General features: G+C 44.0%; 2 protein-coding genes and 1 pseudogene across 2 annotated transcripts; 2 read left to right on the top strand and 1 right to left on the bottom strand.

The window, feature by feature from the left end:
* Positions 1-27,963: 27,963 nt before the first annotated feature.
* LOC126106132 (serine/threonine-protein phosphatase 6 regulatory ankyrin repeat subunit A-like) lies at positions 27,964-84,793 on the top strand. The gene is made up of 4 exons (XM_049912376.1): positions 27,964-28,677; positions 49,060-49,146; positions 57,612-57,698; positions 82,229-84,793. The coding sequence occupies exons 1-4, from the start codon at positions 27,964-27,966 to the stop codon at positions 83,648-83,650; spliced, it is 2,310 nt and encodes a 769-aa protein (XP_049768333.1). The 3' UTR covers positions 83,651-84,793.
* A 39,851-nt stretch (positions 84,794-124,644) lies between these two features.
* LOC126106637 (UDP-glucosyltransferase 2-like) lies at positions 124,645-242,725 on the top strand. Its single transcript, XM_049912992.1, has 5 exons — positions 124,645-124,698; positions 139,186-140,020; positions 177,044-177,266; positions 188,436-188,655; positions 240,631-242,725. Exons 2-5 carry the CDS (start codon positions 139,187-139,189, stop codon positions 240,908-240,910), a joined length of 1,557 nt encoding a protein of 518 aa, XP_049768949.1. The 5' UTR covers positions 124,645-124,698; position 139,186; the 3' UTR covers positions 240,911-242,725.
* A 4,317-nt stretch (positions 242,726-247,042) lies between these two features.
* Positions 247,043-247,160, bottom strand: LOC126107198 (5S ribosomal RNA; annotated as a pseudogene).
* Between the last annotated feature and the right edge of the window lie 15,735 nt (positions 247,161-262,895).

Genomic DNA, 262,895 nt, shown 5'->3' with positions numbered 1-262,895 from the left:
GGCGAAATTAATAACTGTGCATCAGCCAGGTGTGGCCAATGCGTAGCTGGCAGAGAACAACGGAGTCCTTGCGAGGGGCCAGTAAGGAGAATCACACTGGTAGTCTCCTTTGACGACCCGAAGTTTGCTGGCTGAAGGCAGGGAGCGCCATTCATCACTCCAGGTACTAAGGACCTTCTGCCACAAAACTGACCGGAGATCATACTCTGGAAGGCCAATCTCCAGGGCCGGCGTGCTGATAGCCTGTTTGGCCAGCATGTCGACACGTTCATTACCCGGGATGGCGAAATAACCTGGGGTCCACACGAATACCACAGGTAAGAGTGTGAGGGATTCCTGGTTAGCCATAACCAGACGAGAGCGAGGAAAACACTGGTCGATAGCTTGGAAACCCCTCAGGCAGTCACTACAGATAACGGAGGACTCACCTGAGCAGGAGCTGATAGACTCTAGGGCAAGAAAGATGGCGTCAAAACCTGCAGTGAAAACACTGAAGCCATCCAGCAATGAGCACTGTTCAGATTGTACCCCAAGAGTAAAATCATACCCAACCCGACCAGCAACCATCGAACCATCGGTATAGACTACGTCAGAGCCGGGAAACGTGGTAAGAATGGAAAGAAAGCGTTGGCAGAGGGCCTCAGGGGGGACTGAGTCTTTCGGGCCATGTGCCAAATCCTGCTGAAGCCATGGATGGAGCACACACCATGGGGGTATACGTAAATCGGCCTGGAAAAGAGGTGGGAAAGGGAAAACCTCGAGCACACAGAGAACAACACGGACGCGATCCGCGATCATACACCCTGACAAGACCACCGTTCTGGAAAATGGACGACTGAGTTGGGGAACAGGACATGGTAATGCCCAGCCAAGCTACAAACATGCAGCATAAGCGGCCAGTAGTCGTTGGCGTCGGATCCGCAATGAACGGACCCCAGCCTCCAAAAGTATGCTGTTTACAGGGCTTGTGCAGAAATCTCCCATTGTGATCCGAACCCGCAGTACAGTATGGGGTCAAGCAACTGCAACGCGGAAGGCGCTGCCGAACCGTAAGCCAGCCTCCCATAAACGAGACGAGACTGAATCAACGCCTGATACTGTCATAGAAGGGTAGACCGATCGGCACCCCAGCTGGTGTGACTCAAGCTACAAAGAGCGTTAAGGAGGCGCCAGCACGTTTGTTTAAGCTGCCGAATATGAGGGAACCAAGTCAAACAGGTATCAAAAAGCAAGCTGTAAAACCAGTGCATCTCCACCACGGCAAGAGGTTCACCATAAAGCCATGGCTCAGGGTGAACAGTGCGATGCCAGCAGAAATGCGTGATGCATATCTTGGTGGCCAAGAACTGGAAGCTGTGCATGACGGCCCACGACTGCGCCCAGTGGATAGTGCCCTGTAGCTGCCGTTCAGCAACCATAATGCCAGTGGAGCTATAGTACAGGAAAAAGTCATTAGCATACAAAGAATCTGATACAGGCGTTCGCACAGCTGCAGCTAGCCCATTGATAGCAAATAGAAAGAGGCAGACACTCAAGACAGAGCCTTGTGGCACCATACACACCTGGACTTGGGAGGGAGGAAGCAACTTGCACACGGAAGGAACGAAGCGACAGAAAATTTAGAGTAAAATTGTGAGCAGGCCCCCAAGATCACACCCATGAATCGTGGTGAGGATGTGATGCCGCCATGTTGTATCGTATGCCTGCCGCATGTCAAAAAAGATGGCAACCAGGTTCTGACTTCGGGCAAAGGCCATACGGATGGCAGACTTCAGGCAGACCAGATTATCGGTGGCAGGTGGCCCTCATGGAACCCAACCTGAGACGGAGCCAGAAGGCCCTGAGACTCAAGTAGCCTACTAAACCTCCGGCTCACCATGCATTATGCATTCAAACAACTTGCATGAAACATTGGTGAGGCTAATGGGGCGGTAGCTGTCCACCTCAAGAGGGTTCTTGCAGGTTTCAACAGGGGGATGACGATGCTTTCCCGCCTTTGTGATGGGAACTCTCCCTCAACCCAGATACAGTAGAAGAGGTCTAGTAAGTGTCTCTGGCAGTTCAACGAGAGGTGTTTGAGCGTCTGATAGTGGATCTATCTTTCCCAAGAGCTGTATTGGGGCAAGTAGGTCGCTTTGGAATTCCCACTCACTGAATGGAGAATTGAACTATTTGGGGTGAAGCGTATGGAATGAAAGGCTCTGACGTTCCTACCACTCTTTCATGGAGTGGAAGGGCAGGGGGTAACTCGTAGGAGCAGAACTCTGAACATAATGCTCTGCTAAGAGTTCTGTAATCGTGTCTGATTCAGTACAGACTGCTTCATTTAGGGAAAGCACAGGGATGCTGATTGGGGTCTGATATCCGTAGAGCCACCTAATCTTGGCCCAAACCTGCCATGGAGAGGTAGAGAGGCCAATGGTGGAAGCACTCCTGCTTCTGATGGTAAATAAGGCAGCGGGCTTGAGCGCAGAGCTGTTTAAAAGCGATGAGGTGTTCCAATGAAAGTGGTTGTCGATTATGACGCTGGAGGGCCCACCTGCGATCTCCAATCGCCTCAGCGACCTTGGGTGATCACCAAGGCACAGGGACCCGGAAGAACAGGGAATTGCAGATTCCGTGGCATAAATGATGCCGGTGGTGATCATGTGAATCACCACATCAGTGGCGTCGTGAGAAAGAGGCTCAAAAGTGGCAATGGAGGCAAATGATTCCCAATTAGACTTATTCAAAGCCCATCCTGGGAGGCGCCCAGAAGAGTGATGCTGTTCCAGTGACAAAAAGATCGGTAAGTGGTCACTACTGCACAAGTCGTCATGCACACTCCATTGGACAGATGGTAGAAGGCTAGGGCTACAGACTGAAAGGTCGCTGGCTGAGTACGTGCCATGTGTCATGCTGAAAAGTGTGGAGGCACTATTATTTAAGAGGGAAAGGTCGAGCTGTGCCAACACTTGCTCAATGACAGTGCCTCGGCCTGTTGCCACCAAAGCACCCCACAAAGCGTTATGGGCGTTAAAGTCGCCCAGTAACAGGAAAGGTGGTGGCAGTTGGGCTATCAGCAATACATACTGTGGAACATCACCCTCTGGTGGAAGATAGATACTGCAGACAGTAACAGCATGTTGCGTCCACACCCGAACAGTGATAGCCTGTCTGAAGAGGCACACACTCACTGTAAGAGTTAAGGATGTAGATGCAGATATTACCAGGGTTCACATCGCCGGAAACCAAGTTTCCTGGAGAGTAATGCAGAAGAAAGGGTGAAGGCTGATAAGTTGACGGAGCTCAGCAAGGTGGTGGAAAAAACCGCTGCAATTCTACTAGAGAATGATATTGTCCAAGACCAAAAAAGTCGTCAAGGGACCGCGGAGGTAGATTACAACGCTATGTCACCTGCTGCCATCGATTGAGTACCTGTGCTATCGACACCCATTGTGTCTGAGGGTCCGGCGAGATCCAGGTCCTCAGTGGACGCCAGAATCTCCACCTCATCCTTACATGCAGAGCTCGTAGGTAGCGGTGGGGTGGGTGCCACCTCAAGGTCCTTGGTCTTAGAGGTCTTCATCTTGGACTTTTCTCGCTGCTCCTTGGGTTTCACTGGCAGGGAGGGCTTCACTGATTCTGTCTCCGGGACTGAGGAGGATCATGAAGCCCTATGACCAGCTGCTTGTGAGCACTTCAGCCACTGGCTGGCGCCATCTTTCCCACTGGTGGAAACCTGGGATGGGAGGGATCCAAAGGACCCCTTCCGAGTGAGTGAGAGGAGCCAAGGAAGTTGGATGGTTCTCCGTCTTAGAAGTGGGTACGGACGTCCCTGATATGTGGTGGGGGCGGGGGTGTTGTTCCTGAAGTAAGTGGTGCAGGAGCAACAGGTAGGGTACTGCCCCCACGGACAAGGGGCAGGTGTAATCTTACGGCTCAGAAAAGTGACTGGAATTCGCAGAACTGATGGGACTATCACTGTTGTCATAGCAGCGGCATAAGAGGAAGTCATTAACACAGGATGGAGTCGTTCATATTTCCTCTAAGCCTCAGTCGGTACAGTGTCTTATATTCTATGATTTTCCTCTCTTTCTGCAAAATTCTGCAGTCTGCTGAGCAAGGTGAATGATGCTCTTGGCAATTGACATAGATGGGACGTGAGGCACATGGAGTATCAGGATGTGATGGGCGTCCACAATTTCGACATGTGAGGCTAGAAGTACAGTGGGAAGACATATGGACGATTTTCCAGCAGTTAAAGCACCGCATCGGGGGAGGGATATAGGGCTTGATGTCACAGTGGTAGACCATCACCACGACCTTCTCAGGCAATGTATCACCTTCAAATGCCAAGATGAAGGCACTAGTGGCAGACTGATTATCCCTCAGACCCCGATGAACATGCCAGACGGAATGAACACCCCGCCGCTCCAAACTGGTGCACAACTCGACATCAGACTGCAACAAAAAGTCGCTGCAGAATATAATGCTCCGGTCATATTTAAGCTCTTATGGGCCATGATGGCAACAGAAATATCTCCCAACCTGCCACAAGTGATTAACGCCTGTGACTGGCACAGGGTGCTGCTGTTATCAAAACTGTCCCAGCGCGCATTCTGGACAAGCCCTCCACCTCCCCAAACTTGTCCTCTAAATACTCTCCAAAGAACTGAGGTTTCATCATCATTAAAGACTCCCCATCAGCCCTTGTACAAACTAGGTACTGGGGTGAATGAGTCTCGCTAGCATCCCTAGCCTTTCACTCCTCCATGGTGTGGCCAGGGAGGGGAACGATTTGGGATCGTACTTCTGAGTATTGAATTGAGCTCTGGAACGCTTAGAGACTGCTGGTGGCTGGCCACCAACAAGAGAGTATGTACCACGCTTTATTGTGGGTCATCTGCCCTGATACCACACATTCCAACCAAGGGCTCTCCCCACAGGTGCCACCCAGCCTCAGCAAAGGCCACCTGGCAGGATGGCCATGCCAGGAATCCCGATCCCCCAGGGAGATAGGCATCTACTCCTTGGCATAAGTGGGGAGTTAATGGCGCAGGTATCAGCAGAGTGATCCCTGTTTTGTCAGGGGCTACAACCAACAGGGTACATGCCGGCCCCACCGCAATGGACTGCTACCATGTAAGGCGCCCTTCCTCAAATGGCTCGCTCTTCGGAAAAATTTGGAAGTATGGAGGTCAAACCCTACAGTGGACCATCTGATAAAGACCGAAACGTGTGAGATTCCTTTTAGTCGCCTCTTACGACTGGCTGGAATACCGCAGGCCTATTATAATCCCCGAACCTGCAAGGGGGAACTTCCTGCATTGGTTAATCATTTAATGAGTACTAAATTTTTAAATTTTGATTCCAACTGGACCTGATGGCAGCATTGAAAGCAGTGTGAGAAACGGCACACGCAGGCAGGACTGAACTCCAGTATTCGTTGTCACATGGAGGTACACACTTTCTGAATGTCAGTTGGAGGATTTTCTTTATTACGTCTGAAAATCTTGTGCACTACTGTCTGGTATGAAAGTATACGTCTTCCAACAGCATCCCAGACTTGGATTACGTATCATATAAGATAAAGAATGAGGAGGTTCTGCCCAGGATCGGAGAGGAAAGTAATATGCGGAAAACACTAACAAGAGGAAGGGACAAGATGATAGGATATCTGTTAAGTCATCAGAGAATAAATTTCGTGGTACTAGAGGGATCAGTAGAGGAAGAATCTGTAGAGAAAGACAGGTACTGGAACACATACAGTAAATAACTGAGGATACAGGTGACAAGTGCTAATCTGAGATGAAGAGATTAGCAAGGAGAGGAATTCGTAGTGGGCTACATTAAAATAGTCAGCAGAATCATGCTTCAAACAAAAATAGAATCATAAGTATAGGCAGGCCAGTTAGAGATCCTAATCCACTATGAAGCATTTGTATGTACATTCCTGAGGGATTCTGAATGATCCCTTTTGAATGTTCTGTCTGGTACCCCACTCATGAGAAGTATGCCACATACTGCCATGAATTCAGCCTCCACTCAACAATTACGAAAACTGTCCTGTTGTCATATCCAGTAGCTCCCCTCACCATGGTTCTATGATTGGGAGAGTTCCAAGAATCGCTGTGTCCAGTTAACTCTCTCCATGTCGTCTACAGACATATTGGCATCCATCTGGCGGTCATAAACCATATACAAAACAGCTGATGCTGGATCTACACCATGTAAGTCTTCGTTGGCTGTAGCATTTTCTCAGTGGTAATCGACCAATGGCAACTCAGTGTTAGGAATAATATATTCAGGATTATCCCCGGAGACTCGTTGTGCCCTTGGCATTGACCTCATCCGTGCGCCCGTCAGAACCACGTGAACTGTCATACAATCCTGTCGAAGTGTAATCCACCTGGAAAAGTGATGTCTACTTTTCTTGCCATGTTGTTATCCTGAGTACATCTCGTCACCACTGGCTCTGAACTTGTTGCCTTACAGTGAACCATCTGCGACATCTGTAGATGTGATGGTCCCATGTGACTCATACCAGTTAATCGACCCTTCTAAGCATGTAGAAAGTGATAGTAAAACATATTTGCACATTCTCTGACGTTTTTCTGTCGCGATCTCCACCAGAAAAGTTCTAGTATTATCAGTCGCAAATGACCGCTATCATGCACGCACATTACTCTATATGTGTTTGCTATTGGATCAGGATAGCTTTGGTGTTTATCGACCTCATTGCATGGTGTGATGACAGTGCAGGAAGCTTGGCTGGGTTGCAAGTATGGAGAAACAGTGTGTAGACTTTAGCCAGTTTATTCATTACAGTCAGTACAACAGTCGAAAAGTCGCCTTGCTGCTATCAGCACCCATTGGAAGAGACTGGCCTTGGACAGTAGTGTGGCCAGCTTATGGAGTCCCCAAGCTGAGGAGGGGACAGTGGTGATGAAGCATACTCAGCACCTTGATAGCTGTAGGGCTGCACCAGTCTGGCAGGTAAGACATGTACAGCAATAACGCACTCTGTAGTAAATCGGTCATGTGCAGAGAGCACCCGGGGGCAGCTGCATGCCTAGAACCTCCAGCGTAGGATACAGCATCAGCAGTTCAGACGCAAACCTGCAGTAACACAGTGTGCGCACAAAGGATAGGTTATAAGTCGGCGGCAAGTTAGGAGGAGGTGAGAACCACAGACCCCTCGAGTAGGTTGAAGTCAGGCAGCAGATGGCCCCAGCTGGAACGCCCCAGGTTAGCGCCAGCACAAGATGGCAGCCTATAGTACCACAGCAAGTGGAGGCAGCGTCTAACAGTAGCACACTGGATGACTCGTATGAGCTCGATGACTGTCACAGCAGGCCATGGTTGAGGACAGATACTGCACAGCTAGGGTGGGCAGTGTCTGTGGCCTTATGATCAAGTCTTGTTGTGATAGGATATAATTTCTGGTCACAGAGGCCCTGGAAGTGGGGCAGAGCCAAGGTAATCGGTAATTTAATCTGGTTCAGTACTTTGACAAGGCTGTACTACGCTTTTTTAACTGTATAGAAGCCCTGTTAGAAGTAACTGGGGCTGTACTTTCGGTAAGCAGACTCGCTCTAGGGTCGGGATGAAGATTTCCATTGTGTCAGTGCAGGCTCTCTACAGCTTCTTGCATCATAACATGGCGACAGCTTTTTGTTTGCTTGGCCACAGGCTGCACTTTACAAGTTGAAACACAGTGGCGCTACAGTAGAAATATCCTTTTGCTGTACTGAAAACACTAGAAAGAAACCTGCATAAGGATGAAACTTTAGTCAGCCCATCCTACAAGCATATTAGTTTGGTAGTCTCTGGCTAAGGTATTTTTGACATAACACTTTCCATTTCTGTCAGTTTATAAGTGTACACACTTCGGTTCTGGTAACAGTGTTGATACACGTAGGATACGGTCAAAATGATCAAAACGTCAGTTCTTCTGCTACTAATGATTGGATTGGATTAATGGGATTAAATATCTATTGTACAAATTCTCGCTAGCCACACAGAGATTTTAAAAATTGTGACTATTCATAAATTTGTATGTAGTTAATGCATTTCGAAAATTTTATTTACATTTTGAAATAAAATTTACTATGAAATGTCATACTTTCCACGAAGTTTAATGAAACGTGTTGAAATGACGAACTGACATTGTAGGAACTGCACGACTTCTTTTCTCTCACTGTCATTGCAGGAAAGAGATAAAGCCAATAGAATAGCTACAAGCACTTTGTCCCACATTGCACACAAATGTCCTAGAGACGAACAAATGCTAATCCTGGTTGCCTAGTATGCCAGGGGAAATAATTTCATCAATTCCCTTGTAGTTATCATTTCATGAACACGGTGGTAGCAGGAAATTTAAGAATGCAGGATGGCAGAACTAATACAGCTAGTGGGAAATCCAAAACCAAGTTCAAAAATCTTTATAATGTTGTACTAGTAGTCGCTGTGACACCATAAGCAAATGGTCCGAAATTTTGCGGTATGATAAAAAATTATATAAGGTTATTGACAATACAGCAGTATGTTAACGTGAGAGATAAATAAGCTTGACCTGAATTTTGCCTCAGTTGGCACTACGTTCTAAAATATTCGATTATCTATCAAATTTACATAACAATATTGACAGTACTGACATAACGTGGATGGTAGTGATCTAATTTATAGGTTAAACTCCATTTATCAACGACCATAGTTCGATATTTGTACCACATCTGGTCTAAGGCACAGTGCATCGTCAATTATTCCAAATATAAATTTTTCTAAAAAAACACATGAGGATTGTTAGGTGGCTTAATGTTAATTTAATGTCTAAAAAGATTCAAAAAATACGTAAACATCCACAGCAATACAATGTCTATGTGACTGTTATTTCCACAACCAAAATAGCTGTTAAAACTTATGTCTAATACATGCCTGTGCCCAATTTTCCACGTCTAAATTCTTGAAAAACACATGCGGCTAGAAAGTTACCACTCTAAGCAGGTATTTCACATTAAATTTGTAGGCCTAAATGAAGTGATTTACCAAAACGAACCTGATCAAATCTATAACTGCATAGAACACGTGTAGACTAGTGCATTGTGATAACCACACTAGCAAATAGATAGTCTGAAATACTGAAAGCTACTAGAACAATGCAGTTATTGTAAATGAAACTATGAGGAAAAGCAACCCTGAAGAAGCACCGTTTTGGGGACAGAAATGGGGGGAATAAGTTTATAACACACACAGTGTATATGTTTAAGCGTCACAGCATTATTTTCACGTTAAAACGTCCATCACTATATGAAAATGGTGCAACTAACAGTATTTCTGTATCAAAAATCCTAAATCGTATGTCAGAAAGTTGTAGAAATTTTTCAGTAGTTGTCACCTCACCAAGCATCGTGCTAGGAGGAAGCAGGCTATTCCATGTCCAGCACTAGAGATTATTGATTTTTATGTTCTTTTCTTTAGGCCTGCTTGTTATGTAGAAAACTTTTGAGGATGGCTGTGACGTTTTTTAATCGAAAATACGATTCCAAGGCCCTCTAACAGTTTACAGACTATATTTCCAGAATTAGCTGTTAAATAATACCAAATTATAATTTTAATGGTACAAAATACGAGTTGTAAAAGCGCAGAATATAGCCAAAGGCAAATGAACGGATTAAACACCATTTTAGGGGGATAAGGCGTTTCTGTGAAAGCTTTATTGTGCTGTAACACTTGAACTGCATATTTCTGCAATAAGGAAATTTAACTTCAACTGCGTATTTTCATAATGGTGAAATATAACTTCATAATGCAAGAACATGAACGTAAACGAGCCCAAACGCAATGGTAAAACTAGGTCCTACACACAAAATTGAAACGTCGATATTTCTTTGAACCACAGACTTCTGATCACAATCAGAAATTCCAGCCGGCCTGTGTGACCGTGCGGTTCTAGGCGCATCAGTCTGGAACCGCGTGACCGCTACGGTCGCAGGTTCGAATCCTGCCTCGGGCATGGATGTGTGTGATGTCCTTAGGTTAGTTAGGTTTAATTAGTTCTAAGTTCTAGGCGACTGATGACCTCAGAAGTTAAGTCGTGTAGTGCTCAGAGCCATTTGCCAGAAATTCCATCTTTGTAGCAAAATAAATAAAGCTTTTCAATACAAAAAACACCCCAAAGTTGCTCACGATAATTCGCAAGTATGATCGCCAACATATATTCTAACCCAAAAACAACATGCATCATGAAGGTATTATCTGAATGGTACAAAAGTCCGTAGACGTGATGTACCGGGTGATCAAAAAGTCAGTATAAATTTGAAAACTTAATAAACCACGGAATAATGTAGATAGAGAGGTAATAATTGACGCACATGCTTGGAATGACATGGGGTTTTATTAGAACCAAAAAAACAAAGTTCACAGAATGTCCGACAGATGGCGCTGGACAGCAAAACGTCAGTGACTGCGCGTGACAATCGTGTAAAAAAGGAGCTGTAATGAGAATCAGATGCGCCAGCAGTCGCAGCATGTTGACGGTACCTGAAAAGACCCTTATAGTGAAGCTTTATTATCATAGTGGGGAATGTGCTAGTTCAGCGTTACGATCCTATCGCCATAGGAAGGGGATTCGAACGGGTAAAGGTCCGTTGACAAATGCAGCTGTGGCGAGAATGATTTCGAAGATCGAAGCCACGGGCTGTTTAGGCGATAGACCCCGTAGTGGCCTACCGAGCACAAGGCGCAATGCTGCTGAGACAGTTCAGGAAGAAATGGAGACTGTAGCGGGTTCGTCTATGCACGGGGAAGTCAGCGCTCGTGCAGTCGCACGTCGCACCGGCATTCCATACACTACTGTTTGGATGGCACTTAGGCGTACCCTCCGATGCTATTCGTACAAAATCCATCGCCATCATGAACCGTAACGTGAGGGCATTTGCGGTGTGGGTGTTTCAAAAGGTGGGGGAAGATGACGATTGGTTGAGTAACGTGTTGTGGACCGATGAAACCCATTTCACGCTCCGAGGGTCTATCAACGCCCACAGCTGCAGAATTTGGGCTACCGAAAATCCTAGAACTGTTGTGGAATCTCTACTGCACGACGAGAAAGTCACGGTATGGGTGGGATTTACCACATCTACCGTTATCGGGCCTCTTTTCTTCGAGTAAATGCGTGATTCTGGTTTTGTAATTGCTACCGTGACGGTGAGAGGTACGCCGATATGTTACACAATTGCATCATCCCCAGCCTTGCTGATAAACACCTGCTGGAGCGTACGATGTTTACGCAGGATGGCACCCCACCCCATATTGCGCGCGATTTGGTGATGATCGTGTGCTCAGCCGCCACTTTCGGCATGCTTGGCCTCCCAGGTCCTCAGACCTCAGTCCGTGCGATTATTGGCTTTGGGATTACCTGAAGTCGCAAGTGTATCGTGATCGACCGACATCTCTAGGGATGCTGACAGACAACATCCGACGCCAATGCCTCACCATAACTCCGGACATCCTTTACGGTGCTGTTCACAACATTATTCCTCGACTGCAGCTATTGTTGAGGAATGATGGTGGACATATTGAGCATTTCCTGTGAAGAACATCATCTTTGCTTTGTCTTTCTTTTTTATGCTAATTATGGCCGTTCTGGTCAGATGAAGCGCCATCTATCGGCCTTTTTTTTTGAACTTTTGTATTTTTTTGGTTCTAATATAACCCCATGTCATTCCAAGCATTTGTGTCAATTTGTAGCTCTCTATCTACATTATTCCGTGATTTATTCAGTTTTCAAATTTATACTGACTTTTTGATCACCCGGTACATATACCGACTGTGGGGTCGTATTGGGTGCCTAAAGGATGCAGCGTTCTCGGAATGCTACACGACAATTCAAGCAAATCACATTAACAGTCTTTATTACAACGGTGTCGCAAGCGATGGGCGACATGCAAACAGTCAATGTCTTTCGCTATAGACAAGGTCTATACAAGCAATGGATATGGATCACAGTTGACTGCTACCGTAGCGCTCTCTACTAGGCCGGGTCTGGTACTGCGCGGAAGAGGCTGCCAGGAGGGGCGCCAGTATTCTGTTCTTGTAGAGGCTGCTCCTGTCGTGGGGCCGTTGTAGTCAGCAGGCTATTGGCTGTCGTCGTCTCGCAGCCTTTACTACACTCCTGGAAATTGAAATAAGAACACCGTGAATTCATTGTCCCAGGAAGGGGAAACTTTGTTGACACATTCCTGGGGTCAGATACATCACATGATCACACTGACAGAACCACAGGCACATAGACACAGGCAACAGAGCATGCACAATGTCGGCACTAGTACAGTGTATATCCACCTTTCGCAGCAATGCAGGCTGCTATTCTCCCATGGAGACGATCGTAGAGATGCTGGATGTAGTCCTGTGGAACGGCTTGCCATGCCATTTCCACCTGGCGCCTCAGTTGGACCAGCGTTCGTGCTGGACGTGCAGACCGCGTGAGACGACGCTTCATCCAGTCCCAAACATGCTCAATGGGGGACAGATCCGGAGATCTTGCTGGCCAGGGTAGTTGACTTACACCTTCTAGAGCACGTTGGGTGGCACGGGATACATGCGGACGTGCATTGTCCTGTTGGAACAGCAAGTTCCCTTGCCGGTCTAGGAATGGTAGAACGATGGGTTCGATGACGGTTTGGATGTACCGTGCACTATTCAGTGTCCCCTCGACGATCACCAGTGGTGTACGGCCAGTGTAGGAGATCGCTCCCCACACCATGATGCCGGGTGTTGGCCCTGTGTGCCTCGGTCGTATGCAGTCCTGATTGTGGCGCTCACCTGCACGGCGCCAAACACGCATACGACCATCATTGGCACCAAGGCAGAAGCGACTCTCATCGCTGAAGACGACACGTCTCCATTCGTCCCTCCATTCACGCCTGTCGCGACACCACTGGAGGCGGGCTGCACGATGTTGGGGCGTGAGCGGAAGACGGCCTAACGGTGTGCGGGACCGTAGCCCAGCTTCATGGAGACGGTTGCGAATGGTCCTCGCCGATACCCCAGGAGCAACAGTGTCCCTAATTTGCTGGGAAGTGGCGGTGCGGTCCCCTACGGCACTGCGTAGGATCCTACGGTCTTGGCGTGTATCCGTGCGTCGCTGCGGTCCGGTCCCAGGTCGACGGGCACGTGCACCTTCCGCCGACCACTGGCGACAACATCGATGTACTGTGGAGACCTCACGCCCCACGTGTTGAGCAATTCGGCGGTACGTCCACCCGGCCTCCCGCATGCCCACTATATGCCCTCGCTCAAAGTCCGTCAACTGCACATACGGTTCACGTCCACGCTGTCGCGGCATGCTACCAGTGTTAAAGACTGCGATGGAGCTCCGTATGCGACGGCAAACTGGCTGACACTGACGGGGGCGGTGCACAAATGCTGCGCAGCTAGCGCCATTCGACGCCCAACACCGCGGTTCCTGGTGTGTCCGCTGTGCCGTGCGTGTGATCATTGCTTGTACAGCCCTCTCGCAGTGTCCGGAGCAAGTATGGTGGGTCTGACACACCGGTGTCAATGTGTTCTTTTTTTCCATTTCCAGGAGTGTATATTCTTGGCGCTTGTGCTTACGCCGAACACAGACAAACAAATTATTACAAATGTGAATGTATGCTTTCCCGGCGTATACAGCTGGCGAAGAGTTCTCGGGCTTCCAGCCGGGTGGCGGTGTCTTCAAACTGCGACGTTTCGACGAGTGACATACTCATCATCTTCTGGCGAAGTGCCGAGACTTTGCGGATGCCGGTCCCTTTATACCTGCGGTGTGCCCCCCACCACCTGGCCGCGGGAGGCTGGGTCCAGAGGAGTCGGCGGGCGAGGTGGAGGGGGAAGCGGGTGCGCCGTTCGTGTCTCCGTCAGAGCATTGTGATCGCGTCTCGTGAGCTGGACGGTTCTTGTTGCGTTCCTGGCGTATTGCGGCTAATGCTGGATTCCAGGCCGCGCTCAGTTGATAGCCTTCGTCCCTGTTCACAAGATTCTCGTGGACCCGTACGGGTCGAAACGTTGCAGTTTGAAGACACCGCCACCCGGCTGGAAGCCCGAGAACTCTTCGCCAAATTATTACAATTTCAGCAAAATTTACTTATTTATTCAAGACAAACAACTTCAAAAATTGAGCAAATCAGCAACGCATTGATCCACCTGTGGACCTAATGTAAGCAGTTATTCTGCCTGGCATTGATTCTCATATTTTTTAGATATATTCCTGGAGGATATCGTGTCGAAGTATGTCCAATTGGCGCGTTAGATCGTCAAAATTTTCGAGATGGTTGGGCGGCTCTGACCATAATGCTCGAAACGTTGTCAACTGGGAGCAGATCCGGCAACCCAGCTGGCCAAGGTAAGCGTTTGGCAAGCACGGAGCACTAGTAATAGAAACTCTCACCTTATCTTGCTCGAGATGGCTTCCTATGAAGGGCAACAAAACGGGGCGCGGAATATCTTTGAAAAACTGCTGTGCGGATGTCATCCCACACCATCACTCCTGGTTGTCAGGGCGTATGGCGAGCGAGAGTCAGATTGGTATCCCAGTGTTGTCTGGGCCGACTTTAGACAAGTATTCTGCCTGGAATCTCATTGACTACAGTCAAACTGCCTTCAGCGATCAGTCTCGCTTGGAAATGAGCCATGATGAACAGTAAAAGACGTCCTGGACAGTAGAAGGATACTAACCACACTTTGTTGCGCCGTATGACCTAACAACCAAGAGCGATGGTGTGTGATGCCATTTCGTTTCATGACAACATCCCTGTGCTTACCATCCGCGGAACCCTTACAGCTCGACGGTACGTCGACGATATTCTACGTCCAATTTTGTTTTCCTTCACATCAAACCATCCTGGTCTTACATTTGAACCATATAATGCCTACCTACACAGGGCAAGAGTTTTTACTCCTTGTGAGCTACACCTTGTATTTAGATTGCATCGGTTTTCCTTTTCTTCCCCTGACTTGTTTGTTTGATATGTTGTCTGTCATTAAGTGGCTGCTTGGTTGTCTTTTCCCTCTGCTATCGATATCTGCGTTTGCTTCCGGGGAACTGCTATGGCGGAAGTGAGGTCTTTGACCGGTTATAACCTTGTGTGGTGGCGCGGAAGTAGGGGCGTTGAGCGCTCGGAGAGTGTCTGGTGGACACGGGAGGGAGTGTGGCTCTCCAGCGCGAAGCAGGCGTGGTCGGTTGTACCGAGTCGCCACGTGATGTGTGTCGGTTGTGTGTCACGAGCGGGTCGAGTTGACGGAACAGCTCCCCGCGGGTTGGTTGTATACAGAATCGCCCCACGAGTAGTTGCTGTTCATTTCACCTTGGTGGGACGTTAACAAGCTTCTTTAAGTCCTCCGTTTCAACACTGGAGTTTAAAACCTAACATGAAGGAGCGGTCACTACCCGTTAACGTTGCAGAGAAGACGTGAACTCCGGTGACAGAGCGTGTTGTCGCGTGACCGTGGCGTGTTGGGTACACTGGCGACGCGTGCGCGGTCGGATGTGTGGATCCTTGCCATCGGAGGTCGTGTACTGCCTGTTCGAGCATTATTGCAAGTTAAGTTAGTGGAAGGTTTAATCATTAAGCAATAAGTTTGCGTAACCAGTGTCTCTTCTGCCTTGTGGCCTCCGGCGATCAGGTTTCCTGTCCCCGGCACCGGTGTAATTGAAGACAGTGATCTTTCCTCCTCCTCTCGTTACTGCCGGATGGGAGGTAGTTTTGGCAGTTTAAGTGTTTCGCTATTCTGTCGTGTGTTATGAGTAAATTCTTGCTTCTTGTTGGTTGATCATGTGGTCGCTCATTCAGGACTGCGTGGTGTAATGTTTCCTTGCACGAGGTTAGCCCTAATTCTGTCAGCAAGTTAAGCCATCTTATTACAAATTTTTGCTGGCTAAAAGTCGGTGCAGTGACCAGCCTGAGAGTGGCAATTGTGTTTACGGGCGTATTTAAATTGGTCAGTATTCTGCCTAGCCTGAGCATCCCTGAGTGGGTGATTTGTGGCCGCCTTACACGGGTCCACCATATCTGTTATGCTCTAATGATATTCCTTTATTGCCAGTAATCGTGTGTTTGCTGAGACCTTTGATTTCTTTTTTTAATGGCGGTTACAGCTTCACTACCTCACAGTACTTTATTAACAAAGTTGTGTATTTAGTTTAGTAGCCTGTTTACTAATGTTCTTTAAATTTTTTTTAAACTGTTGTATTGCTATAAATAACTTGATTGCCGTTAGCTGCGTGTTTTGAAAGGCTGTTATTGCCGTAGTGTTAGCTTGTGCGTGTGTTTTTTTTTTAAGAAATTTTTGAGCTGTTGTATAGCTATAAATTACTTGACTGCCGTTTTTAAAAGAAATTTTTAAACTGTTGCATTGCTGTAAATTACTTGGTTGCCGTTAGCGGCGTGTTTAAAAGGCTGTTTATTGCCGTACAGCTAATTTCTATAAGATATGAGTAAAACATTTGTGTATGAAAATGTCAACTCGACAGTAAACTACTAGAAATTTGGCCCCGTTTCCCAACTTGTGGTGTGGCTTGTAGTAACCGCAACCACTGTGTGTGTGTCAGCTTGTGTTTATGCTTGCCAAACCTTGGTCAGCAAGGTCGCTAGATGTCTCCCCAACTAAGAACGATTGGGGTGAGGGTTCTAAAACCCTCTCGGGATTTTGACTGTCTAACACGCCAACTGGACCGAATTTGCTACGATATCCCTCAGAATGGAATCCAACAACTCCACCTATAAATGGCAAGCCGAATAATTGCTTGCCTAGGGGCCAGCACGTTACTCACTTTCTCGATTTGCGAAAATCTTGGTCTTGATTAAATAATTCACTTTTTTTCTAAAATAGTAATCATTTGCTTGCCTGTACTTGTACAGCAAATGGCTCTAAGCACTATGCGACTTAAGTTCTGAGGTCATCAGTCGCCTATAACTTAGAACTAATTAAACCTAACTAACCTAAGGACATCACACACATCCATGACCGAGGCAGGTTCAGATGGTGCAAATGGCTCTGAGCACTATGGGACTTAACATCTATGGTCATCAGTCCCCTAGAACTTAGAAATACTTAAACCTAGCTAACCTAAGGACATCACACAACACCCAGTCATCACGAGGCAGAGAAAATGACCACGCTGGGAATCGAACCCGGGAACCCGGCCGTGGGAAGCGAGAACGCTACCGCACGACTACGAGCTGCGGACCCTGAGGCAGGATTCGAACTTGCGGCCGTAGCGCCATGTATAGCACATCTACTGATCTCCACCTTCAGATAATTCCTCCGTGGTGCATAGATTTTGTTTCCTTTCTTTCCCTTACAATGCATATTCTATCATTGCACCAATTTATAATAACTTCTCAACACATTAAAGAACATTATAGAACAAGGGAATGCTGTTGTAACCTAATTGTTCTATAAGACTAAAGAAAGACGTGTGCCTCACATACTGCTGCTACTGATAAAAAGGTACAAGGTAAACACCACTTCTTAATGACTATAGTTTAATATCTGAACCACACTTAGCAAACACAATGGTCTCTTATATTATATACAGCACATACAAACTGTCTGCATTATGTGTCAAAATACACTTGATCGGTTTATTAGCACCACTAACATATCTTACATGCTAGTCAACGGGCTTAATTCAGTCTTTGTGTCATCCATTAAAGAAAGCAAAATACATATGTTACAAAATACACGTGGCTACGACTGCCTATCTGACTTACAGCCTGAAGTTCACGTGTCGGCGAGGATTACCAAAGTAACCCATGTCATTCCCATGACATCACCCCATGCTCACAAAAAAACCTTTTCAGCTAGTTCAGAATTCAGCTGGATATTTTTCCATGCTTGTAATGCGTTTAGCACAGCAGTATGATCAGCAGCAAATGCTCTCCTTTGATATCTCAAACAGCTGGTAGCTGGTGAATCACCGAAAACAATAAAAACCTCTCCTTGCATCATCGTCTTACAATGTCTCAGTTCAACTGGCAACTAGGCCATTAGAGTACATTCATCGTTTTTTATATAACCACTGCATTTCTCAAAGTAAGACTTCAAGTTTACTTACAGCATCCATAGGTAGCAGTGCAAGTGCTCTTTTATAAAACTGTGCTATAGCTCCATAAAGCAGTATTTCTAGTGATAAAAACTTCTCTTACTTCGACTTATACCAAAAACATAATTACAGGGACCCCAACGTCAGGGTATCTTGCAGTACAAAAGTTTATCTTCTTCTATCACAAGGTGGGGAGTACAAGCCAATTCTCTGTGTACACTGCCATTTTACAGCAACACTGTATCAAATTTCCCCATGTCAAAATAAAATTGTAACAAATGTACAAATACACAGATATGTTATACAAAAAATTTAACACTATGCTCCATGTTGCAAAAAAATTGCAACATACTACCCCATGTTACAGCAAATATACACTGAAACGCCAAAGAAACTGTTATAGGCATGTGTATTCAAATAAAGAGATATGTAAACGGGCAGAATACGGCACCGCGATCGGCAACGCCTATATAAGACGGTAGCCTCAGGTAGCCTGAGGCTCTGACGCAGTTGTTAGGTCGGTTACTGCTACTACAATGTCAGATTATCACGATTTAAGTGAATTTGATCGTGGTGTTACAATCGGCGTACAATCGATAGGACACAGCATCTCTAAGGTAGCGACGAAGAGGGGACTATCCCGTACGACCATTTCACGAGTGTGCCGTGAATATCAGGACTCCGGTAAAACATCATATCTACGACATCGCTGTGGCCGAAGAAAGATCCTGCAAGAACGGTACCAACGACGGCCGAAGAGAATCCTTCAGTGTGATAGAAGTGCAACCCTTCCGCAAATTGCTACACATTTCAGTGCTGGGCCATCAACAAGTGTCAGCGTGCGAACCATTCAACAAAACCTTAACGAGAGGGACTTTCGGAGCTGAAGGCTCACTTGACGACTTCAGGACACAAAGCTTTACGTCTTGCCAGGGACAGTTGATTACTGGAAACATATTGCCCAGTCGGACGAGTCTCGTTTCAAATTGTATGAAGCGGATGGACGTGTACGGGTATGGAGACAACCTCATGAATCCATGGTCCCTGCATGTCAGCAGGGGACTGTTCAAGATTGTGGAGGCTCTGTAATGGCGTGGGGCGTTTGCAGTTGGAGTGATATGGGTCCCTTGATACGTCTAGATACGACTCTTGACAGGTGCCACATACGTAAGGATGCTATCTGATCACCTACATCCATTCATGTCCATTGTGCATTCCGACGGACTTGGGCAATTCCAGCACGACAATGCGACTCCCCAAATGTCCAGAATTGCTGTAGAATGGCTCCAGGAACACTCTTCAGAGTTTGAAGACTTCCGCTGACCAGCAAACTCCTCAGACATGAGCATTATTAAGCATATCTGGGACGTCTTGTGCTGTCCAGAAGCCATCTCCACCTCCTCGCACTCTTCTGGACAGCATTGCGGGATTCATGGTATAAATTCCCTCCAGCACTATTGCAGACATTAGCCGAGTCAATGCCATATAGTGTGGCGGCTCTTCTGTGTGCTCTCAGTGGTCATACACAATATTTGGCAGGTGTACAAGTTTATTTGGCTCTTCAGTGTATAACAAATTGCCTTCGTAAGAGCGAAAATGCAACAAAGCCCCATACATCAGAGCGGCACAAGAAATGTGAATACTGTTAGGACAACAATAGACAGTTAACACAATAGGGCAATGATAGTCAGTTTACAGGGTGACTACCATTATTCTGAGTGGAATGGGGGGGGGGGAGGAGGAGGGGGAAGTCGGAGGGACAGCGATGGCCACTGAACAAATGTTGACTACCATTACTCTGAACACAGCTGGAAGCAATAATGAGTAGTCAACATATTGTAATCACCACTAGACTGAAGGCAATTGGGGGCAATAAAGGTCAATTCATAGTGCGACTATCAACACCAAATGCAATTGGGGACCTTTACCGGGGGACTACCATAAGCAAAATGCAGTTGTGGGTGATGATGATGTGTACCACCCATCAACCATGGACCTTGCCGTTGGTGGGGAGGCTTGTGTGCCTCAGCGATACAGATAGCAGTACTGTAGGTGCAACCACAATGGAGGGGTATCTGTTGAAAGGCCAGACAAACGTGTGGTTCCTGAGAGGGGCAGCAGCCTTTTCAGTAGTTGCAGGGGCAACAGTCTGGATGATTGACTGATCTGGCCCTGTAACACTAACAAAACGGCCTTGCTGTGCTGGTACTGCGAGCAGCTGAAAGCGAGGGGAAACTACAGCTGTATTTTTTCCCGAGAGCATTCAGCTTTACTGTATGGTTAAATGATGATGGCGTCCGCTTGGGTAAAATATTCCAGAGGTAAAATAGTCCCCCATTCGGATCTCCGGGCGGGGACTACTCAGGAGGACGTTGTTATCAGGAGAAAGAAAACTGGCCTTCTACGGATCGGAGCTTGGAATATCAGATCCCTTAATCGGGAAGGTAGGTTAGAAAATTTAAAAAGGGAAATAGCTAGTTTTAAGTTACATACAGGCTGTTACAAAAAGGTACGGCCAAACTTTCAGGAAAGATTCCTCACACACAAATAAAGAAAAGATGTTATGTGGCCATGTGTCCGGAAACGCTTAATTTCCATGTTAGAGCTCATTTTAGTTTCGTCAGTATGTACTGTACTTCCCCGATTCACCGACAGTTGGCCCAATTGAAGCAAGGTAATGTTGACTTCGGTGCTTGTGTTGACATGCGACTCATTGCTCCACAGTACTAGCATGAAGCACATCAGTACGTAGCATCAACAGGTTAGTGTTCATCACGAACGTGGTTTTGTAGTCAGTGCAATGTTTACAAATGCGGAGTTGGTAGATGCCCATTTGATGTATGGATTAGCACGGGGCAATAGCCGTGGCGAAGGTGTCCCGACAGGAAGACGTTCGAAGCAATTGATCGGCGTCTTAGGTAGCACAGAACATTCCAGCCTATGACTCGCGACTGGGAAAGACCTAGAATGACGAGGACACCTGCAATGGACGAGGCAATTCTTCGTGCAGTTGACGATAACCCTAATGTCAGCGTCAGAGAAGTTGCTGCTGTACAAGATAACGTTGACCACGTCACTGTATGGAGAGTGCTACGGGAGAACCAGTTGTTTCCGTACCATGTACAGCGTGTGCAGGCACTGTCAGCAGCTGATTGGCCTCCATGGGTACACTTCTGCGAATGGTTCATCCAACAATCTGTCAATCCTCATTTCAGTGCAAATGTTCTCTTTACGGATGAGGCTTCATTCCAACGTGATACAACATACTGATGAAACAAAAATAAGCTCTAACATGGAAATTAAGCGTTTCCGGACACATGTCCACATAACATCTTTTCTTTATTTGTGTGTGAGGAATATTTCCTGAAAGTTTGGCCGTACCATTTTGTAACACCCTGTATAGTGGGAATTAGTGAAATTCGGTGGCAGGAGGAACAAGAGTTCTGGTCAGGTGAATACGGGGTTATAAATGCAAAATCAAATAGGGGTAATGCAGGAGTAGGTTTAATAATGAATAAAAAATAGGAATTCGGGTAAGCTACTACAAAAGCATAGTGAACGCATTATTGTGGCCAAGATAGATACAAAGTCCACGCCTACCAGAGTAGTACAAGTTTATATGCCAGCTAGCTCCGCAGATGACGAAGAGACTGATGAAATGTATGATGAGATAAAACAAATTATTCAGATAGTGAAGGGAGACGAAAATTTAATACTGACTGGAATTCGATAGTAGGGAAAGATAGAGAAGGAAATGTAGTAGGTGAATATAGAATGGGGGTAAGGAATAAAAGAGGAAGCCGCCTGGTAGAATTTTGCACAGAGCATAATTTAATCACAGCTAACACTTGGTTCAAGAATCATGAAAGAAGGTTGTATACATGGAAGAGGCCTGGATATACTAGAAGGTTTCAGATAGATGATATAATGGTAAGGCAGAGATTAATGAATCAGGTTTTAAATTGTAAGACACTTCCTGGGGCAGATGTGAACTCTGACCACAATCTACTGGTTATGAACTGTAGATTAAAACTGAAGAAATTGCAAAAAGGTGGGAATTTAAGGAGATGGGACCTGGATAAACTGAAAGAACCAGAGGTTGTACAGAGTTTCAGGGAGAGCATAAGGGAACAATTGACAGGAATGGGGGAAAGAAATACAGTAGAAGAAGAATGGGTAGCTTTGATGGATGAAGTAGTGAAGGCAGCAGAGGATCAAGTAGGTAAAAAGACGAGGCAAATAGAAATCCTTGGGTAACAGAAGAGATATTGAATTTAATTGATGAAAGGAGAAAATACAAAAATGCAGTAAATGAATCAGGCAAAAAGGAATACAAACGTCTCAAAAATGAGATCGACAGGAAGTGCAAAATGGCCAAGCAGGGATGGCTAGAGGAAAAATGTAAGGATGTAGAGGCGTATATATCACTAGGGGTAAGATAGATACTGCCTACAGGAAAATTAAAGAGCCTCTGGAGAAAAGAGAACCACTTGCATGAATATCAAGAGCTCAGATGTAAACCAGTTCTAAGCAAAGAAGGGAAAGCAGAAAGGTGGAAGGAGTAAATAGAGGGTGTATACAAGGGCGATGTTCTTGAGGTCAATATTATGGAAATGGAAGAGGAGTAGATAAAGACGAAATGGGAGGTATGATACTGCGTGAAGAGATTGACCGAGCGCTGAGAGACTCAAGTCGAAACAAAGCCCCGGGAGTAGTCAACATTCCATTAGAACTACTGACAGCCTTGGGAGAGCCAGCCCTGACAAAACTCTCCTATCTGGTGAGCAAAATGTGTGAGACAGGCGAAATACACTCACACTTCAATAATTCCAATCCCAAAGAAAGCAGGCGTTGACAGATGTGAAAATTACCGAACTATCAGTTCAATAAAGTCATTGCTGCAAACTACCAATACGAATTCTTTACAGAGGAATGGAAAAACTGGTAGAATCCGACCTTGAGTAAGATCAGTTTGGATTCCGTAGCAATGTTTGAACACGTGAGGCAATACTGACCCTACGACTTACCTTACAAAATAGATTAAGGAAAGGAAAACCTACGTTACTACCATCTGTAGACATAGAGAAAGCTTTTGACAATGTCGACTGGAATACTCTCTTTCAAATTCTGAAGGTGGCAGGGGTAAAATAAAGGGAGCGAAAGGCTATTTACAATTTGTACAGAAGCCAGATGGCAGTTATAAGAGTAGATGGGCATGAAAGGGAAGCAGTGGTTGGGAAGGGAGTGAGGTAAGGTTGTAGCCTATGTCTGATATTATTCAATCTGTATATTGAGCAATCAGTAAAGGAAATAAAAGAAAATTCGGCGTAGGAATTAAACTCCATGGAGAAGAAACAAAAACTTTGAGGTTCGCCGATGATACTGTAATCCTGTCAGAGACAGCAAAGGACCTGGAAGAGCAGCTGAACGGAATGGCCAGTGTCTCGAAAGGAGGATATAAGATGAACGTCAACAAAAGCAAAGCGAGGATAAAGGAATGTAGTCGAATTGAATCGGGTGATGCTGAGGGAATTAGATTAGGGAATGAGACGCTTAAAGTAGTAAATGACGTTTGCTATTTGGGGAGCAAAATAAGTGATGATGGTCGAAGTAGAGAGGATATAAAATGTAGGCTGGCAATGAAAGTGTTTTTGAAGAAGAGACATTTGTTAACATCGAGTATAGATTTAAGTGTCAGGAAATCGTTTCTGAAAGTATTTGTATGGAGTGTAGTCATGTATGGAAGTGAAACGTGGACGATAAACAGTTTAGACAACAAGAGAATGTGGTGCTACAGACGAATGCTGAAGATTAGATGGGCAGATCACTTAACTAATGAAGAGGTATTTAATAGAATTGGGAGAAGAGAAATTTGTGGCACTACTTGACTAGAAGAAGGGATCGGTTGGTAGGACATGTTCTGAGGCATCAAGGGATCACTAATTCAGTATTGGAGGACGTGTGGAGGGTAAAAATCGAAGATCACGAGAGGAATACATAAACAGATTCAGAAGGATGTAGGTTGCAGTAGGTACTGGGAGATGAAGAAGCTTGCACAGGGTAGAGTAGCATGGAAAGCTGTATCAAACCAGTCTCTGGACTGAAGACCACAACAAGAACGATGACGTTTTGATGTATGGGGGCAATTTGGGGCAATGGTGGATAATCTACAGGGTGAGAGCTATTACCCTCTGGGGGCAATGATTGTCAGTGCTCTTGATGCAGCAATGATGGTCAGTATGCAGGGAGAGTGCCATAACATGGTTAATTTTCAGTGTGCCTCCCATTGCTCCTGGGGGAAATGATGGGTAATTCACAGGGTGGTGAAAATGATGGTCAACTTACCAGGTGACTAACATTGTCCCATATATTACTGGGTAAAGCAATGATGGGCAGTTTGGAGGCTGATTATCGTTACACCCATATAGTATTGGGTCAATGATGCTGAACTACATCGCAAATGGAGTTATCTCGTCAAATTTGTAGCAAATTGCTCCATACATGCCCATTCTTATACGAAACTGTAATACACCGTCACGGATATATCACAAATTGTAACATATTGCTTCCAGGTATGGCTATGTTACATCAAAATTGACCAATACATCAGTATTAGTATACAAAATTTTAACATATTCCCCTATATATCACTAAACTAGTTGAGACATGATATGACAAGCTACAACTCACTCCATCAAGCTAAAACAATTAGTCAGAAAACTGAGACTGGTGAAAACTCCATAAGTCTAGTCTGGTTCCAACAAACGAAACAATTACTCAGTTCAAGATGTCATATACCTATTACAAACATCACATTCTCCTTTACTACGACTTCAGCATTATGTCATGTGTGCATCATTGGCCTTGACCACATGATGTCAATCCAAATTGAAGGAATGAATGGCATCTTGGTGCTGTTTCTTTTAATGGCCAGTAAAATGCCATGCTGTCTATTTCATTTTCATGACTGATGTAACATTAATGTTGCATGTGAAGAATTACTGTCAGTAAGACTCTGTATGAGGTGTAATATCTTTCATTTCCTCGTTCTGGTTATTTCATTATTCGTATGTAGGAAGAAGTAATACGGTGTCTAATTTTCTTTTTTGGATGTACGGTCTTGAAATCTCAAGGGAAACGTTTTTGTCATAACATATGCATCTGAGGTATGTTGAGCATTTCATAGCGCTCTTGCACTAACTACGCTAACTAAACGATTCCCTGACAAAACATGCCCACCGTCATTAGATCTTCTGTACCTGGCAGAATAGCTCAGTGTCTTAGGCTGACGAGCAATCCTGAAAAATAAGTGGAACAAATATTTTCTAAGTCACTTCATTTCACGCTAGCTTACATTTCCCTAAAATTCTCTCAATGATTCTCAGTTTGGCATACATCATCCTACATTGAGTTTTAGAACACTCAAAATAGGTACGCCATGAATTTTTACAGTCGTTGCTTTTTCCAATCGCTGACTGTCGATAGTGTATTCGAACAGTAGTGAATCTTTTCACATGTTTATGCACAACAGTTTAAATTTGTTTACGTTTATGATCTACAGCCTGTCATTACACAATCGTTAATCCTTCGCATGTCTTCCTGCATTTCTCTATGGCTCATTTCTACATGTTGCAAATATTAATGGCCCTTTAAAACAACATTCGGGCAGTTCCATTATCGCATTTACACCTGTTGATTTTGTCCCGTTAAGGCCGAGGACTGAATTCCATCGTCAAGGAAGTCCTGAATCGATTCACAAATCTGATACTCAGCAAGCTCGTGTCTTTAGAATGAGATTTTCACTCTGCAACGGAGGTAAAGGTCCCGAGTTCGAGTCTCAGTCCGCCACACAATTTTCATCTCCCAGGAAGTTTCAGGTCGTGTTTTGTTCTGTAAGCGTTTATCTGCGAGGAAGTATTAAATCAAGTCAGAAATCTGGCCCATACTTGATAAGCTTGTATTTTGTTTCAGTCAGTTTTATGACATCGGTTAATTTGTTTTGTAGCCATGCAGATAAACCAACCATCACACACTCAGTGACAAAAGACGTTTTGCACTTCGAAGAAGAGGAGGAATACAAAAGTAACTGCACATGTTGAGAGATGATATTGTATTATTACAACCAATCAAGTTCTCCAATAAACGGAACTGACGGCGAGAGCAGAGAAAATGTTATACTTTTTCATTACTTACAGGTTCTTGTCGACGATGCGGAACGTAGCTACGAAACTCTACTTCTCCTGGCGCAGCACGCTGGACCCAAGCGCCGCCTGGTGGTTGTCTCGTACAAGGGGGATGACTCATTTCCAGATACGTGCAAATCGGACGACATTCATGAGGACAGCTGGAAGAAGTTTGCAGATGTCACTATCAAACTGAACAGTGAACAATATTTGTGTTGTCTGGGAGATCTCTGTGACACGGAAGGTCTGAAGGCGATGTTAGATGCGAACCCTGACGCTCTGGGCGCGCTATCGCAGCTGTCAGGCCCTGTGAGGATGGGTCTAGACTTGGACCCACCACCAGTGAACCTCATTCCCAGAGAGCTTACATATCGGACGCGTATCAGACAAGAATTTTTCTCGTCACTGCGACACAAGGACGTGTGCATCATGGATGAGATTTCTTATAAACACGTTACCAACAAGGTTGTTCTGAAAAACAGGATCATGTTGGAAGAGCTTGAGAACTATCTCACTGCTTCGAACGCTGCCTGGCCCCTCTTTGTGGTTGCTAACAATATTGATCATACTGTATTTGAAATGATACGTATTAAATATGATGACATTCATGTGTACGTTCTAGGATATGCAGATAACGGATGGGAGATTCTGTTCCTCCGTGGAGGAAGTGCGAAAATTCGACCATACGTCGAAGAGGAATCAAGAAGTCTCCTGAAAATTGTGGGTGGTCAGAGTAATCGAACTGTTGTCGAGGGGAAACCAGGGGTAGGGAAATCTACTATGTTGGTGGATTTGGCGAGGCAGCTGAAAGGCCAGCATCCTTCATGGTGGATTCTGAGAATCGATTTGCAGAAATACTCAGAAGTCTTCGACGACTGTGGCTGCGGTGTCGAAGCTAGTAAGGATATTTTAGTTAGAGCGGTGTACAACGAGAAAAACCTGGGCATACTGGAACACTCACTTCTTCGGCACTGCTTGCTGGAGTATCCCCGTATCGTTTGCTTGGCTGATGGCTTCGATGAGGTCAGTCCTGACTACGCAGACATATGCCTAGAGGCTTTGCAGGAATTAGCTCCACGACGAGGGAAGCTGCTGGTGACAACTCGGCCGTCCATGACAACCCACCTCGAGGCTGGGCTGGGCGTTCTTGCGCACTTACTGCCTGTGTTCAGCGAAGCTGAAGTTCAGCAGTTCCACGGGTGGTCCCGCCCACAGACAGGTGTTAACTATGTGGTTAGAGACCTGCTGAGGATTCCTCTGTTTTCAAAAATGTATGCAGAATCGTTGGAGCGTGGAACTGTGGTAGATGACGTTGTAAGCCTCTACGATAGTTTTTTTGAAAGGAAATTCAGAAGATTGTATGAAGAGAAGTGGGGTGATAATTTGTCCAAAGCTGGGAAGAAGAAAAAGGTGGAGCGGGAACGCAGGGAGCACGAGAAGCAATTAGGGTTTTTGGCAGTATCACACCTTCTCCCTAGATTCGAAGTACCTCGCCCTGAGCAGTCGTCGTCCATAGAGAGAGATGATCTCGTAAAAGCTGGTGTCATTTACCAATTCATTGACGATAAGCCAGTTTTTATACACAGGACCTTTGCCGAACATTTCTTAGCCAAGTGGTGCTTTTCTTGCGAAGCAGACGGTCTGCGTGCGAATGTGTACCGTAAAGCTCTTTCTGACAGCGGCCTGGAGTTCTTCGTCGAGTCTTTCGACCGAATGGCGAGTAGGGGCCGACCACTGCTGACGGCTGTGCTGAACGGCAGCAAGAGTGAGGTGAAATCGCTGCTGGAACAGGGCGCGGACCCTGCAGAGGGTGACGTGATGGGCCGCAACTCTTTCCACCTGGGGGCAGCGTACAGTCGTGACTCTGCAGCACTGCAGCTCCTGCGAGAAATCGTGGAGGTGGCGCGGGCGGCGTGGGCGGGGGGACCAGAACCAGGGGCAGCAGGAGCGCCGCAGCAGGCAGCGGAGGCAGAGGCGGTGTCCGAGTTGGGGGACGAGGTGAGGGCGGCCGAGGAAGGGGGGTTGGTGGAATGGGGATGGATGTCGTGTGAGGCGGGTTCGGTGGAGACCTCTTCTGGCGCAGCAGGGCCAACGGAGACTGAGGAGATGGTGGCAACTGTTGATCCACTGCAGCACGTGGAGGCGGTGGCTGTAGCGTGGGGCGCGGAGGACGAGCTGATGCAGTGGACGCCACTGCGGTACGCTGCGGAACGTCGGCGCTGGAGAGCAGTGGTTGCTCTCCTGGACATGGGTGCCGAGCTGCACCACCTCGGAGACTTCCAGCGTGACCAGCACGATCCTGAAGAGCTGTGGGATATTTTCAACAGATACGGCTACAGTGCGCTGTTTCGTCACGTACTTGACAAGAAGTACAAGTCGATGTGGAGTTCCCAGACGGTGAAAAAGCGAGTCGAAAAGCATTTAGAGGTAAGGTATACATATCTACGTTTTTATATTAATATGAAGCCAGTTCCACAGGGAAGATTCAGGGACGTGTGAAAAAACATACTTCAGTGCAATTTACATCTAAAAATAAACATCATTTTAAATGAAACAACTAGTTCACTGTTACCACTCACCATTTTATTTATTTCCACGACGCGTTTCGAAGGTTTAAACATCCATGATCGGGTAGATTTACATAAGTTAATATTACATATGTGTGTGTGTTGTGTTACGATTTTTGGAGGAACTTGTGGCACTGCCTAGTGGAGAAACAAGACACTATTTCAGAATATGGTTTAGGATTACTTTTGACAAAAAATTAAACTGCTATCTAATGGTAAACATTAAATAAGTAAACTAGGGTACCTCCAGTGGTCACAGGTTCCTTTTGCTGTCGTAACACATCACATGTATACTGCCACATTTGTAAAGAAATATGGCGTCTGGAATCAGCTGGGTGCAAGGTTCGTATAGCAGAAGAGAAGACATAATCGCAAAGCGCAAAGAATATACATCGTAACAACATTATTACAGCATAAATGTTTAAAGCATTTGGAGGTGTTTGTTTTGAGGTGTCGAATATATGTGTGTGTACTTCAGGTGGTATATAAATCCAATTTTGACAAGTTGAAACAGCTAAACATTCGTACTCGTTTATACACTGCTGGCCACCGTAAATGCAACACCCTGAAGGAAGCATCCGAATCAAGTGAAATTTACACCATGGGTTTGCAGCGATGAGATATGCAACTGATTAGAATTTCAGCGCAGACGCACATCACGCGCGCCTGTGGCGCCACCTCATAGCGCCATTTAAGGCTTGGCGATTTCGACGAGTGTACGTTCGGCACGTGTGTTTACCTCGTGGTTGTTTCACAAGACGATCAGTTATGCCTCGTAGACAACAGCGAACATCGTTTGATCAAGTATCCGAGTTCGACAGAGGAAGGATAGTGGCTTACCGAGATTGTGGATTATCATACAGAGAAATCGCTAGTCATGTTGGACGAAACCAAACAACTGTAATGCTGATATGTGACCGCTGGATGCAGGAAGGTACGACGGACCGACGTGGTCGATCGCATTCACCTCGGTGCACCACTACACGTGCTGATAGGCAAATTGTGCGCATGGCAGTGACGGATCGCTCAGTGACATCCCGAACCATAGCACAGCACATTGCGTCTGTAACGCATCATCCAGTGTCTGTGCGTACCATTCGACGCCGTTTACAGCAGAGTGGTCTGTCCGCAAGACGTCCATTGCTTCGTCTACCATTGACGCAGAACCACAGACGTCTCCGTCGCCAATGGTGTGATGACAGACGGATGTGGACGGCAGAATGGAATGACGTTGTCTTTACTGGCGAGGCACGCTTCTGTCTGCAGCACCACGATGGTCGGATTCGAGTGTGGAGACACCGTGGAGAGAGGATGCTGGACAGCTGCATTATGCACCGCCACACTGGTCTTGCACCGGGTATTATGGTATGGGGCGGTATTGGATATTACTCTCGCACGCCTCTAGTACGCATTGCCGGTACTTTAAATAGCCGGCGCTACATATCCGAGGTGCTGGAGCCAGTTGTCCTTCCTTACCTTCAGGGCTCGGCCACAGCCATATTTCAACAGGATAATGCGCGACCACACGTGGCATGTATTGTCCAAATGTTCTTCGTCAATAACCAGATTGACTTGCTTCCCTGGCCGGCTCGCTCTCCGGATCTTTCGCCGATAGAAAACATGTGGTCCATGGTTGCTCAACGAGTGACCAAGATTACATCCCCAGCTGCCACACCAGATGATCTTTGGCAACGTGTGGAAGCTGCTTGGGCTGCTGTACCCCAGGAACACATGCAACGTCTCTTTGACTCAATGCCGAGACGTGTGGCAGCGGTGATCTCCAACAATGGCGGCTACTCTGGCTACTGATTCTGGCAGGAACCACATGTCACAGACGTCTGTAAACGTAATCATTTGATACTTGGTCAACATATTATCTACAAAATGAATTTTGTTGTGCTACCTCTTGTCTTTCTTGGTGTTGCATTTACGGTGGCCAGCAGTGTACAATCAGGTGAAATTTTAAAATGGCTTAAACTTCATACTTGTTAATAACAATTAGGTGAAATGTTACAGACTTGAATTACAATGATCATATTGGCTGCAGCAGTAAAATTATACATAGATGACACTCTTTGATTGGGATTAATAAACGGATGTGAGGGGCGAGAGAAAGTGTTGTGTGTGTGAGAGAGAAGGGAGAGAGAGAGAGAGAGAGAGAGAGGAAAGAGTGATTATATGAGAGCAAACATTTACATGGCAAGGAGTCTTAAGATTACATGTTGCATATATTATCTGCCTAAAGGTTGGGGTAATACATTGGTTTGCTATAAAATATGCAGATAGATATACATTTGTGCCAGTAGTTGATGTACATACAGTTTTAAGCTGACAAGGGGTACAAGCAGTTGGTGTGATGAATTATCTCTGTATGAGGTCAATCTCTTGTACTCTTGGCGGCTGTCAATATTTATGGTAAATATTAGGATGTGTGCACATGTATGTCTGTGTGTGTGTGTGTGTGTGTGTGTGTGTGTGTGTGTGTGTGTGTGTGCATTTTTAAGAGTGTAGGCAGTTGCTGAAAACAGAGATGATACTATTGTAAATATTGTCATTTTTGTAATTTAAGATGGATTCTGGTTGTTTCATTTGGTGTTTGTATATTTGTAGTGTTTCAAGGATGTCTAGTTTTCTGCCTTTTGTTTGCGTGTGTAGGATGCTAATACTTTTGTTGTTAACATGGTGGTTTGTTTCATGCAGGTGGGTAGCTACTGCTGATGTGTGGTATTTTTTGTTTTTTAGTGCTGCCATGTGTTCCTTGAACCTAATCTCAAATGATCTGCCCGTCTGGCCTATGTAGAAGCAGTCACAGTCCAAACATTCAATTTTGTACACACCTATGTGATGAAGTGGGTTTCGTGTGCCGATGTTGTGGGGTAACGGTGACTGGTAACAGTGAACTAGTTGTTTCATTTAATGTCAGTAACGGTTACGGTAAAGCCTAACCTAAAAATGTTCGCATTTAAAGGTAAACATGATTTACTTGTACATTTACATAAACTATCTGGAAATCAGTGTGAATAGCAGAAGATACTTAGAATTGTGCAAGCATTACTTAAATATGCAACACCCGCCTTGGCTAATGCTGACAGTACAGCGTCTTGTTCCACTCTGCCACAACGAAGTTTTGAAATATTTCAAATTAGGTTCATAACGCACCTTGCCGCAGTGGTAATACCGGTTCCCGTCAGATCACCGAAGTTAAGTGCTGTCGGGCTGTGTTAGCACTTGGATGGTTGTCCATCCGGTCTGCCGAGAGCTGTTGGCAAGCGAAGTGCACTCAGCCGTTGTGAGGCAAACTGAAGAGCTACTTGAACAGAAATGCAGCCGGGAGAAGAGTGTGCTGACCACATGCCCCTCCACCTCCGCCTGCGAGGTCAGGATGACACGGTGGCCGGTCGGTACCGTTGGGCTTTTCAAGCCCTGTTGGGACGGGGAGGTTCATAATGTTGTTTACGACCTTTTGTTTCATATCAGTACATATTGCTCAGGGTAAGAGTGAGACTGAGTATTCCATACAACTGGAAGTTGTAGTGAACCAACAACATAATTGTGAAAAACTAGAACACTTATTCAGAAGTTAATTACGACTAGAGACTGGATCGGGTCAGCGATGTTACTCAGGTGCTTGGCAGAAGAATGTTGGCAGTGCTAGCCACGAGGTGAGATGGGACTGTAAAACGCATGTAGTCGATCACAAACCTTTTCAGATTCAGCACGTCAAACTTTTTGGCAGTGTGCTTCTTTATTTGACGTGTTTGGCAAATAAACACTGAAAGAAATTTTCTTTGATTGTGAAACTGATTAAAAAAATCCGATTTACACTTTTATTTGTCAAAACAAACGCCACATGTTTGCCAGAAAAGAATGATGGACAGTACGAATGTTAATGTTTTATGGCGTATTTTGAGCGAAAAAAAATTTCTATCGCAGTTTCTCTCAGTATCGTGAGTGTGAAAAATTAAGAGCGAAGGATGTTATGGAGGAACCAACATATCACACATCATCACAAAAATGACACAGGTGTTGCGTCTTTCCCACGTAAATGTGACGCAGACAGACGTAAAGGAAGAGGCTCAACATTCTGTTCCCGACGTACAAATGGGAGCGCAGCAAAATGATATTGTCTCTAAATACTCGATCTTTTGCTTCACCTGTTTCCGTAATAATCTCAGTGTACGAGGTGCAATTCAGGTTACAAATTTTAAATCTTCGAAACCTACTCCAATTGCCATTTACCTGAAAGTTATAGGGAATCGTCGAGAAACTCGAAGAGATTATCACATAACACTATCTCCTTTTTCAAGGTGAAGGAGTAACAGTTCTAATAAGTTATTGAAGTCTGACCGTCAATTTGGAGGGCGTCGTTGATGGCAATCAAAGAGGTCATGCTATGAGAAGCTATGCCACCCCAGATCATCAGTCCTGGTTGTCGGGTCATGGCAGGCGACAGTCAGAGAGGTGTCCCACCATCGTCTGGGGCGTAGAAGTAATGAGTTCCGCTTCCAACTGATCCCCGACGATCGGCGAAGACGTGTCTGAAGATGCCCCAGACAGCAGTGGAATACCAGATTGAATGTTACGCGCTGTACGTCCCGACAACAGCGAGTCATGGTCCTGGGTGCCAATTCTTCTCATAGCATGATCTGTTTGGTTGTGATCCGCGGCAGCCTTTCAGCACAGCCGTACGTCAACGATATTCTACACTCCGTCTTGTTTCCCTTCATGGCAAGCCTTCCTTGGCTTACATTTCAGCAATATAGTGCCCTCCACCACACGGCAAAAGTTTCTACTGCTTACCTTTGTGCTTCCAAACCCAACTTTGGCCAGCAATGATCTCTCCCCAATCGAGAATGTTTCGAGCACTATGGGCAGGGCATCCTAACCATCTTTGACGATTATCACGGTGTAAGTGTACATTTTTTTATTTTTATGATTATATATTTTATGATTTTGGTTGTGGTGGCTTTAAATATTGTGGGCTAGCATGAGACTTTTAATTGACTTATACCGCGATAACACTCGTACGGACATCGGCTGCCCCGAAGTACGTACGATATAATATTTTTAAAACACAGCGCGCGACTCACGGCCTTCTAATAAATAGTTTGCGTGAGCGCTGCTATTTAGAAAAGAAAATATGCGTATTCTTACGCAAACTGTAATTATTAATATGAGTCGCAGGGTCTACTGGTTATTACATAAAGGTTAACTGAGATATTGCGTAATGTAATGATTTCAAATATTTCTTTTTCGTTATTTACAAGGCAAAACTGGAGAGAATCTCGTCTGCTGTTAGGCGGCTAAAATGAAACATACTGAACTCACTCAGTATTCTAAATATTAATAAACGAAATCTATTTTGACTCTTTTTAACTTTGAAATTAATGAAAGATCAAAACTGAGAAGTCTCTCGCATTTACATTTAATATTATGACATGATATTTTAATTAAATATTACAATCAGCGTAATGGCCGACTAAATCCTGCTATGGGAGATGAGCTCCCTGTACTGCGAAGTTCTGTAAAAACTTTGTTAATTATAATTAATGGCTGCAATCATGAGAGGTGACAACTAATTCAATAATACACACTTTCTAATGACAATTTCTATTATACTTTTCAAAATACAGATAAAACTTACGTTAATTTTCAGACAGCACTACAATGGCGACCTACCGCTAGACGAAACAAAACAGGAGAGCTAGTTCAATCAAGGCATTGTCTCTGATCTTCATGGCCTATGCTACACAGAGATTATACAAAAAAACGGTATTTTGTCATAGAGTAAATATCTCTGGAGTGAGCATTCACATGCGCAGAACAGATTTTGTGTTGTCAACATGCATTGCCGGCCTGGTCACGTGATCTCGGGACGTCGTGTGTTTCTCCGTATAGCGCCCTGTATATTTAGAATGTCACTACATCCCTAGCAGAGACGGATTCTTTTCGTACGTGTCGTGGATTATATATATATGTTGCGCAGACATTTTAACTAAAGATTTGATACCGGGAAGAAACTAAAAGGCAAGTGATATTACATTCTGCTTCTTTGCGATAGGTGTCATAGGTCAGATGCACTCGATTTTTGGTAGTTTTCGGTATGATACGGCACTTTATAGTATTACAGAGCCTGACGTTACATTTTTGCTGCGATAGGCCTGCAAAACGACTTGACAGTACGCTAGTACTTTTGCAAGTGTCCGGAAAACACCGAATTTGCCACACATTAGCGATTATATCCCTGCTAATTCGTCCTTTTTTCTTGTATTTCTGCGTATTTATTTTCTCGTTTTTGCGACCTAAAGCACAATTTTTCTTACTGGTGGCACTTTGAGGTATTTATTTCACGCATTTTAAGTGCTTGCTCCCAGTTTATTACATGAATAGTAAACTGAGTAATCTATATACATAATCGACACGTCACTGATAAATGCATGGAGGATAGATAGTATTTACTGAAACAACTAATCTTTCGCTTTACTGTTCCACTAGCGAATTTACGAGAGGACGCGATTGTTTGTAAGCTTTTGTACGAGCCGTAATATCTGTTTTATAGTCATAAAATCGTAGAAAAATAGGTCTACAGAATCAAGCCTTAATTATAGGGCGTCTCGAAATTTTTAAACATACACAGTGTCTCTTACTAATATGATAACTATAATTAGAGCTACATGGTATGTACCCATGAAAAGTTACTTTCCCTCCTTTCACATATTTTTCTTTGCATCCGTAGCAACAACAGTAATTCACCCTCGCTATTACACTATCAACAAACGGTGAAACACAACAAAAACTCTTGATATTATAAACTTCAAACGCTGCAGAAAGCACACACGCACACCGACGTTCCGAAAACACGTGAAAATCGTGGTTTAACCCTAGCATTACCAAAGGGGGGGCCTCGTAGGCCCACTGACTCAGTTTTTCTATGTTGTATCCACACCCTTTGATATATGAACTTGAAAGCAAAGGTAATTGTTCGTTATTGAATGTACTATCGAGTTATTACAGAATTTCGGAATAAAAATGTAATTAAAATTCATTTACTTGATTTAATTCTCTGTGGGCCTTAGAAGCCCACCCGTTTGTAATAGCAAGGAAAGATTTACGAGGTTGAGTCTCTCGTTTCAAATTCTTACCATGAAACGAATTTTGGCATTGTTGCCTTCAGACATATTATTATGAAGCGGACCATTGTTATTTTCAGTGTTTCTGCTGCTGTTGAACCAGCAACATGAGCAGACATCGTTTACGTGATAGTTCCATTGAAAGAGTGCTAGAAGAAGTTTTGAACGAACCAGATTTAGAGGAAAGTGAAGTGGATGATGATGTGGAAGAAATTAGAACTGATTCATCGTCTGAGAATGAAGATGAGGTTGAAGCCAATCCACCAGATGATAATGATACGGAATGTGATAAATTCATTGCAAAAAGTGGACGAGAGTATATTACGAAGCCATCTCGACAATATCGGCGTTCTGTACAAAATACAGTGCGAGAAAGAATGGGGCTAGGACAACAAGGAAGAATTGCGTCTCCGAAAGAGGCTATAGAGCTCTTTTTTACACCTCAAATTATGAATCTAATAAAACTACACTCAAATGAAGAGGCTTCTCGACTAGGTATTCAGCACACAGATGAAGATGAGTTATTTTGTTATATAGGACTCTTGCTAATCACGGGTTCAAATCATGACAATAAGATACCTGTCCAAGATTTATGGTCTTTGCTTCAGGGCCGACAAGTGTACTATGGATCAATGAGTCGGACCCGATTTTTCGAATTGACTAAAATATTGAGGTTTGATGATAAGAACACAAGAGAAATTCGTCGCCAGACTGACAAGTTTGCTCCAATGAGGGAAATTTTTGAAAGCTTCAATTCTTCACTTCCATTGTATTTCATTCCTGGTCTACATACAACAGTGGATGAGATGTTGTCTTTGTTCCGTGGTCGCTGTCCATTCAAGGTGTTTCTAAAAGAAAAACCTGGAAAATACGGCATTCTAATTCGAATGCTGTCTGATTCTGAGACTAGATATGTGATCAGCATGGACATCTATACAGGCAAGTCAGGAAATACACAGCATTCAAATGGACCGATGGAAATTGTAAAGAGACTAATAAAACCTATTGAAAAATCAGGCCGTAATGTTACCACAGATCGGTACTATACTTCAGTGGAGCTTGCTGAGACTCTATGGAATGATTTTCACCTCACACTTGTTGGCACCCTACAGTCTAACAGACGACACATACCTGAAGAGCTGAAGACTACAACTGGCCGCAGTTTACACTCTTCCATCTTTGCTTATACTGACCCTCAGACACAGAGGCCACCAGTTACTCTTGCATCAACGCTAGTCCGCGAGAAGCCAAAACGACTGCTGTTGATGCTTTCAACTTATCACTCAGAAGGGGTGTTGAATGAAGACTCAAAAAAGACTAACATAAATCTTTTTTATAATTCTACAAAGGGAGGCGTGGACACCATAGACCAGATGGCAAGACACTACAGCACAAAGAGAGGAACAAGAAGATGGCCTTTGTCCCTCTTCTACACACTCATTGACATAGCAGCAATAAATGCATATTCACTCTTCCTCCTCAACTTTCCGAATTGGAAAAAGAATTTGCTAAACCGCAGAAGAGTTTTTATCACTAACTTAGGTCTCGAACTAATAAGATCTCAAGTAGATAAACGGGCACAAAATTTGTATGGACTTCAGAAGCCAGTAATAATGGCAATGGAAAGCATCACACAACGGAAGCTCAGCTGCTCTGTAGAACCATCATCCTCAACAGCAGAACCAGGAACACGTGGACGGTGCCACCTATGCTGCCAAGAAGCTGCATCTAAAAAGATCAAGTACAACAAGCTGGGAAAGTCAACTGTTACCTGCTCTCAGTGCCACAAACACGTCTGTGGGAAACACTGCAGGAAGACAGTGTTGTGTGAAAAATGCGTTGCAGAATGAGACAGTAAATTTTGTTTGCTTCATGTAGTGTATCGAATTAAAAAAGTCGTTTTTATAAGAAAACACTATTTTGAAACATTATTCCAAAAAATATATAAACTGAATCTCGTGATTTGTTCATTTTATTCCTATTATAATAACATCTTTTATTATCCAGTATACAAAAACAATGTCTAAGCATTTTGAATTGTTATTAGAGGTATCAGAAGTAAATAAACTTGATTTATGATAAAATAAATTGTGGTATTCTTTATGGGCCTTTGAGGCCCCCCCGTTGGTATTACATGTAACAAAAAATACGTTGGTAATGCTAGGGTTAATGTTGACAACATGCGCAGAGCGCAATGCTCACTCCAGAGATATTTACTCTATGTGTTTTGTTAATTACATCGATATTTGTGTTTTGGTAAAAATAACTCACGTTCTTTACTATTTGTTATACATCGCGCACACTTACACAGTCTTGAAATAATTTATAATTCACACGTCTCATAACAAAAACTTCTTTTCCCTTTCTCCAAATGTCCATTTATGTGACGTACCGTCATACGATCTAACGCGCCAGTTGGCAGAATTGGGCACGATACCCATCAAAAGGACATCCAACAACTCTATCAAGGAATTCCTAGCGTAAGGGACGGTGGTTGATCAATGCTTTATTGCCTTGCCCAGTTTCTGAAGCTCTTTTTCATTTTAAATAATCAAATTTCTTGCAAAATGAGACCAAATGAAGATGCAAAATCGATTGATTACCAATCCTGGCCGGCTGCAAGATTATTTCAGGCAGCGGAAGGACACACTGTGTTACATGACACAGAATAACGGCGCAACGAAAGCTTGTGCGTGTATCCCCTACAATGGCTCTAGCCAGTCAACTGCCCTGTGGGCACACCTTACTGGCATGACAGTAGGAAGAGTTCAAAGCTGCTTAACTTGCTGGCTTCAAGCACCTTCCCCACAACAGTCCAGAAGCTTCATCAACTGTCACGAGTTGGATATACTCTCATTCTACTTTCGTTCATTAGACAGCATGGGTTTTCAGTCGTTTGTCTGTGTACGTGCACACCTAACGTCATGGCACAAAAATGGGCTTTCTCTTCAACAAAACGAATTAATATTTTGTAAAGTGGCAAAATGTTTTAATTATTTATTTTATTTATTTATTTGTTTAACCTGTTCTGATCTCCTACATCAGAGCAGGGTTTACACTTACAGTGCATGTTACATCATAGTTACGTGAGAGAAATACAGTTTTAATATGGCAACTACTATTAAAACGTTTGCAGCGTCTCCAGTGTCGGTGTGAGTAAATTATACTGACTCTGAACTAAAAAAGTTAATACTGACATTACTTGCCTTACTCAAGCAGCTAATAGTAATAATAATAACGAAAATAATTGTGACATTAATAACAATAACAATACTGGTAGATAAATAAGAATTTAAAAGTCTAGAAAATTATGTATTGTGATATGGTGAGTTCTGGGAAAAGGAAATTTAAGGAGAGAATGTGGGAAATGAGGAAATCAGGTTGGAAAGAGTCATGTACAAGGGTAACAAGTGCATAGAGGGACAAAGGTAATCTTATTCCTGAAATGAAATGAATTGATTGTATTTCATTGGTGGTCGGGAGTTACTACCTGGGGAAGTACGGTCGCCGAGTTGCAAGTCTTTTCAGTTGACGCCACATTTGTCGACCTGCGTGTCCATGCCGATGAAATGATGGTGAGAACAACAACACCCAGTCCCCGAGCGGAGAAAATCTCCGACTCTTGCCGAGAACCGAACCCAGGGCTCGCTGCATGCAGTCCGAAGCACTGGCCACTCAGCTAAGGGAGTGATCATATTTTTGCTTTAGTGGATATGTCATTACCTGTCTTCCGAAGCTGGAGAGGTTATTTAGTTCTCTAATATAATGCGGGAGGTTGTTCCAGAGTCGTCTTCCTGCTACCAAGAAGGACTTCGAGAAGGTATCTGAACGATTGAGTGGGTCAGAGCGGATTTTGTTCTGCTGGGAACAGGTGCTTCCGCCATGTTGTTCACAATGCAGCGTTTATCAGTAACAGTGTCAAAGCCTATTATTCACGTAAGAGAAACTGAAATATACAATGTGCGGACAAGATCTTAATGTGAAAGTATTAGTGATACAAAAAGCAGCAGAAATAATTAGTACTAAATCTTTGGCTTCTATGTACTCAAAACATCTCAGAGGTAACAAGAAAGAACTAAATAATAACTTTGCTCAGTAGTACCGCAACCATACATGGCGAACCAGGCGAGACCAGCAACACTCAAGGAGTTAATGACAGTACTGATTCATGGTTAACTGATACAGAGTAACTGCCCATGTCAGCTTCATAGCATTAGTGCCTGTTCTATTTCCCGTTAGCACACATTTGTTTGTATAGCGGGCAAACTTAAGAAGAAAACTTCCTTTGGTACTTGGGGAGTCGTGTACGCTAGACTCCACACAGAGCACATGCCGCTCTCACTCTTCATACTCTCTCCATACAGCATGGATAAGAATTCCAGCATGTCAACACTAGAAACACCGACGTCCTTACCTGGGGCCTGTCCTGACTAGTTAGCAGGCAATTCCCACATCACTCTTAGGATGCATGCTTAAACTTTGGGCATTTCTTTTGTTCCCCAAGAGACTTCTGAATAAAACTTTCGAAAAACAAACGACACTGAAATACGCAACTTCTGTGCACGTGGAGTCAGTCAGCAGCTGCTCACACCGTCATCTCCAAGATCAGGATGTTGCACTGGTTGTGACAAGCCCCCAGGAACAGACGACATGGGAACCATGACAACACTGGGAGGACACGGCGTCACAATTTGTGTATTGACAGCCAGCAACTGACATCTGCCCCAGCTCCAGACTCTGGCTATTTCTCTGGCTCCAGCAAGCCACCAGGGACAGACCGTCTGGAAACAAACACAAAACTGAATGGCGTGTTTCCTACTCACGGAATACCATTGTCAACACGTTATCAGTCAGCAGCAGCCCACTCCCCTGGCTCCCAGCTTGGCTGCTCCACTGGCCACAGCAGATTTACAGCAAAAGACCACCCAAGAATCTAGACAAAATCACACCGAGTGTCTTCCGCTTATTCACTGCCACTAAAGCGCGCGTCATTTATGACGGCGGCTGAGTTTAGGTCCGTTCTGCGCATCTGTCGTCACAAAACACAGTCAGCCAATGAACAGAGAAGGACGTTGCCAGAGCTCGACTGCAGTGCAGAGCACGGACGAGTGTCTTCTGTTTTAGAACGTTCAGTTATAAATAAAGTAATTGAACAAAAGCAATGTCTTGATAGCAGACTTTCTTTTATAGAAAGTTTGGAAAAACCCTTCTTTATACCAATTGCTTCATATTCTATTAATTAATTAAACCAAACAAGCAATAAGCCTCCTAATTCAGGCGATAGCAAGGAAAGGTGTTTGTATCATTCTCACTAACTGCTTTTTCGCAATAAAGAACAGCGGTAATTGTTTATTTCCTATTGTACTTCGACGAAACGTGAATAATTCATAATCATACTAACAGTGTGTGTCGGTATTTTGCGTCATATTTTAAAGTCCTCCGGGAGATATATTGAATGACGAGCTGCGTTAGTTTGCCGGCACGGTAACTCAGCGTGTTTGGTCAGAGGGTTAGCTGCCCTAAATAAAAAAACTGATTTAATGGATCAACAATGAACTGAAACGGGTGTCTTGCGACGTCCACGCCGAGCAGATACAATGAACGAAAATGAACAAAATGAGATTAAAATAAATAAATAAATAAATAAATAAATAAAAAAGCGTAATGGTTATAGTATATGGCTACTAAGCGAAAGGTTCTGAGTTCAACCCTTTATCGGTGCTTAATATTTTCTTTATTTAAAAACTATATCGAAGTGTCCTACTTCATGAATTTTATTCGTTTTAATTTAATTTTTTGAAATTTCTAGTGGCAACTAAAATCGACCATACGGAAAGTATGGTATTACCTCTGCAAACTCTTCAAAATTTCGTGCAATGGTTTACTACATCTAATGCTGCACAATAACTGCATTGAACATCGAAACAAAATTAAGTCATTTATGGGGGGAAGGTATCAGTCAAAAATATGTGTAAAAATCAAATTTTTGGGCCAAATAGTTTTTGTGAAATCGAATGATAAAGTGTGTCAAAGCAGTCGAAACACCATGTGTCTGCATAGGCGAGCAGTGCAATGATGACAAAATCGCGCACAGCGCGGAACGCAGGGAGCACATCTCTGTAGCAGCGAAAGGGTTAATGCGGCTGTGGTGGCTTTACTTCATAAACTGCATGCTCCCCCCTAAACGTAAGTTTGCGAAGTATACTATACTATGGCGCTACTTCTCTTGGCGCGTACAACTGGCAACGCAGCAATCTCCTGCGTCTGGGCAGGCATGCACAAACCGCCAAGACAAAAGAATTGAACAATAACTGTATGTTGTCAGCCTACAGCCAACCATGGCCCCCAGCTCCGGCTGTTCCAGTGGTCACAGCAATTCATTATGGACACATCACTTTTAAACCGAAAAACAACACTCGACAGAGAGTCTTCCATGCTCTCAGCCCTACTATTAAATTGTTCTCAGCCTACCACATGTAGCCCTGGCTCCAGCTTTGCCACTGGTCTAGGCAAACGCCCAGGAACAGACCACCAGGGAACCAACACAAGATGGACAGTGTTCTCCGTGCACCCAGCGCCACTGTTAGCATTTTGGTCACCACCTGCTGCCCCTTGTTCCAGTTCCAAGCTCTAACTCTCCTGCTGGTCACTGGAACAGCCCACCAGCGAAATTAGGCAGCACTGGATGGAGCTCTACTGTGCACTATTGCTATCATCTGTATTTTGTACTCCAGTGGCTTACCAGTGTCCAGGGTCCAAGCTTTAGTTGTTCAACTGGTTCCAGCAGGCGACCAAGTACAGACCACTTGGGTAAAAGGCAATACCCAATGGTATTGCCACAGTCCATATGTTGTCAGCCAGCAGTTGCTGACTGGTTGCAGTACGTTATCAGTAGCACATCATTTGGGATCCAAGACAACATTGGACAGTGAATTCTCCTTGCACTTGGTGCCACTATTTGTGTGTTGTGAGCCAGCAGCGACCTTCCACTGGTCATAGCAAGTTTCCAGTGACATACTATCGGAGAACTAGGCTAACACTGGCCTGTGTGACTTCTAAGCACTCTGTGCCATTATCCATGTACTGTCAGTCGGCTGTAGGCGCATCGGTGGTCCCGGTCGCCTACGGTGGACTCGATGGCCGAGCGGTGACCTCTCCAGTTGTCAGGATGCTTGGAAAAGGCTGTAGAAGTGTCAGAGATGCCAAAGAAACATTACTAATTAATAACAACTTTATTCCTGCCGAGTACAATGTGGCTTGGTGATATCAACGACCTTCCCCGAGTCCTCGCTGACTCGTAGCGATGACACCAGATCCGGGCCGCGCAGTCTTGCTAGCGCAGCGCCGGGTGCTGTGACGTAGCGGAGGAATGTCCTCACTTCGGCCGCGCGTGGCTGGCGGCATCCGGCTGAGCGGCCGGTTCGGCTGCAGACAGCAAGTGGCTCCGGGTTGGAGTCCCGACGCTGTCGGAACGAGAGGCGTTCTCGTAGGGCGGAGTGTACTCTATCCCACCCCGTCTTCTTCCCTGCTCCTCCTGGTGGCACGTCTGCGGTGGACGGGCGCAACGGGCTGCAGTCCCCCCAGGGTCGTCGGCTCACCCGGTTGTGACGGCGAATGCACAGGGCGTAGGCCCCGCACCATCTCGACGACGGCTCACTGATGTGGTCAGCATTGGCGGCGAGTGAGTCTGCCGCGATGTCTGCTAATCCTGGGCTGATGATTGACAGCGGCAGCAGAGAGGACCAGAGCTGGTACTGTCCCCTCACGTCTGGTGCTGGATGGGCCGCCCTTACTGCAACATTTCCTTAATAAAGATTAACATGTCGATCACCGAGCCGAGCGCTGCGCAGCGACCCAGTACACATCTAACTGCAAGTCTGACTGCGAGTGCCTTGTTGCTATCAAAGCTGGCATATTTAAAGGAAGCACGAGCGACGTCCTGACGTCACGCTCGTTTGTAATGACCGCATTCATTCCACTTATACTGCTGATTCATCTGTCGTACTCGCCCCTTAGGTGTTCTTGCGACAGAGTTACGTGTTATTATGACAGACTTACGCGAAGTTGTGAAATGCAGTACAGCTGACGCTATACCTCTGTCTTGCACTCTACAAAAGTCTCCGTCTAACACAAACCCCCGTGCTAAGCAATTCTCTCTCGCCTGTTGTGTGTAACCAGGCCATTGCCCCTGCGAGACGATACATTCCAATATATGTGCAATACTCTTACCTCTTGCCTAACGTGCTGCCTCTGGTTCTTGGCATAGGCAACGAAACTTTAACAATATTCCACGTTTCCAACTCTTAACTATTCTGCGACACTACACGTCAAATGCCTACTGCCCTGCTTCCCGGCTCCGGATGCTCTCCTGGTCGCAGCAAGCCTTAAGGAACGGATCACCAGGGAATTGGTACACCAGCCAGCACAACCTGTGTTCATTCGACACAGCCACTCGTTGTCCTAGGCAACCAGGCAACCAGTCCGCTGCCTGGTACAGAATTTCCTCATCGCTGCCGCCATAGCCTCTCGGCGATACCAGTGGGACCCTACACGGCTGCTATGCTGCTAAGAACGGCACCTGCAGCAGCGAACAGATCCCTCCAGCCTCGTCGACATCTACCGATTGGGACAGGATCTAGCTCTGCCACAAACTCACGGCACAAGGAAATTCTAAATAGGAACCAGAATTTTACCAAAAAAAACTTAGAAACAATGACTGTAGTAACACAGTGAGCACATCACAGTGGTAGTAAACAGGTCTCCACTTGTCACATATCTCAGTGGCACTTGCGAGGTGGCACAGTGGTTAGCACACTGGGCACGCATTCTCAAGGATGATCGTTCAAGTCCTTATCCGGCCAATCTGATTTAGGTTTTCCCTGATTTCCCTAAACCGCTTCAGGCAAAGGCCAGGATAGTTCCTTTGACAGGGCACACCCGATTTCTTTCCCAGTCCTTCCCTAATCCTCTGGGATCGATAACCTCGCTGTTTGGTCCCCTCCCCCAAACAAAGCAACCAGCAAACTTAACACAAGTTGCCATGTCATCTTGCATATGTGTATCAAGCTTCTATGCAGAACGAGGAATACCGTTCAAAATTAATTCAGAACTACTTTCACTCATTGATTAAGCCTCTGAACAGCGCTTCGTCCTATTTAAACAAGGCTTTTGTTATCGTCGTTGGAACCCAGTATTTGAGGGACCACTTTTCATTAGCATTTTTATTAGATCTTGAGCTAAAAATCTTGACAATTATAACTTCACTTGCACGATTTCTTTCAATTCACACCATCTTGAAACAGTGACACTAGAAAATCCGATCACGTCATTGGCAACATTTGCAGAACACAGAAGGAAATTGTGGGAGGAATCATGTGCTAGTTTTTGTTGGTTGCGGGAACGCAGCTCAATAACTGAGGCAAAGAAGTGAACCATTTTCCTTTTAGTGTTCGTGTTTGAGAGTGTGTCACGCCTGTGAGGTTCTCAAAAGACGTACATGCATGATGGAGTGTGTGCAGCATTCTTAAAAAAAAATTATGAACTTCGACGCGGAAAACAATGCCACACAAATACGTTTTAAGAGGTTTATCACTGTATTCCATACTCAACAATCATATACATGCGCTCACTCGAAGACAGATCCATACCAAAAGACTGGAAAATTTTAGAGGTCACATCAATATTCAAGAAAAGTAATAAGGGTAAGTCACTAAGTTACAGGCCCATATCATTAACATGGGTATCTAGCAGATTTTTGGAACATATATTGTGTTCAAAAATCATGATTTATATCAAAGAGTATCGTCTATTGACACGCAGTCACATGGATTTAGAAAACATCACTATTGTCAAACACGAATAGCTCTTTACACTCACAATAAGGGGTTTAAAATGTATTGTCCATTTCTAGAATTACAGACCGGTTTTGATTCTGTGCCTGACAATCGGCTTGTAATCAAAATTGGATGCTTATGGAATATCGTCTCAGTTATGCGATCTCCTGTCAGAGAGGAAACAGTTCGTAGTAATTGAGATAAAGTCTTGAGTAAAACAGAAGTCCTTTTTGGCGTTCCACAGAGCATCGTTATAGACGCTCTTCTGTTTCCTATCAATATAAACGATTTAGGAGATAATCTGAGCAGACGTCTTAGGCTGTTTGCATTTTATGCTTTCGTTTACTGCGTAGTAAAGCTATCAGAATATCAAAGCCAACTTCAAAGCAATAAAGATAAGATATCTGTGTGATGCGAAATTTGGTAGCTGAGTCTAAATAATAAGAAGTGTGAGGTCATGTACATGAGTGCTAAAGGGCATCCGTTATACTTTGGTTACACGATAATTCAATTAAAACTGAAGGCCGTAATTACAACTAAATACCTAGGAATTACTATACCAACATCTCAAATTGGAAAGAATACAGAAAATCTTGTAGACAAGGTGAACCAAAGACTGCATTTTATATGCAAAACACTTAGAAGAGGCAACAGAACTACTAAAGAGACTGCCTACACTACGCCTTTCCATCCTATTTTGGAATACGGCTGCGTGGTGTGGGACCCTTACCAGACAGGATTAACGAAGTACAGCGAGAAAGTTCCAAGATTAGCAGCACATTTTGTATTATCAAGAAATAGAAAAGAGTGTGTTACTGGCATGATTCAGGAATTGGGGTCATTATTAAAACAATAACGTTTCACGTTGCAGTGGGGTCGTCTCACGAAATTACAATCACCAACTTTGTCTTCCGAAGGCGAAAATACACTCCTGGAAATGGAAAAAAGAACACATTGACACCGGTGTGTCGGACCCACCATACTTGCTCCGGACACTGCGAGAGGGCTGTACAAGCAATGATCACACGCACGGCACAGCGGACACACCAGGAACCGCGGTGTTGGCCGTCGAATGGCGCTAGCTGCGCAGCATTTGTGCACCGCCGCCGTCAGAGTCAGCCAGTTTGCCGTGGCATACGGAGCTCCATCGCAGTCTTTAACACTGGTAGCATGCAGTTGACGGACTTTGAGCGAGGGCGTATAGTGGGCATGCGGGATGCCGGGTGGACGTACCGCCGAACTGCTCAACACGTGGGGCGTGAGGTCTCCACAGTACATCGATGTTGTCGCCAGTGGTCGGCGGAAGGTGCACGTGCCCGTCGACCTGGGACCGGACCGCAGCGACGCACGAATGCACGCCAAGACCGTAGGATCCTACGCAGTGCCGTAGGGGACCGCACCGCCACTTCCCAGCAAATTAGGGACACTGTTGCTCCTGGGGTATCGGCGAGGACCATTCGCAACCGTCTCCATGACCGTTAGGCCGTCTTCCGCTCACGCCCCAACATCGTGCAGCCCGCCTCCAGTGGTGTCGCGACAGGCGTGAATGGAGGGACGAATGGAGACGTGTCGTCTTCAGCGATGAGAGTCGCTTCTGCCTTGGTGCCAATGATGGTCGTATGCGTGTTTGGCGCCGTGCAGGTGAGCGCCACAATCAGGACTGCATACGACCGAGGCACACAGGGCCAACACCCGGCATCATGGTGTGGGGAGCGATCTCCTACACTGGCCGTACACCACTGGTGATCGTCGAGGGGACACTGAATAGTGCACGGTACATCCAAACCGTCATCGAACCCATCGTTCTACCATTCCTAGACCGGCAAGGGAACTTGCTGTTCCAACAGGACAATGCACGTCCGCATGTATCCCGTGCCACCCAACGTGCTCTAGAAGGTGTAAGTCAACTACCCTGGCCAGCAAGATCTCCGGATCTGTCCCCCATTGAGCATGTTTGGGACTGGATGAAGCGTCGTCTCACGCGGTCTGCACGTCCAGCACGAACGCTGGTCCAACTGAGGCGCCAGGTGGAAATGGCATGGCAAGCCGTTCCACAGGACTACATCCAGCATCTCTACGATCGTCTCCATGGGAGAATAGCAGCCAGCATTGCTGCGAAAGGTGGATATATACTGTACTAGTGCCGACATTGTGCATGCTCTGTTGCCTGTGTCTATGTGCCTGTGGTTCTGTCAGTGTGATCATGTGATGTATCTGATCCCAGGAATGTGTCAATAAAGTTTCCCCTTCCTGGGACAATGAATTCACGGTGTTCTTATTTCAATTTCCAGGAGTGTATTTTGTTGACGCCAACCTACGTAGGGAGAAACCCGTCCGGCTAGCCGTGCGGTCTAACGCACTGCTTTCCGACCAGAAAGGCGTTCCGGTCCCAAGCACGAATCCGCCCAGCGGATTAGTGTCGAGGTCCGTTGGGCTGGCCAGACTTTGGATGGTTTTTAGAGCGGTTTGCCATCCACCTCACCAAATGCGGGCTGGTTCCCCTTGTTCCGTCTCAGTTGCACTGTGTCAGCGATTGCTGCGCAAACACTGTCCCCATGTATGCATACACCATCTTTGTTCTACCACGCAAACATCTGGGGTTAGACGTGTCTGGTATGAGACGTTCCCGGGGGGTCCACTGGGGACCGAACTGCACAATAGCCCTGGGTTCGGTGTGGGGCGACGGTGGGGTGGGTGGACTGCTGTGGCCTGTTGTTGCGTTGTGAACCACTGAGGGCTACAGCGGAACGAAGCCTGTCCGTCGTTTCTAGGTTTCCAGTTTAATACATACATGCATTGGGAGAAACGGTCATCATAATAAAGTAAGGGAAATCAGAGTTCACACAGAAAGATATTCGTTTTCTCTACACCCTGATGGAGAGTGGAATAATAGAAAATTATTGTGAAGGTGGTTCGATGAACTTTCTTCCAGGTACTAAAATATGATTTGCAGAGTAGCCATATATATGTAGATGTAGATCTAAATATATATTTGTATCTGTAGCCATATTTTCATCTCGGATAAGAGGTCAGTGTCCTATCATTTTCAAAGCTCTTGTACTTGTCTCTCACATCTATAAAAATATTTCCCGCACTTCACAGGTTGGTCATAGATAACTTCACGTAAAATATTTTTAGCGTCTCATAAAATTCTTCATTAAAGATGCGAATGAAGTCTGCTGCTGGCACATTCAATTATTATTCCATATTTAGCATATTTCATTGAATTCAGGACTGTGTTGGAACTGCTTAACGATGAATTTTGTGTTTTCTCTCTAGGCTGGAGTGTCTGTCGTCTGTGCAGGGATGTCTTTAGACCAGTACAATAAAATTCTGTCTGAAGGCACAATCCAATTTAATTCTGTGGTAAGTGCAGTCAAATGGCAATAGTTTCCATTCCTGTGAAAATGAAATCTTTTATGTAGAAAGACCTTGTCGCTAACTGCAAGATTAACACACTTCTAACATCTCTCTGTGTTCCCATTATTGAAACACTGGTGCAAGTTCCCTATGATGGTTGTAGAACATAAGACTCATTCTATCTAAACATTAGCTTGAGACCACGTGCCGAATATCTGTTGGTGTTCGCTCCTACCATTGATAGTGACCAAAAACATAGACCCACTTTTAAAGTTATGTACGTGGTGATGGATTCATTATACAGGGTGTTAGTGGTGTAACTGCAATATTACTACAAATGAGGGCAGAGTACTAAATTTGCAAACTATTACCTACAGCTATTTTTAGGTCGATTAGTACCTCCAGATGTGCGTGGTACAGACAAGCCATTAATGGTTGGTTGATTGGTTTGTGGGGGTTGAAGGGACCAGACTACAAAGGTCATCGGTCCCTTTTTCCACGATCATGAAACACCCACAAAGAACAAAAACAAGCAACAGAGATGACAAGGGACGATACAGAACATCAAAGACAAGCACAAAGACCAGACAAAGGTTATTAAAATCACACAGAGTGTTAAAGTGGTTGGCTGACCATGGAAATAAAAAAAGGAAAAGCTAAACACCAAGAGACACACTAAAAATCCCAATCTAAAACAGTAGGCTAAAGGCCAGACGCAACGCAAAAAAGAGAAAACCCTCAGATTGAGCCATGAAAGCCCCCTGTTCGAATAAAACTGAAAACGAAGCCTACCATTGCAGCGTCATCTGTTAAAAGTGCAGGGAATGTATCAGGCAGCACAAACGTCTGCTTGAGTGCAGTTAAAAGCGGACAGTCCAACAACTTGGGGGCCACTGCCAACACTGAACCACAGCGACAGAGAGGTGGGTCTTCACCGCCCAATAAATAACTGTGCGTCAGCCAGGTGTGGCCAATGTGTAGCTGGCAGACAACAACTGAGTGCTTGCGAGAGGCTCGCAAGGAGGAGCACCATACACCGGTAGCCTCCTTGATGACCTGAAGTTTGTTGGGTGAAGGCAAAAAAAATGGTTCAACTGGCTCTGAGCACCATGGGACAACTTCTGAGGTCATCAGTCCCCTAGAACTTAGAACTACTGAAACCTAACTAACCTAAGGACATCACACACATCCATGCCCGAGGCAGGATTCGAACCTGCGACCGTAGCGGTCGTGCGGTTCCAGACTGTAGCGCCTAGAACCGCTCGGCCACACCGGCCGGCAAGTGAAGGCAGGGAGCGCCATTCATCACTTAAGATACCAAGGACCTTCTGCCACAAAACTGACTGGAGATCACACTCCGAGAGGCCAGAGCCAGTGCATCGACAGCCTGTTTGACTAGCCTGTCAACCCGTTCATTACTCGGGATGCGAACATGACCCGGGGTCCACACAAAGAACATGGAGTGGTCGCAATGGGCAAAAGTATGAAGGGACCCCTGGATAATCATCACTAGACGAGAGCGACGAAAACACTGGTCGATAGCTCGTAAACGATAAGGGAGTCACTACAGCAATGAGCGTTGTTCAGATTGTTCCACAAGACGAAAAGCATACCCATCTCGACCAGCAACCATTGACCTGTCAATATAGACTACGGCAGAGCAGGGAAACGCGGCAAGGATGGAAAGAAAACGTCAGAGGAGGGCCTCAGGAGGGACGAAAACACTGGCCTTGTGCCAGATCCAGCTGAAGGCATGGCGGGGTGCACACCATGGGGACACGCTCGCTGTAAGTTAAGGATGTAGGCACAGAAACCACCAGATACGCATATGGGCCTGGAGAGCAGAGGACAGATGTGAACCGCGATCGTACACCCTGACTGGTGCCGACTTTCTGGAAGATGAACTGAGTTCAGGAACAGGAGACTGTAATTTGGATGCCTGGCCAAGTTACAAACATGTGCAGCATAAGCGACCAGCAGTCGTTGGCCCAGGATACGCTATGGAGCGACACACCAGCCTCCACAAGTATGCTGTTTACAGGGCTTGTGTGGAAAGCTCCAGTTGTGAGTCTGATCCAACAGTGAAGTATGGTGTCAAGCAACTGAAACGTGGAAGGCAATGCCGAACCATAAGCCAGGCTCCCATAATCGAGATGGGACTGTATCAACACCTGACAGAGTCATAGAAAGGTAGACCGATCGGCACACCAGCTGGTGTGACTCAAACAAAGAAGAGCGTTAAGATGGCGCCAGCATGTTTGTTTAAGCTGCCGAATATGAGGGAGCCAAGTCAACTGGGCATCAAAAAGCAAGCCCAAAAACTGATGCGTCTCCACCACAGCAAGAGGTTCGCCATCAAGATAAAGCTGTGGCTCAGGGTGAACAGTGCGACGCCGGCAGAAGTGCATGACGCAGGCATTGACCGCTGAGAACTGGAAGCCGTCCATGACGGTCCAAGACTGCGCCCTATGACTAATCCAAGCTGTAGCATCTATTTTTATTAGTTAACTTCGTCGCCTAGCTAATTTCAACTGTCTAAGCCACTACCAAGTCCCTGAAATATACTGTAACCAGTAAAATTTCGACTTTTTCGTACAATATAGAGTGACCACTATCAACACAGCGTTCTGCCACAGCCAGGTTTTTTTTTTTTTTTGCTATAGGAGGTTGGTCCCCCTGCCCCCGCATGGACCATAGACGCGGCCGTTGGTGGAGAGGCTTGCGTGCCTTGGCGATACAGATAGCTGTACCGTAGGTGCAACCACGACAGAAGGGTATTTGTTGAAAGGCCAGACAAACGTGTAGTTCCTGAAGAGGGGCAGCAGCCTTTTCAGTAGTAGCAGCGGCAACAGTCTGGATTACTGACTGATCTGGCCTTGTAACATCAACCAAAACAGCCTTCCTGTGCTGGTACTATGAATGGCTGAAAGCAAGGGAAAACTACAGCCATAATTGTTCCCGAGGGCATGCAGCTCTTCTGTATGATTAAATGATGATGGTCTCCTCTTGGGTAAAATATTCCAAAGGTGAATAGTCCCCCATTTGGACCTTCGGTTCGGGACTACTCGGGAGGATGTCATCAGCAGAAACAAAACTGGCGTTCAACGAATCTGAGTGTGGAATGTCAGATCCTTAATCAGGCAGGTGGGTTAGAAAAAGGGAAATGGATAGATTATAGTTAGTTATAATGGGAATTAGTGAAGTTCTGTGGCAGGGGGAACAAGACTTCTGGCAAGATGAATAAATGTTTACAAATACAAAATCAAATAGGAGTAGGTTTAATAATGAATAAAAAATAGGAACGCACATAAGCTTCTATGCACAGCATAGTGAACGCATTATTGTAGCATTATTGACGCCCACACCCGCAGCAGTAGAACAAGTTTATACGCCAACTAGCTCCGGAGATGAGGAGGAGACTGAGAAAATGTAAGATGAGAAAAACAAATTATTCAGATAATTAAGAGAGACGAAAATTTGATAGTCATGGGGGACTGAAATTCGATAGTAGGGAAAGATAGAGAAGGAAATGTAGTAGGTGTATAGGGACTGGGGGAAAGGAACGAAAGAGGAAGCCGCCTGGTAGAATTTTGCACAGAGCATAATTTAATCATAGCTAACACCTGGTTTAAGAATCATGAGAGAAGGTTGTATACATGGAAGAAGCCTGGAGATACTAGAAGGTTTCAGATTGATTATATAATGGTAAGAAAGAGATTTCGAGACCAGGTTTTTAACTGTAAGACATTTCCAGGAGCAAATGTGGACACTGACCACAATTTATTGGTCATGAACTCCAGATGAAAACTGAAGAAACTTCATAAAGGATAAATTTTAAGCAAATGGGACCTGGATAAACAAATAGAATCAAAGGATGTAGAGAGTTTCAGAGGGAGCATTAGGGAACGATTGACAAGAACAGGGAAAGAAATAGAGTAAAGAAGAATTGGTAGCTTTGAGAGATGAAATAGTAAAGACAGCAGAGGATCAAGTAGGTAAAATGAGGAGGGCTAGTGGAAATACTTAGCTAACACAACAGATATCGAATATAATTGATGAAAAGTGAAATTATAAAAATGCAACAAATGAACCACGCGGAAGGCATAAAAAAATTCTAAAAAATGAGATCGTCAGGAAGTACAAAATTGCTAAGCAGGAATGGCTAGAGGACAAATGTAAGGACGTAAAAGCTTATATCACTTGATGTAAGATAGATAATGCCTACAGGAAAATTAAAGAGACTTTGTATGAATATTAATAGCTCAGATGGAAAACCAGTCCTCAGCAAAGGCAAAAGGTAGAAGGAATATATGTTGTTGTTGGTGTGGTCTTCAGTCCAAAGACTGGTTTGATGCAGCTCTCCATGCTACCATATCCTGTGCAAGATTCTTCATCTCCCATTACCTACTGCAACCTACATCCTTCTGAAACTGCTTAGTGTATTCATCTCTTGGTCTCCCTCTACGATATTTACCCTCCACGCTGCCCTCCAATACTAAATTGGTGATCGCTTGATGCCTCACAACATGTCCTACTAACCGATCCCTTCTTCTAGTCAAGTTGTGCCACAAACTCCTCTTCTCCCCAGTTCTATTCAATATCTCCTCATTAGTTATGTGATCTACCCATCTAATCTTCAGCATTCTTCTGTAGCACCACATATCGAAAGCTTCTATTCTCTTCTTGTCCAAACTATTTATCGTCCATGTTTCACTTCCATACATGCCTACACTCCACACAAATACTTTCAGAAACGACTACTGACATTTAAATCTAAACTTGATGTTAACAAATTTATCTTCTTCAGAAACGCTTTCCTTTCCATTGCCAGTCTACATTTTATATCCTCTCTACTTCGACCATCATCAGTTATTTTGCTCCCCAAATAGCAAAACTCCTTTACTACTCTAAGTGTCTCATTTCTCACCCGACTTAATTCGACTATATTCCATTATCCTCGTTTTGCTTTTGTTGATGTTCATCTTATATCCTCCTTTCATGACATTGTCCATTCCGTTCAGCTGCTCTTCCAAGTACTCTGCTGTCTCTGACAAAATTACAATGTCATCCGCGAACCTCAAGGTGTTTATTTCTTCTCCATGGATTTTAATACTTACTCCGAATTTTTATTTTGTTTCCTTTACTGCTTGCTCAATATACAGATTGAATAACATCGGGGAGAGGCTACAACCCTGTCTCACTTCATTCCCAACCACTGCTTCGCTTTCATGCCCCTCGACTCATAACTGCCTGCTTGTTTCTGTACAAATTGTAAATAGCTTTTCGCTCCCTGTCTTTTTCCCCTGCCACCTTCAGATTTTGAAAGAGAGTATTCCCGTCAAAATTGTTAAAAGCTTTCTTTAAGTCTCCAAATGCTAAAAACGTGGGTTTGCCTTTCCTTAATCTAGCTTCTAAGATAAGTCGTAGGGTCCGTATTGCCTCACGTGTTCCAATATTTCTACGGAAGCCAAACTCATCTTCCCCGAGGCCGGCATCTACCAGTTTTTCCATTCGTCTGTAAAGAATTCACGTTAGTATTTTGCATCCGTGACTTATTAAACTGATTGTTCGGAAATTTTCACATCTGTCAGCACTTGCTTTCTTTGGGATTGGAATTATGATATTCTTCTTGAAGTCTGGGGGTATTTCGCCTGTATCATACATCTTGCTCACCAGATGGTAGAGTTTTGTCAGGACTGGCTCTCCCAAGGCCGTCAGTAGTTCCAATGGAATGTTGTCTACTCCCGGGTCCTTGTTTCGACTCAGGTCTTTCAGTGCTTTGTCAAACTATTAAAGTAGTATCGTATCTCCCATTTCACCTTCATCTACATTCTCTTCCATTTCCATAATATTGTCCTCAAGTACATTTCCCTTGTATAGACCCTCTACATACTCCTTCCACCTTTCTGCTTTCCCTTCTATGCTTAGGACTGGGTTTTTATCTGAGCTCTTGATATGCATACAAGTGGTTCTCTTTTCTCCAAAGGCTCGTTAATTTTCCTGTAGGCAGTATCTATCTTACCCCTAGTGATATATACGCCTCTACATCCTTACATTTTCCCTCTCGCCATGGCTGCTTAGCCATTTTGCACTTCCTGTCGATCTCATTTTTGAGACGTTTGTATTCCTTTTTGCCTGCTTCATTTACTGCATTTTTATATGTTCTCCTTTCATCAATTAAATTCAATATTTCTTATGTTACCCAAGGGTTTCTACTAGACCTCGTATTTTTAATTACTAGATCCTTTGCTGCCTTCACTACTTCATCTCTCAAAGCTACCCATTCTTCTTCTACTGTATCTCTTTTTCCCATTCCTGTCAATTGTTACCTTATGCTCTTCCTGAAACTCTGTACAACCAGTGGTTTAGTCGGTTTATCCGAGTCACATCTCCTTAAATTTCCACCTTTTCGCAGTTTCTTCAGTTTTAATCTACAGTTCATAACCAATAGATTGTGGTCAGAGTCCAGATTTGTCCCTGGAAATGTCTTACAATTTAAAACCTGGTTCCTAAATCTCTGTCTTACCATTATATAATCTATCTGAAACCTGTCAGTATCTCTAGGCTTCTTTCATGTATACAACGTTCTTTTATGATTTTTGAACCAAGTGTTAGCTGTGATTAAGTTGGGCTTTGTGCAAAATTCTATCAGGCGGCTTCCTCTTTCATTTCCTAGCCCCAATCCATATTCACCTACTACGTTTCCTTCTCTCCCTTTTCCTACTACGGAATTCCAGTCGCCCATGACTATTAAATTTTCGTCTTCCTTCACTATCTGAATAATTTCTTTTATCTCATCATACATTTCTTCACTTCTTCATCATCTGCAGAGCTAGTTGGCATATAAACTTGTACTACTGTAGTAGGCGTGGGCTTCGTGTCTATCTTGGCCACAATAATGCGTTCACTATGCTGTTTGTAGCAGCTTACCCTCACTCCTATTTTTTTATTCATTATTAAACCTACTCCTGCATTACCCCTATTTGATTTTGTATTTAGAACGCTGTATTCGCCTGACCAAAAGTCTTATTCCTGCTGCCAGCGAACTTCACTAATTCCTACTATATCTAACTTTAACCTATCCATTTCAATTTTTAAATTTTCTAACCTACCTCCTCGATTAAGGGATCTGATATTCCACACTCCGACCCGTGGAACGCCAGTTTTCTTTCTCCTGATAACAATGTCCTCCTGAGTAGTCCCCGCCCGGAGATCCGAATGGGGGACTATTTTACCTGTGGAATATTTTACCCAAGAAGACGCCATCATCATTTAACCATACGGTAAAGCTGCATGCCCTCGGGAAAAATTATGGCTGTAGTTTCCCCTTACTTTAAGCCGTTCGCAGTACCAGCACAGCAAGGCCGTTTTGGTTGGTGTTACAAGGCCAGATCAGTCAATCATCCTGACTGTTGCCCCTGCAACTACTGAAAAGGCTCCTGCCCCTCTTCAGGAACCACACGTTTGTCTGGCCTCTCAACACATACCCCTCCGTTGTTGTTGCACCTATGGTGTGGCTATCTTTATCGCTGAGGCATGCAAGCCTCCCCACCAATGGCAAGGTCCATGGTTCTTAGGGGGTGGGGGTGAGGGGGAGTATATAGGGAGTCTATAAAAGTACTTGAGAGCAATATTACGGAGATGGAAGAGGGTGTAGATAAAGATGAGAATAGAGATGTAATTTTGCGTGAAGGATCTGACAAAGTACAGATACACTTAAGTGGAAACAAGGACTCAGGAGTACACAACATCCCATTAGAGCAATTGATAGCGTTGGGAGAGCCAGCCATGACAAAACTCTTCCATATGGTGAGCAAGATGTATGAGAGAGGTGAAATACCCTCAGACTTCAAGACGAATATAGTAATTCCGCTTCCAAAGAAAGCAGGTGCTGACAGGTGTGAAATTTACCGAAATATCACTTTAATAAGTCACAGCTGCAAAATACTTACACGAATCCTTTACAGATGAATAGAAAAACTGGGAGAAGCCGACCTCTGGGAAGATCAGTTTGGATTCCAGAGAAATGTACGAACACGCGAAGTAATACTCACCCAAAGACTTCTCATAGGAGTTGGCTACGGAAAGGGAAACCTACGTTTATAGTATTTGTAGACTTAGCGAAATCATTTGACAATGTTGACTGGAATACTCTTTCAAAATCTAAAAGTGGCAGTGGTAAAATACAGGGAGCGAAAGCTTTTCTACAATCTGTATCTGTGGCCATATTTTTTTACCTCGAATAAGAGGTCAGTGTACTGTCACTTTACATTGGTGTTTCACATCTATAAAAATATTGATGATAACAGCTAAAATATTTATCGGGTTTGTAACTCATAAAATTCTTCATTAAAGAGGTAGTTGTAATCTGCTGCTGACACATTCAAATGTTATTCCGTATTTCGCAAATTTCATTGAATTCAGCACTATGTTGGAACTACTTACCGATGATTTTTGTCTTTTCTGTCTAGCCTACAGTGTCTTTCGTCGGTGAAGGGATGTCTTTAGAAGAGTGTAATAAAATGCTGTATGAAGGCGCAATCCATTTTAATACTGAGGTAAGTACAGTCGAAGGGCAAATTTTTTTCATTCCTGTGAAAATGAAATACTTTATACTCAAGGGCCACGTCGCTCACTGCAGGATTAACGCACTTGTAATTTATCTCTGTGCTCCCATTATTGCAACGCTGATGCAAATACACTATACTGTTTATTGAACATAACTCTCTCTATCTAAATAAAAGCATGAGACCACGTTGCGTATAACGGTTGGTAGTGAGCAATAACATAGACCGACTTTTAAAGTTAATTAAGTTGTGATGGATTTATTATACAGACAATTAGCGGTATACGTGCAGATTTTTCCGCCAGTGACTGAGGGCAATGTACACTACTGGCCATTAAAATTGCTACACCAAGAATAAATGCAGATGATAAACAGGTATTCATTAGACAAATATATTATACTAGAACTGACATGTGATTGCATTTTCACGCAATTTGGGTGCATAGATCCTGAGAAATCAGTACCCAGAACAACCACCTCTATCCGTAATAACGGCCTTGATACGCCTCGGCATTGGGTCAAACAGAACTTGGATGGCGTGTACAGGTAAAGCGTCCGATGGAGCTTCAACACGACACCACAGTTCATCAAGAGTAGTGACTGCCGTATTGTGACGAGCCAGTTGCTCGGCCACCAGTGACCAGACGTTTTCAGTTGGTGAGAAATCTGGAGAATGTGCTCGCCAGGGGATCAGTCGAACATTTTCTGTATCCAGAAAGGCCCGTAAAGGACCTGCAACATGCGGTCGTGCATTATCCTGCTGAAATGTAGGGTTTCGCAGGGATCGAATGAAGGGTAGAGCCACGGGTCGCAACACATATTAAATGTAACGTCCACTGTTCAAAGTGCCGTCAGTGTGAACAAGAGGTGATCGACACGTGTAACCAGTGGCACCCCATACCATCATGCCGGGTAATACGAGAGTATGGCGATGGCGAATACACGCGTCCAATGTGCGTTCTTCGCGATGTCGCCAAACACGGATGCGACCATCATGATGCTTTGAACAGAACCTGGATTCATCCGAAAAAATGATGTTTTGCCATTCGTGCACCCAGGTTCGTCGCTGGGCACACCAAGTAGGCGCTCTTGTCTGCGATGCAGCGTCAGGGGTAACCGCAGCCATGGTCTCCATGCTGATAGTCCATGCTGCTGCAAACGTCGTCGAACTGTTCGTGCAGATGGTTGTTGTCTTGCAAATTTCCCCATCTGGTGACTCATGGATCGAGACTTGGCTGCACGATCCGTTACAGCAATGCCGATAAGATGCTTGTCATCTCGACTGCTAGTGATACGAGGCCGTTGAGATCCAGCACGGCGTTCTGTATCACCCTCGTGAACCCACTGATTCCATATTCTGCTAACAGTCATTGGATCTCGACCATCGTGAGCAGCAATGTCGCGATACGATAAACCACAATCGCGATAGGCTACAATCCGACCCTAATCAAAGTCGGAAACGTGATGGTACGCATTTCACCTCCTTACACAAGGAATCGCAACAATGTTTCACCAGGCAACACCTGTCAACTGCTGTTTGTGTATGAGAAATCGGTTGGAAACTTTCCTCATGTCAGCACGTTGTAGGTGTCACCACCAGCGCCAATCTTGTGTGAATGCTCTTAAAAGCTAATCATTTGCAAATCACAGCATTTTCTTCCTGTCGGTTAAATTTCACGTCTGTAGCACGTCATGTTTGTGGTGTAGCAATTTTAATGGCCAGTAGTGTACTTAATTTGGACAATAATACCTATAGCTATTATGGGTAGTATTTTTTTAGGTTGATTAGTACTGCCAGGTGTACGTGGCACAAATAAGCCATTAATGCTCTATCAAATTTCGTGTGTGCAGCCGCCTAAATTCACTTTCGTCTTCTAATATTTCGGCAGTGTATCGTTCAGCCGAAAGACTAATAATCTAGCCCTCCCCCTGTCTGTTTAAACTTGCGCACCGCTCCATTGCGCATTCCCCCCTACACAGGCATCAGAGACATTGATTGGCGCCAAAAAAAGTACAGTGTACATAAATTATATCTCTGGTTGTGCAGTCGATTCACGCTAGGATGTCGATGTGCCACTCTGAGTTGCATTATCGCAACATCTTTGTACGTTTAAAAGGAAGCGCCAGGTTCCTTGACTTATCCAAACTGAATCTTTCATCTTTACTAATTAAATTCGTCGCCAAGCGTGTATCAATTGCCTCTTCCACCACCAAGTTCGAGAAATATGCTGTAGACAGTAAACTGTCGACGTTTTTGTACAACACAGAGTGACCACTATCAGTTCAGTTGTCTGCCACAGCCGATTTACTCGGCTGCAGGAGGTGGGTGTCTCCACTGTGTTCCATACATCTTTCAAGGACCGTACGAATCTTTTGTCTGCATGAGAGGCCACATTCGACGGGTATCTTGTAAACTCCAGTCTTCAAAAGTATTAAATAATCTAAAACCCATTAACGCCTGAATTAATTTTTTCGTGATTTTTAAAAAAAATTACGTTATTATGTCTGTAAAAGGCATAAATTACACAACAAGTTGTTTCGACGAAAGTCATTACCGCCATTAGCATGATATTTGATGTTGCCATATGGCTACGCTAGGTTCTTTCACTACCTAAATTTATATGGATTACAACTTCAACTAAAATAAGTAGGTTATTGAAATTTCTTATTATATATACAAGTTTTGTGCAAATTTATTATTCATTCTTCATCATACAATTGAATCTTTATAACACAGTACAATTAATAATCAAAAATCAAACCTTGAACTCAGCATTATTTTACATGAAATGGAATAAAACAGTCAATACACAATCCCACATTACACTTTGAACACATTGTTCTCACAATAGATTTACAGTCCTTGTGAGCACACCTTTTCTTCTTCGTTCCTTCTGTGTGCTGGACAAGGTGGTCAGTCTTATCAAACCAAATTGATATGCGGCTGTCGGAACATTCCCTTGATGCAGATGGTCTCCCGGCTCCTTTTGGTAAAGCTCGGTGTCTTTTCAAGTACACTGTTGGTATTTCTCTCTTGAAATCAAGCTGAGAAATAGTTTGGTTTCTTGCTTCATTATATAAAATCCAACTGTTTTGTATGGGGACATCTAACATCCACGTAAAGAGACACCAGTACCATTTGTTGCTTCTTATTACAATGCGATAGCATGCTAGATTCTGATCCATCTGATCAGTACCTCCCATATATGTATTATATTTGGCTACCAGTTTTGGTCTGGGATCATTATATTTCGCTTTCTAAGTTGAGAGAATCTCTTGACTTGACCAACTTCTTGTGCACCACATGAAGAAGAGATCATTGTGAGAACTGAGTTGTCCAGCCACCCCACATACAATAATCCATAATTCTTCTCTATTGCTGTCTCTAAACATGGGGGCTCAACAAACACATCACCTTCAAAATCGTCATTATAAAGAATTTCCAGCGCCTCAGCAAGCGAGAAACCTCTTCTAAAACAAAAAAGAGAAAATTCGTCCTTTTACTGATTACAAGCGCCTAGCCTTGCCATATGGCAACAACGACGTTCAAACGGCCTAAATGAACGTAATTTATTTCACAGCAAGTAGTAACCTTAAAAGAATATATATTTGAGTATTTAAAGCACAAACTTACTAAAAAACCAAATTATATATCGTACGTTACTGTGTAAAACATACTTACTCGAACTTATACTCCATTTTTCTTCATCGTTCAGCAAACAACGACTTCCAACACTGATTACGCCGCAGAATTTAAATGCATTATTAAAACTGTTGCATTGTAGTAATCTTTACAGTCATGCGGAACGGAATCCAGTGATGCCAACACTCTCGCTTCGTTGATGTCGTGGAATCAACGATTTTAAAAAAGTGGTACAAATGTTGTCATATGGCAACGCACAGCGCTAATGGGTTAACAGAACTAAGCGTGGTGCTGTCTTCGGTGGAGGACGAAAAATCATACGTACTTTGTGCTTACTGGAGATCCGTCCAAGTTTTGACGACAGGCTTCCCGCATACGACAGGAAAGTCTCGGATTTAAATATTTCCGTGTCTTTCTCTGCATTGCTTAAGGCCTCCTTTGGTTTCGTTCGTAGTGCCTTTCGTATCTCCTAGGAGAAGACATGTTGGCCACAAATACTCTCTCCAAGTGTAGGAGCTCCTCCAGCGGAAGCTCAGGTCAGCAATGACGTGTGTTCTGCCAACCAAACCTTCTGAGAACAGTCATCGTCTACGGTGGATGGTGGCAGCTATTTGCAGGCAAACATAAATCTGCGAGAGTTAGTTTCTGATGTGCTGTACGTCTCAAGGCGCCATTATCTTTGCGCCACACAGCAAAACATCCAAAAACGGGAGGCATCCCTCCTGATCATTTTCCATTGTAAACTGCATTTGCGCCTGGAATTAATTTACATGCCTTAAAAATCTTGTAATTTATCTTCTTCTTGAAGACAACGGGTGTTCTCCACGTCAGATACGCAAAGCGCTAGGAATGAAACCGAAGGAGGCCTTAAGAGGGGTAGGACGTCAAACGGGCCGACTTGGAGCAGGAGAGGCACCACAGGACAACTGTCTGTACTTTTACAAGTAAATTCATAAAACTTTGCCAGCATGACCAGGAAGGATTCAGGATTCACACTCGTAGCAGCGGAAGTGCAGAAACATAACAAAATAACTTTTTTAACGCTAAATTTCATCATTTTTTCACTTACTATTGGCTGCATTTGTTGCTATAGGTACACTTTTCTTCATAAGTAAGGGAGACTATTCGATGAATTTTGCACAGCATACAAACCATACTTACAGGTGTCTGAGACTCTAGTATCTATTTAATTTATGAAAAAATAAATGAGCTGTTACGTTTTAAACTTTATGTTTAGAAAAGAATCAAATGTTGTAGTTAATTATCTCAATTTTTACCACAGTTTTTAATAGATTTGGAAAATTCTAGAGTTTCATACGCCTGTAAGTATGATTTGTATGGTGTGCAAAATTCATCAAAGAATCTCTCTTACTTGTGAAAAAAAATGTACCTATAGCAACAAATGCAGCCAACAGTAATTGAAAAAATGGTGAAATTTCATATCTAAAAAAATTTATTTTGCTATGTTTTTGCACTTCCACTGCTGTGAGTGTGAATCCTGAATCCTTCCTGGTCATGATGACAAATTTTTATGAATTTATTTGTAAAAGTATAGACAGTAGAAAATAAAATGTCCTGTTGTGCCTCTGCTGCTCCAAGTCGGCCCGTTTGACGTCCTACCCCCCTTACGCACTGTCGAAGAAGACCCAGAGAGATTGAATCAATGGCTTTCCTGTTATATGAGGGAGCCTATCGTCGAAAACAGGACGGATCCTCAGCAACAAAGTAAAAATGATTATTCGTCCTCCACTGAAGACAGCAACACTCTTGAGTTCCGTCAAAAATGATTTGATGCGCCGGAAGGCTGGAGTGTACAATACACCCTGCGACCTTGACCCCTGATCCATCGGACAGACGATTCATACAGTCCATACAAAATTTGCGGAATGCCGCAGGTACACACGTCTTTCACAGCCAAATAAATCGGCTGCGGCTCTATGTAGCACTGAAACGTCGAAATTTTACCATCTTCTTCGTCTTCATTGGTTTTGGTGGTGAAAAAGAGGCAACTGAAATTCGCTTGGCGGCAGATTTAATTAGTAGAGATAGCGGCTTCAGCTTCGATCAGTCATCGAATCCGGCGTTTTCTGTAATAAACTTACAGAGACGTCGTGACAGGGCAGCTCATAGCCATACATAGGGATCCCAGCTCGGATCGACTGCACAACCACACATGTAATTCATGGACGATGTACTTCTTTGCCGCCGAGGTACATCTCTGCCTACTGTGTCAGCATGCGCACGGGCGCGTTCCGCGAGTTTAAAAGGACGGAGCAACTGCTGGAGCGTCGGTCTTTCTGCTCACTCTGAAGTTGGCTGAACGACACACAGCCGAAATACGCATTAGAAGAAAAAGAAACTGAATGTATGCAGCTGTACACCAGAAAATTAATCGAGTAGTCGTTGCGCCGGGAAAATATGAAGGTGCAAGCTATTAATGTTTACTTTTCTCTGTGCAGCAGGTCTGGTATTGAAGTGTGGACACATGGACGCAACACGGAAAGCCTATGCTGATAGCCGTAGTCCACTTAATGCCATAGTTACGACTGTGCAGAAAACATCAAGTAACAAGCAGTGTGACTATGAGACTGTTAGACACGGAGGAGGAACAACTAGCTCTCTGGAGTGGGCACATATTAAACCACCAACTATCACAATAGCTGTACCTATACACCTAACACCCTCTGTACATGGTAAACAGCTTATATCTTAGCTTCATAGGTTGTGTAAAAGCGATGTTTTGTGCCTGTTACTGTCTTCCCAACCACCATATGAATATGACCACACCTGACTGTGTCCTGTAGCTTGGACTGTGATGGCACCAGACTCCTTCACATCTGACAGGGAATTCAACTGCTCATCAAAGTTAACTATTGAAGGGAACAGGGGGAAGTAAAACTCGATATCTTCTGAAAACGCATAGAAATGAGAATCAGTCTTGGTACAGTAAATGGTGGGAATATGCCAGTCCACAAATTTGGATTATATAGGCACGAAACCACAGAGAACACAACAGAAATAATTATAACCCCAACACCTGGAGGGAATATCGACGCAGTAAGTTAGAGGTGACTGAGTGACTAACAAAGGTAATGAGCCATGAGCATACACGTAGTGCGAGGACACAGACAGATGCAGCGCGAACGAGATTACCGCTCTGAAATTGTAGATATCGCGAAACTAAACCACCACGGTGAAAATCGCGTATTTGAAGGTTAATCACGTACAGTTGTTCTGTAGGCATTCTACCACGGACGTATTGGCTAAAACTGAACGTAGCTGTGCAAAGTTGCTTCCAGATTGATGAAAAAAAAAGTATCGCGAATATGTCGGAAAATACTGTCCAACTGCTAGTCACGAAGAAAAGCGTAACAAGAACAGCAATGAACTGACACCGAGAGAGGATGTCTCAGCATTTTTGTTACCTCTCGACTCAACACATAGCATGATTCCTCTGAGGGCGATAGATTCCTGCAGCCACATTAATTGAGCTAGCCTGTCCATGCACACGTCCGGTGATCCCTAGGGGTGGTGCAAATTCTTTGATAGCAGGAAAGGTTGGTGTCCCTACACACGACCAGTGCCTCAAAACTGAACTAATGGCCACGGAAACTTCTGGTTGGTTGGTTGGTTGGTTTGTGGGGAGGAGGGGGGGGGGTGAAGGTACCAGACTACAAAGGTCATCGGTCCCTTTTTCCACGATCATGAAATACCCACAAGGAAGAAAAACAAGCAACAGAGATGATAAGGGACGACACAGAACAACAAAGACACAGACAAAGACCAGACAAAAAGGAATTAAAAGCACACAGAGAGCTACAGTCGTTGGCTGACCATGCAAACAAAGAAAAGGAAAACCCAACCACCAAGAGACACACTAAAAATACCAATCTAAAACAGTAGCCTAAAGGTCAGACGCAACGCACAAAAGAGAGAAACCCTCAGATTGAGCGATAAAAGCCCCCTGCTAGAATAAAACGTGAAACTAAGCCTGCCATTGCAGTGTCATCCTTTAAACGTCTGCCTGAGCGCAGTTAAAAGCGAGCAGTCCAAAAAAATGTGGGCCACTGAAACACTGAACCACAGCGGCAGAGAGGTGGGTCCTCGCGGCGCAATAAATAACCATGCGTCAGCCAGGTGTGGCCAACGCATAGCTGGAAGAGTACAACGGAGTCCTTGCGAGAGGCCTGAAAGGAGGAGCGCCACACACCGGTAGTCTCATCGACGACACGAAGTTTGCTGGGTGTAGGTAGGGTGCACCATTCATCACTCCAGGTACCAAGAACCTTCTGCCTCAAAACTGACTGGAGATCACACTCCGAAAGGCCAATCTCCGGGTCCAGTGCATCGACTGCCTGTTTGCTATGCCTGTCAACCAGTTCATTACCTGGGATGCCGACATGACCCAGGATCCACACAAAGAGCACGGAGCGGCCAGAATCTGCAAGAGTGTGGAGGGACTCCTGGATATCCATCACCGGACGAGAGTGAGGAAGACACTGCTCGATAGCTTGGAAACCGCTCAGGGAGTCACTACAGATAACGAAGGACTCATCTGAGCAGGAGCGGAGATACTCTATGGCGCGAGAGATGGCGATGAGCTATGCAGTGAAAACACCGCAGCCATCCAGCAATGAGCGTTGTTCAGATTGTTCCCCAAGACTAAAAGCGTACCCAACTCGCCCAGCAAATATCGAAACGTCACTATAGTCTAGGGCAGAGCCGGGAAACGCGGCAGGAATGGAAAGAAAGCATCGGCAGAGGACCTCAAGAGGGAGTGAGTCATTCAGTAATTGTGCCAAATCCAGCTAAAGGCATGGGCAGGGTAGACGTATATGGGCCTGGAAAACAGGTGGAAGAGGCAAAATCTCAAGCCCGGAGAGAAGAGCCTGGACGCTAACCGTGATCCTACACATTGACTGAGGCCTCTGTTCTGGAAGATGGACGACCGTGTTTGGGAACAGGAGACGGTAATTTGGATGCCCGGGCAAGCTACAAACATGTGCTGCGTAAGTGGGCAGCTGACGTTGGCGCCAGATCCGCAATGGAGCGACCCCAGACTCCACAAGGATGCTGATTACAGGGCTTGTGCAGAAAGCTCCAGTTGCGAGTCGGATCGCATAGTGAAGTATGGGGTCAAGCAACTGCAACGTGGAAGGCAATGCTGAACTGTAAGCCAGGCTCCCATAATCGAGAAGGGAATGAATCAACACCTGATACACTCGTAGAAGGGCAGACCCATCGGCACCCCAGCTGGTGTGACTTAAGCAACAAAGAGCGTTTAGATGCCGTCAGCACGTTTAAGCTGGCGAATATGAGTGAGTCAAGTCAACTGGGCATCAAAAAGCAATCCCAAAAACCAATGCGTCTCTACCACGGCAAGAGGTTCGCCATCAAGATAAAGCCATGGCTCAGTGTGAACTGTGCAATGCTGGCAGAAATGCATGACGCAATTCTTGGGGCAGAAATCTGGAAGCTGCGTGACACGGCCTGAGACTGTGCCTTATGGATAGCCCCCAGCAGCCGCAATTCCAGTGGAGCTATAGTACAGACAAAATTCATCAGCACACAAAGAAACCGATATAGACGTTCCCACAGCTGCCGCTAGCAAATTGATAGCATCTAAAAAGAGGCAGACAAGACAGAGCCTTGTGGGACCACATTCTCCTGGACTCAGGAGAACTATGAGAGGGACCAACTTTCACACAGAAGGTAAGAAACGACAGGAAATTTTGAATAAAAATAGGGAGCGGGCCCCTAATATCCCACCCTTGAAGTGTAGTGAGGATGTGATGTCGCCATGTTGTATTGTATGCCTCCCCCACATGTCAAAAATGACGGCAACCAGATGCTGACGATGGGCAAATGCTGTGCGGATGGCAGACTCCAGGCAGACCAGATTATCGGTGGCAGACTGGCCCTTACGGTGCCCACCTTGGGACGGAGCCAGAAGGTCCTAAGGCTCAAGTAGCCAACTCCACCTCCATCTCACCTTGCATTTGAGCAACTTGCATGCACCATTGGTGAGGCTAATGGGGCAGTATCTGTCTACCTCCAGTGGGTTCTTGCCAGGTTTCAACAATGAGGATGGTGATGCTTTCCTGCCATTGTGATAGGAACTCACCCTGAACGGTTGGAAGGGTCTAGGAGGCGTCGCAGGCAATTCACCATGAGGTGTTTGAGCATCTGATAGTGGGTGCGATGCGGCCCAGGAGCCATATCACAGCAAGCGGCTAGGGCACTTTGGAATTCCCACTCACTGAATGGAGCTTTGTACAATTCAGGGTGGCGCGTATGGAATGAAAGGCTCCAACATTCCAAACACCCTTTCAGGGAGCCAAAAGACAGCTGGTAATTCTTGTAAGCAGAACACTGAGCGTAATGCTCTGGTAAGAGTTCTGCAATTGTGTCCGAGTCAGTACAGACTGTTCCATTCAGTGAAAGCCCTGTACGCTGACAGGGGTCCAATAGAGTTGCCTAATCTTGGCCCAAATCTGCAATGGAGAGGTAGGGATACCCATGGTGGAGACATACCTTTCCCAGCATTCCTGCTTCCATCGGTGAATAAAGCGCTGGGCTAGGGCATGGAGCCACTTAAAGGCAATGAGGTAGTCCAGTGACAGGTGCTGCTTATGACGTTGGAGGGCTCACCTGCGATTGCGATTGGCCTCAGCGATGTCTGGCGACCACCAAGGCACAGTCCTCCACTGAGGGGACCCAGAAGGGCAGGGAACTGCCGATTCCGCGGCAGAAATGAATCCGGTGGTGACAATGTGAACCACCACGTCAATGGCGCCATGAGAAAGAGGCTTACTTGTGGCATTAGAGGTGAACGAGTCCCAATCAGACTTATTCAAAGCCAATCTGGGGAGGCGCCTAGAAGAGTGACAGTGCAGGAGTGACAGAAAGAATGGAAAGTCGTCACTACCGCCCAAGTCATCATGCATATGCCAGTGGACAGATGGTAGAAGGCCAGGGCTGCAGACTGAAAGGTCGATGGCTGAGTACATGCCATACACCACACTGAAATGTGTAGAGGCTCCATTATTTAAGAGAGAAAGGTCGAGCTGTTCCAACACATGCTCAGTGACATTGCCTCAGCATGTTGCCACCAACCAACCCCACAAAGGGTTATGAGTGTTAGTCACTCAGTAACAGGAAAGGTGGCAGCAGTTGAGCTATCAGTGCAGCCAATTTATGCTGTGGGACATCACCATCAAGTGGAAGATAGAGACTGCAGGCAGTAACAGCCTGAGGCGCCCACACCCTAACAGTGACAGCCTCTACTGGTGTCTGTAGAAGGACACACTCGCTGTAAAGAAAGTGGGGGTTGGCATTTCCAGAAACAAAGTTTTCTGGAGAGCAATGCAGAAGACAGGGTGATGGCTGATAAGTTGTCGGAGCTCAGCAAGGTGGTGGAAAAATCGGCAGCAATTCCACTGACAAACGACATCGTCCATGGCCGAAAAGGCGTGAAGGGGCCGAGCAGGCAGATTATGCCAACGGGTCAACTACCACCACCGAAGGAGAGCCCGAATCTAGAACCATTGCATCTGAGGGAGAGGCGAGATTGAGATCGTCAGGGGACGCCTGAATCCCCACCTCATCCTCAGACACATAGCTGGTAGGTAGCGGTGGTGGTTGGGGTGCCACCGCAATTCCCTTGGTCTTAGGGGTCTTCTTTCTTGACTTATATCACTTCTCCTTTGGTTTCTCTGGCTTGGAGGGCTTCACGTATTCAGTCTCAGGCACTGAGGAGGATCGTGAAGCCCTACTACCAGCTGCTTCTGAACACTTCAGCGACTGGTGGGCGTCAGCCTTCCGACTAGGAGAAACCTGGGAAGGAAGGGACCTGAGGGACCCCCTTTTGAGTGAGAGGAACCAAAGAAGTGGTATGCTTCTCTGGCTTAGAAGTGGGGACAGACGTCCCCGATGGTTGGGGGGTTGTTGCTCCTGAAGTGGGTGTTGCAGGAGCAACAGGGACAAAAGAGCCCCCCCCCCCCACAATCAAGGGGGAAAGTGTAGTCTATGGGTCTGAGAGCTGACTAGAATTGGTGCAATGGATGGGGCTGGAACTGCAATTATTGCGGCAGCGTAAGACGTTGTCATGTGCATTGGATGGAGCCTTTCACATTCCCTTTTTGCCTCAGTGTAGGTCAGTCGGTCCAGATTCTTGTATTCCATTATTTTCTTCTCCCTCTGTAGAATCCTACAGTCCGGCGGGCAAGGGGAATGGTGCTCTCCGCAGTTGACACAGATGGGAGGCCGTGCACATGGACTATTGAGATGGGATGGACGACCACAATATCGACATATGAAGCTGTAAGTACAGCGGGAAGACATATGGACGAACTTCTAGCACCTAAAGCACCAAATTGGTGGAGGGATATATGGCCTGACATCACAGCAGCAGATCATCACCTTAAGCTTCTCGGGTAATGTATCACCCTTGAAAGCCAAAGCACCACATTGGTGGAGGGATATATGGCCTGACATCACAGCGGTAACTTCTCGAGTAATGTATCACCCTCGAAAGCCAAGATGAAGGCAAGGCACCGGTGGCAACCTTATTATCCCTCGAACACCGGTGGATGTGCCAGATGAAATGGACACCTTGTCGCTCTAAGTTGGCGCGCAGCTCATCATCATCAGACTATAAAAGAAGATCCTTGTTGAAGATAATACCCTGGACCATATTTAAGCTCTTATGGGGTGTGATAGTAACAGAAACATCCCCCAGCTTGTCACAAGCGAATAATGCCCGTGACAGAGCAGAGAATGCTGTCTTAATCAAGACTGACCCAGATCGCATTTTGGACAAGCCCTCCACATCACCAAACTTGTCCTCTAAATGCTCTACAAATAACTGAGGCTTCCTGGACACAAAGGATTCCCAGTCAGCTCGTGTACAGACTAGGTACCAGGGAAAATAAGATTCACTGCCAACCTTAGCCTTGCGTTCCTCCCATGGTGTGGCCAGGGAGGGGAATGATTTGAGGTCATACTTCTGTGTGTTGAATTGAGCCCTGGAACGCTTTGAGACTGCTGGTGGCTGGCCACCAGCAATAGATGTACCACACTTCATTTCGGGTCATCTGCCCTGATGCCACCCACTCCGACCGAGGGTCGTCCCCATGGGTGCAACCCAGCCGCAGCAAGGGCCACTTGGCAGGATGGCCATTGCCAGGAGTCCAGATGCCCCAGGGAGATAGGCATCCATTGGCATATGTGAGGAGTTAATGGCGCAGGCATCAGCAGAGCGATCTCAGTGGTGTCAGGGGGCTACAACCAATAGGGTACATGGTGGCCCCACCACAATGGACTGGCTACCATGCTAGATATCAGGGTGCAAAGAAGTCCATGGTCGTCGGAGGAGGAGAAAGCGGCACTGCATAGCTCGTAGGGGAAACCACACCCAGGAAGGTATCGTCAGTCAAGAGATGGAGAATGAGCGGGACTACAATGCGACGACGAGAAAGGGGGCTAAGATCTCAACGTACTATGGACACAATGCACAATGCAAGGCGCACTTCCCCAATTAGCTCGCTCTTCAGGAAAATTTGGAAATGTGGAGGTCAAACCCTACAGGGGACCATCACGTAAAGCCCAAAACGTGTGAGACTCCTTTTAGTCGCCTCTTACGACAGACAGGAATACCGTGGGCCTATTCAAACCCCCAGGACCACGGGCGGCAATGGAACTGCTACACATCAATGCTATCATGTGCGTTTTCTGAATTAAATGATTTGTGGTCATGAAAATGACTCCACTACTGCCATACGATAGTTCTCTATGTAGACAAGCTGTCTGTGGCTTCAGTTGGCTTGGAAAAACTATTTGTAATTTATAAGTTGTGAGCGTGTGGGTGCTATTCTGACATTCTGCGCAACTGGTTAATCTGAGATGTACCCTTTACCCTGTGGCTCCTGCAAGATGCAATTTCCACCCCCACACTACTACAGAAGTCAGACAGACGCTACTAACGTTCTAAAGAGAAATGCCTGAAAAACTTTCAGCAATAAATATCTTCTGGAGTCGTCCACTGTAAGGAAATGACACAAAAATTGACAAAATTTGTTGCATAACTAGTGGGATACTTGGGTACTGGAGTAGTGCTAGTTAGTGTAAGAAAAACATGAAACTAACGAAAATTAGTATTTATTTTGCAAAAATTCTGAGTAATCACAATAGCACTTTTAGTTATGAACTGAACAAGTTGTTTCCAGGTTCTGTTCGGAATGTGAAGTTACCTCTCAAGGATAGGATTCGCTAATGAAATTTCTATACAAAGTTTAAAATTGTTATTGACTTGGCAGAATGGCTGAGAGCCGCATCTACTCAACTTGAATAATTATCAATTAGAATGTTGCTAGGTATTGTTGTGGAGGAAATATGGGGCTCGAAAGAGCTGTAGGGCACAATACCGTAAGCTGCGATGACTGCTGTCTGCGCTGCTCGCTGCTGTCAAATAAGATAACTCTCGTTCTATCTGGACTGACCTTCGCCAATCAAACTCTCCCTACACCTTGATGAAGTCAAGGCCGCCTATTCACCCCTAGTCTAACTATTGGCATGGTACACCAGTCAGATAACCAGTCCAACGTGATGCCACTCAAAAATTCACTCGCAGGCGTTTAAATATAACTCTGTCCGTTCACACTGCACAATAAGTGTGGCGGCCAACACAGTGAACAACACTTAATCGCAAGCACTCAGTATAGAGTCGCACTCCGACTCACTCTCGACAGAGGTGCTCTCCCAGTGAAGTACTGAGGAGAGACTTGTTCCTCGCTCTTTGAGTACATGTATGAGCACACCCGCTCTCGTTACGTGTTCTCACTCCAAGAGCGACAACGGAACGGCCGCTCTCCATGCCAAATGTGAAGGGGTATATCTTTTGGTCTCTTCCATTATTCCTTCAGCTCAAGGCGTCAGGAATATCGTCTGCCAATCAGCATTGTTCTTCTAAAATGGGAGAATGACGTTTCGTTTAAGGCGACCAATCCAGAAATCTGTAGCATCAGCGTTTGGCGTTTGCTGTCTCCCTGTGAAAATCTCTGAAACTGCGTGCTCTGTTTGTAAAGAATGCGTAGGCTGGGCACTCCCACACAATGTAGCGGAATTTGCTTTTAAGCCGAACACGGGATCGTTCTTCCTTTCACTCGGCAAATGCTGTCTGCTCTATGGGCGGTCACCAGCCGACATAGTTAGTCGTCCTCTGAAGGGACCGGTACCGGCCCCCTGGCATGCGGTTTGCATCTCCCAAATTAAAAGTCCCTGTGACCGTCATGTCTGGAATGTATGTGTGTACGCCAGCCTCGAGTATTTCAATCTCGGTGCGCATTGGCGATTTACTAGTTATTTGCATATCGTTTACATGAATTCATACAACATTGACTTTATCTTATCAAGTTTGGGTTCGAATCAAGCGTCTTGGTGTGCGGAATATGATTGTGAGGGCGGAATATGTAAGCAATGAAGGTCAGGAGACCACGGCATCTTACAAAGTAAGAAGATTAAATTCGTCGAGTTTCTAATTAATGTGTGTACTGCCCTGCGCCTCCTACCACAAAACTCGTAACTCCATGAGCAGTTCGAATCTATGGTTGCAAATGCGGCCGTAATTATATCTCAATTTGTAATAGGACAGGCCTATAGAGACTTTGTTACATTCTCTACACATACCCTAAAGGCTCTGTTTTACAACTGCAGCATTTGCAGTTAGTAAGAGCTAAAATGTTTAGGTCCTTCAGTTGAAAGTAAAAAGGAAGATTGTATTGAGCGCCACAAGTGCGTTACTGGGCATGGTCCTGTTATTGGCGGTATGCCTTTTTCAACGTCCGACCTTAGAGCTCTACAACAATCAATTGTGGAGTACCTACAGTCTAACGTAAATAACTAACCACGAATCCACTCGTTATTTTTCACATAAAAGAACATTGCTAGCTGTGTAAGGAGTGATAAATGACCGATGAAAAGCCTAGGACCTGATCAAGGATCGAACACGAGACGTTTGGATGTGTAGTGTAGCAGTTAACCACCGACCCAGTGAGCTACATGTTGATCAGTTACGTGACTATAAATTACATTACAATTGTTCTTATTTATCACATTATTATATGTGTTTTTAAGAATACATCCAGTTTTACTTCACCTGTTTCCCTTCGTTAACTAATTGAAATCCCAGTTAGAGGTAAATGACATCAAATAAATTCGCAATTGCGAATAAGAACTACCATCAGCTGTAGAATGGACTGACGACAATGAAAATTTGTGCCGAGCCCTGATTTTTCTCGCTTATCGCGAGCTGTCGCCTTACCATTTGGCTGTCCGTGCAAGTCTCACGGTCAGACCCAAAGTTTATTGCCAACCTTTACTCGTACATCCATTATGTATATTCCCGTACAGGTCAGACACTGTGCTTGAAAGTCGCTTGCCCAGTATCGGCATATAAATATGATACTGCAATACCTGTGTTATCCTGATTACCATTCAAAGTTCCAAAGGAACTTTGCATCGTAATCAGAATAACACCAACAATGCAATATCGCTCAGGTGAAGCAGTCTGGTGTAACCAAGGTCCAGGGAGCAGGACACTATCAGGTGATGTCATATTAATCTGACGGTCGGGAAGACAGTAAAAAGCGCAAGACCTCCATTTTACAATCCCAATGAAGCCAACGATCTACAGAGTGAATAATGTTTATAATTAGTAAATTTATATTGGTAGTTTGTGGAATAGGTATTAGACCGCAGTCTCTGTAACAAAGTATGTTTGTATAAATGGTCTCTAATATGGAAACCACGCATTTCCGGACATAATTTCATTAGACCTTTTTCTTTCCGTATCCGCTCATTAATCAGTCCCCACAGTTTGTACAAGGCGAAAAAAATCACCCTCTATGTACTCACTTCAGCATGTTAACTGTTTTTACTCTGTGTCTAACAGTTTTCCCACAAACATATAATTAATTAACTGATTTTTCTTCTTGTACAGTCGTAACTGTGCCGCAAAGTAGACTACTTCTCTCAGTATAGACGTTCCGTTTCCGTTTCCGTTTCGACGTGTACACAGCTCAGTAAATGACTTGCTTCCCAGGGGAAATAAACATGGTTTGTTTTTGCTCACCACGCATGGAAGTAATAATGAACCTAAAGAGGATAGTACTAGTAGAAGCTACAATTACTAGTTTGAAATTAAGTAAATACTGGTGTAACATTGTTCAATACACTGTCCTCAGCCATTATAGAAATATCTGCACTTACACCCCTAACACCCTACATAATAAATACATCAAGTAACTTTAAAACTAGTGCTCCTTAACTACTCACTACCAAAGGCAGGAATGGACTCCAACTGATATTAATAACGTGCCCTCTCGCTTTTGTTTAGATAGAGTGAATGTTACGTCATACAACCTGCTAAATTTATTGCACTTACTATTGTCATCATTTATGAATATATTATATAAATATTATATTTGCATCATACACTACAATTGAAAATTAATAAAATGGCAGTCTCAGACTCGCTTGTGGGTGTTTTCTCTAGTAATTTCAGATAAATGGAACATTGGGAGGTAGGCTTTCTGCAGAAGTGTTGCTTGCATTTCAGTAGCACGTGCCGACGAATCGGTGTGTTGCCTGGTTGGTTGCCAACATATATCTGAAGACAACGACCACTGTATCTCCGCGACTGTGGCCTCGCTAGATTTCCAGTAACTCCAGATGATGGTCATCATCTGCGACAGCAATCAATATCATGAGAGATCTCGCAGCAGAGAATGCTTCAAACACAGCCTCCCACAAAAATGTTCCACTGTGGGAAGACCTCTATCCCATTATCAGCTGTGATACTATTCATGTATCTGATCGCCAGAGATGTCACTAAGCAGGCCCAAAGATGTAAACAACCATGAATGAGCAGCGCCTAGGGGGTCCAACGGCCGCTCAGTTCCAGGCATTCCACCAGAAAGGAGGTTCACGGCTTGTCTTGTCTCTAGTTCAACCATGCCTAAACGGTCAATACGGCGGTTCGATTGCGTCCGCATTGTTACTTTATGCCAGGAAGGGCTCCCAACAAAGAAAGTGTCCAGTCGATGTTGTTCGGACATGGAGGAGATACAGACAGGAACTGTCGATGACATGCTTCGCTCAGGCCACCCAAGGGCTACAACTGTAGTGGATGACCGCTACCTATGGATTATGGATCGGAGGAAACCCTGACAGCAACACCACCATATTGAATAACGTTTTTCGTTCAGCCACAGGACGTCGTGTTTCGACTCAAACTATGCACAATAAGGTGTATGATGTGCCTCTTCACTACCGACGTTCATGGCAAAGTCCATCTTTGCTACCACGACATCATGCAGCGCGGTACAGATGGGCCCACCAACATGCCGAATGGATCGCTCAGGATTGGCCTCACGTTCTCTACACCGATGAATGTCACATATGCTTTCAACCAGGCAATCGTCGGGAACGCGTTTGGAGGCAACCCAGTCAGGCTGAACGCCTTAGACACAGTGTCCAGCGAGTGCAGCAAGATGGAGGTTCCCTGCTGTTTTGGAGTGGCATTAGGTGTGGCCGACGTACGCCGCTGGTGGTCATGGAAGGCGCCGTAACGGCTGTACGAAACGTGAATGACATCCTCCGACCGATAGTGTGACCATATCGACAGCATATTGACGATGCATTCGTCCTCATGGACGACAATTCGCGTCCCATCGTGAACATCTTGTGAATGACTTCTTTCAGGATAACTACATCGCTCGACTGGAGTGGCCAGCATGTTCTCCATACATGAACCTTATCGAACATGCCTAGGATAGATTGAAAAGGGCTGTTTATGGACGACGTGACCCACCAACCACTCTGCGGGATCTACGCCGAACCACCGTTGAGGACTGCGTCAATCTGGAACTACAGTGCCTTGATGAAGTTGTGGATAGTATGCCACGACGAATACAGGCGTGCATCAATGCAAAAGGATGTGCTACTGCGTATTAAAGGTACCAGTGTGTACAGCAGTCTGGACCACCACTTCTGAAGGTCTCGCTGTATGGTGGTATGACATGAAATGTGTGGTATTCATGAGGAATAAAAAGGGCAGAACTGATGTTTATGTTGATCTCTACTCCAATTTTCTGTACATGTTCCGGAACTCTCGGAACCGAGGTGATGCAAAACTTTTTTTGATGTGTGTATTTGTTAGTAACTTTCGTTGCTATTCCACAGTGGCTTGTTTTACACACACACACACACACACATTTGATAAAAATGTTGCTTGTTTTACACACACACACACACATTTGATAAAAATGTTCCATTCCACAAGGATTCCGTTAAATCTTGAGAAATGTTTAGTTTACCAACAGCTGTAAAACATCATTCCCACTTTTGGTCGTTAACATCTCAGTCCCTTCGATCAACTCCACTGTAGAAAGTCTTGACCTGCAGAAGGAAACATGCTGTGAATGCCCTGTCCAGGGCAAACACTGTCTCTCAGTGTATCTGCACTGGGCCTTTGGGGTCACCTTGAGAAGCTGTAGCACACTCGTAGTAAACTCCTCCGCAACTGATGGTACACCGACCTGATTACAGATGACAAGCTGAAACTGTAGGCCTGGGTTCAATAAGACTTTTTCTTGAGCACTGCTAAAGTACTTGATCACTTGTGCAATTTAACTACATTATAGAAAGTATTGTAGTTTGGAAAGATTTTCTGTTTAGCATTGCCACCACTTGACACCACTAACTTGTTTAAATCGGGGAAACCATCAGACTACTAAAGCGAAACGACACGGCAACAGTTCTAATACCTACCAATGCGGCCCACCATCCTACACTGAAGCGTCAAAGAAGCTAGTATAGGTATATGTATTCAAATACACAGATATGTAAACAGGCAGAAAGCGGCAGTGAGGTCGGCAGCGCCTATAAAAGACAACAAGTGTCTGGCGCAGTTGTTAGATCGGTACTGCTGCTACAGTGGCAGGATATCAAGATTTAAGTGAGTTTGAACGTGGTGAGTCAGACGACAAGCGACAGCATCTACAAGGTAGCGATGGAGCGGGGACTTTTCCGTACGACCATTTCATGTGAATATCAGCAGTCCGACAAAACATCAAATCTCCGTCATCGCTGTGGCCGGAAAAAGATCCTGGAAGAACGGGACCAACGACGACTCGAGAGAATAGTTCCATGTAACATAAGTGCAACGCTTCCACAAGTTGCTGCGAATTTCAACGATGGGCTATCAGCAAGTGTCAGCTTGCGAGCCATTCAACGAAGCATCAGCGGTATGGGCTTTTGGAGCCGAAGGCCCACTAGTGTACCCTTGATGACTGCACAACACAAAGCTTTACACCTCGTCTGGACCCGTCAACACTGAGACTGGACTGTTGATGACTGGAAAATGTTGCCTGGTCGAACGAGTCTCGTTTCAAGTTGTATCGAACGGATCGACGTGTACGAGTATGGAGACAACCTCATGAACACACGCACCCTTCGTGTCATAAGGGTCTCTTCAAACTGTTGGAGGCTCTGTAATGGTGTGCGGCGCGTACAGTTGATGTGATATGAGACCCCTGATATGTCTTGATACGACTCTGACAGTTGACACGTACGTAAGATTCCATTGTGCATTACGACGGACTTGCGCAATTCCAGCTGGACAATTCGACACCTCACACGTCCAGAATTGCTACAGAGTTGCTCCTGGAACACACTTGTTAGTTTAAAAATTTCCGATGGCCACCAAACTCCCCAGACACGAACATTATTGGGCATGTCTGGGAGGCCTTGAAACGTGTTGTTCAGAAGAGAACTCCACCCCCCCGTACCCTTACGGATTCATAGACAGCCCTTTAGGATTCATGCTGTCAATTCCCTCCAGCACTACTTTAGACATTAATCGAGTCCATGCCTCGTCGTGTTGCGGCACTTCTGCGTGCTAGTGGGGGCCCTACACGATACTACGCAGGTATACCAGTTTCTTTGGCTCTTCAGTGTAGTGCAAATTGCGAATGACCTGATGGATTACTACATTAAGTGTCAACCGATAATTAAGCGGAGGAGGACAGCTGCTTCCCAATATAAAGCGAAACACATTTTTACATACATGGTATGCAAACTGATGCAGACATATGAGCTATTTGGACAAAAGAGACACGTGTACAAAGCGATAGGCAATGAATCTTGGGAATAATGTTGCAAATGCTCGTCATTTTTCTTCAGCAACTACGAAGTGGATGATATTTTAATTTAATACCTCAGTCATAATGTGTTTTTACTATTTGCACACTCAAAAATTCCAAATGAAATAGTAAAATTCTTAGCTTTTGTGAAGGAAGGAAGGATTATATTTGTGTGGGTGACGTCTAATGAAGTGATGAAATCTTGTGCTTATCTGACAGTTACTTAATTCAGATTCTCTTACAATCAATAAGTGAAGATTTATAGCCACAGATAACTAAATAATTCCCATCGTATACTCATTTTGCCTAACTACAATATGGCAGCCGTGCAACGATAAAAATCTGAACTTACACAGAGGTTAGAACCAATGAAAGAAGGTTTACAACCACAAGTATGTTACTGATCCTTTAACAATTTTTGCCTCACGATAATTAGGCTGCTATTCAAGAAATCAGCACTCACATAGAAGTTATAGTCAGTGACAGAAGGTTTACAGCCATAGAGATAGATAATCCCTAATCATATACAGTTTTTGCTTAACAGCAATATGACGGGGATGCAACAAGAAGTATCTTTTTATAAGTTACGATCAACTACAGATCGTATATGGTCACAAATAAGAACGTCTTGAATAAGTACAATATGGCAGCGACGCAACGATAAGAATTAGCAGGCACACACAAGTTCTGTGTTCGAAGACAAGAGTTCTCCATCTAGACAGCACGCAGATCTATGATTCTTGTACGGCTTCTTCGAATAAGAGCCACCTGTTTCTCCGTGTTCCACTGATTCAACAAACACAGCAAAATATCTATATGCAACGTCCTAGGATGTAGATTTTAGTTTTTATTCCTGAATTATTTTATATTTCAAGTGAAAACCCGCTTGTCTTACGCTAACAGTAAACAAAGATCAGACATTTCGAAATAATTTTCTGAACGACGTCTTGCTACATGAAAACGTGTTTACAGAGAAACATCACTCAACTCTGCGTAAGGTGTTTTAGAATCTGACCAGTGTTCGGACTCAGCCCATAATCTAGGTGGATACATAAACACCAAATCAGGATGATACAATGAATTGATCTGTACCAGATATAAACAGAGTATTTTATTCCCTGATTATAGGCTACATACGAACACTGATCGGAAAATCGAATCAGTTAAACGCAGCAAATGGGTGCAAGCGTCTAAGCTTCTTTATGAGTGTTATGCTGCGTCATTGTGAGACGCCAAAATAATTATAATAATGTCGCTTCGAACATCTTTGCAGCGATCCTCCTCAGGGTCACTGAATTTCTGAGTGTTTACAGTATGTACCGTCTAATTTGGTTATCAGGTGACAATTGATGTCGCACTTATCTACGTCATTGGACAGATCAATGTCGAGATGACCGCAGATCTCTGGCTGCACGTTCTGTACGACTGCAGCAACTGACTGGCAGCAAACATCCAGTAGGCAGCTTGTTCACGGAGCAACGTTTCTCCTGCAGCGGCACCTCGCTGTCGCATGGCATTTCTCCAGGTCTCGTGAAGAGGCGGCTGGCTGACAGACACTCCTGCGGAACTCGATGTCTGCAAACTGTAGCTCTTCTCTCTGTTTAAGCCATTGAGGCGGTATTTTTTTGTTTTCCACTTTTTTAAGCCACCCTCAATTTCCGCTGCTTCATCGGTGGCTGCCAAGAAAGAACATGGCGTTCTCGAAAATTAGCATTGGAGGTGGTTTTCAGATATTGCCGATTTCCTACGCTGCCCTGTCGTACATAGCATCCACACTCCGATCCACGACTGCTAATCGGTCTTCAGGTTTCGCCAAAGTAGCTATCACCGCAATCACTTCTTAAGTTTGTAAAGGCCTGCCTACTAAATCTATCACTTTTCCCAATAGATCAACGGTCTTTTGGACTCTCTGGAATATTGTCTTAATTGTACCGTGACCCAGCACCTTGGCTATGCAGTTTCTGACGCAACTGCAGTAAGATATGACAGCAACTTGGAGCTGTTCCGGTCGATTGTTCTGTCTTCACAGCCTGTCACAGTTCATTGTACACCCAGCCATTCGGTCGGCCTGAAGGGGACTGCTGCAAGGTGCGTCGAAACATAGCGTTTATAGTTGTGTTAGTGTTTTAGAGTGATGTGGTCTAACACCGAACAGTACACTACTGGCCATTAAAATTGCTACACCAAGAAGAAATGCAGATGATAAACGGGTATTCATTGGACAAATATATTATACTAGAAATGACATGTGATTACATTTTCACGCAATTTGGGTGCAAAGATCCAAGAGAAATCAGTATCCAGAACAACCACCTGTGGCCGTAATAATGGCCTTATTACGCCTGGGCATTGAGTCAGACAGAGCTTGGATGGCGTGTACAAGTACAGCTGCCCATGCAGCTTCAACACGATACCACAGTTCATCAAGAGTAGCGACTGGCGTATTGTTACGAGCCAGTTGCTCGGCCACCATTGACCAGACGTTTTCAGTTGGTGATAGATCTGGAGAATGTGCTGACCAGGGCGGGAGTCGAACATTTTCTGTATACTGAAAGGCCCGTACAGGAACTGCAACATGCGGTCGTGCATTATCCTTTTGGAATGTAGGGTTTCGAAGGCATGAAATGAAAGGTAGAGCCATGGGTCTTAACACATCTGAAGTGTAACGTAAACTGGCCAAAGTGCCGTCAATGCGAACAAGATGTTACCGAAACATGTAACCAATGGCACCCCATACCATCACGCCGTGTGATACACCAGTATGGCGATGACGAATACACGCTTCCAATGTTCGTTCACCGCGATGTCGCCAAACACGGATGCGACCATCATGATGCTGTAAAGAGAACCTGGTTTCATCCGAAAAAATGACGTTTTGTCATTCGTGCACCCACGTTCGTCGTTGAGGACACCACCGCAGGCGCTCTTGTCTGTGATACAGCGTCAAGGGTAACCGCAGCCATGGTCTCCGAGCTGATAGTCCATGCTGCTGCAAACGTTGTCAAACTGCTCGTGCAGATGGTTGTTGTCTTGCAAACGTCCCCATCTGTTGACTCGGGGATCGAGACGTGGCTGCACGATCCGTTACAGTCATGCGGATAAGATGTCTGTCATCTCGGCTGCTAGTGATACGAGGCCGTTGGGATCCAGCACGGCGTTCCGTATTACCCTCTTGAACCCACCGATTCCATATTCTGCTAACAGTCATTGGATCTCGACCAATGCGAGCAGCAATGTCGCGATACGACAAACCGCAATCGCGATAGTCTACAGTCCGACCTTTATCAAAGTCGGAAACGTGATGGTACGCATTTCTCCTCCTTACACGAGGCATCATAACAACGTTTCACCAGGCAACGCCGGTCAACTACTGTTTGTGTATGAGAAATCGGTTGGAAACTTTCCTCATGTCAGCACGTTGTAGGTGTCGCCACCGGCGCCAACTTTGTGTGAATGCTCTGAAAAGCTAATCATTTGCATATCTCAGCATCTTCTTCCTGTAGGTTAAATTTCGAGTCTGTAGCACGTCATCTTCGTGGTGTAGCAATTTTAATGGCCAGTAGTGAATCTTTCTGGTATAGGGCCAATGGTTATTTTTTTTCTAATCTGTACATATAAATACAAAAAATTATGACTACTATTGCTGTATTCATTCTAATACCTCATTACTACTTACAGATCTTGAAGCTACTTACGTTTAAAGTAGTAGACATGAAGAGAAAGTCAACAACTGTTGAGTCTCCAGCATTGGAGATGCACCAGGGTGCCAGTGGAAGGAGTCGACTGGACAAGAGCAGACGGGTGCCTCTTCGTGAAGAGAGGTTTGGCAACAGCGCACTCCAGCAGCTGACAGCAGCAGGCGATGGAGTCGTGCGCGTCAACTCAGTTGGTGAGGCGACGTTGCACGAAGCGGCAAGAAGAGGCGACTGCGAACGTGTAAGGCAACTGATCGGAGCCGGAGCCGGCGTCAACGCGCAGAACAATCGGGGTGAATCAGCAATACATTTGGCAGCAAAATCTGGTAACGTGGAATGTATAAAATTGCTGCATTCTGCAGGTGCTGACGTCAGTTTGAGAGACAAGAAAGGCAGAACTCCGCTGCACTGTGCGGCGGCGACCGGCAGGGACCAGTGTGTGGAGCTACTGCTGGAGGCTGGCGCAGACGCCCTCGCACAGGACTCCGAATGCTGCACGCCACTGCACGTGGCAGCCATCAGGAGGAACGCAGACTGTGTCAGGTTGCTGGCCAATGCAGTCGAAAACCTGGAGTCGGCAGATGCGAATGGCTTCACAGCGCTGCACTATGCTGCACGGAATGGCGACGAGGAGTGTTTGGAACACCTGTTAAGTGCAGGCGCTCACCACAGTCCAGTGAGTGACACCCTGAACACACCTCTGCACCTGGCGGCGGACAGAGGTAACGCAGAGTGCGTGAGGCAGCTGGTGCAAGCGGAAGCGGACGTGACGGTGAAGAACGCTGACGGTTTCACCGCGCTGTACTTGGCCGGACGGAGCTGCAGCCCAGACTGTCTGAGGCACCTCCTGAAAGGAGGCGCAGACATCCGGGAGAAGGACGGTTTTGGTAGGACACCGCTACACTGGGCGGTGAAAGGAGGCTCTCCAGCATGCGTCAGGGTACTGCTGGACGGAGGAGCTGATGTGGATGAGAGAGACAACAATGGTGCCACTGCTCTGCACGAGGCGGCGCGCACAGCCAGGCCCGAGTGTGTCAGGGAGCTGGTGGGCGCGAAGGCGGACGTGGCAGCGAGGAACGCCGACGGAAAGACGGCGCTGCACTTGGCCGCGCAGGTCGGCTACCCCGGCTCTGTGATGGACCTCCTCGAGGCGGGCGCAGATGTCCAGGCGAAGGATGATGCCGGTAGGACACCGCTACACTGGGCGACAAAAGGAGGCTCTCCGGCTTGCGCCAGGCTACTGTTGGAGGCAGGAGCTGATACGCACCAGAGAGACAACAATGGTGATACACCACTGCAGTTAGCCTTCGTTTACAGTAACAATGAGATTATGAAGAGTATTTGGGATTCTGTACTGAATGTGGGAGACCGTTGCTCGAGCCCAGGGCAGGCATCGAACGAGTGAATCAAGATGGTCACATGGCACCCTACTTTACTGCCGGATCTGGTCGAGGAGAGTGCGTCAGGCTATTGTGTGAAGCTGAGACTTACTCTGAAACAGCATCGAGCAGTTGGTGTCCGTGACACAGCCAATATTCACGTACAGAATGTCGAGGGCGTCACTCCACTGCACTATGCAGCACGTTCTAGTTCTATGCACTGAGTAAAAAATCACCTCGAGGATGGAGCAATAGTTTGAGTAAACGACAAGTCTCGTATCACATTTCTACATCATGCTGCCAGCTATAGTGGCGCTTTTTTAGATTGATTAGATTAGATTATTCTTTCGTTCCATAGATCCGTGATGAGGAGATCCTCGTGGATGTGGAACATGTCAATTTTTTTTAAAAAGGTGAAATGATAATACTAATAGTATGAATATATACATACATCATTTGTTTCTATTAAAAAATTCGTCAATGGAGTAGAAGGAGTTGGCCACTAGTAAGTCTTTCAGGCTCCTTTTATACTGATCTTTATTTGTAACTAAATTTTTTATGTTTGCTGGAAAATTATTGAAGATGTGTGTTCCTGAGTAGTGGACCCCTTTTTGAACTAAAGTAAGTGCTTTTAAGTCCTTGTGCAGATCTTTTTTGTTCCTGGTATTGTATGTATGAACTGAGCTGTTTGTTGGAAAAGAGATATATTATTTTTTGTACATTTCTCCGTGTTTCCCACTGGCATAATATATCTAGAAGTATGTTTCCTGTTTGGTGAGGAAAGATCGAGGATAGTGATTTTTGTTACACGTCTGCTTAAATGATTTGTTGTGAAAGTTTTACTCATGATTATTTCCTTATTTTAATACTTCGTTTTGGACGACACACCATAGCACTCAGATACTGAAAGACAAAAACGGTTCTATAAAAATGTTAGCATTGTCACCACATTGGCTCACGGCATACAGTCCTCAACAAAAAGTAGTAAACACTTGCCTCACAACGACAGAAAACCCGCCGCTAACCACACAGCTCAGCGATATATTTTGCCACACTAAGATATTGTTTGAGATCGATATATACAAAGACAATGTTATGCGTAATTTATAACTCTGATAATTGACATTATAAATTTCGTAAGTAATCGTAGAAAAATTGTAGAGGAAACAATAATAAGAACAATAACAATAATAATATTAATAACTATAACAATTTTAGTGTTAAAATCTTCTATCTGAAACACCTTATATTACATATTTTTACATTTGAATGCAAAGAAATTGCACGTTACCATCTGTTTGAACGCAAATGAAAATGAAAACTAACTGTTGCAATAAAAGTCATTGCTTTGGGAGTGACTTTACTTTTTTATCGTGTTTTTATTTAAAAAAAACAAAAGTGTATCACTCACCATTTTCGACATTAGTTTTTAAAGGCACATTTGCACGCTGAGCGGTTATTTAGGAAAAATTCGTAGTTATAAGTTGAAAAATAAAGATATAATGAAAAACCACAGATGAAATCCACGGCTGTGCAAGCATTGTCTGCAGCCGCTGGAAAACAGTGGAAGAATTACGATAGTCAGGTGACGAAAGTATAGGTTACCTTTTGTTTGATGGGTCCTGACAGATCAGACGTGTGTGGTTCACGGCGATTAACATTGTATTATTTCAATATTTTATTCACGAATTGCAATCAGCGGCACTCGTAATCACATGATGTAAGTGTATTTTTAAACTATGTTTCTATCTCAGAATATAATTATTACTAATCCATGTATGCTTTATTTTGTGTCACTAGTTATTCGTAAGATTGTTGAGTGTCTTAGCTTGGCAAAGAAAGGATCCGTAAATTGAAGAGATAATCGTCCAGCACGAACCATCCACGTCTTCGGGTGCTGATGATCTCAAATACGAATATATAGATAAAAGGTGAATCTGCAAGAGCGCGGTCATAATTAACATAACGGACAAAGATGTCTTGCCTAAGCACATAAAAAAGCAAAGTTTGTAAAATATCAAACATAGTTAATATTGCATACTGTTCTCTCTTCTGTGTGTGTAAAGTTCAGATACGAAAAAGACCATTTATATTTATAAGTTTTAGAATGACAAGCCTGAGACATTACTACACATGGAAGCAGGCTGTTACGGTGAATGTCGTCGTAAGGCAGAAAACGAAGATCTGTAGTATGATGCTCAACAACAACATATGGCAGTAAAATATAAAATGCGAAGCCACAGTGACTGTCACAGACCTATTGAACAGTGGTACTAATGTTAACACCGCGACTGCTAGATCGAAACCACCCGTACATGGCGCAGTAATAAATGAAAATTCCGAATACCATACAGCACTACTGGAGGCGAAAGCAGAAGTAAGCACATGTAACATCTGTGGCTCGACACCACTGCATGATGCGACTAAATATCACCCAACTGTCAGGCTGTCGTTGAATGCAGGAGCCGCCGTGTATGTGCAAGATATAAATGATCACAAGCCACTTCATTATGTGGTACTTTACGAAAAAAGTTAAATTCCAGTTGGAGTTACTTTAGTCACCACGAATTTCTGAGTGTTGAGTCGTATAGGGTTGACACCTGTGGACTTGGCAGCCATTACTGGCTATGAATGTTGCGTGTGGCAGCTACCGCATAGACACTACGCGAATCTGCCTTGTGTGAGCAAGGTTCTACACACAGTAACTAAATTCCCCTACTAAACTTGCACTGTAACAAGACTGTCATCGGCGTGGTTGATGGGAGCAGTTGAAATGACAGATATCTAATGGAACACCATTGACAGATTCTGGCTGCTGCCAACCTTAGCTGGCTGAAAACACCGCGCGTACAAAAGAAAGAGCGACACAATGAGCTGATGATAGCTGGAATATTATAAATACCTGATTCTGACGTCAACAAATTTATTCACCTGCAAGATTTATTTGGCACATTCCCAGTCATTCATGTACACACTTACGAACCCAGTCCCATGCAACTTCAATCGACTTCTCTTCATAGATTACAGATCCTTCCTTTGCAACTGTTTTCCCAATTAGATCTCACACTCTTTTCCCTATCGTTCCTTATAATAGGATTCCCCCACCCCCTATAATACTTTTCTATCTACTCTACAAATATATCTTTGTGCCATCCAGTAACACATAACCCAGTTTGCCACGTTTTCGTAACCACAAACGCATCACTCACTTCATTATTGCCTTCCACGCAAGACTTAATTTTACGTCTTCAAGATTAATATTTTGCCATGTGGACGTTCCCAATCAGTAACCTTTTGGTCCCCACCTACAGTGTTTCACCATCACCATTATCAAAACAGATTTTTAAAACAGCAAATTACAACCATGCATTTGATAGTTTTATAATATCTGTATGTTTTACCACTATTAGAATATTTTGAATCTGTTTTGATTTGTAAATTATTTAGCCTGAAAATTAATAACTTTTGTTCATGAAATCTTTCCTCACAAAACAATAGTGCCTTTATTAAGCAACGTGTTGTTGAATAAACATATTTTTCTACAAGTCGTACACTGTGAAGATTAATGCAAAATCATAAAGTACCACATCTCTCTATACGTGGTGACTCATAAGTAAGCGTACATACCGGGTGAAAAGTATTTAAACCGACAAACTCTGGGAGGTTGTAGGGGACATCAAAACAAATATTTTTCCCTAATATCATTTTTCCCTATGAGGAGTATTTAAACCGGTAGAGGAAGATTTCTTTGGCGGCAAATTAATTAAACCAACAAACACTTTTCCATTTTTTATGACCAAGAGACAACACATTAACACAACCCAATTTCAATTACAGTAGATTTTCAAAAATGCCTCCATTGACACGTAAACAAAGGTTACACCGTCGGATCATGTTCTGTCTGACACGGGCAAAAACCTCAGGAGTACCCTGAATTGTTCCTGCTGCTGCTGCTGCTACTATCCAGGCAACCAGATCCTCTTCTGGTGCAACAAGAGTTGCGTAAACAAGGTTGCGCATCTCTCCCCACACAGAAAGTCCAGAGGGGACATGTCTGGGGATCGAACAGGCCACGGTACAGGACCACCTCTGCCTGTGAACGTTTCTGGGAACCGTCGGTCCAGGAATCAACGCTCACAACGACTGAATTGTGCTGGCGCACCGTCATGTTGGAACCACAGGCGTTGTCTTGTAGGGAGCGGGACGTCTTCCACCAATTCTGGAAATGCACTGGCGAGAAAATTGTAATAGTGCCTGCCATTTAATGGCCTAGGTAGCAGATACGGCCCAATTAAACAGTCCCCAACAACACCGACCACAAATTAACGAAGAACCGCACTTGATTGGCGCTAGTAACTGTAGCATGTGGGTTATCCTCACTCCAAACATGAAAACTGTGCATGTTGAAGACTCCATCACGCCCAACGTTGCTTCATCGGTAAACAACACAGAGGATGGAAATGTAGGATGGATTTCACACTGTTCCAGGTACCACTGTGAAAACTGTACTCTGGGTGGATAATCAACTGGTTCCAGGTTGTGGACACGCTGTATGTGAAATGGACGTAACAATTGCTCTCGAAGTATTGTTCTTACATTCGTCTGATTCGTCCCCACGTTACGTGCAATTGCACGAGTGCTGATTGAAGGATCCCGCTCCACATGCTGCAAGACAGCTTCCTCAAACTGCAGCGTTCTTACCGTGCGACGGCGTCCCCGTCCAGGTAATCTGCAAAATGACCCGGTCTCACGCAGACGTTGGTACACAGCAGTGAAGGTCGTATGATGCGGGATACGGCGATTAGGATATTGTTGCTGATAAACCCGCTGTGCAGCTTGTCCGTTGTGGTGCGCTACGTGGTACGCACCAACCATATCAGTGTAATCACTCCAGGTGTATCGCTCCATTAGTAAACAGAGACAATGCACTACTACACTGGTGGACAGCAGTTGTCTACAACTGACGATCGTAATACGCCATCTAACAACTCAAGAGCGTAATACAGCCTCTACCGGTTTAAGTAATCCTCACAGGAAAAAATGACATTAGGAAAAAATATTTGTTTTGATGTCCCCTACAACCTCCCAGAGCTTGTCGGTTTAAATATCTTTCACCCCGTAATTCATGGGTGTAGTGTATGCATCAAAATGCGAGTAAAATGTTAAATAAAGTTTTGTCTGAAACTGCTTTATTTCCGAGATATGATGCATAATGTCATTTGCGGTAGGCTTTACATCATGGGCCAAATACAGGCTTCCGACGTGTCGTGTTCGCCTGCATATCGACTGATGTTGCCTTGTACAAACATCTCCACTGATCGGTTGATTCTGGCATGAAATGCCTTTGATTACGTGACATTTGTGTGGACCGTCGTACGCTGTGGCGCTGTTGAAGCGTAGCAGCACTATGCGTACTACGTACATTCATTCTGTCAGTAGAGCACAGATTGTAGTCGTTGTATATGCTTCATGTGGTACCCAGACAGTGAATACGCGGATGTCCGACTCCTCTACGGTGCAGCAGAGGGCAATGCACGATCATCAAGACGACAGTATTTGAAAAATATTCCCAAAGGGAAGAGTACAAACCATCAGACGTTCACACCTGTGGACAAGTGTTTAAGAGAATATGGTATCCACGATGTGATACGGTTAGCTCGGCCTTAACTGATTGTCTGCCATGTTGTTGTTGTTGTTGTGGTCTTCAGTCCTGAGACTGGTTTGATGGTTCAATCCCGCGTCCGGCCAACCTGATTTAGGTTTTCGGTGATTTCCCTAAATCACTCCAGGCAAATGCCGGGATGGTTCCTCTGAAAGGGCACTGCCGACTTCCTTCCCTAATCCGATGAGACCGATGACCTCGCTGTCTGGTCTCATTCCCCAAACAACCCAACCCCGACTGGTTTGATGCAGCTCTCCATGCTACTCTATCCTGTGTAAGCTTCTTCATCTCCCAGTACCTACTGCAACCTACATCCTTCTGAATCTGCTTAGTGTACTCGTCTCTTGGTCTCCCTCTACGATTTTTACCCTCCACGCTGCCCTCCAATACTAAATTGGTGATCCCTTGATGCCTCAGAACATGTCCTACCAACCGATCCCTTCTTCCAGTCAAGTTGTGCCACAAACTCCTCTTCTCCCCAATTCTATTTCATACCTCCTCATTAGTTATGTGATCTACCCATCTAATCTTCAACATTCTTCTGTAGCACCACATTTCGAAAGCTTCTATTCTCTTCTTGTCTAAACTATTTATCGTCCATGTTTCACTTCCATACATGGCTACACTCCATACAAATACTTTCAGGAACGACTTACTGACACTTAAATCTATACTCGATGTTAACAAATTTCTCTTCTTCAGAAACGCTTTCCTTGCCATTGCCAGTCTACATTTTATATCCTCTCTACTTCGACCATCATCAGTTATTTTTCTCCCCAAATAGCAAAACTTCTTTACTACTTAAAGTATCTCATTTCCTAATCTAATTCCCTCAGCATCACCCGACTTAATTCGACTACATTCCATTATCCTTGTTTTGCTTTTGTTGATGTTCATCTTGTACCCTCCTTTCAAGACACTGTCCATTTCGTTCAACTGCTCTTCCAAGTCCATTGCTGTTTCTGACAGAATTACAATGTCGTCGGCGAACCTCGAAGTTTTTATTTGTTCTCCATGGATTTGAATACCTACTCCGAACTTTTCTTTTGTTTCCTATACTGCTTGCTCAATATGTAGAATGAATAGCATCGGGGAGAGGCTACAACCCTGTCTCACTCCCTTCCCAACCTCTGCTTCCCTTTCATGTCCCTCGACTCTTATAACTGCCATCTGGTTTCTGTACAAATTGTCTGCCATACCATGATAATAATTGAAAAAAACATATACATGTAGGCTATTAGGAAATTCCAGTCACAAACTGCTAGGTCTCATAGAGGGGAATGAGTACATAATACAGGGTGTATCAAAACGAATAATCCGATTTGACACATCTATAGTTCCGAAACTAAAAAACATATAAAATGAATTTTGTTTTTTGATGAAAATTTTTTTTTCATACCTTTTCCTATGTGTTCAATACGCAACCCTGAGATGCACAGCATATGTCAATGCAGTAGTTCCCACACTGCAGCGAGCATGTCTTGAGCTATAACTTACACAGCTTCTGCTATGCGATGTTTCAGTTCAATCACTGTTGTTGTTAACAGAGGCACATAAGCAGAGTCATTTAAAAGCCACACAAGAGATAATCACATATAGTCAGGTCCGGTGGTCTTGGAGGCAAGTAACGTAAGGCTCAATCATTTGGCCCAATAAGACCGATCAATCGCTCAGTACTCCTTAGATTTAAATATTCCCGCAATTCCAGATACCAGTGTGGCGGTACCCCATCCTGTTCGAATCTGTCTCCAACTGTGGGAAAAGAAAGTTCTCAGGCATATGTGTTTCCTGTAACAGTGTTCTAGGCAAATAAAAATGGACCATACACTTTTTCTTGTACTGTACTGTACAACACACACTAAATTTTGGAGAGTCCCTCTCATGTGTTATGCGTCAATGGGAAGAGGAGTGGCTGGCAGTCGGTGAAAATAAGCTGCGTCTGGTCAAGGCCACCACGCGGCCATGGCGTACGTCCTACCAGTCGTGCAGGCGGGATGAGGTTCTCCTCACTCGCCTCCGCATCGGACAGTCTCTTAACGCATGGTTTTTTACTCCGGCGGGAGGACCCCCCAATCTGCAGTGCTTGTTGCGTCCAGATTACTGTCCGTCACATTTTACTTGACTGTCTTTTATTCTCTGACCAGAGGGCGGTGGTTTCCTTGCCACCGGATTTGCCCTCTATTTTGCAAGACGACGCAACGACTGTGGTTAAGGTATTACGGTTTTGTGTCCTGTCCAATCAATTTGTTGTCTCGGATTTTAGGGAGAGGGTTTTAATGTGCTGCTGGGTGACTGGCTCACCCAGGTTTTAGGTAAGAGGTCTGCCAGTCACGATTACCTACTTGTTTCACTTCGATTTCTGTTCTCTTTTCCTTGTGTTTTCTTTCCTTTTTTAGTGCGTTCCTTCTCCTCTTGTTTTGCCTCTGTATGTGAGGCTTTGGAACTGCGTCAGATCTGTGTGTTTTAGCCGTTCTCCTTGTTCGCTGTCCGTCTTCGTGCCTTCACCGCATGTGTTCCTGTTTCTATGCGTTTGGGCGCTGATGACCATGCTGTTTAGCGCCCGTAAACCTCAAACCACACACACACACACACACACACACACACACACACACACACACACACACACACACTCATGTAGCACAGCTTCATGTGGTTGTTCCGTACCCCGTATTCTCACATTATGACGGTTCACCTTTCCTTTTAAATGGAGTGTTGCCTCGTCACTAAACACTACGCGTGGAGGAAAATTGTCATCGTCCATCTTTCCAAGAACGAAATTACAGAACTCCACACGTTGTTGTTTGTCACCTCCACGAACAGCTTGCAGTAGCTGAATTTTGTATGGTTTCATGTGTAAACTTTGACGCAACGCACGCCAGGCGAACATTGGGAACATGTTGAACTGTCGAGGCAGACAGCGAACGGATTTCTGCGGACTGGGAAACTATGGCAGATGCGTTCGATATCTGTGTCAGGCGCTCGGGGACGGCTCAGCAATTTGCCTTTACACAAACAACGTTGTAACCTCCCAACAGATAAATTATCGTAACCTACCAAAAGATAAAAAATATAATTATGTAATTCACATTCAGCGTAACCTCTCAATAAATGAATTCCGTAACCTACCAATAATACAATGTGACTAAACTCTCAATAAAATTGTCGCTCACTTATTACCTTTCAATAATTGACTGTGAATTTAAACTGGTAAATTTTGGACGTCAGCAGCGCTGCGTCATGGCCCTAAAAGATCATTCTGAATAAATTGAAAATTCTTATCTCAATAAGGTCGCTGGATAGCGCGTATATATCTGCTCCTATAAGAATTTTTTTTTTGCACAGCTGAGTGCAATGCTGGTCGATAGATTTGACATGTATAAAAAGAAACAACTGATTTTTCTTTACAATAAACAGGATGACCATGGATTGGAGAAATTAGTAAAATCTTTCACTGAGTTGAATGATTGTCAAAAGTTAATTTTTGTAAGAAAGATTATTATTAAGAGATTTCTTTTTAAAAGCATTTACATGGGACTTGATATAACAATCTACATATGCGCGAAGCTACTTTTACCTTATACTACAACGCTCAGTCACCGCCATCGCTCCCACGACCGGCCCAGCCAACTCGATACACCAGACTGCTAGCAACTCCTTACTCCTACTGCCACACAGTTCCTACTGCTGACTACACAGCTCTCTGGTCTGAGATTCTCTTATAGCTTACATATCGCAGGCAGCGCGTGAGCAATCCATCGAAATTACATCTGCTCAAGTGCGCTAGCAACAAATTCCTTAGTCATGGACCTCTTACAACGTGTTTCTCGGAATTATTCGTGCCATCGTGTAATGCTGTGTGCTGTAGGAGGATCCACACCATACCCAGTACGAAAGTCACGCTGAACAGTTATTACTGACCCGCACTGCGCATAACGTAGAACACAAAACGCTTTCCGTTGTACCGACACCATTTTTACCAGAACTGAAGTGGGCGCACACTGCTGCTACCTAGCGGGAACCATGTAAAACTCGAGAGTTTTCTGTTTCCAACAGCACATTTTTCATGCACTTATTTGAAGTTACCTAATGGTTATGATTTTTTTGAAATCGGAGGATTCTTTTTGATACATCCTGTGTTTTGAATAGGTATCCATGTCCGGATAAGTGCCGTTTCCGTGCTGCAGCCGTTTGAAAACATTTTTGCTTGGTAGGTATGTAACAGAGAAGTCACGGTGGGGGGTGCTTACGTCCGACTGGCTCACGGCATTTGATTTCTGTGCTACCTCTCTGACCTGGTTCGAACCTCATCCACGTGTCTACGAGTGTTAGAGCAACACGGTTGAATGCACGTTTTCAGAATACACCGAGATGATCCTTCTGAAGGACGATGTTCACGGTGAATGAAGAGCTGCCCGACGCCTTTATAAGATCGTTCTCCACAACGTGCGACTCCATCGCATACCCTGTTCGTCACACTTACGCAATGGCTTCCAGTGAGGGGTACCCTCACCGTCAGTAGGCATGACTGTGGTGCTCCAAGGAGACACCGCGCACCCGAATTGGCAAGGCCGTATTGCATCACGCTGAAAAGAACCCGTCCATGAGTACACGAGCGATTGTTGGATGTTGCTCCCAGCACCGTCTAGCATGGTACATTGTGGATGACCAACAACCACACCCATACCATCTCCAACACCCAATACCACCTCTAACACTCACAGACACGTGAACGAGACTTGAACAATGTGAGAGAGGTAGGATTGACGTCAAATGACATAAGTCATTCCGACGTAAGCACCTGCCTCCCCCTCCCCCCCCCCCACACCCACCGTGACTACCCTGTTGCATACCTATCTGGCAAACATGTTTCCAAACGGCTGTAGCACGGAAACGATACGTTTCCGGACGTGGGTTCCTGTTCAAAATATTATGTACACCGTTTCACTTCAAGACATAAATGACTTAGTAAATAAACTCATTGAACTTAATTTTATCCATTGTTTTTCAGTGTTTCGTCCGCGACTGTTTTACTTCCGTAAAATGAAGAACAAACCGCCTTCAGTCATAAGTTGCGTTTATTTACTGCACTATGCATTTCGAGCCCTGGAGGCTCATCTTCAGGTGCTTTTTAGTGATTTACATCAGGTTTTTTAGTTTTTTGCCTGTTGATATTACATTTTTGTGTTACAACATGGTATATTGTAGATATAAGTTTTACAGCGTTAATAATATGAAACTAACTTACAGTTTAACATTGTATGATGTCTGCTTCTGTTGTGCAGTTGGTGTACACAATACACATCTTTAATTTTGCAGTACATACTGGGATATATACATAGTCACACACTTTTTCGCACATTGTAGTAACAGAACATAAACATGTCAAAGATTCTCGTTCATACAGATGTCCTACTTCTAAATATAATCGATTTTCTTGTTTCACAAAAGATAATATGGTATATTATTACTAGTACACAGGTATTATTAAAATAATTATTTGGCACCATGTTTGTACTATTAAAGATTTGATCCTCAGGAAAAAATAAACTTTTAAAGGTGTAGAAAAAATTGTGGCTGTTAAACTCTGTTTCTTCATTCAACAAGTTTTCGGAATATTTTTCTTTGTATAGCATTATTTCTAAGTGTTCTAGAAGATTAAGTTTTTTACTGATGGGTTGTGTGTGAAGTATGGTTAGGCTGTTGTGGATGTTGTCAAGTCTGTGTTTATTAATATACATGTGGTTAGCTATTGTAGATGTTTCAAAATGGCTTAGTCGAAAGGCGTCAGTGTGTTCTTTATACCGTGTGTGAAAGGTTCTTCCACTTTTTCCTATGTAAATGCAGGGCTACTGTTACATTGTAATTTATATATTCCACTGTGTTTTGTTATTGGCTTGTTTGTGTTTACTGTGGGAGGTAAGTGGTATCCAAGTTTGCTGTTTGTGAAGATTGGTATTTTAATATTGGTTTTTTTGAATAAGTTGGCTATTTTTTGTGATACTGTGCCTAAGTATGGAATGCTTGTGAAGATTTGTTTTGTGTCGGTAGTTTTATTTTCAGTGTTTTTGTGAGTGATGTTGGTCTGAATTTTTCTAGATAGTTTATCAATTGATTTTACAGAGTAATCATTATTTACTGCAATTGTTTTGATAGTATCTATTTCTTGTGTTAGTGCTTTGGGTTTTAAAGTTTATTTTTTCCTGAGGGATCAAATCTAAAATAGTACAAACAGCTGACAACCTACAACATGGTGCCAAGTAATTATTTTAATAATACCTGTGTACTAGAACAATATACCATATTATCTTCTGTGAATCAAGAAAATCGATTGTATTTAGAAGTAGAACATCTGTATGAACGAGAATCTTTGTTTATGTTCTGCTACTACAATGTTCGAAAAAGTGTGTGACTATGTATATATCCCAGTATGTACTGCAAAATTAAAGATTTGTATTGTGTATACCAACTGTACAACAGAAGCAGACATCATACAATGTTAAACTGTAAGTTAGTTTCATATTTTTAACGCTGTAAAATACAAAAATGTAATATCAACAGGTAAACAACTAAAAAAACCTGATGCAAATCACTAAAAAGCACCTGAAGATGAGCCTCCAGGGCTCGAAATGCATAGTGCAGTAAATAAACGCAACTTGTGACTGAAGGCGGTTTGTTCTTCATTTTACGAAACTCATTGAAACTGGATTACAAAAGTGGAAATGAAAAATTATCTCTGCAGCCAGCTGTATCTCTGTAAACTGTAATAACTGGATACAGATTATAATGGAACGTTTCATTCGTATTAGTCTCTACTGCCAATGCCTCAAATATTCACTGCTCTTCTGGAAACGCCCTCAATACTCGTATATGGATTGAAAAGAATCACATGTTACTCCATAAATTAGTGATTAATTGAAAGCACGAAAATGTCACGTATTCTGAGTTCCTCCTATCTCGTCGTGGCTGTGCTATATGTTACCTGATACATTTGTTAGTGGAAGTGGAAACTGTCATCGATAATCGAGACACTTCGACAACAATTATAACGAAACTTATGAATAACAGACTTCACCTCTGCGAAGCCCACAGGATGTTCGGAGAAACTCAGAAATATTGAATAATGTAGTTTCTGTGTTGATCAGAACCTGGAAGCATGTGCTTTTGAACTGTAACTACAGAATACTACGGATCCTCTCTAGTAAACTTTCAGCTGTTTACACGAACCCTAGATGCATTATAGGGCTACCTGTCAGGCGAGAAGAAAAACTTAGTAGTCTGTGGATATTTCAATGCAGATTTCGTAAAATATACTGTCATGCAAGCGAATTAAAATCATTACTTGGGTATTTCAGTCTAATTTCAGTGGTCGATTTTCTAACTCGTGTGCAGCAAGATAGTAGGACACTGGCTCATAATGTTTTTGTAGGCAGTTCTAAAACTGAAACAATTAATGTGTACTCAGTTGTTAATGGACTGTCTGATCACGACGCACAACTAACGAAATAAACAATATGGTACTTCACAGTGCTGATGTAAGTTCATACAAAGCAGTGAGGCTTATTGGTAAGAACAGGATGTAACATTTTAAGAGACTCTCAAATCCAGTTTATGATATAGCAAATTTGTGTCAATTTTTGAAAGTGTCTTTCCTCAAAAGTTATCCACAAAATCCACTAAAGGAACAAATATGTTGTAGACAACTAAGGGAATTAAAATCTCACGTACTAGGAAGAGGGAAATTATTGAGACTTGGCAGAAACAGTACGAAAAACTATTGAGTGTGTTGGAGGAAGGTTCTGCTGAGAGACAGTTCTCAAGGAAAAAAGCTCTAATACGTTGTGGCATTTCCAAGTTGTTTTGCATTGAAGTTAGCCAGTCAGGCTGTTGTGCGAGCAGATTCAAGAAACCTGCAAGCTGCAGTGCCACCAAATATGGTTGTCTTTTGATTCCTTCAAATCGAACAAAAGTAGCTTTTGCTCACCTAACATTAATTCATCACATCCAAAAAAGGAACATTTTAAGTGGTAGCGAGCATTTCAACACGTGTTAACTCACGGACCCACAGATATCTGTGCAATATCGCATTTTAGCGCTTGCTTGAATTTGGTCTCGAAACAACATCATTGCTTCAACGGTAAATAACTCGGACGTGGAGCAAGGTATAGAATTTTTTCTTAACAATTATTTTTCAGCAAAGCCCTTCCTGCAACACCCTTGCATGCTTTTCACACTCTACCTGACCAACTCTGTAAAAAGAGCAGAGTAAGTCAAGCTCTCACATTATATGCATACTACAAAAGGTGCTGTAATGTCTGAAAAAAAGTCATTAGACTGTCAGGCAGTAGATACAGTCTGACAGAAATTAATAATGTGAATACTAAGATTAAAATACACGAGATATTGTCAAGCAGGAGACAGGACATCCAGTTAGCATAACAATTAAAATCTAAACTCCATCAGAGCAGACCTTGAAGACTCAATGGTACCGACGACCATCGTGTCAACCTCAGCCCACAGGAGTCTCTGGTTGGAGATATGGAGGAGCACATGGTCAGCACTGCGCTCTCCAGGCTGTTGTCAGTTTCCGCGACCAGAGCTGCTATGTCCCAATCAAGTATCACCTCAATTGATCTCACAAGGTCTGAGTGCACACCACCTGCCAAGAGTGCTCGAGAAACTGGACGGCCCACCATGAAGTGCTAGCCCAGCCCGACAACACTGATGGGAACCAGAGTTACCACAGCGGCAAGGCCATTGCTAGCGTAACAGTTAAACTATATGAAAATGTTCTGGTTGATAACTCACAAGTTAAGACAACTATTAACAATCACTTCCTAAATGTAGAAGCAAGAATTGGATTCAATGGCTTAGATGAAGAAGCAAGAGAATGTACTGAAATTCCGTTCCACAAAACTTTAAGTAACTAGAAATAGCGCCGACATGTTCAATGAAATTAATAGCATTACAAGAATTTTATGAGACAAAATCTCATGTGGAGTTGATGGAATTTCAAACAGAATTCTCAAAAGTTGTTCCAACTTAATAAGTAATGTCCTTACTGATATGTGTAATGCATTACTGACATACAGAATTTTTCCAGACACATCAAAATATGCAATTGTTAAATCGTTTCATAAGAAATGTGACAAGGAAAACTTAAGCAATTTTCATCCAATTTCCCTACTGTCATCTTTTGCCAAAGTATTCATAACAATAATGTGCTCAAGGAGTAGTCTCACACTTAAGTTGAAACAATTTACCTGGAATATCACAGTTGGGATTCCAGAACGATTGCTTGGCTGATAATGTTATTTATGTACCCTCTCACCAAACAGTACAAGCTTTAAATGATAAAATATTGCCAGCTGGATTTTTTGTGATCCTTCCAAGGCATCTGTGTCTACAGCTCATGTTACTCTGTTAGGAAAGTTGAAGTTTTATGGAATTTATGGTTTTATATACAGCACGTTTGAAACATACTTAAGAAACAGAATGCAGACCGTCCTGCTGAATAATTCAAAGTGTGTTGGACAGATAGAAAAATTAGTGATTGGGAAGGAGTTAGAATGAGAATCCCACATGATTAAATTTCGTGTCCATACCAATTCTTTATATATCTGAATGACCTGAACACTCAACAAGGAGAATTGGTACTTTTTGCAAACGATACTAGTCTTATGATAATTCCAATAATATGGAATGCAACAGATTGTAAATTATGTTCAAATAATTTAAAGGAATGTAGCCAGATGACGTTGTCTACAACCACCGATATTTTGACAGGGACACACCCTGCCATTTTCAGGGCAGAACTGGAGTTTAGCCTTGAAAATGGCGGGATGTGTCCCTGTCAAAATATCATCAGGTGCAGACGTCACCTTGCTGCTGTCTCTTAAGTTATTTGAACGTCGTATACAACAGGAGAAACTAAAGTCTCACATTATAAATGATGTTTTCCAAAGAAAATGATTCTTAGAAAAAAGAAAAAACACACTATACTCAGTTCTCTGCAAGAGATAGACTCATACCAACAATCGATGTAGTACATGAGTATAAACAAGTAAGTAGGGCAGGATACTGCAAATTTTGTATAGATGAAAAATTGAACTGGAAGAAGTATGTTACTGAGCTTCTTAAGCAATTAAGTTCAGCTTCTTTTGCTCTTCATACAGTTGATAAAGTTGGAAACAAACACAGTAATCTCCTGACATATCTTGATTTTTTCACTCAATAATTTACTACGAAATGATTTTCTGGAGTAACCCATCTCATAGAAAGAAATTTTTGAGTGCAGGAATGAGAGTAGTAAGATAATATGCGGTGTTTACCCACAGATCTCTCTGCAATGAGTTAGCCATTTTAACAACACCATGACATTATGCATATTCAGTGCTGAAATTCGTCATAAATAATTCATCATAATTTAATAAGCACAGATGGGTCCATACTACAACACTAAAGTGAAAAAAAACTTTATTGCCAATCATTAAAGTTGTCAGTGGATCAGAAATATGCTGCAAGACAAACCTTTGAACATTTGACAAATAAGATAAAATATCTGACAGGTATCAAAGCAGATTTTAAATCTAACCTAAAATCATGTCTCTTGGACAGCTCCTTCTATTCAATGGCCGAATGTGTATTTCAAAACCGACAGTCTGTACACACAAAAAATGTTCAAAGTGTAGTTATACGACTAAAATTAAATGTTCTACAATGTTAACACTACAATACACATCCTCTAAACTGACTCGTTCCACATAATTTCATTAAAGGAATTGTTAAAAATATATATGGAGTTCGTAACCAACTATGTGACGATTGATGATCAATATAAAAGGGACCCTAAATATCTAGAGTCCCTTCAAGACTCAAGATGCTAATCTTTGGTCAGATACATGAAGAGGGAAAATATTTAAAAGATGAGAATTGGGTTTACAACCACTAAGCCAAGGTCAACAGGATATATATAGAGGAGATAGAGAAGGTGTGTACAAGTAAAGTAGTTGAAGTGATTGAATCTGCTGTGGAGAAAAACTTTAAGTGGAAACTAAAATTATGACAGGAGTAACATTCAGTGTGTTGCACAGAATGCGACTGTCTTCATAAATTAAGGTTAAGTATAAATGATAATGAGTCCCTGAATATTGATATGTTATAAATCAATGATTATGAATGGAAACAGGATATTAAATCAAGAATAATGGACTAACAAGGAGAACAAGGTAAGTCAATAGTTATGAAAATTATGGTGACATAACACCTGCAGATCACAGTATCGACTGACTTTGTGAAGTAAATCATAAAGTTAGCTTTCAGTTAGAAGATGAAGATAGTATGAAAGAAGAGGAACAGGAAATGGTATTACTAGAAAGACATCATGCTGAGGATGTATATTTTGTTAAAGCCAACATGGCAATGAATAAGTCACTTACTGACAACCTGAGAGAATTCGAACATAATACATAGGAAATAGTATACAATAAAACAGCACAGGCTTTGCCATGAGACAAATTATGTACCAGAAAACTTCAAGGTCCTGATTTACTGATAACTGTTCTAATTACTTTAAGTATCACCAGGGAGTATTCTATTCTCTGTCAATCTTTTGAATAGTGTGGCAAACTTTTCTCTATCTAAAAAAAAAGTTGAGACACACTAGGAAGATGTGGAAGTAAAGCACATGACACAAAAACGTACAGTATGTTTTACCACACTGTCAACTAGACAACAATTAAGAATTCATTATTACACTATGCAAATATAATGTACACCAAAGTGGTGTGTGCGTACAAAAATACATATGATAGGGATGATGATTAAAGGTAACAACAAACGCAGGTGAATAATGTTGCAAACGCAAATCGGTATCTGTGGTCATAAAGTTAAGAAAGGTAGGTTCTGATTATAAATCAGCTTCAGCAGACAGCTCAGATGATTAAAGGAGTTAAAGGAGATGTAAGGATAAGAGAAAACTGAACAATGTAGGTGATCCGTAGTAGCCCACATTTTACTAAAAAGAATTTTGTCAGTAGGCAACAAGGAAGTCATTCCTTTGATAACAAGAAATTTTTGAATAGGTGAACTACATTTCCATCATAAATTATTTGAAGAAGTAAAGTGATGAGTAATACGTGAGCTGTTACGTTCTGAAGTAGGATTGTATTAATGGACATTCCTTACTTTGCACTAGACATTTAAACAGGAAGGAATAATGAGGAAGAAGCTTATCAACATTAATTAACATAGTAGTAGTAGCATAATGATGTGGTGATATTTTATAGTAAAGCAAAGGTAAATGCCATGCAGAAACTATAAAACCTAATATGAAACAATATTATCACCTTTGTGTTTGAAAACGATACTCTGAAGAGAAACACTGAGCATGTACTCAATTCAGTACTAGAGACATGTAGAAAAAAGCTTAATCCAACATACAAAAACAGTGCAGGCAATCAGTACAATGTGTAAAATTTTGGCAGTGCAAAAAACTCTTTCAGACAGAGGATACAATGCTTGCATTCAATAGGAAATATGTCCTAATTAAATAAAAATTAAAATAATGTATCAACTGTATAGCAGTGTTTTCAACAAGAAACATTATCTTCATGTTTTTAACATCTAATGCAAACTGGCGGTCAATCTGAAGCAAACTGTATATTTCAACAGCTGATAGGAAGGTAATGTGATATTGGGTTGTCATGTTAACAGCCAGGAGGCAAGAAGAAGAACTGGTTTCATTAGGGGGTTTAACCCTCAGCTGAGCGGACTCACCTCAAGATAAATTTCACAAAAAATACATAGATCAGGGAAACAGGTAGCACCACAGGCAGTGGCTTCATTAACTGGCTAGAAACATGACACTCAATGACACATAAATTTAACAATGTCCATATTAGTGTTTGAATCTTTAATTAATATGTATTTCTCTTACAGAACTACAGTATGAGTAGTAAATAGGTACAATGAGTGCATTAGGCATGTTTTTAATACAAAACTTTTTTATGAATTACTTAAATTAACTATATTATATCAAACAAATTAAATTAATAATATTGTATTATATTTTTAAGGGTTTTCGGTATAAGAAACCTTACAAATGGAAAATAATAAAATATAGTGTAAGTAGTTAATTTCATTCATTTGTAACATTATATAATTAATTTAATTAATTCATAAAAAAAAGTTGTGCATTGAAAACATGCCTGTGCACATGCCACTAGTGCATGGAATGTATCCACTTACTGCTATATATAAGTATAAATAAAGGCTATTTTGAGTGCATTAGAATTAATTTTTTAAAATTATTTTGGAGAATTAAATCTAGACCATCCATAACTAAAATACCATAAATAAAAAGATTAATACACATAAAGTATCATATTTTTTTAAATTATATATATAAAAATAAAATGAAATATTACATAATAAATTTGATATCAATTAATGTTGTCGATTTAATAATATTAAACATTAAAAATGTTAAGATTTCAGATTGTAATGTATTAAATTCAATGTTACAGGGCCATGTAACATGAGATTATTGTGATATAAAAATAATACAAATTAATTTTAAAATTAAATATTAATTGTAAAAAATAAGTCAAATTTAATATATTTAAGGTATAATTACCATTAATATTTTAAATTTCATACATTATGGTTCATCAAATTCCGTGATGGATGGCTATCTCCCACAAGAATACTGTGAAAAACTCACAGCAAAAATTCTAAACAATGAAATTCATTATTATTATTTTTCTGCTTCTTAATTCCTTTAAATCTAAGTTAAATATTGCCTCCTTATAAAAATTGAAAAGCCTAAACACTAATTAATCTCTAATATTTGTGTGGCAAAATAATTTTAAATTCATAATTCAGTTCCAAAACTTTTTATCTCCAAGTCTAGTATTCAGATATTTGCAATAGGCAACATTTTTACAAAAGATTTACTTCTAGCTCCCTAATGTTTTTAAACAGACTAGTATTGCTAGTGTTGTTGAGCTTCTTCAGTAAGGCTTCCATTTATATAGAATAAAAATTTATTAACAAAATTTAAAGTCTGTATAACACTGTATCCCAATTTTCTAGAACTATTCCTTTCTCATATTGAAATGAAAACTGCTCCTTAACTTGTTAGTCAATGAAATATTTAGTTTTTACATCTCTAGTTATTTGTCTGTACTCTAATTGTATCTTTTCTTTCACTTCATAGTCAAAGAAACTCACCGTACACTCGCTATTCAACTTTTGAATATTCTTGTAATTTAAAGTGTAACCTTTGACCATCATGACAGAGCTTTTATCATTTTTCACAAAATTATAACTTTTTGGTTCTGTTGAAGCCCAATTTGTAATCCATATCCTGTAATCCATCTGTCCATTCACCCAACATATATTTTTTCTACAGTTTTTGTACCGTCAGTGATACCTAACAGGTTCTTGTAGTTTATCTAACACAACAAAAATCTAGGCCTTGAAGTTCATATAGTGAATGCTGCTATAAGGTATTTGTAGCTCTGTTATTTTCCACAAAATAATTCTTGAAATTGTATGTTATCTGTACCATATGCTTATTATCAAAATCTGTATCTATACTATCTAATCGATCATCCAATAAAATCTCATACAATTGTTGTAAATTTGTCACTTGCACAGTTTTACTCATATTTTGTTCTAGTCCAAAATTTCGCCATAATTAATTTAGATATATCTTAGCAATAGCTCTTTTCCCTGGATATTCTTTTATCTTATCATGTAAGTCCCTATCCTAGTTTTCTTTAACGTCTTTGGTATACATCTCATTAGCTTCAAAATCATGGGGGCTGGTTTCTAATTCAATTTTTGTACAGTATTTCAAATCATTTTTAAACAATATTTTGCTCTTATTTCTATAATTTCACACATCTTACATATCTAAAATTTTATAACCGATTCTATACATTTATTTATTTCATCTGTTATCCAGTTATTATTTTGGTATTCCCATCCTTGTTACTGGAGGTCTGGGAGACAATGGCTCTTCACCACTGTAAGAAAAAGAAACACCTACAGCGATGCTTATGATGTTATTTATTGTGTAGATACAAGTTTTGGCGCTTCAGTCCAACATCTTCAGGAATTAGTTGATGCTGAAGGGGTTATCACGATCCATACATATGAGGCATGAGTGGCCAACATAACTGGTTTACACAGACATAATGAAAACAGTAGTTTTTCATTTTTATCAATCTGTATTTGCACTGGTAAAACTGGATGATAAGATGATTTGTGTGCCACTACTTTACGTTTTATAAGACCACAGAATTTTTAGAATAATATCTTGGCTTGTATATTTTTGCTGGATGGCCTACAAGATAATAATGATAATGTTGAACAGTTGGATAAAAGCTACATACATAGAAATATTTTATTTTTGTGTTTATATCTGCTGATTTACCACTTAATTTCACTATATTTGTACAACCACCACAAAAAGCATGTCTTTGATTCAATGGTTCAACAACTTCAGGTAACTGTTTCAATTTCTAAAGTTTTTATACACTGCTGAGTTAATCAAATTATATTCCCACATCTCTACTAAATTACATGACAAATTTCGTCTTTCTGTACTTTCTTGTTAATGTATTTTCCTATAAATCAACCATTGATTCTCGATTTTTTGTTGCTAATCGTTTCAGTTTAATCACTTCAGTTTCAAAACATTTTTAGAACTATGCCAAAAACAGCTATAGTATTGTTGATAAACAGTATTGGTTCCTTCATCAAAGTTATCTACCATAGCTCCAGCTATATTAACTTCTCCACCATTGAGAGCTTGTTGAATATTATTATTGTTTGAACTAATTAGCCAGGCTATAGGGTTGTGAATGATATCCTTCTGCATAATGAGCTATAAATGTATAACCATTATGTTTATTATATATTATCTGCCTATATAATTCATCATTTGTTTTTAATTTATAAACAGTATCATCACTAAAATTATGAACTATTATGATATTTGGAATATGTATTCCTATTTCTTGTTGAGCTTCGTAATCAAACTACATGTATTTTTCAATATAGGTACAAGAAATTCCCTTTGTGAGTGCTACTCTACAACACTTAAACTGTTTTCCTGTAACTATATTACTGCACTTCAAACATTCAGAAATACAATACCTTTTAATTTTCCATTAGCATAACAACCAGTTTTATCACATTTTGGCAACCTTTCAGTATATATTCTTTGATGAATTTTCTTCCACATAAACCGCCTTTCTGTGTTCTGTATGGCATGAAAATTTTTTTATTTTTAATTTCTACTTCTAGATTACTGTTTCTGTGTTTTCATAGTCACATACATGTTTTTTACTTCTCGAACAAATCCTTTTCCATTGTTGACATTTGTAAACTATATTGCAAACTTCTTGGTGACTATTTAAGCATTCTTCATTATAACAGTATTTGTTACTTTTTTCACAGTATATCTTATTTTCCACAGTATCATGTTCTGTATCATTGCATAACATACATATTTTATTTTATAGCTTGCTGTTATGTTCATTCTTGTTGTTATATCTTTTGTTACACTTATCACAGAAGGATGATGAGTGTAAGAATGCTGACACACTGTTAATTACATCTAAATAGCTAGGACTTTTATATGGATATATTTTTATTGTTTTCTCAGGTACATGATAGATAATTGAATTGAAATTTTCAGCATATAGCACATTTATTTGAATATCCAATAACTGCTCCACATTTTTAATGTTGTCTAAAGTTAATCCTCCTTTGTTGTATTCACCTAACTGATTACATAATATACTGGTTAAGTCTTTCTGTAATTTGTTTTATCTACTTCTCTATTTTCTTAATTTCACCAGTAGTTAATCGTCTGAAAAAGACAAAATCTGTGTGATATGTTAATGCAATTGTTATTGCTCTAGGAAACACAGGTTATCACTATTATTAATTCTGGTAATGCATCTTTCAATAATCTTATCATCTCCTAAATTTATCACCTTGTTCATCTTGTTACTGTTGCCACCTCTTGGAATTGTTAACATTTGAATGTTAAATATAGTACTTCCTATACCAGTAGATGTGTCAGATGTTAATATATCTCTGAATTTATGTCATTAAACTTTAACATATTGTTTAGTATTATTTGCTGCTTTCTATTTTGTAGAAATTGAAAAATCTCCTACATTTATCATCTTGTTACCTTTGCCACCTCTTGGAATTGCTAACATTTGAATGCCAAATATAGCACTTGCTATAACAGTAGACATGTCAGATGTTAATATATCTTTGATTTTATAGCATAAAACTTTAACATATTGTTTAGTATTATTTGGTGCTTTATATTATGTAGAAATTGAACAAAACATTTTAGCATTTGATGTTATATTCAACCTATCTCCTTTTCTAAAATTAGTTCTCTTTTTCGACACTTCTACCACAGAACTGAGTGCTTTCGCTATATAATCTGTTTTCTCAGTAATGGTATCAAGTTCATTAATATTACCATCGATAAAGACAGTATTATAGTCAACAAACTAAGCTTTAAATTTTTCATTACATTGAGATTTTATTTCTTTAATCTCAAATAAATTGTTTTCCGACAGTTTGTACTTTTTTCTTTTTTGCTCGAATGGTTTACTACTGTATTTGATTTAGCCTCACTGTTTCTTTTCTTCTTGGCACTCAAGTTTTTCAAAGACATCATTGTCAAATCTATAAAAATAATCAATATTAGGTACCCATTTTGGTCTTGTTGTAGTCTTTTTGGATTATTCGTGATGAAAAGGAAAATCTTGTAAATTAATTAAATTAATTAATTCTGATTTCGTCAATTTCCTGTATCCTTTGATATCAAGATTTTAACCTCCCATTTTAAGTTCAGCTACTGTATTAGTATTGAGACTCTTTGTAGGAATAGATAATTAATGTGATATAATTATATTAATTAATTCATCTTCACTTAATCTGTTGTGATAAGTTATACCAGTACTTATACAACAATCACAAATTTGGGTAATTATGAATTGCTCCATTTTAGTCTCTTATTTAATACAAAAATATTATTAATGAAATTTAGAAAAGCCTCAGCCAGGATTCTTATTTTAGATTTCTTACATTACTTGTATGTTAGTTTTACCATGATGAATTTGGGCATAAATAATCTAATACTTTAATTTCTAGAGAATCAACACATTTTTACCCTCAGTTTGTTGTTCAGCATTTTTCATTGACAACAATATCTTTGAATGTTCTTCACTTCGAATTTGTTGTAAGTGATTTTTATAATAGTATGTGGAAGTATGTAGAAACATTTTCTCCACACACACACACACACACACACACACACACACACACACACACACACACACACACACACACACACACACACACACACACAAGGAACTGGTTTACTGTTGTACACTTTGATATGATATTCATTTACACTTTGTCTAAACATTTTCCTATAACCATCTGCTGCATATTTCTGTGAAGTAAAATTACAGTTGACTCCTTAGTTTTACAATATTTAAACACTGTGTATTGGATAGTTTCCATTTATATAGAAACAATTTTTACCAGGAGAAAGTAAAATTTTCTAGTTTTTGCAGTGTATGTTTTAATGTATGATGATGGTTTATTGCATCCCGTACACCAAGACAAACACCTCTGGTTCATTTAGTATGGGGTAGTGGAACAGAACGAATTTGTTTCCTGCACTATGGACTGATCGCCCATTTCAAAAAACACAGACAACTCCGACACAAGCAGTAGCCTCTATGGGTTGAAAAATGCATGCTGCTTCATCACCATTTTTTACTGAAAAGTATTTACCCTATGCCTATTGATTCTCACCTCGGTACATTCCTCCTGTAGGAGGTTGTGGATGCAGTCCTCAGTTGTACACTACTAGGTAATACACTTTTTAAACTCTTCTCTGTTGAAACTATCGTCAGTTGTACATATTTCCACCGTTTTTCTCACTGATTTACAACTGGTAGAGGGGAGACAGCCCTCTGTGGCAACCCAGCACAAGATAAGTCTTTCCCCCATAAGTTCGCAAGTGGTGGAGCAGAGCATGAAATTTTTCCAGCAGGATAATACACATATAAATAAATGAACACAGTTCCAAAGATAATACATAATGTCCTTCCTCTCTAGCAGCTCAGCACAGAGTATTTTCCTTCAATTCACAACTGGGGAAATGAAGAGGAGGAGCCCTGTCTCCTGAAAACTGGTTAAATAAAGAATATACAAATTGTATTTTATATATTATGTGCATGACAATGTAATTGACACTAATTTGAATTTTGTGTCATGAGATCCTTCCCCACGAACAACTCAGCACAGACTGAGCGTGTCCAACCTGTTTTAAGATGGAGAGGGAGGGTGGAGGTGTGGGTAGGGAATGAAGGTTGCAGGATTACAAAAAAGGTGATGTAGCTCAGAAATGAACAAAGAAGGAAATGGCAAAAATGTCCCCGGATCGGCAACCCTTTTTCCAGTTGGGTGCAGGAATTGAAGGTGGTCAGGAGCAGTGGGAGTTAATCAGAAGGATGAATTATCGCCAGGGGGTCATAAAACAACCCCCAGAAGCATCATAAATCAGTTAGTGTAACAATAGGTTAAGGAGAGGGGATAACTGTCCCAAAATTATGTTTGCCCCTAATGTATGTGACCCTTACAAACAAAATGTTCTCATAGGTCCCTTATTCCACTACTTACATCCATATATCTCATACTGAGTCACCAATATGTTCAATAGAATGTGAGATAATTTTTGGAAATTTGTGGTAAGTTCTATGGGCTCATCTGCTGTGGTCATCAGTCCCTAAGCTTATACAGTATTTAATCTACCTTTAAGTAACTTATACTAAGGACAACACACACATCCATTGGCGAGGGAGGGCTTGAACCTCTGATGGGGGGGGGGCGGCACATGAACCATGACAAGGTGCCTCAGACCGCATGGCTACCCAGTGTGGCGAATGTGAGATATATAGATCATTTTTGTATTATTATTTTTTGTCCAGTATTTAGCAACAATTTTAAGACATTCTATCATTTTCCACCCCCCCATGAACCATGGACCTTGCCGTTGGTGGGGAGGCTTGCGTGCCTCAGCGATACAGATGGCTGTACCGTAGGTGCAACCACAACGGAGGGGTATCTGTTGAGAGGCCAGACAAACATGTGGTTCCTGAAGAGGGGCAGCAGCCTTTTCAGTAGTTGCAGGGGCAACAGTCTGGATGATTGACTGATCTGGCCTTGTAACATTAACCAAAACGGCCTTGCTGTGCTGGTACTGCGAACGGCTGAAAGCAAGGGGAAACTACAGCCGTAATTTTTCCCGAGGACATGCAGCTCTACTGTATGATTAAATGATGATGGCGTCCTCTTGGGTAAAATATTCCGGAGGTAAAATAGTCCCCCATTCGGATCTCTGGGCGGGGACTACTCAAGAGGATGTCGTTATCAGGAGAAAGAAAACTGGCATTCTACGGATCGGAGCGTGGAATGTCAGATCACTTAATCGGGCAGGTAGGTTAGAAAATTTAAAAAGGGAGATGGATAGGTTAAAGTTAGATATAGTGGGAATTAGTGAAGTTCGGTGGCAGGAGGAACAAGAGTTTTGGTCAGGTGATTACAGGGTTATAAATACAAAATCAAATAGGGGTAATGCAGGAGTAGGTTTAATAATGAATAAAAAAATAGGAGTGCGGGTTAGCTACTACAAACAGCATAGTGAACGCATTATTATGGCCAAGATAGACACAAAGCTCATGCCTACTACAGTAGTACAAGTTTATATGCCAACTAGCTCTGCAGATGATGAAGAAATACATGAAATGTATGACGAGATAAAAGAAATTATTCAGGTAGTGAAGGGAGACGAAAATTTAATAGTGATGGGTGACTGGAATTCGTCAGTAGGAAAAGGGAGAGAAGGAAACATAGTAGGTGAATATGGATTGGGGGGAAGGAATGAAAGAGGAAGCCGCCTTGTAGAATTTTGTACAGAGCATAACTTAATCATAGCTAACACTTGGTTCAAGAATCATGAAAGGAGGCTGCATACATGGAAGAAGCCTGGAGATACTGACAGGTTTCAGATAGATTATATAATGGTAAGACAGAGATTTAGGAACCAGGTTTTAAATTGTAAGACATTTCCTGGGGCAGATGTAGATTCTGACCACAATCTATTGGTTATGAACTGCAGATTGAAACTGAAGAAACTGCAAAAAGGTGGGAATTTAAGGAGATGGGACCTGGATAAACTGAAAGAACCAGAGGTTGTAGAGAGTTTCAGGGAGAGCATTAGAGAACAATTGACAGGAATGGGGGAAAGAAATACAGTAGAAGAAGAATGGGTAGCTCTGAGGGCAGCAGACGATCAAGTAGGTAAAAAGACGCTGGCTAATAGAAATCCTTGGGTAACAGAAGAAATATTGAATTTAATTGATGAAAGGAGAAAATATAAAAATGCAAAAATATAAAAGGAATACAAACGTCTTAAAAATGAAATCGACAGGAAGTGCAGAATGGCTAAGCAGGGATGGCTAGAGGACAAATGTAAGGATGTAGAGGCTTGTCTCACTAGGGGTAAGATAGATACTGCCTACAGGAAAATTAAAGAGACCTTTGGAGAGAAGAGAACCACTTGTATGAATATCAAGAGCTCAGATGGCAACCCAGTTCTAAGCAAAGAAGGGAAAGCAGAAAGGTGGAAGGAGTATATAGAGGATTTACACAAGGGCGATGTACTTGAGGACAATATTATGGAAATGGAAGAGGATGTAGATGAAGATGAAATGGGAGATAAGATACTGCGTGAAGAGTTTGACAGAGCACTGAAAGACCTGAGTCAAAACAAGGCCCCGGGAGTAGACAACATTCCATTAGAACTACTGATGGCCTCGGGAGTGCCAGTCCTGACAAAACTCTACCATCTGGTGAGCACGATGTATGAGACAGGCGAAATACCCTCAGACTTCAAGAAGAATATAATAATTCCAATCCCAAAGAAGGCAGGTGTTGACAGATGTGAAAATTACCGAACTATCAGTTTAATAAGTCACAGCTGCAAAATACTAGCGCGAATTCTTTACAGACGAATGGAAAAACTGGTAGAAGCCGACCTCGGGGAAGATCAGTTTGGATTCCGTAGAAATGTTGGAACACGTGAGGCAATACTGACCTTACGACTTATCTTGGAAGAAAGATTAAGAAAAGGCAAACCTACGTTTCTAGCATTTGTAGACTTAGAGAAAGCTTTTGACAATGTTGACTGGAATACTCTCTTTCAAATTCTGAAGGTGGAAGGGGTAAAATACAGGGAGTGAAAGGCTATTTACAATTTGTACAGAAACCAGATGGCAGTTATAAGAGTCGAGGGGCGTGAAAGGGAAGCAGTGGTTGGGAAAGGAGTGAGACAGGGTTGTAGCCTCTCCCCGATGTTATTCAATCTGTATATTGAGCAAGCAGTAAAGGAAACAAAAGAAAAATTCGGAGTAGGTATTAAAATTCATGGAGAAGAAGTAAAAACTTTGAGGTTCGCCGATGACATTGTAATTCTGTCAGAGACAGCAGAGTACTTGGAAGAGCAGTTGAACGGAATGGACAGTGTCTTGAAAGGAGGATATAAGATGAACATCAACAAAAGCAAAACGAGGATAATGGAATGTAGTCAAATTAAGTCGGGTGATGCTGAGGGAATTAGATTAGGAAATGAGACACTTAAAGTAGTAAAGGAGTTTTGCTATTTAGGGAGTAAAATAACCGATGATGGTCGAAGTAGAGAGGATATAAAATGTAGACTGGCAATGGCAAGGAAAGCGTTTCTCAAGAAGAGAAATTTGTTAACATCGAATATAGATTTAGGTGTCAGGAAGTCGTTTCTGAAAGTATTTGTATGGAGTGTAGCCATGTATGGAAGTGAGACATGGACGATAACTAGTTTGGACAAGAAGAGAATAAAAGCTTTCGAAATGTGGTGCTACAGAAGAATGCTGAAGATAAGGTGGGTAGATCACGTAACTAATGAGGAGGTATTGAATAGGATTGGGGAGAAGAGAAGTTTGTGGCACAACTTGACTAGAAGAAGGGATCGGTTGGTAGGACATGTTCTGAGGCATCGAGGGGTCACAAATTTAGCATTGGAGGGCAGCATGGAGGGTAAAAATCGTAGAGGGAGACCAAGAGATCAATACACTAAGCAGATTCAGAAGGATGTAGGTTGCAGTAGGTACTGGGAGATGAAGAAGCTTGCACAGGATAGAGTAGCATGGAGAGCTGCATCAAACCAGTCTCAGGACTGAAGACCACAACAACAACAACATCATTTTCCAGTTGGAAACTGTAACAAAATGTCTCTGAGCACTTTGGGAGTACTTAAACATAACTAACCTAAGGACAACACGCACATCCATGATCGAGGCAGGATTCGAACCTGCGACCATAGCGGTCACGCGATTCCAGACTGTAGCGCCTAGTACTGTGCGGCTACTCCAGGCAGCTGGAAACTGTAACAGAATACAACAATAATTGTTCTGTTAAAAGTGTTCAATTAACTATCAAGCTTGATGAAGTTGAAAAATGGGACCCATAAATCTCAAAATAAATGAGATTCCAGCAGTAAGCTTTGCGCTCCATACTAAGGTTGCTTTGCTCATACACAGGGGGTGGACAAGAATATGGGAGCATCAAAGTTACAACACATGACTGTGCTCTGAGTGGGAGTTACTTTACTCCGCCTGCGGATTCAGATGTTAGAATACGCCTGAGGCATCCCTGCCCATCATAAGAGGCGACTAAAAGGAGTCTCAAACGTTTCATCCTTTCTGTGATGGTCCCCTGTTCGGTTTGACCTACATTCTTCAAAATTTTTCCAAAGAGTGATCCAATTGGAGAGGGCATTTTATGTGGTGCATTGTGACCGTCATGCGCTGAAATCTTTAGCATTTATCGTTGTGGATCTGCAGTTCTGCCCATTCTCCAGCCATTGGGCGACGATGCTTTCTTGGGTGCATTTCCTCCATCCACTGTGCAGTGTCGTTTTCTGCACCGACGATAATCATGCCCACCAAACTACAGGATTTACCAGAAAGAAAGGAAAATCATGGAATACAAGACTCTGGACCGACTGACCAACACTACAGCTAAAAGGAAATTTGAGAGGCTACTCACTGTGTGTATGACACCATCTGATGCCTGATGCCACAGCTACAACAATAGTTACAGCCCTACCAGTTCTGCCACTTATAGTTGACGCTTAGAGCCGCAAGGCTTCACCTATATCCTTGAGGGTGGGCACCACTCAATGTTAAGTAAAGATTTCAAATTAAGTGGTGTAATAAACACATATATAGGAAAAACAATTTTTCTGCTTCCATGAAGCAATTTTACACATAGTAGATGAGCTGTTATAACTAATGAATTTCCAGCCTGCCATACAACAATAAATTCTATGGTTAGGTACATTAATAGACTGTTGTATTTTTGCAAGGATAATATATTGCATGAATGTAATGATACACAAAATATTATTTTGAGCTGGTGCAGCTAACTTATTTTTATTTGGTACTGATCATGTGTGTGTGTATCTGTTCACCTTATTGTGTGCTCTAGTCTACAATACCATTCGATACTGATGGAAAACTCTCCTACCTTCGCTGCCAAAAGAATTGCCTTCTACTGAACCAGAAGCGAATAGCTGCTGAGGAACTTGTACACAGATACATGGTAAAAAGGGATAGCACAGCAAACTATCACTTAAATGTAGGAAAAGTTGCCTCCTACCGATCTAAAGGTGAACGGCAGCTAATGACATGTGCACACACAGATACCCACATACATGGGAAGAAGGGATGGGGCAACAAACCATCACTGAAGTGTGGGAAGGCCGATACTCGCCACCACAACTGATGTAAAATGCTTCACTGATTTGATTACAAATCCAGATTGTCGTGAAAAAAGTACCTCTCGTAAACAATGGATCATAATGGAATACACACACACTGGGAAATGAAAAACATCATTGTAATAACTCAACTGCTGCATAAACCGACCCCAAAATATCTTGCCACAAGAGAGTGGCGGCAGCTGCGTGTGTCTTCATCTCGATGTGTGGATACAGTCTAAGCAGCTTAGAACCAGTCTTAGCTTCCCTTCTGCCTCCCCTTCTCCTTCCTGTATTGGTAGGACTGCTGGTTTTCTAGGTCTATTCTAATCTTTCACTGATGGTACATAAGGATTTCAGTCCACTGCAGGCGCTCTGTTTTGCTCAGTGTTATGTTGCCACTGTTGTACTCCTTCTGGTCGGGAGCTGGAGCCTTCCATAGGTAGTGGTTCTGCTTTTCTAGTCCTGTTCTAACCTCTCGCTGATGGTACTCAAAGAGACCCATTTGCTGGTATTCTGATTTGGTTGGCGTTGTGTTGACAATGATATACGATTTGAGGTTTGCAGAAATCGAACATATTTCTAGGAAATGCCGATCCCTGGAACAATAGTGAAATACTTGACTGTTCATCACGTGGGCTTCTCAAGAAGAATAATTGCCCTCAGCTGTGTCTTGTGGTGGAAAGAGGCAGCTCCAGGGCTGCACTCACCACGGGGTGGAACCCATGACCAGTGGCTGTTGCGGCCGCTGCAGGCAGTCGATATTCAAAATACCAGCGCCACCACCCCTGCAACTGCCAGCTGTACCCAGCAGCCTCCCACACCCCGTGTGCTCTCCTAGCTTCCAGGCGCTCAAAATCGGAGTCTGTAAAAGTCATGTAAATAAATTGTCACACATTTGGATATTACAATATTTCACATGGACAAATATCAAGACAGAACAGCAGCTTTCACCACAGAATATCCTTGTTATTGTAGAACATTCATTTGAGTAAAAGAATTCTAATTTCCAAAAACATTCAATCTCCCAAAACATCTACTTTATAAGGTGTTGTGCGACCGAAATTTTCAGCAGAACGGCTGAATCTAATGTCAAATTCTCTCTTAGAAGCGCTCAGCTATTAAGTAAAAAGCACACGCGTTTGCAATGATAATAAAGCAGGCGTTTTTCCGCAAGAACTGATAAAACCTATTTCTTCCAGTTTGATGGACAAATTGGCAAAGTTGAGAGCATTCCTCGCATTCAAAATTGCACTGTGTGGAACTCTTGCAAATAAATTGTCGAGAACGTGGGTATTACATGGTTTTCAGATGCTTGAAATGTCGATACGGAATAATATCTTTCATTTTATCCATTCACATGTTGGGAAAAACCATAGCCATTTTTATGCTCAACAGTATACTACATTTGTATCTCTCTCTCTCTCTCTCTCTCTCTCTCTCTCTCCCCCACTCTCTTTCTCTCTCTCACCCCTCATTATTTTGTAAGATCTGACAGAATGAAATTACAAACTACAACAACCCTCACCAACGTCACCTCTTACAGAATTCAATAGGATTTTTACCGTCTCTTTCTTCCAATATATCAGAAACAAATATTGTCCACATGATGACATCGAACATATGTGGCCAGTGATCGAATTCTTTTCCACAGACCTGCATAAAGTTTTGTTGCCTCTGCAGGAAGAAGGCTGTACCCCACAGAATACCAGTCAGAACAGAGGGTTCCAGAGTTGTAGTTTCATAAGTAGTTTGAGATTTTGTTTTCTGCTTTAATGCATCCAAGCGTTGTAAGACTACAGCTTTGTAGACCACCATTTATTCTCTTTTCATACCATGACATTGAGTTCTATGTCAGGTGCTAAACAACATTAACACATTTCAATTCATTGGCTCTCATACGAAGCTAGAGTTGATATGCTGTGCTGCTCCCACAACACACACAGGGTGGTGGAAATAAAAGACAGAGGTGATATTTCTTACTGACAAAAATGTGGAAGACATTGCAACATATAGAAACTGAAAGAGTTTCCAGCATCCAAAGGTATGACCTCTACATTTAATCTTATATTCCACAATGATGGGGTGGCAGATCTCTCGGCATTTCGTTTTCAAACACACCAAGAGCACTGATTCCTCATATTGCACCTAGATGTCCTAAGTGTTGGGCTTCTTGACCACCACATCTTTGGACACCACGTCTTTCATTATTTTACAGTTTACCATCCATAACCACAAGTGGAATAGGATGTATTCTGCAGGACCTAAACATATAGAGCATGGATAGTATGTACCACCAGTTATCAATTGCGCCAGTGGAGGAATGAAATGATTTTCATGCAGCCAGGTTGGCATGTAAGTACCGTCATTTTTGTCGCATTTTCTTAAACTTTACGTATTTCCCATCAATTTCCAGAATTTTAGAAGCTTTTTCATAAATTCAATGCATTTTACCCAAATGTCTATGGCTTACAGCAACATATAGAACAATGGCTGTTTTGTAGGACTTAAGCCCATAGAGCATGTGTAGCATGCATCATTCGTTGCCAATTGCATTGGTAGATGAATGGAATTATTTTCCTACACTCATATGAACATATGAGTATCCTCATTCTTGTTGCATTTTCCTCATTTTTATATATTTTCAATCAATTTTCGAAATTTTACCATGTTTTCCATAATTTCAGTGCATGTTACCCAATTACTCGAGTTGATCTCGACGACTTGTCACGTCCAAAAGAAGCCTCATTACATCGATCGTTTGATGCTCTCAGCATGATTATCAATTTCTGTATCATTGCTAAACCAGCCCTGTGGTATGGCCTGCTTTTACATGGAATAGACTGGATCCTCTGGATGTTCGGCTAGTTTGAGACCATTGCAGCCATTCATGGGCTTCATGTTCCCAAAAAATAATGGAATTTTTATGGATGACACTGTACCATGTCACTGGGGCACAATTATTCCCGATCGGTTTAAAGAACATTGTGGACAGTTCGAGCAAATGATTTGGCTGGCCAGATCACCTGACATGAATTCCATCGGACATTTATGGGACATAATCGACTGGTCAGTTTATGCAGAAATTCCTGCACTTGCAACACTTTCACTATTGTGGACAGCTATAGAGGCAAAACGGCTCAATATTTCTGCAGGGGACTTCCAACGATTTGTTGAGTCTTGCCATGTCTGGCTGCTGCATTACATTGGGCGAAAGTTGGTTCAACACGATATCCCATGGTCTTTGTCACCTTGGTGAAGATTTAGAACTGCGACATGAATAACTATTCACAAAAATAACAAATCTAATTGTTTTACTGCAGTTCTGTTGTTAGTCAGTTGGTGAATCCTCAAAATTCAATACTAAAAATCATCTTTCTGTGGCACCCTCTAAACGTGGTCTACCTATTTGGAGGGGTAAGGGCGTTGCTACTACAATATTGCTCTCTAGCTTGGGATCCGGACTAGGTAGGACTGAAAGGGGAAACAGAGATAATCCAAGGAAGAGTAGTGCATTTCGTCACAGGTTCGTTTAGTAAGCACGAAAGCATCACGGAGATGCTCAGCCAATTGAAATGGCAGATGCTACAAGAGAGTCGTTCTCTGTCAAGGCGTGGTTTACTGCTAAGGTACTGAGAGCGTTACAGTCTTAGAAGAGTGCATCAATAAACAGCGTCCCGCAACATATATATCACGAAATCACCATCATGACAAAATTAAAGGGATTTGAACCTACACAGAACACACACAGAACCATTCGGCACTGGAACAGGAAAAGAGAAAAACGACAGTGATAGACACTGTACTCTCTGCCACACACCATAAGTTGGATTGCGGTTAGATGTAGACGTCGACTGGAGATATGTGAATTCTTGTAAAGGTCAGAGCCAGTACTTAATTTCTAAATTTTTAGGTGCCAGAACTCACTTCTTCAACTACACATCTTCCACACACCTTCTCTCTCCCCCTCACTAGTTCTACTTTTTCAAATCTGTGGTAAAATTTACAATGAGAAACTATTTTTATACAAAATATTGCTCTGAAATTGATATTCGTGAACATAATTTCTCATAATAAAAACAATAAACCAACAAGATTCAATAAAAACAAAAGGTACCACCGTCTGTCCCAGTAGCAATTTCGTTCTGCTCCCTAATTCTGCTCGATACGTGTCGGAACAAGTAGCTCGTCTTAGTGACCATAACGTAACGAAACGAAAAACCGACCGGATGAAATCGATACCGGCATTTTAATTCTAAATAACCGATATTTTACGATATTTATAGGACGATAGCTATCCACATCTAGCGTGTTCTTACCAGGCCTTAATACTGCAACAATGATCCTTTTCCGACAATGCGGGGGGGATGCGCCATCGCCCCAGATTCGGTTGAAGATGGTGGCGCTGATAATCCATTGTCAGATGTTTAATCATTTGGGAATAGCGGATGTCCAGTCAAGGAGTTGTGTCAGAACTATCAGCAAGGGCACTGAGAAATTCCCACTCACTAAAGGGAGTATTATTTGGATTAGGGTAGTGTGGTTCAAAAGATAGGTGTTGTCGTTACAACCGCTGTTTGAGGAGATGAAATGCAGGGCGGTAATTCTTAGATCCAGCGGTGCGAGCATAATGCTTGGCAAGACATTCTGCGATTACATCCGGATCATCACATACAGCTTCAAGCGTGGAAATTCCAGGTACGTCTGCAGGGGTCTGGTACCCATAAAGACATCTCAGCTTGTTCCAAACCTGGGAAAGAGAGGTTCATGCGCTAATGTTGGAGACGTATCGTTCCCAACACTCCTGCTTCCGTTGTCTGATGATCTGACAGGCCCGAGCACAAAGCGATTCAAAGGCAATGAGATGCTCCAGGGATGGGTGGCGGTTATGACTTTGAAGGCCCTCGCAATGGTCTTTGATGGCTGCAGCGTTTTCCGGCGACCACCAAGGCACTGTCTTCCGCTGGGGACAATCTGAGGAACAACGTATTGCCGATTCAGCTGCGGCAACAGTGGTAGTAGTGCCGGTCTGTATAACTTCATCGATGTTGCCATGCAACACAGGGAGATTCAATAGTGATAGCAGAAGTGAAACCGCCCCAGTCAGCCTTCGTAAGATCGCATCTGGGTAACCAATCAAGTGAGTCTCGCTGGGGAAGAGACAGGAATAATGGACTGTGGTCACTACCACACAGGTCGACGTGAGCTCTCCAAAGGATGCACGGGAGAAGGCCAGAACTTCAAACCCAGAGATCAACGGCCGAGTATATGCCATGTTTCACACCGAAATCTGCGAGAGCACCTGTACTTAGGAGGCAAAGATCGGGTTGTGTTAGTAGATCTTCGACATCTTTACAATGGCCAGTAATCTTGGTTCCACCCCATGAAGGGTTATGGATGTAAAAGTCACACAGAGGTAGAAAAGTTGGGGAGAGTTGGGAAATCAGAGCAGCCTATACAGAGTGGTCCTTGATAGTGACTGGGCCAAATATCTCACGAAATAAGCATCAAACTAAAAATTTACAAAGAACGAAACTCGTCTAGCTTGAAGGGGGAAACCAGATAGCGCTATGGTTGGCCCGCAGGATGGCCCTGCCGTAGGTCAAACGGATATCAGCTGCATTTTTTTAAAAATAGGAACCCCATTTTTATTACATATTCGTGTAGTACGAAAAGAAATATGAATGTTTTAGTTGGACGACTTTTTTCGCTTTGTGATAGATGGCGCTGTAATAGTCACAAACGTGTAAGTACTTGGTATCACGTAACATTCCGCCAGTGAGGACGGTATTTGCCTCGTGGTACATAACCCGTGTTAAAATGGACCGTTTACCAATTGCGGAAAAGGTCGATATTGTGTTGATGTATAGCTATTGTTATCAAAATGCCCAACGGGCGTGTGCTATGTATGCTGCTCGGTATCCTGGACGACATCATCCAAGTGTCCGGACCGTTCGCCGGATAGTTACGTTATTTAAGGAAACAGGAAGTGTTCAGCCACGTGTGAAACGTCAACCCGACCTGCAACAAATGATGATGCCCAAGTAGGTATTTTAGCTGATGTCGCGGCTAATCCGCACATCAGTATCAGACAAATTGCGCGAGAATCGGGAATCTCAAAAACGTCGGTGTTGAGAATGCTACATCAACATCGACTGCACCCGTACCATATTCCTATGCACCAGGAATTCCATGGGGACGACTTTGAACGTCGTGTACAGTTCTGCCACTGGGCACAAGAGAAATTACGGGACGATGACAGATTTTTTGCACGCTTTCTACTTAGCGACGAAGCGTCATTCACCAACAGCGGCAACGTAAACCGGCATAATATGTACTCTTGGGCAACGGAAAATCCACGATGGCTGCGACAAGTGGAACATCAGCGAACTTGGCGGGTTAATACAGGGTGTTACAAAAAGTTACTGCCAAACTTTCGGGAAACATTCCTCACACAAAAAGAAAGAAAATATGTTATGTGGACATGTGTCCGGAAGCGCTTACTTTCCATGTTTTATTTTATTACTTCTCTTCAAATCACATTAATCATGGAATGGAAACACACAGCAACAGAACATACCAGCGTGACTTCAAACACTTTGTTACAGGAAATGTTCAAAATGTCCTCCGTTAGCGAGGATACCTGTATCCACCCTCCGGCGCATGGAATCCCTGATGCGCTGATGCAGCCCTGGAGAATGGCGTATTGTATCACAGCCGTCCACAATACGAGCACGAAGAGTCTCTACATTTGGTACCGGGGTTGCGTAGACAAGAGCTTTCAAATGCCTCCATAAATGAAAGTCAAGAGGGTTGAGGTCATGAGAACGTGGAGGCCATGGAATTGGTCCGCCTCTACCAATCCATCGGTCACCGAATCTATTGTCGAGAAGCGTACGAACACTTCGACTGAAATGTGCAGGAGCTGCATCGTGCATGAACCACATGTTGTGTCGTAATTGTAAAGACACATGTTCTAGCAGCACAGGTAGAGTATCCCGTATGAAATCATGATAACGTGGTCCATTGAGCGTAGGTGGAAGAACATGGGGCCCAATCAAGACATCACCAACAATGCCTGCACAAACGTTCACAGAATATCGTGTTGAAGACGTGATTGCACAATTGCGTGCGGATTCTCGTCAGTCCACACATGTTGATTGTGAAAATTTACAATTTGATCACGTTGGAATGAAGCCTCATCCGTAAAGAGAACATTTGCACTGAAATGAGGATTGAAACATTGTTGGATGAACATTGTTGGCCCCGTGGGGGCCAATCAGCTGCTGATAGTGCCTGCACACGCTGTACATGGTACGGAAACAATTGGTTCTCCCGTAGCACTCTCCGTACAGTGACGTGGTCAACGTTACCTTGTACAGCAGCAACTTCTCTGACGCTGACATTAGGGTTATCGTCAACTGCACGAAGAATTGCCTCGTCCATTGCAGGTGTCCTCGTCGTTCTAGGTCTTCCCCAGTCGCGAGTCATAGGGTGGAACGTTCCGTGCTCCCTAAGACGCCGATAAATTGATTCGAACGTCTTCCTGTCGGGACACCTTCGTTCTGTAAATCTGTCGCGATACAAACGTACCGCGCCACGGCTATTGCCTCGTGCTAATCCATACATCAAATGGGCATCTGCCAACTCCGCATTTGTAAACATTGCACTGACTGCAAAACCACGTTAGTGATGAACACTAACCTGTTGATGCTACGTACTGATGTGCTTGATGCTAGTACTGTAGAGCAATGAGTCGCATGTCAACACAAGCACCGAAGTCAACATTACCTTCCTTCAATTGGGCCAACTGTCGGTGAATCGAGGAAGTACAGAACATACTGACGAAACTAAAATGAGCTCTAACATGGAAATTAAGCGTTTCCGGACACATGTCCACATAACATCTTTTCTTTATTTGTGTGTGAGGAATGTTTCCTGAAAGTTTGCCCATACCTTTTTGTAACACCCTGTATATGGTGCGGCATTATGGGACGAAGGATAATTGGCCCCCATTTTATCGATGGCAATCTGAATGGTGCAATGTATGCTGATTTCCTACGTAGTGTTCTACTGATGTTACTACAAGATGTCTCACAGCATGACAGAATGGCGATGTACTTCCAACACAACGGATGACCGGCACATAGCTTGCGTGCGGTTGAAGCGATATTGAATAGCACATTTCATGACAGGTGGATTGGTCGTCCAACGACCGTAGCATGGCCCGCACGTTCACCAGATCCGACGTCCCGGGTTTCTTTCTACGGGGAAAGTTGAAGAATATTTGCTATCGTGATCCACCGACAACGCCTGACAACATTCGTCAGCGCATTGTCAATGCATGTGCGAACTTTACGGAAGGCCAACTACTCGCTGTTGAGAGGAATGTCATTAAACGCATTGAGGTTGACGGAAATCATTTTGAGCATTTATTGCATTAATGTGTTATTTACAGGTAATCACGCTGTAACAGCATGCGTTCTCAGAAATGATAAGTTCACAAAGGTACATGTATCACATTGGAACAACCGAAATAATATGTTCCAACGTACCTACGTTCTGTATTTTAATTTAAAAAACCTACCTCTTACCAACTGTTCGTCTAAAATTGTGAGCCATATGTTTGTGACTATTACAGCGCCATCTACCACAAAGCGAAAAAAGTGGTCCAACTAAAACGTTCGTATTTCTTTACACACTACACGAATACGTAATAAAAAATCGGGGTTCATATTTTAAAAAACGCAGTTGATATCCGTTTGACGTATGGCAGCGCCATCTAGTGGGCCAGCCATAGCGCCATCTGGTTTCCCCCTTCATGCTAAACAAGTTTCGTTCTTTGTATTTTCTTCGTTTGCCGCATATTTTGTGAGATATTTGGCCCGGTTACGATCAATGGACCACCCTGTATAAGGTTTAGCACTTCACCATCTGGAGAATATGTAGATGTAACTGATGATAATTTCCTATGTTGTTCTCACCCTGACAGCCACAACATTTAAAGTTGTTTGAAGGGGCACAGGTTTGCTACAGACAGAAGTAAGGACATTGGTACAAAATTCACCTGACTGTCTGTCACAGTCAGTACGGTTTTTGTAGTACCCTCGATAGGCATGGAGAGCAGGTCTTCTGGTAAACCTTCCGGGATGTAAGGTCGTGGTCCATGAAACTCTTCAGCTCCTAACGTTTCGTCCAGAGCTGCGCTGGACATCTTCAGAGGGGTGTTTCTCCTCCGGTAGTCTTATATATCGTAGAAAAGTGGGCGTGACCAGAGTTACACATGATATGCAGAGATAATCTTTGACAAAGATAAAACTTAACTATCGATCGTAATCTCGTCACGGATAAAACTGTCTAGCAATTCTGTAGTGCTACTGTCCAAATATCACTAAGTTTCATGGTCTCTTCTTTCCGATTAAAATTATCCCTATGTTTATATATTTCAATTGCTTCTCTACAAAGCCGTGGGTAATAGAAGAGAAGTTTGTGGCACAACTTGACCAGAAGAAGTGATCGGTTGGTAGGACATGTTTTGCGGCATCAAGGGATCACCAATTTAGTATTGGAGTGCAGCGTGGAGAGTAAAAATCGTAGGGGGAGACCAAGAGATGAATACACTAAGCAGATTCAGAAGGATGTAGGTTGCAGTAGGTACTGGGAGATGAAGAAGCTTGGACAGGATAGAGTAGCATGGAGAGCTGCATCAAACCAGTCTCAGGACTGAAGACCACAACAACAACAACAACAACAACAATGGTGGCCCAGCAACTGGCTCGTCACAATACGCCAGTCACTACTCTTGATGAACTGCGGTATAAGCTGAATGGGCAGCTGTACCTGTACACACCATCCAAGCTCTGTTGACTCAATGCCCAGGCGTATCAAGGCCGTTATTACGGCCAGAAGTGGTTGTTCTGGGTACTGATTTCTCAGGATCTATGCACCCAAGTTGCGTGAAAATATAATCACATGCCAGTCCTAGTATAATATATTTATCCAATGAATACCCGTTTGTCATCTGCATTTCTTCTTGGTGTAGCAGTTTTAATGGCCAGAAGTGTATCTTGAAACATGCAACTCAAAAGTCAGAGGAAGTCGTAAGATTTTTGAAAATTTGTGCAATGTCTACGATTAATGAGCGTTATAAAAACCGATATTCGGTTATTTCGAAAACCTATTAACTTGAACGGTTTTAACAGTTAGATAAAACCAGCCGATGTAACCGAAAACCGCTTGTTTCAGCGATAACCGTCGTCCCGGCCACACCACCCCGTCTGCCTCCAGCCTGTGACGTCACATTGGTGACCCTCTCGCCATCAGCAGTGAGTGCCTCTCTGCCGCCCAGCATCGGCGTCGCGTTCCGTTAATGCCCTGACAAGGTCAGGCCACTTGTCCCTATTTGGACGGCGGAGGCGGAGGCGGTGATGGCGGCGCAATCTGACCACACCACCGGCGGCGAGGAGGCGCGGGACTGCAGCGAACTCACAGCAGCTAACAAGGTACCACTCGTTACTCTTACGGTGGCAGGCGTGGCGCTACTGTTTTCATTGACAGCAGCGCCTACGCTACGCAAGTTACTGGGCTTTCTTTAGCCTACTACTCTCGTTTCTTTTTTATTACACTATCAGTCTTCTGATTGGTTTCATGCCTTCCAGAACGACTTACTCTCCTGTCCCATTTAATCCCATGGTAGGTATTACACACTTTTCCATCAATTATCTCTTGTCTGAGTCCCAGCCACAGTCGTCCTCTGCAGTTTTTAACATCTGTTGGATCCACCTAAAACAATACAAAGAAAACTCTCACATGCACTGACGCATGTCAGTTATCACATCATCCTACCCCTTCGTCTTGTTAGTATTATCAACTTATTCGTTGTCCGCCAATTTTGGACAGAATCTCCACATTTCTTACATCATCAGTCCACCTATTTTTTCCTGTATTTCCCACTCTCCGCATCAGTTAGTTATTTACTAAAATAGTTTCAGGTATCACGGACGACTTTCAAAACTAATTTTGGTGCTGCGAAATGAGTTATTGTACTAGATATCAGGTCTGTGAGTTACGCAAACATATGTGTTTTGTATAAACAAAACATATTTAACATCTTTGTGACATGGTCAGTTGTTGTTGTTGTTGTTGTAGTCTTCAGTCCTGAGACTGGTTTGATGCAGCTCTCCATGCTACTCTATCCTGTCCAAGCTTCTTCATCTCCCAGTACCTACTGCAACCTACATCCTTCTGAATCTGCTTAGTGTATTCATCTCTTGGTCACCCTCTACGATTCTCTCCACGGTGCCCTCCAGTACTAAATTGGTGATCCCTTGATGCCTCAGAACATGTCCTACCAACCGATGCCTTCGTCTCCCTAATTCTATTAAATACTTCCTCATTAGTTATGTGATCTACCCATCTAACCTTCAGCATTCTTCTGTAGGACCACATACCGAAAGCTTCTATTCTCTTCTTGTCCAAACTATTTATCGTCCATGTTTCACTTCCATACATGGCTACACTCCATACAAATACTTTCAGAAACGACTTCCTGACAAATCTGTACTCGATCTTAACAAATTTCTCTTCTTCAGAAACGCTTTCCTTGCCATTGCCAGTCTACATTTTTTATCCTCTCTACTTCGACCATCATCAGCTATTTAACTCCCCAAATAGCAAAACTCCTTTACTACTTTAAGTGTGGCATCCCTAATCTAATTCCCTCAGCATCGGCCGACTTAATTCGATTACATTCCATTATCCTCGTTTTGCTTTTTTTTAGGTTCATCTTATATCCTCCTTTCAAGACACTGTCCATTCCGTTCAACTGCTCTTCCAAGTCCTTTGCTGTCTCTGACAATTAGAATGTCATCGGCGAACCTCAAAGTTTTTATTTCTTCTCCATGGATTTTAATACCTACTCTGAATTTTTCTTTTATTTCCTTTACTGCTTCCTCAATATACAGTGAATTTTCTTTATTCAGTTCGGTAAAATGTAAACATGTTTTAAGTAATAATTATGCAAGCAATTCGCTCTAAAACCGTTATCGTTTATTGTTGTCATTAACTTTTTTTTTACATTTCTGAGTTTATTAGTACCGTCTGTACATTATAGCTGGTTGATAACATGTCTCCTGCAATTAAATAGTATTACTGGGAGTTCGGTAGGCAAGCTAACAAGCCGCTTTACCTATAAACATAATTTTGTTGTACAAACATAATTTGCGGCAGTATTCAGTGATTACTTAGAATTATTTCCGTATATCAGTTGTATGCCAATGGCGTCAACATCCCACTTTATTTGCATTTGCGAAGTCACCATGCGAGTCATTAACCTGAAACATACGACTTCTCACATTCTGGTTTCCTATATGCTCGGACAGGTCAATCCAGCCTGGCGAAATCAGCGACGTCACAGTGGTGGGTATTTCCAACAGTCAATCACAGCCTAGTATGCTGTCAACAATTAAAGTGAAACAATCAAAGACAAAAATAAATTAATGCTTCTGAGATAATTACTGCTTCTCGCTACAGCCTGAAGTACTTTGTTATGTGTGTGTCGTGATGCAGATACTGAACATGACTAGCAAGCTGTCAAACAAGGAAATAATGCAGTACTGGATCATCTGTGAAGAGTTGCATTGCGAGTGTCTAAAGGTTGTGATTAGGGCTGTTGATAAAAAGTCGACACATAGATGTTTTCTAAAAAAGAGGTGTCGATATATTAAGGTGATATTTTCTTCAAAGATATATCGATATGTCGGTACTGAAATGGCAATATTGAGTGCCGATATTTTTATTTTATATTATATTTTTTCGCAATTTTCGATAAATATCTGAAGCCGTTCGTTTGAAATTGTAGTAGAACATAATCGTACTTTCACTGCATAAAGGAGTCTTACTACTTTTTAGCTTTCATCACGTCCAGTCTTTGTCTTTGACTGTGTGAAACGAATATACGTAGATGGCACAAGGGAGAAGTCCGATTGCACTTGCATTGGCGGGGAGGGGGGGGGGGGAGGGGGGGGGTTAATTCAGTAACAAGATATACGATAAGAAGAAATCGCACACCAGTTGCGTTAAGAAACAGTTTTTAACGCAACTAGTGTGCTACTCCTTCACATCCGCATTCTTGAAAAACTATTGCTGAAACTGATGAAGAAAAATCTAAATGACAAGATTGGTCTTTGTGATGGGTGGAGGTGTGTGAGGGGAAATGTTGACGTAATCGGCGCTCGGCGCTACCAACAGAAACCGCAACGTTTAACTTCACAACGCAAAAAAATGAAATGGTCGTATGGCATTGTTGGCCGGGAGGCCCCCATAATTTTGACGCTACAACTGCCACGCCTCTGGCGTTGGCGGAAATGAAGAAACAGGGAAGTCGACATGAAGTGTTGCAGACATGTCTGATATGTGACGAAACCGAATGACGGACTGTAACGTCTAGAGAAACAAAAACAATATATTATGTAGTAATTAGAGAATTAGATGTATCATATTGTGTCATTGCATAAAATTATGTATTTTTTTTTATTATTTATTTTTGAAAACGTCTGCGTCGGCGAGTAATAAAACCGACACAGAAGATAAATGTTAAACAGAGATAAAAGAAATGAACTAGTATATAATACGTGATGTAGATTAATGTCTTTGTCTTCTTAGTTTGGAAGTTGCGCGAGTAAGATCTCCTGTTGTTGTCGTAGAGAACGCGAGTGTAGCACTCTTTTGTCGAAACTAAGCATTTGACGCCATTATGTCTGAATTCACAAAGGTCTGTAATCACTGAGATATTTAAAGGTTTTAATAGAGTTGTTTAAATGAAAACTTGTATCATTTATTGTTAAGCTTGCTTGCATATTATCCCATCCTGTTGAGACATTTTTCAGTTATATAAATATTATCTGTGGTGCTGAGCTGCGTGGAGAACGAAAAGCCGCTGCCGCGGCGTATTTAAACGACTTACGATATAGTCGAGCATACCGCAAGGAAGCGGTAAAATAATAGTAAAATAATATTATTTCTTTTAGCTCCCAGACTGGCAGTGAAGATCAGCGGATTTTATGATGTGTTGCAGATTGACGCGGGCTGCTGATAGGATATAATTTACAGTGCAAATAATTTAATGTACCTTCAGAATCTGATAGGAATCTTGCTGTGCTCCGTTCTGATCTGGCAAACTTTATAGTGACAACGTATTTTTTTTAATGAGAGTCTCATGTTCTTGGGCTAGTCGTGGTGTGAAATAGCATTTTAACGAGAAATAAAATCCACTGCGAACTTGTGTTTCTGAACGATCATACGAATTGTAACATCAGTGTTCATAACAAAGTAATATCAACTTTTACTCATTATGAAGTAGGGAAGATATATTGATTCCTAGCATGAGTTGCAGTTACGAAAAATCGTTCATTAAATTGTAGGCCAGATCCAGAACAATCAAACTTCCATATATACATTTTATTCTGCTAAAAGGTAATGAGGATAATGAAAAGCAAAGCACAGCATTGATAAAAGTATTTCGCGTAACTCTTTCCGTAAATGTGTTGTTACAAAGAGAATAAATAAACCAGAGAGCAACAATTTAGCAATCCGCGAGAAAGAGAATTATTACGCGAAACTGTCGCCCAAAAACGCGGGGCCCGAATTTGCAGTGGCCACAAATATAAAATTTTATGTATTTTTCTTTCAGTGTTGATTGTTATGCATGTATAGATATATATATGTATTTAGTGATGAATGTATGTATGTATATCATGATCAATGCTATGTATTAATGAATGTGTAAACAATCTTTCATGACAAAACGTACTACTGCAAACGAGTCTGAGAAGACGATCCTGATAGTACTGAGAAGCTGTGACGACTACGTAATCCGGGGGCAGCCGAACCCCGAGATAAGATAAACTAAAGGTAAGACTACAGTGTAGTTGTCCTGTTTGTAGAAGTCGATCTCCAGTGAAGTGATCTCATTTCGCTAGTGGTGTGCATATTGTACGTAGTTTGATGTTAGTGTTTGTGACAGGACAAAGATTGGTAGATAGTAAATTTTAGTGTGCAGTTAGTGTAGATAAATTAACGTATTTTGTGTGCAAGGGGCAAAACTGTCAGACTTTGTGTTTTAGTAAGCAATTTAGGAATATGGTTAAGTTGCGTAGTCAACGTCCGAGCAATATGGATACTGAGGAACAACAATTAGTTAGTGCAGGAAATGTGGAACCGGGTACCTCAAGTAGTACTAGTACTCTCTTTGAGGATATAACATGTGAGAATGTGGGGGCAGGGGCACAGGAAGTGGTGCCACCGCCCACTAGTCCTCAAGGGGATGTAGAGAAAGAAGTTGTACCACCACCAGAAAAGCAGGAACCAGAGAGTGGTAATCTGCCTGGTGGGTATTCGCTTCAGGCTATATTAGAGCGCGTGCTGAATTACCAGGCAGAATTTGCGCAACAGCAAGTCGAGAGAGACCGCCAGCAAGCTGAGCGAGATCGTAGGCTAGCAGAAAATTTACTTGCCCAGCAAGCTGAGCGAGATCGCCAGTTAACAGAAAGTTTCCTTGCCCAGCAAGCTGAGCGAGATCGCCGGCAAGCTGAGCGGGACCAGCAACTTGTGCAATCGTTAGAAAACATGAAAAAGGAGATTGCAGATATGAAACAGAATTATGAGTCGATACCTAAGGCCGTGCAGGAGCTGACTGAACAGGTCAACAACCTGCAAATAGCAAACACTAACAGGGTAGACGAAATAGGTGTATTAGCTAATCGAGTAGAAAAGCTAGAAATAGATTCCACGCAGCTTGTAGAGCAGAAGTGGAACGAACAAGCAACTAAAATTGAAACAGAATTCAGCTCGTGGCTAGAAGTGAAGGAGTGTGAGATTGACAAGAACATTAATTCCAAAGTGCAAGCAGCCATAGCAAATAGAGATCCCGAAACGTTCAGTACCGCAGTAAACAGTCAGGTACAGAACGACGTGCAAAGCATCAAACAAATACTCAGTGAGGATATTCCGCAGTGGCAAGTGAATATGAACAAACGGATATCCGACCTGGAGAAGGGTTTAGCACAAAGCAGAAAGCATTTGGAACAGGAACCTCTGTCGCCAACAGCCCACGGTTTTGGCAACGCACAAACTTATACGCGATACAACAATGAGGAATCTGTAGTCGACAATGCGAAGAGCTGTAGCTTCGGTTCGGAGCACACAGCATATGTCCCAGCAGCAAAACCATGTAGTTCAAAAATATTAGTGGAAGAAAGTTTAATCAAAAATAGACAATTTCAAACGTTTACTACTGAACGGAAATCAGTACACCCAGTGGTATTCATAAAAAGCTTTAAAAATATCTTGCCCAGTGTGTGGAATGAAACACAGAAAATTCAATACGTAATGTCGTACATTCAAGGTGATGCAGCGTTGTGGGCTACAGAAGTAGCAGACAGCTGCATGACATATGAACAGTTCGAAAGGGCATTTCTATCGAAATATTGGTCGCCTTGTATACAAGAGCGGCTAAGAAAAGAAGTATATAATCCCGAACCGTACTCACCTCGTCTGGGGAATTTGAGACGGTATTTTGAAAAATATATAAACAAAACACGCTACTGGGACGAGCCTATATCACCAAGAGACATAATAAGACTACTAAAATCACATTTACCCATTCATATCAAAGAGAAATTAATACACGTACCAGAAAGCGATATGGAAAACTTCCTGTCTGTTCTAGATTCTATAGACTTGATACAGGAAGACGCAAAATCAGCGTGTGATCACTCGCGGAATAATGGGTCAGGATGTAAACATGACAGAAATAGTAGTGCACAAAACCACCACCATGGAAATGGTGGGGGTGGTAACAAGCGGCAAGAACATTCGCAAAATGGTAGTAATGGTAGAGGCCAGAACGGGTATGGACAAACAGCTTATAACAAAAAGCGTCGATTTGACGATCGGTACGAATCCGGAATGTCAGGGACCAACCGCTGGAAAAATGCGCGAGGTCAGTGGCAGAGCAATTATAGTGATAGTAATCGAAATTGGCAGCAAAATCAGCGAAGAAGCCCAGAGCGACAGGGTAATGACCGGTATGACAACAATAGACCACCACCGCAAAACGCGCCTATTGCGCAGCCGTGGCGGCCGGCAAATCAGAGTGTACATATAGTGGAGGTCGCGGACAATAGCCGTCCAAGTACTTCACAAGTAACTAATCCAACAAACTAGAATCGGCCTCGATATGCTCTCCATCGATGGCCGAGGGATGGAGTGAGAGCAACACGAGTGATAAGAATATACCTGGGATACGTATGCTGCGATACAACGATGGTGTCAGTATGGATAAAGATCTACTGAACGAACCGCACGAATGTAAGAAAGATAATAACGAAAATGTGCAAGCTATTATCGAAGCGAAAATCAATGATGTTGCAGTGAATATAATCATCGACACAGGTGCCTCAGTAAGTGTAATGAGTATGGAGTTATTTAAGGCACTGGGAAAAGGACATAGCATTCCGACTTTCCCGGTTAATAATTGTAAGGTGTCTGGAGCCATTAGTGCACAGAGCCAATCAGTTAAGTACCAGGTGCAGGTGGAGATTTGTAAGGAGGGCGAAGCCATAGTGAGCTCGTTCCTCGTTGTTAAAGGATTGAAGGTGGCCTGCATTCTGGGAGTAGATTTTCTCCGCGAGAGGGACGCATTGATCGACCTCTCCTTGGGGAAATTAAGCATAGTTAATAGGGGTAGAAGGATTGAGTTATCTATGATGAAATCGAAGGAGGTACTTGTGCCGTGTTGTAATCGAATCAATATCAAGGGTAGGAACCCATGGGTACTACACCTTGATGATTTGTCACATGCAGCAGACCTCTATTATCCGAATTTAGAGGATCGAAATTTTGAAACAAATGTGCAGGAATTTAAAACCAAAGTGCAGGAATCTGAAGGGTTAAGCGATACACAAAAGCAACAGTTGACGCAGCTGCTATCGGAATACACTATGGTATTTACCGACCGACCAGGAATAGTCAAAGGGTACCACTATCACATAGAGGTGATGCCCCATAAAACATACTGTCGCGCAACTTACTCCATCCCTTGGTCGAGGAGGGAATTGGTAGCTAAAGAGATTCGGAAGATGTTAGAGTGGGATATCATTGAGCCCTCCTTCTCTCCATATAGTAGTCCTCTTGTAGCAGTGGCGAAAGCCAATGGAAAAATCAGGCTAGTGTTAGATGCGAGGGACATTAACAAAATTATCATACCTGTCCGGACTCGTCCTGAGAATTTAGATGATCCCCATACGGGGAAGATCAAAGGATTGTATCCACGTAAAGATGTGAAGTTATTTATTCAGTGACATATCACATATAAAGAGTAATAGTTGTAAGAAGATTTTAGTTGTGTTTTAGAATATAAGTATGTTAGTATTAAGAAAGAAATTTGTGTGTAATGAAACTTGGAGGAAGTGGATTCAGAAAGTAGGTAATAGCTTACACAGGAAAGATTTTGCTTACAGACAATTAGAGCCATTTAAAATATTATATGCTCCTTAAGCAACGAACAATCTTCTTGTTGATAAGTGAGGATTAATTTCTTGAATCATTATACAAAGGATTAATTTCTTGAACCATTTTTTATGTGTAGTATGTAAGTGCAATTATTGATGCAATCTAATATAGTAAAGTAACTGTTGTAATTGTATTAGAATAAGGAACCCTGAGAGAGAGAGTCTTGACTAGCCAAACATGGACTTTGTAATATGCAACAATTATGTGATGTTTGCTGCCAGTAGTGATTTGAGAACGACACTGGAGCATAAGCTAATCAAAAAACAAGCCGGTTCCGTGGAAACTCCGCTTTGTATATAACAATGCTTCAATTGAAGCCTGTGTACTTGGTACACGCCCTTGAATATTCATTACGCGATACGCGAATTAAGTCAACCAATGTGGAACCTACACTGTAGTCATATAGGAAAAATCATTAAAAATAATGCTAGTGCTAAATGAAGTATTTATTGAGCAATATGCCCAAGTCAAGCTGTCATGCACATGGTAAAATCTGTTTGATAGATGGGTGATAACCAGGCAAGCTACACTGATAAGAAAATTAAAAAATTTTACAAAAGGGCTATATACGCCTAGTAACAATATGAAAAGTGTGTTGTGATAAGGTAAGAACAAATAGACGCCATGTAGATGAGCGCGAGTATATGAAGAACAGTTAAAAGGTACTAAAAAATAAACTGTGCGTATAAATAATGGAGGAAAGGACGCAATATTGTGTGTAGCAGGGACAGAAAATGACTGTTGTATCTGCACCAATATATACGTCGATAAGTCTAGTGTTGAGTGACAGACTGTCCTAGTGCAGTGCTCAACGAACAATAGACAGTATATAAAAACAGTAGTTATTGATCCGTTCGGAGTCGATTTAAACGAATATCGCTCGACGGGGACATTTAGTATGTGTGTTACGAAACATTTTCACGTGTTGAAAGACGCTCTGGCAGTGTACCAACCGTGGAGTGAGTGAAAATGTGTAGTACAATGTGCGTGTGACGAACCTTGAATACCAGTGTCACAATGCCACAAGAAACCTGTTATCACGCCAAACCATCCTGTGCATACCAGTGAAGCGACGGCTTACTGAACAATAAACGCTTTTAACCAGTTGCATCTTCTTCCACAGCTAGTAATCTGTGTTCTTAAAGATAGTACACTGTTGTGGAATGTTTGTTTCATGCGCTACGACGGGGAGCCATGCGGAGAAGCCGAGACGAGTGCCGTGTCGCCAGCCAGCCGGTCACGGTAAACCACTACCACTCGCCGACATCGACGAATGGTTCAGCGCGGTTCGTGACTGCTTGGGCGCCACGTCAGCACGACGTCGCTGTTACTGAGAGCCGTTCGTCGAACCCAGCGGCCGTCGGCACGCGGCGTCCCAGACGACGCTACTCAACAATTGCTTCGCGCCGCCAGCTCCGTACAACATTGTTGTCATTCAAATGAACTATCAAATATGTGTTTAATGCACTAACATGAATAGGGTTTAGTGGACACTAAATGACGTGACAAACAGTTTTTTTTGAGTTATCCAATACAGACTCGAAGTATTCATTGGTTCAGTGATATATAGATATAATATGTTTTCGTCATGTTAATGAAGTATACTCGCACGAATGCTAGAAACTTTAAACCAATTGTCGCGAGTAAATGCAAGGACGATTCATGATACTACGGTAAAAATGTGTAATAAGGGACTTTCATTACAATCCAAAACACAAATATTATATGGGTAACAAAGAGACTAAAAGTTTAACATGATCTCACAAATAGCCTTTGTTATATGTGAACATTGGACAGAATCTGAACTTTTTGTGATCAAACTGGGTATTAAAACAAACCAGGCGAGATGACCATGGCTCCGGCGCAGTTTTCCCAGGTTTTCTGATCGCACGTAGCCCGAATGGGGGAGCCAAATAAATGTAATGACCCTGGGACTAGGTTGACGGTCACCTCGCAAAGTGTAAGAACAGTATAAAAAGTGTAATTAAACCTACAGTGTAAAAGAACTAAGAAGTGTATGGTGAATGTTCCAACCAAGGTAACAGACAATAACCAAACAGACGTTAGTGGCAGCATATTGCCGAACATTTCCCACGTTAGTCAATTGCTGCCAGGGGGCATTGTAACGTCTAGAGAAACAAAAACAATATATTATGTAGTAATTAGAGAATTAGATGTATCATATTGTGTCATTGCATAAAATTATGTATTTTTTTTATTATTTATTTTTGAAAACGTCTGCGTCGGCGAGTAATAAAACCGACACAGAAGATAAATGTTAAACAGAGATAAAAGAAATGAACTAGTATATAATACGTGATGTAGATTAATGTCTTTGTCTTCTTAGTTTGGAAGTTGCGCGAGTAAGATCTCCTGTTGTTGTCGTAGAGAACGCGAGTGTAGCACTCTTTTGTCGAAACTAAGCATTTGACGCCATTATGTCTGAATTCACAAAGGTCTGTAATCACTGAGATATTTAAAGGTTTTAATAGAGTTGTTTAAATGAAAACTTGTATCATTTATTGTTAAGCTTGCTTGCATATTATCCCATCCTGTTGAGACATTTTTCAGTTATATAAATATTATCTGTGGTGCTGAGCTGCGTGGAGAACGAAAAGCCGCTGCCGCGGCGTATTTAAACGACTTACGATATAGTCGAGCATACCGCAAGGAAGCGGTAAAATAATAGTAAAATAATATTATTTCTTTTAGCTCCCAGACTGGCAGTGAAGATCAGCGGATTTTATGATGTGTTGCAGATTGACGCGGGCTGCTGATAGGATATAATTTACAGTGCAAATAATTTAATGTACCTTCAGAATCTGATAGGAATCTTGCTGTGCTCCGTTCTGATCTGGCAAACTTTATAGTGACAACGTATTTTTTTTAATGAGAGTCTCATGTTCTTGGGCTAGTCGTGGTGTGAAATAGCATTTTAACGAGAAATAAAATCCACTGCGAACTTGTGTTTCTGAACGATCATACGAATTGTAACATCAGTGTTCATAACAAAGTAATATCAACTTTTACTCATTATGAAGTAGGGAAGATATATTGATTCCTAGCATGAGTTGCAGTTACGAAAAATCGTTCATTAAATTGTAGGCCAGATCCAGAACAATCAAACTTCCATATATACATTTTATTCTGCTAAAAGGTAATGAGGATAATGAAAAGCAAAGCACAGCATTGATAAAAGTATTTCGCGTAACTCTTTCCGTAAATGTGTTGTTACAAAGAGAATAAATAAACCAGAGAGCAACAATTTAGCAATCCGCGAGAAAGAGAATTATTACGCGAAAGGACCCTCGGACACCTTCTATTGTACCAATTGCCTACAGTTGACATTGTTAACAAAGTGGCCATCGCCAAGCTTGAAAGTGCATCGTTTTCCTTTCAGTTCTTGCTCCAAGGGGGATAAGCAAGCTGTTGTTGATGTACAGAATATCTAACAATATGGTTCAAATGGCTTTGAGCACTATGGGACTTAACTTCTGAGGTCATCAGTTCCCTAGAACTTAGAACTACTTAAACCTAACTAACCTAAGGACATCACACACACCCATGCCTGAGGTAGGATTCGAACCTGCGACTGTAGCGGTCACGCGGTTCCGGACTGTAGCGCCTAGAACTGCTCGGCCACCTCGGCCGGCTATCTAATAACAAATCAGTACTTAAATAAACAGCTCTAAAACTGGCGGCACACTTACAACGTGCAGCCGATTTTTTTTTTGTCCAGTATGATGATATTTTTTTCGTCGATATATCGATGTAAATATAAAACTGCTCGATACATCGAAGGTCGATAATGATATTTTTCTAAAATATCGGTATATCGGATTCTATATATTTTAAAAAAATCAACATTCCTCTCATGATACTGTAAGGCACGTAGAAATTAGTTGTAATTATTGTATTCTACGGAATCCTTTCACAAAGAAAAGTACTTGTGATGTGTCCAGAGAGATTACACCCATGAATGTTCCAGCAGGAAGACAACTTCGTATCTTGGTATTCTGGGTGTGGCATATCACAGACTGTCCACTGACAATGTAGTGTAGTCAAGCGTGACGCTACCATTGCCAAACATTTTGGTACTTTGCTTTGCACGTACCACATCTGTACCTGTTGATAATTTCCGTCAGATTTACCATGGCTACCTTCTGGGCAACAGCTTTGCTGCTCTCTGACTGGTTACATTCTGTGACTGATGATCATCATCTCTTGCAGCTACCACAGCTATATCCATCGATAACATCCTACTGTTTCACGATGTGTAAGCCAACAGTACGAGCTTGCTCCTCTGTCTAGTAGGAACATGTGAGTCTGCCGATTTCCTGTGCCTAGTAAACACCATTTTTTGCAGACACTATATCTGGATCCATTCATAATACCGTATCATTTCAGGAAGTGGTAGACTAAATCTGAGCTTTGGCCATACTCGCCCACTTTTTAGTGGGGCTCTGTGTGTCTAAAAAGAAAGTATGTATAATGAGCACCACATCTCGCAGCCACTAGGTAATCACTGATTCATAACGTCCTACTGTTTCACAAGGTGAAAGTCTACAGCTTCGTTCCTTTGTCGGCTGCATCACTGTAAGACCTCCAAGAAACTAGATGTGAAGAGTATATAATCACCCCATATTCATGCATCTGCAATGCTCTTCTATTTCCTGATGTAGTAGAGGAGAATCCAGGTTCCAACAGTAATAACCCCAATTGTGATGGGACTATGTGAGCCCAAGAAACTCAGCTGGTTTATGAGAACTACACTCGTGCTCATAAACTAAGGATAATGCTGATACATGGTGAAACAACGCTCTGATGGGCGGTTTGCAGGTATAAATCACCTCAGCGTATGACCATGGGGTCGTCGCACGGTGGCGCTGACAGCAGTCCACATATGCAGAGGTCTGTTGGTGCATGTCAGAGTATGGTGCAGCCGGTAAGTGTGCAGACTTTTTCAGACGTGCTTTGATGACTGTGTGATGAAAATGGCTCAAAGAACACATATTGATGACGTTATGAGAAGCAGAATACTAGGGCTTCTGGAGGCTGGTCAAACACAGCAGGTCGTAGCATGGGACCTCCGTGTGTCACAAAGTGTGACCTCAAGATTATGGCAACGATTCCAGCAGACAGGAAACGTGTCCAGGCGCTACAGTACGGAACGTCCATAGTGTACAACACCACAAGAAGACAGATATCTCATTATCAGTGCCCGCAGACGGTCATGGAGCACTGCAGGTAGCCTTGCTTGGGACCTTACTGTAGCCACTGGAACAGTTGTCTTCAGACACACAGTCTACAGACGACTGAACAGACATGGTTTATTCGCCTGGGGTGCATTCCACCGACCCCTGGCCACAGGAGAGCCCGTAAAGCATGGTGTCAGGAACACAGTACATGGTCATTGGAACAGTGGTCGCAGGTTATGTTCAACGACGAATGCAGGTATAGTCTGAACAGTGATTCTAGCCTGGTTTTCATCTGGCTTCAACTGGAACCAGATACCAATCCCTTAATGTCCTTGAAAGGGGCCTGTATGAAGGTCGTGGTTTGATGGTGTGGAGTGGGATTATGATTGGTGCATGTGTACCCCTGCATGTCTTTGACGGAGGAACAGTAACAGGTCAGGTGTATCGGGATGTCATTTTGCACAAGTATTCTGCCTTTTCAGTGGTGCAGTGGGTCCCACCTTCTTCCTGATGGATGATAACGCACAGCGCCACTGAGCTGCCATCGTGGTGGAGTACTTTGAAACATAAGATACCAGGCGAATGGAGTGGCCTGCCTGTTCTCCAGACCTAAACCCCATCGATCACATCTGCGATGCTCTCAATCGACGTATCGGTGCACGTCTTCAAACCCCTAGGACACTTCAGGAGCTCCGACAGGCACTGGTGCAAGAATGGTAGGCTAATACCCGAGTAGCTGCTCGACCACCTGATCCAGAGTATGCCAACCCGTTGTGCTGTCTGTGTGCGTGTGCATGGTGATCACATCCCATATTGATGTCGGGGTACATGCGCAGGAAACAGTGACGTTTCGTAGCACATGAGTTTCGGGACGGTTTTCTCAACTTATCACCAATACTGTGGACTTACAGATCTGTGTCGTGTGTGTTCCCTATGTGCCTATGCTATTAGCGCCAGTTTTGTGTAGTGCCACGTTGTGTGGCACCACATTCTGCATTTATCCTTAATTTATGAGCATGAGTGTACGTCTCACAGTCATGAGATTTTTTTAGTACTTGATGATGCTCTACTGTTTCAGAATGCTGGTGAGTGCATTTCGAAAGCTGGACAGTCTAATTCCTTGACTGACGGGCCTTTGTGAACCTGTGAAGATCATTAACTTCGTAATCATCCTTAAATGCTACCATACGTCTATCAGTTGATGACGTCCTACTGTTTCAGGATGAGGAGGGCTACAGTGTGGGCATCTGCAGTACTGGTTCTGTGCCTGGCGGGCCGCTGTGAGTCGGCCAGGATCCTCTGCCTGATGAGCACGGTCTCCCACAGCCACCACATCTTCAACCGGGCCCTCACGCTCGAGCTCGCCAAACGCGGTCACCAGGTGACTGTGTTCACTCCAGACCGGGAGAAGAAACCTGTTCCCAACCTCCGGGAGATCCTGATAGAAGGGGCATACGAGGCTGCACATGAAGATTTCGGCTACGAGACCTTCGCTGAAATGAGTGAGATGGACATGGTTGGCGAAATTTTCGGCTGGGGTGTAACCACTTGCCGTCACACCTTAAAGTCGAAAGGCGCCCGACACCTGCTAGAACTGGCGAAGAAAGAAGCTTTCGATCTCGTCATCAACGAATACGGCCTACAGGAATGCCTGCTGGGATTCGTCAGCAAATTCGGCAACCCTCCAATGATCGGCATCGCAGCCTACCCCAGTCCTCCATGGGCAAATGAGGTGGTGGGGAACTTCCAGAACCCGTCCTATGTGAACACTTACATTTTGCCTTTGACGGACCACATGACATTCACGCAGAGGATGCAAAACTTTCTGCTCGATAACTATGCGTCTCTCTACCGCAGGTTTTTGTACATGCCGCAGCAGGATGAGCTCAGCAGGAAGTTCTTCGGCGACTCTACGCCGCTGCCCAGCGAGGTCGAGAAGAACGTCAGCTTCGTGATGGTCAACACCCACTTCAGCACGGACTACCCAAAGCCGCTGGTGCCGGCCATCATAGAGATCGGCGGGCTGCAAGCGAAACCTCCACAGCCGCTACCCAAGGTGAGTTGAGCCTTGTCACAGTCTACTCCTTCAATTTATGAATGCTTGTATATGTTACATCTGTAACATCCGTCTATTTGACCATGTCAGTCCCTCATACTCTTAGTTACGATGGTTGCGGCCTGCCAAGTAACGCTAAGTCTACATCATTGGAGCCTTAGCTCACATTCGGTCTAATAGCTATAATCACAGTTGACCTACCTATTATGTCAACATAATCGCAACATGTATTTTCTGCAAACTGCATCTTGGCATGGACAGAATATTTTCAACGCACACAACTCCATCCCTGCTCTAACTGTCGTTAAATACAACTCAAAAATATTATTAGTATATATCATTTATTAAAAACCCTTTCATAGTTTCCACAAAAGCGGCCGGAGTGGCCGTGCGGTTCTAGGCGCTACAGTCTGGAGCCGAGCGACCGCTACGGTCACAGGTTCGAATCCTGTCTCGGGCATGGATGTGTGTGATGTCCTTAGTTTAGTTAGGTTTAAGTAGTTCTAAGTTCTAGGGGACTCATGACCTCAGAAGTTAAGTCGCATAGTGCTCAGAGCCATTTGAACCATTTTTCCACAAAATACATCTGTCGCAATAATAGAGAAAAGCAGTTTTCCCAGATACATATAAAAATACAGAACTAAGAATCTATACTGTCAAAGAAGTGACACTGGAAATAAAGATAAGCTACGCAGTTAGGCAGGGCTGTAGTATGTCACCAACAGTGTCCAACATCCGCATCAGCAAATTATGCAGGGAATGAATGAAGGAAAGTACACCTCAATGTATAACGATAGGGACAGATAAATATCTATAATGTCCGTATACACACTGAAACGACGAATGATAATTTGTAACTAAAGCTGGGATTCGAAACTGAGTCTCCTGCTCACTAGGCAGATGCGTCAACAACTACGCCACCCTGGCACAATGGCTTTGCACAACTGCGCAGACTACCCTAGCACACTCCATCCCCCCCCCCCTCCAATCCGAATCCTCAATGATGCGCCAGCCCACTTGGTGTTCCCCCTAAACTCGTACATCATTGCAGAGGCTCCACAACTGTACTGGAATAGCACCTCAGCATCGGGTATCCTGCCTGAAAGCCAGGAACAGGTGCTTTGATCAAATGAAACTATACGTTTCTAGAGACCTTTTAAAGTCTCAAACATCGATCACGTATGGACGTATTGAGCCGTGCGTGGCTCGTATTCCCGCCATCATGTACACTCCTGGAAATGGAAAAAAGAACACATTGACACCGGTGTGTCAGACCCACCATACTTGCTCCGGACACTGCGAGAGGGCTGTACAAGCAATGATCACACGCACGGCACAGCGGACACACCAGGAACCGCGGTGTTGGCCGTCGAAAGGCGCTAGCTGCGCAGCATTTGTGCACCGCCGCCGTCATTGTCAGCCAGTTTGCCGTGGCATACGGAGCTCCATCGCAGTCTTTAACACTGGTAGCATGCCGCGACAGCGTGGCCGTGAACCGTATGTGCAGTTGACGGACTTTGAGCGAGGGCGTATAGTGGGCATGCGGGAGGCCGGGTGGACGTACCGCCGAATTGCTCAACACGTGGGGCGTGAGGTCTCCACAGTACATCGATGTTGTCGCCAGTGGTCGGCGGAAGGTGCACGTGCCCGTCGACCTGGGACCGGACCGCAGCGACGCACGGATGCACGCCAAGACCGTAGGATCCTACGCAGTGCTGTAGGGGACCGCACCGCCACTTCCCAGCAAATTAGGGACACTGTTGCTCCTGGGGTATCGGCGAGGACCATTCGCAACCGTCTCCATGAAGCTGGGCTACGGTTCCCCACACCGTTAGGCCGTCTTCCGCTCACGCCCCAACATCGTGCAGCCCGCCTCCAGTGGTGTCGCGACAGGCGTGAATGGAGGGACGAATGGAGACGTGTCGTCTTCAGCGATGAGAGTCGCTTCTGCCTTGGTGCCAATGATGGTCGTATGCGTGTTTGGCGCCGTGCAGGTGAGCGCCACAATCAGGACTGCATACGACCGAGGCACACAGGGCCAACACCCGGCATCATGGTGTGGGGAGCGATCTCCTACACTGGCCGTACACCACTGGTGATCGTCGAGGGGACACTGAATAGTGCACGGTACATCCAAACCGTCATCGAACCCATCGTTCTACCATTCCTAGACCGGCAAGGGAACTTGCTGTTCCAACAGGACAATGCACGTCCGCATGTATCCCGTGCCACCCAACGTGCTCTAGAAGGTGTAAGTCAACTACCCTGGCCAGCAAGATCTCCGGATCTGTCCCCCATTGAGCATGTTTGGGACTGGATGAAGCGTCGTCTCACGCGGTCTGCACGTCCAGCACGAACGCTGGTCCAACTGAGGCGCCAGGTGGAAATGGCATGGCAAACCGTTCCACAGGACTACATCCAGCATCTCTACGATCGTCTCCATGGGAGAATAGCAGCCTGCATTGCTGCGAAAGGTGGATATACACTATACTAGTGTCGACATTGTGCATGCTCTGTTGCCTGTGTCTATGTGCCTGTGGTTCTGTCAGTGTGATCATGTGATGTATCTGACCCGAGGAATGTGTCAATAAAGTTTCCCCTTCCTGGGACAATGAATTCACGGTGTTCTTATTTCAATATCCAGGAGTGTACTTTACACCATGTAACGTAGTTCCACCTCACTACGTTAATTTAAATTACTACGGTCACTGAGTTGCTGCTTTGCCTGACCGTGACCGGCGCTAGCAGCGCGTATCGATATTTCCCCTCTCGTAGTATCTTTGCTCGACTGCCATTACTTTCCGGTCGTTGTCGGTCGTAAGGTCAGGTCGCGAGTTCGGGTCTCGAGTTCGAGCTGCCAGTCAGTTGGAATGCGTCTGAAGCACAGTCCGGACCTGGCAGTCGGGGAGTTGCATTGCGGCAGTAGTGCAGTCGGGTTGGAGCAGCAGCGAGGTCTGCGTCGACATGGCTCCCCCGACCATTGCCGCCGCGCATCACTTGAGCCCGGCAACGATCTTGGTGAATCGTCGGTCGGTCGTCCTACTGGACGACGCGTTTTGACTCGTCGATCGTTCATGAGTCGGCTGTGTGTGTGTGCATCCACTCCCCATTTGCCTTCGTGCGCCCTTAGTTACTGTTGGGTATCGTTCAGGTATTCGTGCAAGTGTTTGTCAGGTTGTGTGTGTAGTTGCTGTTATTTCCACTGACGACTTATTTTAGATGTTGTCGGCATTCTGAGAAGAGTCGGTCGGTTGCTGCGGACGAGGGAAGTTATCTCCGCACTGTGCAGTCGGCTGGGTCCGCTGGCGGTCCCTGCGCAGTGTATGGAGCGTGTGTGGAGCTGTCCGATCGCTACGAGCTTCGTGCTTCACCGACCCAGGACGTCAAAGTTAAGTAGGGTTTTCAACTATCCAAGCCACGTCCATTCATGTTGTGTGGTTCGTTTCAGTGGTTCGCTGTTGGGGAGGTTTTCCTATGAGTAACACCGAGTGTTTCTATTGCTGAAATTTAGCCGCCATGCGGTGGAATTATCTATATTGGTTGACTACAATTCGAGTGCACCAGTGGAATTTTCTGCCTTGTGGCCGTTAGGGATTCCGACGGATCAAGTGCAGACCGACCTCCCTGGAGGCTTCTGAGTGCCGTTTTCTTTATTGTCCTTCTCACCGGTGTTTAATTGTAAGTTTATAATCTATCATAGCCAAAGATTTAAAATTTCTTATTTTTTCCGAACTACAAGTATTTTTTGAATTTTGAGAAATCAATTGTTGGCCTTAAGCCGCTTGAAACCTTATTCTTTAAATTATCCTTTAAGCAAACACATTGCGGCCCTCTACCATAAAAGATTATGATAATATATATTAAAAATGTCAAATTTAATTGTGGCCCTCAGTCGCTTGTATTGCACCTTGCATATGTTTGTTCTATCTATCTTTGCGTTGAGACTTTCCAGCCTGGCTGTGACTCTATGTATATTTTAATTATTTTATTTGCTATTTTAACTGCATTTTTATTTTGTCGATTTTTAAGATTTCTTGTTTGGAGGCCTTCAGCCGTGAAATAATTGCCTTTTGGAAACTCGTAGTTCTAAAGGTTCGGCTATGTGCCGTTTTGGTTTAACGGTGTTATTAAATTGCAATAAATTACAATTTTGAGTGAACCTGACCGATACCTTATTTGGCCCTTTCCACAATCCTAATCACCTGTCCTGCCCTGCGAGTGTATCACGTATGTGTACAGACAGAAGCGACGGATAAAAGTTTGTACCAGTGCCGAGATTCGAACTCAGGTCCCGTGTTAGCTACGCAGATGCAATACGCCGCCCTGGCACAGTGTCTTTGCACAATTCCACGTACTACCCTAGCACGCCTCCCCTCTCAATCCAAACCCCCACTCACGCCTCCGCGCACTCAAACGGCATTGCAGAGGCTCTCACACTTGTGCAAATCCATCCTACTAGGGTGATGTAGTGCCTAGTGCATCGGCCTAGTGAGCAGGTGACACGCGTTCCAATCCTGGCCTTGCTACAAATTTACATTCTTTTCTTCAGTCTGCATACATACATCTTAGATGTTTGAGCCTGAAAACGTTTCTGGCACCATATGGTTTCATTTCTTTAGATAAATAGCTGATGCTTTTTCCTGACGACCAAGTCCTCATACAGCACAGTGAAGACCAGATTCAAATAGCGCTACACAGATTAAGAAATATTAGTTTCAATTACACTACTGGCCATTCAAATTGCTACACCACGAAGATGACGTGCTACAGACGCGAAATTTTAACCGACAGGAAGAAAATGCTGTGATATGCAAATGATTAGCTTTTCGGAACATTCACACAAGGTTGGCGCCGGTGGCGACAACTACAACGTGCTGACATGAGGAAAGTTTCCAACCGATTTCTCATACACAAACAGCAGTTGACCGGCGTTGCCTGGTGAAACGTTGTCGTGATGCCTCGTGTAAGCAGGAGAAATGCGTACCATTACGTTTCCGACTTTGATAAAGGTCGGATTGTAGCCTATCGCGGTTGCGGTTGGTCGAGATCCAATGACTGTTAGCAGAATATGGAATCGGTGGGTTCAGGAGGGTAATCTACATCTACATCTACATCCATACTCCGCAAGCCACCTGACGGTGTGTGGCGGAGGGTACCTTCAGTACCTCTATCGGTTCTCCCTTCTATTCCAGTCTCGTATTGTTCGTGGAAAGAAGGATTGTCGGTATGCCTCTGTGTGGGCTCTAATCTCTCTGATTTTATCCTCATGGTCTCTTCGCGAGATATACGTAGGAGGGAGCAATATACTGCTTGACTCTTCGGTGAAGGTATGTTCTCGAAACTTTGACAAAAGCCCGTACCGAGCTACTGAGCGTCTCTCTTGCAGAGTCTTCCACTGGAGTTTATCTATCATCTCCGTAACGCTTTCGCGATTACTAAATGATCCTGTAACGAAGCGCGCTGCTCTCCGTTGGATCTTCTCTATGTCTTGTATCAACGCTGTCTGGTACGGATCCCACACTGCTGAGCAGTATTCAAGCAGTGGGCGAACAAGCGTACTGTAACCTACTTCCTTTGTTTTCGGATTGCATTTCCTTAGGATTCTTGCAATGAATCTCAGTCTGGCATCTGCTTTACCGACAATCAACATTATATGATCATTCCATTTTAAATCACTCCTAATGCGTACTCCCAGATAATTTATGGTAATAACTGCTTCCAGTTGCTGACCTGCTATTTTGTAGCTAAATGATAAAGGATCTATCTTTCTGTGTATTCACAGCACATTACACTTGTCTACATTGAGATTCAGTTGCCATTTCCTGCACCATGCGTCAATGCGTAATACGGAACGCCGTGCTGGATCCCAACGGCCACGTATCACTAGTAGTCGAGGTGACAGGCATCATATCCGAATGGCTGTAACGGATCGTGCAGCCACGTCTCGATCCCTGAGTCAAAAGATGAGGACGGTAGCAAGACAACAACCATCTGTACGAACAGTTCGACGATGTTTGCAGCAGCATGGACTATCAGCTCGGAGACCGTGGCTGCGGTTACTCTTGACGCCGCATCACAGACAGGAGCACCTGCGATGGTGAACTCAACGACGAACCTGGGTGCACGAATGGCAAAACGTCATTTCTTCGGATGAATCCAGGTTCTGTTTACAGCATCAGGTTGGTCGCATCCGTGTTTGGCGACATCGCGGTGGGCGCACATAGGAAATGTGTATTCGTCATCGCCATACTGGCGTATCAGCCGGTGTGATGGTATGGGGTGCCATTGGTTACACGTCTCGGTCACCTCTTGATCGCATTGACGGCAGTTTGAACATTGGACGTTACATTTCAGATGTGCTACGACCCGTGGCTCCACCCTTCACTCGATCCCTCCGAAACCCTACATTTCAGTAGGATAATGCACGAACGCATATTGCAGGTCCTGTACGGGCCTTTCTGGTTACAGAAAATGTTCGACTGCTGCCCTGGCCTGAGGATGCGAGTTGCATTCCTTTACGTTCGCATCTAACTTACAGCGTCAGTTGCCCTCAAATCGTGTTAGAAAAATTCTGTGGAATAGAAGAACCAAGTGTTTCTGCAGTAGTGCAGCCAGAAGAAGATCCACAAGAAGAGGAGTTGAACGAAGAATCAAAAGGTGAAATCACAAATGCCATTAAATACGCCGAAAATCTGCTCCGCGGTTTGAATCTCGTAACGAATACACCGCCTAGCGTGATCTCTGTCAATACCGTTGCAATTGACGATACGTATCGCAATACAGGATCTCTTGGCCGAAATACATATCATTGTTGATGATGAATTTATAGATTTCAACGAAGAAGATGAATTAGAAGAATATGTTGCAAACGGGATGAATATTTGAAAAAATTAATAACCGAATATATCTTTTTTTAATTTCGCACACCTTACAGTGTTTGTTGATAATCTTTGAAATAAAATTGAAAAATTCGGACGATTTTGATAAAAAAAAATACGCCAGCCGGATTGGAACACGGTACCTCCAGCGCGTTAGCCATGAATATTTACCGTTGCGCTACGCTGAATTGCTCGGAATTTTTTGTAATGTTACGCTGATACAAAGTGAGCAGTGAACTTCAAAACCGATTTTCTCAAAAACCAAGGCCAGTCGCTAAAATACCGGATAGCCAGGTACTCAGGGTAAGTGCGTCTACAACATATATGAAGCGCATCAAAATCCGTGATTTATACACTCCTGGAAATGGAAAAAAGAACACATCGACACCGGTGTGTCAGACCCACCATACTTGCTCCGGACACTGCGAGAGGGCTGTACAAGCAATGATCACACGCACGGCACAGCGGACACACCAGGAACCGCGGTGTTGGCCGTCGAATGGCGCTAGCTGCGCAGCATTTGTGCACCGCCGCCGTCAGTGTCAGCCAGTTTGCCGTGGCATACGGAGCTCCATCGCAGTCTTTAACACTGGTAGCATGCCGCGACAGCGTGGACGTGAACCGTATGTGCAGTTGACGGACTTTGAGCGAGGGCGTATAGTGGGCATGCGGGAGGCCGGGTGGACGTACCGCCGAATTGCTCAACACGTGGGGCGTGAGGTCTCCACAGTACATCGATGTTGTCGCCAGTGGTCGGCGGAAGGTGCACGTGCCCGTCGACCTGGGACCGGACCGCAGCGACGCACGGATGCACGCCAAGACCGTAGGATCCTACGCAGTGCCGTAGGGGACCGCACCGCCACTTCCCAGCAAATTAGGGACACTGTTGCTCCTGGGGTATCGGCGAGGACCATTCGCAACCGTCTCCATGAAGCTGGGCTACGGTCCCGCACACCGTTAGGCCGTCTTCCGCTCACGCCCCAACATCGTGCAGCCCGCCTCCAGTGGTGTCGCGACAGGCGTGAATGGAGGGACGAATGGAGACGTGTCGTCTTCAGCGATGAGAGTCGCTTCTGCCTTGGTGCCAATGATGGTCGTATGCGTGTTTGGCGCCGTGCAGGTGAGCGCCACAATCAGGACTGCATACGACCGAGGCACACAGGGCCAACACCCGGCATCATGGTGTGGGGAGCCATCTCCTACACTGGCCGTACACCACTGGTGATCGTCGAGGGGACACTGAATAGTGCACTGTACATCCAAACCGTCATCGAACCCATCGTTCTACCATTCCTAGACCGGCAAGGGAACTTGCTGTTCCAACAGGACAATGCTCGTCCGCATGTATCCCGTGCCACCCAACGTGCTCTAGAAGGTGTAAGTCAACTACCCCGGCCAGCAAGATCTCCGGATCTGTCCCCCATTGAGCATGTTTGGGACTGGATGAAGCGTCGTCTCACGCGGTCTGCACGTCCAGCACGAACGCTGGTCCAACTGAGGCGCCAGGTGGAAATGGCATGGCAAGCCGTTCCACAGGACTACATCCAGCATCTCTACGATCGTCTCCATGGGAGAATAGCAGCCTGCATTGCTGCGAAAGGTGGATATACACTGTACTAGTGCCGACATTGTGCATGCTCTGTTGCCTGTGTCTATGTGCCTGTGGTTCTGTCAGTGTGATCATGTGATGTATCTGACCCCAGGAATGTGTCAATAAAGTTTCCCCTTCCTGGGACAATGAATTCACGGTGTTCTTATTTCAATTTCCAGGAGTGTAGTATGGATTGTCCCCTTGTAAGATAGGCATCAATAATACAATAACTTGTGTTCCATTTCTAGTATTTAGGATTTGACACAGCTTACAAATAAGATGAAGATACAAATAAGAAAAGTAACGCCTACCTACCTATCTGTGGCACGATAAGAACATTGAAGTGTAAAACGAGGAGAGAAACCCAAATGAAATTTCATAAAGTCATGGCACTACCAACACTACTATATGGAGCAAAACAGTTGGACGTTAAGATCAGAAGACTTAAGACAACTTGAAACATCAGCTATGAAGTTCCTTACATCTTTAAATGTCCCAAAAGGGGAAGAAAAAATATGAAATCACAAAAGATTGAGGGTATAGCCATTAAGTGAGAAAGTTGTCCAACAAAAGCAAGTCTGGAAACAGCATTATTGGGTCTGTCATCCCAGAGAATCACTGGACAAGCAATGCAAGACAGATCCTTTGGAGGAAATAGTGTGGGAACGTCAACGAAGAAATGGTTAGGCTGGAACAGGACATAAGACGTAATCGTGGCTTGACAGAAGACAGTTTCTCGACTGTTGCATGCGTTACACAGGTGTGAATCGCGTCATGGACAAGTCTTATCGCTACAGCAGCAGAGCACAGACTGACAACCTTTAAGAGCACAGGTAAACACACGAACCGTGCTTGAGTCTCGTCTCGGATCTTGCGTTTGATTGAGTACGACAGGTGATCCTGGGACCTTTTCTCCTGACGGTGGGACACTGTTTTGCGGTTCTGGTGTTACTATATGATCGAGCTGCACTTATGTAAATCCTATTCGAAGGCATATCTCTAGTGATGCATTCAATGTGGCTTTCTAAACACCATTTACCGGCCGTGGTGTTCTCCTGTACGATTCTGCACAGAATATGTTGAACGCCTGCTCCCTTTCTATTTCATAGTAGATCACTACAGCACAGAACGCTACCATGCGACCGAAAAAAGTCACAAGGCACCTCCGTTATCAACAATGATCGTCAACAGGTCGTATTATCAAGACGTGAATATCGAAAACTGGAGCACCGAGTTTTAATATTAATTATACGAGAAGGCCAATGGAACTTACGTAATTCGAAATGTACTTTGCGTTAGATGTGCACAAAAAAATTATGTGTGTACATAAGCGTTAAGAGAGGTAAAAGGAAGTAGACATACACGAGAAAAGAATGAGATTTTCATTCTGCAGCGGAGTGTGCGCTGATATGAAACTTCCTGGCAGATTAAAACTGTGTGCCCGACTGAGACTCGAACTCGGGACCTTTGCCTTTCGCGGGCAAGTGCTCTACCATCTGAGCACGACTCACGCCCGGTACTCACAGCTTTACTTCTGCCAGTACCTCGTCTCCTACCTTCAAAACTTTACAGAAGCTCTCCTGCGAACCTTGCAGAACTAGCACTCCTGAAAGAAAGGATATTGCGGAGACATGGCTTAGCCACAGCCTGGGGGACGTTTCCAGAATGAGATTTTCACTCTGCAGCGGAGTGTGCGCTGATATGAAACTTCCTGGCAGATTAAAACTGTGTGCCCGACCGAGACTCGAACTCGGGACCTTTGCCTTTCGCGGGCAAGTGCTCTACCATCGGAGCTACCGAAGCACGACTCACGCCCGGTACTCACAGCTTTACACCATGTAACGTACTTCCACCTCACTACGTTAATTTAAATTACTACGGTCACTGAGTTGCTGCTTTGCCTGACCGTGACCGGCGCTAGCAGCGCGTATCGATATTTCCCGTCTCGTAGTATCTTTGCTCGACTGCCATTACTTTCCGGTCGTTGTCGGTCGTAAGGTCAGGTCGCGAGTTCGGGTCTCGAGTTCGAGCTGCCAGTCAGTTGGAACGCGTCTGAAGCACAGACCGGACCTGTCAGTCGGGGAGTTGCATAGCGGCAGTAGTGCAGTCGGGTTGGAGCAGCAGTGAGGTCTGCGTCGACATGGCTCCCCCGACCATTGCCGCCGCGCATCACTTGAGCCCGGCAACGGTCTTGGTGAATCGTCGGTCGGTCGTCCTACTGGACGACGCGTTTTGGCTCGCCGGTCGTTCATGAGTCGGCTGTGTGTGTGTGCATCCACTCCCCATTTGCCTTCGTGCACCCTTAGTTACTGTTGGGTATCGTTCAGGTATTCGTGAAAGTGTTTGTCAGGTTGTGTGTGTAGTTGCTGTTATTTCCACTGACGACTTATTTTAGATGTTGTCGGCATTCTGAGGACAGTCGGTCGGTTGCTGCGGACCAGGGAAGTTATCTCCGCACTGTGCAGTCGGCTGGGTCCGCTGGCGGTCCCTGCGCAGTGTATGGAGCGTGTGTGGAGCTGTCCGATCGCTACGAGCTTCGTGGTTTACCGACCCAGGACGTCAAAGTTAAGTAGGGTTTTCAACTATCCAAGCCACGTCCGTTCATGTTGTGTGGTTCGTTCCGGTGGTTCGCTGTTGGGGAGGTTTTCCTATGAGCAACACCGAGTGTTTCTATTGCTGAAATTTAGCCGCCATGCGGTGGAATTAACTATATCGGTTGACTACAATTCGAGTGCACCAGTGGAATTTTCTGCCTTGTGACCGTTAGGGGTTCCGACGGATCAAGTGCAGACCGACGTGACTGGAGGCTTCTGAGTGCCGTTTTCTTTATTGTCCTTCTCACCGGTGTTTAATTGTAAGTTTATAATCTATCATAGCCAAAGATTTAAAATTTCTTATTTTTTCCGAACTACAAGTATTTTTTGAATTTTGAGAAATCAGTTGTTGGCCTTAAGCCGCTTGAAACCTTATTCTTTAAATTACCCTTTAAGCAAACACATTGCGGCCCTCTACCATAAAAGATTATGATAATATATATTAAAAATGTCAAATTTAATTGTGGCTCTCAGTCGCTTGTATTGCACCTTGCATATGTTTGTTCTATCTATCTTTGCGTTGAGACTTTCCAGCCTGGCTGTGACTCTATGTATATTTTAATTATTTTATTTGCTATTTTAACTGCATTTTTATTTTGTCGATTTTTAAGATTTCTTGTTTGGAGGCCTTTGGAAACTCGTAGTTCTAAAGGTTTGGCTATGTGCCGTTTTGGTTTAACGGTGTTATTAAATTACAATAAATTACAATTTTGAGTGAACCTGACCGATACCTTATTTGGGCCTCTCCACAATCCTAATCACCTGTTCTGCCCTGCGAGTTTAGCGGGCGTATCACGTATGTGTACAGACAGAAGCGACGGATAAAAGTTTGTACCAGTGCCGAGATTCGAACTCAGGTCCCGTGTTAGCTACGCAGATGCACTACGCCGCCCTGGCACAGTGTCTTTGCACAATTCCACGTACTACCCTAGCACGCCTCCCCTCTCAATCCAAACCCCCATTCACGCCTCCGCGCACTCAAACGACATTGCAGAGGCTCTCACACTTGTGCAAATCCATTGTACTAGGGTGATGTAGTGCTTCGTGCATCGGCCTAGTGAGCAGGTGACACGCGTTCCAATCCTGGCCTTGCTACAAATTTACATTCTTTTCTTCAGTCTGCATATATACAGCTTAGATGTTTGAGCCTGAAAACGTTTCTGGCACCATATGGTTTCATTTCTTTAGATAAATAGCTGATGCTTTTTCCTGACGACCAAGTCCTCATACAGCACAGTGAAGACCAGATGCAAATAGCGCTACACAGATTAAGAAATATTAGTTTTAATTACACTACTGGCCATTAAAATTGCTACACCACGAAGATGACGTGCTACAGACGCGAAATTTTAACCGACAGGAAGAAGATGCTGTGATATGAAAATGATTAGCTTTTCAGAGCATTCACACAAGGTTGGCACCGGTGGCGGCACCTACAACGTGCTGACATTAGGAAAGTTTCCAACCGATTTCTCATACACAAACAGCAGTTGACCGGCGTAGCCTGGTAAATCGTTGTCGTGATGCCTCGTGTAAGGATGAGAAATGCGTACCATTACGTTTCCGACTTTGATAAAGGTCGGATTGTAGCCTATCGCGGTTGCGGTTGGTCGAGATCCAATGACTGTTAGCAGAATATGGAATCGGTGGGTTCAGGAGGGTAATACGGAACGCCGTGCTGGATCCCAACGGCCACGTATCACTAGTAGTCGAGATGACAGGCATCATATCCGAATGGCTGTAACGGATCGTGCAGCCACGTCTCGATCCCTGAGTCAAAAGATGAGGACGGTTGCAAGACAACAACCATCTGTACGAACAGTTCGACGATGTTTGCAGCAGCATGGACTATCAGCTCGGAGACCGTGGCTGCGGTTACTCTTGACGCCGCATCACAGACAGAAGCACCTGCGATGGTGAACTCAACGACGAACCTGGGTGCACGAATGGCAAAACGTCATTTCTTCGGATGAATCCAGGTTCTGTTTACAGCATCAGGTTGGTCGCATCCGTGTTTGGTGACATCGCGGTGAGCGCACATAGGAAATGTGTATTCGTCATCGCCATACTGGCGTATCAGCCGGTGTGTATGGGGTGCCATTGGTTACACGTCTCGGTCACCTCTTGATCGCATTGACGGCAGTTTGAACATTGGACGTTACATTTCAGATGTGCTACGACCCGTGGCTCTACCCTTCACTCGATCCCTCCGAAACCCTACATTTCAGAAGGATAATGCACGAACGCTTATTACAGGTCCTGTACGGGCCTTTCTGGTTACAGAAAATGTTCGACTGCTGCCCTGGCCTGAGGATGCGAGTTGCATTCCTTTACGTTCGCATCTAACTTACAGCGTCAGTTGCCCTTAAATCGTGTTAGAAAAATTCTGTGGAATAGAAGAACCAAGTGTTTCTGCAGTAGTGCAGCCAGAAGAAGATCCACAAGAAGAGGAGTTGAACGAAGAATCAAAAGGTGAAATCACAAATGCCATTAAATACGCCGAAAATCTGCTCCGCGGTTTGAATCTCGTAACGAATACACCGCCTAGCGTGATCTCTGTCAATACCGTTGCAATTGACGATACGTATCGCAATACAGGATCTCTTGGCCGAAATACATATCATTGTTGATGATGAATTTATAGATTTCAACGAAGAAGATGAATTAGAAGAATATGTTGCAAACGGGATGAATATTTGAAAAAATTAATAACCGAATATATCTTTTTTTAATTTCGCACACCTTACAGTGTTTGTTGATAATCTTTGAAATAAAATTGAAAAATTCGGACGATTTTGATTAAAAAAAAATACGCCAGCCGGATTGGAACACGGTACCTCCAGCGCGTTAGCCATGAATATTTACCGTTGCGCTACGCTGAATTGCTCGGAATTTTTTGTAATGTTACGCTGATACAAAGTGAGCAGTGAACTTCAAAACCGATTTTCTCAAAAACCAAGGCCCGTCGCTAAAATACCGGATAGCCAGGTACTCAGGGTAAGTGCCTCTATAACATATGTGAAGCGCATCAAAATCCGTGATTTATACACTCCTGGAAATGGAAAAAAGAACACACTGACACCGGTGTGTCAGACCCACCATACTTGCTCCGGACACTGCGAGAGGGCTGTACAAGCAATGATCACACGCACGGCACAGCGGACACACCAGAAACCGCGGTGTTGGCCCTCGAATGGCGCTAGCTGCGCAGCATTTGTGCACCGCCGCCGTCAGTGTCAGCCAGTTTGCCGTGGCATACGGAGCTCCATCGCAGTCTTTAACACTGGTAGCATGCCGCGACAGCGTGGACGTGAACCGTATGTGCAGTTGTCGGACTTTGAGCGAGGGCGTATAGTGGGCATGCGGGAGGCCGGGTGGACGTACCGCCGAATTGCTCAACACGTGGGGCGTGAGGTCTCCACAGTACATCGATGTTGTCGCCAGTGGTCGGCGGAAGGTGCACGTGCCCGTCGACCTGGGACCGGACCGCAGCGACGCACGGATGCACGCCAAGACCGTAGGATCCTACGCAGTGCCGTAGGGGACCGCACCGCCACTTCCCAGCAAATTAGGGACACTGTTGCTCCTGGGGTATCGGCGAGGACCATTCGCAACCGTCTCCATGAAGCTGGGCTACGGTCCCGCACACCGTTAGGCCGTCTTCCGCTCACGCCCCAACATCGTGCAGCCCGCCTCCAGTGGTGTCGCGACAGGCGTGAATGGAGGGACGAATGGAGACGTGTCGTCTTCAGCGATGAGAGTCGCTTCTGCCTTGGTGCCAATGATGGTCGTATGCGTGTTTGGCACCGTGCAGGTGAGCGCCACAATCAGGACTGCATACGACCGAGGCACACAGGGCCAACACCCGGCATCATGGTGTGGGGAGCGATCTCCTACACTGGCCGTACACCACTGGTGATTGTCGAGGGGACACTGAATAGTGCACGGTACATCCAAACCGTCATCGAACCCATCGTTCTACCATTCCTAGACCAGCAAGGGAACTTGCTGTTCCAACAGGACAATGCACGTCCGCATGTATCCCGTGCCACCCAACGTGCTCTAGAAGGTGTAAGTCAACTACCCTGGCCAGCAAGATCTCCGGCTGTCCCCCATTGAGCATGTTTGGGACTGGATGAAGCGTCGTCTCACGCGGTCTGCACGTCCAGCACGAACGCTGGTCCAACTGAGGCGCCAGGTGGAAATGGCATGGCAAGCCGTTCCACAGGACTACATCCAGCATCTCTACGATCGTCTCCATGGGAGAATAGCAGCCTGCATTGCTGCGAAAGGTGGATATACACTGTACTAGTGCCGACATTGTGCATGCTCTGCTGCCTGTGTCTATGTGCCTGTGGTTCTGTCAGTGTGATCATGTGATGTATCTGACCCCAGGAATGTGTCAATAAAGTTTCCCCTTCCTGGGACAATGAATTCACGGTGTTCTTATTTCAATTTCCAGGAGTGTAGTATGGATTGTCCCCTTGTAAGATAGTCATCAATAATACAATAACTTGTGTTCCATTTCTAGTATTTAGGATTTGACACAGCTTACAAATAAGATGAAGATACAAATAAGAAAAGTAACGCCTACCTACCTATCTGTGGCACGATAAGAACATTGAAGTGTAAAACGAGGAGAGAAACCCAAATGAAATTTCATAAAGTCATGGCACTACCAACACTACTATATGGAGCAAAACAGTTGGACGTTAAGATCAGAAGACTTAAGACAACTTGAAACATCAGCTATGAAGTTCATTACATCTTTAAATGTCCCAAAATGGGAAGAAAAAATATGAAATCACAGAAGATTGAGGGTATAGCCATTAAGTGAGAAAGTTGTCCAACAAAAGCAAGTGTGGAAACAGCATTATTGGGTCTGTCATCCCAGAGAATCACTGGACAAGCAATGCAAGACAGATCCTTTGGAAGAAATAGTGTGGGAACGTCAACGAAGAAATGGTTAGGCTGGAACAGGACATAAGACGTAATCGTGACTTGACAGAAGACAGTTTCTCGACTGTTGCATGCGTTACACAGGTGTGAATCGCGTCATCGACAAGTCTTATCGCTACAGCAGCAGAGCACAGACTGACAACCTTTAAGAGCACAGGTAAACACACGAACCGTGCTTGAGTCTCGTCTCGGATCTTGCGTTTGGTTGAGTACGACAGGTGTTCCTGGGACCTTTTCTCCTGACGGTGGGACACTGTTTTGCGGTTCTGGTGTTACTATATGATCGAGCTGCACTTATGTAAATCCTCTTCGAAGACTCTTTCGATTGCTGAATACTTACTAGTATTCTTTGTTCAACTAAGGCATATCTCTAGTGATGCATTCAATGTGGCTTTCTAAACACCATTTACCGGCCGTGGTGTTCTCCTGTACGATTCTGCACAGAATATGTTGAACGCCTGCTCCCTTTCTATTTCATAGTAGATCACTACAGCACAGAACGCTACCACGCCACCGAAAAAAGTCACAAGGCATCTCCGTTATCAACAATGATCGTCAAAAGGGCGTATTATCAAGACGTGAATATCGAAAACTGGAGCACCGAGTTTTAATATTAATTATACGAGAAGGCCAATGGAACTTACGTAATTCGAAATGTACTTTGCGTTAGATGTGCACAAAAAAATTATGTGTGTACATAAGCGTTAAGAGAGGTAAAAGGAAGTAGACATACACGAGAAAAGAATGAGATTTTCACTCTGCAGCGGAGTGTGCGCTGATATGAAACTTCCTGGCAGATTAAAACTGTGTGCCCGACCGAGACTCGAACTCGGGACCTTTGCCTTTCGCAGGGCAAGTGCTCTACCATCTGAGCTACCGAAGCACGACTCACGCCCGGTACTCACAGCTTTACTTCTGCCAGTACCTCGTCTCCTACCTTCCAAACTTTACAGAAGCTCTCCTGCGAACCTTGCAGAACTAGCACTCCTGAAAGAAAGGATATTGCGGAGACATGGCTTAGCCACAGCCTGGGGGACGTTTCCAGAATGAGATTTTCACTCTGCAGCGGAGTGTGCGCTGATATGAAACTTCCTGGCAGATTAAAACTGTGTGCCCGACCGAGACTCATTCTGGAAACGTCCCCCAGGCTGTGGCTAAGCCATGTCTCCGCAATATCCTTTCTTTCAGGAGTGCTAGTTCTGCAAGGTTCGCAGGAGAGCTTCTGTAAAGTTTGGAAGGTAGGAGACGAGGTGCTGGCAGAAGTAAAGCTGTGAGTACCGGGCGTGAGTCGTGCTTCGGTAGCTCAGACGGTAGAGCACTTGCCCGCGAAAGGCAAAGGTCCCGAGTTCGAGTCTCGGTCGGGCACACAGTTTTAATCTGCCAGGAAGTTTCATACACGAGAAAAGTTTTCGTCGGTCTCTCGCACTGTTACCAACTTACCCCGGGTCCCAATCACGTGCTATGATGCAGGTGACACGCGAAACTAACAACTTTACGTGAAATCGCATTCGATAGACGTTTATGTTTAAATGATGCAGATGGCTCATTTGCATTAACACACGCGTACCGGACAGCTACAATGCCACAATTGCTACGTTGTTGTCGTTGATGTTGTCAGCAGTGGAAAATAAAATATCGTAGTAGCAGCAACAAATGCTTCAGGCGCAACACAAATTGTACTTAACGTTGTTGTCGTTTCGCTTACTTTTACCTAAGAGTATAGGGAACTTACTTCGTGTCCATTTGTCGCCGTTAGCACAAATTTGAGGTAAGTTTTTAATTCACTATTTCTTCATTTAAAGCAGCTACGGCTTCCCCTATTACACGGAAATTATTTTTGCTTTAGGCTATACTTCAAAGAGGAGCACTAAAGGTTCGGACTGAAAGACAAAGAGCAGGACAACACTATTTTTCGGTAGAGAAAATATTAGGAATAATATAAACATTACTTTATAAACAGCACTGGTCGAATTTCGTTCACAGGCGATACTAGTACACATAAAAGCGCCTATGTGACTGACTACGATCTGTTGCAGAACTATGGAACAGTTTTTGTGATCCACTGTCATAACCGTTCAGGACAACTGAAGTCTGTTCCATAGAATGTATCTGGGACTCCGAAAAGATCATGTGGAAATCATCTCGCTCTTTTCGTCCATGAAATCAATGGACTTTCACATAGTGGCACCGAGGTTGCGGGAATTTTCTTGACTTTCGGTTATTCACGCACTGCCACTTACAGAACAAAACACGAGCTTAGCGATACGAGGACCAGTTTGGGATCGTCATATGTGAACGTGTTGAGAAAACATTTGTGTGTGAACACGTTTTTTGTAGTGAATTCGTCAAAGTCTCATCAATTTTTTGACTGTAGCCTAATGTGCGTAACTGTATGTCTGGCTGTATCACAAATCATAAGTCCAGATATATATAATCGAAACGTTTATAATTTTATGACATCACAGTTTTGCTAAGCATGAGCTGCGTGAAGGGCACTGCTACCAAAGGCAGTCACATGTCCTCTACTTTGAAAACAGAGGTGAAAAAGTGTTGGAGCAGTGGAAAGCAACGAACTTATGGGCCACAATCCTGATTTAATATTAAATGGACAAATGGTATCAATATTCTGCGTTTGCCAGTTGCGTCCGTATTCATCCAGCCGAGCTGTTTTATCTTTGTCTACATCACCAAAGTGAAACTTGTCACAACAAGGACAAGTAATTTTGTGTACCCCACTGTGGCTCGTAATTGGGTCTTATCTTTACTATTGAAAATACACAGGGCTGTGTTGTTTCTCACGTAGTAGAATCTCCTATAGTTGCAGGGTTTCAGTGTTTTAGCTAGAAAAAAAAATTCAAATGGCTCTAAGGACTATGGGACTATATCTGAGGTCATCAGTCCCCTAGACTTAGAACTATTTAAACGTAACTAACCTAAGGACAGCACACACATCCATGCCCGAGGCGGGATTCGAACCTGCGACCGTAGCAGCAGGGCGGTTCCGGACTGAAGCGCCTAGAACCACTCGGCCACATCGGCCGGCTTTTGGCAACACTTTTCGGCACCTGTGCTATGCATGAAATTGTACACCACTTCCTGCAACTATTGGAATAGCAGAGGGTGCATATAAGGGGAGGGGGGTTGGGAATAATTTTCCACCTTTAGTTTCTTCTGTACGATCTGACCAGTCAGGTCAGAACTTATAGCAATAAATTTCTCTAGATGAAATTCTTCGTTAAACTTGGGTACAAATAAGAGACGCTAAGTGCAAAGCTGCATGTTTGTGTGTGACTATTGCAAACAAAAAGGTATTACGAGCGTGTAATATAGTTTTTCTTTAAATTTTGAAACAATGCGTTTGTTTACTGATGCCAGTGGTTAAATTTAGGAAATATGTGGTTTTATTTTGTAAATGGAAGGGTGAAGGGGCAGAAAGTAAAGAACTATTGAAAATAAAGAACTACTGAAGTCAGCTGCAATTGTTGCCTATGTCGATTGTGAACAGAACTTCCTTTTTTTTCTTCTTTTTTACAGAAATTATGTAACTCATAATGAAAAGAAATACAGAGAGTTTTTGCAGTGAATTTTTGTGACGAGTTGATTCAGAAGAACTAGGAGCTTGCAACGGGTGGGATACTTTAAGCCAAAGCTTCTTGAAAGCATTGAGAAATTCGGTGAATTTTCTGCCTGTATTTTAGTTAAATATGTGGTGTACAACGTTCAGTTTTCGACTTTCAATTTATATACGTAGGATCTGTAACGTGTAAAACGATGTGGGGTCTCTCGGACTCCTACGTTTAAAACGAGACTTACGACACAAATTATTTGATATTTTTAATTTATGTCCCGAGGATCATTCAATAAGTAAAGCCCCACATTTTTTAAAGTCATTCATATACATACGCAAACGTCCTTTTTGGTGCTTCACATTTGATGTTTATTCTGTACGCCGGTGAAGTTTCGAACCGTTCTGTCAGATGGTAGACCCGCAGTACAGCGTCAAAATGGCGTCTACATACGACTCATATTATAGGCAGGGTGCTGTTATTGAATTCTTGTTTGCAGAAAAAGAAACTGTGTTGAACATCCGTAAACGTTTGTGTGCAGTGTATAGCGATGCTGCAGTTGATAGGAGTACAGTTGTGAAATAGGTAAAGAAAGTTACAGCCTCAGGAAATGCAGGAACAGAGCTCCATGATCAGCCACGCTCGGGACGTCCTGTCACAGCCACTGCTCCAGACATGCTGAATCGTGCTGATGCCGTGATTCGTGCCCACTGCCACCTCACAACTCGATAATTGGCTCTACAGTTGTCGATCAGCTTTGCAAGTGCGTCTACAATGATCGACACTCTTGGATATTCAAAGAGGTACTCACGATGGATTCCACGAATGCTGACAGCCGACCACAAGATACAAAGAACGGCCGTTTCATCTGAATTGTTGGAGCGTTTTGAGACCGACGGAGAGGCCTCTCTGTCACGGATTGTTACGGGGGACGAAAGCTGGGTGCACCACTTTGCGCCCGAGACAAAAAGCCAGACAATGGCCTGACATCATCCTCATTCACCACACAAGAAGTCCGCCCCAGTAGCTGAGTGGTCAGCGTGACGGATTGCCGTCCTCCGGGCCCGGGTTCGATTCCCGGCTGGGTCGGAGATTTTCTCCGCTCAGGGACTGGGTGTTGTGTTGTGTTCATCATCATTTCATCCCCATCCGGCGTGCAGGTCGCCCAATGTGGCGCCGAATGTAATAAGACCTGCGCCAAGGCGGCCGGACCTGCCCCGCGAGGGGCCTCCCGGCCAATGACGCCAAACGCTCATCATCATCATCACCACACAAGAAGAAATTCAAGACACCCCCCCCCCCTTGCTGGAAAAGTCATGGTGAGAGTCTTCTAGGATTGTGATGGCGTCATTCTCGTGGATGTGATGCCAACAGGGTCAACCATCAATTCGGAGGCATACGTGAAGACACTGAATAAACTCAAGAACCATTTGCAACGTGTCCGATGCGACAAGAATGCAGCAGAAATCTTGCTCCGACACGACAACGCACGCCCACACACAGGCCTGAGAATTCGGGAACACATCGCCAAATTGGGTTGGACGTCATTGCCTCATCCACCATCCAATCCAGACCTGACATCCTCGGACTTCCTTCTCTTTTGGGCCGCTTAAAGATTCACTGTGGGGAACACACTTTGGAGATGTAGTGAAAACATGGCTACGCCTACCGTACAAGAGCTTTAACCAGCAGGGAATACAGGCCCTTCCACAATGCTGGCGTACGGCCATAGAACGTGGTGGAGACTGTGTAGAAATATAGGACATGGACAAGAAAAGTTGATGTACACTCCTGGAAATGGAAAAAAGAACACATTGACACCGGTGTGTCAGACCCACCATACTTGCTCCGGACACTGCGAGAGGGCTGTACAAGCAATGATCACACGCACGGCACAGCGGACACACCAGGAACCGCGGTGTTGGCCGTCGAATGGCGCTAGCTGCGCAGCATTTGTGCACCGCCGCCGTCAGTGTCAGCCAGTTTGCCGTGGCATACGGAACTCCATCGCAGTCTTTAACAATGGTAGCATGCCGCGACAGCGTGGACGTGAACCGTATGTGCAGTTGACGGACTTTGAGCGAGGGCGTATAGTGGGCATGCGGGAGGCCGGGTGGACGTACCGCCGAATTGCTCAACACGTGGGGCGTGAGGTCTCCACAGTACATCGATGTTGTCGCCAGTGGTCGGCGGAAGGTGCACGTGCCCGTCAACCTGGGACCGGACCGCAGCGATGCACGGATGCACGCCAAGACCGTAGGATCCTACGCAGTGCCGTAGGGGACCGCACCGCCACTTCCCAGCAAATTAGGGACACTGTTGCTCCTGGGGTATCGGCGAGGACCATTCGCAACCGTCTCCATGAAGCTGGGCTACGGTCCCGCACACCGTTAGGCCGTCTTCCGCTCACGCCCCAACATCGTGCAGCCAGCCTCCAGTGGTGTCGCGACAGGCGTGAATGGAGGGACGAATGGAGACGTGTCGTCTTCAGCGATGAGAGTCGCTTCTGCCTTGGTGCCAATGATGGTCGTATGCGTGTTTGGCGCCGTGCAGGTGAGCGCCACAATCAGGACTGCATACGACCGAGGCACACAGGGCCAACACCCGGCATCATGGTGTGGGGAGCCATCTCCTACACTGGCCGTACACCACTGGTGATCGTCGAGGGGACACTGAATAGTGCACGGTACATCCAAACCGTCATCGAACCCATCGTTCTACCATTCCTAGACCGGCAAGGGAACTTGCTGTTCCAACAGGACAATGCACGTCCGCATGTATCCCGTGCCACCCAACGTGCTCTAGAAGGTGTAAGTCAACTACCCTGTCCAGCAAGATCTCCGGATCTGTCCCCCATTGAGCATGTTTGGGACTGGATGAAGCGTCGTCTAACGCGGTCTGCACGTCCAGCACGAACGCTGGTCCAACTGAGGCGCCAGGTGGAAATGGCATGGCAAGCCGTTCCACAGGACTACATCCAGCATCTCTACGATCGTCTCCATGGGAGAATAGCAGCCTGCATTGCTGCGAAAGGTGGATATACACTGTACTAGTGCCGACATTGTGCATGCTCTGTTGCCTGTGTCTATGTGCCTGTGGTTCTGTCAGTGTGATCACGTGATGTATCTGACCCCAGGAATGTGTCAGTCTCAGTAATTAAACGAGCAGATAGGACTCTGGGTCACAAAGTCTACAGAAAAGATACGCATACCGATCGTTATATTCATAAGGATTCAAACCATCATCCCAGGCAGAAGAGAGGTATTATCAAGACATTGGTGGACAGGGCTAATAAAATCTGTGAGCCAGCTTATTTGCAAGAGGAACTAAACCACTTGCGAACCGCTTTCCAGAAAAATGGGTACGCTGGCAAGGAGATAGATAGAGCACTCCATCCCAGAAGAAAAATGTCCGAAAACGTGCAACAACAACAACCATCGGTGGGGAAAGTTTTTCTTCCATTCATCCACAATATTACGGACCGTATCGGGAAAGTGCTGGCCAAGTTCAGAGTTGAAACAATCTTCAGACCCACAAAGAAGATTAGTGAATGCTTAAGATCGGCGAAAGATGCACGACACCCTCTAGCTACTCCTGGTGTCTATAAGATTCCGTGTAGTTGTGGGAAGGTTTACATTGGAACCACAAAAAGAAGTATCAATACTCGCCTAACTGAACATAAAAGGAATTGTCGACTGGGGCAAATCGGCTGTAGCGGAACATGTTTTTGAAACGGGTGACCATGAAATAAAATTTAGTGAGACGAGCGTGCTAGCTAAGACATCGCATTATTACACACGTATGTATAGAGAGGCTGTAGAGATTTTTAAACACCACAATAATTTTAACAGGAAAGAAGAAGGCTTGAAGCTAGATAAGATATGGCGATCGACTCTGTACCAAAGATGTGACAATCGATTACCTTCGATCGAGAGTAATGACGCCAGCCAGAGATAGTGTTACTGTTGACAACATGTGACGAGTGGTGGCGCCCTCTACGCGCTCTATATAAACAGGACCTCTACGGCCTAGCAGCCAGTCGTAGACTCACCTCAGATGATGTTGCCCGCAGCTGGCAACGAAACGTCAGGGAGAAGTATTTCTATTATTGGACCACGGCCTCTTAGCCCGGAAGTTTTAATTACTGAAGATGCCGGCCGTGAAAGCCTACACGCTATGATGTGTCAATAAAGTTTCCCCTTCCTGGGACAATGAATTCACGGTGTTCTTATTTCAATTTCCAGGAGTGTATATTGTCACCAAATTATGACTCGTAACTGTAAATATGTTCTGAGAAATAGAATGTGGGGCATTATCTATTGAACGAGCCTCGTATGTATCTACATCCATACTCCGCAAGCCACCTGACGGTGTGTGGCGGAGGGTACCTTCGGTACCTCTATCGGTTCTCCCTTCTATTCCATTCTCGTATTATTCGTGGAAACAAAAGATTGTCGGTATGCCTCTGTGTGGGCTTTAATCTCTCTTATTTTATCCTCTTGGTCTCTTAGCGAGATATCCGTAGGAGGGACCAATATACTGCTTGACTCCTCGCTGACGGTATGTTCTCGAAACTTCAACAAAAACCCTTACCAAGCTACTGAGCGTCTCTCTTGCAGAGTCTTCCACTGGAGTTTATCTATCATCTTCGTAACGCTTTCGCGGTTACGAAATGATCCTGTAACGAAGCGCGCTGCTCTCCATTGGATCTTCTCTATTTCTATCAACCCGATCTGGTACGGATCCCACAAGGGTGAGCAGTATTCAAGCAGTGGGCGAACAAGTGTACTGTAACCTACTTCCTTTGTTTTCGGACTGCATTTGCTTAGGATTCTTCCAATAAATCACAGCATCTGCTTTACCGACGATTAATTTTATATGGTCATTCCATTTTAAACCACTCCTAATGCCTACTCCCAGATAATTTATGGAATTAACAGTTTCCACTTGCTGACATGCGATATTGTAGCTAAATGATAAAGGATCTTTCTTTCTATGTATTCGCAGCACATTACACTTGTCTACATTGAGATTCAGTTGCCATTCCCTGCACCATGGGTTAATTCGTTGCAGATCCTCATGCATTTCAGTACAATTTTCAATTGTTACAACCTCTCGATATACTACAGCATCATTCGCAAAAAGCCTCAGTGAACTTCCGATGTTATCTACAAGGTCATTTATGTATATTGTGAATAGCAACGGTCCTATGACACTCCCCTGCGGCACACCTGAAATCACTCTTACTTCGGAAGACTTCTCCCCATTGAAAATGACATGCTGCGTTCTGTTATCTAGGAACTCTTCAATACAATCACACATTGGGTCTGATAGTCCATATGCTCTTACTTTGTTCATTAAACATCTGTGGGGAATTATATCAACCGCCTTACGGAAGTGAAGAAACACGGCATCTACCTGGGAGCCCGTGTCTACGGCCCTCTGAATCTCATGGACGAATAGCGCGAGCTGGGTTTCACACGATCGTCTTTTTCGAAACCGATGCTGATTCCTACAGAGTAGATTTCTAGTCTCCAGAAACGTCATTATTCTCGAACATAATACGTGTTCCAAAATTCTACAACTGATCGACGTTAGAGATATAGGTCTATAGTTCTGTACATCTGTTCGACGTCCCTTCTTGAAAACGGGGATGCCCTTTTCCAATCCTTCGGAACGCTACGCTCTTCTAGAGACCTACGGTACACTTCTGCAAGAAGGGGGGCCATGTTCCTTCACGTACTCTGTGTAAAATCGAACTGGTATCCCATCTGGTCCAGCGGCCTCTCCTCTTTTGAGCGATTTTAATTGTTTCTCTAGCCCTCTGTCGTCTATTTCGATATCTACCATTTTGTCATCTGTGAGACAATCTAGAGAAGAAACTACAGTGCAGTCTTTCTCTGTGAAACAGCTTTGGAAAAAGGCGTTTAGTATTTCGGCATTTAGTCTGTCATCCTCTGTTTCAGTACCATTTTGGTCACAGAGCGTCTGGACGTGTTGTTTTGATCCACCTACCGCTTTGACGTAAGACCAACATTTCTTAGGATTTTCTGCTAAGTCAGTGCACAGAAATTTACTTTCGAATTCATTGAACGCCTCTCGCATAGCCCTCCTCACACTTCATTTCGCTTCCCGTAATTTGTATTCGTCTTCAAGGCTTTGGCTATGTTTATGTTTGCTGTGAGGTTCCCTTTGCTTCCGTAGCAGTTTTCTAACTCGGTTGTTGTACTACGGTGGCTCTTTTCCATCTTACGAACTTGCTTGGCGCATACTCATCTAATGCATATTGTACGATGGTTTTGAACTTTGTCCACTGTATTTTTACAATTACTTAAGTGTTTGAATAGTCCTTGTATATTTTAGTGAACTACATAAATCCTGCAACGTTTTACTATTTATCACACAAAACCACATACATTTGTGTGTGTTTTTTTTTTTAATAGTTCTGTGGCGCCATGAATAAGTAGAGGCGTGGATTTGGGGAATTTTAGTAAATCTGGTGCAGCTTTGGCTGGAAGGCAGTAGTTACGGGACCGACTGGCACATCGGATGGCAGGGGCGGGCGATGTTAGTATTTGGCAAACGATTGTGCGAGGCAGGTTTACGACATCGCTAGCAGCGTATAAGGCACTGCCCGGCGGGCTCTGTATACAAATGTGAAGTAATCTGGCAGCACAGGGCACCGACGTGCTGTGAGAAACCTGTACGTTGCAGTTAGAACAGCACCTAGATACATGTGTGTAGGGGCCGAAGCGGGCTGAGGAAAGCTGAAGTTGTAATTATCGCAGAGCGCTCCACTTGTAACATCCAGAGAAACTACGTTGACATATGCACTACTGGCCATTAAAATTGCCACACCAAGAAGTAATGCAGATGATAAACGGGATTAGCTTTTCAGAGCATTCACACAAGGTTGGCGCCGGTGCCGACACCTACAACGTGCTGATATGAGGAAAGTTTCCAACCGATGTCTGATACACAAACAGCAGTAGACCGGCGTTGCCTGGTGAAACGTTGCTGTGACGCCCTGTGGAAGGAGAACAAACGCGTACCATCACGTTTCCGGCTTTGATAAAGGTCGGATTGTAACCTATCGCGATTGCTGTTTATCGTATCGCGACATTGCTGCTCGCGTTGGTCGAGATCCAATGACTGTTAGCAGAATATGGTATCGGTGGGTTCAGGAGGATAATACGGAACGCCGTGCTGGATCCCAACGGCCTCGTATCACTAGCAGTCGAGATGACAGGCATCCTATCCGCATGCCTGTAGCGGATCGTGCAACCACGTCTCGACACCAGAGTCAACAGATGCGGACGCTTGCAAGACAACAACCATCTGCACGAACAGTTCGACGACGTTCGCAGCAGCGTGGACTATGAACCACGGCTGCGGTTACCGTTGACACTACATCACAGACAGGAGGGCCTGCGATGGTGTACTCAACGACGAACCTGGATGCACGAAAGGCAAAACGTCGTTTTTTCGGATGAATCCAGTTTCTGTTTACAGCATCATGATGGTCGCTTCCGTGTTTGGCGACGTCGCGGTGAACACACATTGGAAGCGTTTATTCGTCATTACCATACTGGCGTATCATCCGGCGTGATAGTACGGGGTGCCATTGGTTACACGTCTCGGTCACTTCTTGTTCGCATTGACGGCACTATGAATAGTGGACCTTACATTTCAGACGTGTTGCGACCCGTGGCTCTACCCTTCATTCGATCCCTGCGAAAGCCTATATTTCAGCAGGATAATGCAGGACCGCATGTTGCAGGTCGTGTACAGGCCTTTCTGGATACAGAAAATGTTCGACTGCTGCCCTGGCCAGCACATTCTCCAGATCTCTCACCAAATGAAAAGGTCTGGTCAATGGTGGCCGAGCAACTGGCTCGTCACAATACGCCAGTCGCTACTCTTGATGAAGTGTGGTATCGTGTTGAAGCTGCATGGGCAGCTGTACCTGTACACGCTGTCCAAGCTCTGTTTGACTCAATGCCCAGGCGTATCAAGGCCGTTATTACGCCAGAGGCGGTTGTTCTGGGTACTGATTTCTCAGGATCTATGCACCCAAATTGCGTGAAAATGTAATCACATGTCAGTTCTAGTATAATATATTTGTCCAATGAATACCCGTTTATCATCTGCTTCTTGGTGTAGCGATTTTAATGGCCAATAGTGTAGTAACCTCATTGTCCTACAGTGCCGGAATAACGTGATTATCGGTTAAAATGTTATACGTGTACCGCTATCGCAGTAACGAAATGAATAACGATACGAAAAGTAACCCCCCCCCTCCCACCCCTGAACATGTACCTTGCCATTGGTGGGGAGGCTTGCGTGGCTCAGCGATACAGATAGACGTACCGTAGGTGCAACCACAACGGAGGGGTATTTTTTAAGAGGCCAGACCAACTTGTTGTTCCTGAAGAAGGGCAGCAGCCTTTTGAGTAGTTACAGGGGCAACAGTCTGGGTGATTGATTGATCTGGCCTTGTAACATCAACCAAAATGGCCTTGCTGTGTTGGTACTGCGTACGGCTGAAAGCAGGTGGTAACTACAGCCGTAATGTTTCCAGAGGGCATGAAGCTCTACTGTATGATTAAATGATGATCGCATCCTCTTAGGTAAAATATTCCGGATGTAAAATAGTCCCCCATTCGGATCTCCGGGCAGGGACTACTCAGGAGGACATCATCAGGAGAAAGAAAACTGGTGTTCAACGGATTGGTGCGTGGAATGTTAGATCCCTTGCAGGAATGGTAGAAAATTTAAAAAGGGATTCATAGGTTAAAGTAGATATAGTGGGAATTAGTGAAGTTTGGTGGCACGAGGAACAGAACTTCTGGTCAGGTGAATACAGAGTTATAAATACAAAAATAGTTGTAACGCAACAGTAGGTTTAATGATAAGTAACGAACTAGGAGCGCGAACAGTATAGTTAACGCATTATTGTAGCCAAGATAGATACGAAGTCCACACCCACCACAGTAGTTAATATGCCAACTAGCTCTGCAGATGAGTAAGAGATTGAGGGAATGTATGATGAGATAAAAGAAATTATTCAGATAGTGAAGGGAGACGAAAATTTAATAGTCATGGGGGACTTGAATTCTATAGTAGGAGAACGAAGAGAGGGAAAAGTAGCAGGTGAATACGGACCGGGGGTAATGAATGAAACAGGAAGTTGCCTGGTAGAATTTTGCACTTAGCTCTTGGTTTAAGAATCATGAGAGAAGGCTGTATACGTGGAAGAGATCTTTAGACACCAGAAGGTTTCAGAATTATTATATAATGGTTAGATAGAGATGTGGGGAAAAGAATTTAACTGTAAGTCATATCCAGGGTCACATGTGGACTTTGACCATAATTTATTGGTTCTGGAGCGTCATTCCATTATGTTACAACGAGAATAGTATGTGGCGTAACGTTACCAATGATTATGTTACTTGCCGGCCGGTGTGGCCAAGCGGTTCTAGACGCTTCAATCGGGAACCGCGCTACCGCTACGGTCGCAGGTTCGAATCCTGCTTCAGGCATGGATGTGTTTGATGTCCTTATGTTTAAGTGGTTCTCAGTTCTAGTGGAATGATGACCTCAGATGTTAAGTCCCATAGTGCTCAGAGACATTTGAACCATTATGTTACCTCCGTACCGCAGTCCAATAACGTTATTCAGACCAAATAACGTTAGTTCTATTTTGTTACTATTTCGTTACCTTCTGGAACGTAATTCAATTTAGTTTTAGCAACAACGTCATTTGACATAACGTTACTCGCTCTTGATCCGCATTTCCGTTCCAGTCCAGGCCAGTTTCGTTATTAGATACTTGGTATGAAACACAACTCGAAAAAAAAAAAAAAAAAACGTTGTAGCCCACTACACACATCAACATGTTTTGCATCACCTCCGTTCCGAGAGATCAGGAACCTGTACAGAAAATTGGAACAGAGATCAACATAAACATCATTTCCACCCATCTTTTTTGCTCATGAAAACCACACATTGGATATTGTACCACCATACAGTGAAACCCTGAGAGGTGGTGCTCCAGATTGCTGTACACATCGGTGCCTCTAATACCCAGGAGCGCGTCATCTTGCATTGATGCATGCCTGTATTCGTCGTGGCATACTATCCACAAGTTCGTCAAGGCACTGTTGGTCCAGATTGTCCCACTCCTCAACGGCGATTCGGCTTAGATCCCTCAGAGTGGTTGGTAGGTCACGTCGACCGCAAACAGCACTTTTCAATCTATGCCAGGCATGTTCGATGGAGTTCATGTCTGGAGAACATGCTACCCACTCTAGTCGAGCGATGTCTCTATCCTGAAGGAAGTCATTCTCAAAATTGTGCACGATGGGGGCGCGAATTGTCGTCCATGAATGCCAAGCCAATATGCTGCCGATGTGGCTGCACTATCGGTCGGAGGAGGCATTCCATGACCGCCACCGGCGTACGTCGGCCCCACATAATGCCACCCCAAAACAGCGGGGAACCTCCACCTTGCTGCACTCGCTGAACAGTGTGTCTAAGGCGTTCTGCCTGACCGGATTGCCTCCAAACACGTCTCCGACGATTATCTGGTTGAAGGCATACGCGACGCTCATGGGTGAAGAGAACGTGATGCCAATCCTCAGCGGTTCATTCGGCATGTTGTTGGGCCCATCTGTACCGCACTACATGGTGTCGTGGATATAAAGCTGGTCCTCGCCATGGACGTCGGGAGTGAAGTTGCACATCATGCAGCCTACTGCGCACAATTTGAGTCGTAACAGACGTCCTGTGGCTGCACGAAAACCACTATTCAGTATGGTGACGTTGCTGTCAGCATTCCTACGAGCCATAGTCCGTAGATAGCGGTCATCTACTGCGGTAGTAGCCCTTGCGCGACCTGAACGAGGCATGTCCTCGACAGTTCCTGCCTCTCTGTTTCTCCTCCATGTCCCAACATCACTCTGGGTCACTCCGAGACGTCTTGACACATCCCTTATTGAGAGCCCTTCCTGGTACAAAGTAACAATGCGGACGCGATCGAACCGCGGTATTGACTGCCTAGGCATGGTTGAACCACAGATAATACGAGCCGTGTACTTCCTTCCTGGTGGAATTAGTGGAACTGATCGGCAGTCGGGCCCCTTCCGTCTAATAGGCCATGCTCATGCATGGTTGTTTACAGCTTTGGGTGGGTTTAGTGACATCTCTGAACAATCAAAGAGACTGTGTCTGTGATACAATATCCACTAACGTCTATCTTCAGGAGTTCTCGGAACCGGGGTGATGCAAAACTTTTTTGATGTGTGTATTTCGTTAAGATTCGGACCCCTGATCGCTACGGCCTCAAGGCTGGCCAACCGCTGCGCTGCGCAATCGCCTCTGTTCAGCGCAACGTCAGCTTCGATGTAATAAAGTCAATGACACACTTTCCTTTGTTTCTCTGCACGCTCTGGCGTGAGTCAGCCCTTGATCGATCTGACATATTACAACCCCTGCCCTCAAGGGGCTGTAACAGTACATATAAATGGATTGTTAGTTAACTGAATTTTCATTCTCAAAAAGTTATGCTATCTCTGTAGCACGTAATTTTCCACATGAAACTTAATTCCAAGATTCTAATTTGCACATAAAAATTCCACTCGATAATTACAAAAAGAGAGTCTGCGAAATCCATTGCTGGGATGCACATTTTTCTTATGACCACTCAGAGCACATTTTCATATACAATAAAATTTTTGTATTTCATTGGAGAAAAAGACGTTTCCACATCATAGCTGTCCCGAATTTCTGCTTGTGGATGACGCTCTTGTTCGATAGCAGAACCGTGATCACTGTCTGTTGTAAAATCATCACCCTTTTCGTCTATTTCTTGCTCTATCGCTGACACCTTCCTCCACTCACAAGCTAACAATATCGTCAAGCTCGTGAAAGTTAAAACTGATACGTTGTTCAAGCGAACACACTATGTACTACACGGTACCGTACTGAATGAAAAAGGTACGTAGTTCACGAGGCGCTGTCTAGAAGACCTGTCAATAACACGTGTAAACAACAAACAAAGAAGGCGATAACCGAACCGACAACAAAACATTTTAGGGTGGGCAATTTAAGGGGGCTAGGGAGAGTACTTAACTTAATCATAGCTAACACTTGGTTTAAGAATCATGATAGAAGGTTGTATACATGGAAGAACCCTGGAGATACTAAAAGGTATCAGATAGATTATATAATGGTAAGACAGAGATTTAGGAACCAGGTTTTAAATTGTAAGACATTTCCGGGGGCAGATGTGGACTCTGACCACAATCTATTGGTTATTACCTGTAGATTAAAACTGAAGAAACTTGAAAAAGGTGGGAATTTAAGGAGATGGGACCTGGATAAACTGAAAGAACCAGAGGTTGTACAGAGTTTCAGGGAGAGCATAAGGGAACAATTGACAGGAATGGGGGAAAGAAATACAGTAGAAGAAGAATGGGTAGCTTTGAGGGATGAAGTAGTGAAGGCAGCAGAGGATCAAGTAGGTAAAAAGACGAGGGCTAGTAGAAATCCTTGGGTAACAGAAGAAATATTGAATTTAATTGATGAAAGGAGAAAATATAAAAATGCAGTAAATGAAGCACGCAAAAAAGAATACAAACGTCTCAAAAATGAGATCGACAGGAAGTGCAAAATGGCTAAGCAGGGATGGCTAGAGGACAAATGTAAGGATGTAGAGGCTTATCTCACTAGGGGTAAGATAGATACTGTCTACAGGAAACTTAAAGAGACCTTTGGAGATAAGAGAACCACTTGTATGAACATCAAGAGCTCAGATGGAAACCCAGTTCTAAACAAAGAAGGAAAAGCAGAAAGGTGGAAGGAGGATATAGAGGGTCTATACAAGGGCGATGCACTTGAGGACAATATTATGGAAATGGAAGAGGATGTAGATGAAGATGAAATGGGAGATACGATACTGCGTGAAGAGTTTGACAGAGCACTGAAAGACCTGAGTCGAAACAAGGCCCCCGGAGTAGACAACATTCAATTGGAACTACTGACGGCCTTGGGAGAGCCAGTCCTGACAAAACTCTACCATCTGGTGAGCAAGATGTATGAAACAGGCGAAATACCCTCAGACTTCAAGAAGAATATAATAATTCCAATCCCAAAGAAAGCAGGTGTTGACAGATGTGAAAATTACCGGACAATCAGCTTAATAAGCCACAGCTGCAAAGTACTAACACGAATTCTTTACAGACGAATGGAAAAACTAGTAGAAGCCGACGTCGGGGAAGATCAGTTTGGATTCCGTAGAAATACTGGAACACGTGAGACAATACTGACCTTACGACTAATCTTAGAAGAAAGATTAAGGAAAGGCAAACCTACGTTTCTAGCATTTGTAGACTTAGAGAAAGCTTTTGACAATGTTGACTGGAATACTCTCTTTCAATTTCTAAAGGTGGCAGGGGTAAAATACAGGGAGCGAAAGGCTATATACAATTTGTACAGAAAGCACATGGCAGTTATAAGAGTCGAGGGACATGAAAGGGAAGCAGTGGTTGGGAAGGGAGTAAGACAGGGTTGTAGCCTCTCCCCGATGTTATTCAATCTGTATATTGAGCAAGCAGTAAAGGAAACAAAAGAAAAATTTGGAGTAGGTATTAAAATCCATGGAGAAGAAATAAAAACTTTGAGGTTCGCCGGTGACATTGTAATTCTGTCAGAGACAGCAAAGGACTTGGAAGAGCAGTTGAACGGAATGGATGGTGTCTTGAAGGGAGGATATAAGATGAACATCAACAAAAGCAAAACGAGGATAATGGAATGTAGTCGAATTAAGTCGGGTGATGCTGAGGGAATTAGATTAGAAAATGAGACACTTAAAGTAGTAAAGGAGTTTTGCTATTTGGGGAGCAAAATAACTGATGATGGTCGAAGTAGAGAGGATATTAAATGTAGACTGGCAATGGCAAGGAAAGCGTTTCTGAAGAAGAGAAATTTGTTAACATCGAGTATAGATTTAAGTGTCAGGAAGTCATTTCTGAAAGTATTTGTATGGAGTGTAGCCATGTATGGAAGTGAAACATGGACGGTAAATAGTTTAGACAAGAAGAGAATAGAAGCTTTCGAAATGTGGTGCTACAGAAGAATGCTGAAGATTAGATGGGTAGATCACGTAACTAATGAGGAAGTATTGAATAGGATTGGGGAGAAGAGAAGTTTGTGGCACAACTTGACCAGAAGAAGGGATCGGTTGGTAGGACATGTTCCGAGGCATCAAGGGATCACCAATTTAGTATTGGAGGGCAGTGTGGAGGGTAAAAATCGTAGGGGGAGACCAAGAGATGAATACACTAAGCAGATTCAGAAGGATGTAGGTTGCAGTAGGTACTGGGAGATGAAGCAGCTTGCACAGGATAGAGTAGCATGGAGAGCTGCATCAAACCAGTCTCAGGACTGAAGACCACAACAACATCAGGGAGAGTACATCTACATCTGCATTACATGGATACTCTCAAAATCACATTTAAGTGCCTGGCACAGGGTTCATCGAACCACCTTCCCACTTCTCTATTATTCCAATGTCATACAGCGTGCGGAACGAGCTTTGATTTCCCTTGTTTTATCATGGTGATGGTTTCTCCGTATGGAGGTCGGCGTCAACAAAATATTTTCGCATTCGGAGGAGGAAGCTGGTTATTGGAATTTCGTGAGAAGATTCCTCCGCGACGGAAAACGCCTTTCTTTTAATGATATCCACCCCAAATCCTGTGTCAATGCAGTGACACTCTCATATTTCGCGATAGTACAAAACGTGCTGCCCTTCTTTGAACTTTTTCTCTCTACTCCGTCAATCTTATCTGGTAACGATCCCACACCGCACAACACTACTGTAAAAGAGGACGGACAAGCGTAGTATAGGCAGTCTCCTTAATAGATCTAATACATTTCCTGTCCTTCCAATAAAACGCAGTCTTTGGTTAGCCTTCCGCACAACAGTTCCTGTGTGTTCCTTCCAATTTAAGTTGTTTGTAATTGTAATTCCTAGCTATTTAGTTGAATTTATGGCCTTTAGGTTTGACTGATTTAACGTGAAACCGATTTAACAGATTCCTTTTAGCACTCATGTGGATGGCCTCACACTTTTCGTTATTTAGGATCAGTTACCAATTACCAGTTTTCGCATCAACCAAAGACGGCTGCTCAGATTTTCTCCCGAACCGTTTATATAGCAAGGGTCTATAACACTGCCTTGGGGAACGCCAGAAATCACCTATGTTTTACTCCATGACTTCCCGTCAATTATTACGAACTGTGACCTCTCTGACAGGAAATTACGTATCCTGATGACGATGGTGTTTGGTTTGTGGGGCGCTCAACTGCGCGGTTATCAGCGCACGTACAGATTACCAATCTTTGAGCAGTCCACTTTCATGAATGATGATGAAATAATGATGAGGACAACACAAATACCCAGTCATCTCAAGGCTGATGAAAATCCCTGACCCCGCCGGGAATCGAACCCGAGATCCCGTGCTCGGGAATCGTGAACGCGACAGCTAGACCACGAGATGCGGTCATCACGAATCCAATCACATAACTGAGTCGATATTCCATAAGCCGGGAATCGAACCCGGGATCCCGTGCTCGGGAATTGTGAACGCGACCGCTAGACCACGAGATAGGGACATCACAAATCCAGTCACATAACTGAGTCTATATTCCATAAGCACGCAATTTCACTACAAACCGCTTGTGTGGTACAGTGTCAAAAGCCTTCCAGAAATCCATAAATACGGAAGCAATTTGAAATCCCATGTCGATAGCGCTCAACACTTCGCGAGAGTAAAGAGCTAATTGTGTTTCACAAGAACGATGTTTTCTAAATCCGTGTTGACTGTGTGTCAATAGTATAGAAGCATTCCGCCACAGCTGACATCGTGGAGTGAGTTCGAAAGTTTCGAGCGTTCTCAGAGACCACATCGAGGGAGTTAAAGGCTAGATCAGTTACCTATCAACAGCGTGTGCAAGTCGAAGTAAATGGGAGGCTAAATGGGAGGCTACTGCTGAGTTATTTGGTTGCTGAAGGGGAAAAGCTGCAAAATGTTCATTAAACTTAAGAAACTAGCACCTGATAAACCACTGGTACTGCAAGTGATAAAGTCTGTTGAGAGTTCGCGCTTACGGCCTATGCAATGACATATGCGGTTGGATAGAAAGTTTTCTAACAGACAGGGAGCAGTATGTCATCCTGAACGGGGTAACTTCAACAGAAACAAGAGTAACTTCAGGTGCGCCCCAGGGCAGCGTAATAGGTCCTCTGCTTTTTACGATTTATATAAACGATCTGGTTGATGGTACTGACAGCGGCCTTAGACTGTTTGCCGATGGTGTTGTAGTCTACAGGAAAGTTGTGAACAAATCAATGAGGATTTGCAGAAGATAAATGCATCGTATAATGACTGGCAGTTATCTCTCAATATTAGTAAGTGTAACCTACTGCGTATAACAAGGCGAAAATCCCCATTAATGTATGAGTACAAAATAAATGATCAGTCTTTGGAAGCTGTAACATCTGGGTGTGACTATTCGAAATGATCTCAGATGGAATGATCAGATTACACAAGTAACGGATATGGCGAACCCTAGATTGCAGTTTATTGGTAGAATCCTGAAGTGATGCAGTCCTTCAACGAAGGAAATAGCTTACAGTACATTAGTTCGTCCAGTCTCAGAATATTGTTCGTCTGTATGGGACCCTTACCAGTTAGGTCTGATTCAAGAGATTGAGAAGGTCCAAACAAGAGCTGGTACATTTAGCCATCACGAGAGCGTTACAAATCTCATAGAAAGTTTGAAGTGGGACACACTTGCAGATAGACGACGCGCTAAACAATCTTCACCGAGGATGTAGAGCATATATTATTGCCACCAACTTTCAAATCGCGTAATGATCATCATTCAAAGATAAGGGAAATAAGAGCTCGTACTGAGGCGTTCAGACAGTCGTTTTTCTCTCGCGCGATCCGCAAGTCGAAGAAAGGGCGGGTGGGGGGGGGGGGTGAATATACTTTGGCGTGAATTGTGCCCTCCGCCACACACCGCTTGGTGGCTAGCGGAGTATATATGTAGATATGTAGATGTAGATATAGACGTAGATGTAGAGTCTTCCAGTAGCGCTCCAGTGAAATGGACCTTGTGTCCCACCACGGCTAAATGACAAAATAAGCGTGTTTCTGAAAACCACTACAGCAAACGTCCGTACCATGGAGCACTTCGAGTGTTGAGCTAAACTAAGGGGTCAATCGACCACGCCTTATTATTCCATTCTCCTCGGACACCAGTCAATGAGTTTCTAACATATCTTGGAGATAAAGACATCACTATCTTTTTCAAAGCTGCTGAACCACCAACATCGTCAGACCTTTGCCTTCCTTTTATTGTAGGACCTGAAGGATTTTCTCGACTCTGCAAACGAAGGGGCTGTCTTCATGAGCCTGGGCAGCAACATCCGCAGCGATAAGCTTGGCGGAACCAGCAGGCGGGCCTTCCTGGAGGCCTTCCAGGAGCTGCCCCAGAAGGTGCTCTGGAAATGGGAGTCCGATTCCCTGCCCAATCAGCCGTCCAACGTCAAGATCATCAAGTGGGCTCCTCAAAACGACATTTTGGGTACGTGCACTTCATCTTCATCCACCACTCTCTATACTTACTCTATCAGGACACGTCTATTAGATCAGCAGCTATCTGACACACGGAAGACAGACGTCCCATATGACCCTTTGGAGGCGATACGATATCAGCTCGTCAAACGCATGTGTCGTCTAGCGCGACGTTTTCGACGAGCATAAACATTGTCTCTGCCGCAATGAAGAGTCACCCGAGACACTTTTCAACTCGGTAACTCTACTACTTGCCTAGTCTTGATATACTGTGACCCATGTATTGTGCAGCTATTCTCTACCCTGTTCAGAGTCGGTTAAGTCGCGACATGCTGCTCTCTGCCTCCCTCTCTATTCGTTTAGTCGGTTCCGACTCTCCGTGACCACATGAAGCACTCCAATTACTTCTGTCCTCCACTTTTTGCTCTAATATTGACCTTTTCGTTCTCTTCGCAGTCCATGGGGCTCTAAGAAGTTTCCTCCAGCAATACAATTCAAAGGCGTCCATTCTTCACCGATCTGCCATTCTAATGGTCGGTGTCTCATGTCCATACATCACAAATGGAAAGACTATACCCCTTAAAATACGGATCTTTGTTACTAACGTTATATCTCTACTCCTTAAAACCTTGCCAAGATTTGGAGTTGCATTTCTACCAAGCAGCAAGTGGCTGCAGCCACCATCAGCAGAAATCTGGGAACCGAGAAAATTAAACGTAGACACTACTTCCATTGTTTCTCATTCTATTTCTCATGAAATTATACGTGTAGTTGCTATAATTTTCGATTCCGTAACATTCAGCCTAAGACCAGCTTTTTGACTTTCTTCTTTCACCTTCAGCAAAAGTCTTTAAGTCTTCTTCAATTTCTGCCAACAGTATAGTATCATCTCGGTATCTAAGGTTGTTTATATTTATTCATGATACTTTCATCCCTGTTTCTTCTACATCTAGCCTGGCATTCGTCATTATTTGTTCTGCATACCGATTCAATGAGTAAGGTGATAATATGCAGCCTTGCCGTACTCCTCTCTGAATCTTGATCCATTTACTTGTTCCATGCATAATTCTCATCGTGGCTTCTTGGTGACAGTGTATACTGCTATTCCCATATTTTTTTAGTACTTCCCATAATTTATTGCGATCGCCACATTCAAAGACTTTGGCATAATGAATGAAGCAGAGATACACACCTTTCTGGAATTTTCATGCCTTTCCCATAATCCACCGCATGTTGGCAATTTGATCTCTGATTCCTCTTCCTTTAGGAAATCCCTCACTATACCACTATGTACTACTTGCGTCATGCGCCGCATCCAGCGGTAACTTTCGACCGCCACGCTTGACGTATTTTGAAATTAAACAGACTTTCCTTGACTTTAGCTGCTCACTCTGCCATCTGCACAGTGGGGTACTTAGCCGACTTCTGGCAACACTGGTACCCAACGCATATACTGTATCTGTGCGGGACAAGTTAAGAAATTACATATGGCAAAATGATATAGGTAGTGAGAAATGGAGGTGAAACAGGTTTTATCTATAGTTGAAGGATACCTTGAAGCTACGTTAAGTGAAATGGGCGAAGTTATGAGAAAAGAATACAACATGACGCTAAAGGATACTTAAGAGGTGACATTCATGAAATTGGCCGAAAATATTTTCAATTTATTCTCTATTTATTGGTAGAAGTCATGGACACTAAGTTCCCAAAGTTTCAGTGATGGAATCGCCACCGAAGTGCCTGAAAAATAATTAAATGTGTGATGTAGACTTCCCGCCAAGCTACAGTTCAATACTAGTTCTGTGAACAACGAGTCTGTGGTTAACTTTCAGGCAACCTTGCAAGGGAGACATCTAGAATGTTCTGATATGTACTCTTTTCTTTTATACGGTAGTGGAAATCGGTATATCACATCTGTAGGAAAACTGATATTATCGGTTGGAATAGTTGTGCATAGTGTACACGCAGACAAATGGTATCGCTTTTTATGTCAGTAGTACAGTGTTTAACAAGACATCAATGATTCAGGTGGTAGACGATGGAACCAACCGGCTGATATGACCGAGCTGTTCTAGGCGGCCCCTACGGTCGCAGGTTCGAATCCTGCCTCGGGCATGGATGTGTGTGATGTCTTTATGTTAGGTTTAAGTAGTTCTAAGTCTAGGGGACTGATGACCTCAGATGTTAAGTCTCATAATGTTTAGAGCCATTTTTTAATCTAGCCTACCTCTTCTTCCAGGAATTTCGGTCCATATTTGTCATTCATAGTCAATTCGGTCTTTTCTATCGAGATCATCAATTACTGCAACTACTGCTATCATCATCATTGTTATTACTACTCTTAGCAATATTGGTAGTCACGATTGGTATATTTGTTGAAGTAATTAACGTCAAAATAATATCTCAGATAGACATAACTGAACCACAAGTCGTCATCATTATATCCGGTTATATCCAGTTTCAAGTAGCATGTAGCTGGTTTTCCGATCTCTTCTTAGGACGCCCAATACTCCTTGTCCATTGAGACATACATCTGTATATTAATTTAGGTAATCGTCATTTTTTCTTTACGCCTCTGTTTTCTGAAGTATGCTTTTGGCACACAGTTCAAAACTGAACCGTAAATTTACTTTCAAATTATTTTTTTCTTAAAGAACTTACTTTATTTACTAGCGATTCATCAAGAACATTAACACATTTAATCACACTAGGTAAGCGGGGAAGCAGTTGCCAGGAAGTAACTAATGGAAACCATGAAATTACTTTTAACAAATGTGAATTTTATTCATAAAAGCTTTTTCAAAACAGATTTAAAATTATAAGCAAAACATCAAGTTACAATTTTATTTAGAGGCAGAAAGAACAATATTAACAGTATGAGACTTCGGGCTGAGAAGCTTGCCTGCTCCCTTTCAACATGGCCGTAGTCATGACCGCTCACAACAACCTCTGAAAGAGTACAAATGGTTCAAATGGCTCTGAGCACTATGGGACTTAACTGCTGTGGTCATCAGTCCCCTAAAACTTAGAACTACGTAAACCTAACTAACCTAATGACATCGCACACATCCATGCCCGAGGCAGGATTCGAACCTGTGACCGTAGCGGTCACGCGGTTCCAGACTGTACCGCCTAGAACCGCACGGCCACTCCGGCCGGCTAAAGAGTTCACTGGTACAAATCTGCAACACACCAGATTACTTTAAACTACAAAAAGAAAATTTAACAACTCACACAAACACGTAAACTATGCACCCCGTAAGAGGGATGGAAATGGTACAACACTCAAATTATTTGCCACCGAAAGTGCAATTTGTTTTCTTTTTTAAATGACTCTTACGGTTTAAGGGTGGCAATCTTATAACCTAAAATGACTATTTAAATAAAACCCATAAAATGCAGACTTATATAAAATGTACAACATGCTCTACACTAAACTCGCAAGATGATAGGCAAGATAAAACATATTTCAAGAATTCGGCCTTTAAGCAATAAATTCGTTAACACAGAATCCGACAAACATGACAGAGGCGGTTATTAACGTACGACAGACCGACAGACAGACAGACACCAACTGCCTAACAAATGCGGACGAGAGACAGACGAACAAGCTGGGGACGAGAGACTGACCGAGAAACACGTAGAAGTTAACAAGTAAATGAAACAACATATCAGCAATCACTGAACTTCTAATAAACTGCGATGTCTGGCGACGACCTGGCGCAGTACCACCAAAACGCTCTCCCGAACCGTCCGCTGCCAGCCGCTTCAACGGACACAGGAAGGCGCGCCGATCTCCCGTCTCACGGCGTCACAGCTCGCACCGGGCAGACCGATGTCGTAGGTTGCCTCCTGTTGCTCTCGTGTCGGCCGCGAAGCCACTACCCCTCGCTATACGGCGCGGCCCACTGGACTCACGTGGCGACCTCACATGCGCCGACGCTCCAGGTGGACAAGTCATCTTGTGTCCCAGTGCGCGACCGACCAACCTATCGATCCAACCGCCAATGCCCATTGCCTGAGCAAACCCGAGCAGACTGGCGGCCTAACACATGCTAGCACTCCGGACGACCGACAGACACTAACCGCCTCACCAATACGGACGAGAGACAGACCCAGACTAACTTGGCTGACCAACTGACCAGACTCGCCCAGACTGACAGACTGACCTCCTGGCAAGTTTTTTTTTTTTATTTATTGTTATTTTAACACCTGAACAACCAGGTAGGCTGGCAGCGGCATGCTACGCCGTTCTTCAGCCATAGTGGTGACAATAACAGTACAAGAACGGAGAATTAAAATGAATAGAGAAGCGGGACGTCGGACACTAAAAACACAAAACGACGTCACACACACGAGACACAGATGGCGATGATCTCCGGCGAGCGAAAGTCCACATAGCTTGTGCGAGTCCGGGGACCTGCCAAGAGGGGAAGAAGGGTGAGGGCGGGTGGGGAGGGTGGAGAGGGGAGAACAGAGATGCCAATGGCTGAGGAGATGGGAGGAGGAGTAGAAGGACAGGGGAGGGGAGGCCCGGGGGAGGAGTGGGGAGAAGGGGAGGAGGGATGGAGGGTGCCCAAAGGAACAGATACAGGAAGAGGTAGGGAGGATCAAAGTTGGTAGGTGGGGTAGATGGAGGAGAGAAGGACATCATCAGGGAGGGGGAGCTGGTGGAAGCCACCTTGGGAGAGGGTAAGGAGGGTAGAGAGATGGAGACCGGGTGGGATGTGGGAATACAGGCGTGGCAGCGGGCGGGGGTGGGAGAGGATCGGGGAGACGAGCGGGTGAGGAGGATCAAGTTTACAGGAGGTGTACAGGATCCGTATCCTTTCAAGGAAAAGGAGGAGGTGGGGGAAGGGGATGAGATCGTACAGGAGCCGCGTAGGGGAGGGGAGACGGATGCGATAGGCGAGGCGGAGAGCATGGCGTTCAAGAATGTGGAGGGATTTGTAAAAAGTAGGGGGGGGGGCGGAGATCCAAGCCGGATGGGCATAACAAAGGATAGGGCGGATGAGGGATTTATAGGTGTGGAGAATGGTGGAGGGGTCCAGACCTCACGTACGGCCGGAGAGGAACTTGAGGAGACTGAGTCGGGAGCGTGCCTTGGCTTGGATTGTCCGGAGGTGGCGGCGAGGGTGACGCCAAGGTACTTAAGGATGGGAGTGAGGGCGATAGGACGGCCATAGATGGTGATAAAGAAATCAAGGAGGCGGAAGGAAGGGGTGGTTTTGCCTACAATGATCGCCTGGGTTTTGGAGGGATTGACCTTGAGCAGCCACTGGTTGCACCAAGTGGTGAACCGGTCAAGATGAGATTGGAGAAGGTGTTGGGAGCGCTCTAAGGTGGGGGCAAGGGCAAGGAAGGCGGTGTCATTGGCAAAATGGAGAAGGTGGACGGGGGCTGAGGACGGCGGCATGTCCACCGTGTACAAAAGGTACAGAAGGGGGGAGAGGACGGAGCCTTGGGGCACACTGGCGGAGGGGAAAAAGGTGTAGGAATCTGTGTTATGGATGGTGACATAGGAAGGACGGCGGGAGAGAAAGGAGCCGATCAGACGGACGTAGTTAATGGGAAGGGCGAAGGTTTGGAGCTTGAAGAGGAGACCAGAATGCCATACGCAGTCATAAGCACGTTCGAGGTCCAGGGAGAGGAAGATTGCGGAGCGACGGGCATTAAGCTGTTCGGAAAGGAGATGAGTGAGGTGAAGGAGAAGGTCATCGGAAGAGAAGGATGGCCGAAAACCACACTGGGTAACGGGAAGGAGGCGGGGCTGGCGGAGATGCTGGAGGATGCGTCGGGTGAGGATAGATTCCAGGACCTTGCTGAAGACCGAGGTAAGGCTGATGGGACGGTAGGAGGAGACGGCGGACGGCGGTTTGCCAGGTTTAAGGAACATGAGGATACGGGAGGTTTTCCACAGGTCGGGGTAGTAACCGGTGGACAGGACTACATTGTAGAGCCTGGCCAGGGTGGAGAGGAAAGCTCCTGGCGAGCTTATAGCGCTCCTTAAATGCACGTGAACAGGCAACCTTTCCCCTTTCCCACCAGAGGGAGACACCAAAGCTGCGATCGCCACAGCGGCGCCACCGCCAGAAACGGAGGGCGACTGCTTTACACTACGAGCTGCGGCGCGCTCTTCAAAACAGCAAATTTTTACCATGGCTCAAAACCTTATTTCACAATTTGTTATCTGATCTTTGAATCTGGAACCAGCGAGAGACATTGGGAACCTCACCTTTGATGCTTCAATACTCCTTCTTCGACTGACGGTTAGAGCCCCTGAGCCATACATCAGAAGTGGCAGTGTCATCACATTATAAAATTTTAGTCCTGTTTCTTTTCCAATTTTTGGAGACGAGTGTGAATTACAGTACCTACCAATTGCTGGAATGTTTGCACTATGTTATCTTGATCACAGTGCATGATATACACTGGCGTCCAAAATTAAATAAAAAACCGAAATTCTGGGAGGTTGCATTTATTTTGCCACGAAACAGTATAATTAGTAAGGTATCAACAATATAAATAATACAGGACGTAAAAAACTGCAACATGCGTAACTGTAGACCAAAATGTTCCTCGTTTTTTTTATTTGTTTTTTTGTTTTTTTGTTTTTCAATTTATCGGATCTGCAAACACATTCCGACGACTGCTTAATGTGCTCAGTACTGGATGTGACCACCTCTGGCAGCAATACAGTCCTAATAACGACGGGGCAGCTGTGATGATGTCATTAATCTCATATTGAGGCAATGCTTCCTGCAGAGCTGCTCGCATGTCTTGGAGAGGGGTTGACAGATGCTGACATAATGGAACATGTCTCCATAGTGCATCCCAGACATGCTCTATGTGGTTCAAATCAGGAGAGCTAGCAGTGCTAGCCATGCGTGCAACATCTCCAGTTTTAAAGAAAACGTCAACCACCTGTACTGTACGAGATCGAGCATTATCGTCCGTCGATGCGAAGTGTGGGCCTGCACCACCTCGCAACGACCGCCCATGAGATACCCAAATCTCGACACGATACCTAACAGCAGTTAAACCTTGCCGATTCACCCGTACAATATCGTAAAGAGGTGATCGAGTGGTTAACCCAATCCCTGCCCACACCATTAGGGATCCTCCTCAATATCGGTCTCTTTCCACAATGTTTGGGTCCTGAAATCGTGTTCCACATTCCAACCAGATGCGAATCCATTGAGAATCACTCTCCAGACCAAATCGGGTCTCATCTGTGAAAAGAACGTTGGCCCACAGTTCGATCGTCCAGGTGGCAAATTGACGGCTCCACTTCAGACGTTCGACACGTCAGATGTACACATACGGCAGGTCCCTGACAGTAAAGGTCTCTCTGCTGAAGCCTTCTGTTCATCATTGGCCTCGGTGCAACACGTCCATTGGATGCTGCCAGGTCAGAAGCCAGCTGCTGTGCAGTGCAGTTTCGGTCTCTACAAACTTTCGCCACATCCAAGAAACAACAGAACGATTCACATGAAGCCATCAGGCCACATCAGTTTGCAACTGTCCTGATTCCATTCTTGAATATGGCCCTCCATTGCAGAGAGTCTGGTAGGTACCTTCTCTGTGCCATACTGCACCGTCTGTCTACACACTGACTGTGGATGTGGGACTTCCTGGCAAACACTATGCTGTTGATATGTGCCCTGACGTCATCGTTGGCATGACTGTCCGTTGACCTCAATGTTACCTTCCCTGCAGAACACGATCGTATGGATATCTGTTGACAGTCTGTATGATCACAACGCGATTTGCCCATCCGGCTAGCCGCGCGGTTTAACGCGCTACTTCCCGAACGGGAAGGCGTGCCGGTCCCCGGCACGAATCCGCCTGGCGGATCAGTGTCGAGGTCTGGTGTGCTGGCCTGCTTGTGGATGGTTTTTAAGGCAGTTTTCCATCTGCCTCGCCGAATGCGGGCTGGTTCCCCTTATTCAGCCTCAGCTACACTGTGTTGGCGACTGCTGCACAAACACCATTTCCACGTACGCGTACACCACAGTTATTCTGCCACGCAAACAGTTGGGGTTAGACTCGTCTGGTATGAGACGTTCACGGGAGGTCCACTAGAGGCCGAACCTCGCAATAACCCTGCGCCTGGGTTCAGTGTGGGGCAGCGGTGGAGTGGGTGGTCTGCTGTGGCCTGTTGCGGGGTTGTGGACCACTGAGGGCTACAGCTGGATGTCTGGGTCCACAGTTGAAACCCAACATGCTCTACAGAGTGTAGACATGTTGCCTTCGCCTGCTGCATCACCAGATCTGTCTCCAATCGAGCACATCAGCGGACGACAACCCCGCAAATGCAAGAAGCATGGACCTCCGTGCCACCAACTGACATCTGTCACCTCTACAGCTCAGTGCATGCTCGTTTACATGCTTCCATGCTTGCATTCGACATTCTGGCGGTTCTACATCTACATCTACATGGTTACTCTGCAATTCACACTTACGTGCCTGGCTGAGGGTTCATCGAGCCATTTTCATACTACTTCTCCACCATTCTACTCTCGAATGGCGCGTGGGAAAAAGGAACACCTAAATCTTTCCGTTCGAACTCTGATTACTCTTATTTTATTATGATGATCATTTCTCCCTACGTAGGTGGGTGTCATCAAAATACACTCCTGGAAATTGAAATAAGAACACCGTGAATTCATTGTCCCAGGAAGGAGAAACTTTATTGACACATTCCTGGGGTCAGATACATCACATGATCACACTGACAGAACCATAGGCACATAGACACAGGCAACAGAGCATGCACAATGTCGGCACTAGTACAGTGTATATCCACCTTTCGCAGCAATGCAGGCTGCTATTCTCCCATGGAGACGATCGTAGAGATGCTGGATGTAGTCCTGTGGAACGGCTTGCCATGCCATTTCCACCTGGCGCCTCAGTTGGACCAGCGTTCGTGCTGGACGTGCAGACCGCGTGAGACGACGCTTCATCCAGTCCCAAACATGCTCAATGGGGGACAGATCCGGAGATCTTGCTGGCCAGGGTAGTTGACTTACACCTTCTAGAGCACGTTGGGTGGCACGGGATACATGCGGACGTGCATTGTCCTGTTGGAACAGCAAGTTCCCTTGCCGGTCTAGGAATGGTAGAACGATGGGTTCGATGACGGTTTGGATGTACCGTGCACTATTCAGTGTCCCCTCGACGATCACCAGTGGTGTACGGCCAGTGTAGGAGATGGCTCCCCACACCATGATGCCGGGTGTTGGCCCTGTGTGCCTCGGTCGTATGCAGTCCTGATTGTGGCGCTCACCTGCACGGCGCCAAACACGCATACGACCATCATTGGCACCAAGGCAGAAGCGACTCTCATCGCTGAAGACGACACGTCTCCATTCGTCCCTCCATTCACGCCTGTCGCGACACCACTGGAGGCGGGCTGCACGATGTTGGGGCGTGAGCGGAAGACGGCCTAACGGTGTGCGGGACCGTAGCCCAGCTTCATGGAGACGGTTGCGAATGGTCCTCGCCGATACCCCAGGAGCAACAGTGTTCCTAATTTGCTGGGAAGTGGCGGTGCGGTCCCCTACGGCACTGCGTAGGATCCTACGGTCTTGGCGTGCATCCGTGCGTCGCTGCGGTCCGGTCCCAGGTCGACGGGCACGTGCACCTTCCGCCGACCACTGGCGACAACATCGATGTACTGTGGAGACCTCACGCCCCACGTGTTGAGCAATTCGGCGGTACGTCCACCCGGCCTCCCGCATGCCCACTATACGCCCTCGCTCAAAGTCCGTCAACTGCACATACGGTTCACGTCCACGCTGTCGCGGCATGCTACCAGTGTTAAAGACTGCGATGGAGCTCCGTATGCCACGGCAAACTGGCTGACACTGACGGCGGCGGTGCACAAATGCTGCGCAGCTAGCGCCATTCGACGGCCAACACCGCGGTTCCTGGTGTGTCCGCTGTGCCGTGCGTGTGATCATTGCTTGTACAGCCCTCTCGCAGTGTCCGGAGCAAGTATGGTGGGTCTGACACACCGGTGTCAATGTGTTCTTTTTTCCATTTCCAGGAGTGTATTTTCGCATTCGGAAGAGAAAGTTGGTGATACAAATTTCGTAAACAGATCTCGCCTTTGTTTCAGTGACTGCCACCCCAACTCGCGTATCATATCAGTGACACTCTCACCCCTATTGCCCGATAACACGAAACGAGCTGCCCTTCTTTGCACTTTTCGATGTCCTCCGTCAATACTACCTGGTAAGGATCCCACATTGTGCAGCAATATTCCAGCAGAGGACGAACAAGCGTAATGTAGGCTGTCTCTTTAGTGGGTTTATCGCATCTTCTAAGTGTTCTGCCAACAAAGCGCAGTCTTTGTTTCGCCTTCCCCACAATACTATCTATGTGGTTGCTCGTAATTGTAATTCTTAGGTATTTAGTAGAATTGATAGCCCTTAGATTTGTGCGATTTATGGTATACCCAAAATTTATCAGTACCCATGTGGATGACCTCGCACTTTTCGTTGTTTAGCGCCAATTGCCGCTTTCCGTACCATACAGAAATACTCTCTAGATCATTTTGTAATTGGAATTGATCGTCTTATGATTTTACTAGACGGTCAATTACAGCGTCATTTGCAAACAATCTAAGGGGGCAGCTCAGATTATCACCTAGATCATTTATGTAAATCAGGAACAGCAGAGGGCCGGTGACACTACCTTGAGGAACGCCAGATATCACTTCTGTTCTATTCGATGATTTACTCTCTATCACTACGAACTGTGACCTCTCTGAGAGGAAATCACGAATCCAGTCACACAACTGAGACGATACTCCATATGCACGCAATTTGATTAATAGTCGCTTGTGAGGAACAGTATCAAAAGCTTTCTGAAAATCTAGGAATATGGAATCGATCTGAGATCCCTTGTCGACAGCACTCATTACGCCGGATATTAATGTACCAGTATTTCACTTTCGCAATGGTTTATCTCACGCTTATATGAACATGCTAATCACTTATGTTTCCTAGACGAATGTATTCCAGGAATTTCATTACATAACTATATTTTTGGTGTTGCGATTGTTTTGTCAGTGTATTTGAACTGCTTTTCCGGCATCCTTTCCAGCCATCTCAGTCGTTCCACTAGAATATGTCCCGATGTATGCCAATGTGAAACTGTTTCTCATTTTCAGCGCACCCCAATGTGAAGGTGTTCATAAGCCATGGGGGGATGCTGAGTACCATGGAGGCGGTGTACCATGGCGTCCCCATAGTTGGTGTCCCATTCATGGCGGACCAGTACCCCAACCTGCGCAGAAACGTGGCCAGGGGTACAGCTGTCGAACTGGACACACTGAGGTTGACCAAGGAGTCCGTCTTGGATGCGCTCAACAAAGTTCTCCACGACCCCAGGTATCGGTCTCAAAACATATACCACCTCATACGAAGATCCTGCCATGGTGTCACTTCTGTCTGCAATTTCTTGAAACATCGCATATAAATATATAACTCTATCCTACGGTATAGTGCAATGCTCAAGTATTACGTTTGTGCTTAAGTTCATTGCGTTTTTCTATTGCATGTTGATATTCCACTTTCTATAGGTTTATGTATCGACTGCCATTTCACTGCTGCTATTTCAGTTTACGTTTAGTCCTTTTGTTATTTGAAGGTAGTGAGTGGAATTGTGGACGCTAGAAGACCGAGTGCCAAGTGGAAAATTTGGAACATTTCCGACATGTTCTTTTGTGTGAATTCAGTAGAGAGATGACAGCAGCGGAGGCAACTAGGAACATTTGCGCCGTATATGCGGATAATGACAGTAGAGAGAGAATGGAGATAAAATATTTTCTCTTTGTAAAGAGGACCGTTTTGAGATTCGTGACTTTCCAAGTTCAGGAAGACCCTCAGGGTGTTGTTTGACCAATGGGAGAGCAGGACTTAAAGGAGGATTTAAGCTGTTCCTTATCTATATTAACGATTTTGGAGACAATCTGAGCAGCCTTCTTCGGTTGTTTGCAGATGACGCTGTCGTTTATCGACTAATAAAGTCATCAGAAGACCAAAACAAACTGCAAAACGATTTAGAAAAGATATCTTAATGATGCGAAAAATGGCAGTTGACCCTAAATAACGAAAAGTATGAGGTCATCCACGTGAGGTCTAGAAGGAACTCGTTAAACTTCGGTAACACGATAAATCAGTTTAACCTAAAAGCCGTAAATTCAACTAAATACCTAGGTACTACAATTACGAACAACTTAAATTGGAAGGAACACAGTAAATGTTGTGGGGAAGGCTAACCAAAGACTGCGTTTTATTGGCAGAACACTTAGAAAATGTAACAGACTGACTACACTAGCTTATCCGTCCTCTTTTAGAATACTGCTGCGTGGTGTGGGATCCTGACGGAGTACATCGAAAACGTTCAAAGGACGGAAGCACGTTTAGTATTATCGCGAAATATGGGAGAGAGTGTCACAGAAATGATACAGGGTTTGGGCTGGACATCATTAAAAGAAAGGCGTTTTTCGTTGCGACGGAATCTTCTCACGAAATTCCAATCACCAACTTTCTCCTCTGAATGCGAAAATATTTTGTTGACACCGATGTACATAGGGAGGAACGATCACCAAGATAAAATAAGGGAAATCAGAGCTTGTACGGAAAGATAAAGGTGTTAGTTCCTTCCGCGCGCTATACGAGATTGTAACAATAGAGAATTGTGAAGGTGGTTCGATGAACCCTCTGCCAGGCACTTTAATGTGGTTTGCAGAGTATCCAGGTAGATGCAGATGTAGATAAGCAAAAACTTCCATCTCTTTTTATAAGGACACTTGCTAATTCAATCTGAAGTGCTTCCTTAATAATTCCATCCCAATAGTTGTAGGCGTGCGGCGAGGCTGGTTCGCCTCTCACAATCTTTTAAACAAAGGTTTCTAATTTCCTGACACTTTGCGATGCTAGATATTGGTTTGGCAAAACAAGCGTTGACGAAAATTCGACTAAATACCTACCACGAAAAGTCCACATACCTCCAGTCCATGGGCAATAGCTAAAAGTTAGTTAAACTATCGAGTGTTCCGGGTCCTTGCAAGAGTCGATTGAACACACGTCAATGCTTTCCTTTAACTTTGTTTTATTGCCTGTAAACCATGGAAAATGTCTGTATCCCATCATCAATTATGCAATGTCGCTGACTGTCTCTGTTACAAGTTCACACCTGAAAGCAGCCAGACGATGTTTAGTCTGACCCGATATTTTGAACGTCCTAAACAGTCACTGACACACGACTGCCTGCGATTTAACACAGCCAGTCGTTCAGTGGGATTCTTGTACAGAAGTGGTCGCCATGGCGTCTCGTAAGCTGCAAGAAACACGGCACGAGGAATTTATGTACATGAGATGTTCACACGCGAATATCTCCTAAAAGCACCGGCCGCTGTGGCCGAACGGTTCTAGGCTCTTCAGTCCAGAACCACGCTGCTGCTACGGTCGCAGGTGCGAATGCTGCCTCGGGCATCGATGTGTGTGATGTACTTAGGTTAGTTAGGTTTAAGTAGTTCTAAGTCTAAGGGACTGATGACCGTAAGTCCCATAGTGCTTAGAACCATCTCCAAAACCAACCACTCACATAGCTCAAACTATCACAAAATACTCAGTACTGTAGTCTCTTTTCGTCAAACGACACGAGAACCGGTCAAACGCGCGAGTTTCTTCATTTTGGTACAAATTTGATCAGTTCGGTTTAACATAAGTATTTAATAGAAGACGTTCTCGAGGGACTTCTCGACTCACAGATCTGGAGCACAACGTGCTACTCAGACGCACGGGAATTGCTGAGTTCCTATTGGCTGGTATGTGAAACATCCAGTCAGATCATTTCGAGCACTTCCATACTCGCGGTATTGTTAATGTCAGCCAATCAGATTATCACAAATAATTACGAAACTAAATAAAATGTAATGAAAACAAAATACGATTCTTTGCTACAAAATAAGTTGAAAATTTAATACTCAACGCCGCCTTCCACAATATCAAGTTCACTTGGACATACGAACCAAATTTACCGTATTGCACGAGAACTGCCTCATGCATATATTTATGTAATTTTATTAAAATATCATATCCTTACTTTACGTATGTCCTCCATTCACTCCCTGTCCCTCCAAAACACACAAGCAAAACACGATGTAATAACAGTTTTCCAAAGCACTTTTAATTGCGTCAGAAATCTGTGGCGATGAAGCTAAGGAAAATTCCAGAAAATTAGATTTTATGAACCTATCCTCTTGGTTGTGCTTTCAGTTGACATTCTCGAACTCAGTTTCATAATGCCAGCACTGTTATTACGTGTTTTACGTAAGAACTTATAGCTCCGAAGGTATTGATTTAAAATTTGAACGGTCTGGTCTCATTATTCGTAGAATTTTGTATACAAAATATGAAAAAGAGCGATTAGTTTTTAATAGCAATCCTTCAGATTCATAGATTATTTGTGTAACGTACGAGGGGCGTTTGAAAAGTCCGTGCAAAAATAAAAACTACTTAAGTGTTTGAGGTAAACCTTTTTTATTTCTCAACATAGTCTTATACACTTCGTCCAACTGTTCTAATTTGTTGATCCCTTCCAGATAATAGGAACTGCCTAAGTCTGCAAAACAGCTATCAGTTGCTGCAATCACCTCCTCGTTTGAATAAAATTGTCCCGCATGCCATTTCTTCAAAGTGGGGAACAAATAGTAGTCCGAGAGAGCCACGTCTGGAGAATAGAGGGGGGGGGGGATGTGAAACTAATTGTTACACTATTTCCATTAATTTTGCGACCACAACTGCTGAGGTGTGTGCTGATGCATTGTCGTGATGGAAAAGGTCTTTTTTGTAGTCCAATCGCGTTTTTCTTGCAGCTCGGTTTTCAAACGGTCCAGTAACAATGAATAATATGCACCTGTAATAGTTTTGCCCTTTTCCAGATAGTCGATGATGATTACCCCTTGCGAATCCCAAAAGACAGTCGCCATAACCTTTCCGGCCGAAGGACTGGTCTTCGCCTTTTTTGGTGCAGATTCTCCCTTGGTAACACATTGTTTAGATTGTTGTTTGGTCTCAGAAGTATAGTAATGTAGCCATGTTTCATCCACAGTGACGAAACGACGCTTAATGTCCTGCGGATTCTTCCTGAACAGCTGCAAACCATCCTTGCAACACTTCACACGATTCCGTTTTTGGTCAAGCATGAGCAATTACGGAACCCGTCTTGCGGATAGCTTCCTAACGTCCAAATGTTTATGCAAAACATTATGTACCCGTTCATTCGAGATGCCCACAGCAATAACAACCTCACAGCATCTTAACTCTTCTGTCAGCCATCACCATATCGTGGATTGTATCAATGATTTCTGGAATCGTAACCTCCACAGGGCGTCCAGAACGTTTAGCATCACTTGTGCCCATGTGGCCACTCCGAAAATTTTGAAACCACTTATAAACTGCTCTAATCTAAGGAGCAGAGTCACCGTAATTTTTATCAAGCTTCTCTTTAGTCTCCTGAGGGGTTTTGATTTTCATAAAGTAATGTTTAATCAATACACGAAATTCTTTTTCGTCTATTTTTTGACAATCACTCGACTTCCTTGATTCACACGAATGCCAAACACAAAGAAATCGACCAATATGGCTGAAACTTGGTGTGCGTTCTTTCCAAAGATGCTACTAACTAAACATGACCTCGACACGCGCCATCTCTCGGACTCTGCACGGACTTTTCAAACGCCCCTAGTATTGCACACAGCATTAGTAAAGTACACGGTTTGCTCAGGCCAGTAGCCAGCAACGCATCAGTTGTGGAGGGTGAGAACAAAAATATGCTCTCCTGCCAGCTCCAATACGCTTTCAATACAAGATGACAACTCGTAATACGTTACAAGTGCACGCAAGAATCTCTGTCTTGTTACAATCCGTAATATGACCGGTACTAAGGCAACGTTCTGCAGTATCAGAATAAGGATGCTGGGACTCCCATGATCATGGAGGTCTGACCAATGTATGAGATGCCCCAACTGCAAAGGGAGACAAAGGAACTCGAGAGAAGAGAGGGACCACGCCTGTACTTAATAAAATATCAGAATCATTCAAGCACAATCGCTCTAACCGATGTGAGAAATCCTCGAAGCTCTTAATGTGCTGTACATACTAACCTACCAGTGAACTTAGTATAAAAGTGTTTCCTGTCTGATCCGGACCGGGTATCACGTAAGATCTAGAACTCAGAAGATTTGTTGTGTGTGGTGTGTGTACTGTAAGACGTTCCATTCACACACCATCAGATTATTTGACTTGTCGCTCTAACGAAGCAGGCGAGTGCCAGCAATATGTCTCGTGGTCTTATCGTGGCATGTTTATCTTCTGCCGTTAGGTCAGATGATAGAAATGCCACTTGCACATTTAGAGTAGCAGATTGACGGTGACCAACTTTCAACAGAACTTGATTAATTTTCACACACATTTATTAAAATAGTAACAAGCATAAACCTCACGTAACTTGATTCTGGATGCTATTTACAATTGACAATCTGAAGTTCCTTTGGTCTTATTCTCACATATTTCTGGTACTTGACAAAGTGTCTATACATTTATCTTCATGGCTATGTACAGGAATATGATAATCTTGTTAGGTGCAGACTGAAACTTGACTATAGACTGGTACAGACTAATGCAGACTGGTACAGACTGGTGCAGACAAATGCAGACTGACTAATCGGAGGTCTGTACACTCATTATAATACCTCGCGCATTCAGGTATCACTGAGCGAGTGTGATCCTTGAGGAGAAAAGGTTCTACGTTAGCAGCAATCGCATTAGCTGCGTTACATATTAATACGTGGATTGGCGGAAGCAGAATTTGGTCCATCTCTAAGGCAGCGCCATCTCGTAGAGCGGATTTGGACGAGCGCTGCGCCTGCGCTGTTGTGCTTAGTGGGGCGCGCTCTAGTGGGAAAGTCGTGTACGCGCTGACTATGCGGAACTATGTACACAACATTGTGTCGATTAGAAGCACTGCGTTTGAACGAGTGTAATATTTTAGTATCTTTTGATGTGGTCTCTCTCTTCTCCTGCAGTCCTCTGTCTGATTCGTCACAGTTAAGTGTTACAGTAACAGGAGGAAGGACAGTCTGTACCCACAGTGTAAAAATTGCAAATATTAACTTTGATAGAGACCTGAAATTTTTGAGACGTACTACAATTACTGAAGCAGATTCAGAACATACAGTTAAACAAGTAACTAGTTACGATTTTTGTCAATTATGCTCAGTCATCTCATTGAAAACTCCACTTTTACCTCTCTAAGGAAAAAACCGTTGGAGGTAGATGTGCTTTAGTGGTTCACGTACTACAGTGTACTGAGGGATAACAAAGTGTAAAATTAGGTACAGGGATAATGACTGAGATATTTTTAATCGTTTTCAGGAAATCTACTTCAAAGTTTCAGATGATATCAAGTCACCTGTGGAGGCGTGCCAGCTCTAGCAATAACCAGACCTATAGTCATCCTGTTTTTGACCATCAAAGCCCCGCCTCTTGCCTCTTTAATGATTTCTCCTTCTGCAGACTCGGCTTTCACGATTCTAAATTGATCCTTTCTTTGGAAGTCTTGAATTGTATTGGGTACTGAAGTACTAGCAAGGGTTGCTCTACTGACCTAATTCTTAGCTTGTTGCCACATTAAACGTTATCATAGCATCACAAACGCCCCGATATAAAGTTTTCGTTCATAGAAATAATATTTTTAGTATGCGGGTCCAAATGAAGTTATTGAAAGACTCAACTGGGTTTTGTGTTCGACTATGGAGACATTTTGATATGGAGCTAACTCCATATACAATAAGTTAATAGCTTCCATCAGTGTAGACGCTATGCTCTTTCTGTGCATGAATTGTTCCTCTGTATCTGCTGCCTGAACTTCGCAGTGCTGAATCAGCAACCGGTGGACAGAAAACACGTATAGGGGTATCGACAGCGAATTATGTGTTGAAGATTGTATACCACACTGGACCTTTCATCTCTTGTAAGTTATATGGATCACATGTTATTGTCATTACACAATAAAGGTGGAAGTCCGGAGCCGCGCTGCTGCTACGGTCGCAGGTTCGAATCCTGCCTCAGGCATGGGTGTGTGTGACGTCCTTAGGTTAGTTAGGTTTAAGTAGTTTTAAGTTCTAGGGGACTGATGACCACAGCAGTTGAGTCCCATAGTGCTCTGAGCCATTTGAACCAATAAAGGTGGAGTTCTTCAAGGTATATATCTCCAAGTTTTCCGTTATATTTAGAGTTTATCTTTACAATGCAACACTTGCAAATCTCCACATGCATGTGGAATACCTCCTTTTCTGTTTACACGGAACACGTACATGAAATCAAGAAACAAATAGTTGAAAACCACAGCCTTGTAGATTGAATATTTCCAGATATAGAGATACTCAAGTACGTCAACGTAAAAGAACTGGATTTTATTAAGTTTGCACTGTTAACGTTAAAATGACAAAAGGTACACTTACAATTGGAATTATTTGTCGAATAATACATCAAATTCCAGAACGAGATGTTCACTCTGCAGCGGAGAGTGCGGTGATATGAAACTTCCTTGCAGATTAAAACTGTGTGCTGGACCGAGACTCGAATTCGGGACCTTTGCCTTTCGCGGTCAAGTGCTCTACCATCTGGGGCTGTGGAGCCGGGGCGTGAGTTGTGCTTGGGTAGCTCAGATGGTAGAGCATTTTCCTGCGAAAGGCAAAGGTCATGAGTTTGAGTCTCGGTCCGGCATACAGTTTTAATCTGCCAGGAAGTTTCATACATCAAATTGTTCACGAAACACCAAATATCATTATGAGACTGTAATTGGAAAATGTCACTTTTAGAGAGTTTCACCGCACTTACTCTCTTTATCTAAACGGTCTCGACAAGTGTTGACTTTCATTTCCTTTTTATTCAGTGACCGGTTCTGTGAAAATACAAGTGGAGTCTCCTGTTGTTGCTAATCTCTTTACAGAAAATAGCAGGGAAAGTGCGTTGGAGTCAGCGGCATTGGAACTGCAAACTTTTTCAGATATTTGGATGGTATTTTCGTTGTATGACCTCATGGAATTGTGAATTTTAACGGTTTTCTTAATTCAACGGATGCGAATGTTCAATTTACCATGGAGTTGGAAAAGAATGACTGCCTTCCCATTCTTGCTCTATTGATTGGTAGGTTGGGTTATGGATTAAAGGGACGAAACTGTGCGGTTATCAGTCCCTTTTACCACAGTCACATAGTTCACGAATTAAAACAATACCCACAAAGGATCATATCGCCTGAAACCCAGGGAAGGAACCAAATGCGTTAAACGAAACGTGTAACCTCACTGAAGGAGACAACGAAAGAAGCAAGCCAAAAGTGAAAACATTAACTAAAAGTAAAAAAGCAGTAGAAGGTGTTAAAACAACGTAGCTGACCGCAAGAATAAAAAAGGATCAGCCAACGACAATGCAACACACTAAAATCTCTCCAATTTCCTGTACATCTCTGCAGTATGTTGTAAACAATTATGGCATAGCCTCCGTATTCGCCAAAGTGCCACAATAATCTATCACTCTTAGGGCTGGGCCATCGGACGTCACATATCAATATATCTGTACATCGGTGTACTATATGCGATATTTTAATCCATAATTGTGCAGGAAATATATTCGTGACAATGATATGTTTTTGGCGATATAATCGAGTAATATTATTATCACAGTTTAACTCATAATAAAACTAAATGCTACTTTTCTTTTAGTAGTGAAATACGCTGAGGTAACAATAGTCATGGGATAGTAATATGCACATATACAGATGCCAGCAGTATCATATACCCAAGGTATAAAAGGGCATTTGTCCACAGGTGATTCATTTCAAAAGGTTTCCTATGTGATTATGGCTGAACGACGAGAATTAACATGCGATGAACGTGGAATGTTGATACGTTTCTCTCGAGACGGAGAAAGTATCGAAAGAATGAGTCGATTATTAAAGTGCTCCGTATCGAAACAAAAGTATCGAATACATGCTCCCATTTACTTGTGCCGAGAAGTCCCAGAGTGAGCGACAGTAAGATGTGTGGCTATGGGTACATATGGTATTACCGTCGCCCCCATCTCCCCTATCCTCTTAGTGGCTGGCACGTCTCTAGAACGAACTGCGTTAAGCCTCCGCTCGAACTCACATTTCTCTACATTTTCTCATCGTTATCATTTCCGTAGATGTATATGGGAGGATCTAACCGACAGTCCGAGTCTTCTTTAAATGTACGCTCTCTCAATGTTGACAGTAAACTTCTCCGTAATCCAGAACGCTCCATTTGTAGCGTGTGCAACTGGAGATTGTTGAAGATCTCCATAACGCCATGGTACCAGACGATCCCGTGATGAAACGCGCCGATTTTAGTTGTATCTTCTTTACGCTACTGCTAAGACATCCTGGTGAGGCTCCAACGTTGATGCATAATACTAGACGGTCGGCTAAACGAGTGTTTTCAAAATTATTTGTTTCGTGGATGAATTTCATTTTATTTTAGACTCTCAGGGAATTCCAGTGTGACATCAGCCTTTCCTGTAAATGATTTTAGGTGGCCATTCCACTTTAGATATAACAGACGGTTACTTCTATGTAATTCATGGGTCGTACTATTTCCAGCGATTTATGCCAATAGTAAAGTTCCTCTTCGCCACTTTAAGCGCAGTGCGTTACATTAACTGTTGTACAGCGTAAACTGACAGTTCCTTCACCAGTCACCTGACTTTTCTGGTCGTCCTATATGTCTACACTCTCTTCCGGCTTTGCAATCTTCCCACACACTGTAGTACAATCCTCGAAAGCCCTAGTTAGCTTCTGACGTTACCCACGAGATCAGTTGTATACAGGGTGTTACAAAAAGGTACGGCCAAACTTTCAGGAAACATTCCTCACACACCAAGAAAGGAAATATGTTATGTGGACATGTGTCCGGAAACGCTTACTTTCCATGTTAGACCTCATTTTATTACTTCTCTTCGAATCACATTAATCATGGAATGGAAACACACAGCAACAAAACGTACCAGCGTGACTTCAAACACTTTGTTACAGGAAATGTTCAAAATGTCCTCCGTTAGCGAGGATACATGCATCCTCCCTCCGTCGCATGGAATCCCTGATGCGCTGATTCAGCCCTGAAGAATGGCGTATTGTATAACAGCCGTCCACAATACGAGCACGAAGAGCCTCTACATTGGGTACCGGGGTTGCGTAGACAAGAGCTTTCAAATGCCCCCATAAATGAACGTCAAGAAGGTTGAGGTCAGGAGAGCGTGGAGACCATGGAAATTGGTCCGCCTCTACCAATCCACCGGTCACCGAATCTGTTGAGAAGCGTACGAACACTTCGACTGAAATGTGCAGGAGCTCCATCGTGCATGAACCACATGTTGTGTCGTACTTGTAAAGGCACATGTTCTAGCAGCACAGATAGAGTATCCCGTATGAAATCATGATAACGTGCTCCATTGAGCGTAGGTGGACGAAACTAAAATGAGTTCTAACATGGAAATTAAGCGTTTCCGGACACATGTCCACATAACATCTTTTCTTTATTTGTGTGTGTGGAATGTTTCCTGAAAGTTTGGCCGTACCTTTTTGTAACACCCTGTATATTGTACACACAACAATCGCTTCATATGTTCCCTTAGTTACTTCCACATTCGTCTATATCGTTTCCGTAAGAGCAACGCGTACTGTCCGTTCTAATTGAACCTGTACTCATAGAAATTTTTGAGTGTCGCTGTTTGGATCTCGTTATTTGACTTCAGACAGACTTTACTTCGAAATGATTGATACAGGAAAATGCGTTTGGAATGACATGAAGTGGAACGACTACCCATTCCGTCAGTTATTGTGGAGCTATCATGATCGATAGGTGAATTGAATGAGACGGGAATTTCGCTAAAAGTGACTAGAAATGCGCGTTGTAATGTACAGCAAAATTCCTTATGCAGTGTGAACGTTGACGTTTAGTCACACCAGAAGAAATTGGCAGTGCGGAACATATTGTTCAAGTCCGCTCAGCACCCTGAAAAAGCATACTACACAGAATCAACATGGTCTCACATTTCCGGAATTTTAGATTGTACCATTTCTTTCCGGTAAAGTACCACTTTTATATTAAACGCGAATACAAAACGTAAAAAGTGAAACATACGTTATCTTTTTGTAGAAAGAATATGTCCACAATTAGGTCTACATGATTGGAGACTTAGACGTCATACATCCTTTTGATGACACTGAAATTATGTTGGGCATACAAGATAGGGATCTTTTATTAAGCACTTCCATGCACCAAAAAATGATAAAATACGCCCACAATGTGCAACGGTTGTTTTGTGACTTTTCTCTGTGGATGCTGTTGTTTCAATTGTTGTTGTTGTTGTGGTCTTCAGTCCTGAGACTGGTTTGATGCAGCTCTCCATGCTACTCTATCCTGTGCAAGCTGCTTCGTCTCCCAGTACCTACTGCAACCTACATCCTTCTGAATCTGCTTAGTGTATTCATCTCTTGGTCTCCCTCTACGATTTTTACCCTCCACGCTGCCCTCCAATACTAAATTGGTGATCCCTTGATGCCTCGGAACATGTCCTACCAACCGATCCCTTCTTCTGGTCAAGTTGTGCCACAAACTTCTCTTCTCCCCAATCCTAATCAATACTTCCTCATAAGTTATGTGATCTACCCATCTAATCTTCAGCATTCTTCTGTAGCACCACATTTCGAAAGCTTCTATTCTCTTCTTGTCCAAATTATTTATCGTCCATGTTTCACTTCCATACATGGCTACATACCATACAAATACTTTCAGAAACGACTTCCTGACACTTAAATCTATACTCGATGTTAACAAATTTCTCTTCTTCAGAAACGCTTTCATTGCTATTGCCAGTCTACATTTTATATCCTCTATACTTCGACCATCATCAGTTATTTTGGTCCACAAATAGAAAAACTCCTTTACTACTTTAAGTGTCTCATTTCCTAATCTAATTCCCTCAGCATCACCCGACTTAATTCGACTACATTCCATTATCCTCGTTTTGCTTTTGTTGATGTTCATCTTATATCCTCCTTTCAAGACACTATCCATTCCATTCAAATGCTCATCCAAGTCCTTTGCTGTCTCTGACAGAATTACAATGTCATCGGCGAACCTCAAAGTTTTTATTTCTTCTCCATGGGTTTTAATACCTACTCCGAATTTTACTTTTGTTTCCTTTACTGCCTGCTCAATATACAGATTGAATAACGCCGGGAGAGGCTACAACTCTGTCTTACTCCCTTCCCAACCACTGCTTCCCTTTCATGTCCCTCGACTCTTATAACTGCCATCTAGTTTCTGTACAAATTGTAAATAGCCTTTCGCTCCCTGTATTTTACCCCTGCCACCTTTAGAAATTGAAAGAGAGTATTCCAGTCAACATTGTCAAAAGCTTTCTCTAAGTCTACAAATACTAGAAACGTACATTTGTCTTTCCTTAATCTTTCTTCTACGATAAGTCGTAAGGTCAGTATTGTCTCACGTGTTCCAGTATTTCTACGGAATCCAAACTGATCTTCCCTGAGGTCGGCTTCTACTAGTTTTTCCATTCGTCTGTAAAGAATTCGTGTTAGTATTTTACAGCTGTGGCTTATTAAACTGATTGTTCGGTAATTTTCAAATCTGTCAACACCTGCTTTCTTTGGGATTGGAATTATTATATTCTTCTTGAAGTCTGAGGGTATTTCGCCTGTCTCATACATCTTGCTCACCAGATGGTAGAGTTTAGTCAGGACTGGCTCTCCCAAGGCCGTCAGTAGTTCCAATGGAATGTTGTCTATTCCGGGGACCTTGTTTCGACTCAGGTCTTTCAGTGCTCTGTCAAACTCTTCACGCAGTATCGTATCTACCATTTCATCTTTATCTTCATCCTCTTCCATTTCCATAATATTGTCCTGAAGTTCATCGCCCTTGTATAGACCCTCTATATACTCCTTCCACCTTTCTGCTTTCCTTTCTTTGCTTAGAACTGGGTTTCCATCTGAGCTCTTGATGTTCATACAAGTGGTTCTCTTTTCTCCAAAGGTCTCTCTAATTTTCCTGTAGGCAGTATCTATCTTACCCCTAGCGAGATAAGCCTCTACATCCTCACATTTGTGCTCCTGCCATCCCTGCTTAGCCATTTTGCACTTTCTGTCGATCTCATTTTTGAGACGTTCGTATTCCTTTTTGCCTGCTTCATTTACTGCATTTTTATATTTTCTCCTTTCATCAATTAAATTCAATATTTCTTCTGGTACCCAAGGATTTCTACTAGCCGTAGTCTTTTTACCTACTTGATCCTCTACTGCCTTCACTACTTCATGCATCAAAGCTACCCATTCTTCTTCTACCGTATTTCTTTCCCCCATTCCTGTCAATTGTTCCCTTATGCTCTCCCTGAAACTCTGTACAACCTCTGGTTCTTTCAGTTTATCCAGGTCCCATCCCCTTAAATTCCCACCTTTTTGCAATTTTTCAGTTTTAATCTACAGGTCATAACCAATAGATTGGGGTCAGAGTCCACATCTGCCCCTGGAAATGTCTTACAATTTAAAACCTGGTTCCTAAATCTCTGTCTTACCATTATATAATCTATCTGATACCTTTTAGTATCTCCAGGGTTCTTCCATGTATACAACCTTCTTTCATGATTCTTAAACGAAGTGTTAGCTACGATTAAGTTGTGCTCTGTGCAAAATTCTACGAGGCGGCTTCCTCTTTCATTTCTTACCCCCAATCCAAATTCACCTACTACGTTTTCTTCTCTCCCTTTTCCTACACTCGAATTCCAGTCACCCATGACTATTAAATTTTCGTCTCCCTTCACTATCTGAATAATTTCTTTCATTTCATCATACATTTCTTCAATTTCTTCGTCATCTGCAGAGCTAGTTGGCATATAAACTTGTACTACTGTAGTAGGTGTGGGCTTCGTATCTATCTTGGCCACAATGATGCGTTCACTATGCTGTTTGTAGTAACTTACCCGCATTCCTATTTTCCTATTCAGTATTAAACCTACTCCTGCATTACCCCTATTTGATTTTTTGTTTATAACCCTGTAGTCACCTGACCAGAAGTCTTGTTCCTCCTGCCACCGAACTTCACTAATTCCCACTATATGTAACTTCAACCTATCCATTTCCCTTTTTAAATTTTGTAACCTACCTGCCCGATTAAGGGATCTGACATTCCACGCTCCGATCCGTAGAACGCCAGTTTTCTTTCTCCTGATAACGACATCCTCTTGAGTAGTCCCCGCCCGGAGATCCGAATGGGGGACTATTTTACCTCCGGAATATTTTACCCAAGAGGACGCCATCATCATTTAATCATACAGTAAAGCTGCATGGCCTCGGGAAAAATTACGGCCGTAGTTTCCCCTTGCTTTCAGCCGTTCGCAGTACCAACACAGCAAGGCCGTTTTGGTTATTGTTACAAGGCCAGACCAGTCAATCATCCAGACTGTTGCCCCTGCAACTACTGAAAAGGCTGCTGCCCCTCTTCAGGAACCACACGTTTGTCTGGCCTCTCAACAGATACGTTGTGGTTGTACCTACGGTACGGCTATCTGTATCGCTGAGGCACGCAAGCCTCCCCACCAACGCAAGGTCCATGGTTCATGGGGAGGTTGTTTCAATTAATGAAGCTATAAGAAGATTAAACAGCGTAATTAAAATTTTGTGTGTTGATGGTGCCAGGGAAGATGCAGTGTACGTTATTACACACTAGCAACTGGGTAACTGATTTACTTAAGAAATAATTTTTGTTATTATCTGGTATGAGAGGCTGAGTATATTTGTGTCAGCGAAAATTAAAACGTTCAGTGTCAGAGGAAACGCAAATATTTCAAATGTTCAAATGTGTGTGAAATCTTACGGGACTTAACTGCTAAGGTCATCAGTCCCTAAGTTTACACACTACTTAACCTAAATTATCCTAAGGACAAACACACACACACTCATGCCCGAGGGAGGACTCGAACCTCCGCCAGGACCAGCCGCACAGTCCATGACTGCAGCGCCTTACACCGCTCGGCTAATCTCGTGCAGCCACAAATACTTCTCTTGCAGTTGAAATAATTATGCAGCCTTATCGAGGCATCCTCTTTTACGCGATACGTATGTGATGAAGTTAAGTTCTGAAATTAACACTCTGTCCAGCGTGATTTATTAAATCCATTATGTTCACGTCAGTGTTAGACAAATGACAAAAAGAGTCTCGCTGAAGAAAGGCAAAGAAGACGTAAGAGCACAACAGCAATACAACTGTTATTCATTCAGATTTCTTTTCGTCAGTGTTGGATTGTGGTAGCACATAATAACATCGCCTTTTTTCACTTGTTGCCTTATTACATTTCACTAATTCAACTCACTATAAATGATGAATATCTTCACATAAAGATGAAGATAACATCATGGCACAATAAAAATGATAACATTACTTATTTAATTATATCATCCTCACTTTTGGACTGCAGTAACATGCACTATGTGATCAAGATATCCTGACACCTGGCTGAAAACGGCTTACAACATCGTGCCGTGGCGCCCTCCTGGCTGGAATTCAGTATGGTGTTGGCCCACGCCTAGCCTTGATAACAGCTTCCACTCTCGCAGGCATACTTTCAATCGGATGCTGGAAGGTGTCTTGGAGAATGGCAGCCCTTTCTTCACGGAGTGCTGCACTGAGGAGAGGTATCGATGTCGGTCGGTGAGGCCTGGCACGAAGTTGGCGTTCCAAAACATCCCAAAGGTGTTCTATAGGATTCAGGTCAGGACTCTGTGCAGGCCAGTCCATTACAGGGATGTTACTGTCGTGTAACCACTCCACCACAGGCCGTGCATTATGAACAGGTGCTCGATCGTGTTGAAAGACGCAATCCCCATCCCCGAATTGCTCAACAGTGGGAAGCAAGAAGGTGCTTGAAACATCAATGTAGGCCGATGCTGTGACAGTGCCACGTAAGACAACATGGGGTGCAAGCCCCCTCAATGAAAAACACCATAACACCACCGCCTCCGAATTTTACTGTTAGCACTGCACGCGCTGGGAGATGGCGTTCACCGGGCATTCGCCACACCCACACCCTGCCATCAGATCGCCACATTTTGTACCGTGATTCGTCACTCCACACAATGTTTTTCCACTGTTCAATCGTCCAATGTTTACGCTCCTTACACCAAGCGAGGCGTCATTTAGTATTTACCGGCGTGATGTGTGGCTCATCAGCAGCCGCACGACCATGAAATCCAAGTTTTTTTTTCACCCCCCGCCTTACTGTCATAGTGCTTGCCAGTGGATCCTGCCGCAGTTTGGAATTCCTGTGTGATGGTCTGGATTACTCATTACGACCCTCTTCAGCTGTCAGTCTCTGTCACTCAACAGACGAGGTCGGTCTGTACGCTTTTGTGCTGTAGGTGTCCCTTCTCGTTTCACTTCACTGTCACGCCGGAAACAATGGTCCTAGGGATGTTTAGAAGTGTGGAAATATGGTTACAATTCCACGGAACGCCCCATTCTGCTCTCTTACGACGTCTAGAGATTAATGAGGTCGCTGATATGGAGCACCTGGCAGTAGGTGGCAGCAAAATGCACCTAATATGAAAAACGAATGTTTTTAGGGGTGTCCGAATACCTTTGATCACATAGTGTATGAGGAATTTTACCACAGTCAGAACAAAAAGGTTCAATGTGCATCAAACAGATTGGCTTTTGACACATTTTGCAACAATATTTTGACAGTCTTTTCTTTACTGTGCAGGTATTACTCCTTTTTCTCTTGCTTGCTGTTGTTTTTTCTAATTTTCTGCTTTCGTCTTATGCTTCATCTTCATGCATTGGCCTATAATGTTGTAAGCTCAGTTGAAGATCCCTGTGAACTCCTGCGGTGTCCAAACTTCTTCGAACCAAGTGAGGTAGAACTAATGTATGAGATATCTGTTACAGGAATCCTTTTCTTCTGATACAATTCTCATTGTTGCCGCAATAGATTACTTGTGTATTGATTACTCTCATATTGATCACAGCAAAAAATATAACCATGCGCCAAAGGCGCACATTTCTTGCAACGTTGTACGAAGAGGTAAACTTACCCGTAGTGTCGACTCCACCTTTGGTACTATTACAAAATGGTACAACCGATGGTTTGAGTTTATCTACAGTGTCAGCATGTATTGATATATCGTCATGCGAACTTGATAATAGGATCACACTCTTCGCCTTTCTAGGAACGTAGGAAACTAGAGTGTGGTGTCACCGCCAGACACCACACTTGCTAGGTGGTAGCCTTTAAATCGGCCGCGGTCCGCTAGTATACGTCGGACCCGCGTGTCGCCACTATCAGTGATTGCAGACCGAGCGCCGCCACACGGCAGGTCTAGAGCGACGTCCTAGCACTCGCCCCAGTTGTACAGCCCACTTTGCTAGCCATGCTACACTGACAAATACGCTCTCATTTGCCGAGACGATAGTTAGCATAGCCTTCAGCTACGTCATTTGCTACGACCTAACAAGGCGCCATTACCAGTGTATATTGAGATTGCCATCAAGAGCGATGTACAACAATTATGGATTAAAGTTAAGTATTCCAGAAGCTATGTACTATTTTTGGCGACTATAATTCCTTGTCATTTTCCAGACCTCACGCCAGCCTGCGTGAGCTTTAACGCGTGCATTTTGGCCTCCTCTAGCTATACGGTGTTGGCTCTTCTGCCAACACATCATAGAGTACATCCTTTCTTAAAGCCAAAAAGTGAATTGTTGGCGACCCTTCATTTACTGGTAGCACACTCCGGAGGAATCTCTTGCTTACTTTTCTTCATAGTTCCAACAAAAGAAATATTCTTCCTTCGTAACTCTTCTATTAAGCCAATACTAGTCACATTTCGACGTGACTGATAAAAATGTTCACGTAGTCACTGAACATCAGAGGGTTTATTGCTTACGTGATATAATCCTTCTGGTTGCAACCTAGAGTATATTTACAAATTATACAAGTAAAATACTTGTGAATCCACAAAGTATATGCTGTATCTTAATCACATATTTGTTTGGTTTGCTAGGGATATACGAGGGTAATCCCAAAAGCAGGCTCTCGTATTTTTTTATAAGTACATAGACCTGTTTATTTCTACAATGGTTTACATCAGTTTACAGCTTGAACATTTAGCTATTTTTCGATATAATCACCATTTCTGTCGATGCATGTTTGTAGACGCTGTGGCAGTTTTTGTATGCCCATGTCATACCAGCTCGCCGCCATGCTGTTCAGGAAGTTATGTACCTCTCGTTTCACCTCGTCTCGGAACTAAATCGCTGGGACCACAGTTAACGCTGTATAACGGCTCTTCTTCTTGATGATTTGGTTTGATTTGTACTTGGCCTCGGCTGAAACTCGGCGACAGTCGGTAGAGTGTTGAGATCGTTATCAAGTAACGAAGACGACGTTACACAAAATAACAATGCTGAACCGAAATGTCGACGTGCGTGAGATATTTACTTCATCAAGAATCGTAATTAATCGTACGTAATCGATGTTTAACTGATTAATGATGAAATATTAATGATAAAACCAATACAGTCACATCCACAACAAATTCCCTACACGCTGGTCGTTATTTCAAGTATCTAAGAAATCGTAACAGTGTGCTTGTTATTTGAGTCAAAGTTTCTACACAAGCGCCGAGCGCTACAGTCAAATATTATCGCTGCGCGTAACTATTACTCGGGAGTCCCATGTCAATAATTTGATATAATTTTAAATCACAAATGCACGACTTGGCACGAGAGGGTGTTTTATTGCACAATATCACTCACTTCCTAACCGAGCCTTGAGAAGAAAACTTTCCCAGGTTTTGGGGGAATTTAAATTATATGCTTCGGACCTATCACTGAAGTTCCCTAAACCACTGGCTATTATGAATGAAAATTGTCTATCAATATTCGTTGCCTAAATCACTGTCTAAGTAATGTTTAGTTCAATTATCTACTTAAAAGTTCACGTTATTCTATTACGTAAAAGTACTCCGTTCGCATTGTAATGCCGTGGTATTTGAAGTCAGAAGATCGTATTACTGCGTCATAATAGATCGCACTTATTCGATCTCAAAAACAATCCAAGCGCGCCTACATGTATGAGCATTCAAATATATGACCTCCTTCGGCTAACTCTCGTAACGTAGTGACAATGTATTGAATTACACTTAGTGATTACTCACGATTCCCAAAAAGTACTCACACGGAGTATTCTTTGGAATCGTTGGTTCTACTTTGCGAATGTTAATTTCTGCTAATTTTGCGATTTATTATGATTTTTTATTTTAATTTTACTTAAATTTAATCTTTCTTTCGTAGATTGCTAAATTGTCAAGTCTTAGATTCCTGATTTAATTACTTGTTATTGTCCTAATAATAGTGATAAATGAAACTTCGTTCGCTTATTCACTTTTCTGGGAATTTGGGAGTTGGGGGGAAATCTTTGGGATATTGGGAGCTAATTTTTGATTTTTATTTCTCGTCCGAGGAAGTGGCATTACAGCTGACAGGTACTGTGAGACTCTGAAAAAACTCAAACGGGCAGTTCAGAACCGGAGAAGAGGAATGTTGAGCAAGGGCGTACACATTCTCCATGACAACGCTCGCCCACACATCGCTCGGCAAACCGTTGCTCTCCTGCAACAGTTTCAGTGGAACGTAATAACCCACCCAACCTATAGTCCTGACTTGGCGCCCAGTGACTATCACCTGTTCCCTAGGATAAAAGAACATTTGGCCGGAAAGCGATTCAGCTCCGACAACGAGGTGAAAGAAGAGGTTCATAACTTTCTGAACAGCATGGCGGCGAGCTGGTATGACATGGACATACAAAAACTGCCACAGCGTCTACAAACATGCATCGGCAGAAATGGTGATTATATCGAAAAATAGCTAAATGTTCAAGCTGTAAACTGATGTAAACCATTGTAGAAATAAACAGGTTTATGTACTTACAAAAAAATAGGAGACCTTACTTTTAGGATTACCCTCGTATATTGGTGAAAACAGCATCTTCCACGGAATCCTTACAGTTTCTCGTCTAGTGTAACATTTTCTCCGAGAATATAGGATTTCTGACAGTTCTGTCTAAATATTTCTCAGTACGCTGTTATCTTGTCTTATCGTTTCCTTTCAATTGTTTTTTTTTTTGTGTGATATGTTACAATACAGCATCACCGGTCTTTTGCGGTCTAACTCTGTTGGTATGGCAGTAAATTAATCCACAGGGCAGTGGCACTGCGTCACTACAATACACTATGGAGGTGTGGCGGTGGGACTTGGAGTCCCGTACCACTCTCCGACAGTAACAGTACTACGTCAGGCAGGCAGAAAAACTTAACGTTGGTTGGTAGAGTGGGAAAGTAGTGGACGTTGACTTTTTTTTTGTGAAATGTTACAATACAGCATCACCCGTCTTTTGCGGTCTAACTGTGTTGGTGAGGCAGTGACACTCCGTTACTGCAATACACTTTGGGGGTGTGGCGGTGGGATGGGTGGTTCAAATTGCCCTGAGCACTTTGGGACTTAACATCTGTGGTCATCAGTCCCCCTAGAACTCAGAACTACTTAAACCTAACTAACCTAAGGACATCACACGTCCATGCCCGAGGCAGGATACGAACCTGCGACCGTAGCGGTCACGCGGTTCCATACTGAAGCGCCTAGAACCGTAAGGCCACACCGGCCGGCCGTGGCGGTGGGACCTGTAGTCCCGTACTACCCTCTGACAGTAACAGTACTAAATCAGTCAGGCGGAAAAATTTAGCCTAACGTGGGCAGGTAGGGTGGGAGAGTATTGGACGTAGAATGGGGGCTAGTCCCGCCGAGGGATGCAGCCGTGAAGGGCGTGCTAGGCCTATCGTTAGCCTTGATCGGAATCCAACTCCTCTAGGATGGTTGGGAGGAACCAGATGTCGATGCCAGCGGCGTGGAAGTGTGGTCCCAATGTGGCGTAACCCATGGACACTGTCCCGCAAGGTATCCACTTTGTCATAGAGCCTTTTTTTATTATTTATTGTGATATGTTACAATAGAGCCTTTTTTGTGATATGTTACAATACAGCATCACCGGTCTATTGCGGTCTAACTGTGTTGGCGAGGCAGTAAATTTATCCACAGGGCAGTGACTGCAATTCACTTTGGAGGTATGGCGGTGGGACTTGTAGTCCCGTACCACCCTCTGACGGTGACAATAGTACATGAGTCAGGCAGAAAAATTTAGCCTAACGTGGGCAGGTATGGTTGGAAAGTATTGGACGGAGAATGGGGGCTAGTCCCGCCAAAGGATGCGTCCGTGGTGGGCATGCCAGACCTATCGTTAGCCATGGTCGGAATCCGATTCCTCTAGGATGGTTAGGGGAACCGGATGTCGATGCCAGCGGCGTGGAAGTGTGGTCCCAACGTGGCGTAACCCACGGACAGTGTCCCCCAAGGCATCCACTTTCTCATAGAGCCGCCGCGCGTTGTTGCGTATGGTCGTCTTTAGGGGGACGAATCCGCTTCCTCGTGGAGAGTGACAATTCTCGTGAGTGGCGGGGCGTGCAGGCTCCACCTGAGCACCTTGTTCTGCAGGCGCTGCAATGTCCATATCCTGGTGACACTAATCGTGGCCCATGCAGCAGATCCGTATGTGAGGGCAGGCAGCATAACTGTTCGGTAAATGCGGAGCTTGGTATGCAGGTTAAGTTCCCTACTGCGAAAGTGCGGGTACAAAGCCCTGGTTAGCTTTTGCCCCTTGTTGGTGACATACTCCGCATGACAGTGGAAGAGCAACTTGTGGTCCATCTGGACCCCGAGATAGGTGGTTGTCAGGGACCAGGGCACCTGCACGCCTGCAATCGAAATATTGAGGCGGAGGTGTGGGCGCCGTTTCGTAAAGTAGACTGCCGTAGTTTTGGCGGCATTGAGAGATATTTTGTTTGTCCAGCACCAGGTGATGGTGGCGTCCACCTGTCGCTGGAGGCGGGCGACGACGGCGTCAGTAATGCGGCCAGTGATGTGTAGTGCTGTGTCGTCAGCATATTGTGCAAGGTGGCACACTCGTGGATGACCGGCATATCATTTACATAAATATTAAAAAGGATGGGAGATAGCACCGATCCTTGTGGAGTGCCTGCCGACAATTGGCGAATGCCAGAACGCATTCCCCGTTGAGAAACTAGGAAAGTCCTACCACGGAGGAAGTCATCCACGATCTTGACATAAATATCTGGTATAGCGGTCTCTGTCAGCATCTTGTGTACGAGGTTGTCTTGCCAGATCTTGTCGTAGGCGTTGTGCAAGTTGGTTTGAGTGATCTGCAGTGTATCTTGGTTAAAAGTGGGGCTAACTAAAACGCAATTTCTCTGTGGAATGAGACAAGAATTCCATTGGGCTCTGAAACTTCGTTCAGATTTAACGATTTCAGTTATTTGTCGAAGACACTTAAACTAATGTCAATTTCACTCATTTTTGCAGTAATATGAAAATTAAATTGGGGACATACTCTAGAATAACTCTTTGTAAAGGGGAGATAAGCATTTTATGCTGATCGATAAGAATCTGGTCACTAACTTTAGCCACACTAGCAGCCTTTATATATAACCAGAATGTGTTCGAGATTTGTGAGAGATCTTTGCATAACGTTCTCCTACAGCAGTCGTTGAGGACTTCATGCGTTGTCCTTTTCACTCCCAAACTCGCTTCATTCGGTGTTCCCAACCTATAGTCCAGTGCTTGATCTTAAGCCTATAACACGATGGTCGTTCAATCATTAAAAGTCTCATTATAGAGACTGTGTCGTATGGAGGATCCTTACAAGCAGAACCACTAAGCCCTCATTTAGTGAAACTATGCCTTATTATAACCCAATTCAGTATCCAACTATTAAATGTTGTAACGCTATCTGACTTCGACGCTGAAACATAAAATTTAAAGAATATTTCATTGTTAGGTAAACCGTCCAACTTACTGAAAAGGAACCATAGCAGGAATAATTGAACATCAAAAAATTACGGAGAGCACTTGTTAAGATCGTACCAAATTTACGAACTGTAATAGTGACCGACTTATAGTCCCCCACTGTGGAACGGGAATCGAGGCCCCACCCTGCAATTGCAATAGTCAAATTTGGAAAGTGAGCAGCTGCTGCGCAATATGTCTCAAAATCACTTGCATTAGTTTATGTTAGAAAGATTTGAAACTGCATGTCCTACTGAGCAATGCTCGGCACACTGGCACAACACTGTCTGTAGTTTTGTTTATGACACGAGAGCACACAGACTTCAGACTTCATAGACACAGGTACTAAGTTTCTTCAATCGCTGATCTTCGTTATGATATGCATTCACAGCTGAAGGTACATTCAAAAACCGAAGTATTTATTGCTGAAATGCTTAAAGGGACCACACCCTGCCTATCTAACCCATGTTAATTTAGGCAAGTATTTTACCCATTTCTAAAAAAAACTATTTGATGCAGGACCTTAATATTTTTACTGTATGTTACATGATTCTAATAGGCAACTGTACCAAACTCTACTTTATCCGTTTTATAGTTTTTACGAAATACTTTTTTAAATTTATTAACAAAAATATTAAGTTTTTCCGAAGAAAATACTTTTGTGAACTTCCTAATGGGGGAATATTAATGAATGTAGTCCCAGAAGTGGATTTTTATGTTATGCAGAGTCTCTGAAAATTTCATTCATTTATCTATTATAGTTTCTGATATAATGGGGCGTATGCACTGAAAATTTTAATTTGCGGGAAATTGACTTCAAAGAAAAAACTTTTGAAATTTGTTACTAACAGTTAATTAAAACTGTCCTGCTGCATATGATGGCCCTTCTTTGGCCTCTAGCAGGTCTTCCAGCTTCTTTTTCACCTTCCTGGATGTTTGTCTTGCTTTCTTGGCCGTATTAGATGCAAACCTGTCTGCATCGGCTATTCTCATTGTATCGCAGTGTTGCAGCCCAGTGGCCATATTTTCACCAGGATTAATTCCCAGCTTTATCAATACCCAACACTTTCCAGTATTACCACAATTGAATGTAGTAACAGCATCATGAACTCCTAGTTTCATTGTATGCATGCCTACAAATACAGTTTTAGGAAGACGGTTCCAAATTATGCTGTTAAAACATTTATTTGGGTTCTGTGTTTGCCTAAGCGGAACCTGTACAGAAAATTGGAATAGGGTTCATCATAAACATCATTTCCGCCCTTTTTATTGCTCATGAAAACCACACTTCGCATGTTGTACCACCATACAGTGAGACCTTCAGAGGTGGCGGTCCAGATTGCTGTACACGCCGGTACTTCTAATACCCAGTTGCACGTCCTCTTGCATTGATGCATGCCTGTACTCGTCGTGGCATACTATCCACAAGTTCATCAAGGCAATGTTGGTCCAGGTTGTCCCCTCATCAACGGCGATTCGGCAGAGATCCCTCAGAGTGATTGGTGGGTCACGTCGTCCATAAACAGCCCTTTGCAATCTATCCCAGGTTGTTGCATAGGGTTCATGTCTGGAGAACATGCTGGCCACTCTAGTCGAGCGATGTGGCCATCCCGAAGGAAGTCATTCACAAAATGTGCACGATGGGGACGCGAATAGTCCTTCATGAAGATGGGTACGTAGTCAATATGCTGCCGATATCGTTGCACTATCAGTCGGAGGATGGTATTCAAGTATCGTACAGCCGTTACGGCGCCTTCCATGACCACCAGCGTCGTACGTCGGCCCCACATAACACCAGCCCAAAACAGCAGGGAGGCGTTCAGCCTGACCGGGTTGCCTCAATACACGTCTCCGACGATTGTATGTTTGAAGGCATATGCGACAGTCATTGGTGAAGAGAATATGACGCCAATCCTGAGCGGTCCATTCGGCATGTTGTTGGGCTCGTCTTTACCGCGCTGCATGGTGTCGCTGTTGCAAAGATGGACCTCGCCATGTACGTCGGGAGTGAAGTTGCGCATCATGCAGCCTACTGCGCACAGTTGGAGTAGTAACACGACGCCCTGCGGCAGGACGAAAAGAGTTATTCAACATGGTGGCGTTGCAACATTGGCTCTGTTTTAAATAGTGCAGTTCATGACCTAAGTTCATGGCTTGTAGAAAATAAACTAACGCTAAATCACAGTAAGACTACTTTTTACAGTTTCTGACACGCAATGGAACAAAACCAGACGTTTTAATTTCACAGAATGGGTATATGATTAGTGAAACTGAACAGTGCTAATGTCTAGGTTTTCATTTAGATAGTAAGCTGTCGTGGAAAGCCCACGTTCGGGATATTGTTCAAAGATTAATACTGCCATTTTTGCTATTCGAACGGTATCTGAAGTGAGTGATTGTTCGACACGGAAATTAGTCTACTTTGCTTATTTTCATTCGTTTATGTCGTATGGTATTATATTTTGGGGTAACTCTTCCCATTCTAAAAGGATATTTATATGGCTCAGAAACGGGCGGTTCGGGCAATAAGTGGTGTAAGTTCACGAACCTTGTCGATCCCTGTTCACAAGTCTGGGTATTTTGACATTGGCCTCTCAGTATATATATTCCTTACTGTCATTTCTTGTTAACAATATTAGCTTATTCCCAAGAATAAGCAGCTTCCACTCAGTTATTACTCGGCAGAAATCAAACATACATTTGGAGTGGATTTCCTTAACTGTTGCGCAGAAAGGTGTGCAGTATACTGCTGCATCCATTTTCAATAAGCTACCACTCGAATTCAGAAATCTTAGCAGTAATCCACTCGCTTTCAAATCGAAAATGAAGAGTTGCCTCATGGATCACCACTTCTACAGGGCTATTACAAATGATTGAAGCGATTTCATAAATTCACTGCAGCTCCATTCATTGACACATGGTCACGACACACTACAGATACGTAGAAAAGCTCATAAAGTTTTGTTCGGCTGAAGCCGCACTTCAGGTTTCTGCCGCCAGAGCGCTCGAGAGTGCAGTGAGACAAAATGGCGACAGGAGCCGAGAAAGCGTATGTCGTGCTTGAAATGCACTCACATCAGTCAGTCATAACAATGCAACGACACTTCAGGACGAAGTTCAACAAAGATCCACCAACTGCTAACTCCATTCGGCGATGGTATGCGCAGTTTAAAGCTTCTGGATGCCTCTAAGGGGAAATCAACGGGTCGGCCTGCAGTGAGTGAAGAAACGGTTGAACGCGTGCGGGCAAGTTTCACGCGTAGCCCGCGGAAGTCGACGAATAAAGCAAGCAGGGAGCTAAACGTACCACAGCCGAAGGTTTGGAAAATCTTACGGAAAGGGCTAAAGCAGAAGCCTTACCGTTTACAATTGCTACAAGCCCTGACACCCGATGACAAAGTCAAACGCTTTGAATTTTCGGCGCGATTGCAACAGCTCATGGAAGAGGATGCGTTCAGCGCGAAACTTGTTTTCAGTGATGAAGCAACATTTTTTGTTAATGGTGAAGTGAACAGACACAGTGTGCGAATCTGTGCGGCAGAGAATCCTCACGCATTCGTGCAGCAAATTCGCAATTCACCAAAAGTTAACGTGTTTTGTGCAATCTCACGGTTTAAAGTTTACGGCCCCTTTTTCTTCTGCGAAAAAAACGCGAACATTTGTGAATGCCTAAAAAAACTTTTTCAGTTTTTGTATGTGTGTGCAAAGCATTGTGAAAATATCTCAAATAATGAAGTTATTGTAGAGCTGTGAAATCGCTTCAATCATTTGTAATAACCCTGTATTCTGTCGATGAGTTCCTTGAAAAATTAAGCTGATTCTTGTTGCATTGTTGATTGCGTTTGCTTAAACTTATGGACTGACTTTTTTCGGGTTCATAAACATTTATTTTTATCTGTTATTACTTTTATGTTGTAATTTCCCTGCCGCAGCCACAGTGGTCCACAATCCCACAACGACTACCGCAGTGCACTTCACGCCTCCGCCACCCCACACCGAACCCAGGTTTATTGTCCAGTTTTCCCCAGGTGGACCCCCCCCCCCCAGGGAACGTCTCACACCAGACGAGTGTAACCCCTATGTTTGCGTGGTAGAGTAATGGTGGTGTACGAGTACGTGGAGACCTTCTTTGCGCAGCAATCGCCAACATAGTGTAACTGAGACAGAATAAGGGGAACCAGCCCGCATTTGCCAAGGCAGATGGAAAACCGCCTAAAAACCATCCACAGACTGGCTGGTTCACCGGACCTCGACACAAATCCGCCGGGCGGATTCGTGCCGGGGACCAGGCGCTCCTTCCCGCCCGGAATCTAATTTCATGTACTGACATGTTCCATGACCTTGGAGATTTGCTCCTCAGTTAGGTCCTACGGAACTTGACGTGTAAATAAATAAATGGAGGGTTTTCTCGCCGGAGCAAGAAGCCATGCATTATAGGGGGTCAATGCGAAGACGAATGAGGAGGCCGTGGCTGGAAGGAGGTACACCACGGTTGAGCTCTGTGCTTCACTGCATGGATCTTGTTGCCGGTCAAAAAAAATGGCTCTGAGCACTATGGGACTCAACTGCTGAGGTCATTAGTCCCCTAGAACTGAGAACTAGTTAAACCTAACTAACGTAAGGACATCACAAACATCCATGCCCGAGGCAGGATTCGAACCTGCGACCGTAGCGGTCTTGCGGTTCCAGACTGCAGCGCCTGTAACCGCACGGCCACTTCGGCCGGCTGTTGCCGGTCACTTCCAGCCACTCGGCTTCGCATTGATGCATAATTGTGTACATCAACAGCGAGATGATAGAATGCAGGAGGATGGCGCACTGAAGTAACTGAGGATTACGACACGCCTCCTTGGCTGCCAGATCCGCCCTTTCGTTCCCACAATTCCCATGTGCCCTGGTACCCAGCAGAAAGACGCCTCCTTCCCCAGTCGTTGTAGTTGGAAGAGGGCATCCTCGATATTCTGGACTACTTTGTTGGGTACAAACGTTGTACAGTGAAGCTCAGTCAGAGAATCAGAACAGACAGGAAAGTTAGCACTGGAATAACGTCTCATCTGCTCCAGTGCCCGCGAGATCGCATATAACTCTGCGTCCAGGACAGTAAAGTGTTGAGGCAACCGGATTTCGTTCGACCTATACTTGAGTATTGCTCATCACTGTGGAATCTGTACCAGATCGGGTTGACGGAGGAGTTAGATCCAAAGGAAGATCTAAATAAGAGCGGCGCGTTTCGTCACAGGGTTATTTGGTAAGCGTGATATCGTTACGCAGATGTTTAGCAAACTCAAGTGGCAGACTCTGCATGAGAGGCGCTCTGCATCGCGGTGTAGCTTGCTGTCCAGGTTTCGAGATGGTGCGTTTCTGGATGAGGTATCGATTATATTGTTTCCCCCTACTTATACCTCCCGAGGTAAAATTAGAGAGATTCGAGCGCGCACGGAGGCTTTCCAGTAGTCGTTCTTCCCGCGAACCATACGCGACTGGAACAGGAAAGGGAGGTAATGGCAGTGGCACGTAAAGTGCCCTCCGCCACACACGATTGGGTGGCTTGCGGAGAATAAATGTAGATGCAGACCCGGAAAAATAACAGAGCAACCGACTGTGGCCCCCTGTTTGCACCCACCCGTAAACAAAACAAACAGTTGTGGTGGTCAGACAAAATGTCAGAAAATGTCGGATTAAAAACTGATGCTGGAGTGCAATCTCCCCTGTACCACGCCAAATCTAAAATCACTCTGGGTCTCTGCGGTAGCCAGGGCGGCAGACGGTTAAAACCTAGGATTTGCGGTTGTACTTGCTCCACATAGATTGAACCAGAACGCGTTTCACGCAGATTCCAAACAGCAAAGACGTTCAAAAATGGTTCAAATGGCTCTGAGCACTACGCGACTTAACATCTTAGGTCATCAGTCCCCTAGAACTTAGAACTACTTAAACCTAACTAACCTAAGGACATCACACACATCCATGCCCGAGGCAGGATTCGAACCTGCGACCGTAGCAGTCCCGCGGTTCCGGACAGCAGCGCCTACAACCGCACGGCCACCACGGCCGGCAAAGACGTTCCAGAGGCAGACGAGCACAGTAGAGTACGCGGACGAAATCGGAGCTGCAAGGAACTTGCATGCCCGATGCACCGTAAGGAGTCGCCGCCGCACGGTGAGTGGTGGTTGTGGGTACACTTCGTCTGGTCGATTAGAAGATGGGACCTCTCCACTGAGTGCTGTCTATTGCTACTACAGGATTTTCTTTCCTCTCATATGATGTGGAATGTGTTTTGGTTACTATTTCGATGTTAATTGCTACTTAAGTTTTCAGTCCTCTGATATTTGTTTGTCGGATAAAAGTGACCTTGTCTTAGTACAGATGTGCCACAGGCTGAGGAGGTGCCCTCATGGTGACTCCAAAAAATGTTGAAATGTGTGTAAAATCTTATGGGATTTAACTGCTAAGGTCATCAGTCCCTAAGCTTACACACTACTTAACCTAAATTATCCTAAGGACAAACACACACACACACCCCTGCCCGAGGCAGAACTCGAACCTCCGCTGGGACCAGCCGCACCGTCCATGACTGCAGCGCTAACACCGCTCGGCTAATTCCGGGAGGCATGGTGACTCTTGTCTGTACAACGCTGCAAATATGTCTTCCTTAGTGCTTAGTGGGAATTAGTGAAGTTCGGTGGCAGGAGGAACAAGACTTTTGGTCAGGTGATTACAGGGTTATAAATACAAAATCAAATAGGGGTAATGCAGGAGTAGGTTTAATAATGAATAAAAAAATAGGAGTGCGGGTTAGCTACTGCAAACAGCATAGTGAACGCATTATTGTGGCCAAGATAGACACAAAGCCCATGCCTACTACAGTAGTACAAGTTTATATGCCAACTAGCTCTGCAGATGATGAAGAAATAGATGAAATGTATGACGAGATAAAAGAAATTATTCAGGTAGTGAAGGGAGACGAAAATTTAATAGTGATGGGTGACTGGAATTCGTCAGTAGGAAAAGGGAGAGAAGGAAACATAGTAGGTAAATATGGATTGGGGGGAAGGAATGAAAGAGGAAGCCGCCTTGTAGAATTTTGCACAGAGCATAACTTAATCATAGCTAACACTTGGTTCAAGAATCATGAAAGGAGGCTGTATACATGGAAGAAGCCTGGAGATACTGACAGGTTTCAGATAGATTATATAATGGTAAGACAGAGATTTAGGAACCAGGTATTAAATTGTAAGACATTTCCTGGGGCAGATGTAGATTCTGACCACAATCTATTGGTTATGAACTGCAGATTGAAACTGAAGAAACTGCAAAAAGGTGGGAATTTAAGGAGATGGGACCTGGATAAACTGAAAGAACCAGAGGTTGTAGAGAGTTTCAGGGAGAGCATTAGGGAACAATTGACAGGAATGGGGGAAAGAAATACAGTAGAAGAAGAATGGGTAGCTCTGAGGGATGTAGTGGTGAAGGCAGCAGACGATCAAGTAGGTAAAAAGACGCGGGCTAATAGAAATCCTTGGGTAACAGAAGAAATATTGAATTTAATTGATGAAAAGAGAAAATATAAAAATGCAGTAAATGAAGCAGGCAAAAAGGAATATAAACGTCTCAAAAATGAAATCGACAGGAAGTGCAAAATGGCTAAGCAGGGATGGCTAGAGGACAAATGTAAGGATGTAGAGGCTTGTCTCACTAGGGGTAAGATAGATACTGCCTACAGGAAAATTAAAGAGACCTTTGGAGATAAGAGAACCACTTGTATGAATATCAAGAGCTCAGATGGCAACCCAGTTCTAAGCAAAGAAGGGAAAGCAGAAAGGTGGAAGGAGTATATAGAGGGTTTATACAAGGGCAATGTACTTGAGGACAATATTATGGAAATGGAAGAGGATGTAGATGAAGATGAAATGGGAGATAAGATACTGCGTGAAGAGTTTGACAGAGCACTGAAAGACCTGAGTCGAAACAAGGCCCCAGGAGTAGACAACATTCCATTTGAACTACTGATGGCCTCGGGAGAGCCAGTCATGACAAAACTCTACCATCTGGTGAGCAAGATGTATGAGACAGGCGAAATACCCTCAGACTTTAAGAAGAATATAATAATTCCAATCCCAAAGAAAGCAGGTGTTGACAGATGTGAAAGTTACCGAACTATCAGTTTAATAAGTCACAGCTGCAAAATACTAACGCGAATTCTTTACAGACGAATGGAAAAACTGGTAGAAGCCGACCTCGGGGAAGATCAGTTTGGATTCCGTAGAAATGTTGGAACACGTGAGGCAATACTGACCTTACGACTTATCTTGGAAGAAAGATTAAGAAAAGGCAAACCTACGTTTCTAGCATTTGTAGACTTAGAGAAAGCTTTTGACAATGTTGACTGGAATACTCTCTTTCAAATTCTGAAGGTGTCAGGGGTAAAATACAGGGAGCGAAAGGCTATTTACAATTTGTACAGAAACCAGATGGCAGTTATAAGAGTCGAGGGGCATGAAAGGGAAGCAGTGGTTGGGAAAGGAGTGAGACAGGGTTGTAGCCTCTCCCCGATGTTATTCAATCTGTATATTGAGCAAGCAGTAAAGGAAACAAAAGAAAAATTCGGAGTAGGTATTAAAATTCATGGAGAAGAAGTAAAAACTTTGAGGTTCGCCGATGACATTGTAATCCTGTCAGAGACAGCAAAGGACTTGGAAGAGCAGTTGAACGGAATGGACAGTGTCTTGAAAGGAGGATATAAGATGAACATCAACAAAAGCAAAACGAGGATAATGGAATGTAGTCAAATTAAGTCGGGTGATGCTGAGGGAATTAGATTAGGAAATGAGACACTTAAAGAAGTAAAGGAGTTTTGCTATTTAGGGAGTAAAATAACCGATGATGGTCGAAGTAGAGAGGATATAAAATGTAGACTGGCAATGGCAAGGAAAGCGTTTCTCAAGAAGAGAAATTTGTTAACATCGAATATAGATTTAGGTGTCAGGAAGTCGTTTCTGAAAGTATTTGTATGGAGTGTAGCCATGTATGGAAGTGAGACATGGACGATAACTAGTTTGGACAAGAAGAGAATAGAAGCTTTCGAAATGTGGTGCTACAGAAGAATGCTGAAGATAAGGTGGGTAGATCACGTAACTAATGAGGAGGTATTGAATAGGATTGGGGAGAAGAGAAGTTTGTGGCACAACTTGACTAGAAGAAGGGATCGGTTGGTAGGACATGTTCTGAGGCATCGAGGGATCACAAATTTAGCATTGGAGGGCAGCGTGGAGGGTAAAAATCGTAGAGGGAGACCAAGAGATCAATACACTAAGCAGATTCAGAAGGATGTAGGTTGCAGTAGGTACTGGGAGATGAAGAAGCTAGCACAGGATAGAGTAGCATGGAGAGCTGCATCAAACCAGTCTCAGGACTGAAGACCACAACAACAACAGTGCTTTTTGTATCGACAGCTTATTCAGTTGTCTGATTTCGGGATGCTTTCTTTGTGTGATGAACCACAGGTGTGTTAACTCAGTTAGGAGACACTGGAATATATTTTTTTTTATTTTATGAATATTTCCATAGAGTCTCTTTCTCCCCTCTGAACGTTACAGAAGGGATTGCACCTAGAAATTTAGTACAAATTTTGGAGGTAATTAAGTAATTTCGGCGTAATCGCCTTGACTGAAGAAGACAGGTGGATTATACCACTTTTTTTTCACTTGTGTTAACGTGCCGCAGCAATGCCTCTGCGACGTGGTTACCGTCGTCGCTGGCGGCGCAGCGTACCTGTGTATCGCAGTTTGAAGGCGATAGATATTGACTTGGCTGGCCAGTTTAATAAACAGCAATTGATTGGAGGTCCAAATGTTTTTCGTGGACTCAATCTGAACTTTACCTGTGATGTACAAGCAGTGTTTGGAGGTAGTACCTGGTTGACACTTGCTGTTGTATGGGGCAGTCATGCAGATTATGGTGGCCTTGAAGCATTTCCAGATGCTAACATTTTGGCATGGAAGACATGGAGTATAGCTGAGACTACAGGACTGTTGGCTAAACAGCCTTATGGTACTCTTGTTCCAAGCATGCCATTGGTGTGACTACGAGAAGGAAGAAAAAGTTAAATGCTGATGAGTACCTCTTTATATGGGCGAAAGTCAGCAATGGCAATTGTAAAATAAAGATCAACGGTGATTGTATGATTATAGACAATAAAGTGTGTTCTGTCCTTTCCTTATTTCTTTTCCTTATCTCCTTCCCTTTGTTTATCAAAAAAATGTATTCACCTTTTGTTTTGGTGGCTGTGCCGCTCTTGGTTGCACGCGAGGCGGGTGACCTTGAACGGAACTTAGCCACTGGACGAGGCTGCCAGGCAACACGCCCCCCCCCCCCCCACCCTTGTCAGGCCGATCTTTCAATTTGACGCCACTTCGGCCACCTGCAGCCGGTGAGGATGATAGGGTGATGATGAGGACAGCACAATACCCAGTCCCTGGGCAGAGAAAATTCCCCGACACACCCAGGAATCGAACCCGGGCGCAGGGAATTGATAATCCGTCACGCTGACCATTTAGCTACCGCAGGCGGACATTATACCACGTGAGAGTTCAAGATTGATGCCAACCAGTTTTAAATCCGAACTCACTGCTGGACTGTCCCGGGATATGTTGAATCATTGCAGCCACTGTGTGTTCGATGCCTCCGGTCAGGTTCGATTTCCTGCGCCTGTATTACCATAACAGGCCGCTTCTCCTAACAGCGTCACATTAATTGACAACCTCTAAAGGTTCTTCTTCGTCAGCCTTCCCTTGCTCGTCTGGAGCTAGTGTTCACTTTTACTACTAGTGCCACTTGTCAAATCATGGATTAAGAACTGTAAGCTGCGACACTTTAGGTGTATGTCTTGCGATCTGAAGTTATGTCCCATCTGAATTTATGTTTCATCTACTCGTGTGACGAGTACGAAATGTTGGATTTCTGTATAATAAATACCTCGATAGTTTCTTATGATTTACTTGCAACTCAGTTCTTGGCAACACACCGAAAATAAATGCTGATCAGCGTTTCTGTTACACTCTATTTCAAAAACGCCACACTAGCTAATGTCTTTGACGTGTTCTCCTCATGAACGAGGTTCAATCAGAGTACTGAAATGTGTTTAAGTGCTGTTTGCTTCTGACACTGATCAGCCAGAACATTATGACCACCTACGTTGTAAGTAGGCTGTTTAGGTTTTTATGTTGGCAACGCCACGTAGCGCTCTATATGAAAATCACTGTCTGTGCTGTGTGAAGGCTGTGGTTGGTTTGCATTGTTGGAGTATATGCTATTGCAGTGTTGGGCAGTTGGCTTTTAACAGCGCGTAGCGTTGCGCAGTTGGAGGTGAGCCGCCAGCAGTGGTGGATGTGGGGAGAGAGATGGCGGAATTTTGAGAGCGGACGATCTGGACGTGTGTCCATCAGAAAAAGGAAATTTGTAAGACTGGATGTCATGAACTGATATATATGAGTTTTGAACACTATTAAGGTAAATACATTGTTTGTTCTTTATCAAAACCTTTCAATTGCTAACTATGCCTATCAGTAGTTAGTGCCTTCAGTAGTTTGAATCTTTTATTTAGCTGGCAGTAGTGGCGCTCGCTGTATTGCAGTAGTTCGAGTAACGAAGATTTTTGAGAGGTAAGTGATTTGTGAAAGGTATAGGTTAATGTTAGTCAGGGCCATTCTTTTTTAGGGATTATTGGAAGTCAGAGTGCGTTGCAGAAATGTCTGAGTTCGTTCAGTTTTGCTCAGCTGTTTGAAAATCAAGTAACGTAAGGGATTTACCAGCACAGTAATTCACTAATTTTTCTAAATTGACGTTTCAACGTAATGGCCGGTATGTGCAGCTCTGGCACGGATAACAGCGGCGACGCGTCGTGGCACGGAAGCAATGAGGCCTTGATGGGTTGCTGGAGGGAGTTGGCACCACATCTGCACACACGAGTCACCTAATTCCCGTAGATTCCGGGGTGGGGGCCATGAGCTCTGGCGCCGTATTCAACCACATCCCAAATGTTTTCGATCAGATTGAGATCTGGCGAGTTGTGAGGCCAGCGCATCAACTGGAACTCGCCACTGTGTTGCTCGAACCACTCCATCACACTGCTGGACTTGTGACATCGCGCACTATCTTGCTGAAAAATGCCACTGCCGTCGGGAAACACGATCGTCATAAAGGATTGTACGCGGTCTGCAACCCGTGTACGATAGTCCTAGGCCCTCATAGTGCCTTGCACGATCTCCACTCAACGCATGGATGCCCACGTGAATGATCCACGTAGCCCCCACACAGCTTGTCTTAGCAGTACATCTACATCTAAGTCTACATTTATACTCCGCAAGCCACCCAACGGTGTGTGGCGGAGGGCACTTAACGTGCCACTGTCATTACTTCCCTCTTCTGTTCCAGTCACGTTTAGTTCGCGGGAAGAACGACTGTGGGAAAACCTCCGTGCGCGCTCGAATCTCTAATTCTACACTCGTGATCTCCTCGAGAGGTATAAGTAGGGGGAAGCAATATATTCGATACCTCATCCAGAAACGCACCCTCTCGAAACCTGGACAGCAAGCTACACCGCGATGCAGAGCGCCTCTCTTGCAGAGTCTACCACTTGAGTTTGCTAAACATTTCCGTAACGCTATCACACTTACCAAATAACCCTGTGACGAAACGCGCCGCTCTTCTTTGGATCTTCTCTATCTCCTCTGTCAACCCGACCTGTTACAGATCCCACACTCATGAGCAATACTCAAGTATAGGTCAAACGAGTGTTTTGTTAAGCCACCTCCTTTGTTGATGGACTACATTTTCTAAGGACTCTCCCAATGAATCTCAACCCGGTACCCGCCTTACCAACAATTAATTTTATATGATCATTCCACTTCAAATCGTTCCGCACGCATACTCCCAGATATTTTACAGAAGTAACTGCCACCAGTGTTTGTTCCGCTACCATATAATAATACAATAAAGGATCCTTCTTTCTATGTGCTCGCAATACGTTACATTTCTCTATGTTAAGGGTCACCAAGTGCCTATCCGCTGCAGATCTTCCTGCATTTCGCTACAATTTTCTAATGCTGCAACTTCTCTGTATACTACAGCATCATCCGCGAAAAGCCGCATGGAACTTCAGACACTATCTACTAGGTCATTTATGTATATTGTGAAAAGCAATGGTTCCGTAACACTCCCCTGTGGCACGCCACAGGTTACTTTAACGTCTGTAGACGTCTCTCCATTGAAAACAACATGCTGTGTTCTGTTTGCTAAAAACTCTTCAATCCAGCCACAGTGCTGGTCTGATATTCCGTAGGCTCTTACTTTGTTTATTAGGCGAGAGTGCGGAACTGTATCGAACGCCTTCCGGAAGTCAAGGAAAATGGCATCTACCTGGGAGCCTGTATCTGATATTTTCTGGGTCTCATGAACAAATAAAGCGAGTTGGATCTCACACGATCGCTGTTTCCGGAATCCATGTTGATTCCTACAGAGTAGACTCTGGGTTTCCAGAAACGACATAATACGTGAACAAAAAACATGTTCTAAAATTCTACAACAGATCGACGTCAGAGATATAGGTCTATAGTTTAGCGCATCTGCTCGACGACCCTTCTTGAAGACTGGGACTACCTGTGCTCTTTTCCAATCATTTGGAACATTCTGTTCCTCTAGAGACTTGCGGTACACGGCTGTTAGAAGGGTGACAAGTTCTTTCGCGTACTCTCTGTAGAATCGAATTGGTATCCCTTCAGGTCCAGTGGACTTTCCTCTGTTTAGTGGTTTTATTTGGTTTTCTATTCCCTGGACACTTATTTATATGTCAGCCATTTTTTCGTTTGTGCGAGGACTTAGTGAAAGAACTGCAGTGCGGTCTTCCTCTGTGAAACAGCTTAGGAAAAAGGTGTTTAGTATTTCAGCTTTACGCGTGTCATCCTCTGTTTCAATGCCATCAACATCCCAGAGTGTCTGGATATGCTGTTTCGAACCACTTACTGATTTAACGTAAGACCTGAACTTCCTAGGATTTTCTGTCAAGTCGGTACATAGAATTTTACTTTCGAATTCACTGAACGCTTCACGCATAGCCCTCCTTACAATAACTGTGACATCGTTTAGCTTCTGTTTGTCTGAGAGGTTTTGACTGCGTTTAAATTTGCAGTGAAGCTCTCTTTGCTTTCGTAGTAGTTTCCAAACTTTGTTGTTGAACCACGGTGGGTTTTTCCCGTCCCTCACAGTTTAACTCGGCACATACCTGTCTAAAACGCATTTTACGATTGCCTTGCACTCTTTCCATAAACACTCAACGTTGTCAGCGTCGGAACAGTAATTTTCGTTTTGATCTGTTAGGTAGTCTGAAATCTGCCTTCTATTACTCTTTCTAAACAGATAAACCTTCCTCCCTTTTTTATATTCCTATTTACTTGCATATTCAGGGATGCTACATCGGCCTTATGATCACTGATTCCCTGTTCTGCGCTTACAGATTCGAAAAGTTCAGGTCTGTTTGTTATCAGTAGGTCCAAGGTGTTATCTCCACGAGTCGGTTATCTGTTTAATTGCTCGAGGTAATTTTCGGATAGTGCACTCAGTATAATGTCACTCGACGCTCTGTCCCTACCACCCGTCCTAAACATCTGAGTGTCCCAGTCTGTATCTGGTAAATTGAAATCTCCAGGTGTCAAAGAGCTTTTTCCCTGGAAGACGACGGACTCGCGCCGTCCCGTCGGCATGATGAAGGAAGTATCGGGATTCATCAGACCGTGCACTGCCTTGCCACTGCGGCAACTTCCAGCGCCGATGGTCTTGTCTCATTTCAGTCGTAGCTGTCAGTGTTGTGTTATTTACATTGGCACATACACGGGACTTCAGCTGCGGAGGCCCATCGTTGGGAGTGCTCGGTGCACTTTGTGTTCAAGCACAATTGTACTCTGCCCATCATTAAAGTCATTCGTTGTGCCGCAATTAGCCGTCAGTCCTGTTTTACCAGTATGCCCAGGCTGCGATGTCTGATACCTGTTGTAAGCCCACGACGTCTGGACGTGGTTTCGTCCTGGTTTCGCCACGTGTTGAAGACACTCACCACAGCACTCCTCGAATACCTGACAAGCCGCGCAGTTTCCAAAACGCTCTGTTGAACCTCCTGGCCATCACAATCTCCCCTTGGCCAAACGCGGACTTGTTAATTAGTCCCCATTCTACCCACGGTCTAACATTCTGTGTGGTGTCTGTTTGTTCTAAGTCGTGTCTCCCTCCTACTTTCGCGCAACGACGCTCTGAGCGTGTTTTTTAGGGAACTGACTAGTTTTAACCTGGGACCTGTTGCTGATAAGGAGATGCCAAACCGCATGTGACATTTAGAGTTCAGAAGAGTTCAATGAGACAAGCGATGATATAATCAAATACTTAATGATTTCAGCATCAGCTCCACTGCACTCCCTGTAAAACAATCTTAATATTAACTGAATTTACTGGAAGGGGTTCAAGACTTTCCTATTTTTAGTTAGCTGGTAAAATAACGTTGAAAAAGCAGTTAAGTTTACCACTGGAATTTTTATTCTACTCACAAAACATTGTTTATAAATTGCACTATTGATAAAAGTAAATATTTTAATACAGGATGATAAAAACCAACTGTGTTCAACAAAAATGTGAACGAATATTCCCTGAATGGGTTTCCAAACTCTACAATGGATCAAAGGATGACGTATGCCATATCACATCTATAATCTAGGTTTAAATTAACTTTCATGAAAGAGAAAACTATCAGAATCGTCTACAGCGACCCTAAATTATCTTTAATTACTTATTCCACTTGTCGTAAATTACAGTGGCTGATGTGGCTTCTCAATAATTATATAACAGAAAAATCATCGCGTTTCAGAATTTTACTTCCAGTAGCAAGTGTGAATACCATGAGCTTTAATTGGCGACCGACACTAGTATTACGCAAAAAGGGGATGTACAGATGAGACTTCTGCAGTTCTGAGTGAAGCCTTATGCGCTCTTACGCGGCGGCGTCACATGCGTTCATTACCTTGTTGGTGGTTAGGCAGCGTCAGGGAGCGGCAGGCGGCGCAGCTCCACACACCTCGCTGTCTCGGAAGCAACTCTCTCTAACTTCTATTTACTACAATTTACCGAAGTTGGTTTAAAAAAGGTATCTGGCTGTGTTTTCAACTGACCAGTCAGGGTCTCAATGTTAACTTTAAGCTCCGCCTACAAAAATTCGGTCTATCCAATGCGTTACACTTTTCATGGTGGGGCAATGTTTTTTAATGTTTGCTACATAACAGAGAAGCGTATAGGCTCACGCTACAACCTGCAGCTGGTGTGGCCCTTTTAGTGTTATCGTAAGATCTATACTGTTCTTCTGGAGGGCTCTATCTTTTAACATGAGCTGAGGGGTGGTCTTGGCGGTCGGCGGGCGATGTGGGTGTTCGTCCCTTATCATAGGGCCTTCTAGCTTACACGGGTCTACTCTCGGCTTCTGTTTTCGTTTTTCCCCTCGGAACTGCGTCTGTTTCACGGTGGGAAGGTATGACATGCATTTAGGCGTTCTTGTGTTAGTCTGTGGTATTCCATTTTCTCATTCGTTGATCGTATTACTTTGGTTAATTTAATGTCAGGATTTGTTCAGAGCTATGTGACATACTGTCAGATTTGCTTATCATGTCAGGGTTTTCATGGTAGATGTTGAATTTGCCTGGCACCTTATATATCACCTCCCTTCGAACTTAATTTTTGCACTGAAGTTATTCAATGATTGAATCGTTGTCTAAGTCAGTCAAAAACTATTCCTTTATCTAAATTTTGTTGCCTACTGTTCAGCCACGTTATTCTAGTTCTATGCTGGTTTGCAGTACAAATTTATATTTTTATATTCTTCCCCATTATTCTCAAAAATATGTTTACATTGACAAGAGAAGAATATTTTTATGCTATTATCATTATTAATTTTTAATTATTTTCTTTCTTTATTTAAGTGTGAAGTTTGTTTTTTAAGAAGTTGTTATCGAAATTGAGGAGTCTTTCATATCGATTTTCTTAGAAATATTTTTTATAAATGTAGTAATTAAGTAAAACCTATTCCTAAAACTTTTTCTAAATATCATGTACAAGAAAAATGTTTTTGTTCTATACACTCATTTCAGCATTGTTACACTAACAAATAAGAATTATTTCCAAGAATTGCTTTGACAAAGAAATATACATACATAAGTATTGAGATATTATCCTAACAAATGGTACAAATGTTAAAGGGAAACTTCCAACAAGATATTTTTTTATTCTTTGTTTTTATAAGGAGAAAATAAGTAAAATATAGTTATTCTTTTATTTTTATGAGGAGAAAATAAGTAGCATACAGTTTTAGTGTTTATTATGTCTTACTTTTGTTCTTTATGCGCTGTCCATTTCAGAACTGACATTTTTATCGATAGTCTATTTTTTGCTTAAGTCCATAGTCAATGACTGTTATTTTATAGTTTATTAGCCGTCTGGTGTGCTTTACTCATTTAGTTTTTCACGCATGTCTTTTGTGCAATTCCTAAATCACATGATTTCACACATTTTCATTATCCTATGAATGTCTATGAATGAGGTTGATGAATGTTTTTGTACGAAGTTGATGGACTTGAGCGAGATGGATGTGGGCAGGTATTTGATGTACAGCTTCGTTCGTCGTTCCTTGTTGGCTTTGCAACGCTGTATTGCTGTTGTGGAGGTCCCATAATGGAATGGAGCTGCGAGTGTGGTATCTCGTGGTTTACTGGCTTTGTATGCATGAACGTCATCGTTATGTGTCGCTGTAAGCGGTCGTTTTTGGTTATAATACTTCACAGACGACTAGTTTACAATAGGATAGGGATTTGAGAAGGTATGTCATCTATTCTTCACCCATCTTCTTTCTTGGTCTCAATCTTGCGAACCTTCAACTTCTATTCTTCCTGCTTTTTCTCTGCGTCTTACTTGATTCTTGGTTCTTCTCTGGGCAGGATATGGGAATATTTATTGATAAATAGTTGCTTTGAATTTCTCCTCTTAGTAACAGTTTGATAAATTGTTTAGATGTGTCATTTCTACTTTGTGGAAGTTTTCTTCAGTTTCGTGCATCAGTGTGCTGTTTAATAGCAGTAGTGTGACTTTTACACACTTTTTTTCCAGTGGTGGCTTGCCCAATCGGTCTTCTCATAGGGCCGTTTTTTTGCTCACACCGCTGAGTCTGGGCGTTCCAGTGTTTACGAGTGGCAAAAGTCCGGTGTTTGCTTGTCTGCCCCTGCACGGATCCCTTTAGCAGTAGATTTACTGCCAACTTTGTATACAAGTGCTCTTTGTTGGTCTCGCTGTCCTTTCCCTTCTCTCAACGCTTCTGCCTTGTACGAATCATGTCTTGCTAATTACGTCCTTTTTTTTCTTGATACTTCTCTCCTTGCAACTTGTGGGGTGTTGTATTGGGTTATTGATGGAGTTTTTTTTACAATGGTTCTTACAAAAAGTTCTACATATAATCATCTAACATATGTCTAGTACCTACATTGTTTTATACCTTTTTAAAAAGCTTTACAAATTTCGGCGTCCTTTCCATGTTACAATTCTAAGATTTTTGAGTCTTAACTTCTACAAGAATCCTCAAATTCGTTTTTATTTTTGTGTAGTGTCATGGTGTATAGCATTTTAGTATTTCATGCTTTTACACTATCTATGCTTTATCCCTTCACCATAAGCTATGCTACTATTAGTGTTATTTTTGTTTTTGTTTTTATTGAAACTACTTTCTTTTTCCCTCCTACCTTTCTCTTCATTCTTCTTTCTCCTCACGATCTTATCTGCAACATAAACTTGAATTATTGTGAGCTGGCCGGTGTGGCAGTGCGGTTAAAGGCACTTCAGTCTGGAACCACGTGACCCCTACGGTCGCAGGTTCGAATCCTGCCTCGGGCATGGATGTGTCTGATGTCCTTAGGTTAGTTAGGTTTAATTAGCTCTAAGTTCTAGGCGACTCATGACCTCAGAAGTTAAGTCGCATAGTGCTCAGAGCCATTTGAACCATTTTTTTTTTAATATTGTGCTGATTATTTACTTGAACTTCTTGAAATTTTTCGTCAATTTCTTTAGAGACTTCTAACATGAGTTGAGGCGATTCCCCCTTTTGTGCACACCATTCTAATTCTTCATCCTCTTTATTTCGCATCATTCTTAATTGTTTGTTTATAACTGGTATTTCTTCTAATTTTAGCTTTTGCTCAAAGAGAAGTGTGACATTCCCGAATGTTACGCTACCTTTCTCCATATCTATTATCGCTCGTCTCTCATTTAAAAAATCTGCACCTATAATCAAATCTACAGTTAGTTTAGGTATAATTACGAAGTTGGCATCGATCGTCTGACCTTGGCACGAAAGAGTTAACCTTGTTTGTCTCGTAACTTGCGCAGCATTGTTTCTAATGGGACCTCTTAATTTAATCTTACATGTTTTCAGAACTGGCAATTCCTCGTTGGCATTACACTGCATGAATAAATTTTCTGAGATCGCAGTCAGTTCACTTCTGCTATCAGTTACAATATTGACTGGGATATGTTTTACCATGGTCTTCACAACTGGTTGAATTTGAAAGGGTTGGTTCTGTTCTTCTTCTTGCATCAACGAATCCTTCACTGAATCATACATGAGTCTTTTCAGGACTTCCCGTGTGAATTCGAACTTTCTGTAGGATAAGCTCCAACTGCTACTTCTCTCTTATTTCCTCTTCTCTATATCTTCCTTCATTTATGCTTTCTTCAACATCCTCTACTTTTTCCTCTTCATCGTCTATCTTCTCTTTCTTCGTCGCTACTTCCACATAATCGAATCTAAATTCTCTAATTATCGCTTCATAACTTCCTTCATTATATATGTTGGATTGTTTGCCCACTAGTAACTTATTTTCAACTTCTGTCGACTGCGCATTATCCTCATTGAACTCGCTTTCCCTGGTTTCCATCTCAAATAGCTCTGCAGTACTCATTACTTCATCCTTTCCTCCTACATTCGTTGTGCATGCCTCTGGTAATTCATCTTCTTTGTCAGTATTCTCCCAATTAACTTCATCCCAACATGATATTGTTATATTCCTGTTTTCGTTTTCATCTGGTCCCTGCTGTTTTGTTTCTTCCTTCTTCTCTTCTCGTTATAAGGTATTTACTTTTCTGTTCAAGGTGCTGCAATTATCCTGGGTCGGTGCGTCATTCTCTTCGGCATGGGCGCTTACCTGTCAATTCGAACGTTTTTCGGGGTTTGGTGGTCTTACCTCCACCTCTTCTATCTGTATTCTCTTTTCTTGTTCAGCTTGTTGATATTGGTTTCTTTGTCGATAATTTGTCGGTCTATTGGTTCTCCAATACCCGTTCCGGTTGTCATTATTCCCTCTGTAATACACTCCTGGAAATGGAAAAAAGAACACATTGACACCGGTGTGTCAGACCCACCATACTTGCTCCGGACACTGCGAGAGGGCTGTACAAGCAATGATCACACGCACGGCACTGCGGACACACCAGGAACCGCGGTGTTGGCCGTCGAATGGCGCTAGCTGCGCAGCATTTGTGCACCGCCGCCGTCGGTGTCAGCCAGTTTGCCGTGGCATACGGAGCTCCATCGCAGTCTTTAACACTGGTAGCATGCCGCGACAGCGTGGACGTTAACCGTATGTGCAGTTGACGGACTTTGAGCGAGGGCGTATAGTGGGCATGCGGGAGGCCGGGTGGACGTACCGCCGAATTGCTCAACACGTGGGGCGTGAGGTCTCCACAGTACATCGATGTTGTCGCCAGTGGTCGGCGGAAGGTGCACGTGCCCGTCGACCTGGGACCGGACCGCAGCGACGCACGGATGCACGCCAAGACCATAGGATCCTACGCAGTGCCGTAGGGGACTGCACCGCCACTTCCCAGCAAATTAGGGACACTGTTGCTCCTGGGGTATCGGTGAGGATCATTCGCAACCGTCTCCATGAAGCTGGGCTATGGTCCCGCACACCGTTAGGCCGTCTTCCGCTCATGCCCCAACATCGTGCAGCCCGCCTCCAGTGGTGTCGCGACAGGCGTGAATGGAGGGACGAATGGAGACGTGTCGTCTTCAGCGATGAGAGTTGCTTCTGCCTTGGTGCCAATGATGGTCATATGCGTGTTTGGCGCCGTGCAGGTGAGCGCCACAATCAGGACTGCATACGACCGAGGCACACAGGGCCAACACCCGGCATCATGGTGTGGGGAGCGATCTCCTACACTGGCCGTACACCACTGGTGATCGTCGAGGGGACACTGAATAGTGCACGGTACATCCAAACCGTCATCGAACCCATCGTTCTACCATTCCTAGACCGGCAAGGGAACTTGCTGTTCCAACAGGACAATGCACGTCCGCATGTATCCCGTGCCACCCAACGTGCTCTAGAAGGTGTAAGTCAACTACCCTGGCCAGCAAGATCTCCGGATCTGTCCCCCATTGAGCATGTTTGGGACTGGATGAAGCGTCGTCTCACGCGGTCTGCACGTCCAGCACGAATGCTGGTCCAACTGAGGCGCCAGGTGGAAATGGCATGGCAAGCCGTTCCACAGGACTACATCCAGCATCTCTACGATCGTCTCCATGGGAGAATAGCAGCCTGCATTGCTGCGAAAGGTGGATATACACTGTACTAGTGCCGACATTGTGCATGCTCTGTTGCCTGTGTCTATGTGCCTGTGGTTCTGTCAGTGTGATCATGTGATGTATCTGACCCCAGGAATGTGTCAATAAAGTTTCCCCTTCCTGGGACAATGAATTCACGGTGTTCTTATTTCAATTTCCAGGAGTGTAGTTGTTGCCGTTCCTGGGTGAATTAGAGTTATTGCCATATTCTCTTCTAAATCCATAACCGTTTCTTTATTGAAATCCGTTGTCGTTTCTTGGTGCGAAGTTATCACGTGGTTCGTAATTATTGTTTCTTCGTACTGTGTCTTGTGGATTCCACTGCTTTTTGCTTTCGTTTTCACGTGCGTTTCGTCTTTTTCTTGCGTCATCTTCCGAAAATATAAACTAGTTCCCTTAGAATTCCTTCAAATGCTTCGACGTCATTGTCTCCGCGACCTACTAATGATTGCTGGTATTTCAATAGTAACTTCATTGCGCACAATTTAATCAACTCTCCGTCACTGTATGGTACATCTAAGCATTGATTTTTCTTTGCCATTTTTTCGAAAAATTTCACGGGGCTCTTCTCTCCTGAATTTTCAAAATATGGGTTCTGTAATAATTCGTATTTCACTCTGTTCTGTGCTTCGCTGGACGAATATTGTGAGAGGAACTTCTCTCTGAAATCTTCGTACGATCGGCATGTCGCTGCAACATTCTGCATGGTTTCTGCGATTGTTCCTGACATGTGTGCACATATGAAGTCTAATTTGTGTGCTAGCGTCCAGTGTTCTGGTAATCCCACTCGGAATTGATCAATAAAAGTTTGTGGATGTAATGAATTTCCTTCTCGAAAGTGTTGAAATTTTATGACTGTGAGGAAATGATCGACGTCGTACTTCGTCATGGTTCCATATGAAATTCGCGATTCTTCGCCACTTTTGTTTCTGATCATTTCTCCCGTGCCGGCCGCGGTGGTCCAGCGGTTCTTGCGCTGCAGTCCGGAACCGCGGGACTGCTACGGTCGCAGGTTCGAATCCTGCCTCGGGCATGGGTGTGTGTGATGTCCTTAGGTTAGTTAGGTTTAAGTAGTTCTAAGTTCTAGGGGACTTATGACCTAAGATGTTGAGTCCCATAGTGCTCAGAGCCATTTGAACCATCTGAACCGATCATTTCTCCCGTCGTTCTTTCAGGTTGTGGTAGATCCATTGGATATTCTCCACTGTAACTTTCGCCTGCCCTTGCGTTATATCGTTGAAGTGGTACGCAATAACTTTCTACCATCGGTTGTGAACGTGTAGCTGAATGCATTGCCCTGTACTCTTCGCGACCTGGCTTTCCATTGTAATGTATTGGTTCAGTATCTTGTCCGGTTTACCTTGCCGCTTCATTGCACGATCCAAACTGTCTTGAAACATACATTTGTGGTTCCGCATGTGTTTGTGGTGCCGTTTGTTCATCAAGAATTTCGAAACGTGTTTGTTGCCGTGCAGGCTGTCTGATTTCACTTATGTTACTTTCCGCCTGTTATTGGAATCGAAAATGCATGATATCTTTGTTAATTGCTTGTTTTTCCGGTGCTGTTACAGATACGGATGTGGTTGCAGACTCTGTGCTTGTTCGGTCCTGTTCACTACGCTAACAACTCTGTTCGCAATTTCTGAAATTGTTGCTTCGTTTGCGCTTCTATTTTGACTATGCGATTGTCATATCTTTTCAGCACTGCTTTTGTGATATGTTTGTGTAACACACTGTTTTCAACAATTTCACGCGCTGTACCTGCTGATTGTCTAGTAATTACGTTTATCTGTTTCTCTAGTTTCTTGACTTCTCCCTGGGTGTTGTTACGTAATATTTTTGATCTCGTCCTGAGTGTCATTAGGAAATGTTTGTACGTCCACTTGTACCTTGTCAATGTCTGTTCTCAATTGATTGTGACCTGTTATTAAATTTCCTATCACTTCTCGAGATTCTTTTGTCTCGTCTTCAATACGACTTAGGTGTAATTGAACTTTTTTATTTTGTTCTTTAATCTCACGCATTTGTTTCGTGGTTTCTGCATTCTGAATTTAAATTTGGTTCGCAATTTCTTTATTTTGCCTTGTCATGTTTCTGTCATTTGTTGTAATTATTCTGCCAGATTGGTGGGTCCTGTTGCGTTTCCTTCCGACGTCCTACGCTCTGTATTTTCGCCCAAGTGTTGGTTTGCAACCGATTGCATTGAACTGTGCGGTGACACGTTTCTGCTCGAATTCCTTGTACTCTGTTGTGAGGGAGCTCTGATTACTTGTACTACGGGTTCTACGTATTCAAGACGCAAGGTTGAAACCTCATCGACTGTCTCTCTACTTTCCTGCTCCTCCGTCGTATGCCGACCTACGTTTTCATGCCTTGGCGTACAATAGCCTCGTTATGGTACGTTATTTGTCCTATTTCTCGCGGTACTGCATCGTCTGTTGTACTGTCCTCTATTCTCTGTCCGTCTTCATGCTGGGTGTCTACCTCAATTCGATCAAGGTCTCGATCTGCCATTGCTAATCTTTCCGATTCCCTTATTTCCTGGTTTAAAAGCAATACACGCGCCCTACTTCGCGTTAACATGCGCTCATACGATCTCACGGGTTCATAAGCTTTTTGTTCACACAATTTGACACTTATTATACCCAAGACTGACAATCCGGTCACTTACTTGTTGGATCAGAACCAACTTGTCAACGATGTATCCGCCACCTGTGCGCTTGCATTGGAGAGAAAACTTAATTCTACAATATTAAAATTCCTAACTTAATTATGCTATTGTCTCTGCTAGAATGTCTCACTTTCTATTGAATACTTTCTATCTATCGCTGCAGCTACTGTTTTCGACTATTTATGCCTTTCAGAAAAAATTTTTCGTTACGAAAATTTTTCAACAGGATATTTTTCTGACTAGTTAGGCATGTGGTCGACTTTCAATCATGGTATTTTACCATCATGGCAGGGTCGCCATTCTCTAACATTCTGCCTGGTGTCTTTTTGTTCTAAGTCGTGTCTCCCAACCACTTTCGTACAACGACGCTCTGAACCTGGGACCTATTGCTGGTAAGGAGACGTCAGACCACACATGACATGTAGAGTTAAGAAGAGTTCAATGAGACAAGCGATGGGTTAGTCAAATACTTAATGATTTCAGCGTTAGCTCCACTGCACTCCCTGTAAAACAAACTTAATACTAACTAAATTTACTGGAAGGGGTTCAAGGCTTCCCTATTTTTAGTTAGCTGGTAAAATAACGTCGAAAAAGCAGTTAAGTTTACCACTGGAATTTTTATTCTACTCACAAAACATTGTTTATAAATTACACTATTGATAAAAGGAAATATTTTAATACAGGATGATAAAAACCAACTGTGTTCAACAAAAATGTGAACGAATATTCCCTGAAAGGGTTTCCAAGCTCTGGATCAAAGGATGACCTATGCCATATCACATCTATAATCTAGGTTTAAATTAACTTTCATGAAAGAGAAAACTATCAAAATCGTCTACAGTGACCCTCAATTATCTTTAATTACTTATTCAACTTGTCATAAATTACAGTGGCTGATGTGGCTTCTCAATAATTATATAACAGAAAAATCATCGCGTTTCAGATTTTTACTTCCAGTAGCAAATGTGAATACCATGAGCTTTAATTGGCGACCGACACTAGTATTACGCAAAAAGGGGATGTACAGATGAGACTTCTGCAGTTCTGAGTGAAGCCTTATGCGCTCTTACGCGGCGGCGTCACATGCGTTCATTACCTTGTTGGTGGTTAGGCAGCGTCAGGGAGCGGCGGGCGGCGCAGCTCCACACACCTCGCCGTCTCTGAAGCAACTCTCTCTAACTTCTCTTTACTACAATTTACCGAAGTTGCTTTAAAAAAGGTATCTTGCTGTGTTTTCAACTGACCAATCAGGATCTCAATGTTAACCTTAAGCTCCGCCTACAAAAATTCGGTCTATCCAATGAGATACGTTATACTTTTCATGGTGGGGCAATGTTTTTTAATGTTTGCTACATAACAGAGAAGCGTATAGGCTCACGCTAAAACCTGCAGCTGGTGTGGCGCTTTTAGTGTTATTGAAAGATCTATACTGTTCTTCTGGAGGGCTCTATCTTTTAACATGAGCTGAGGGGTGGTCTTGGCGGTCGGCGGGCGATGTGGTTGTTCGTCCCTTATCATAGGGCCTTCTAGCTTACACAGGTCTGCTCTCGGCTTCTGTTCTCGTTTCTCCCCTCGCAACTGCGTCTGTTTCACGGTGGGAAGGTATGACATGCATTTAGGCGTTCTTGTGTTAGTCTGTGGTATTCCATTTGCTCACTCTTTGATCCTATTACTTTGGAAATTTAATGTCAGGATTTATTCGGAGCTAAGTGATATACTGCCAGATTTGCTATCATGTCAGGGTTTTCATGGAAGGTGTTGGATTTGCCTGACACCTTACAATGGACAGCACGCTCACTAATGCTAGATGCACCGTGTGTGTGTCTGACTATCAGTCATTGCTCGCCAGGTAACGTTGCTATCTCCTGGACGGGCTTATATCAATAGCACTTCGGTTGTCATAATATTCTGCCTGATCAGTGTATAACATTATTTTAATTGCGTAATGTGCATGGTTCCCTGTGTCAAGTTTTTAAGTAACTGGCTTGCCAGGAAACTTGTGTATCATATTTGCTTGGGAGAATTATTTCCCTCTTTTTTATGTATAATATAGCGCAGGGAACGGTGGAAGTAGAAAGTGTCTCTGGCTGTATGGCCGAAAGTCATTAACAGGTTTTGTAACATATTGCTTCAGTAAACTCAATAACTCTGATCACATGCACAAGGTAAGATTAGTAAAGTATTCAGTGCTGAAATTAGTAAGACAAAAAACCTAATATCTGACATCACAGGGCACATGGTAAAGTGTTCCGGTTCTTTGAATTTCTTCAAGCTTAGAGTAACAGGAGATAAGCAATCCACCGTAAGTACCAAACAACAGTAAAACGATGACGGCTGGCCGGGGTGGCCTAGCGGTTCTAGGTGTTACAGTCTGGAACCGCGCGACCGCTACGGTCGCAGGTACGAATCCTGCATGGATGTGTGTGATGTCCTTAGGTTAGTTAGGTTTCAGTAGTTCTAAGTTCTAGGGGACTGATGACCTCAGAAGTTAAATCCCATAGTGCTCTGAGCAATTTGAATCAAAACAATGACGAAAACGGCACGCAGTAATCAAATATTGGCCCATAATGTATTATCGTAAAATATGCCCACCCCTAATAATATACAAACAAATATCAAGAGAACCTAGATTACCTGCTGATAATCATAAACACAATAAATGAGAAATGAAAATTTATTGAACGGAGCAGACAATCTACACATTCTCAAGCTTTAATACACTAGGTGACCGGCCACAGTGGAGCTGCAATGTGATCTCTTGCATAGTTCAACCTCCCTACCAAAGACTTCCCCTGAACACAACTGGCACAACCACAGTTAACTGCAGTAGCCGAATCCGTACACCAGAGCTAACAACATCTCATTTGCGGCCGTGTTGCAGCCCCTGGATGCACCAAGTCGAGCACTGTCCTGCATCTGCAGACTAGGATTGATGTCCCATGTGAATAGTGAGCCACAGCAAGCCCTGACTGCAGATTCCACCAAACTGCCTCGCTGCTTCTCTTCAGAAACAACCTCGCGCATCTTGCTGTCCTCTGAGAAAGCTGCTAGCCTTCTGGTGGCCGTCTTAATACCCAAAGTCTCCACTTTGGGTCCCTCTGATGAAAATATCGACCCTCCGATTCCCAGCTACACAGGGACATGATCAACAGTCATCTCCCTTGGCCAGCCATCCTCATACACAAATAGATCCAACCAGCCAGTTAAGCACGGTCTGGCGCCGTATGAGGAGTCTGGTCAGTGGCTGCTGGTAGCCTCCAGTACTGGCTCCAATATGATGCCGCTTCCTCCAATCAGCTGTGACTTGCTCACTGCAGTGGCACATGGCCACACCTAGGCCCAGCGAGTTGCTGTGTTCGTCAGACTACCAGACACTCGAGCCCTGTGCCGTCGCAGGAATACTCTGGTGCCAACGCTAGGTGGGAAGGTAATTCAACAGGGCTGTGACTTGCTAATTGCTCCGAAATGAGATGAAAACAGGAGTAAAATAAGACTTCACTTCTAATACCTGAATTACGAGGGTCACTCCAAAAGAAACACACTATTTTTTTTTTTTAAAAGTCCATCTTTTATCTATATGTTTGAAAGTTTTACAGTGTGTAGATACATTCTTTAGGAACGATAAGTTCATTTCTCCACATAATTTCCATCTCTCTCAGCTGCCTTACGCAATCTTGGAACCAGCACAGTAAAATTCTGGACCAACCTGTTGGAGCCATTGTTTGGCAGCGTGCACAAGGGAGTCATCTTCAAACCTTGTTCCACGAAGAGAGTCTTTCAGTTTCCCAAAGACATGGTAGTCACATGGGGGCAGGTCAGGAATGTAAGGTGGGTGTTTCAGTGTTGTCCATCCGAGTTTTGTGATCGCTGCCATGGGTTTTCGACTGACATGTGGCCGTGCATTGCCATGCAACAGCAAAACATCTTGCTATTGCCAACGTGGTCGAACACAAATCAGTCGAGCTTGAAGTTTCTTCGGTGTCGTCACATATGCATCAGAATTATGGTAGCTACACTTGGCATGATGTCTACAAGCAAGAGTCCTTCGGAATCGAAAAACACCGTAGCCGTAACTTTTTCAGCAGAAGGTGTGGTTTGGAATTTTTTTTTCTCGGGTGAATTTGCATGATGCCACTCCATTCATTGCCTCTTCGTCTCTGGTGAAAAATGATGGAGCCATGTTTCATCACCTGTCACAATTCTTCCAAGAAATTCATCTCCACCATTCTCGTACTATTCCAAAAGGTCGCTGCATACCGTTTTTCTTGTTTCTTTGTGAGCCACTGTCAACATCCTGGGAACCCACCTGGCACAAACCTTTTTTAACGCCAACACTTTCAGTATTCTGCAAACACTTCCTTCCCCTATCCCAACGTAGCGTGACAATTCTTTCACTTTGATGGTGATGCGTCTGTCAGCAGTCACCAGTTCGTTAACTCTCTGCACATTGTTTGGAGTGTGTGCAGTACGAGGCCTGCCGCTGCGAGGACAATCCTCAATATTCCCGTCCCACTTTCATGATGTAACCTGCTTGCCCACTGACTAACTGTACTGCGATCGACTGCAGAATCTCCATACACCATTGTCTCGTCTTCACAGCGCAGGAATTCGATGATAGCACATTGCTTCCGACGAACGTCAGGTGTAGGAGCTATCTCGACGACATGCTGTGACGACGCCACTCACGGGAACAGGTTGAACTAAGTTTGAAAACAAGCGGGAAGGATTTATCTACACACTGTAAAACTTTTACACATGCAGAATGAAAACTGTATTTTTACAAAAGTAGTGTGCATTTCTTTTGGAGTGACCCTCGTACTTTGTCGCAATCTCGATTAAACTTTCCTTCTTTGCACAGTCTCTATTTCTATGAACAGCTACTGCCATTAGCACGATTGTGAACCAGAACCTGTTTGTGCCCCCAGCTACGAGCAGCGCATGAAGCGGCTGTCGGCCATCTACCGGGACCGGCCGCAGACAGCCCTGGAGACGGCGGTCTGGTGGACGGAGTACGCCCTGAGGCACCAGGGGGCGCCCCACCTGCGCTGCGCCTCGTTGGACCTCTACTGGTTCCAGCGCTGGCTGCTCGACGTCGCCGCACTCGTCGTGCTGGCCGCTGCTGCCGCGTCCTCAGCTCTGTACCTCCTCACCAGGAAGGTCCTCTCGGCACTGTTCCAGGAGGGCGGCAAGCTCAAGAGCTCGTGACACAGCAGTCCAGCTATGGCAGCTGGCGACCCTGACCAAAAAGCCTTCCCAGTCATCACTCAACACTTCGGGGCTGAGATGCCGTGGTCTATACATAAAACTCTCCCCTGACATTTCGCCTTCTACTGTGCAAGGCATCCTCCGAGGACAATGGGTGAACTGCAACGAGAGCGCGGGTGAGCGCCGTATATATGAGCCATCCAGACGGCGCCGCTGTCAATCACGTGACGTCGGCTGTGTTATGACCTCTGATATTGCCAACTTTCTCAATTGAAATTAATCGATTGTCACGCTGTTACTGCAATGCTCACATCCATATCTGATCCAGCTTAATGCCTTCATCTTTTCTATTGAAATTATTACAGTGTTTCGCAATCTCAATGGCCTCTCTGTATATTCGCGCATAATAATGCGATGTCTTCGCTATGTTGGTCGTCTCGCTAAACTTTATTTCATGATCACCTTCCTGAAACACATGTTCCTCTACAGCCGATTTATGAATATGTCCGAGGTGGCAGTTCCTTTTATGTTCACCCAGACGGGTGTTGACGCTTTTTTTGTTCTGCCCATATAGACCTTTCCACAACTACACGGAATTTTATAGACACCTGGTGTAACTAGAGGACGTCATTTATCTTTTGCGGATCTCAAGGGGGGTAGGACGTCACACGGGCCGACTTGGAGCAGGAGAGGCATCACAAGACATTTTAATTTCCAGTGTCTACACTTTTACAAATAAACTCATAAAACTTTGTCAGTAACACCAGGAAAGATTCGCTTCAAATGGCTCTGAGCACTATGCGACTCAACTGCTGTAGTCATAAGTCCCCTAGAACTCAGAACTACTTAAACCTAACTAACCTAAGGACAGCACACAACACCCAGCCATCACGAGTCAGAGAAAATCCCTGACCCCGCCGGGAATCGAACCCGGGAACCCGTGCGTGGGAAGCGAGAACGCTACCGCACGACCACGAGATGCGGGCAGGAAAGATTCGGGATTCACACTCATAGCAGAGGAAGTTCGAATACATAACAAAATTTTTTTTTTACGTGTGAAATTTCATCCTTTTTTAACTTACTAATGGCTGCATTTGTTGCTATAGGTACACTTTTCTTCATAAGTAAGAGAAATGGTTCGATGAATTTTGCACAGCATACATACCATACTTACAGGTGTATGAAACTCTAGAATTTATTTAATTTATGAAAAGACGAATGATCTGTTGTATTTTAAACTTCATGTTTAGAAAAAACATAAATTTTGTAGTTAATTACCTCAATTTTTACCACAGCTTTTAATAGATTTGGAAAATTCTAGAGTTTCATTCACCTTTAAGTATGGTTTGAGTGCTGTGCAAAATTCATTGAAGAATCTCTCTTACTTACGAAGATAAGTGTACCTAAAGCAACAAATGCTGCCTTCAGTAAGTGAAAAAAAATGATGAAATTTTACATGTAAAAAAAATTACGTCGTTGTGTTTTCGAACTTCCTCTGCTATGAGTGTGAATTCTGAATCCTTCCTGGACATGCTGACAAAGTTTCATGAATTTATTTGTAAAAGTATAGACAGTGGAAATTAAAATGTCCTGTGGTGCCTCTCCCGCTCCAAGTCGGCCCGTTTGACGTACGACCCCCCTTAAACATTCTTTTATTTTCGTGGTGGGTCTGAAAACAGTTTCCACATCGTACTTGCTTATCTTTTTCAAATTCGGTCAGTTACCTTACTGATGAATGGTAAGAACACTTTCCCCTTGGGTTGGTGTCGATCGCCGTCCGTCCTGGTTGTCAGTCTAGAGCTTAGTGCACGATCTGTCTCTTGTTGGAATACCCATTCTTCTTGAAGGTCGTCTAATCTCATCATCTCATCATCTAAGTGAGCTGGTTCACATATTTTGTGCGCCCTGTCTATTAATGTTTACACACCCCTCTCTTATGTCTTGGGTGGTGGTTAGAATCTTTCTGCAGATAACGATCAGTGTGTGTGTGTGTGTGTGTGTGTGTGTGTGTGTGTGTGTGTGTGTGTGTGTTTTCTGAAAACCTTATGACCCAATGATCCATCCTCTTGTTTGATTACAGTCACATCTAAGAAGTTCAGGTGACCATCGATTTCCTTTTCCATAGTGAATTGAATTCTTGGATATAACAGGAAGGCATCCAGTTCCTCTTCCCGATGGGTCCATGTAACAAGTTTTATGTATGGACCACGTTATCTCACCCCGGAAGTGTTAAGTGATGACACCACCTGCCGTGAAAGCCTTCACTCTATAATCAAACCTTCCCAGTGTTACATAGTTTACATTGTCATTCAATTCTTGTCAGAATGCTTGTCATTGTGTATCATTGTTATCATAACCGAGTTGCAAAAGGAAATCGTGTTTAGTTTCTTTCTTTCTCTCTCTCTCTCTCTCCCTCTCTCTCTCTCTCTCTCTCTCTCTCTCTCTCTCTCTCTTTTGTCATCAGTCTTGGGACTGGTTTGATGCGCCTTGTGACCAATTCCTCTCCTCTGCTGCTAACCTCCTCATCTCAGAGTAGCCCTTGCAACCTACATCCTCTATTATTTGCTGGACGTATTCCAATCTCTGTCTTCCTCTACAGTTTTTGCCCTCTAAAACTCCCTCTAGTACCATGGAAGTCATTCCATGATGTCTTAACAGATGTCCTATCATCTGGTCCCTTCTCCTTATCAGTGTTTTCCACATATTCCTTTCCTCTCTGATTCGGTACAGAACCTCCTCATTCCTTCACTTATAACTCCACCAAATTTTCGACATTCGTCTGTAGCACCACATCGCAAATGCTTCGATTCTCTCTGTTGTAAGTGCGACCGGGACGGTCGTAGGGTTGAAATGACGGAAAGCGTGGCAGGACCCGCGGAGAGTCCTGCAAACAACAACACAACAGGAGAGGACAAGGAAGGACAGAATGAACAACAACAAGATCAAAAACAGAGTCACAAGGAAACCTAACACATCCACTCGTACACAGAACAAGGAAGTAAGATGTATAACGCAAGGCGATGTGTCCACAGACGTACGCGAGATTAGACTTACTGGCTGAGCTTTTATTTTTTTTTCTTTATTGTGATTTCATTCCCCTGTTCCATATGGGCAGGGGAGGGCTGTCAGTGGCACAATCCGCCGCTCTTCAGCCGAGTGACACTACAACTAAAACAAGAATAAAATGATACATACATAAGGAGATAAAAAAGGGGAATATAAAACAGAGTAAGGGGAGAAAATGGAGGTAAAATATACACTGACATGGAGACGTTCATGGGGGACAGGTAAAAAAGTCACCAGAAAGTTAAAAAAACACAGTTGGCGATTCTTAAAACACAGAGAAGACACTGAATGCGCAGGCACAGGTTAAACGTCGGCCACAGTAGTAAAAACACTCCGGAGCAACACACTTAAAACACACTTGGGGCACACATGACAAAGAATAAAACTGCCAGGTGGGACCTGCCGAGGGAAAAGGTCATAGAAGAAGGAAAAGGAGGGGAGAGCATGGGGCAGCTGGAGAAGCGACGGGATGAAGAGAGGAGGGGCATCAGTGGGTTCACAAAGAGGCAGGAGACATGTGGGGTGTGAGAGGAAGACAGGGCAGGAGGGAGCGCAGAGACACTGAAGGGAGGCACAAGAGATGGAGGGGGAGTAGGAGGGGGAAGCCACTTAGGAGGAGGGAGGGGGAGGAGAGGGAGCCCTGAGGAGGAGGCAGGAAGATGGGGTTGGAGTTGGTAGGAAGGGTAGATGTCAGGGTGAAGCTCATCATCCAGGAGGGGTAGACGGTGGAAGTTGTGTTGGGAAAGGAGATGGAGGGTGTGGAGATGGAGAGAGGGTGGGACACAACGGTAGAGGCGCGGCAACTGGTTGGGGGTGGAGAGGATGGGAGAAACCAGGGGGTGAGGGGGATCAAGGCGGCGGACAATATATAGTGTGCGGATGTGTTCAAAGAAAAGGAGAAGGTGGGGGAAGGGGATGAGGTCATAGAGGATTCGCATGGGGGACGGAAGGTCGATGCGGAAGGCGAGGCGGAGCGCATGGCTTTTGAGGATTTGGAGGTCTTTATAGAACCAGGGAGGGGCAGAAATCCAAGCAACGCTGGCATAACAGAGGATGGGGCGGATCAAGGATTTGTAGGTGTGAAGGATGGTGGAAGGATGCAGACCCCACGTCCGACCGGACAGGAGTTTCAGGAGGCGGTTGTGAGCTTTGTTTTGGATGGTAAGGAGATGGGGAGTCCAGGTGAGGTGGCGGTCGAGAGTGAGGTCAAGGTATTTGAGGGTAGGAGTGAGGTGGATAGGACGGCCATAAATGGTGAGGTAGAAATCATGGAGGCAGAAGGAGCAGGTGGTGCGGCCTATGATGATATCCTGGGTCTTGGAGGGATTAACACGGAGGAAACACTGGTTGCACCAAGCGGTGAATTGGTCAAGGTGGGTTTGGAGGGTACGTTGGGACCGTTGAAGGGTAGGATAAAGGGCTAGGAAGGCTGTGTCATCAGCGAACTGGAGAAGATGAACAGGAGGGGGAGGTTTGGGCATATCAGCAGTGTACAGGAGATAGAGGAGAGGGGAAAGGATGGAGCTGTGGGGCACGCCAGCAGAGGGATAGAAGGTATGAGAGTCGGAATTGTGGATACTGACATAGGAGGGACGATGGGAGAGGAAGGAAGCAACGAGACAGACGAAGTTCATGGGGACATCATAGTTCTGAAGTTTGAAGAGGAGCCCGGGATGCCAGACACGGTCATAAGCGTTCTGGAGATCAACAGAAACAAAGATAGCAGAGCGACGGGAGTTAAGTTGTAGGGAAAGAACATTGGTAAGGTTAAGGAGCTGGTCGTCGGCGGAGAAGGAAGGCCGAAAGCCACATTGGGTAAGAGGAAGGAGGCAGTGCTGGTTAAGGTGGCGGTGAATACGGCGAGAGAGGATGGCCTCGAAGACCTTACTGAACACGGAAGTGAGGCAGATTGGACAATAGGAAGAGGTAGCAGAGGGGTGTTTGTTAGGTTTAGGGAACAGCAGGACACGGGAAGTCTTCCACAGGTCGGGGTAAAATCCAGTGGAGGGGACATTGTACAGGGTAGCAAGGACAGACAGGAAGGATGGAGGGGATTCCTTGAGGTGACGGTAGGTGACGCCATCATGACCAGGGGCGGTGTTGCGTTGACTGGCTGAGCGAGAGGCAGGCGCTTAAGTACTCTATCGGGGGCGCCGCTATTGGCTGCTGGAACCACGTGATCCACTGTGGTGCCCTCACCCTAAAAGCTGGCAAAGAGGCGCGCGCCGCCACAGCTTACAGCGCAATGGTGCAGAGACCTCTAGCGGTCTTCGACGTGCATGACGTCTGGCGGGGATTCAAATTCTGCGGCGCGCGGTACCAGACTCTCCTGTTCCGGCTTTCCAATAGTCCATGTTTCACTACCATGCAATGCTGTGTGCCGAACGTATGTTTTCACACATTTCATCCTGAAGGCCTATGTTTGATACTAGTAGACTTCTCCTCGCCAGGAATGAGCTTTTTGTCAGTGCTAGTCTGCTTTTTGATGTCCACCTTATGCTCTCTGTCATTGATTATTTTGCTGGCTAGGTAGTAGAATTCCATAAATTCATCTACTTCATGGCCATCAATCCTGATGTTAAGTTTCTCACTGTTCTTATTTCTGCTACTTCTCATTACTTTCGTCTTCCTTCGATTTACTCTCAATCCTCATTCCGTACTCATTCAGTTGTCCATATCATTCACCAGATCATTTAATCTATTCTTCTCTTTCACTCAGGGCAGCAATGTCATCACCGAATCGTATCACTGATATCCTTTCACATTGAATTTTGATTCCGCTCCTAAATCTTTCCTTTATTACCATCATTGCTTCTTCGATGTACCAATTGAATAGTAGGGGCGAAAGACTACATTCTTGTCTCAAACACTCCGTCTTCAGACCACAAGTGGCCCATCGGTACCATCCGACCGCCGTGTCATCCTCATTGAGGATGCAGATAGGAGGGGCGTGTGATCAGCACACAGCTCTCACGGTCGTTATGATGGAATTCTTGACCGAAGCCGCTACTATTCGGTCGAGTAGCTCCTCAATTTGCATCACGAGGCTGAGTGCACGCTGAAAAATGGCAACAGCGCATGGCGGCCTGGATGGTCACCCATCCAAGTGCCGACCACGCCCGACAGCGCTTAACTTCGGTGATCTCACGGGAACCGGTGTATCCACTGCGGCAAGGCCGTTGCCTACATTCTTGACTTACACTCTTTTTAATCCGAGCATATCGTTTTTTGGTCGTCCACTCCTAATATTCTCTCTTGCTTCTTGTACATATTGTGTATTACCAGTCTCTCCCTATAGCTTATCCCTAATTTTTTCTGAATTTCGAACATCTTGCGCCATTTCACATTACTGAATGCTTTCTCTAGTTCGACAAATCCTATGAACGTGTCTTGTTTCCATTATCAATCGCAACGTAAGAATAGCCTCTCTGGTGCCTTTACCTTTCCTGAAGCCAAACTGATCGTCATGTAACACATCCTAAATTTTCGTTCCTATTCCTCTGTGTATCATTCTTGTCAGGAACTTGGATACATGAGGTATTAAGCTGATTGTGTGATAATTCTCGCAACTGTAAGTTCTTGGAGTCTTCGAAACTGTCTGGATGATATTTTTACGAAAGTCATACGGTATATTGCTGGAGTCATACACTCTACACACCAACGTGTTGCCACATTTCCTAATTATTTTAGTAATTCTGACCCGCGTTACATCACACATGAACCTCCGAACTGTGGTCTTTTTTTCGTATGTGACAATACGTTGTTGGCAACGGCCTTGCCGCAGTGGCTGCACCGGTTCCCGTCAGACCATCGAAGTTAAGCGCTATCGGGCGTGGCCGGCACTTGGATGGTTGACCATCGCAACCGCCTTGCCCTGTTGCCATTTTTTCGGGGTGCACTCAGCCTGGTGATGCCAACTGAGGAGCTACTAGACCGAATAATAGCGGCTCCAGCCAAAGAAAACCATCATAACGACCGGGAGAGCGGTGTGCTGACCACACGCCCTCCTATCCGCATCTTCATCTGAGGATGACACGGCGGTCGGATGGTTCCGATGGGCCTCTTGTGGCCTGAAGACGGAGTGCTTTCTAATACATTGCTGCCTGAAACGTCGGCGAGTGCGACGCTGACATGATAGAGTGCCACTACTTTGAACCATTACAGGGGGAGGCTATATGCCCCTTTGAGACACATTTCAAAGTTCTTCGTACCAATGGCATACAATTGCAGGGTTTTGAAAAAGTGATCCACTAATTGGGCAGTGCAGTGCACACTACTGGCCATTTAAATTGCTACACCACGAAGATGAGGTGCTACAGATGTGAAATTTAAACAACAGGAAGAACATGCTGTGATATGCAAATATTTAGCTTTTCAGAGCAATCACACAAGGTTGGCGCCGGTAGCGACACCTACAACGTGCTGACATGAGGTAAGTTTCCAACCGATCTCTCATACACAAACATCAGTTGACCGGCGTTGCCTGGTGAAACGATGTTGTGATGCCTCGTGTAAGGAGGAGAAATGCGTACCATCACGTTTGCGACTTTGATAAATGTCGGCTTGTAGCCTATCGCGATTGCAGTTTATCATATCGCTACATTTCTGCTCTCTTGGTCGAGATCCAATGACTGTTAGCAGAATATGGAATCGGTGGGTTCAGGAGGGTAATACGGAACGCCGTGCTGGATCCCAACGGCCTCGTATAACTAGCAGTCGAGATGACAGGTATCTTATCCGCATGGCTGTAACGGTTCCTGCAGCCACGTCTCGATCCCTGAGAAAAGAGATGGGGACGTTTGCAAGACAACAACGATCTGCACGAAGAGTTCGACGACGTTTGCAGCAGCATGGAGTATCAGTGAATTACTTATAGATGTTGACTCTGAAATTATTGGTATATCTGAACACTTCTTAAATAAGGAGATAATTCAGAGGCTTCATTTACCAGGATACAGGTTGGCTGGCAGCTTTTCTAGGAGCTCTTTGCGGTGTGGAGGAGTAACCATGTATGTGAAAAACGGTATCCCATTTGAGTCAATTGATGTTTCAAAGTACTGCACTGAAAAGGTGTTTGAATGTTGTGCAGGTGTGGTTAAATTTAGTGGAGCTAAACTTCTTACTGTTGTTATTTATAGATCCCCAGACTCCGATTTCACAACGGTTTTGCTAAAGCTAGAGGAGGTTCTTGGTTCACTTTATAGGAAATACAAAAAGTTAGTTATATGTGGTGACTTCAATATAAATTGTATTAAGTGATTGTGCAAGGAAAAGGATGCTGGTAGACCTCCTTAATTCATATAATCTTATGCAAACCGTATTCTTTCCAACGAGAGTGCAAGGGAACAGTAGAACAACCATAGACAATATTTTTGTTCATTCGTCATTACTAGAAGGGCAGTCTGTTAGCAGAATGGTGGATGGCCTTTCAGATCATGATGCACAAATTTTAAGTCTAAAAGATTTTTGTGCTGCAACGCAGGTTAAATATAGTTACCAACGTTTTAGGAAAGCTGATCCAGTTGCTGTAGAGACTTTTGTAAACCTTATCAAGGAACAAGAGTGGCAAGATGTTTATAGTGCTGATACAGTAGACGATAAATATAATGCTTTCCTCAAGACTTTTCTCGTTCTCTTTGAAAGTTGCTTTCCGTTAGAACGTTCAAAACAGGGTACTAGCACAAACAGGCAGCCTGGGTGGCTGACTAAAGGTATAAGAATACCTTGTAGAACAAAGTGGCAATTATATCAAAGCGTTAGAAACAGTCACAATCTAAATGTAGTAGCCCATTACAAACAATATTGTAAGGTGCTTAAAGTTATTAGGAAGGCAAAAAGTATGTGGTGTGCAGATAGAATAGCTAAGTCTCAGGATAAAATTAAAACAGGACCAAACTGATTAGGTCATTGGTCCCTAAGCATACACACTGCTTAATCTAACTTTAACTAACTTACGATATGGACAACACACACACTCATGCCCGAGGAAGGACTCGAACCTCCGACGTGGGAGCTCTGATTTCTCTTTTTTATTAGAGCCACCATTTCTGCCTATGTAGTAAGCATTCGGTGGAGAAAATCGCTGACTGAAATTCCGTAAAAAGATCTCGGCGCAGCGAATAACGCATTTTTTTCAACGAATGCCAACCCAGCTCATGTATTATATATGCGACTCTGTCTCCCATGTAGCGGTACTACCGTTTGGGATAGGGAAAGTCAGTCTTGGTGCAATATTTCTGAGTGCGCAAGTTACAGCCAGGCGCAGGCCTGTTCACAGTGAGTTAGGATCACAAGCAGTTGTGAAGTAAAATAGAGGCCGCAGGGGCGTAGAACCGCCGGAAAAAGTACACTCAGAGGGTTTGCATGGCGCAAGTCACAGGCAGAAGGGCCCATTGGCCAACCTAACAAGGGAATGGTCAGACTTGTCATGTCGAAACCTGTATTGCTTTTTTTACCACTCTGAGTTAACATTGCAAGAAATCTGTATGCAGAATTTTAGCTGCTGACATGACCTGGAAGTGTATAAACAATTTTATGAAGTAAGACATTATTGTCGCATGGTTTCCGCGCTTATAACTGCCTCTTGTACAACCCTGACCTCTCTCGCTACGTTATACCAACGCCATCTAGGGACAAGGTGGCGTTAGCTACGCGCCGCTCTCTTGCCACAGCAGTGATAGAGCTGATTCCCCCAGTGAAAGCGATCTATGATTGTTGTGGGCTGGCATGAGAGCCAGCCCGGTATACTAGAGGAAGCCGAAAGGCACGCGTTTTAGCTCACGCAGGCTGGCGTGAGGTCTGGAACAGGACAAGGAAATTAGACTTTAGCAAAGAACGTACGTAGCTGCTGGAATACTTCACTTTAATCCATAAATGGCGAACATCGCTCTTGACAGTACATGTTTTACAGCATCAATAGTAACTGGTAATGGCGCCTTGCTAGGTCGTAGCAAATGACATAGCTGAAGGTTATGCTAACTATCGTCTCGGCAAATGAGAGCGTATTTTGTCAGTGAACCATCGCTAGCAAAGTCGGCTGTACCACTGGGGCGAGTGCTAGGAAGTTTCTAGTCCTGCCGTGTGGCGGCGCTCGGTCTGCAATCACTGATAGTGGCGACACGCGGGTCCGACGTATACTAACGGACCGCGGCCGATATAAAAGCTACCACCTAGCAAGTGTGGTGTCTGGTGGTGATACCACATTCCTCCCCCGCAAATCGGCGGACGATTGTCGCATAAGGCTTCCGCCCGCCGTGGGGAGGAACCCATGTTGACGTATGCGACGAGGTGGGGGGCCTAACAACAGGCGAGGCTGTGCCACCCGCACCCTGCCATTCGGACCGAGGGGAGCTAGGAAACGCCTGAAAACCTGCTCCAGGGTGCACGCCAACATGCGGTGTATGCGCCCAAAGAGGGACAGGAGGGGCCGAAGGGTCGACCTCCATCGGGCCGGGGCACCCGACGGGCGAAGACGACATATGGTCCGGAGCGGGCAAGAGTTCCATGGCGGAGGAGAACCGGTCACGGGAAGCGATCGGCGGCGCGTGACCCAGGGAGGCGCCCTGCGGTTGCAGCGACGCGTCCACTGCGGGCGTCGCCGGCGGGAGAACAGGCGGCGGCGGCGGCGCGTCGCCATGGGGCAAAATAGAAGGCAGCGTCGGTAACACCTGGGGCTGAGGCGAGCCCGGTAGATGGGTCCCCGGGGCGTTGACCGGACGGCACCGCTGCTGAAAGCAGACGGCGAGCGGCAGATCCTATGCGACGACAGAGGCGCAGCTGATTGAGATGCCGACGCACCTCACCAGAGGCCCCCAAAACCAGATACATAGCGCGGCCGAGGCAGCGAAGAATGCGCCCTTCGAGGCAACGCCGTGAACCTCGATAGTTGCGGTAGAAGACAACGTCGCCTGGGACAAAAGCAGGTGTCTGCCGCTGCACAGGAAACTGATGCCGCGGATGTAGCAAAGACATCAAGGTTCGATGATGGCGACCGTGGAGCAACTCAGCCGGCGAGCGACCATCTCGGGGCTGAGAGCGATACGAGGACAAGAAGAGCAATAACGCGTCCTCCCGAGAATGCGACTCTTTCAACTTCAACATCTGTGACTTGGTCCTGACCAGTCGTTCAGCGGCAACATTTGACTGTGGCGAAAACGGCGCGGACGTCAGATGTTGAATACCATTGGCCTTGCAGAATGATTGAAATTCTGCGGACATGAATTGTGGGCCATTGTCGGGAACAATAGTCTGTGGAAGACGTTCAATGCAAAAGATAGCAGATAAAGCTTGGATGGCGGCAGATGACGTCGTGGAAGACATCTGGACAACAGAAGGAAAATTACTGAATGAATCTACCACAACCAACCACCGAGCATTCCAGAATGGACCAGCAAAATCGATGTGTACTCTTTGCCAAGGGGAAGTGGCTTTTGGCCATGCAAAGAATTTCCGCGGTGGTGCTGATTGTTGTTCGGCACACACCATGCAAGAAGACCACATTTGTGTAATCGCGGCATCGATTCCGAACCAAGTACAGTGCTGACGAGCAAGTTGTTTCGTTCTCACTATACCCCAATGTCCTTGGTGGAGAAGCTGTAAGACAGAGGAATCTAACGAACGTGGGACCACGACCCTGGACTGATCATTATTAGAACGCAACAGCAAAACACCACGTCGTACAAAAAGTCTCTCCTTGTGAGCAAAAAATCGGCGAACCAACGGATCTCCGATCCGTGACTTTGACAAGGGCCATTGCTTAGCAACAAAACGCAGAAAGGTAGCAAGGACAGGGTCGGCAGCTGTGGCTGTAGCTACACGACGAAAATCAATCGGAAACGATTCGACCACGTCATCGGTTTCCGAATCAATGAACATGCAAGCAAGTTCGGAGGAATCGAATGCTCTATCCTCAGCAACAGGCAAACGGGACAACGCATCGGCGTTTCCGTGCTTGGCAGTGGACCGATACAAGATATCGTAGCAGTACTGCGAGAGGAAAATAGACCAGCGAATGAATTTCTGCGCTGTACGTGGATGTACAGGTTTGGTCCGATGAAAAAGCTATGTCAAAGGTTTGTGGTCTGCGATGATGGTAAAGTGACGACCATACAAGAACTCATGAAACTTTGTAACACCAAATACGAGAGCCAATGCTTCTTTCTCGATCTGTGAATAATTTCTTTGCGCAGACGACAGCAATTTGGACGCAAAGGCAATAGGGCGATCATGCGATCCATCTTTGTGCGCAGGCACAGCACCGATCCCGAAATCCGATGCATCCACCATCAACAAAAGGGGCTTCTGGGGATCGAATGGCGTAAGGCAAGTATCGGAAAGCAACGCCGATTTCAACTGGCGAAAGGCGCGTTCGCATTCCGTCGTCCAAACGAACGGAACACCTTTACGGCGTAAGCGATGAAGCGGAGCTGAAATGGAAGAGGCGTGTGGGATATATTTATTATAGTAATTTATTTTTCCCAGCACACTCTGTAGCTGCTTGAAATTCTGCGGCGAAGGCAAGTCTTGGATGGCACGGAGGTGCTCTGGGCTGGGATGTATGCCTTTGGCATTGAGTACATGTCCCAGATAGGGTAAGTCACGAGCAAAAAACACACATTTGTCCTTCCACAAGCGAAGACCATTTTGTCGCAAGACCTGAAATAATGTTCTGAGATTGGCTAAATATTCTTCTTCCGTCTTTCCGTAGATCACAATATCGTCCACATAGTTGGCTGCAGGAGGGACCGACGCACAAACAGTTTGTACGTATTACTGAAACAATGCAGGCACGAATGCACACCCGAATGGCAGTCGTTTGAATCGATACAAACCAAGATGCGTGTTAACCACCAAAACGCGCTGGGATTCTTCGTCCACCGGTATTTGCAAATACGCATCTGCTAGGTCCAACTTCGAAAAATATTTACCCAGGCACAGTTTATCAAAAAGATCTTCCGGGCGGGGTAAAGGAAAAGTTGCAGTCACTAGTTGTGGATTCACTGTTGCCTTGAAGTCCACACAAAGTCTCAATTTTCCGAAGGTTTTGGTAAAATTACTAAGGGTGATGCCCAGAGAGAAGCCTGCACACGTTCAATTACACCTTGTGATTCCAAATCGTGTAATGTTTTTGCGACCTCATCACGCAATGCGTGGGGAACATTGCATGTTCTGAAAAATTCCGGTTGCGCGTTTACTTCCAGTTCCAAATGTGCTTTATAGTTCTTAGCGCAACCGAGGCCCAGTGCAAAAATGTCTGCAAATTTTTCACATAGACGAGAAACACTGGCTGAAGGCACAGTCTGGTTCACTGATAGGACCTGATTGACTATAGACAAGTGAAACAACCGAAATAACACTGCAGAAGAAGAACGAAGGACGTAAAATGACAAAAGTTTTGTTTGTCCCTTGTTTGTTGCAAGAAGGCTGCACTGTCCTAACACAGGGATCACATGACCTAAATAGGTACTTAACATTTGCGGCACGCAACGGAGGTGTGCCCAGCAGTTTGTAAGTGTCTTGATTGATCAATGAAACTGCAGCTCCGGTATCGAGCTGGAATGGTATCACTTTGTCGTTAGTGTCAAAGTCCACAAAAAGTTTATTGTCCTGCGGACGACAAGAGCGACTGTCTCGTGCAACGTGAACTGACACTGGTACAAAATCACTTGCGACTTGACGGGAGTGACGGCGACGTCGACGCACACTATTTGTGGGACGAACACAGTCACTGTTAGAGAGAGTGGCACTGGGCGGAGTGGAATTGACTATATGAATTTCCATGGGCGAAGTTTCGCGAGCCTTGGTTCGATTCTGATTCCGGCGCGAAGCAAAGGTCCTGGAATGGTTTTTAGCTTCCAATCTGAGCATTTTCTGGCAAACACTTTGAACATGTCTTTTATTACAGTAAAAGCAAATAGCTTGGCGTGACGGGGAATTCTCACGCGAATGTCTAGTAGCACACTGCGGGCATGATTTTAGCACTGCACTTGCTTGCTGGCGTGGTACACGTGGCTCGGAGCCTGGCGGCTTTGGCGAGGCCGGGCGCGAGGACTGTTTACTGTTCCGTGCCGCTCGCCCGGCGGGCCGGTTAAACTAACACACGGGTGGCGAAGTTTCAAAAGATTCTTGAGCAAAATCAAATGTGTCTGCCGATCCAATATGTCCATCACTTGTTGAAGGGAGGGATTGACTAGTTTCAAAATCTGTTCCCGTATACGAACATCAGAAACGTTCTGTGCAATTGCATCATACACCATAGTACTGGAATAAGGGAGTCCACATTGACACTCAAAAGCACAATCCCTAGTAAGGCCTTGCAAGGTTGCAACCCACTCCCGATTAGTCTGACTGCCGTACGTTTTGTATGAAAGAAGGTATACCTTTTCGCAACTACATTGATTGATTCTTTGAAATAGGCACCTAATGCAGACAAAATTTCGTCGTAGGACAGAGTTGCTACATCGCGTCGGGGAAATAATTTGACTATCACACGGTATGTGGCGACCCCGACGGAAGATAATAAAAAAGGCTGCCACTCATTACCTTGAATTCTGTAGGCGGCGAGATGGAATCCAAATTGGCGTGACCACTCCGTCCAGCTTTCCAGTGCAGAATCAAAAGGATGAAAAGTTTGTGCAACTGCGGTTGTAGCTGAGTTAGCGGTGGAGCGGTGGCTGCCGCATCGTTTTGCATTGCACGTTGACCCTGGACGAGCTGTCCAAGGGCATCCATTAAGGCTGATCCTGTAAGCGATAAAATTCGGACAGTACATCTGGAGATGGTGGCAAAGCCATTACACAAGGAAATCAGGGCAGTATAGTTACGAACGCGGTGTGGCCTCGTCGCCAAATGTTGTGGGTTGGCAAGAGAGTCAGCCCAGTATACCAGAGGAAACCGAAAGGCACGTGTTTTAGCTCACGCAGGCTGGTGTGAGGTCTGGAACAGGACAAGGATATTAGACTTTAGCAGAAAACGTATGTAGCGGCTGGAATACTTAACTTTAATCCATAAATGGTGAACATCGCTCTTGACGGTACATGTTTTACAGCATCAATAGTAACTGGTAATGGCGCCTTGCTAGGTCGTAGCAAATGACGTATCTGAAGGCTATGCTAACTATCATCTTGGCAAATAGCGTATTTTGTCAGTGAACCATCGCTAGCAAAGTCGGCTGTACCACTGGGGCGAGTGCTAGGAAGTCTCTCTAGTCCTGCCGTGTGGCAGCGCTCGGTCTGCAATCACTGATAGTGGCGACATGCGGGTCCGATGTATACTAACGGACCGCGGCCGATTTAAAGGCTACCACCTAGCAAATGTGGTGTCTAACGATGACACCACAATGATAATTAAACATTCGTTGACACATATAGCTGATACGTTATCTACAACATTCTTTCCAAATAGCTAAGAAATAGACAATTAAATATACGGTTTACAACACGTCCAAATTTTATTTCTTGTAATTACCGCAAAAATGCGAAATATTGATACAATGTTCAAAACATAGGATTTTTGTGCACCAAGAACATACAAGCAAAGACGACATATGACAGCCCTGCGAATCACAGACGTTGTTAGATGTCCGTAGACAAAACTGGACTGGTGTTAGGAATGAATCAGGCCTAGTATCAGTATATTTCGAGGAGTGCCACGCATATTTAATCAATTTCTGAAACCGTGGGGAGAAAAATTGATAATGTACTACTGATTGCAGCTTGCGAATATTGTCACGGTGATAGACAGGAAATTGCAGTGATCTGCACACAATAATTTTCTCTGTTAGTTTTCTGTAAAATGCCTTCCACTGACGAAAAAATTCTGTCTAAAGGTTGAATTACGTTCGTCGTGCCGGGTGGAATCTGAAGTATCTCTACTTCTTTGTCAGGGTGGGCTCGAAATACAGCTTTTAATGAATCAGACCTTTTATGACCTGACCACGAATCTAGAAGGAGAAGAGATTTGTTCCCGCAGAACGGAAGAAAAGCATGATGCATGAAAAGTGTAACGTTTTCATTTCCCCTTTTTCCAGACTTCGATGCGTCTACCACAAGACTGTTTGCGTAGAACATTGTTCTTTTGACACGTAGTCCAAAACGTCCGGTTGGTTCTTGAAGACACACATATAGTATAGGCAGCAATGAACCATCCAGACTAATTATGGGCATTATAGTGTATGAATGGTTGAGTGCAGTCGTGGACTGCGCAATCGCCTCAATATGTTTTTCCCCTTTGAATGACAGTGTTCTTTTCGCACGCATTTCTTTTTGAAAACCTGACTGATCTGCATTGTACACGTACGATTCACTAAAACTAGCGATCTTATTTTTTGCATTCGTAAGAAAGGCTTCTATCATTTCGATTTGTGTCACTTCATTTTCCGACCTGTTTTTCGATACAAATTCTGTTATTTTTTTGCCACAATTTTATGTGATCTTTTGAAGCGACTAATCCAACTTTGAGAAGCTGTAAATTCTTTAGCGCCTACCGCGTTAGCAATCTCTAACGCCCAATCACGCAAAGTTGTATCGCTGACACTTAATGACTTGTCTGGCATCGGTAAATAGCTCAAAAACACGCGCATTTATCTCCGTCGCAATTTCTTTTTCTCTTATGTCGTCCAACGACTTCCTTTTTCCATCTATACAATTCACATTCAGAACGGACAAAGCGATACTTATTTTGAACAGTACTGACACGTAGGCGTTTCTTACCACTTTCGTTCAACCAGTACGTCACCGCTTGGGTAATTGTAGTTGCTGATGTTACTTTCGGAGATGATTGATGATGCTACGTGGCACTATCACTCGAAGAGTCTTCTTGAGTGCAACTTGTGTCGGTGTCTTCGCCGTCTGTAGATTCACAGTCTGCAATATCGAGTGTTTCAGTTGTTTCTAGCGACATGTCTGCGCCATTTGCATGCTCGTCTAGAAGTTTAACAACCATGTCGCACAACACAGTCTTCACGGGTGTTTTCTTTTGATTGCTTCATTTGGCGTCTGTGGTATATCTCCATGGCAAGCAGCAAAACATTTACAGGGTTCGCCATCACCTGTGAGGGGAGATTGAATGTTCACCGTAAAGTGGCTTGCGGAGTATAGATGAACGTGTACTGAATATCTTTCACATCTATAACCAGTTTCAGGACGGTATGTTTCGAAATACGTACCAGAAATTAAAAGGACGTGCATGCCACAGAAACGAATATTCGTTTCCCCTTTGCACCAAAAACCGTGCAGCGATATTTCTCTTTGGTGAACGCCGCGATAAGACGGCCGCACTTCCCGACCATGCGCACAACGCCCGCGACTCGCCATTTCCAGGGGTGGCCAGCTGTCACTGCAAGCGCCAAGCAGGAAACACAGCCATGTTCGTGATTTTTTTTTAGGTGACTTCCAGCTCATGTCAGCAGCTACAATTTTGCATACGGATCTCTTGCACAGTTAAATAACAGTGCTAAAAAAAGCAATACATGTTCCGGCATGACAAGTCTGACCATTCCCTTGTAAGTGTTATGAGTATGTCATGCGGAGTGGCGTGTTTAGCAAAACACAGGCGCACAGCCACATATAAATAGGTACTGGTTCACTAACAAAGCATTCAAGTGTGACAGCTCTCCTGGAAACACAGCCATGTTCGTGATTTTTTTTAGGTGACTTCCAGCTCATGTCAGCAGCTACAATTTTGCATACGGATCTCTTGCACAGTTAAATAACAGTGCTAAAAAAAGCAATACATGTTCCAGCATGACAAGTCTGACCATTCCCTTGTAAGTGTTATGAGTATGTCATGCGAAGTGGCGTGTTTAGCAAAACACAGGCGCACAGCCACGTATAAATAGGTACCGGTTCACTAACAAAGCATTCAAGTGTGCCAGCTCTCCTGGATGGCGGGGCGTGTCACGCCACCAGCCACATGCAGCAGTAGATGGGGCGCCAAAGTTCCTGTCCACGACAAGTCGCTGGTTCGATCCTCTGAGGCCAAAGTGGGGCCATCAAGTGTGACAGCTCTCTGGTGGCGGGGCCTGTCACACCACTGGCTACACACAGCAACAGATAGGGGGCCAGTGTTCCAGTCCATGGCAGGTCGCTGGTTCGACCCTCTGAGGCCAAAGCGGAGGCATTCAAGTGTGACAGCTATCTGGTGGCAGGGTGTGTCACACCACTGGCTACACACAGCAGCAGATGAGGCGCCAGCATTCCAGTCCATGGCAGGTCTATGGTTCGACCCTCTGAGGCCAAAGCGGAGGCATTCAAGTGTGACAGCTCTCTGGAGGCGAGGCGTGTCACACCACCGGCTACACACAGCAACAGATGGAGCGCCAGCATTCCAGTCCACAGCAGGTCACTGGTTCGATCCACTGAGGCCGACACAGGGTCTGTAGCCAGCCAGCGACGGGCCACTCCACGGCTTGCTACTGTGGGTAGTCGTCTTGGCTCCCAACATCCACTGGAGACATCCAGGGCAAGGGCTCCAGATTCTGATGTGTGCAGCGATCCGACTGCGGCTCCCAGCAATTGGCACTGAGGCAGCAGGGGTGAAGACCACTGAGTCGACTGTCAGTGCATCCTGACATCGCTGCCATACAAGACCGACACACAGCAGTGCGTGCATGGATCACTGAGGCAGCCATTCCATGCCAAGCCATTTTGAAGTCAGTGAAGTGGTGTCCTCAGCATTGTGGGACCTGGTGACGCAGACCGAGGTGAACGCGGCAATGCAGTTGGAAACAATAAATCACTTGGAAAGCTCGGACGAGTCTTAATACAGTGCCTTTCTACCCATTCCCGCTAAATTTGGTGTTGCTGTTACATTCAGTGGCAGAAGTTACCCCTAACCCCATATTTCGCGATAATACAAAACGATCTGACCTTCTTTAAACATTTTCGATGTCCTCCATCAAACATATCTGAAGCGGATATCATACCCTTCAGCAACACTGTAAGGTGCGATGGACAAGCGTAGTGTAGACAATCTCTTCAGTAGGCCTGTTCCTTCCTCTAAGTTTTCTGCAAATAATTCGCAGCCTTTACTTCACTTTCCCCATAACATCATCTGCTTTATCCTGCCACTTTAAGTTATATATAATTGTAAATCCTAAATATTAACTATAATTCAAAGCTTTCAGACCTGTGTGATTTAATTGGCAATCAAAAGTTAGTGGATTCATTTCAGTACTCATGTGGCTGATACACTTTTCATTATTTAGAGTCAATTGCCATTTCTTCAGGCCATGCAGATATGTTCTATAAATCAGTTGGTAATTGTTTTTGTTCATCTGATGACTTTACTACAAGGTAAATGACAGCATCTGCAAACAGTCCATGATGACAGCTCAGAGTGTCTCCTAAATCGTTTATATAGTACAGGTAGAGCAGAGGACCTGTAATATTTCCTTGGCGAAAGCCAAATATCATTTCTATTTTACTCGATGATTTTCCGTCAGTTACTATGAATTGTACCTTTTCTGGCAGTAAATCATGAATCCATTCCCTAAATTGAAACGTTACTCCATAGGCATGCAATTTCTTTGGGAACTGCTTGTGAGGAATAAGTCAATTGTCTTCTGGAAATCTAGAAATATTGAATTAATTTGACACAGCACTCGCTACAACTAGTGAATAAAGAGTGTTTCCCAAGAGCGATATTTTCTGAATCATAGCAGACTGTTTGTCAACAAATCGTTTCCTTTGAGGTAATTAATGATGTTGGAACACGTATACGTCCCAAATTCTACTGCAAATATACGATAGTGACAAGGGTCTGTAATTTAGCAGATTACTCTGATTCCTGTACTAGAGTATTGGCGTGACCTATGCAACTTTCCAGTCTTTTAACTAGAGATCGGTTGCATGTGCCTGCTAAGTATGCAGGTATTGCATCACCGTTTTCTGAAAGAAACTAATTGACATATAGTCTGGACCGAAACTTGCCTTTAGTAAGTGGTTTAAGCCGCTTCGCTACACCTAGGATATCTACTTTTAAGTTACAAAAAATGCTGTTCTTGATTCGAATTGTGGGCTGTTTACTTTGTCTTCCTTGTGTAGGAACTCTTCTTTAATGGCATTATCATCGGTAACATTGCTATTGCTATCGTGCAATGAAGGCATTGATTGTATCTTGCCGCTGCTGTACTTTACATATGACCAGACTCAGTCTCGCTTTTCTGCCAGACCTCGAGACAAAGTTTGATTCTGGAAACTATTAAAAGCATTTCGATTTGTAGCCTGTGCTAAATTTCGATCTTCAGTAAAACTTTTTCTTGGGGATAATAATATTCTCACATTACTATCAAAATTCCATTGCTCTTCAATTTAAAATGCATCATTGTGTTTTTCTTTTTTTTCTCTCTTCGTCTTCTTCTTCTCACTATATATTTTAGCGTTGTTCAACCCTTCATGTAATCCTTTTAAAGGAGTCCGCATTTATTGTCTGTGGCTCCTGTGCGTCACTGTTATGCTTAATATTGTGATTGCTTTCTACAATCAGAGTTTCTGTGGCTTCCAAGGAGCGCGGCTTCTTCTTATAGTAATGATATCTCATAATCTAGACTCCGTGAGATATTAAAAAATCAAAAAGAAACAAAGAAAGGTTTAAATCTAGTTTCCCCTTCTTACGTACATTCATCCCTCGTTGCCAGACAAAAGTTTGAAAGAAGGAGAATTTTTACATAATATTTGCTTACGTCAGAGCGATGAATAACCTGACAACCTACAGACGAATAGTTCTAACAAATCTTTAGGGAGAAAAATTCCTCAGTAGTGCATATGTTAAAGTCACGGACTTGTTGCTTATAACATTTTGAATTTTGTCATCTGAAACCTTTGGATGGCTCTCATAGATTTCAAAAGAATCTAATGTTTATGTACAATGTGGTGTTACTTTCCATTTATTTCTATATTTGCTGAACGTGTTTCCGGATTCTTCAATTGGCTTCGCACTTTGATAACTATAAAAGAATGATTCTCATTGACAAATAGTTCAACAACTCTGTTCTTTGTTATCTATGCCCCCGACCAAGCTCGGCTTTCGTCAGTATATATCAGGCAGAAGGAACAGATAACATACCAACAGAATTTCTAAAATCATAGAAGGAAGAGGCAACAAAACGACTGTTAACGTTGGTATGTAAAATATATGAATTTGGCGACATATCTGGTTTTCGGGAAAATATCATTCACACAATTCCAAAGACTCCAAGAGCTGACGAGTGCGAGAATTATCGTACCGTCAGCCTAACAGCTCATGCATACAAGTTGCTGGCAAGAACAATACATAGAAGAACGGAAAATAAAAGTGTGGATATGTCAGATGACGATCAGTTTGGCTTTAAGAAAGGCAAAGGCCCCAGGGTACAATTCTCACGTTGCGGTTGATAACGGAAGCAAGACTACAGAGAAATTAAGACACATTCATAGGATTTGTCGACCTGAAAAAAGCGTTCGACTAAGTAAACTGGTACAAGGTATTCGAAATTCTGAGAAAAATTGGGGTACTCTGTATGGAGAGAGGGTAATATACAATATGCAGACCAGCCAAGAGCGAATAATTAGAGTGGACGTCCAAGAACGAAGTGCTCGGATTAAAAAGGGTGTAAGGCACGGATTTAGCCTTTCATCCATAAAGTTCAGTCCGTACATCGAAAAAGCAATGAAGGAAATAAAAGAATAGTTCAGAAGCAGAATTAAAATTCAAGTCGAAAGGATATCAATGATACGATTCGCTGATGACTGCTATCCTGAGTAAAAGTGAAGAAGAATTATACGATCTGCTAATTGGAACGAACAGTCTAATGGCTACAGAATATCGACTGAGAGTAAATCGAAGAAAGACGAAAGTAATGAGTAGTAGCAGGAATGAGGACAGTGAGAAACTCAACATCAGCATTAATTGACACGAAGTAGATGAAGTTAAGGAATTTTGC

This window comes from Schistocerca cancellata, chromosome 10 (assembly GCF_023864275.1).
Source record: "Schistocerca cancellata isolate TAMUIC-IGC-003103 chromosome 10, iqSchCanc2.1, whole genome shotgun sequence".
Lineage (NCBI taxonomy): Eukaryota > Metazoa > Arthropoda > Insecta > Orthoptera > Acrididae > Schistocerca > Schistocerca cancellata.
The sequence above is the reverse complement of the archived record's forward strand: the minus strand, read 5'-3'. Positions and strand labels throughout refer to the sequence as shown.

What these genes read in the sequence shown, in the direction of transcription:
- LOC126106132 (XM_049912376.1), top strand. Translation starts at nt 27,964, where the DNA reads ATGGCGAGTAGGGGCCGACCACTGCTGACGGCTGTGCTGAACGGCAGC. An exon ending in GAGTCGAAAAGCATTTAGAG is followed by an intron (nt 28,678 to 49,059) that starts GTAAGGTATACA and finishes TTTTCTCTCTAG; the next exon opens with GCTGGAGTGTCTGTCGTCTG. An exon ending in CAATCCAATTTAATTCTGTG is followed by an intron (nt 49,147 to 57,611) that starts GTAAGTGCAGTC and finishes TTTTCTGTCTAG; the next exon opens with CCTACAGTGTCTTTCGTCGG.
- LOC126106637 (XM_049912992.1), top strand. Translation starts at nt 139,187, where the DNA reads ATGAGGAGGGCTACAGTGTGGGCATCTGCAGTACTGGTTCTGTGCCTG. An exon ending in CTCCACAGCCGCTACCCAAG is followed by an intron (nt 140,021 to 177,043) that starts GTGAGTTGAGCC and finishes CTTTTATTGTAG; the next exon opens with GACCTGAAGGATTTTCTCGA. An exon ending in TCCTCAAAACGACATTTTGG is followed by an intron (nt 177,267 to 188,435) that starts GTACGTGCACTT and finishes TCTCATTTTCAG; the next exon opens with CGCACCCCAATGTGAAGGTG.